Source organism: Neolamprologus brichardi, chromosome 7 (genome assembly GCF_056152115.1).
Source record: "Neolamprologus brichardi isolate AB-2024 chromosome 7, ASM5615211v1, whole genome shotgun sequence".
NCBI classification, from domain to species: domain Eukaryota; kingdom Metazoa; phylum Chordata; class Actinopteri; order Cichliformes; family Cichlidae; genus Neolamprologus; species Neolamprologus brichardi.
Genome location: NC_142110.1, coordinates 15,415,940 through 15,700,200, shown reverse-complemented (window position 1 = coordinate 15,700,200; position 284,261 = coordinate 15,415,940). Strand labels below are relative to the sequence as shown.

The window sequence follows — 284,261 nt, the reverse complement described above, 5'->3', positions numbered from 1 at the left end:
TATATACTAACATATTTTCTAATATCATGTTTACCTTTGAGTTGTTGATGCTTTATAAATGGACATCTGCAAAGATGAGATGATGGAGCAGGTTTCAGTTGAGGTTCAGTCTGCTGCTGCATCCTGGTCACAACATACAGAGGTGTTATCAGCTCAGTATTGAACAAGAAATATTAATGCTTCGAATTATTTGTCCTAAAGAATGCAAGCTGTACAGAGTACTGCACATGTGACTTTGTGAACATAATTCATTAAAAATAATTCGGACAGTATTTTAACCTGAATATTTGTAACAAACTCAGTAAAAAAAATGCTAAAAAAAAATAATCAGAGGAAAAATGTAACATTTTAACTTAAGCTGACAAGCGGAAGTAGTTGGTTTCTGTACATAAGTATCGGGCTTTGCTATTTAATCCGTAGCTATTGACTAATGAGGGGTTACTGAAGTGCCAGGTTTTTAAAATTGGCGTTAATGTCGTTCCACATGTGAAAAGCGACAGAAAAACTGGTGTCAAGCCAGCCTCCAATTCCAGCATTGCAGTCAAGCCAGCCTCCACTTTGTTTTACGTTCCCTGTGTATTCAAAGTATTATGGCAAAAGACGTGGAAACCTGATTTCAAAATAAAAGATCCTGAAGCATCTGGACTTTTCTTTGCAAGCTCCTTTGACTACGATGACCTGGATGACTGAGAACCTTCACAGACATCCTGAAGCATGACTTCTAAATAAAAGCCAACTTCCAGTAAATTAAGAGCACATTCATAAATATCAATTAGTCTTGTTTGCACACTCTAATGTTGGATACAAATGACATACCCTAGTATTCTGTAGCAACATGTCAATATTAAAGCCATCTCCTTTTGGATTTCAAAGTAAAAGCCCTCTAAATGTTTATTTTTGAACTACTTTTTCAATTAATTCAGAATGGAAAATTCACGTTTCCACAGACTAGTTGCAGTCTATATTGACAGTATACAACCTTATAGTGATACCATGTCAATATCAATCATTCTTATTTTCCCTTTCAAAATAATGACCCTTTCAAATTGACCATATATCGGTGTGCGTTTTCAATGACTTCAGAAAGCTATAAAATGGAAAATTGCTGTTTCTACAGAATAATTACTATCTATATTGACAGTATTCCATCCCACAGTGATACCAGGTTAATCTCAAGTCATTATGATTTTGCCTTTCAAAATAACAGCCCTTTCAAATGACACATACGGGAAATAATCTTTCAATGAATTCTGATTTCTCTAAAAAGACAAATTCTTGTTTCCACAGGAGAATTTCAATCTGGGTCAAGAGTATGCAAACCCACAATGATACCATATCAATATCAAGTCAGTCTGATTTCGCCTTCCAAAATAAAAGCCTTTTCAAATTGCCCATATACAACCTACTCTTTTAACGATTTCAAAATGCTCTTAAATTGATATTTGTTGTTTCCACAGGATGAATGCACTTTAGATCAACAGTATGCAACCCCACTGTGATACCATATCAATATCAAGTCAGTCTGATTTTGCCTTCCAAAATAAAAGTCTGTTAAAATTGCCACGCTATGACCTACTCTTTTAAAGATTTCAGAATGCTCCAAAAACGAAAATTTCTGTTTCCACAGGATAATTCCACTTTAGATCAATAGTATCCAGCCCCACAGTGATACCATATCAATATCAAATCAGTCTGATTTTGCCTTCCAAAATAAAACACTTTTCAAATTGCCCATATATGACCTACTCTTGGAACGAATTCAAAATGCTCTAAAAATGAAAATTGCTGTTTCCACGGGATAATTCCACTTTAGATCAAAAGTATCCAACCTCGCCATGTTACCATGACAATTTCAAGTCATTCTGATTTTGCCTTTCAAAGTAATGGCCCATTGAAACTGCGGACATACGACTTACTCATTTAACAGTTTCAAAATGCTCTTAAATGAAAAGTTCATGTTTCCACAGGGTAATTCTCAGCCCCACAGTGATACCATATCAATATCAAGTCACTCTGATTTTGCCTTCCAAAAAAAAAAAAAAAAAGCCTTTTCAAATTGCCCGTAGACGACCTACTCTTTTGATGATTTCGAAATGCTCTTAAATTGAAATTTGGTGTTGCCACAGGATAATTCCACTTTAGATCAACAGTATCCAACCCGACAGTAAAATCTTGTAAATTTCAAGTTGGTCTGATTTTGCCTTTCAAATTAATGGCCCGTCGAATTTGCCCATGTATGACAAACTCTTTTACTGACTTCAGAATCCCATTAAAAGCAAAGTTGCTGTTTCCACAAGATCATTTCACTCTACATTGACAGTATATGTACATGTCCCCTGGCCAGGGTTGTTTTGATTCATTTTACATTTTTAACTATTTAAATATAATAAATTATATTTTAATTATACAGTTTTAATTCGTGTGCTTTCCCTTGGCGGCGCCACTGCTCTGTCCGTTTTGGAGGAAGGTTTCCCTCCTTTAAGAAACACTGTGAAAAACATCACCTTCGCTCCGTTACATAATGAAACCGAAAAACAATGGATTGAAACTAAAAAATAAATTGTAAGCGAAAAAAAAATTTACAGTTTCAATTAATTGTTTTTCACTATCAATTTTTTTCCCGGTTTCAATACAAGATTTTTCAGTTACAATATTTTTTTTCGGTTTCAATATTTTTTTCGGTTTCGTTTCAAGGTGGCATCGTTCTCCTGTCCTTTCTAATTATTTACATAAGGCTTACACAATCATTGAGCAGGAGGGGATGCTGCCCCTCCTGCTCATCTGTTTTGATGTAGATCACCTGGTTGTTCAGTTACATATAAGTTGTGTCTGAGCTCCTGCTCCTTGCACCTTTTTATACCTCCGCTCTGTCTTCAGCAGGACAGCTGTGAGACAAACATGTTGGTCTGGACAGTGTGTGCAGCCTTGATTGTATGTGGCGTTTTACTCCGCCATTCTTATCTCTTCCAGGATGTCCTGTATGTGCTTGATAAAATAAAAAGAAGGCGCTTTGCCTTAAAGTGCATGCAGACTAATTACTCAATCCTGGACCGCTTTTTAGAGCTGGTGAAGACGCAGCCGCAAAAGACTTTAATTTATTTTACAGATGAAATGTTCACGTACCGGGACGCAGATGTCCTGAGCAACAGAGCCGCGAGAGCGTTTCTGCAGGCTGGATGCGTAAAGGAAGGAGACACGGTGGCGCTGTTCCTGGGGAACCAGCCGATGTTCCTGTGGCTCTGGTTGGGTTTGCTGAAGATTGGATGTCCCGGAGCTTTGCTCAACTCCAACATCAGATCCAAGTCTCTGCTACACTGCCTCAACTGCAGCGGAGCTACAACTCTGGTAGCAGCTGAAGGTAGTACCTGCATTTCTGTCTGCTTTTCCAAGCGATGGAGACAGTAGAGAGCTCACTTACTCAACATTCAATAACAAATAAATACATAAATAATTTGAGAACAAACTGTACTTTGGCATGCCATGAGAAAAACACCAATGTAGGCTATGTACTGTTTGCCTGCAATGGAGTAATCTATTGATGGAGTTTGATATAAGAATTTCCATTTTTACTTCACCGGAATAAAGTATCAGTCTTTATTCACACATCTAAAATTGTGCTTCTACCTCACTTCCGGGTCAATATCTTACATTAAATGCAAAGAATGGTTGTCACTTTCCAGTAACAGGGATGACTTTTCATACAGTATAAGAAGCTTCTTAAACATCTTCTCACTGCCTATTGTTGCTTTAGTTTTTAATATTTGGAAATGAGTACATGTATACTCAACAGAAGGAAAACCACTTTCTCCACCATGCAGTACACCTTTTTATGACTGCATATGGCTGTCTTCTTCACAAAGCAGACAAAAATAATGTGTTGCACTTGTGGTTCATCTTAACTTTTAGTTATTAAGTGTGCCTATGCCAAGAGGCACACTTATTACTATTCGTCGGATTTATTATTCTTATTATTATTATTATTATTTTCCTTTTTCCCGCGCTTATGTGCCGCACAGTTTTGAGACAAGGTTCACATATATTATATCATTTTGTGCGGCTGGGTCTGGACTAGTATGCTATGACTTTTGGTGTTTATGACTGTTATAGTTTTTTTTAAATATTTAGAATTAATGCAAATTTTGGCCCATTTCTAGGCCCATGAGAAAGATTCAACTTTTGGCCCCATAGAAACAGACTTCATTTGTGGTGTGTTGGCTCTCTCTAGTGGTATGTCGGGAGTGATACGGCCTGGCCCGTATTTGGATTACCGTAATGACGACAATATCAACGGCGCGCACAGCGTCGCTGCTTTCAGGAACCATTGGAATTTTTAAGGTTGCGCGAACCATTGAATAGTTACGGTAACCGCAAGGGTGTATGCTTGGTGGAAAACTCCATATCCCACAATTCATAGCACGCCTCTACCGACTTAAACAATGGCGGCCACCACTTCGTTTAATATATTGCTTTTATTACTGTTTCTAGGTCACAAAATAAACTTTTAAGATATTTTCAGGCGAGAATGTAGGTGTGTAAATGTCAAATATCTGCTCGTTTTGTCAAAACATCCCATATTAGCAACTTACGATGTTGCTGCTAGCGCGGCTAAGTAGCTAGCGCGGCTAGCGTCTCTTCGCTAAAAAGCACCCGGGCTTGGCTTACAGTGAGGCGGCTGACACTCGTTTCACCACCCGATGGCTCGCCAAGACACTGTTTCTGAGCTGGACTTATTTTTCGTTTATATGGGCCGATAATTCATTTATTCATTTTAGTAATGGTATAAACAGTGAACGGTGGTTGTCCAGATGCTGGTCGATGTGGGAAAAATAACTGAGTTGTTTGGTGGTGGCTAACGCGGAGCTCCAACAAAGGGCAGCTAGCCCTGACAGAAAGGACATGCAGGGAAAGAAACATACGAGGCGCCGAGGTGGCCGCCGATCGACTGGTGGTGGCTAACGCGGAGCTCAATCGTGGATAAGGGAAACCGAAGGCAGGAGCGTGAGGTGAACTGAATTTCAGGTAAGAAGTTATGAACTGCACTCTATTTGGGTCAGATATAAACCGAGTTTAGGTGTAGTTTATTTGTAGCACGACGGAGTTTCTATACAGCTGTGTGCACGCTAAGTTACTGATGTTGAACTTTATGACAGCCTCTCCTGTCATTCTCTCGCTTGTTGAAACTTCAGTCATGAAACTGATCAATGATCGGCTTTTCTCTCTTGTTTGTTTATCGCGCTAAACAACAGCAGCACTTAAGGTTGATCAGCTGTTGTTAGAATTCCTTTGATTTTAATTTCTAGTATCAGCTGATGTTTGCTGGAGCCACAGCTGAAAAAAGGGCTGGTCCAAACCAGGAGATGTCCTTACTGAATCATCAGAGCTGAGCTGGTGATGGAGAAACAGGTTTACCTTTTAGGTGACATGAATGAGTTGAAGGGAAGTTATGAACAGTTTCTGAGAGACAAATAACACAATATCCTTTTTTGTGTAGCTGACAGCTGGTAACTGTGCAGGGGTGGATCTAGCAAAGCTTTTGCCAGGGGGGCAGGTAGGGCATTAACAGGGAAAGGGGGGCACAAAGAAATACTTTTCTTTCTTACTCTCATATAAAATATCTTTTATTAAATAGTTATCTGAATCTTACAACCAAAGTTTGTATAATAATACACAAGATTGGCTGTAGACCATTGTTAATCATTCAGAACACTGTGTAAAAATAACAAAAAGTGAATGCAAAAGTGCATAAATATTTATTTTACGTGTTTGATGTGTGTGGCGGGGCGTGGTCTACAGTGCCGCTGCAGGAGAGGTGGACCCACCTGAGCTGCATCTGCAATCACGCCTCTCAGGCGTAAAGTCTGTGCTGTTTTTTTTGGTGTGTGTCGGGCTGTGAGATGAAAAGCTACAGCCAGCTGTGTGGGTACAGCAACCATGTGTGAAAAGTGGTCAATAAAGTAATGCTACAAAGCGTGTTCATGCAAACATTGTCGGGTCTGCCGTGGTACAATGGGACTTCTGCTCATGAACCTCTGTGCACAGCGTCTGCAAATCGGGGCTGTACGAAGTCACCTCATCTTTACACAAAACTGTAAGCTGCCATCTGTGAGGCGCGAGCGGTGTTTGTTTTTACCATAGTTCATGGTGGAGAATGGCTGCTCTGCTGAGTTTTGCTCTCTGTAGCCATATGAATGGCAAACGACACTGATTTGCAGCGGCATAGGCACACTTAAAATTTCTTCTGAAATTTTCGCTTTCTAGTTTAAACTGCAATTTCATTTAGCACATATATTGTTAGTGACAAAACATCAAGGGAGTTCCAAGAAAGGAACATGCCTCTCTAAAGATTTACTGACTTAAACTGTCACAGTGGGAAACAAAGAATTAAAAAATAAAAATAAAGATTCTCCAGCATAAATCAATCAGTAACTAAATGGCTGAAGAGGATGCAAAATATTTACAGTATTAATAGAACCGTAGTTTATATATTATATGTGGCTTTAGGGTTTCATTGGGAGATTGTTTGATTTAAATTGGATATCTTAAATGGGACATATGGTCATGTGAAAAATAATTTCCACTCTATACAGTCCTTTGACCTGGCAGCCAGGTGCATCAAATGCACTAGATTAATTAATCGGCAACAAGTGTGAGCGCACCTGTAAAAGCAGAAGCTCTGTTTGCTGGTCTGGAGCATTCAGATGTGTTAACACAATAACTGAATCTACCAGGAGTTAACAGTGGAAAAACAAAAGTAAAATTGGCAAAAACAGCTAAAAGATTGGCCAAAAAGGTTAACCATCTACAACAGACTGGCTGAAAAAGGGGAAGAAAAATCACACTGTTGCAATGGCCCAGTCAAAGTCCAGAGCCCAACCCAACTGAAAAGCAGTGGTGGGGCTTTGAGAGAGCTGCGCATCAATGAATGCAGGCAAAGATCGGAAGAAACCCTGTAAAGCGGAGGCAGCCAAAATTCCTTCACATCAATATGGGAGACCAGGGCTGGACTGGTAATCTGGCGCACTGGGCATATTCCCGGTGGGTCAATTGAGGGGCTGCTGTCCACCAGCTGTACAAGCCATGTCAAAAACCCATTTGTTCATTTTTCTTTACTGTCACTGCCCAATCAAATCTCTACACACAACCCGGCCCTAACCTACCTTCATTAGGTGCTCGTGCATCTTGTTTGTGTGGAAGAAGTGGGGTGGGGTAATGTACATCCATGTAGATTGTATGCTTAACTTTTTTTTTTTTTTTTTTTTTTAAAGTGGTCTTGTTGCAAAGACCTTTTACCAAATATTTCAAATACACAGGTTTTATTTGTGCTCCAGTATTTGTTTGTCTCCCTTTACCTAAAGGATTCAAGCACATCGTTCATCATCACTCATGAGCAGTAAAGCTGCAGAGGAAGATTGAACTGAGCTTTGTTAAAATACAGGAACATCTTTTGTAAGGTTTGTTGTGTTTTCTTTCTCTCTTTTTTTCTTCTCTAGACTTGCTGGATGCAGTGAAGGAGGTGCTGCCCCATCTGCATGAACAGCAGATCACTATTTTCATCTTAGCTGACAGGTGTGAAACTGCAGGTGTGGAAAGCTTCATTGATAAAATGAATCAGGCTTCCTCTGAGCCTATACCCAAGGAGTTAAGGTCCCATGTAACCATGCAGAGTCCAGCAGCCTACATATACACCTCAGGGACAACAGGTTAAACTACTTACTGAGATTCACGATGCATCAGTGAACGAAATGGCACATTGACCCCCTGAGCATCTGGCGTGTCTTTAACAGGTTTCCCTAAGGCAGCTGTGGTCACTTACACCAGAGTGTGGAACTTGTCTTTACTTCTGGCTACAACAGGAGTGAACTCCAAAGATGTGATTTATGATACCCTCCCGCTTTATCACAGTACTGGCCTCCTTGTCTTCACTGGAGCTGTTGAAAGAGGTATGAACTCTTTAGATATATACTATAGTTAACTGTGTAAATCTTTAGTTTTCTTATCAACAAACCCAATGTTTAGGCTGAGATCAAAATCTCCAGATGCAATTCCAAGTTCTCCCTGCCTTGTGCCCAACAATCAATCCACAACTCATTAAGTCATTTAGTCACTTTTTAAAAACAGATTTCTAAGAGAACAGTTGACTCAAACATCACTAAATATTGAATTTCTTTGGGTCTGTTTAAAAAAAAAACAAAAAAAACAAAAAAACGTACACTTGTTACTATATAAAGCAGATCTTCGTGGTACGGTGTTAAATGCCTTTGTCTGGCAATATTCTCTGTGGCATGGATTCAACAAGGTACTAGAAACATTCTTCAGAGATATTGGTCGATATTGACATGAATGCATCACACAGTTGGTGCAGATTTGTTCCACCACATCCAAAACGCACACTATTTGATTGAGATCAAAATAAACAAGTCCAAAAACCAGAGATGACAGCTCTTGCAGGTCGATCAGGTAACCAGAGTCAGAGACATGCTGGATGACAATCTGCAACACTGCAGCTGTGACCTCAATCATCGGTTTTCTTGTAACATGTTCTGGTTTCCCAACACACACATAGGATGCAATGTTTCAAATTAAGGATAACTCTTAATTGATAATTTCACACACGCTTGTGCTGTTGCCTGCGAAACTCTGGTATATGGCAACAGCTCCTGGCTGTCAACTTCTCTTCTGCTGCACACCCTGGACCTCTGCATAAAATAAAGAGACAGAATCAACACATGTCTGTCAGCTGTTCCAAACAGCCTTCCCTACCACTGCTCCCTGAGCCCACTGCGTCAACCCTCCCCTGCTGCTTAGCCACACCCCACACCACAGGACTCCCACTCCCCTTTCCCCTCACTCATGAACAAGACCCCAAGATACTTCTCGACTTGGGGCAACAATTCTCTGACCCGGATTGGGCCCTCCACCCTTTTCTGCTGTTTGTCACTCAGCTGTGAACCGCTCCAGTGTGAGGTCGACTTTGGTGATAAAGTAAAAATTTTGACTACTTCCACTGCTACTCTTTAAAGTGTGCTGTTGTCATTTATTGTTGTGTCTATATATACTATTGTGTTTTTTAGATATATGATTGGTGTATGACTTTAGTTTTTTTTTTTTTTTTTTTTTTTAAACCAATGTAATATAAAAACCATAGTTACATATATGTAACTATATGTTACATATTTGTTGAAAAACCCAAAATTTTGACTACTTCCACTGCTACTCTTTAAAGTGTGCTGTTGTCATCTATTGTTGTGTGCAGGTATTCCTGTTGTTCTGAGGAGTAAGTTTTCTGCTTCCCAGTTCTGGGACGACTGCAGAAAATATAATGTCACCGTCATACAGTACATAGGTGAAATTATGCGTTATCTCTGCAACACTCCACAGGTTTGTGCCAACACAGCACCAACATTAATACTACTGTCTCACACAGAAAGGTTTAGAAAACTAACAAACGCACGCTCTTCTTTTCTCTTCAAACAGAAACTCAGTGATAAAAACCACAAAGTCAGACTTGCAGTAGGCAACGGGATCAGAGCAGATGTTTGGAGGGACTTTGTGAGACGATTTGGGGAAATTCAAATCAGAGAATTTTACGGAGCAACTGAGGGAAACTTTTCTCTGTTGAATTATAGCAGCAAGATGGGAGCTCTTGGGCGACACACCTTCCTGCACAAGGTAAAGGTCCATGTTTCAGCTCACATTAAGAAGTAAAACCTGTCACTCATGAAGCAGTGTTTTAGCTTTTTTTTTCTTTTTTCTTTTTAAATTTGCAGATGTTTTTTCCATATGCTGTGATCAAATATGATGGAGACAAAGGAGAGCCTTTGAGGGATTCTTCTGGTTTCTGCATGGAGGTTGAGAAAGGTGTGTTACTTCGAGCATGGTTATAACACCAAAGATTTTTTTTTTTTCCTCAAGTTCTCACCCATGCATCTTTTCAAATGCTATAAACATTTTATATGCTTAAATCTACCCAGTTCATTTTCTCAGCCACAGTGTACCTCACCACGCACAAAATTAACGTTTAAAAGACTCAGAAATGCAATGTCTTTACAGCATGTCTCATGCATCTTGCCTTTAAAATATAACAACCCCAAATATGACTTCTCCCGTACTTTGATCAGGTGAACCTGGACTTCTGGTGACTAAAATAACAGCCAAAGCTCCATTCACTGGTTATGTGAGAGACATGAAGCAAACTGAGAAAAAGAAGCTGCATAACGTCTTCAAGAAAGGTGATCTGTACTTCAACACCGGCGACCTGCTGCGCATCGATGAGGATAATTTCATGTACTTCCACGATCGTGTTGGAGACACATTCAGGTGAGCGCATGTTTTGAAATAATGCTTAAAAATGTGAGCTCACACAGAGCACTGAAAACGAATTGTCAACAGATGGAAAGGAGAGAACGTAGCTACAGCTGAGGTGGCCGACATCCTTGTGCTGACTGACTGTGTTAAAGAAGCCAATGTTTACGGAGTCAAAGTGCCAGGTACATGTTGCTGCTCCAAAATCAAGAACAAAATGTTCAGAACAATGTACACCACACTTAGTTTGTTTAGTCAATCAGTAATCAAATTGTTCCACAATCAAGCATTTTTTTTTTTTAATCTAGATCATAGGTGTCAAAGTCTGGCCAGTGGGCCAAATTTGGCCCGCAGCCTAATTACATTTGGCCCGCGAAGCCATACCAAATTACTATTAGAGCTGGCCTACTGGTATTATACAGCTAATGTATATATTGTTTAGTATTAAGCTTTGCTTGTTCCATATTCAGTTTTTCAGCAAAACGTATTTGAGTCCATAAGAAAAGATTCATTCTTAAATCTGGAGGAAGATTTTTTTTCAATAAATATTAACGTTAGCCCGCGACTTTGTTCCAGTTTTGAATTTTGGCCCACTGTGTATTTGAGTTTGACACCCCTGATCTAGATCAAGATTTTATTATTATTATTATTATTTTTCTCTCCAGAAGATTGTACCTCTATTTCAATATAGCTTATTTAGAGTAGTAAACACATGGGGTAAAGGATATACAGTCAAAGAGTTTGTGCCATGGTGGAATGCACCTCGCACACTACTCGGGCAGCTGGTGCGGAATACAGGGATATACTGGTAAATATTACTTGGCAATAAATCTAAACAACAACGAAAGTAGGAGTTGAGTTTCACTAACTGCCAGGGATTGGTCCAAATAAGCTTCAACTGGGACACATGAAAAATATTGTGAATTTTCATGTTAGCAGCCCACCTGGTAGGATCGGGTGGGAATCCTGTTAGCCAACTGCTCATTCTGCTCCTTTTGTCCTAAGGAAGGCGGCACGCCACCAGCACAGACAGAAAAGAACAGACAGTGTCGTCATCAACCCAGTGTTTTGACTTTTGTACTTTTTATTAATCAATCAAAGCTTATATGCGCCACATGCAGGTTGCCCTGCAGTGAAATGGGTCGTTCCCCCCCCCCGACCTTACACACACAACACAGACATTACATGGGGATACAAGTCGGAGATCGGTAGCGTTACAGAAAAACACTGAAATGTACACTACAATGGGAAAGTACAAGAGGAAAAAAAGACCTCCTCATGCTGTGCTTCCATGGCAGGACAGCATGAGAACAGGAAACAAAATCTCCTCTGCACAAAAAGCACATAAATGTCCACAGCACAACATTGTGAAGGACATGACAAGCCACGGGATTGGGTGGGGGCTGAGGAGTAATCCGAAGCGAACACAGCAGCCGCCCTGCACAGCGCTACCATTCCAGCGCGGCACACAGACCCGCCGTGTTCTCCCACAGGAAACAAGCATCGAAGGCGTTTGGAAAGGAAGGGGGATGAGTGTGTGCTTATCAGTGTAAGTGTATGTGTGTGCGTGTCCAGAGTTCAGCTAAGACAGTGTCCTTCGCCCTGCCAGGCTAAGTAAACAGTCTACCAGCCAACCCAGGTGGCCTTTCATGGAATGGGAAGGAACAGACTAAACAGTCGTTATCAGGGTGTTGTTGTTCAGCTCCAGCCTTGCAGCTGGCGCCAAAGGGGTATCCGCATAAGTGATGGTGATTTTGACTTTAGTGCGAACAGCTCATATGAATTTCAAAGCAGTTCTACAGTCCAACACTGGTCTCTCAATCTCCCGTTGGAGAGCCGCGAGCTTCGCCATACTTGCGTTCTGTGATATTGTCATTTCTTGTGCTCAAGGAGCCGATTTCTGAGAACTCACGGCAGTGTGCCTCCCCGAGATGTCATCCAATTTGCACCCAGGGATGTTATTCTGGGCTAGCCCTTCCGAGATGTATCCAGTCTGCAGTCAGAGATCTTATTCTGAGTATTCACAGCAGCCGTAGCCTCTCCAAGATCTTATCCGTGCTGACTCGATGAGCCCATTTTGAGAAACATACTCCTCTCCCATTGTTCCAATCCCAGCGGGCAGCCTTGTGGGGGTTTGAACAGCTGGTTCCGCTTTCTTAATTCTTCGATAAGTCAGGGCCCAGCAAGCTTCAATCAGCCAGAACCCTGTTACCATGGTTCCGAATAGGTAGATATCTTCAGCACTCAGGCTCACCAAGCCCAAACTTCTCGTTGAAAGGGGTGTCAATTGCATTTAGGGACCAGTTGATCCAATCCATAATTCCTCTTTTAGGTTTTAGAGAACAGACTGTGAGAGAATGTTCCAGGGAAAAGGAATAAAAAAAAAAAAAAAAAACAAGACAAGGACATGAGGAGCTAAGCAGGGAAGATAAGGGAGAGGAGAAAAGTGCGACCGCCTTCACTGAGAGCCAAAAAGCCATTATGGTTTTTGCCTGCAAGTGTTTTTGGTTTTGGTTTCCATACTCCCTCTGTTTTGTGTCTAGTCTGTGTTACTGAGCCTGCCCTGGTCCCATGCCTGTGTGTTCCCATCACTTCCTGTTTTACTTTGACAGTCTGTGCTATACGTTATTGTGTCTGGTTTTGCTTCCCTTGTCTCGTTGGCTCCGATTTATTCCAGCTGTGTTTCCCTCCTGTCTCCCATTCCCTGATTGCTCCCTCTGTGTATTTAAGCCCTGTGTGTTCCTTGGTCTGTGTCACAATCTCCTTCATCTCATGCTGTGTTTTGTTTGCCTGCCTTGCTTGTCAAGTTATTTTGGGTTTTCAGTTGACTTATTTTGTGTTCAGCAGTAAAGCTGTTTTGAGTGCACTTTTTGACTCAGAGTCTGCACTTTTGGTAGCTGAGTGATGCCTTGAAGGGAGAAAGTGTAAATATCAACACTTCAGAGTTCTTTTGATTCCTCAGAGGCATCCGATCAGATCAGATGTAAAAACAGATAAAGAAACCCTAATGGACATAATACACCCCTTCCATTGCCCAAGGACGGACGTCATCCACTCTTCCAATGGATTATCAATTCCAGATATTAATGCATTTATTCTATTTGTTAATTTTCTTAAATGATGTTCTGAATCTTCCCAGGGCTCTAGTTACAGAACCATCCGGCGTCGTATTCTTAAGAATGCAAGTGCAGCACATCTCTCCAGACATTACACCATTACAGTTGTCCCGCTTCTTTTCCCTCTTTGTCCCTCTGTCCCCCTTTAACAGGTGGACCATATATGGGATGACTGTTGTGTTTGGGCAATTGTCATAACATAAAAATCATAGACTATTACTAAAGCTAATTCTCAGATCTCCCATTCTGGTTGTTTCCTGCTTCCACCTTTGTGCTCAGACTAGAACCTCTGTCTGAGGAGCTTTTGACCTTCTTTACAGTTAAACAGCTAATCTTCCGGGACGGGCGATTCTCTGTGCTCTTCTCCTCTTCTTTCTTCAACGTCAGGGGTTAGACTACCCTTCAGTTCATTGCATAGATCAGGGGATTTATTTGCCCCTTGGCTGGGATCCATGTTTCTTTTGGGGTCACAGCCGTGTTCCCTTTTCTTGGCCAGACCCTCCTTGGTCTGGTGCTTCTGGATTTCCGCCAACCCCTTCACGGTTATTGCTGTGGTCCTGGGATCCTCTCGAGTTGACTAGCAGGAGCCCAAACGGTATGACCCTTGACCCCAATTGCTGTCTTGGCACTCTCGGTGCGAAGAATCCTCATATCTCCGTGACCTCGTCTGGTGTCTGCTCCTTCCTCTGTAAAAGACAGAAAAGGCAAACACCTCTCTGCCTTGAGAATTTCCTACAATATATCAGTCCACACAGTCACGCCGAACGAAAAATAAATAAAAATGATCATAGAAACCATTGTTTCATGTTAAACCTGGAATACCCCCCTTTTTTGACACAATCCCATGTGTCAATTCACCGGAGCTAGAAATTAAAAGGAAAAAGGCCAGTGGCTGCAGAGTTTGTGGAATTATGGGAATACTTCACCCACGCCAACTGGGAGCACCAGGTAGATTGGTTGGAAGAAAATATGCATTGAAGAGCAACCTGGCCCGTGCCCCAAGAATGGTGCAAAATTCTTTCCAGATGCAAGAGATGAATTGTGGTCCTCAGTCGGAGAGAATGTCAGATGTGAAGCCGTCAAGCTGGAAGACATATTGGCCAAGTAACTCTGCTGTTTCAAGAGCTGAGGACAGTTTAGACAGGGCCACAAAGTGGTACAGCCTTGGAAAAACGGTCTATGATGGTACGAATAACTATGTTACCTGATGAGAGCAGTAACTCAGTGACAAGATGTCTTGATGCATGCTCAATCATCCAGGTAAGTAAATGTCCAAAAGTTGATTCTGTTCATCTGGATGTAGCGTTTTGTGGGAGAAACGTTTCATCATTTAACCAAGTGACTTCTTCAGTCTCAGCCAACTGCAGGTTTCACCAAACAAAAAGGAGATTCAATGCATTGGAAGGAAAAAAAAAAAGTTTATAATGTACGTTCTATGTGCTAAGGACTGCGGATTTATTAGAACAGTCCTCGTTGGAGCTGGAGCCTGAGTAGAAGTTGTCTGTAAAGCCCAGGTTAATAGGCGCAAAAAAGGTTTATTCCACGACTCCCAAGATGTAAAAAAAACAGCAGCGAGCAGGGTTTTGGACACCTAAGCCCACCACGGGAACCGGACAGGAGATAACACGATCCAGGAAATGCCGTCGGCTGTGATGGAATGGACCATAACCAACTTGAGAAGCCGCTGAAGAAAAAGTAAAGCAAGCTTTAATTGTGTTGTCCTTGGGTCATTTTTTTTTTGTCCCTGAGGACCACAGGTGTATGAAAATCGGGAGGACATTATGAGGGTTAATGAAATGGGACCAAACGGAGCAGCAAACTGAGATTAAACATTTATCTCCATAAAACAAACAGTCCAAATAGCACTGGATGACATCAGTGGCTTCATCCATCTTTTACATCAGGGGTAGGCAACCTTTCTGATGGCGAGTGCCATTTAAAATTTCCTCAGAAGTCAGTGTGCCATATGATTGCATTAGCAATAAATTTAATAACGCTCTATATTAACAGTTACACAATATATAGAACCACTTTATAGAATTATATTTGTTTGCAGATGTTGGCAGCTATCAGCGAATAGTTATCAGCTATTTTGAAACAAAAAAAGACACTTTTTATCCATAACAAGAACTCCATAACAGCAGATGGACTGTACAACAGAAAATACAAATGCTATTTATGGTCTCCTCACAACAATGATAAGAAAAACAAACTAAGCCAATATGGCATGTCTGTTAATACAGAGACACACATGTTAATGTGATCTTTGGTCTCCTACTCATGAGAGAATGAGAGAAGAAGAGGCAGCTGTGCAGAGTAACGACAGAATAAATCCACCTTTGTGTCTTTTTCCATCCTAGACAAACTGCGTCCCTTCTCAGCTCAACACGAAACGCGTAATAATTTCTCTCAATACGGGACGATTCCGTTTGTACAGGACGGTTTGCAACTCTACTAACTAACCTTATGAACAAAATAAAGTTCAACATCAGTAAATTCATAGCATCCACCCAGCTGTATCGAAACTCTGTCATGCTAGCTAGTATGCAGTACGAGTTATTGTAACTGACTGTAAAAAGTCAGCATAACAAAAATAAACTCCACCTAAACTTGGTTTATATCTGACCCAGATAGACTGCAGGTCATAACTTCTTACCTGAAGTTCAGTTCACCTGACACTCGGACCGTCGGCTGCCTTGGGTCTCTCCTCCTCCTGCTTCCCCTCTCCCTCATCCACCTGCTGGCCTCCACCACTTGTTAATTTTACTGAATCTGTGGAAGCTCCGCCACAGCCAAAAAAAAAAAAAAAATCATCGGCCCACCGAGCAAATGCCTGGTATGCCCGATGGCCAGTCCAGCTATGGTCGTGCCATCAGTTAACTCTTCGCGTGCCAACTGTGGCGAAGGGTTGTTTTACATACTAAACAAATTCATATGTGCTGAATTTAACCCTTACCAGGTTCTAAAGTAACTTAAATACAACTTCTGCCTTTTTTATGTTTGAATGATTTATAAGTCAGTGTTAATGTCATCACTAATGCAAATCTCTGGATTCAAGATGTGGACTTGGGAGGCTTAGTGCATTTATTTACAGTGAATGTTCAAAAATCTGCACAGAGGAGAACGCAATACGCTAAAGCTTTACAAACGCAGCCCTACAATTTGTCAGGTAAGAGATTTAACAATCAGGCATCAAATGAACGCCTTCCTTCTCCTTAAGTAGTGACCAGCTGATTACAGGATTACCAACAAGTGAGCTCATCATCACAGGCATGATGGACTAAAAGACAGGATGCAGAGGAATGACCTGTCCTTGTATCAAAAAGTGTGTATTTTTTCTCTCTCTCGTGCACGCGACACACACAAAGGATAGAAGCAGTGGAGAGAGAAATGGGGAGCCAGCACAGGAGGACTGGAGGACCATGACAGTCATATGGCTTAACAAACAAAAAAAAAACATTCCTCTTAAAATGGTCAGAGATAAGAACTGGACTAAAAATGAATGAGAAAGCAGCCAATGTCTAAAGAAAGAGTTTGACAGATCTAAGGAAGCCTGGAAAACTACTGCATAAGAACAGTTGACAAAGTCAGAATGTGAAGAGATGAGTGGTGGCTCAAGACTTTTACTCAGTACTGACACTTTTAATTAGCAATACTGAACTTCAGTTAACTCCTGTTTTGTGATTGTTTAACTTTTGTCTTCAGGCCAGGAGGGAAGAGCCGGGATGGCTGCTGTTACTTTGATGGATGGACTGAAGTTTGACTCCACGGTTGTTTTTAAACATGTTGAGGACTTCCTGCCGTCCTACGCCAGGCCACGCTTTATGAGGATTCAAGTATGTTTACTCCAGTTATTTTACACTTTTTTTTGCATTTGTGGTTAAGCCTCTTTGTTGCTCACATGATTTATTTTATCCACTAATAATTGGTTGTACTGTGATTCATTACAGAGGTCACTGGACATTACAGGCACGTTCAAGCTAATAAAGACGAAAGCAGTGGAGCAGGGCTTCAACCCAAATGAAATAACAGACCCACTCTACTTTCTGAATGAAAAAGAGAGGAATTATACTCCACTCACGCCAGATGTATTTGATTCAATTGTAGCAGGAAATATCAAAATATAAAGTGATTTTACTTTTTAAAGGAAATAAAATCACCTCTTTCACGTGTAAGCAAATCATTTTTTCCAATTTCTCTCCTTTTTTTTCCTTTTTTTTTTTTTTGACAACTCTTTTTGATTCGTTTTACTGTGCTCTACAAAACCATTGTAACACAGTTATATAACAACAACCTTTTTTTTTCCTCTTATAGATCTAACTTTTTAGCTTTAACTATTGCCCTCCCTGACTTGGTTCAGACAACATCAGTGTTAACAGGTGTAGCAGGGATTACACTGGGTGTTTGTGGTTTCTGCAACACAGGCACATTAGCAGGTTCGTGCACGGGTGAACTTAAAGGAATCAAATGCATGCGATTACGCCTAACAGTCCCTTGTGGTAACTCCACTGTGTATGATCGTGTGTAGAGTGATTTTTGGATAACAGTGCCTGGAGTTTTGACATCGGTCACCCAAACCTTGTTTCTCATTGCTGAAGGAATGACAAGCCGTGTATCTTTTAGCAAAAGGCCGTCTTGTGAGTGTGGCTCTGTCAGGCCAGTAATTTCTCAGTAAAGGCTCTTGTTTTGCATGTTCTGGCCAGCCTTGGGTGCACATGTCCATGACGCGAGCACACACACTGTCACTTTTCAGTTGTTCCTTCAGTGTTTGCATATAGGAGGAACTGACAGGCGTGTTTGTTACAATACTGTCCACTTATGTCTTTGTTTTCCATTAGCTCTTTGTCTGACATGTTCACTGGCTTTTTCAGAGGCGAGCGGGACAAAGTATCTGCTGTCCAGAGCGATTTCCCTGGGGCGTACTGCACATTGTACGAGTAACGCATGAGTCTCATTCTGAATCGCTTGATCCTGGATGGCAAGAGATCCAGAGCTTGTCCTCCCAGTAAGGAAACGAGAGGTTTGTGGTCCGTTTTGAGACAAAAATGTTTACCAATCAGGAAATCACGAAATCGCTCAAATGCCCATGTAGACTAGACGCCAGTGCCTCTTTTTCTACTTGTGCGTATCGTGGTTCAGTAGGAGAAAGGGACCTCGATGCATACGCCACTGGTCGCCATCCTTCTTCCCACAGCTGCAAAAGAACGCCTGCGAGACCAAAGGATGAAGCATCTGCTGATACTTTAATGTCTCTGTTGGGGTCATACATTACGAGCACTGGGGGTGAGGTCAGGGCATCTCTTAATGTTTTGAAAGCTCTCGCTTGGTCAGTTCCCCAATACCATGCATCCTTTGTGGAAAGAAGATCTCGCAGGGCTTTGTCTTTTTCAGCTAAATGGGGGATGAACTTGCCCACTTGATTCACCATGCCCAGAAAACTGCGCAACTCGGACACATTAGTTGGCTCCGTCATTTCTGTAATTGCCTCTGTTTTCATCGTCATTTGGCATTTCGTTTTCACCTTCCCCTTCTCCTCACACTCGGCAGATGTATGGAGTCTTACAAGTCACACAGCACTTCTGACACCATGTGTGATTCTTACTCTGAATCTGAATAAGTACGCGGGACCACTGTGTGCCGTAAGACCAACTCTTTACTCACTGTATTACCGCCTCCCGGCATGCATTGCCAGTGCGTAACACATAATTACGCAATCGAACAATAAACACATAGTACCCATACAACAAATGTACCAGGGACAATTATGAATACACCAGTTTCCATCTAAATATAATATACCATGTTCTGACTGAGGGATTTCTGAATCAAAGTAAGATGTACAGCTCTGCTATCACTTCCGGCATGTGAACAAAAAAGGGACACATGCACACAAACACAGAGACGGACACAGGAGGACCTAAGGGGAACCTAAATGGACAAGGAGATTACACATGACAAATAGGGAAGACGACGGAGGACAAAGACATTGCTGAAACACACAAAGGGCGAGGGAGACTTAAAGGAGACTTGACAGACTTGCACACTGAAGACACGACACCATAACCGACATATTAGGGAAGACACAGACCTGGGATGAGCCTAGACAGATGAGAACAAAATAGGGAAACAGAGCTCACTATCAACAGAACTAAATGAAGCCTAAACTATACAAACAAGAACATCATAATACAAAAGGGACATGAAATTTAAAATGCTAGGTCCAAAAACCCAGCCCATGACATCATGCTTTGTCCTGTAGTGTGTTTGTCATGTTTCACATGTTTTGTGATTGTTTAACTTTTGTCTTCAGGTCAGGAGGGAAGAGCCGGGATGCAAATTATTGAGATGACAGCGTTGCACTTCTGGCTGCACATTTTAATGACAAGGTGTTTTAAATGATCTTTGCCTTCATAATAATTTTATTAAAGCTGTGATTTCATACACACACCCTCCATATCCATATCTATATCCATAGAGATCGTCTGTAATCCCTGGGCAACAGCAGCAAGTTGTGAACAGAGTTAAGCTTCCAGTAAATTGTGGATAACATAAACCCAACATATAAACTGTTTTGTTTTGTATCTGATTTTTCTTCTTCTTTTGGTGTAAAGTTGTTTGTAACTTGTGAATTTTGACTCGAGGGTGAGTCATCTCAAGAGTAACAAATCTTTTGATGCATGTTTAAAGATTTGTCAGTGTTTAAAAATTTGTTTGAACATCTATAAATCTGACCACACACACACACAGTAATAAACTATACTGCTAAAGTAATAGAATAGACTGGAATTTAGCCTGCATTTGTTTACACAAGGCAATAAAGCAGTAAGAAACATACATATTCACTAGAGTTAATCAGGAACGTCCTCTACTTTGCTCAATAATTAACAGCTTCTTTCTGGCTTTTCTGGCACACAACTTCTCGTTACTATTACTAATATTTCCACAACAGATACATGTTAATTGGAATTTATACAGTTGATAATGGATGATAATGGATTGGATTTATATAGCGCTTTTCAAGGCACTCAAAGCGCTTTACAATGCCATTATTCATTCACTCTCACATTCACACACTGGTGGAGGCAGCTACAGTTGTAGCCACAGCTGCCCTGGGGCAGACTGACATATCACGTTATCGGCCCCTCTGGCCAACACCAGTAGGCGGTAGGGTGTCTTGCCCAAGGACACAACGACCAGGACAGAGAGCCCGGGGAACGAACCGGTGACCTTCCGGTTACAGATACGCTTCCCAACCCCCTGAGCCACGGTCGCCCCAAAAACTTAGGACCACTGGGAAAAACATAAACTGGGGATCATAACGTTTAGAAAGTTTTGCTGTTAGGAGGGACTGTCAAAGCTGCTGTCCTGTTGGCGCTGCCTCAAGTCATAAAACAGAGGCCTCGACGAGATTTTCTGCAGCTTCTCACATTCAGAGCCAGGAGTAGGCTCTCTGTGCACACTCCTCTTTGTATGCACAAACGTCTCGGTATGAGGAGTCTTCTTAGCAATCTCATTATAAACAGTGAGATCAGAAACATCGGGGCTGAGACTGCCTAATTCCCCGATGTTGCTGGCTGATGCAGCGGACACAGAAAAGGGTTTCACTGGTTCCACTTTCCTTCTAGACAGTTATTGTTGATAGTCAGAGTATTTGGTGCTAGTTAAAGGGTTCCACTGAAGTTTTGCCTTGTGCCCCAACAGACTCACCAGAGGCTCTTGGCAAAACACATGAAAGCAGTATGTTATTCGGTAAATCATTGATGCAGCTCATCTGGTTGTTCTCTAGCAATACAAAATGCTTTTCAACCTTTGAAATTTCTCAGTGCTCCTCCTCCTGCTCCACATGCCATTTTATACCTCTGCTTTGTCTTCAGCAGGACAGCTGTGAGACAAACATGTTGGTCTGGACAGTGTGTGCGGCTTTGATTGCATGTGGCATTTTACTCCGCCATTCTTCCTTCCTCCAGGATGTCCAATACGTGCTCACTAAAATAAAAAGAAGGCGGTTCATCGTAAAGTGCGTGCAGACTAATTACTCAATCCTGGACCGCTTTTTAGAGCTGGTGAAGACACAGCCGCACAAGCCTTTCGTTTATTTTAAAGATGAAACGTTCACGTACCGGGACGCAGACGTCCTGAGCAACAAAGTTGCGAGAGCGTTTCTGCAGGCTGGATGCGTAAAAGAAGGCGACACGGTGGCGCTGTTCCTGGGGAACCAGCCGATGTTCCTGTGGCTCTGGTTGGGTTTGGTGAAGATTGGATGCGCTGGAGCTTTGCTCAACTCCAACATCAGATCCAAGTCTCTGCTACACTGCCTCAACTGCAGCGGAGCCACAACTCTGGTAGCATCTGAAGGTAGTACCTGCATTTCTGTCTGCTTTTCCAAGCGATGGAGACAGTAGAGAGCTCATTTACTCAACATTAAATAACCAGATAAATCCATAAATAAATAATCTGACAGGCCTGGAGTTCATCAATTATATGAAACAATTTTCTAGACTTGCTGGATGCAGTGAAGGAGGTGCTGCCCCATCTGCACGAACAGCAGATCAATGTTTTCATCTTAGCCGACAGATGTGAAGTTACAGGTGTGGAGAGCTTCATCGATAAAATGAATCAGGCTTCCTCTGAGCCTATACCCAAGGAGTTAAAGTCCCATTTAACCATGCAGAGTCCAGCAGCCTACATATACACCTCAGGGACAACAGGTAAACTACTTACTGAGATTCACGATGCATCAGTGAAAGAAACAGAAGATTCACCCCCTCAGCCTCTGGCTTGTCTTTAACAGGTCTCCCTAAAGCAGCTCTGATCACTCAAAGCAGAGTGTGGACCATGTCTTTACTTCTGGCTACATCAGGAGTGAACTCCAAAGATGTGATTTATGATACCCTCCCTCTTTATCACACCACCGGCTTCCTTGTCTTCACTGGGGCCATTGAGAGGGGTATGAACTCTTTAGATATATACTATTGTGTTTTTTAGATATATGATTGGTGTATGACTTTAGTTTTTTTTTTAAACCAATGTAATATAAAAACCATAGTTACATATATGTAACTATATGTTACATATTAGTTACATATATGTAACTAATATGTAACTATATGTTACATATATGTTGAAAAACCCAAAATTTTGACTACTTCCGCTGCTACTCTTTAAAGTGTGCTGTTGTCATCTATTGTTGTGTGCAGGTATTCCTGTTGTTCTGAGGAGTAAGTTTTCTGCTTCCCAGTTCTGGGACGACTGCAGAAAATATAATGTCACCGTCATACAGTACATAGGTGAAATTATGCGTTATCTCTGCAACACTCCACAGGTTTGTGCCAACACAGCACCAACATTAATACTACTGTCTCACACAGAAAGGTTTAGAAAACTAACAAACGCACGCTCTTCTTTTCTCTTCAAACAGAAACTCAGTGATAAAAACCACAAAGTCAGACTTGCAGTAGGCAACGGGATCAGAGCAGATGTTTGGAGGGACTTTGTGAAACGATTTGGGGAAATTCAAATCAGAGAATTTTACGGAGCAACTGAGGGAAACTTTGGTCTGTTGAATTATAGCAGCAAGATGGGAGCTCTTGGGCGACACACCTTCCTGCACAAGGTAAAGGTCCATGTTTCAGCTCACATTAAGAAGTAAAACCTGTCACTCATGAAGCAGTGTTTTAGCTTTTTTTTCTTTTTTCTTTTTAAATTTGCAGATGTTTTTTCCATATGCTGTGATCAAATATGATGGAGACAAAGGAGAGCCTTTGAGGGATTCTTCTGGTTTCTGCATGGAGGTTGAGAAAGGTGTGTTACTTCGAGCATGGTTATAACACCAAAGATTTTTTTTTTTCCTCAAGTTCTCACCCATGCATCTTTTCAAATGCTATAAACATTTTATATGCTTAAATCTACCCAGTTCATTTTCTCAGCCACAGTGTACCTCACCATGCACAAAATTAACGTTTAAAAGACTCAGAAATGCAATGTCTTTACAGCATGTCTCATGCATCTTGCCTTTAAAATATAACAACCCCAAATATGACTTCTCCCGTACTTTGATCAGGTGAACCTGGACTTCTGGTGACTAAAATAACAGCCAAAGCTCCATTCACTGGTTATGTGAGAGACATGAAGCAAACTGAGAAAAAGAAGCTGCATAACGTCTTCAAGAAAGGTGATCTGTACTTCAACACCGGCGACCTGCTGCGCATCGATGAGGATAATTTCATGTACTTCCACGATCGTGTTGGAGACACATTCAGGTGAGCGCATGTTTTGAAATAATGCTTAAAAATGTGAGCTCACACAGAGCACTGAAAACAAATTGTCAACAGATGGAAAGGAGAGAACGTAGCTACAGCTGAGGTGGCCGACATCCTTGTGCTGACTGACTGTGTTAAAGAAGCCAATGTTTACGGAGTCAAAGTGCCAGGTACATGTTGCTGCTCCAAAATCAAGAACAAAATGTTCAGAACAATGTACACCACACTTAGTTTGTTTAGTCAATCAGTAATCAAATTGTTCCACAATCAAGCATTTTTTTTTTTAATCTAGATCATAGGTGTCAAAGTCTGGCCAGTGGGCCAAATTTGGCCCGCAGCCTAATTACATTTGGCCCGCGAAGCCATACCAAATTACTATTAGAGCTGGCCTACTGGTATTATACAGCTAATGTATATATTGTTTAGTATTAAGCTTTGCTTGTTCCATATTCAGTTTTTCAGCAAAACGTATTTGAGTCCATAAGAAAAGATTCATTCTTAAATCTGGAGGAAGATTTTTTTTTTTTCAATAAATATTAACGTTAGCCCGCGACTTTGTTCCAGTTTTGAATTTTGGCCCACTGTGTATTTGAGTTTGACACCCCTGATCTAGATCAAGATTTTATTATTATTATTATTATTTTTCTCTCCAGAAGATTGTACCTCTATTTCAATATAGCTTATTTAGAGTAGTAAACACATGGGGTAAAGGATATACAGTCAAAGAGTTTGTGCCATGGTGGAATGCACCTCGCACACTACTCGGGCAGCTGGTGCGGAATACAGGGATATACTGGTAAATATTACTTGGCAATAAATCTAAACAACAACAAAAGTAGGAGTTGAGTTTCACTAACTGCCAGGGATTGGTCCAAATAAGCTTCAACTGGGACACATGAAAAATATTGTGAATTTTCATGTTAGCAGCCCATCTGGTAGGATCGGGTGGGAATCCTGTTAGCCAACTGCTCATTCTGCTCCTTTTGTCCTAAGGAAGGCGGCACGCCACCAGCACAGACAGAAAAGAACAGACAGTGTCGTCATCAACCCAGTGTTTTGACTTTTGTACTTTTTATTAATCAATCAAAGCTTTATTCGCCACATGCAGGTTGCCCTGCAGTAAAATGTAAAATGGGACACCCCCCCCCCCCGACCTTACACACACAACACAGACATTACATGGGGATACAAGTCGGAGATCGGTAGCGTTACAGAAAAACACTGAAATGTACACTACAATGGGAAAGTACAAGAGGGAAAAAAAGACCTCTACTCATGCTGTGCTTCCATGGCAGGACAGCATGAGAACAGGAAACAAAAAAACTCCTCTGCACAAAAAGCACATAAATGTCCACAGCACAACATTGTGAAGGACATGACAAGCCACGGGATTGGGTGGGGGGTGAGGAGTAATCCGAAGCGAACACAGCAGCCGCCCTGCACAGCGCTACCATTCCAGCGCGGCACACAGACCCGCCGTGTTCCCCCGCAGGAAACAAGCATCGAAGGCGTTTGGAAAGGGAGGGGGATGATACACATACACTTACACTTATCAGTGTAAGTGTATGTGTGTGCGTGTCCAGAGTTCAGCTAAGACAGTGTCCTTCGCCCTGCCAGGCTAAGTAAACAGTCTACCAGCCAACCCAGGTGGCCTTTCATGGAATGGGAAGGAACAGACTAAACAGTCGTTATCAGGGTGTTGTTGTTCAGCTCCAGCCTTGCAGCTGGCGCCAAAGGGGTATCCGCATAAGTGATGGTGATTTTTACTTTAGTGCGAACAGCTCATAGGAATTTCAAAGCCGTTCTACAGTCCAACACTGGTCTCTCAATCTCCCGTTGGAGAGCCGCGAGCTTCGCCATTCTTGCGTTCTGTGATATTGTCATTTCTTGTGCTCAAGGAGCCGATTTCTGAGAACTCACGGCAGTGTGCCTCCCCGAGATGTCATCCAATTTGCACCCAGGGATGTTATTCTGGGCTAGCCCTTCCGAGATGTATCCAGTCTGCAGTCAGAGATCTTATTCTGAGTATTCACAGCAGCTGTAGCCTCTCCAAGATCTTATCTGTGCTGACTCGATGAGCCCATTTTGAGAAACATACGCCTCTCCCATCGTTCCAATCCCAGCGGGCAGCCTTGTGGGGGTTTGAACAGCCGGTTCCGCTTTCTTAATTCTTCGATAAGTCAGGGCCCAGCAAGCTTCAATCAGCCAGAACCCTGTTACCATGGTTCCGAATAGGTAGATATCTTCAGCACTCAGGCTCACCAAGCCCAAACTTCTCGTTGAAAGGGGTGTCAATTGCATTTAGGGACCAGTTGATCCAATCCATAATTCCTCTTTTAGGTTTTAGAGAACAGACTGTGAGAGAATGTTCCAGGGAAAAGGAATAAAAAAAAAAAAAAAACAAGACAAGGACATGAGGAGCTAAGCAGGGAAGATAAGGGAGAGGAGAAAAGTGCGACCGCCTTCACTGAGAGCCAAAAAGCCATTATGGTTTTTGCCTGCAAGTGTTTTTGGTTTTGGTTTCCATACTCCCTCTGTTTTGTGTCTAGTCTGTGTTACTGAGCCTGCCCTGGTCCCATGCCTGTGTGTTCCCGTCACTTCCTGTTTTACTTTGACAGTCTGTGCTATACGTTATTGTGTCTGGTTTTGCTTCCCTTGTCTCGTTGGCTCCGATTTATTCCAGCTGTGTTTCCCTCCTGTCTCCCATTCCCTGATTGCTCCCTCTGTGGATTTAAGCCCTGTGTGTTCCTTGGTCTGTGTCACAATCTCCTTCATCTCATGCTGTGTTTTGTTTGCCTGCCTTGCTTGTCAAGTTATTTTGGGTTTTCAGTTGAATTATTTTGTGTTCAGCAGTAAAGCTGTTTTGAGTGCACTTTTTGACTCCGAGTCTGCACTTTCGGTAGCTGAGTGATGCCTTGAAGGGAGAAAGTGTAAATATCAACACTTCAGAGTTCTTTTGATTCCTCAGAGGCATCCGATCAGATCAGATGTAAAAACAGATAAAGAAACCCTAATGGACATAATACACCCCTTCCATTGCCCAAGGACGGACGTCATCCACTCTTCCAATGGATTATCAATTCCAGATATTCATGCATTTATTCTATTTGTTAATTTTCTTAAATGATGTTCTGAATCTTCCCAGGGCTCTAGTTACAGAACCATCCGGCGTCGTATTCTTAAGAATGCAAGTGCAGCACATCTCTCCAGACATTACACCCCCCCCCCCCCCCCCCCCCCCTTTTACCCACTAGGTGTCAGCTCTCTTAGTTGTCCCGCTTCTTTTCCCTCTTTGTCCCTCTGTCCCCCTTTAACAGGTGGACCATATATGGGATGACTGTTGTGTTTGGGCAATTGTCATAACATAAAAATCATAGACTATTACTAAAGCTAATTCTCAGATCTCCCATTCTGGTTGTTTCCTGCTTTCACCTTTGTGCTCAGACTAGAACCTCTGTCTGAGGAGCTTTTGACCTTCTTTACAGTTAAACAGCTAATCTTCCGGGACGGGCGATTCTCTGTGCTCTTCTCCTCTTCTTTTTTCAACGTCAGGGGTTAGACTACCCTTCAGTTCGTTGCATAGATCAGGGGATTTATTTGCCCCTTGGCTGGGATCCATGTTTCTTTTGGGGTCACAGCCATGTTCCCCTTTCTTGGCCAGACCCTCCTTGGTCTGGTGCTTCTGGATTTCCGCCAACCCCTTCACGGTTATTGCTGTGGTCCTGGGATCCTCTCGAGTTGACTAGCAGGAGCCCAAACGGCATGACCCTTGACCCCAATTGCTGTCTTGGCAGTCCCGGTGCGAAGGATCCTCATACCTCCGTGTCTGCTCCTTCCTCTGTAAAAGACAGAAAAGGCAAACACCTCTCTGCCTAGAGCATTTCCTACAATATATCAGTCCACACAGTCACGCCGAACGAAGCTTATGACCTTCAGAAGACTGAGTGCCGACTTTCATGAGCACATTTGCAATATGTGTATGAAAATGATTATAACCGCTTATTTTAGTAAAAGAAATCAAAAAAATAAATCCTAACATTTTCCTTCCTTGCACACGTTCTAACATGTGAACAAAAAGAAGAAAGAAAAAAAAAAGTTTATAATGTACGTTCTATGTGCTAAGGACTGCGGATTTATTAGAACAGTCCTCGTTGGAGCTGGAGCCTGAGTAGAAGTTGTCTGTAAAGCCCAGGTTAATAGGCGCAAAAAAGGTTTATTCCACAACTCCCAAGATGTAAAAAACAGCAGCGAGCAGGGTTTTGGACACCTAAGCCCACCACAGGAACCGGACAGGAGATAATGCGATCCAGGAAATGCCGTCGGCTGTGATGGAATGGACCATAACCAACTTGAGAAGCCCCTGAAGAAAAAGTAAAGCAAGCTTTAATTGTGTTGTCCTTGGGTCATTTTTTTTGTCCCTGAGGACCACAGGTGTATGAAAATTCAGCTATCAGCGAATAGTTATCAGCTATTTTGAAACAAAAAAAGACACTTTGTATCCATAACAAGAACTCCATAACAGCAGATGGACTGTACAACAGAAAATACAAATGCTATTTATGGTCTCCTCACAACAATGATAAGAAAAACAAACTAAGCCAATATGGCATGTCTGTTAATACAGAGACACACATGTTAATGTGATCTTTGGTCTCCTACTCATGAGAGAAGAAGAGGCAGCTGTGCAGAGTAACGACAGAATAAATCCACCTTTGTGTCTTTTTCCATCCTAGACAAACTGCGTCCCTTCTCAGCTCAACACGAAACGCGTAATAATTTCTCTCAATACGGGACGATTCCGTTTGTACGGGACGGTTTGCAACTCTACTAACTAACCTTATGAACAAAATAAAGATCAGTAAATTCATAGCATCCACCCAGCTGTATAGAAACTCTGTCATGCTAGCTAGTATGCAGTACGAGTTATTGTAACTGACTGTAAAAAGTCAGCATAACAAAAATAAACTCTACCTAAACTTGGTTTATATCTGACCCAGATAGACTGCAGGTCATAACTTCTTACCTGAAGTTCAGTTCACCTGACACTCGGACCGTCGGCTGCCTCGGGTCTCTCCTCCTCCTGCTTCCCCTCTCCCTCATCCACCTGCTGGCCTCCACCACTTGTTAATTTTACTGAATTTGTGGAAGCTCCGCCACAGCCAAAAAAAAAAAAAAAAAAAAAATCATTGGCCCACCGAGCAAATGCCTGGTATGCCCGATGGCCAGTCCAGCTATGGTCGTGCCATCAGTTAACTCTTCGCGTGCCAACTGTGGCAAAGGGTTGTTTTACATACTAAACAAATTCATATGTGCTGAATTTAACCCTTACCAGGTTCTAAAGTCACTTAAATACAACTTCTGCCTTTTTTATGTTTGAATGATTTATAAGTCAGTGTTAATGTCATCACTAATGCAAACCTCTGGATTCAAGATGTGGACTTGGGAGGCTTAGTGCATTTATTTACAGTGAATGTTCAAAAATCTGCACAGAGGAGAACGCAATACGCTAAAGCTTTACAAACGCAGCCCTACAATTTGTCAGGTAAGAGATTTAACAATCAGGCATCAAATGAACGCCTTCCTTCTCCTTAAGTAGTGACCAGCTGATTACAGGATTACCAACAAGTGAGCTCATCATCACAGGCATGATGGACTAAAAGACAGGATGCAGAGGAATGACCTGTCCTTGTATCAAAAAGTGTGTATTTTTTCTCTCTCTCATGCACGCGACACACACAAAGGATAGAAGCAGTGGAGAGAAAAATGGGGAGCCAGCACAGGAGGACTGGAGGACCATGACAGTCATATGGCTTAACAAACAAAAAAAAAACATTCCTCTTAAAATGGTCAGAGATAAGAACTGGACTAAAAATGAATGAGAAAGCAGCCAATGTCTAAAGAAAGAGTTTGACAGATCTTAAGGAAGCCTGGAAAACTACTGCATAAGAACAGTTGACAAAATCAGAATGTGAAGAGATGAGTGGTGGCTCAAGACTTTTACTCAGTACTGACACTTTTAATTAGCAATACTGAACTTCAGTTAACTCCTGTTTTGTGATTGTTTAACTTTTGTCTTCAGGCCAGGAGGGAAGAGCCGGGATGGCTGCTGTTACTTTGATGGATGGACTGAAGTTTGACTCCACGGTTGTTTTTAAACATGTTGAGGACTTCCTGCCGTCCTACGCCAGGCCACGCTTTATGAGGATTCAAGTATGTTTACTCCAGTTATTTTACACTTTTTTTGCATTTGTGGTTAAGCCTCTTTGTTGCTCACATGATTTATTTTATCCACTAATAATTGGTTGTACTGTGATTCATTACAGAGGTCACTGGACATTACAGGCACGTTCAAGCTAATAAAGACAAAAGCAGTGGAGCAGGGCTTCAACCCAAATGAAATAACAGACCCACTCTACTTTCTGAATGAAAAAGAGAGGAATTATACTCCACTCACGCCAGATGTATTTGATTCAATTGTAGCAGGAAATATCAAAATATAAAGTGATTTTACTTTTTAAAGGAAATAAAATCACCTTTCACGTGTAAGCAAATCATTTTTTTCCATTTCTCTCCTTTTTTTTCCTTTTTTTTTTTTTTGACAACTCTTTTTGATTCGTTTTACTGTGCTCTACAAAACCATTGTAACACAGTTATATAACAACAACCTTTTTTTTTCCTCTTATAGATCTAACTTTTTAGCTTTAACTATTGCCCTACAACATCAGTGTTAACAGGTGTAGCAGGGATTACACTGGGTGTTTGTGGTTTCTGCAACACAGGCACATTAGCAGGTTCGTGCACGGGTGAACTTAAAGGAATCAAATGCATGCGATTACGCCTAACAGTCCCTTGTGGTAACTCCACTGTGTATGATCGTGGTGTAGAGTGATTTTTGGATAACAGTGCCTGGAGTTTTGACATCGGTCACCCAAACCTTGTTTCTCATCGCTGAAGGAATGACAAGCCGTGTATCTTTTAGCAAAAGGCCGTCTTGTGAGTGTGGCTCTGTCAGGCCAGTAATTTCTCAGTAAAGGCTCTTGTTTTGCATGTTCTGGCCAGCCTTGGGTGCACATGTCCATGACGCGAGCACACACACTGTCACTTTTCAGTTGTTCCTTCAGTGTTTGCATATAGGAGGAACTGACAGGCGTGTTTGTTACAATACTGTCCACTTATATGTCTTTGTTTTCCATTAGCTCTTTGTCTGACATGTTCACTGGCTTTTTCAGAGGCGAGCGGGACAAAGTATCTGCTGTCCAGAGCGATTTCCCTGGGGCGTACTGCACATTGTACGAGTAACGCATGAGTCTCATTCTGAATCGCTTGATCCTGGATGGCAAGAGATCCAGAGCTTGTCCTCCCAGTAAGGAAACGAGAGGTTTGTGGTCCGTTTTGAGACAAAAATGTTTACCAATCAGGAAATCGCTCAAATGCCCATGTAGACTAGACGCCAGTGCCTCTTTTTCTACTTGTGCGTATCGTGGTTCAGTAGGAGAAAGGGACCTCGATGCATACGCCACTGGTCGCCATCCTTCTTCCCACAGCTGCAAAAGAACACCTGCGAGACCAAAGGATGAAGCATCTGCTGATACTTTAATGTCTCTGTTGGGGTCATACATTACGAGCACTGGGGGTGAGGTCAGGGCATCTCTTAATGTTTTGAAAGCTCTCGCTTGGTCAGTTCCCCAATACCATGCATCCTTTGTGGAAAGAAGATCTCGCAGGGCTTTGTCTTTTTCAGCTAAATGGGGGATGAACTTGCCCACTTGATTCACCATGCCCAGAAAACTGCGCAACTCGGACACATTAGTTGGCTCCGTCATTTCTGTAATTGCCTCTGTTTTCATCGTCATTTGGCATTTCGTTTTCACCTTCCCCTTCTCCTCACACTCGGCAGATGTATGGAGTCTTACAAGTCACACAGCACTTCTGACACCATGTGTGATTCTTACTCTGAATCTGAATAAGTACGCGGGACCACTGTGTGCCGTAAGACCAACTCTTTACTCACTGTATTACCGCCTCCCGGCATGCATTGCCAGTGCGTAACACGTAATTACGCAATCGAACAATAAACACATAGTGCTCATACAACAAATGTACCAGGGACAATTATGAATACACCAGTTTCCATCTAAATATAATATACCATGTTCTGACTGAGGGATTTCTGAATCAAAGTAAGATGTACAGCTCTGCTATCACTTCCGGCATGTGAACAAAAAAGGGACACATGCACACAAACACAGAGACGGACACAGGAGGACCTAAGGGGAACCTAAATGGACAAGGAGATTACACATGACAAATAGGGAAGACGACGGAGGACAAAGACATTGCTGAAACACACAAAGGGCGAGGGAGACTTAAAGGAGACTTGACAGACTTGCACACTGAAGACACGACACCATAACCGACATATTAGGGAAGACACAGACCTGGGATGAGCCTAGACAGATGAGAACGAAATAGGGAAACAGAGCTCACTATCAACAGAACTAAATGAAGCCTAAACTATACAAACAAGAACATCATAATACAAAAGGGACATGAAATTTAAAATGCTAGGTCCAAAAACCCAGCCCATGACATCATGCTTTGTCCTGTAGTGTGTTTGTCATGTTTCACATGTTTTGTGATTGTTTAACTTTTGTCTTCAGGTCAGGAGGGAAGAGCCGGGATGCAAATTATTGAGATGACAGCGTTGCACTTCTGGCTGCACATTTTAATGACAAGGTGTTTTAAATGATCTTTGCCTTCATAATAATTTTATTAAAGCTGTGATTTCATACACACACCCTCCATATCCATATCTATATCCATAGAGATCGTCTGTAATCCCTGGGCAACAGCAGCAAGTTGTGAACAGAGTTAAGCTTCCAGTAAATTGTGGATAACATAAACCCAACATATAAACTGTTTTGTTTTGTATCTGATTTTTCTTCTTCTTTTGGTGTAAAGTTGTTTGTAACTTGTGAATTTTGACTCGAGGGTGAGTCATCTCAAGAGTAACAAATCTTTTGATGCATGTTTAAAGATTTGTCAGTGTTTAAAAATTTGTTTGAACATCTATAAATCTGACCACACACACACACAGTAATAAACTATACTGCTAAAGTAATAGAATAGACTGGAATTTAGCCTGCATTTGTTTACACAAGGCAATAAAGCAGTAAGAAACATACATATTCACTAGAGTTAATCAGGAACGTCCTCTACTTTGTCATTGTGTAAACTCCAGCCAGCAGCAGGTTACGAAATCCTTCTGACATCTTTGAAGCTCAATAATTAACAGCTTCTTTCTGGCTTTTCTGGCACACAACTTCTCGTTACTATTACTAATATTTCCACAACAGATACATGTTAATTGGAATTTATACAGTTGATAATGGATGATAATGGATTGGATTTATATAGCGCTTTTCAAGGCACTCAAAGCGCTTTACAATGCCATTATTCATTCACTCTCACATTCACACACTGCTGGAGGCAGCTACAGTTGTAGCCACAGCTGCCCTGGGGCAGACTGACAGAGGCGAGGCTGCCATATCACGCCATCGGCCCCTCTGGCCAACACCAGTAGGCGGTAGGGTAAAGTGTCTTGCCCAAGGACACAACGACCAGGACAGAGAGCCCGGGGAACGAACCGGTGACCTTCCGGTTACAGATACGCTTCCCAACCCCCTGAGCCACGGTCGCCCCAAAAACTTAGGACCACTGGGAAAAACATAAACTGGGGATCATAACGTTTAGAAAGTTTTGCTGTTAGGAGGGACTGTCAAAGCTGCTGTCCTGTTGGCGCTGCCTCAAGTCATAAAACAGAGGCCTCGACGAGATTTTCTGCAGCTTCTCACATTCAGAGCCAGGAGTAGGCTCTCTGTGCATACTCCTCTTTGTATGCACAAACGTCTCGGTATGAGGAGTCTTCTTAGCAATCTCATTATAAACAGTGAGGTCAGAAACATCGGGGCTGAGACTGCCTAATTCCCCGATGTTGCTGGCTGATGCAGTGGACACAGAAAAGGGTTTCACTGGTTCCACTTTCCTTCTAGACAGTTATTGTTGATAGTCAGAGTATTTGGTGCTAGTTAAAGGGTTCCTCTGAAGTTTTGCCTTGTGCCCCAACAGACTCACCAGAGGCTCTTGGCAAAACTACAAGTTAAAGGTTATGAACAGCACCTGCCCTTCTGTGTGAGCAAACACAGCCCAGCAAAAGCTTAGTTGAGATCTCCAGCCTGTCTTCATGTTCAGGTCATCAGGTGCTACTCTCTCACCGTCTGTTTGGGCTTCATTTTGGTCCACTAGCACAATCTAAAGTGATCACTCGGTATAAAGCCAGTGAAAGGCCTAAAACACGTGAAAGCAGTATGTTATTCGGTAAATCATTGATGCAGCTCATCTGGTTGTTCTCTAGCAATACAAAATCCTTTTCAACCTTTGGAATTTCTCAGTGCTCCTCCTCCTGCTCCACATGCCATTTTATACCTCTGCTTTGTCTTCAGCAGGACAGCTGTGAGACAAACATGTTGGTCTGGACAGTGTGTGCGGCTTTGATTGCATGTGGCGTTTTACTCCGCCATTCTTCCTTCCTCCAGGATGTCCAATACGTGCTCACTAAAATAAAAGGAGGGCGGTTCATCGTAAAGTGCGTGCAGACTAATTACTCAATCCTGGACCGCTTTTTAGAGCTGGTGAAGACACAGCCGCACAAGCCTTTCGTTTATTTTAAAGATGAAACGTTCACGTACCGGGACGCAGACGTCCTGAGCAACAAAGTTGCGAGAGCGTTTCTGCAGGCTGGATGCGTAAAAGAAGGAGACACGGTGGCGCTGTTCCTGGGGAACCAGCCGATGTTCCTGTGGCTCTGGTTGGGTTTGGTGAAGATTGGATGCGCTGGAGCTTTGCTCAACTCCAACATCAGATCCAAGTCTCTGCTACACTGCCTCAACTGCAGCGGAGCCACAACTCTGGTAGCATCTGAAGGTAGTACCTGCATTTCTGTCTGCTTTTCCAAGCGATGGAGACAGTAGAGAGCTCATTTACTCAACATTAAATAACCAGATAAATACATAAATAAATAATCTGACAGGCCTGGAGTTCAACAATTATATGAAACAATTTTCTAGACTTGCTGGATGCAGTGAAGGAGGTGCTGCCCCATCTGCACGAACAGCAGATCAATGTTTTCATCTTAGCCGACAGATGTGAAGTTACAGGTGTGGAGAGCTTCATCGATAAAATGAATCAGGCTTCCTCTGAGCCTATACCCAAGGAGTTAAGGTCCCATTTAACCATGCAGAGTCCAGCAGCCTACATATACACCTCAGGGACAACAGGTAAACTACTTACTGAGATTCACGATGCATCAGTGAAAGAAACAGAAGATTCACCCCCTCAGCCTCTGGCTTGTCTTTAACAGGTCTCCCTAAAGCAGCTCTGAACACTCAAAGCAGAGTGTGGACCATGTCTTTACTTCTGGCTACATCAGGAGTGAACTCCAAAGATGTGATTTATGATACCCTCCCTCTTTATCACACCACCGGCTTCCTTGTCTTCACTGGTGCCATTGAGAGGGGTATGAACTCTTTAGATATATACTATTGTGTTTTTTAGATATATGATTGGTGTATGACTTTAGTTTTTTTTTTAAACCAATGTAATATAAAAACCATAGTTACATATATGTAACTATATGTTACATATTAGTTACATATATGTAACTATATGTTACATATTAGTTACATATATGTAACTATATGTTACATATTAGTTACATATATGTAACTATATGTTACATATTAGTTACATATATGTAACTATATGTTACATATATGTTACATATATGTAACATATATGTAACATATAGTTACATATATGTTACATATATGTAACATATAGTTACATATATGTAACTATATGTTACATATATGTAACATATAGTTACATATATGTAACTAATATGTAACTATATGTTACATATTAGTTACATATATGTAACTAATATGTAACATATAGTTACTAATATGTAACATATAGTTAACTATATGTTACATATATGTAACATATAGTTACATATATGTAACTATATGTTACATATATGTAACATATATGTAACTAATATGTAACTATATGTTACATATATGTAACATATATGTAACTAATATGTAACTATATGTTACATATATGTAACTAATATGTAACTATATGTTACATATATGTAACTATATGTTACATATTAGTTACATATATGTAACTAATATGTAACATATAGTTACATATTAGTTACATATATGTTACATTTATGTAACTATATGTTACATATTAGTTACTAATATGTAACATATAGTTACATATTAGTTACATATATGTTACATATATGTAACATATAGTTACATATATGTAACTATATGTTACATATATGTAACATATAGTTACATATATGTTACATATAGTTACATATATGTTACATATATGTTACATATTAGTTACATATATGTAACTATATGTTACATATTAGTTACATATATGTAACTATATGTTACATATTAGTTAAATATATGTAACTATATGTTACATATATGTAACATATAGTTACATATATGTAACATATTAGTTACATATATGTAACTATATGTTACATATATGTTGAAAAACCCAAAATTTTGACTACTTCCGCTGCTACTCTTTAAAGTGTGCTGTTGTCATCTATTGTTGTGTGCAGGTATTCCTGTTGTTCTGAGGAGTAAGTTTTCTGCTTCCCAGTTCTGGGACGACTGCAGAAAATATAATGTCACCGTCATACAGTACATAGGTGAAATTATGCGTTATCTCTGCAACACTCCACAGGTTTGTGCCAACACAGCACCAACATTAATACTACTATCTCACACAGAAAGGTTTAGAAAACTAACAAACGCACGCTCTTCTTTTCTCTTCAAACAGAAACTCAGTGATAAAAACCACAAAGTCAGACTTGCAGTAGGCAATGGGATCAGAGCAGATGTTTGGCGGGACTTTGTGAGACGATTTGGGGAAATTCAAATCAGAGAAATTTACGGAGCAACTGAGGGAAACTTTGGTCTGTTGAATTATAGCAGCAAGATGGGAGCTCTTGGGCGACACACCTTCCTGCACAAGGTAAAAGTCCATTTTTCAGCTCACATTAAGAAATAAAACCTGTCACTCATGAAGCAGTGTTTTAGCTTCTTTTTTTAAAATTTGCAGATGTTTTTTCCATATGCTGTGATCAAATATGACATAGACAAAGAAGAACCTTTGAGGGATTCTTCTGGTTTTTGCATGGAGGTTGAGAAAGGTGTGTTACTTCCAGGACGCTTACAAAAGCAAAGATTTTTTTTTTCCTGTCCGTTTTTTTATATTTCTAAAGTTCTCACCCATGCATCTTTAAAAATAAGTATTTATTGAAATCTCATTAATATTGACTTTAAAATATAACAACCCCAAAGATGATTTCTCCCGTACTTTGATCAGGTGAACCTGGACTTCTGGTGACTGAAATAACAGCCAAAGCTCCATTCATTGGTTATGTGAGAGACATGAAGCAAACTGAGAAAAAGAAGCTGCATAACGTCTTCAAGAAAGGTGATCTGTACTTCAACACCGGCGACCTGCTGCGCATCGATGAGGATAATTTCATGTACTTCCACGATCGTGTTGGAGACACATTCAGGTGAGCGCATGTTTTAAAATAATGCTTAAAAATGTGAGCTCACACAGAGCACTGAAAAAATCCAAAACTTGTCAACAGATGGAAAGGAGAGAACGTAGCTACAGCTGAGGTGGCCGACATCCTCGCGCTGGCTGACTGCATTAAAGAAGCCAATGTTTACGGAGTCAAAGTGCCAGGTACATGTTGCTGCTCCAAAATCAAGAACAAAATGTTCAGAACAATGTACACCACACTTAGTTTGTTTAGTCAATCAGTAATCAAATTGTTCCACAATCAAGCATTTTTTTTAAATCTAGATCATAGGTGTCAAAGTCTGGCCAGTGGGCCAAATTTGGCCCACTGGCCAGACTTTGACACCTTCTCTTCTGTAATATTTAGGTTGTTGACATATGTAGCATGGTGCTTGATGTGGTGCAGCTGCATGATCTCTGCACTGACGTAGGGCTCCAGGGCACCATAGTCGTATGTCAGGTCAGGGAGAGTATGCTTCTGCCTCGATGCAGCTACCTTGCTAATAGTGTGGCTGAGGCTGAAAACACACCTACGTATTTGTCCGGCCAAATTTGGCCCACAAATTTGGCCCAGTGTCTGTAAACACTCACTGTTGTGCTTCTCTCCTCACCTCCTTCATATATGTTCATGATGGCATGAACCAGAAATTTCATATGTAGATTCAACACTCCATAACACCTGTCACCACAGATTTTTAGTCTACTTCTTGTATAATGTGGCATACCTTAGCCCTGTTTCACATCCTTTGAATGGCTTCTTGACAGCCACTCCTCTATTGAGATTTCTGATGAGGCTTCTATGAACAGTAGATGGATCAAATTTCCTATTTCTTAAGGACATAACTTTCAGATGTTGTTCATCTGCTGTAGGTTTCTTAGCCCTGGCCTTTTCTTTTGTCCTCCACTTGTCCAGCTTCCTGAGATTTATTTGACACACTATTGTGAGATTAGCAATGCTGAACTTCAGTTAACTCCTGTTTTGTGACTGTTTAACTTTTGTCTTCAGGTCAGGAGGGAAGAGCCGGGATGGCTGCTGTTACTTTGAGAGATGGACTGAAGTTTGACTCCACGGCTGTTTTTAAACATGTCGAGGACTTCCTGCCGTCCTACGCCAGGCCACGCTTTTTGAGGATTCAAGTATGTTTACTCCAGTTATTTTACACTTTTTTGCATTTGTGGTTAAGCCTCTTTGTTGCCATAGTGATTTATTTTATCCACTAATAATTGGTTGTACTGTGATTCATTACAGAGGTCACTGGACATTACAGGCACGTTCAAGCTAATAAAGACGAAAGCAGTGGAGCAGGGCTTCAACCCAAATGAAATAACAGACCCACTCTACTTTCTGAATGAAAAAAAGAAGAACTATACTCCACTCACGCCAGATGTATTTGATTCAGTTATAGCAGGAGACGTCAAAATATAAAGTGATTTTACTTTTGAAGGAAAAAATCCACCTTTTCACACACAAGCAAATCATTTGGTGTGTGTGACTTCTGGCTACACATTTTAATGACAAGGTGTAAAGCATAAATTTATTTTTTGTGTTTTCATGCACACCCCCCATGTTTGAGTTTGATGTACCAATCTGTGAGTGTGGTGATGGGTTCACTCAGTGAGGTTTTCTAGTTTATTAAATGGATCGCTGTACACCTCCTTCCTGCATTGCATTCTGGTCCGTGTAGGCTTTTGGCAGTGTGGGAGCAAACATATCTTTCTGTCACACATTCTGCTCTCTTTAATATTCATTTAAAACCTCCACACCCAAAGGTTATGCTTTTGCAAGTGGATTTAATCAGTGGCGTAATTCAGCTCATACAGCTGGTTTCATGCAGAATGTATACCCTGAATAACTTTATCTAGTCTTATGTCCCAGAAGCGTGTCAGTACCTCACACCAGCTCCCAGCGTAGGTGCTCTTTTTTCACCCACTGGTTGAGTGATTCGTAGTGTTCAGGAGGCCTGGATTGAAGCCATGGAGCTCAGGCAGGGGAGAACAAGCTCATTAACCACAGGGTCACTGATGTTAAAAAGGGAATCATAAAAGGGGGAATAAAAAATGTTTCTTTCAGTGGTATAATATATTATGCTATTTCTGCCACTGTTATAGTCCATCCATCACTTTTGACCAGTGACTTGCTGTCGATGGATTACCACGGCCCTCGAGAACATGCACAGAAAGATACTTTGTCAACATACAGCAAACTGTAGTGCAGCGTTTGACAGGGATGCACGCACATTTTAGGCAGCATTAAACCGCAATTGTTCTGAATCTGGCTCAAATTTGAGTGTCAGGATTTAAAGCATCTCCTTTTTCCATCTCACATATCAGATAAGCTGTAAGACACCCAGGAAATGCATTAAAATGTATAACAATTTAAATTCATTATATTACTAATTCCTTTCTGATGCCACCCATCAGTTAAATGTCAGGTTACTCGAGAGTTGGTTTGCTGCTGGTAATAACTAACCGTAACCATGGCACTTGAACATGTTTATATCAAATCTGTCTTTTCTTTCTTTTTAAAAAAAATATTAGCGATCTGATCACATTTTATAATTAAATGAAAAGTGCCTACGGATGTGCTTTGCCTCTCTCTTGCGCTATTGTTTTGTGGAGGGGGAAGGGGGGTGGCAGATCTCTAGTTTTTCCAGGTGAATACTTTAAAATCTCCACACAAATTTTTTTATTGGATAAAGATTATTTTAAATTGTTTTATTTATTTGATCCAAATGAGTTACTTCGTTGTTTGGAGCTACAGGAGGAGCTGACGTCATTTTAATATTCCATTTTTTTTAAAAATGCACTTACACTCACTCACACGATGCATAATTACAACCATGCATCCATAGTACACTCACAGAGAAATGTAGACATGACAAAAGCATAAAAATAATTATCTTAGATCTGAGAGCCAAAGCTGGAGGCGAATACGGGAGACATTTTCACAGGTTAAGAAATGGATCAATGAACTTCCCAAACTCTAAGAAAGCTGACTGTGAGCACACAATATCCTTATAAAAAGCAGTCAATGCCGAACACCCCCATCCCCCCACCAAAACATGGATTTTAGCTCTACTGGTGATTATAAATTGGCCATAGGTATGTAAGGTTAAGTCCCTATGTCTTAGCCATGTTATAGAATGATGAGAGGTGGGATAGGCTCCAGCCTAAATATACAATATATATTTATAAAGTTAATGTGAAAGAACAGATTTCTCTGTTATGTGTCACAGTGTAGAGAGTTAATGCACAAGCTGTGAAAGATTTCCTCAACCTGTGTGTGTGACAGCGAAGCTGAGCCGGTCTGTTGGAGAAAGTCCTGCACTAACTGTCCAGTAAGTGGCGCAGAAGGTAATCAGGATTATCTGTGATAGATAACAGTTTATTTAGTGAGCTCCTTTCCAACGCAAATTTGTCCAGGTTGCAAAAACAAACAATAGCTGAAATACGTGTAGAAAGATTTGTTTGTTTGTGTTTTTGTTTGTAGAATTCATATTTGGACTTTTAAAAAAAAAACAAAAAAACTATAACCTTTGCCAAATTATCCATTTTTTTCTGGAAATGATTTCAGAAGTTGTTAGGATGCTTAATTCCATTACATTTCAGTTATCTTATAATATAAAGCCAAATCACAGTAACAGTTAGTTCAAGCAACTTTATATTTTTTGGTAAGGACACTAGAACGAAGGGGAGAAAACCCCAGCAGTCAGGTGATGCCCTATGAGCAAGCACTTGGCAACAGCAGGAAGGGGAACACCCTGTTACAACAGGAAGAAACCTCCAGAAGAGCCAGGATCGGGGAGGGGCAGCCATCTGCCGTGACCAGTTGGAGAGGATTTAAAATCCTATTAGATGAGGAGTTGTCCTAAAGAAAATGCTGATCTTCTTGCACAACTTGTGATCTTTCAGAAAGCTTTCTATTTCTATACTGTCACTGTCAGGGGGCTGAGTCTGTGACCCAGCATTTTGAGTTATTTTGTATTTTTTGATTACTTATGAGTTAATGTTGAGTCCTGGGGTTATTATTAGTTCATCTTAGTTGAAGTTTAGTCTGGTTTATGTTATCGTCCATGTCTCCTTGTTTTCTGTTTATGACGTATTATCTCCTCGTCTATGTAGGTTCCCCTTGTGTCCCTCTCCTCTGTCCCTCCGCCTCTCTCCTTCCCTCTCTCTGTCTCTTGTCTCTCCATGTTTCCTGTTTTTATTTAGATTTTATTTATGTTCACCGCGTTTAATTTTGCTTCCCCTGCGGCGTCACGTTCATTTGTGTCAGCTGTGTTTCCCGAGGTGTTTTCACTTCCCTCATTACCCTTCTCTGTATTTAAGTCCTCTGTCTCCCTCTGTTTAGTGTCAGATTGTCTGCATTGCTCCATGTTCATGTTCACGTCTTCATCTTCTCTGCCTCAAATCTCGTTTTTTTCATGTTCCTGCTCAGATTCATGTTCTTATGTCATAGTTCTCGTAGTTAGTCTTAGCTGTTTCCAGTTTAGTTTCTAGTTTAGTTTTGCCCCAGTTCACCTTGCCTTTGTTTTGTGTTTTGTTTTTTTTGTTTTTTACCTATCAGCCAAATAAATGGCTTCCTTTTTGTTATACCTTAGTTTTCTCTCTCCCTTGTCTGCTCTGGGTCCACTCCGCAAACACACCGGCCATTCCGACCGTGACAGTTACTTACTAGAGATGGCACGATACCACTTTTTTGTGTCCGATACCGATACCGATATCATAAATTTGGATATCTGCCGATACCGATATGAATCCGATATAGTGTGTTTTTTAATCAACAAAAATGTTTTTTTAATATCTTGCTGCTTTTTGTATAAGTTCATACTCAAAAAACAACAACAACACTAAAGCTATTCTGTTATACCTGTATGTAAAAAAAACACACTGCACCCAAAATATTTCATAGATCAGCAACACTGATCAATCTAATAAAGTTAAACCTGCACCATCCTTCCTATTCTGGTATTTTAAAGAGTACTTAGCAGAAATATTAAGCAACCTAACTAATAGGGTTGCAAACTCCCAGCAAAAGAAAATAGGGAAACACCCTCTTCCTCATGATGCTTAATCAATGTAATCAACTTTAATTTGATGCAGGGTGAAAAAAATTCACAGAAATAAATTATTTTTCAAGAATAATTAAATAGATTCAACATCTTTCTTCAACAGAATTGCAGAATTCACAGATGGTACTTTCCCAAAGGAAAAAGTACTACAGCTTACCAGGGTATATTAGACTTAACAGTTACTATATACAGTAATGGACTTCTATACATTTTACATCAGATTAAAACTTTGGGTGTAAGATTCAGATAATTATTAAATAATTAAAAGCTAGATATTTTAAATGAGAATAAGAAAGAAAAGTATGTCTTTGTGCCCCCTTTTCCCTGTTAATGCCCTATCGGCCCCCCTGGCTAAACTTTGCTAGATCCGCCCCTGCACAGTTACCAGCCGTCAGCTACGTAGAAAAAGATCCTGGTGTAGAAAGTAATATTAAATAAATTCTAACAACAGCTTATCAAGCTTAATAGTGCTGCTGTTGTTCAGCCGCTGGTTTCCTCTTTCTGGTGCAAAGTGGGCCAAAAACAAAGAAGAGAGACGACTTGCGACAGAAAAGCTGATCAGCTGATCATTGATCAGTTTCACGATTGAAGTAGCAGCAGGAGAGAGAGAGAGAGACCGATACCGATACGTAATATCGGATCGGTCCATCTCTATTACTTACTAATCTTTATTTGTAATTGACTATTTTGTTTTAAAATCTTTGTCATGGTACAAATTTAACTGATCTTAAGAATTAATTATTTTTTTCTTATAGACAGTTTCCCTTTGCTTTCTTCTTCTTTCTACTCTCGTCTGTATTAATGATAACTGGTTCAAGAGGAGGGAAGATCGAACCACAGCAATGCCTTGTACTGTGGTGGCCTTGGTGAACTCATCTAAGCTGGGGATAAGGAAGCGTAAGATGGTTGTTGGCTGCTCTGTGAGTTCAACAGGAGGACAAGGAGCTGAAACCATAACAGAGAGTGCTTCCTTTGTGGGTCAGGGGTCCTTCTCCAGATTAGGTATTATAATCACATTTTCTCTGGTCTGAACCTCAGTGAAGCATGAGCTTTCAGCAGGGGGTGATGCAGAAGCTGTACTGTGCAAGTTATTTACTTACAGGCTAAAACATGAGGCAAACATGTTTCACTGTCACATCAATAATTCTAATAAGCGGCACTGGTGCAAAGTTTGCACCGTTGCCTGGGCACATCTCTCTGTCAGAGTGGAAAGGACCGTGCCTGATGTTACTCTGTGGTGTGACTGCCACCCTGTGCTGAAATAATAATCACAAGTTCAGCAGGAACAGCTGGAGCTAGAGCACAGGTGTCAAACTCCAGGCCTCGAGGGCTGGTGTCCTGCAGATTTTAGATGTGTCCTTGATCCAACACAGCTGATTTAAATGGCTAAACGACCTCCTCAACATGTCTTGAAGTTCTCCAGAAGCCTGGTAATGAACTAATCATTTGGTTTAGGTGTGTTGACCCAGGGTATTATCTAAAACCTGCAGGACACCGGCCCTCGAGGCCTGGAGTTCGACACACCTGAGCTAGAGGATCAGAAAAGTCAGTTTCTTTTGTGAGCTTGGGGTCCTTCTTGGGATTTGATAATACACTTTCATCATTACTGGCCTGAACCTCAGAAAACAATCATCAATTTTATTTTCTGGATTTTTTTCGTTGTCACTTCAAACAATATTTATTTGATGTGATGATCTGGCTGACTGGGGGTGTGGGGCTGAATAATCTCGCAAATATGTTTTATTTCTACATCAACGTTTGTAGTCAGCAGCACTGGCGCACAGTTTGCGACGTCACTGAGCAGAATGTTGTGTGGATCTGTGTGACTTCTGACGGGATGACATGGGCCACGTCACTAGTTATTTATTTATTTTTGTTTTGCATGATGTTATGAAGGAAGGAAGGCTCAGGGTTTAAGTAATCAGCATCATGGGCTCATCTGATTAGAATGAGAATAAGCAGTCATCTAATCATTCACAGGGTTCTCCTTTTATTCTCAAATCAATAAAGGAAAGAAGGAAAGACACACATGGACTGCTAATGCTGAAAGAAAACAGATTTAAGTTACTCATTACCTTAAACAATACATAAAATCAAAAACCCAACCAGAACCTCACCTCCGATGCCGCCCCAAGTGGGAGTGAAGAAAGAGTGAACCAAAAGTAAATGCAGTCCTTATATAAGGTGTGACAGGTGAGTGCAATTAAGGACAAGCACTACACCCAATCAAAGGTGAGAGAACTAAACAAGGTGCATCTGGTGAAGTGAGTGGGTGTGCTAGGATGTGCTAAAAGATGGGTCTTTACAACACATGACATTAAATGAATTAAATAGAAAGTAACTGACTAGACCAGCTGGTAATACCTGTTGTTTCCAAACACACCACCTAAGCTCACCACAATGAATAGTAGCCATGACTACTGTTCAAACAGGCAAACTAGTATTGCTGGTTATGGAGAAGCTTCAGATCTGAAAAGTTAAGGCCTTAAAGCTGCATTCTTTATAATAGCCAGCAGGGGGTGGCTCCTCTGGTTGCTAACAGAAGTCTGATTTTATGAGTAAATTAAGCTTTCCTGGTGGATTTCTGGTGTCGGTCTCTAGTTTCAAACACTATAAAGACATCAAGTGAAGTTAGATTTTGTGTTCCCTTTAAGCCTGACCTATTTTCACTGAATGAGTTGCTGCTTATCTCTATTTTTTAAATACAGATTACAGATTATAGAGATTTACTGGGAAAAACAAGCTTGTTACTGGAAACAAGCATTGTTTACTACCCTGTTTCACACTTTGAAACAGCCTCAGCAATTTCACACACCCCTCAAATCTGCAGGACAGCGGTAATATCTGACACTAAAATCACAAATATTTCCCGAAAGCGCAGACTTGGTAGCAGGGTGCGGCGAGATGTTTGTGTTATTTCTCCACCAGAGAGTAAAAAGCGAGCGTTTGTGTAACTCGCAGAGGCGCTCCTCCCCATAAATCAGCAGACGCACTGGTGCACGCCCACCACCGCTCAGATTGCGGATTTATGATGAAGGTTTCCATTTACGGACTCGCTGTCCGTCGTTTATGACTGTTTTTGTTAATATGCGATTTCAGTCTTCTCCCACTTGTTTGTGTTTAGAAATAATTACGAGGAAATTATTCGCATAAATCGTTCTGGTGTACTAAAACACAATCCATTCAGTCCCCCTTCAAAATTAAGAGCCAAACTGATTTGTTTGCTCGCTTTTCCCACTTTTTACCACGATAGAATAGGGGGGGTGCAACATAACATCAACAGTTAAGTTGTAAGTGGAAGTGGAAATTCTCGATTTGGCAACTGAAAAATATTCCCCGGAATGAAGGAGGGGTCAGCGGGGCAGATCCGAGCACCGCCCCGGGTCGAGACGGTGAACTTTGTCATAAATTTGACTGAGCAGCACAGTGTGCGCCTCCTCTGCCTCTCCCCACTTATTCTTTCAGCGCTTTGCAAAATGTACATCTGCTTCAGCGTCTTGGCCGGACTGGCAGTTCTCTGTTTCTTTTACATCAGCACGTTTTGTCCCTACTTTGGCGAAGATTTCGCGTACATCCTAGGGAGCATTAAATGTGGCATCAAACTAACCAAATACAAGAAAATCAAGCCCTTTTACAGCATATTGGACTGCTTCTTGGATGCAGTGAAGAGGCACCCCAAAAAGATCTTTGTACACTTCGAAGGTCGCTCGTACACTTATGGCGAAGTGGACAAACAGAGCAACAAGGTGGCCCGAGCCCTGCAGGCTGAAGCCCGGCTGAAGGAGGGGGACACGGTGGCCCTGTACCTTGCGAACGAGCCCAGTTTCATTTGGACTTGGCTCGGTTTGGCGAAGCTGGGCTGCCCGGCTGCCCTGCTCAACTTCAACATCAGATCCAAGTCCCTGTTGCACTGCTTCTCCTGCTGCGGGGCCAAAGTGATCATCGCCTCCTCAGGTGAGATACAGCGAGAAATTAATTATTGCGTCGGACCAGAGGAGGCTCTCGTTATTTGACGCGTCTCCCACAGGACTGCGAAGTTAAAAGTTCGACAGCAAGTGAGAGATACCTCTTAATGCTTGGCTTTTGTGCAAGTACGGAAAGTATCCTCAGTTATTATGTTGTCAATTCTTCTTGTAAAATGATTTTGACCACGAAATTACTTGCAGAAGAGAAACGTGAGTCTCCAGCGTTTTACCCAACAGGGAATATAAATCCTAAATTAAACCTTTTTACGCATCAAAGATGTTAAAATAAAGAGTTTATAAACAACAGTTTATATTAATTCTATAAATGAATGCAAACAGATACTGCTCAGTGCAGACTTTGCAGGCTACTTGACAATATAATTCACCCCGTCACATCTGTCCTGCCACTTTCCTCGTGTCTTATATTTATAGTAAGCTTTATTCCGCACTGCATCGCAGATGGATATTAATTCCTTAAATGCACTGATTGCTCTGACAGCTGTATTTAGTTTGCAGGTAATGATTGTTGAATGATGCAATAATGAGATCAGATCAAATGCTGGAAGGACCTGATAGACTGACTAGATTTTGACTCACGCTCTTAAGATTAGATACAGTGCAGTGTTGGCTCTTTTCCATCATCTGTTAGTGATGAACGATAATGCCAAACAAAGGTGCACTTATTCAGATGATCGCAGTTTTATTGGCACAATGAACCTGCGTCAGGGACTCTCTCCCTGTTTTTTTTTTTTTGTCTGTAAATTAAACTAGAAGACATGGATGACAATAATAAAAATAAATTGCTTTGCACCACCTGCCACATGAATGCTGTACTTCCAGCTTAATTATAAAAACCTCCAGCTAGAAACTCAGTGCTTCCACAAAGGAAAAACTGAGCTAGCCGGTCTTTGAGTAAATTGCGACATAAACCTAAACGTTTGTTTGAGATCAGTCCCAATCAATAACCTCTGCTTAAAGGTTATTATTGATCAGCTTTAGTCGCGGCCAAAAGTTAGACGTAAGGATAAACTTAAATAGATAAAGAAGTGCAGGAAGTGCATTTTTGCTGGATCGATTAATTGTTATTCTATATCTGCATATATGGAGGGGATACGATCTTGATTAGCACGTTTCATACAAATTACATGAACGCCAGTGTTTGGTTATAATGGTTAGACATAGAAGAGAAGCAGTGTTTAAGCTATTTTGGTGGTTCCAACTGTGGCAGTGCAGTTTTGAACGGATGAACATTTGCAAAAAGGAAAAAGAATACTTCACATATGAGCAGAAATGATTAAAGAACAAGGGAGCTCTTTATGCTCCACACTGAAGAGCAACTTCATCGGAAGAAAAATCTCAGCTTGCAGACGTGTTTCTTTGCATTCTCATTATAGAACTTAAAAGGCCTTTACTAAGAAATGCATGCATGAAAGCTGAACTTCCCACCCCATGTGCTTGTATCCGAGTGGGATCGGGGATACATGATACAGGCCCACATGTGTAGGTGCACATGTGCCACATTTACAGTGCTATGACGAGCTGTGTTGAGCTGAAAGCTACTGTCTATTTGTAGAGCTGCAGGATGCTGTGGAGGAAGTCCTGCCGACGCTGAGGGAGCGGGGTATCAGCGTGTACCTCATGTCGGACAGCTGCAGTGTGCAGGGCATCACCGCTTTGTCTGACAAGATCTCCAAGGCCTCAGATCAGCCACTGTCCCGGGACCTCAGGGCCAACATCCATATCAGGAGCACCGCTCTCTACATCTACACATCTGGGACCACAGGTAACGACAGCAAACTGCTCTGAAACAAATGCTGGCACGTAAAATAAGATTCAAATGATAACAGTCAAGCTAATGAGGTGCATCAAACACACTCACAGCTTCCTAACTGATAAAATGTGAACCCTGGGGTTTTCTTGTTACAGGATTTTTTTTCTTTCTGCACTCTGCATTGTTTTCACAGTTTACTAGCCAGTAGTTTTATTCTTTCCTGCCTTTATTGGCACACTGCAGAATGTCTTGGCACAGTACCAGTGTTAGTGACAGAGTGTGTGTCTTACACATCTTACACATGCCTGATTTAGACAAACTGTGAACGCTCTCACCACTCTCCCAAAACATAAACACTGAACCTTTAAGTCCTGGTTGTGTGAAGCCTGCACACACGTTTAATTGTGGTAATTAAATTTTATCAGACTAATGGGTGAGGGGGAAAAAATCTGCACAATTGTTCTTTCTGATGCAGACTTGCTGATCTTCGCTCCATCAAGGTGCATTACAGGGATATGCCTAAATGAAATGCTTTATGTCCCACAGAGCTTTTTCAGATAAGAGAAGCACATGATAGCACATGATGCAAGCTAGAACATCTGTTATTCACCGTCATTTTAAATGGTATACTAGTTTTAGCTGGTGGAAAATAGGCTTAAATCAAAATTTAGTCCCAGTTGAGTCCTTAAGACGGTCTTTTACAACCATGTGCTGAACAAACTTGGATCTGCAGAAAACCTGATGGATGTATAAGTCCACTCTTTAGCAACTTCTGTTACCTTTTTTGCCTTATATTCATTCTTTTAAAAGATACAATTATCGTAAAGGTGAACACCACGCTATAGACTCTATAAACCTGCTGTGGCTCAGGTAGTAGAGTGGGTCATCTACCAACCAGGAGCTGGTGGTCTGAACCCGAGTTTCTCCTGATGCATTCAGTGGAGTGTGCATGTTAGAAAAAAGCACTGTATTAATGTGTGTGTGATTGGGTAAATGAGATCTGTGACAGGAAGCACTCTTGAGTGCTGAACTTGAGTTAAAAGGCGTGGTCTCAGGAGTTTGAAAAAAAGAAGGCAACTGGACGTCTAAGTTTTTTGTAAGTTTTTTTGTTGTTGTTGTTTTTAAGCTGAATTGTAGGCTGCTAATAGTTGGCTTCACAAGCCAAACCCGCTGTTCCGTGATGGTCATTCACAGTGGACATAGATGTCCTCCTTCACTCCTCGCTCACGCTAATGTTTTCTCAGTCCAGAGTGACCTTTATCCTTTACGCGTAGCTCCTTAGACTGATAACCTATGCAGATATGCCGAAAGGCGTGGTACAAGTCCATTTACCACAACTTTAAGAAGAAGTAGAGTAATTTTCTCCTCGACTTCAACACACCTTTTTTTCAGTGCGTCCATTTAAACAAAATGTGGCTTCGGCACAGCATGGATAAAAACAGAAGAATCATTCACCTGATCGATTATTTAGTTTTCACCATTTAGAGTTATCTGCACCAGTTCATTATGAAAAAGTCAGCATCTATAGCTGCTGAGAGTCCATTATAATCACCATCTACTTGGGACTGTTTGTTGCTGAGAAGATTAAATGTTGCTTTGTGCAGTCATTAGAAGATTCAGGATCAATAAATGAACCACAGTGAAGTGCATCATACTACTTTGTTCCTCTTTAATTCAAAAGCACAATCTGTTATTCTTTTCCCTTGGAAGGTTTGCCTAAAGCAGCCATTGTCACACATGAGAGGGTGTGGGCCGCCTCCTTCCTCCAGTCGATATGTGGAGTCACAGCAGAGGACATCTTCTACATCAATCTGCCTCTCTATCACAGCGCCGGCTTCTTGATCGGAATGACTGGAGCCATCGAGAGAGGTAATGATCCTCTTAATCCTCTCAAGAGTGCAAGAGCAAAAGCATCTGCACGCCTGGGTCAGGAGCTTAAGTGGTTAAGGAAGATAAAGGTTGTGTAATATGATTTGACTTGCAGGTATTACCATAGTCCTGAAGAGAAAGTTTTCTGCCTCCCAGTTCTGGGATGATTGCAGGAAGTATGACATCACGGTGATGCAGCACATCGGCGAAACGTTGCGCTATCTCTGCAACACGCCCAAGGTAAGAGGAAACCTAATCAGTCTGCAGCTACGTCAGTCAGCCGCCGTCGTAATGGTGGAATATCTCTGTGTCCATCCCGCTCTTGGCAGAAAGACGATGAGAAGAACCACAAAGTGAGAATTGCAATCGGCAACGGTGTCCGAACGGACGTTTGGTCCGAGTTTCTTCATCGCTTTGGAGACATTAAAGTTAGAGAGCTGTACGCTGCCACAGAGGGAAACATCGGCTTCGTCAACTACACGTCCAAGATCGGCGCAGTCGGACGAGTCAACTTTGTGCACCGGGTAGGAAAAGGAAGCAAGTCGCATGTTTTCACAGTGTGGTGCAATGTCTGTGTTAATATCTGGAGCTTACATTGGTTGATCGCATTTAAATTAAATTGGAGCAAAATGTCATCAACAGCTACAGGAGTGAGTTGAATTTGAAAATAAACACCCACACATGGATTCTTGGATACAAAATGTTAAACGGGCAAAGGGTGACTACATTTAAAGTTGTGGTGGCCGTTTGATTGGACAAACAGTGCATACAGATATTTTAAGCAAAACTTGACTGTGTTTGTCCCCCATGAAGAAGAGTCTCAGACTCTCTGTACGCACAAATGATGAAGGCCATGGTGTGTACAGTGTTTTTAAATGATCAGATCATTCAAATCACTTCTCTTGGCTAAGCACTTTACATTCTAAAACTTTCTCTGTTAAAAATCACCCTCATTTCTTGGCGCAATCACTTACCTGGACCTCAGATAGAGACAGGCCTTGTACTATGAAGCAAGATCAGCATACACAGGACATATCTGATTTTATCTCATAACCTGTTCCAGAGCAGATTAGGTTTATAGTGTAAGTCAGAGTGATGATGTAACCCTGTAAGAAGTGAACCAACTTTGCAATACTTAGAAAAGTTACATGGATAAGCCTAAATCCTATTTTTTATGAAATCCTGAAACAAGCATGAAACAAGCGTGTTGATGTTTGTGCGTCCTCACAGAGTTGCTGCCATGTTGGCTGTTCCACTACTTTTAAAACATTTTAACTGGTGGGTTTTCTTTCCTTCTTCCTTTCCAGTTTTTCTTCCCCTACACTTTGATCAAGTTTGACATTGAGAAGGAGGAACCTGTCAGGGACTCGCAGGGTCTGTGCATCAAAGCAGCCGTAGGTGAGTCTGTAAAGAGAAACCTGGTTAAATTTAAAGGAGTTTTAGTTTGATAGAAGTGAAATTAAAAAGGAGTTTTGATTTATTTTGTTTCCCGATGTCTCTACCAGGTGAAACGGGACTTTTAGTGGGAAGGGTAACAAAGAGGTCCCCCTTTGTTGGCTACGCTGGTAACAAGGAGCAGACGGAGAAGAAGCGGCTTCGAGACGTCCTGAAAAAGGGCGACCTGTACTTCAACACCGGCGATTTGCTTCGGTTCGACAAAGAGAACTTTGTGTACTTTCAGGATCGAGTTGGCGACACTTTCAGGCAAGTTGTGACTCATTTTTGTGTTGACCTGTCGCTTTGTTTTTGTGGTTCTGCCCAGACGATCTAGTCTAGACTGAGTCACCGTTTGGTCTGGTTTAGTTCTCAGCTATTAAAAGTATAAAAATATCCAATTAAAAAAAATGGCTTTTTTTCCTTTTGTGCAGGTGTTTACTTGCAGATCAGGTTCAAACTGTACTGCAGAAATTGTTCATTGGAGTCTTTTCGTGTTGTTTGTTTCAGGTGGAAAGGAGAGAACGTCGCCACATCGGAGGTTGCAGACATTCTCACAATGGTTCACTGCATATTAGAGGCGAATGTTTATGGTGTGAAAATTGAAGGTAAACGCACTCGGGTCATAAATATTAAAACCTTACAGAGCTGTCTGCACTTTGCATTTCATATTTCTCTCATTTTTCAATCAAGGTCATGAAGGGCGAGTCGGCATGGCAGCTCTCACTTTGGAAGAAGGACAAAAGTTCGACTGCTCGGCCACGTACACGCAGGTCGTCAACTACCTCCCAGCTTACGCGAGACCCAGATTCATCAGGATTCAGGTAATAAATATAAATAAATAATACGTGCACATCCAGACCAGACGGGCTGCTATGGCTTAAAGATATTGTTTTAATTGGTGGTCTGATTCTGCTGTACTTACGGAGTTCATCCTTTCCACCTTTAATTAGTGCATGCTCAAAGGCTAAACGTGCTAAACGCTTGGTGTCTGAAATCCAGATGGCTGAAGCGGTGCGTGGATCCGAGTCTGAGTTTTTACTGTGTAAGATCACCAATAATGCAGATCAGAAATCAGATGTGTCATTGGGTCCCAATGTTGTTTTTTTCTAGACAAATTTCAGATTTTTCCTTTGAACCAAACAGGAAGGCAGTGCAGTGATGTAACCCCAACACTTCCTTCAGGGTTAGGGACAGCTGCAAGAAATGCTGACTCTGGCAAATATTTTCATGACTTAGTAAAACCGTAGAGGATGTGCCCTCCAGATAAAATTATTGGAGATGATTAAAAAGAAAGTTCCCAAGAAAGTGCAGTACAGGACCGTTCTACAGCTACTTTAACTATGAAATATTTGGATTTATGTACCAAGGAAATTACTCTAATATACATTCACCACAGACCCCCTTTTACCCCCAAAACTGCCTTAATTTATTGTGGCATAGATTCAACAAGGTGACAGAAACATTTGTCAGGAACTTTGCTCCATGTTGACCTGACAGCATCACACAGCTGCTGCTCCCGTTCCACCGCATCTCAAACACACTACTCAATTGAGATCTGGTGACTGTGGAGGCCATCTGAGTACAGTGAACTCACTGTCACGTTAAAGAAACCGATTGAGATCTTATGAGCTTCATGGCATGGTGCGTTATCCTGTTGGAAGAAGCCATCAGAAGATGCATACACTGCGGTCATACATGGATGGACATTAGAAACAATGGGCTGTAGTGTTTAAACGATGCTCTGTTGATACTAAGGGTCCCAAAGTAAGCCAAAAAAATATCCCCCACTCTATTACACCAAAACTATCCTTAACTGTTGATCCAATGCATGAAGGAGCAATGATTACATGCTGTTTCCACCAAATTGTGACCCTACCATCTGACTGTTGCAGCAGAATAAGACGCTCATTAGACCAGAAGATGTTTTTCCAATCTTCCAAGGGAACTTTGATCTGTCAGTGTGAATTATAGCTTCAGTTTCCCGTTTTTGACCGATAGAAGCACCGGCATGTTCTTATCTCTTCAAGATATGCTGACGATCCCTGCATGCCGCTCTCTTTTAAGTTAATGTTGCCGTCCTCTAATAATAACTGTGTAATATTGCTTTGCAGTTTGTAGCGGATATCTGATCTGATTGACAGGATTGTTATTGGCGGTTTATCTTAATTATGTTTTGGTTTTCTTTGTTTTGTTCTACACTAAAGCTTGACACAAAAACATCTTTCAAACTGTGTTTTGCAGCCCTGCCTGGAGATGACGGGAACCTTCAAGATGAAGAAAGTGAAGTTGGTGGAGGAAGGATTCAACCCAGCTCACATCAAAGATCCTCTATACTTCCTGGATCCTGAAAAAAAGACTTATGTGCCCTTGACTGAAGAAATCTACAGAGCAGTCGTCTCAAAGGAAGTCAAACTCTAACACAGAAACTAAAGTAGTCACTGCTGAGCCACTTTGTTTGCAAAGAAATAACAATAATGGATCTTAACAGACACTAATCTCAGGGACGGACTCGGAAACGTCACGTCACGTTTGAAGAGATAGTTTTCATCTTTAGCACAGCTACCTTCACCTCTTACAGTGACACTATGTGATACAGAGAGTATGTGCTACTCACTGTGTTCTTAATTCGTTAATAAATTCTTTGGACAGTTAACTATAACATGCACATTTTACTGTAATGGCCTTTGTTTTTACATTGGACTGAAGCTCTTTTAATCCATACCGGTCCGATATCAGAGTCTGGATATTGACCTTTCAACATCTACTGTATTTCTTATGTAGGGATTTGTTGTTACCTAACTGGACTTTTGTACAGAGGTAAAAGCAGACACTGTGTTATCTGTTTGTGTACTGATGACACACACTGTTTTATTGCATAACACTGCCCTGAAGTGCTGAAGTGTTAATGTAGCAGCTGCCGTTGTGCCCTTATAACCACGTTTGTGCACAATAAGAGGAACCTCCAGGCAGGCTTGCGGGGTGACTAACCTGCACAACCTTTGACATAAATCAGACAAACTCTGTCACACTCAGTTGTTTTTTTGTTTTTTTTGTTTTAAAAAAAAACACATAAAACTTGACAAACAGGCAGAGATCAGTGAACTCTGATAAGATATTTCTAAATGTTGTCTGACACTGAACTTTGTCTTAAATGACTCCCTTGAGCTACTGCGGAGTAAAGGTTAAACCAATCGAATTTATATAGGAAAAATCAAGTTTGGTTATTCCATCCTATTGACCTTTATTTTGTACAAATCACAGGGCCTACAGCAATATGACAAAAATATTTTATGTGGAATAGTTACACTTGTATAGTACTAGAGTATGGATTTTAAATGATGCAATTCTAAGAAGGTCAATGAACTTTTCCACCCAGATACTCTGATCAGAAAATGTTTAAAACAGAGCACCACAGACTGGAACTGGTTTTTGGTAGAGCCCTGACAGGAATTTCAGTGGGGGGGACGATGCAAAAGCACCACATTTACTGTTTATGATGGATCCAGAAAGCTGACTGAATGAGGAGGAGACCAACCTTTCACTCCATCCTGACTGCAGCTAAACTGCTGCAGGAAAAAAACTGCCATCTCCACAGCTCCATCACTCAGGCCTTCAGAGTAATATTCAGTTCAAGTTTAATTTATATAGAGCCAAGTCACAACAGTTGATCAAGGCGCTTCATTTTTGTAAGGTAACCTTACAATAACAGAGCGAAAACCACAACAATCAAATGACCCCCTGTGAGCAAGCTGTTTGGTGACAGTGGGAAGATAAAACTCCCTTTTAACAGGAAGAAACCACTGGCAGAACCAGGAAGATGGGACAAAAGACATGCTGTGGAAGAGATTATTAACAACTAATGATTAAATGCAGAGAGGTGTATAAAAACACAGTGAGGGGAAAAGAAGGTGGATGAACACTCATTGCATCATGGGTAGCCTCGAGCAGCCTAGGCCTATTGCAGTGTAACTAAGACAGGATTCTGGGTCACCTGATCCAGTGCCAACTATCTACATTATCACAAAGTAAAGTTTAATCCAATCTTAAAAGGAGAGATTGTGTCTGTCTGATGAATCCAAACTTGGAGCTGGTTCCACAGAAGAGGATCCTGGAAGCTGAAGGCGCTGCTTTTCTACTTTTAAATATATGATAAGAACAACAACTGAGGCTGCAGTCTGAGTGAACTGCTCTAGAGTGGTGGGTATGGTATTATGGGGTCTTTAAGATAAAATGGTGCCTGATTATTCAAGACCTTGTATGTGAAGGGAATGGATTATGAATTCAGTTTGACAACCTACTTTGAGTTTACTAAACAGCATTCAAACTCACAGCACACAGATTCTCGATCTTATGAGTCGAATTCCAAAAATACTCTGATCACTTGTCACTGGATTCCTGATAAAACCCTCATAATGCAATGAGGAGGTGGCGGGATGGTGCTATGAGTGTACATAATCTAGAAAAGGATAAATATAGCCAAAGTGTCCTTGAAGAAAACCTAGGCTGGGAAAGATGGTAAACAGATGCTTCCTGTCAAATAGAAGACGAGAAGTTCCTCTAATCCAGCAGTCCAAAGGCTGCAGATGTGCTCAGCAGTGCTCAGTAGGGATGGGTATCGAAAACCGGTTCTTGTTGAGAACCGGTTCCCAGTGTTTCAATTCCTTGGAATTGTTTGCCATTTTTGCAAACGATTCCCTTATCGATTCCAGTCGCCCCGAATGACGTCACCACGTTGCGGAGTGTCATTTACCTGGCAGGAAACACGGCGCCTAAGCGGCTCAAATGCTCAAAAGTTTGGTTTTGCTTTACGAGAACGGATGACAACAGGGCAACTTGCAATACTTGCAAAGTAGATATTTCATTTAAGGGAGGAAACACTACAAATATACAAAAGCATTTGCTCACAAAACACGCGATGACCTTAAATGAATGTCGTGTTTTTAATTCCGCTCCGGACTCGTGAATCTCAACCCAGCAGCAGCGGTAACGTTTGCACGTCCTCTCCCGTTAATGCGGCAGGTAAATAATCAACTAACAGTGCATATTATGTTAGCGCGATCTGCCTTATTACAAAACCTGCCATTACTGTGCATTTAGGTGACCATGATGAGAGAGACAGAGTCTGGCTCAGATGCTGGCAGTTCTCGCTGCAGTCTACCGTTAGCGTCTCCTTTCAGGCCAGGATAGACGAATGTCACCGAGCAGTGACTAAGTTTGTGGTCAAAGGCTTGCACCCATTTGCCACAGCAGATGATTTTCGGTAAGTGAATGTGTTTAATTGTAGGCAGGGACATTACTGGATATTCTTGTGTAATTGCTACTGAACAATTTATGTTATACTTTGTTATTGCTACAGAAGAATATTTATTTTATTATTTTACATTTACCCTGTGACACCCCATTGAAGAGCCGTCGGCTGTGGATCTCTTAAGATCTCACTGTTGGGTTTGTAAGGCCATGTTACTCCTAAATTTCTATCTTGTTCAAAGAGAAGATATAAAACAAAGTTCTAAGCTAATCGACCTTAGTGTTCTCCTTTTTTAAAAAAAAGAATCGATAAGAGAATCGATAAAGAATCGAATCGTTAAACAGAATCGAAAATGGAATCGGAATCGTGAAAATCTTATCAATACCCATCCCTAGTGCTCAGTGTTAAATGCTGCGTAAAGGGTTTCTATAAATCATTTAGTAAACATGCAAACATTTCTAGAAACATGTTTTAACTTGACTTCTTATTGATTTTTCTCCTGATATGCAAAAATCCAGAAAATCCAGTACAGGGAGTTAAGATCGCTGTGTGAACAGTAATCCACCCCAACGTCTCACTACATTTACAGATGGAACATTTTAGCACGCAGGCGCCGAAAACTCAAAACTGAGCAATAAATTATTTCAAAAACAGCCGCCAACTCCTGAACCCTCGCGGGAATCATCTCGGATCCATGTGGCAGAAAATAAACTGGTGTTGCTGTGTCGCTATCTAAAAAGACGTGGGAAACAACATAACACTGGAATCTGGGCAGCGTTTACTTTATAAATGAATTTATTTAGTAATACAGTGGTATACTTAGAAATGTGTTGCAAAGGAAAACAAATGAAAGTAAAATCAAAATAAATAAAAATGTCAGCCACACGGGGAAAAAAACCAAAAAACTAGTGTCGGGTTGAAGCAGTGTTGTCATATCAAAAGAAAAATAGTACTGATGTGCCATAATAAATTGTCTTAGTACAAAAATACATTTCAGGGCACACAATACAGCATCCAGTATCACAAAGAAAGGAAGGGACCACTCTTCACAGCAGCCCCCCTCAAATACGTCTTTTAAAATCATTTAAACCGAGCACTTCTCTATTTTGTAAATAAGAATAAAAAGTTTTCTGACAGTTAAAAATGCCTTAAGTAGTGTGTATGTTTGTAATGTGTGTACGTGTGTGTATACGTTGGTAGAAAAGTCGGACTTATTACTGCTTATGTCAGTTCCAAGGCTCAGGGGTATAACCAGAATACAAACATAACCAATGTAACCGCTTTCTCTTTTTTAAACAAACGTTTTCTCTTTTATACAAAATAACAAAGATGTACAAAAGTTCATTTACAGAGAACCAAGGCCATATGCTAGCATTATGTACAGCCACAACTTAAACATCTTCTAGCTTGTTGTTGTTGTTTTGTTTTTTTGTATTTCCTCAGACTTCATATGCATAGCAGTAAAAGAAAGCATACCTTTTTCATCAGTCTCAATTATTCTCGTGTGCTAAATCCGAGTTCACCGTTTTTAGGAGAAAATGCAGAGACAACGACGACAACTTCTTTTTCTTCTGCTTCTGCTTCTTCCGTAGTGATCGCTACAACTGAAGGAACCGATGTTTTAAAGTTTCACTGAAAAGTTAATATGCAGATAAGGCATCACTGCTTGCAGTGTACGATGGGATTTCTCATGTGTTGAACTTAGTAGTAGCAGGCTTCTGAACCTGAGTCATAGCACATGCATAGATCTCTAGACAGCAGGAGTTTGTAAAATCAAGTCAGTATATTTATCTACGGTAAAACATTTCTACAAAAAACACGTTTGAAACAGAGAGAACCCCGCTGAACGAGCGGGTGTCTGATACTAATACTTAACCTTCATTCTTGATTAGTTTTGTTTTTTTTTGTTTAAATCTCGATGATGCCTACGTCTTCATGAGTCACGCTGAGCAATTTTTCAAGTCCTCAGAGATCCATCATGAGTGAAACGCATGACCACAGAACTCACAAACAAAAGTTTTGCATATACAAACTTTGCTGTTTGTGAGTTGTTGTTATTTTATTTTTGTTTTTATTTTTACAGTATGCAAAAATCCCACTGCAATATTAAACAAGTTTTCAAAATTATCCTCTTTTGTTTTGTTTTGACCTCCTCCACCGCTCTGAACTTTTACAAAATTAGCTAAAAATGTCAAAATGTGATTATTCAGTCTGTGGCACTGGTCATGCATTCCAACTCCAGTTCCTTTTGTTTAAATAACGTTTTCATCTTTATTTTTTGCAAGCCTTGTAAGCACCAAACCAAAAAAAAAAAAGAAAGAAAAGAAAGAACGAGTACAGCCTTGGGGATGCTGGACTCTGACTCTCCTTGTGTGTGTGTTTTTTTAAGTTTTTTAAATTTTGGGCACAGTAAACAACGTGAGTTTGAGTTCATACTTCATCGAGCATTTTGCACCGCGGAGCGGGCACGGCAGGGGAGTCTCGGGTCCCCTGCTTTATCACATTCAGTAACAGGCCAGCTGTTGCCCTCTTCAGAAGTGGTCAATGAGCACAGACACACAGTTTGCACCCACCAGGTAGTTTGGGTCTCCGGGGAGAGATTTGTTCTGCCAAGTTTTGGGATCACCTGCGGGGAACAAGAGACATGACGTCAGCTGATGGAGAGCAGCTTTAAAATACAGAAAACTGAAACTGAAGGTACTCGAAACAGGCGATTTAATAAAAATGCAAAGGCTGGTGATTTCAAATGATAGTGCACAAATTAATGAAGGGTGTTTCATGAATTTATGTTCCTCAGATGAGTGCATGTAATTAAGTAATACTTAATTCCTTTAATGAATTTCAACATACTTATTCCACACGTGAATTTAGAAGCAACCAAACTAGCAGGACTTCAGTTGAAAGGTCCTGTACACCTGGCTGACGTTTGTAAAAGCATTCAGCGCCAAGTTAGTGTCTATGCGCTGCCTCGTAATCTGAAGTCCTTACTGTCATTTTTAAATCAAAAACTAATTACTTTAGTAATAAGAATAGTTTACTAAAAGCAAGAACCCTGAGTGTGTGTCTAAATATACACCGACTGGCCACTTCATTAGGTGCACCTGTTCAACTGCTCAGTGAGGGGCTGGTCTGGGCATTTTGCAAAATTGCTGATCAACTCAGATTTTACCGCACAATCACCTCAAGTTTACAGGGAATGATCTGAAAAAGAGAAAATATCAAATGCTATCATGTCAGTATGGAGCAGAAACCAAGAGGTGGTTTCAGGCTACAAACTGAATTGCATCAGTCAAGGACTCGAGTTGTTCTAGATACTAGAAGTGTTGCTTTAACCTCTTTAGACTTTATGTCAATATGAAGCTAAATCTCTGAGGAATGTTTCCAGCACCTCGTTGAATCTGTGCCATGAATTAACGCAGCTCTGGAGGAAGTTTTATATTTTATTTCAATCTTTACCACAGAGCTCAGTCCTATACTGCATTTTCTTCCTGTACTGAAGACGAGCCTTTACTTGTTCATGCGGAGCATGAACATGATGACTATCGATCTTTAATTTCCTCCTGGTTTGTGGGAACTATGGTAAACAGATAACTATGAAATGGGGCAAATTAAACAGCTGCATCAGAATCAGAATACTTTATTGATCACTAGGGGAAATTATTTAAATTGGTTTCTACATAGCTGGATTGTACCATATTTGGTGACACATGATAATGTATTAAGTAAATCATATCTGACATTCACTAAATACAAACCAATCACGTACAACTCATAGTGACTTCTCAATAGATTATATTTAAACACAAGATCTCCCAAGCACTTATCTTATACCTTGATTATAAAACATTACCCTATTTTCCTACATCTTGACTTACATCTGAATTTAAGTACGGTCACAGTATAGATGATAGGATACTCATGTAAAGGTTTCTGAAACTAGATCAGTTAACATGCCTATAAATTTATTTCATTTCATAAACCATCTTTTTACTGGTCACAACACTTATCTGGCATGTAAAACATCACAAACTATGACATTAAACATAAAAATTCAGCAAATGAAGACCAAGAATCAAACAAGTGGGCATTTGTTCTGTAACTGTAAAATTTCAACATTTCTGGGAAATCCTGTTTAATATTCCATAGGAAAAGCAGCAAATCCATCCAAAATAAGCAGCTGGAATGAGGTCCTGTTTGGAATTTTCCTCAAAGAAAAGTTCAATGTGTGGTTGTGAGCTCATATTTGGTATGTATCTGCTTGATATGGTCGGACACATGCTCATGATACTTTTGAGAAAAGCATCAGGTGAAAAGCACTCGTTTTTATAGTATACAACTCTCAGTTTTCACAATTATGGAGACATCCAAACATAATGATGCCAGCTCCTTTAATAATTCCTTTTAATTAACGTATATTGGGTGTTGGCTCCAAATGAATAAAAATCCAGTATCACTGGTATCACTTCTTATCTAACAGTTTAGACCAGGGGCCTCAAACATAAGGGCTCGAATCGAAGACTCCAATGAGGTGCACTGGACGGCTTTGGAAAATGTGAAAGACGGCATGAATTTTTTACTTTTAACTTTTCATACATTTAACAGCTCTTCCTACTGATAAAGACCTCTCCAATCGACATTTATGCTACTGTTATTTTACATATTTATTTTTTGCAAAGGTTGTGCTAACAGATTACTTTCATTTATTGCAGCAGCTTTTTATGATGTTGTAGAAAAACAGAAATACTGCTGAAAAAAACATTTTTAAAAATTATAATAGGACATCACAGACATTAAATGTGTAGTTAAACAGAGGTAAGTTTTATTGGTATGGCCCACTTAAGATAAAAGTGAATTGTTTGTGGCCAGCGATGTTAACGTTTGGTCTAATGTAAGGCTGCCACAAACGATTATTTTGATAGTCAACTAGTCACCGATTACTTTTGCGATTAGTCGACTAATCAGATCATGCATCCATTGGACGTAAAACGTACAGATTATTGCACCAGCAGCATCTGCTCTTATATAACTATCATTAGCTTACAGCTCGAAGTGTTTAAGGTATGTGCTAACTAAAAATAAAGACAAGATTTATTTGAATGAAATCTGCAGATTGTTTTCGGTGAAGTTTAATAAACTCCTTGCTATCTAAAATATAACAGGACACCGGAGTATATTCTCGAGCATCTCACACTTCTGATAATCAGTTGTCTGCTTGACGTTCATTCTGCTGTGTAAAAACTATAACTTTAATCTCAGCCAAACCGATTTACTCAGGAACAAATAAAATACTAAAAAAAAGCCAAACAATAACATTTTTAAGTTATCTAAGTGACTTATATATGTTTAACCTGAGTAGTGAAAGACAGCGGTGGGTTTAAAAACGATTTGCCGGGAGTCCGGTGTTCTCACCGGCTGTAGTGAGCCTTGAACCCCGGCTAGCCATCAAGCTGGTCGGTAACAGACGTCTCCGAAAACGTGGGAGCGCTTTTGAAAATATGTGGTGTCTTGATAAACTGAGCAGATATTTGAGGTTTACACAGTTACATTCTCGCCTGAAAACATGTTAAACGTTTATTTTGTGACCCAGAGAGAATAATAAGAGTAATATTAAAACTAACTAGCTGCCACCATTGTTGGAAACTGAGCTGAATTCTATGAATTCGGGATGCAGCTTCTTCTTCTTCGGGGTTTAACAGCAGTTGGCATCCTTGTACATGCAGTGCTGCCATCTTCTGTTTAAGTCTGTTATTACACTCTTGAATCCTACTACTTATTCCTGCGTCTTTTGTGATCTTACAAAGCTTCAAACGACGCGTCGATTATTAAATTAGTCGTCGACAATTTTGATAGTCGACGTAATCGTGACTAGTCGACTAATCGTGGCAGCCCTAGTCTAATGATAATTTTATAATGTCATCCAACCCACAGACTTGGTGTTTGTCTACAGCAGCACCTTCATCCACACTAAACTGGATGTGGAACCGCTTCTGTCGGAAAAGTGATTCAGAGTCAGCTGGTAAGATTTTCAAGATTAAAAATACTTGATGTTTGTCAAATACTAGCTCTTTATGTCTGTTTATAGTTCATATAACTAATTGGAACTAACAGAGAGCCCAAAATAAATAACACCACCAACAAACAGCACATGCATGATAAAAAGGTGAGGGGGGGAAACAGAAAACAGATGTGAGTGTTAAACTGATTCAGAAAGCAATGAACTCGCTTTGCTGAACACCAAAGACTGCACACAGACCCCAAAAGGACAGAGAGAGGACAGCGTACCCGACGAGGAGTCGGAGGATTTTAGAGCAAAAGACCAACCATCAGGGGTCATTGACGCACAGTGAGGTAAGCGCAGCTCCACCGGCTTCAGGAACTTGAGTCCATGTGGGCCACACATCACCAGCGGACTAAGCAGCGTTTCTCCTGCACAGATATACAACCAGAGTTAAACTTCACAAACCAAACACCCGATTTAATAGTCTGTTATTAGGCCATCGTAGTAAATAAGAAATATATGCTTGTTTAAAAGTGTGTGACCACCAGTATAACCACTGTTTATTTCCCTATCTAGTTCAGGGTCTTTTTTCTGTAGTAGTTTCTATATTGGTTTTGAAACTCAAAGAGAATTTCTACAACTATCCAAGAAAAGCAAAACTTAAACTTTGTTTTTTAAGCTTTTCATGTCTGACAGCTCACATAAATACAAAAAACAAACAAACACATAAAATACAAACAGGTACTCAAAACAAGCAGAAGCACCCACTGTTTGCACCTCACAGAGAAGTCTCAGTCACCCACTCAGTCTGCCTGAGTCCCAGACAAGCAATTCCCAATCCACACCACAGCCAAGTGACAAGTGTTCTCTCAACTGAACAACCTTCAAACTGTCTGCAGGTACCCCAGAAATCACAAAGCACAGGCAGGACATCCCCATGTGGGGCAACCCCGGGCACCAGGGCCCTAGATCTCATACCAGGACCCTAGGCCAGCCATCCGGGCCAGGCCCCACCATCACCAGAACAAACAAATACATACCCCAAAACAGCTCTCCACACAAACCCACTAAGTAATGTAATTGATCACTGGGGACCAGAGAGAGTTTTTCAAAGGTGGGAGGCATTCTCTCCAGACTAATGTGATCTAGAGGAAAACATTTTTCAATTTTCAATTCATGAGACTAGTTTTCTTAGTGATGCATAAGGTGGTAAGAAGTGTGTGTGATGTGTTTGCTTCCATGGGCAAACACATCACCAAGCCTTACATCACTTAAAATGCATAGTTTGAAAAACTTTATTCTCATCAAGGAAGACAAAGCCCCTGCACTACTACAGTCAACATTTCACAACCTTCACCAGTTTCCTCAGATTCTGTACCATCTCATAAGTTGATAAATCTAGGTTAGGGAGGATCTCTGTCCAGCACTGAGGAACTGACCTTTCTCCTTGTCGAGGGGGGGCAGGATGCTGTTGTCCCGGCACACCTTGAAGTAAATCTCCTGCTCGACACTCTCCGGGATCGCACCCTGGGGGATGATGATGCTGACGCCCGTCTCAATAGAACTCAGGACCCCTCCGTTACAGTTGAATATCCCACGGGCAGTGGCCACCACCGTGTGCCCTTCATCTTCATCGTCATCATCCAGTGCACTGGGGCTGAGGGACAGAAGCAGAGAAGAGAACATCATCAGTCAAATCAGTGTAGGCAGAGAATAATGTACAGCAGAGGGCACGAGAGCAAACCCCCTGTGCGCAAACAAGTTTCTCTCCCTCTCTCAGCAGCTCAGTGATTACTTTCTCTGAGAACTCGATGCTACTAGGGGTGAGAACATGTCTTACCTTACAGGGATGGCCTTGGGAATGGCGTTGATGTTATTGTGCTGGTATTTGGGCCTGTTGTCTATAGTGCGTGTGAAAGTGTCTAGGCCACTGTCGTGATCAAGGGGCTGCGGTGACAACTGAGGTTTCCCACTACTGTTGCTCACCACACTGGGCTTGCTGAGGAGGTCCGTCTTCACCTGTGTGTCATTGGGCAGCAGATTGTGGTTGAACTTGGGGCTCTCAAACTTGCGCTCAAAGGGTCGGGCTGCACTGGTGTAAGGCTTCGGGACGTAGCGGTTATAGCTAGTTGGTGCAGGAGTGCTCAGGGTTTTTGGGGGTGCTGCATCAGTGCCATTGACCGGGGATTTGTCGGGAAGGCCCCTCGGGGGCAGGTAACTGCCCGGTGTGGGTTCATCCCTACTGGTCGGCCTAAGAGTTGTCAGCTCAGGTTTAGGATTGGGTGAGGTCAATGGTTCAGGTACGGAGTTAGCTGAAAGAGGATATAATAAATCAAGTAATTTAAATACAGTCTTGATTAAACATACACAAGAGATTATATATACAGTTATGTACTTTCTATATGTACTGAAGAGTTTAGCTACTACCAACAAATGAACAAAAAAAAGATTTATTTTGCTAGATTTACAGTACTGTGCCGAGCTTTGACACTCAGTAGAGATCTTTCATCAGTAGCAAGCACAAAAGGTCCTGCCACAGATAGTTTTGCTTACAGTTCTGGTCTGACTACCATGCAGCCAGTCTGATCTCACAGGGAGAGAGAGAAAAGTCTTTTTTTTTTTTTTTAAAGCCATTATCACTTCAGGGACAGTCCTACAAAATTACATAAACACAAAGAGGTAGCAGTAGCAGGAGGCACTATGTTTACTTTACAATGCATGTGTGCACAAAAACAAGGCCTTGTTTAAGAAATCAATTTAAGAACAAACAAAAAGATGTGAGAGGAAGCAACTGGAAACAGTAGGAAAAGAAATATGAAGATATGTATATGACTGTATATGAGAACAGAAGAAAAAAAGTGGCCGAAAAAGGCAAAGCTTATTGGAGAAAGCATGTCATGGCACAGATATAATTCATGTCATGTGTATGTTATTCATGTAATAACGTAGAGACGAAGGTTTGAAGGCCAGCAGAAAGTTTAGGAAGCTTACCATCGCCAGGACTGAGTTTGGGCAGTGTGGCGGGTGGAATGGCGGAGGCCGGGGGCCCATACTGTGAAGAGGGACTGATTTGTGGCAGAGGATCGTATCTTTTTTCCACTGGACTCACTTTCTCCACAGACTCAACTCTGCAGTTAGATGGCACAAACAATTATTATTCAACAGCTGCGACGACTTAAAACCTTAGAAATATTGTACAACAGGCAGCACTTTTGGCACAGGCTGAGCTGTTATACCTGTTGTATGGGTAGGATAGCTGAGGTGGTTTGGGCAGATCATGGAAGCGGTTAATGCCAGGAGCGGGCTGGCCCATGGCCTTGCTGTCAAAGCTGCGACGATCAAAGTAAGACAATTGCTTTCTGTAGTATTCCTCATCCTCATCTGGGTCATAGTGGTTGGAACGGACTACATCATCCAGGGGCTTGGTGTGGGGCTTCTGTGGTTCAGGAGCCCTGCAGAAAAAGACAAACAGCAGAATGATTGAGGCAAATCAGAAACTGTACACTAACTTAAAGTAGAGTCTATGAGATTAATTTATCAGATATCTTTTAAATCAATATGAATCTTTACAGCTGGGCAGCTCAGGCAGCCAATGACACTGAGGCTAACCTACAGGGCTTGCGGCATCCACTAGATGGAGCTCAAACTACAACAAATGAATTCTAAGACTCCTTTTCAAGGATCTTATGAGAGACTGTCCTTCACTCACCTACCCTGTAGTCTGGGGTTTTGCAGCGAGGGTTACATACCTATAGGAGGACTTCTCCTGCTCTAGGTTGCTGAGGGAATTGGCTTTAAGGACTGGTCCAGGTGCTATCACAGGCTTAGGAATATCTGCAGGCTGAAAAAACAAACATGGTCCTCTGCTTTAGTGATTCTTGAATTAGATTTTGCACACATATCTATTATTGTGCCTGAAAGATGTAAAATTCTTCAGACAAAAGATTTAAAAAAAAAAAAAAGAAGAAGAAGAAGAAAAATCTCATACAAACAAGCTTGCGTTTTCAAGATAACTACATATCAATGAAACATAACAACGTACCATATCCTGTTGGATTCCATTTACACCCTACCTTGTATATTTTATTATCATACATAAATGTTTTTTAAAATACGATTTTTATTCAAGATTATAGCTATCTGTATTTAAACTAGGACTTTAACCAGTTTGCTGTTAGCAATACAAGTACAAATATTTGAAATGTGATGAAGTTAATACAGAGTTCTAACATCAAGTTTTTAACGTCGTTGTGTTACTGAGCCAGAATCCTTATTGTAACTAAGGTGAGATAAACATACCCGGAGTACTGATGAATCAACTCCCTCTTTAGCCCTGTCCATAGAAACCGACCGTTTATTCTCAAACATCTTGACCCTGTTGAGCACTGACTGTGGTTTCATGGCTGGGTCCTCATCCGGGTCTTCCTGGGGTGGAGGTGGAGGAGGTTTGGACCCTGGGGTGATTGCTGGATCGCCTGGGGAGGGCAGGGCCTCTGGTTTAGGTGGAGGAATGGTGGGTTCAGAGTTTCTCATAGCATCATGCATCCCTGGCTTAAAACCCCGGTTTGGAGGCCCAGGCATGTAGGTCGACCTCAGACCAGAGTCACCATAATACTGCTTCGAAGGCTCTGGTGATCGAGGGGAGTTAATGGGGAAGCTGTGGGTCTCTGCTTCATATGGGGAACGTGCATCGTAGCCTGCCGGAGGGAGAGGTGGTGGAGGGGGCTCATCGTAACGAATCGGTCCAGGTTTACTGTGGCGAGGTCTGCCATCATAGCCCACTGGTGGGGCCTCATCATAGCGTGGCTGAGGGGGGCTGTAGTCCCTTCCCGGTCCATCCTCATAGGGGGACCGGGGATTGTAGCCCATGGGTTGCTGGTGGCCCGGCTGGTACCCCGCGGGCTGGGAGGACGAGGTCTGCTGGTCATAGGGGGGCCACTGCTCGTTGTAATGAGGCACACGGTTGTCGTAGTGCAGGTGAGAATCAGTGTTGTGAGGCTTTGGTTCCGTGTAGCCGCCTCCATCATATCCGTAAGGCGGGTGGTCGTATTCGCGGTATGGCTGTTTGTCCTGGTACGGCGGCTGGTGACTATAGCTCACAGACTGCTTTAGGCTATGGTTGATTCGCACAGGGTCCTCCATATTGTAAAGATCTTTCTTGTACATCTGTGAAGAAAAAGAACTAAATGAATGCATCCATCCCATTGCAAACTTTTAACAAACCAGTGCTGCAGGACAGAAGGCAGCCAGTATTCTCCCAACACCAGATTAAGATTAAATTAATTAACAGGAAATAAACTAAAACCTTGAAAAGTTTAACAATAACATTAACCAAAGAAAATCTCTCAACCGATGAATTAAACCAAGATTAAGTCAAAGTGCATTTACTCAGGCAAACCTTTTCCCATTATTAAAAACAGTTCTGAATGCCTGTTTGACAAGATGCCTTTCAAGAATGGTGGTTATCCATATAAACACAAGTGAATTTTACATCTTTAAAGTTTGATAAATGGCACACCAGCAAGTAATTTGTACATTTCTGAAAGGCCTCGTTTCAAACAAATGATGTGTAGCCTGTAGACAGCAAATCTAGTTACAGTACTTCCTATGGAAGGTTGATCTGTTGGCATATACAGAGGGCGTAACTACACAAGAGAGACATAATGCAGTGTGCAGATGCAAGTTTGTTTTTCCATAGGGAGAATTGCTCATTGAAAGGAATTTATTACCAAGAGTACTGTCTGCAGGTTAGCTTTCATCATGCAAAAAACATTCAGTTTGCATATAATGCAATGTCAAACTACTGGCACTACGACAGACGACACATCTACCCACTACGATGCTACTGTGACACTATTTTTCATCTACAGAAGAAAAGTTAAAGCTGAAAGGAACCCAAAAAACATTAGGAGCCATGCAAAGGAAGTAAGGCAACAGTTAGGGCTGGTTGTGGATGTCTTCACCCTGGTCAAAGACTCAGATGTACCAGTCCTTCTGGTCTCCCAGCCCACTGTGGTGCATGTGGACTAGTCTGTCACACATTTTCTCTGGAAGCCAGAGGCACACAGTGGGCTCAGTGAGTCACACAGTGTGGGCGTGTCATGCAGAGAGCAAGTGGAAAGCATGTGTGAGAAGACAGGCAGTTAAAACAGCAGGCTGGGGCCCAGGCCCGGTCCGAGTGGCTGGTGAAACAGCGGGTACCTTTGGTTCTGGACCAGGCAGTCCAGACGGGTGGGGTTCATGTGGTGTTGGTGGGGGCTGAATAAGCTCAGGGGCAGGGCTGGGGCTGCTAAGTGAGTCAGCCTGAGGAGCTGCGGCTGCAGCAGGCGGCTCCTCTAGGTGCACACCCTCTAGCTGTACAGACTGCTCAGCAGCAGGGGTTGCTACCGACGTCGGAGGCAACGAGGGCATGGGCACAGCAGCCTCACCTTGCTGTGAAGTATTGTTAAGAGACATTTATAATACAGCCTGCCAAGGGCACAGAAAGTACAGCTTACCCCAACACCGTGATCTTCTTCCTTACACTGAATCAGTTTTACACCAGCCAGAGAAATCGCTTGCAGAAATGTGATTAGAATCGATTACATACCAGTAGCTTCTAAAAATATTCATTACTTAGTCAAGAAACTTTTAATCTTAACAAAAAGGTCAGGACACATCACTAAATACAAAGGAGTAATTCCTCTGTTCTTCAGTCATATAATTTCACCCATGCATCCATCTTTGAAAGGCAAAGCCTGTCTGCAATGCCAGATATGAACTTTACCTGCTGCGGAGCAGCCATCTTGAACCCAGCAGGGTCTATGCGATTGGCTGGGTCAGGCTGCACGGGGTGCTGGTATCCAGGGTAACCAGGGGTGTCCTGAATTACAGGAGGATCTTCTCGCACAGGCTCTGAGGAGCGGGTGATGGCAGGCTCCGTGGGCAGACCCACCTCATCATTCAAAGTCTCATCTAATTCCTGGTCTGTGTATGCTCCACCTTCTGTGTCTGTGTCCTCATAGTCAGAAGTGTGGCGGCTGTCTGTGCTATACATTGAGTATTCACTACCTGGTGCTGAAAGGTAGGACAAGCGGTCATCATGGATATCCAAGTCATCCTCTGTAGTACCATCCGCCTGAATAGAGCAGAGAAACCGTCACCTGATGGCTCATTTATTCACAGTAATGGTGTTCAGCAGAGCAGAATAGACTCACCTTGCCCTCTGACACCCACACCAACTGGTTCTGCTGTTGCTGGATGGTTTCCTTTAGCGCTCCATACCAACCATCGTTCATATTGTTCAAGTTGATGGTTGCTAAGGGAATAGTTTACATTACAGGCAGCTCATTAAGAACAAAGCATGTTAAAAAAAAGACAATTTACATTTTTCATTTACTGGTATTTTTATAACTCTCTCACACTTACTGGTGAACAGGTGGTGATTATTCTTCCTCAGTTTAATGGCTCGCTCATAGAGCTTCCTGGCACTCTTCCTGGACTCTGGACACAACCTGGTCCTCATGTTCTTCACACCCTGTTTATTATCGGGATTTAGGAAGACTACAATCGGGTACCACTGAGCATAGTTCAGCCTGTCCACAGCATTTGGAGTGATGTCCAGTACAGCATGTTTGTCCTTCATTAAGAAAAGAAAGAGTTATTTTTAACAAATGCACGCACACAAACAATGATATATTATTTTTAAAATCCATGCATGTATCATAAAGAGAGGCGTGCTCACTCTGTCGATGATCTGTTTGATAGTGTGAAGACGAATTATTCCTGAACTACGCTGGTCTGTTCCTGCATCTCTCGGTTCACTCTCTAGAAAACGAGGTAAGACAATTTTAAGACAAATACATTTTCTTGAGTACTAAATGTGTTTTATGCAGTTTACCGACATACTTGCAAGCTCAAAAAGATCTGGCTCTTCTCTGGAAAGCTTTTCACGAGCAACATCAGCAATAGGTCCAAATATTACAACCGGTCTTAGAAAACCAGCTGCACAAGGAGAAAAGAAACCATTAACAGACTTATAAAACTGTGCTGTTACTCTTAAACAGGCTAACAGACATGTCAAGACACCTCACCCTCTCTCAGCACAACTCTTTCATAAGCTGGGAACTTTGTTTGGACTGGCTGTGAAGAAAGATCCTCTCGGCTCTTCCTCAGGTTCCTCTTTGAACTGCGAAGACCACGGAACCTCCAGAAGTCAGCCCTGTCTCCACCTGCTGTTTTGGGGAGAGTGTATTGCACACTGGAGAGCTGCTCTGCTCTGTAGACAAAAACAGAGATACTGTCATTAGGACTAATATCAACACTGCCAGTACACAAAGACATCACACACACACACACACACACACACACACACACACACACGAAACTCCACAAATATGGAGATTAACTACAACTCGAAAGGAGATGAGAAGGGATGCTTTCACCTGTTTTTGTTGGGGATGATGCCCCTCTCTACCTCCTGATGGTTCTTGCCAATGCGAATAGCCAGCCAGGAGCCTAATTTGCCGTTGTAGAGGGTGTCCACCACACGGAACACCTCGCCCTTGTTAAAGCTCAAACCATACGGCGATTCCTTCTCATACTCAAAGTGTGTCCGGATGTAGAAAGAGTCACCAACATCTGATTCCACAATCCGCCGATATACTGAACAGTACAGAGCGTTAAGTCAGTATCAGCAAACCAATCAGCTTATTAGATAGTTCTTAGTTCTCTTTTCACTTCCTTTACCATCTTTCTTCTTCTGGGCCAGAATGGTGACCTCTTCACCCTTAGGAAGGTCCAGGAGGAAGAGCACCGCCTCCTCTCGGATTATGTTTGCAAAGTCAACATTATTTACCTAGAATTTGGAAAAAAGCATGTTTCTGGTTTATGTTTTTTATGGTTTTCATACAAAAAAATTTTATTTTGAATTTTCAAGTTTAAGCAGAAGCTTTTATTGTTCAAGGAGTACATCTCAGAAAATGTAAATCTCCATTTAAACAGAGGTTCGCATAGCTTTTCCTGTTCTCTGAAATGCCTGGGTAACTGCAGGTTTTATTGCACTACAAGAAGTCAAGTCATTCCTCAATATACTCAGAGAATAGAGGAGGAGGAACAAACAGTGAGATATACGACTGTGAGGGAATGGGACAAACACAGCGAGAGGAAACGGTGTTTTTGTGTATGCTCCCTCAGGGCTATTGCTAAGAGACCAGCTTGAAGATAGAGGAATTTTGGAGCAGCCAGAGTGTAACACCATGAATAAATAAGGGAATGTTTCAGAAACATTTCCCATAAAACACTACTGTTTACACGAACTATGATGTGCCCACTGTTAAAACAAAATGGCTTATCCCTTTTTTCCCCTTTTCTCCCCAAACTTAAACAGCTCCCCTTTCTTGTTCTTTTTTACATCATATGTGTTGCAGTTTGTCTCACTTCACAATCAGCTTATGTTAAAAATAATCTTACCCTGAGAATTTGGTCGCCCTCCTCTAGGCCCTCCTTAGCGGCTGGACTATCTTCCAGCACTCCAGCTACGAAGATGCCCACGTCGTTCCCCCCAGCCAGCCGCAGACCCACACTCTCCCCCTTTTTGAACTTCACCAACTTCATGCTTGGCCTGAGAATAAAAACAATTGCCAAGTTCATTTCTTTTGATATGACTTAAATGTCAGCCAGATTTCTCTACAGAGATTTCAGTATTTTTGCTAATAACAAAAATAACAACAGTAAACATTCTCAGACACAACCACTGATCACTCCGCGTCCTGCTCATTCAACTTGGCAGCTAACCATTAATGGGGGTCCTGTTGCCCTCGTTTTCAGCTACAAATCTTCATTACAGCACACTTCACAGCTCAAAATAATCCACAAGCCCTTTTAACTGTTCCCTTCAAGACCACCCTCCCTGTTGTACTTTCTCCCAACTGGCTGCACCTTGAAAACAAAACATGTGAACAGCAGGTGGGAGGGGCTGCTGTGCTCACAGTCAGACCTACACTTCTGAGATGACCACATTTAGGGTATCCTTTTTATCTGAGGCTAATGAGACCCAAGAGTAGAGAAAAAAAACCCACCACTGAGTGTTTAGAGCAGTCTGAAGCCTGCAGATACTGCGCTTTACAGATAAGACTGTGCATGGAAGCATTTTAAAACATTTTTCTAAATAACAGCTCTCCTGATGTAGTCAAAAGTACTTTTTTCCCCACTGTGTGTGTGTGTGTGTGCGTGCGTGCGTGTAGGATATTACTATATTGTAAACTTTACCGTAGGATGCTATCATCATGGGCAGTAGTTGGCACAGGAGCATCAGAAGGACTGACAGGCAGGTCTACATCTGGCTGTCCGGGCTGAGCATAGACTGGCTTGGGTTCTAAATACAGATGTGCAGAGATTCATGTTATTACGGCAGACAGATGATGAACATGTAACACTGGCTGTACATCATCATAAACAAAGGAATACCCCCACACAGACAGAAAATGAGTGAGAATAAGAACAAAAACAACAACAGCGTGCATACATATAAGCAAAATATTATCACACACATTCTTGTGTGCACACACGCACACTCAAGGCACACAGTGTCCTGAGTTAGGAAGTCAAAGAGAGAGGCAGCAGACTGCTGGAGGCTGGGGAGGAACGTCAGGCTCGATCAGCTCATATGGTTTATTTTCACTTGGCTCCAGGCTGACTCAGCCAGGCTCGGCAGGCGTCTGGATCTAACTTTTTAAAAGCGCAACTACCAAAAAAGGGCAAAAATAACTGTTTTGAATAAGAGTTCATGAATTCATGTAAATTTTCTGCTGCAAACGATAGACAGGGCCATTACACACCGTTTTTCAAGATTCACACTGATTTACAAATGACTATTCTTAGACATACAAACCAACATGCAATTTTCTGGCTGACTGATTTACATCTGACCTGGGAGGGGTGGGAGCTGTTTCTCCTCTCTGCCTCCTGACTCCTTCGGTTTGGGCAGAGGTACCTCTTCCGCTAGCTTCGCTGGTGTTGAAGCCGATTTTGAGGCCCGTTCGTCATCACGACTTCTGTGACTAAAGAAGCAAAAAGATGTTTTTGTATAACCTCTCTTTAGAACATGAGGCACGAGATCATGAATAATGCATTCTGCAGATGTAGTGCTGCAAGGCAACATGAAACTGTCTCTTAAACAGAACATGCATTTGCTAAGAATAGCTTCTTTCTACGCCTGCATCTTAGTGTTGAAGGTCATCACTTTGTCTTTCCAGTCTTTTGTGCTCTATTTTTAGAGCAGCTTATCCAAGGTGTCAGAGTGGGTTCTGTCCTCCAGGTGAATTTCACTGTGAGGCTCTGGCTTTAGACCAGCTTACTTTGACTTCCTTTAAAAAGAAAAACTGCGTAAACTACTGTATAAACGAATATACAGTGACATATGATGTCCAAATTTCCATGCGTTTTGACAAACAGAAACGTCAGATGCTGATTGTGATTTCTTAGCAAGTGATAGAAACAGGAGGGATAAAGACAGGCTTCCCAGTGGCATAGATCTGTGGCTCTCCTGGTCACATGGCTAACTTTTTGGGAAGAGAGCTGCTTTGTTCACAGACTGTGTGACAAAGTAACCACAAAGGATCCTGCTTGAACTGGCTGGACAGGAACAAACTTCTTTTCATCCCAGGCTGCACTTAACTGCCAACTTCACGAGCTGAGAGAAAGGATTCCAGATCACTGATCAGGTTCAAACAAACAAATCAAATAGCATCCTGTCACAAGAACTCCTTCCTGTTAACTAAAATACACAAGGTAGTGTGCCCGTGCCACTGTTTAGAACATTATAGAGATTTTCGCTTTTTGCATATTAAAAATGACAAGAAATGATGAGCCTAATAGGAAAAAATAGAGAGCGACTTAAAACAGGCAGCTGGAGATGGCCTTTTATTACCGTTTGTTATGATTTCCTTTGTGGTGAACATGCAGTTTTGTCCACCAAAACATTGAAAAGAAGAAGATCCAGTGACACATTCAAATGACTCTCTCATCTTGAGAAGAAATGTCTCTAAATAATTGATGTCTGATATTAACAGCAACATCCATCAGTTAATAATTTGCTGTTACACAAAAGACCGATCTTCAACACACAAATTCATCACTTCTTTTAGACTGAGGGCTGTGAATATACAGTGGTTTGTCAAAGTCCCAACAACTCTACTGAACTACATTAAATCGAATAATTCATTTATTAAATCCTCAATATTCAAATAGGGGAATGGCACCAAACGTATGGATTTCTGCAGCCGCTGAAGTATAACAGGAATAACCAAGTGCAGAAAAATCCCATTCAGCAACAGCTTTGAATTATGGCACCATGTTTAAGAGTTAAGAGCAGTGAGCTTCTACGCTCAGCAGAGCAGACTCTTGATCTGCTTTCAACCGTAATTTTGACCAAGACCGACTCTTTTGCGGCTTAACAGCTGACTTTTATTTTTTCTCAGGTCAGTGAGCAGAGTGAAAGGGAAACAACTGTGGTGCTCTATTGAGTTTAAATGAAGAATTAATGAGGTACTTTCAAACAACGTTAGAGTCAAAAGAAGTGGTGAATGGAGTAATGGTTGGTGCTAACACACACTACCTTTCATGAGAAAAACAGAAAGGAGGAAGGGAAAAAAAGCTTGTTTTAAAGCTTGGAAGCAAATATCATTAGTTGTGGTTACTTAAAAGATGTTAAAGTCTTACTAAGTGGTTGCATATAACTTATTTTAATTTCACTCATTTGCAAATTACTGTCTTAATTAATCAAAAACAGTCTAAAAATCAGTAGAGAAATGATGCTTAGGACAACCCAGTATCAAAGTGGTTATATCCTTGCATTCTCCTGCATTTCCAGTCTGTCTCTACAAAAAAACAAAACAAAACTACAAACGCACACGCAAACAATTTCCCAACACCGCCTGGAGAACTGAGGAACAGATTAATTATTACATTAATCATAAATTAACCCTAAACCTGAGACCTCAGACTTCTCCAAATACACTAAGGGACTTTTTTTTTAAAATTTACCATTAAGCAAAGCAACCAATAATATGGTTTTGTACTCCACCCACATTTTGGTGATCAATGGTGCTGTTCAAGTTTAAATTGGTATTGTTCTAAACTTCATTCCATCAAACACAGAGAAAGTTGTGAAGAGAAGAAAAACAGAATATATACATACAAAAATAACAATGTTTATTGCAACTACATCCCACGATTTTATTTATTTACTGAAAGCCGGGTTGATGTTCTTTACCTGCCATTGCTGATTTGTGGAGGTGAATGTCGCGAGTGGTCTGAGGGTTCAGATCGTCTGTCTGGAGAGCGGGAGCGGCTGCTACGATGTCTGTCATGTGATCGATTGGAATGGTCAGATGCCAGAGAATGGATATCTGAAATGTCTGGTTAAACATAAAGATACTGTTAAACGGCTGCAGCCTCAAAGTAGCCCTGACAAGTCTGACTTTCTTTGTATCCACTCATTTGAGTTGAATTCACATCACTCTCACCATCTCTGTCAGAAGCGTTGGCTGAGGGAATACTGTCATCGAGGTCAGGGATGTTCAGCAGGGTCGCTCTCTCATCCCTCTGAACCACCATTTTTAGCTTGCCCTTTGACCTTTCTATCAGCTTCTTGGCATCAATCAAAGAGAGGTTCTCTGTCACGGTGCCATTAATCTGAAAGAATCAGCAAAACAAGCCATCAGAAATGACATGAAGTAAACATTCGTACACAGCCACAGAACTTGAATGAAAAGAGAAACAATATAAAAGGTGACATGTCTGGGGTTATTATCTTAATGGTATGAGACCACATTAATGTTCCTCCCCATAACCAGTCTATGCATTAAAAGAAAGGATCAAGATGTGCATGTTGCTAAATGTGACGGTGTCCTTCTACACAGCATGTTCCCAAAACATTAATACAATGAGACAAAGTAGTACATACTGCACATCCTTCTATCTGAATCAGGTTAGATTATATAAAGAACATGATCAAACATTTTCAGTTTATCTTCTATGTTTCTAGTGATTCTCTGCCTTTCCCCTCTCACCTTCAGTACAACATCCCCCTCCTGGATGTTGCCATCCCTGGCTGCCAGGCTCTCAGGGGAAATGTCCTTGACAAAGATGTGGCTGGCCAGGCGCAGGCCATATTCTGCTTACAAAGTGAATGACAGCAACAAAGACAACGTTAGCACAGAGTTCACGTGACAACACCACACTGACTGCGATTCTGCTGACATCTGCTTCTCCCACTGGGATTAACAGTACTGATTAAAGAAGATTAATTGCTCTTTTACTTAGATTTACTTGAGTTTACTTGGATTTTGCTGTGGTTGGCAAGTTTTGTTTGCTCTGGCAGTTAACCAATGCTGATTTGGAGGTTTTATTCTCTTCTACAAGAGAATATGGTTGTCTGTTAATAGTCATGTAAAGCAAATGGCAGGAGATTCCCTGCTTCACTGGCCACTGTTCTGACTCCCTTTTTATCCCCGACTTTGTGAGCCTCACCTTCATTTTTGCGGGATTTCACGAGAGTGACCTTGGCGGGCCGTGGGGGCAGGTTGTGCGAGCGGCGGTCTGAGCGTGGGGAGAGACTTCTTTCCCGTGAGCCGCTGCGTTCACGTTCCCTGTCCCTGCGACCGCCACTCCGCCCACTGCGCCTGCCCATAGCGCCGCCCACACCGCTGTACGCGCCACTGCGTCCACTTCTCGTTTCATATATTTCTTCGTCGTAGCTATCCTCCTCCTCGTCATGCTCTGACATAGTCTCCCTCTCTCCCAGGCGGCCCATGGGGACGTGCACCTTCCTCTTGCGCCTGATTGTCTAAACAAAGGGAATAAGACATGAAATGAGCTTGACAACCAACATGAGCCAAGCACTCCCCTTATCATGCACATTTCTTCTGCTAGTGAACTACGAAAACATATGAGAGAGCCCAAATAACATTATTAGCAATATACATATCTCTGCTACAAACACTTTTTAAGTCTGACTACAAATTGAGCTTTCAAAGAAGACTTCATAATGGGATGTGACACTCACAATTTTGGCGAGCTTCCCACTTTTACGAAGCTGCTGAACAGCGTACGCGTGCTCCACATTATCCATGGAGACAGCGTTGACCATAACGACTCTGTCATTTTCCCTAAAGAAATGAGATACCAAGAACAGACAGACAGTGGAGTCTTTATGGAGCAGGCAGTGTAATTTAATACTAAAAAATGAGCTGCATGACTGGGTTCCCGATAATACAACTAAATCTTACTGCAATAGGCCTTCTGCGGGGCCTCCTTTCAGCACATCTGAGATGACAATGGAGGTCTCACCACTCTGAAAATGAGGGTTATCCCGTCCACCTGAAATGGCTATCCCAAAGCCAAACCCTGGTGCCTGCACACAGAAATAAAAACAAAACACAAAAAAGATAAGGATGTGTGGATGGACCAAGACACTAACTGACGAGTAGAGACAGATGTATTTAAATTACCACCTCCTGGTACGAATCCAACAAAATAATTGTTTGTAAAACCACCTCTACAGAATACAGCAGTCGAACACTTTGAAGCGATGCAGTTTGTGTGCAAACAATGTGCACAAAGATGCCAGATCAGCATTTATACAAATTATTTATGCTCCACAGCCAAAAACATGGAATCGTGTAGAAGAAAAGCTTTGTGATAACTCTGCTGTTTTGTCTGTTCCACGTGCAATTAATTACACAGTGAGCTAACTCCCTACATGCTGTGATCCTGAAAATAGCAGGGAAGAAAAATGCTGAGATGGGAGATAGAGGGAAAATAACGTAAACCAGGTAGGGCAGAGAGCTTTTAGGATAGGGCATAATTTCAACATAGACAATTATAGAGAGTAAAGGAAGGATAACAGATACCCACCCTGTGTAGTGTTACTGTGTGCTGTTCCCAAATGACTGTCTCCTCCATTGCTGCACTCTGAAAGGCAAAAAAATTGCGCAGTGCTTAACACATAAGCTCCAGAGTTCAGACAAGAAGAGTCAAAATAATTCATTATTCCAACTGATAAAAGGTGGAAGAGTGGCTCCCAAAATACATCTGACAGTGTCTCCTTCAGTGTTTAACCTTTAACAAAGTCTGCATAAAAGGTCAAGTGTGTTGTTTTTTAATGAACAGAGTAGGCGTTAACTGTCCAAGCTAAATGTCTGCATAATGTGTAGAGTAGCATTTACCACTTTTGAAGCAAAAGCTACTTATACTGAGATACTGAAAAAAAATAGAGGGTAAGGGTTTGGACTACTGCTGCTTTATCAACATCAGCCACTTGGGCAATCAAGGCTACATTTCATTATTCATATTGTATTATTCATACTGCAAATAAAAGATGTAAAGATTATAAACACCAAATCGACTGTGAAAGCACACTGAGAGACTTTAGTAAAAAAAAATAAAAATTAAAAAGATGAACAGAATATTTGAACACACAATAATAGCACTGATTATTTTTTGTCCTCTACCAAGGTTCCTAGTGGAAGGGGAAGTGTTTCACCACTAAAAATTAAGACAGGGTACACATCAGGACGCTTGTTTGTTTCAAACTGTTGCTTATTCACAGTGATACAGATGACACAACAGAGCACAGCAAATAGCCCACGCACACACCATAAACATGTTGGTTTTTCGACTAGACAGTCTTCTTTGTAGTGGGTCCACAGTATGAGGTCCCAGGTTTACAGTGAACTGAGTACAATAGCACAACAGAAAAAGATCCTCCTTCATTAAATAGGGCCACACTGACAGTAAGTCTCTAAAACTGAAGGACAACCTCAGCCCCATTAACAACCACAGAGGATAAGATTAAGGTCACCTCAGTCAGCTGCTGGGTTAACGCCATCCTCTGCGACCTACAGCCCGCTTCTTATCTCTGCCTCTGTATCATTTTACCTCCACTGCAATCTCACAACACATTAGACATTCAAGGACTGCATATAAAATACTACGAGGTCATTCCCATTGGGGCAAATTACAACCACCATCACAGCACTTAATGCAATAACCCCCATCTGTCATGCAAAATGATCCTAGCCTTGTGATCTTAATAGGTGAGACTGCCACACATATCCCCTTCTGCTTTGCTGGTTATTTCTTTGACACCTCGAACGCTTACTGTATAACCACCTATGCAGAAATCTCATGTTGCGGTACATTAAAATGTGATGAAAAATGAGCAAAGGGAGATTACTCTTCACGCTGAAAAGGAGCATCGGTTCCAGTGCTTAGACCTGCCACTGAGACTGCTGTCGACGTGTTGGCAGCTTCAAACGCAAAACATCTAGCAAGAGTCAGTCCAGTTTCACAGTGAAAGCCATTTTGCAGCACATCAGTATGACAACTTGATAATGGAAGTGCTATTAAGCCACAAAGAGCGATAAACAGCTAAAAATCTTGGATGGTCTGCAGGCCAAATACTGAACTACAGACCACTATGAAATCTCATATAGGGAATAGGGATATTCAGTTAATCATTTTTAATCAGTAAAGCTACCTGTCCTTAATGGCATCAATCAATTATGAAAACAAGATAACCCATTCCCATTACTTTTACCCCCAAATTCATCCCCCGTCAGAGTGTGGCAGCAAAAATATAAGGTACTAAGGGATTGTGAGCCCAAGGAAGCACAATTTAATCAACCTTACGCAGTAGTTAAGATTCAGGGACACCCTTTTTTAAACTATCAAAATGTATTTTGCAATATTGCACAGTTTTAAGTCATCACCAAAATGTGTGTGATGAGAAACACTAAAAACACACCCAGAGATTCTGAAGTTGAAAATAACAACAGCCATGCTGCTGCAGAAGCAAATGTCTGAACAAAAAAAAGTAACTCAGATGTGAAGAAAACAATGTCCAACTTTTTTTTGTACAGCAGAAATCATATCCAAAGACATGCAGCTTGTGGGGATAGGTTAATTGGATAATCCAAATTGCCACTAGGTGTGAATGTGCGAATGAATGTGAGTGTGAATGGTTGTCTGTCCCTGTGTGTTGGCCCTGCGACAGACTGGCGACCTGTCCAGGGTGTACCCTGCCTCTCGCCCTATGACAGCTGGGATAGGCTCCAGTGCCCCCCGCGACCCTGAAAAGGATAAGCGGAAGCGAATGGATGGATGGATGGATGGAGAAATCATATTCAGAGGCAGCAGCTTAGCTGACCAACTGCTGCTGTGCCGTTTATTGTTTTAGCACCCTGGCCTCCTTCAACACATCATCCTTATGTCTGCTGCGACCTGTCGGCCAAGTGCCAAAGATTAGCTGGCGTCTGGGAATACAGGCAGCTAAATAAAATGCCACAAGTGGCCCCAGACGTGCTCAGCTTGGCAGCAACAGTCACAAACTCCTCAAGCAGCTTATACTGGGGCTCACACAAGGAGGGTGAACCAAAGTTTGAACAGGGGAACTCCCCCTGGCCTTTCACACTGAATTATCTGCTCTTGAGAAAGGGTGGGGTGGGGGGCATCTGAATATAAACAAGTCTGGTGAAAGCAGAGGAATGATCTCCCGCTAGAAAGTTTGCTCTTTCAGGGAGGAGGATTTATGCCCCAGTCTTCTTGATCAGCACTGTGCAAATGCTGACGCCAAGAGCTCAAACATCTTGCCTAAATTTATAGACACTTGCTTCTAACTGATAAATTGGGGGTGTGTGTTTCAAGTTGATAGTCAGACTTTCAAAACTCCTTTATAAGCATTTATGCAGCATAACACAAACACGTACGCCCACACACGTATAATGTTTTAGAGTGGGTAGCAATAGATGTCAATTTAGTTGTCTGGAAAACATGTTTAGAGGACGCTTATTAAGCTCCACTGAATACAAATAAATCACTGAAAAATTGCAATGGGGCAAAACAAAAGGACCGAATACCAAGGAAAAAGACGAAAAACAATCTCTCACTCTCTATCACATGCACACACCTTTCACTGTGAAGGGATATAATTTTGCTACCTCCTCCTCCTGCAGAGCTTGTTGCTCTGGTAACAGAGGGGGAACTGTGTGGCTTTCTAGTGTCCTTTCAGGACAGGTCTGAAGGTTCCTCTAAACTGTAGGAGGTAAATTTAAAACAATAAATAAAGACAGGGCCAAAATCAATTCATTTCATAAATGATAAATAAATAAATAAATATTTAAATAAATAAATTTCATAAAGTTTTGTGGCTCAAATGAGCACTACTATTTTTTTTGCCATAAGATCTAAACAGTAAACTAGTGACTTGATATTTGTCAAAAATAAATATGTTCATTTCCTGTTCCAAAAATGTCCAAAACATTTATTTTAAGTAAACACAAAGTAAGGTATGTTGTTTTCAGGGAAATGAGCATAGGTTGCTGTGAAGTTGCACCAACATCTTGTGACTGATGACTTTCAGTGCCATAATGTGTACACCCTTTACAGCCACAATTTGGTGCCAAGAGAGGCTTCATGCCTCAAGCTAAAGCCAGGCCTGGCAGCCGCTCCACAGTGAGACACACCATGTTGGTTGGGTCATGCTTGGGGGATTACAACTAGGCAACATGGGAGCCAGCACTACAACACAGATGGACTTTAATGCAGATGGAGAACAGAGAGGAAAGCTCTGCTCAAAGAGGACTGTGTCAAATCAATGCACAAATGGTAAAACAACGTAATCATCAATGAGCCCACTGGGCTTTTTATTCCTCTGCAGAACAAACTATTATAGCATGTCCATAAAATACTGCTCTGCCAGCAGTCTTTCAATCTTTTAATTTCCACTTGTAAATCAATTACAGACTGCTACTAACAATTATTGTCATTACTGATCATAGCTCATCTTCCTGATTACTCCTTCAGCTGCTCTATAAACCAAAAACCGTGAAAAATGACCAACCTAGTTTCCAAACAAACAGATGACGTTCAGATTTAAGAAGCTAAATCTAGCTTTCTTGCTCAAAATATATTTTTAAAAAGGCATATGTGTATTTTGCAAGTTGAGGGGCAAATGGCTTCTTGTTACAGGTACTATCTGTATGCCAGTGGCAATAAAACTGAGCAATAACAAACTTACATATACTTGTGTGCCCCGGAGGTCCTCTCTCAAGTCAGCGAAACAGTAAATTTTGTCTACTTGGCAAATACTAGCAGACAGTTTGGCAGGGAGCTGTGACAATTCTTGTCACTTTCAAATAAAGGGCCTGCAACTAATCAAATGTTCAGCTACAAACCTGACTTGCAATGATTATGAAAACAATATAATTAACATAAAAATAAAAATAGTGCTCTAGTTTTGTTTTGCGTCACTGAATTGAGCAGACCCCTCTCCTTTTACAGCGGTGACCTTCAACCCTCCCCTAAAAGCAAAAACCTCCCTCCCTGCCAGGCGGTAGCAGGTTTGGTTAAGCTTGAGCCAAGATAACAAAGAGAGAGCCTGAAGGAAAACTAAAGAGATAAACCAAATGGATACACTTTTTGTTTTAAAGAGTTTAGCACGATAAGCCTAACTATGTTCTCTAAATTGTTTCAAACAATCTGGATGATAATATTTATTTTACCATAATCAAACAGCCCTGCTTAAAAAAACGTAACTCTCTGCGTAAAAAAAAGCAAATAATATTTTGTTATAACTGAGGCAACATTGTGCGATTTTGTGCTGAAGTATGGTTTAGGGGTGAGGCAGAGACTTATTCAATTCTGACCGCTCTGGGACCAGAGTAGCTAAAAATAGCTCTCATTAATTCTACTGTTGTGGTGCTGCAACAGAGTGATTTAGGGGGGAACCTTGCAGCATGAACACTGAGGAACATTTAATAGGTTCTTGTTGTAGTAAATGCCACAAATCGACCAAAGCAAATGATAAAATACTGCAAAGAAAATACATCCACTCTCTCTTTGTACTGCCTATTTATTGTATTTCTCTGTAAGGTCTGAGGAAAAAAAGAGACTTTGATCGTTCTCACAAATCTGTTTCAGTGCCAGTGTGATGAAAATGTGACTATTCAAATTTCGAGAGTAGTAATGAGTCGAAACAAATAAAATGTGATAATTAAAGGTTTAGAGGTGGCTGAAAGCAATAATTCACAATTATTTTTGTTCACATGCACATGATTAGCAGCAATAAAGCCAAATGAAGCCAGGTCTGCTGCAAGCTTAACTATTCAATCCTAGCAATAAACATACTGCTGAGTTAAAACAATTCTTTCCCTTTTGCTTCTCTCCAAGACAGTTTTCAAATTACACTGCAGCCAAAGACAAGAAAACAACAACGTGAATACACAACACTGTGGCTGCTGGCAATGAATCAACAAAGTAGAATAAGATGATTGATCACTTCAGCAATTGAAATCGATGTACTGGGGAGTGCTGACAACTGCTAAAACTCTCCTGCCGGGGAGAGCATAGCCCAATGCTAATGAGAGCCCATGCCTTAGTGCCAGTCAAGGGTTCCCCTGAGAGACAAGTGACACTCTACACATACAACATGGAAAGACACTGTACTGCGGATCTCTACCTGAGGGAACACAGCGGCAGAGATGCAGGAGAGCGATACGAAGGTCAAGAGAAGAAACCCAGAAGACTGATAGAAAAGTTAATCAGCAGCCATGAAGCACATGTAAAGGATCTAAAGGATAAAGGATATCTAAAGGAAACTGTGAAACTCCCTTTCCTTCAATTTTACTCCTTTCATCTATTTGCTGCATAAGTATTCAGATAACACTGATGCATAGAAGATTAGAGGTACTTACATGAATTCATCCTGCTCACTACAGAGGACACAGAGAAAAGCGTCTCCAACTCCAACTACTCCCCAGTAAATCCAGCAGGAGATTCCTGCAGACGCACATCAGCAGCCTCAGTGCATGACCGCACCAATCAGTGCTACGAGGGACACTGCCCCCACCTTCCTCTTTCCTTCTGTTAGATTTGAAACCACAGAAATTACGACCACAGGTGAGGGGTTATAAAACACACTCCGCAGCTACACCCTAACGTTTCCTCTGGCCCGTGAGGGTCTGTGTCCTCTACCAACATCTTCCTTCTGAATGTATCCTTCCCTCTAACTCTGTCCTTACACACTCAGGGGATCGAAACAAATCCCCTCCAGCTTGGCAGCGATCTGTGTGGGATCTGCAGTTCCGCTACAGCATGGGACTCCTCTGTACTAGCGAACATCCATCCGCAGTGTAAACTGCTGTATCGGACTTAACCCTTGAGCTGCCGTGTTAAATCGGAGCAGAATCCACCAATTCGCTCAGCATGTGGGACATTACAAACCACCTCCTGCTTTTCTCAGGTGTGCTGCATTACATGCATAAATTATGCTAACCGTGTTAATGAAATCCCACAGAAGATTGGCTGTTCTGTTAGCTTCATGGTCAGTATTCACAGATTCCATGATTACAGCAAAAACACAACCACCTTTAAATCTGACATTTATATAATCTTTGGGTAAAATTAACAGATTGATGACACTGCACATGAAATGAAAAGACCCACACAGGGAAATACGAGAGGCAGGCAAAGCAACGAAAACCTAACATGTTAAGTAAAATGTTCAATCAGGAACATCTAACAGCTAAAATATCATTGTGTTTTGTTTGTTGTCACTTTTGTAGCACTGGTTCAGACTACTCTAAATGCAACTGTAGCTTCAGTCAGGGACATTATATAACCAACTATAGTGCGCTTTAGCTATAATTTCAAACATGAAAACATACTCCCCATGCTTATCATAAAAACATCACCAGTTAGACTGTTTAGGCAAGGGAGCATGTGCTGTGCATGGTCACAGCTACTCCCTAGCGATATGAGTTGGAAATGAATATCAACGAGCGTGCTGAAACTGAACTTCCAAGAATGCAACCTCTGCAGTGCAGGTATCTCCACTGTTGGCATTTAACTTGCATATGAGCACATTTCAGATGAGTGCGAATGTGAACAATATTAAATGACTGACATTTTAATGTCTAACAGTAACAATGTCCAAAATCAGTGCATTCAATCAGCTACCAGCTGCTTTCAGTTAGCCGTATACTATAGGGCATTTTTTTACTAAGCCCAAGCATCTTTAAGATTAAAAATAAGACATCTGGGAATAGGAAACACAAACTAATGTGTTTGTTTCTTTTTTTTGTTTGGTTTCACATACCTATTATTGTTATAATTAACTGAAATATTATCTTACCCATGACATCTAACTATGTACAAATCTGTGCAGGTACTTTGTGCTCTTTGCTGTAGCTGCAGTAGAGAAAGTAAAAAAAAAATCTATTAAAGAGAAAAAGGGAATTATGTGGAGCTGCAGTTTGCATTTTCACCATCCAACCACTGTAACGCGCCCTGTGGAGACATTTATGTGCCTCTTTGAAGCACAATCCAGTGTTTATGGTCCGCATATAATCAAGCAGCCTTTAGAGGACACGGTAAGACACCATAAGGGTGCTTGCGTTTATTTCAGTAGTCAAGTCATTGATTTGAATGCTTCCTGTCGTAAGGACAATCTGCATGGTTGCACAAACATATGAATTCTTCCCAAGGCAACTTCAGGCATCTGCACTATATGCCAACCACCCAGCCACCCACACACACACCAAGTCTGTGGAGAGCTGCTGTCTCCTTCACCACCAATAAGAAATGATAAGAGTGGTCATCAAGGAATGGAATGGCGTTACCCTTCACTTTACAGCAGCATCAAAAACTACTGTACTTCTACTGTATTACAGGCTGAAGTAGCAGCATTTTATTCTGCACTTCATCCTTCACAACGACATCAGCTACCCACATAAAGCTCTGGGTGCCTTTTTGGACATTAAACTATAAACCATCCACTCAACCCTATGCACTTAAACCTCCTTTACTGCCTGTCACAGAGTGCTCATTACTTCTAAATTTTCTGACATTTATTGAGACAGTCACTACAGACTGCTATAAGGGCATCATTTGCATACCCAATCTTTACACTGCCCCCTTTGAGCATGTTCGGCAGCAGTGACCATTGACACAGATGCACTGTCCATCCAGACAAAGTAAATGGATGACTCATCTGAGAAGGGCTTACCATTGTGTTATTACACATTTGGTAGAGAAAGTGGAGAATAATATGCACCACAATAAAAAAATATATGAACAAACACACCAACTATTACAACAAGAGTTTTTCAGCCTCTCATATTGTAAAACAGCATTGACCAAGCATTCAAATTTAAATAGACTAATAAACAAAAAAAGCAGCAGATTTTCACAAGTATGCAAGGACATGAGCTCACAGCTTACTAAGGCCATGTGGGACATGAAATCCCACTCATCAGTCAGGATAATGATAAAGCTGGACAAGCCTGACAGACACCCAGTCACCGGCGGGGAAGGGGGGAAGAGTTAAATTTACATCCCTCTCAGCTGAACCTGAGAGTGGTGACAGATTCCACACATAGTTTGCTCTCTCCACTAGCTCCTGCCTCCCAGCCTCCAAATTAATTATTTCCACATCAAACTAAAAAGGAATGTAAAGAACCTGAGCAGCTAGCTGTGAAGACTTGGTGGTCCTGCCACTACTACATCTTCTTTAAACAATGTGTGGCTACACACAGCAAAACACACATCTACAGGGTCAAAAAAAATGGGGTCCAAAAATGCTTTAAACATCACTCTCTGTGTATATTTTTCATGTAAAGATTTTTAAAAATTTCTTTTAAAACGTTTAAATATTTGGCATAACCTGAGTGAGATACTAAGCTGAAGAACCGCCAGTTCCCTTATTTAAATGAACTACAGCTCTATTTCCAGTAACTTGAACTCATATTTACAGCATATTAACTTCTGCAGCAGTCTGTGTTTGAACGTTAGAAACTTGAGCTGTACATTCACAGTTCACATTAAATACCACGGTTATTGCTTTTACTAAAACTGGTGCTGGAAAACATTGCAAACCATAAAAGAATACAGATCATTTAATTGCTTTTAGTCTGTGCTTGGATTTCTATTAAAGTGCATCCTGGCCTCAGATTACAACTATACCTTTAGCTTTCTACTCTTTATGTTTCACTATTTAGGTTTCCTTAGTAACAACACATTTCAAATTCAAAATAGTACACGGTCCTACCTTGAAGAGGTGATGTTTGGGCATAAAGACTGAATATGAAACTACATGAAAGGCCAAAGTTCTTTTGGGTTTCTCAGCCTGAAATGAATGCAGTCTGCAGGCAAATCTTATTTAATGTGCTAAGCGTCAAGACTAGCAGTCAACACTGCAATTAACATGTTTCCAGATTAGTGTTTAGACAGTATGATAATTAGCTGTTATTAGAGCCTTGGCTGCCACATTGCTGCTGTCATAAGTGCCCAACACTCCTCTTCTTGTACACATTCATCAGATGAGACAAGACATGTGTTGCTTCATCACAGGGACATTTTGTACTTCTTCACTTTATCTGTTGTTTTCTGCACCCTCTCGCAAAACACATGGCAAATACCCAGCACACGTGGTGTAGTAAATAATGGACAACAGAGTGAGTTGACTGGATGACTTGCCTCAGTATATGTAATAATCGTTTTGGAAGTTAAATGCCATAAATGCCAATCTGCATTAAGTGATGTCTAACCCTAACCTTTCCAAAATATTTTCCTTTAGAAATTACTGATATGTCCATCACTTTTTAAATTAAGATAGCAAACATTTAATTGAAAGTCATGCAGTTATGGGAGACATTAGCATTTACTGGGATGATTAAAGATCTAATGTTTAATCAGTTTTCTTTTTTCCCCAAGTTTTCCCATGAACCCCTGGGCACCCCTCTACCTCTTTAGAGTTAGTACCATGGATGCTATTGCCATAGATGCTGATTAGGTGCATTTTTAGACGATTTCTGCTAAAATCAGATATAGCTGTTTTTAGTAAAAAATAACAATTTCTTTTTTTTCTGAAGAAAGAATTTGAATACGTATATTTCTATAGGTGATGTCCCACTAAGTATAACAACATAATTTAAAAGTTTTGATACTCACTCAAGTGGATGGAGGCTTAATGTGAGCTAAGACCATTTGCAGGCCCCACAGCACCAGTTAGTGATGCTAACCAGAGCCCGAGAGTGTCCTGAGCACATAGAGCAGGAAATCTGGTCCTGAACTCAATCATCCCAGTGGAAGTTATCAGTGCCCCACACAGAGCACACAAGAAGGCAGGAATGTGCTGATAAGCTGAGCCACTGACCTGCCCCCACCTCCTCTTCATCACAGTGATTGAAATGAGGACAGCAGAGCCAAAGAGAAACAGAAATGATAAGGGAGGTTTCTACACTATAAGAAAAAGGAGGTTCACGCCGAAATGAAACTGATGAAAGAGTTTCTAAGCCTATTCGTCCTGATAATTCCACATCCCCTTCACACCGGGATTTATGACAGCCTTGATTTACACAAGCTAGCCTCTGTGTAACTGGAGCTATAACCACAATGTAAACATGCCATATGACCAGACAGAGGGCAAATGTATTATGAGAACATAGATTTCAATGACATATCGTTAAAACATGTTTGCTAGGAAGTCTAAATTTGGCCACGGATCAAAGCAATGACCTTTTCATGTCCAACACACCCATCGATCTACTAACACTGTCTCCAAAATGTAGTCCAAGGGTGAGGTAGTACATAAGAAACAAAATACCATCATTTATAGCTTGATCTACAGAATGCTAACTCAAAAGCCTTAAACGCATGCAATATAAGATACTTCCAAACTATGGAAGTATCTTATATTGAAATTGTATCTGTTTCCACTACTTTGCTGTGGAAACAGTTGTTCAAATAAATAATGATTTTTTTATTTTTTTTTTTAAATGGACAAAAACCACGAGTGCATTATAGTAGATTAGCAAAAACCTGCCCTGTGGCAAGTTCCTGCCAGGCCTGTGGTGCTTGTTCAGTTTGTTCATGTATTAAGGCACAAACACGTATGTTAAGTCAACATGTTTCTCTTTTTGTCTTCATTAGATCACTCTACACAGTCAGATGGTAAATGCCAAACAAATGCATGATAAATATATTAATTTATTTTTGTTCTTTGCAAGCGACATTTTCATTGTGTAAGAATTACAGTAACTATTGGTGTCACTGTTTGATGTACACTTATTTACAGATATGCATGACGACACAGTTAAATGATCCAAAAGTGCCATTGCATTAAAAATTGTTTATCAACATGTATTTGCAAACAACAACTTACGAACAGTTAATGCAGCTGTTCGTTCTGAAATAAGCTACCGCAAATACTATTTCTAATATGTACAGACTTAATTGTTATAAAATAATTCCCAAAAGCTATATAGATGTTGATAATCCTAGATAGAAAGTTTCATCCACATTGCTTAACGTGGCTAGGAGTTAAGAAAAAAGACACATGCATACACTGTAATCCTTATAGTACGATACACTAACATGTTGGGACAGATGTAAGCACAGATGTTACAGTTCTTCAAAATAGCACAGGCTAACTCATTAATTCCCCTCTTTGTTATTCTAGTGGCCCCCTGAGGCTATCACTAGCACTGAAATGCAAACTATTTACAGTGTAACACAATGGGTAAATCAGCGGGAACACTTCTCACGCACTTGCACTTACACAGAACGTACATCGAGATATGAAACTCATTGTTTGCAATGCCTTAGCATTAGCACAGTCAGCATCACAGCTTATGAGACTATGGTGCATATTCATGTATCATCTTTGCAGTAACTTGCTAATTACTAGGGACCTTCCCAGTGATTCATTTCCTGGCTGATTAAAAATGTGGTGGGAAAAAATACCCATGACTCATCTAAAGTTGGCAAAATAGTCAAAGCTGAGGTGATTTTAAGCTAGGCATAGTCCAAAAATACTGCATTTTTATTGAAGAACCATTTATGAGTATCAATCACATTTGGAGCTGCAACGAGTATTTCGAATAATTTGATTATAAAAAAAATTATTATTAAAAGTTAATAATATAATTAAAAGTTATCGATGCTTTGTCTCTGAAGCGCCATTGTCACCATGGAAACGCGAAAGCAAGCGTCTCTCCCACGTTTGCGACTAAAAAACAGACCAGCAATACAAACGTATTTAGGAATAGCGTGTGAATAAAAAGTCTGACCACATTAAGTCCACACAGCTTTAAACAGAAACACTGACAACACAGCAGCAGCAGTGATGATGACTTTAACATGGAAACAGAGTCTGTTTACACATCGCGAAGAGCAAAGAGGCGGAGCCGTTACTGAGACGTGAAAGAAAGCCGCGTGTTTCTAGCGTCCAAACAGCAGCGCTGTTCCCGTAATCATTATTAAAACCTTTACTGGGATAAACGAGCTGGAGTCCTTCATCAAAGCACCTGATCAACAAACTCAGACGTGAAGAAAAACAGACTTTGTAGCTGCTCCATCCACCGCCGTTTGTTTTACACAGCAAAAAGTCTGCAGTAAGCCTCCAGAAGTTATTAAAAACTGCAGATTAACTGTTAACTTAGTCTGATGGCACCTTTAAATTATACAGCTTACTGAAGGCTGACGGCAGCCATCCTATTGTACATGGAAACTGAAAGGGGCGAGTCGAAAATGGGCATGGCAATACTAGACCATATTTATTTCAACATTTTTTCAGAAACATTTTTCAGATTCAAAGTGAAATAATGTAAAATACTGTCTCAATTAAATTGCATTAATATATTTAAAAATGAAAACTTTTTTTTCCACAAGCCAATAAAAATGTACATAGGCCAGTAAAACTGAGCCACTGACGTGCGGGATTTTAGGTTGGACACTGAATTATTGTTAATATTAATTAACGTCTACATCATCATAACATCTTGTTTTAAGCAGCGCAGAAACTTTGCATCAAATCACAGGGCAAACTTCAGAGTGCTGATACGCTGGCGTCTATTCATTGCACCCACCACATTCTCCTTTAAAGGCTAACAGACACAAACTCACAGATTCACTTGCACAGACAGAAACCCATGTACAGGAACTCATAAAGCCTTCCAAGAACACAGAGTAAAGATTAATTAATTTTTTTTATTCTTATTATTTTATTATTATATTATTACTGAAATAATCGCTAGCTGCAGCCCTAATCACATTTCTCAATTTCTTTTAAAAGCCATTAAAATATGTGGCATATTGCAGTGTGCACAAAATTGCACATGCATTGTCATATTATTTGCTAAATGTGGCTAACATTAGCAGCGGCAGCACCAGCAGATTTGCAGGTTGGCACTGAATCCAGTTACCTACAGTCCAAATTGGATGGGGTAAAAGCCAGTATATTCAGCCACAGCCTAAAAACATATTTTCATTTTAAATATTGGAAAAGTCACACTTAATTTACGAGAAGTCATCTACCTTCATTTTCAGGCATCTAGTTTGTACAATACATTTCCAGTAAATTAATAAACAATGGCTCTGTTTTCTCTTTGTTAATGTAGCTTTGACTTATGTCTGCATATACATAAGCCTAAAAATGTAAATTGGTATCAGCACCCAACAGTCAAGACTGGGCTCTAATCAAACATTTTCAGCCATTGTTTTCCAGCATCCTTAATTTAAACACATTCTTTATCATCTGCACAGAGGCCATCCACTTTGATATCTTATATGAAAGTAATCTGTGTGCATAGTCCTATCTGCAAAACCAAGGTTTATAGGTGCAGCATGTATAAACACATGACATAAATACAGTAATTCAGTCTCATTAGTATGTCTGTTGTCACCACCAAACAGATAAGCCCCTAATTCCAGCCAGTTTCTATAAATACACAGGATTACAAAGCTGCAGTCAGTCAAATTTAACTTAAGTAGGCAAAATATCAGATGCGCTTGTCCTTCCAAAACCGCAATGACTCAGATGATGGTTGCTCCAATGACAGCTCAAGGCAACATGATTTACAAACCAACATGTATGTCTGCCCTTGGGTTGATATTTTCTTCTTCACAGTAACATGTTTGCCAGAGTCGCTGCCTGTACAGCTCTGTGTTCTGATCTGTTTTTCAGCAGGGAAAGAAAGACGCAAACTGGATTGTGCAATGAAACATCTGAAGGGTAACCACAAACATCATCTGTAGTATGACTCTCCCACTTCATTTGACAAATCCATTTGCCTTCCCAGCTGCAGATTCATGTAGTGTTACTATCACAATGCCAGTCGCCAGCATTTACACATTTTAGTCACACGCACAAGGGAGGTTCAAGATGAAGATGTGCGCCAATGAATCACAAAACTTCCAGTAAAAGATGCAGTAATTACATATGTGATAGGGTAAAAAAAAAAAACCACTGCAATTGTTAAATAGCATTCAGTGCTAAAGTCATAGACTGTATTAACAAAAACAACACAAGTGAAATGCATGACAGGACCACTGCTATGTTTTTCCAAAAAACATAACAGAACTTCATACACATTTAATACCTGGCATCTTGGCCGTAAGTGACGCTTAGACATCTCACAATCTTCTTTTGTATTCAAAACAAGATTGTGAGATGTAAGGAACCACCAGAAAGAGGTGGTTGATCGTTTTACTCTGCAGCTAAACTGACTTAGGAATCCCTTAAGAAGCTTTTGGAAGGATAAGGTAAAGAAATTAGAGTCAATACAGGATATTTCGATTACTAAAATCCCGGATAACATCAAGTCAGAATCTGAAGCTCACATCTTCATTATTATCTCATATTTCTACACGTCCTAACATGCTAGTGTCTTCTGTACATAAATTAAATAGGTTACAGCACATGTGAAAACGAGACAAGTGATAATAACATGCAAAAAAAAAAAAAAAAAACTACATCAATCAATACTAAACAGGTGAACACTGGTGCCTTCAGTTCATGTTAGCAGCTGTCCATTGGTTAGTATGGAAACTAACAATGAAAGTTAGCCTGCATGCGCCATACCAAACAGTCGTTTATCCCCACCAAAGACCCCTCACACACACAAGCACACACATAGCTGGTATTATTATGACATGTTTAAAATGTAACGACAGCGGGGCAGGCGAGCAGGTAGTCCAGTGCCACTAACCTAATCCCAGCTAAGGACATAAGAACTTTCCCAAAAATCCCACTTCGTTTTTTTTTTTTTACTAACGGAACATCAGAACAAGGTGAGACAGCGTACCACCTCCCCCTTTAATTTACAAAGAGGAAGAAAAAAAAAACCCATGTCATATTTCTAGCAGCTGACTTCATATTACCACTCCCTCCTTGCGACCTGCACCCTGACACTAAATCTTGTGCCTCTTTTATACCCTCTTGGTCAAATCAGCCCCCTAGCTGGCCGACATTTTGTTCCAGCAGCTAGGCTAGCTACTCCCAGCTAATCTTACCTGGACGCACTTAATAACCCGTCCGCTCGATGACAGCTCTAACGCAAGGCATTCTGTAGCTTATTCTGACCGTTTATGCATGTCCCACATAAAATAAGTTAATGAACCTCGTTATTGGCCATTTCAAATAGGAGGTACGTTAGCGTGGCAACTTGCTAACCCCTTAGCATAGCGCGCAGATGCAGTTGGTAGCAGTGAGGTAGCTAAGTTACCTCGGCTTGCACCGTTATCGTTCGCCTGTACCCGCAGGGGGACACATCCAGTCAACTCCTACGGCTGCAAAGAAAAACACGCTCCCCAACAACGCACTTGAGGAAAAAATCAAGATAACCATTCACCTTCGTGAAAGCAATGGTCCTCTCGGCGTGCTTGTTAAAATCTCACATAAAAGGAAAGGGGTCTCTCTGGTGTGGCTCCAGAGCAGCAGCAGCCGCCGCACTGCAATGGCAGGCAGTGGATGAAGCCTGCCCCCCCCTCCGCGCTCACACTTCGGCTGCCTGCTCCGCCGCGGCGACAGTGACAGGTTCGCCTGGAAGAAACCATTCCGGTTTATCCGCGGGGGGAGAGGAGGAGGAGGAGAGCAGGGATGCAGAGCAAAGAGGCTGCCCACAGCAGGAGCAGCAGCAGTGATATCCAGCAACACGAAGCGCCATTCCAGCGCGTCGTTGAAGATGGAGAAAACACGCCGAAGACGCTTTATCAGATTGCGGTGAACATATCATTATCCAGTTTTAGGACCCGAGTAATTAAGGCGACTGTTATTTTGTCATCGATTAATAAATATCAATGTAATTAGATATTCCTGAAGTGGACCGTCGACGATTGTTAATGTTTTTTCATATAACTTGTTATAATTACACTTTTTAAATTTATTATTACGTTAGATAAACTAAATCTGGTTTAAATTAATGCATTGATTGCGAGAAGCCTTTTAAATTTCACATTAGGTAAGCATGTTTATTGACTAACAGGGGACACTATTATTGCTTGGGTTTTTTTTTTAAATTATCATTATTTTAATCTAAATAATAACATAAGTTTAGGCAGCAGATCAGCGCTTGGTCAAATAAATTAGAAAAAGCAGGTAAATTTTCATTTTATTTAGGTTAACAAATTTTCTGTTGTCAATAAAAAGCTTGTGAGTGTGTAGTCAGTCATAAATAGTTAATAACTTATTAACTTTGAAGTTGATATTTGTCTTGACCACCAAACTGCCCTTTTTTCCCCCTTTTTCCAGGTAATATGTTTTGCATTAAACCAAATTGTCTGCCCTCTTTGCCTCATATTGTGCAAAAAGGTAAAGTACAGAGAGGTATTTTTGTGTGAGGATGACAGGGCTATTGGCAGTGTTTGCATTCATACTTTTAAAAGTGTAGTTTTAAAATAGTATTTTTTGCTTTTTTGCCAACATTATGAGAGTATTTTTAAAACACAGCTCATTCACATGCCGCAGTACTCGCTAGTGTCAAAACTAAGACACTCCAAGATTTTTTTTTAAAGCAAACAACATTTGTAAACATTTAACACAAAGCTAGAACACATATTCATTAGTTACAGACACAGAACCTCAAGCTCTATATAATCTCACTAAAAAATAACAGTAACAGTAAAAGATTGACTTTAACAAATCTGTAGGGTTCACTAAGTGTCCTTTAAAGGCACCAGTGCTGGACAAGGACAGGACGCTTTATCCCACATGCCTTTCTCCACATGTGTGATTAGATGCCTTCCTTATGTTGCTCTGAATGCAAACTGTGTCACCAAGAAATGTATTTAGCTATTACTTTTAACAACCTCAAACGTAAACTTTTTTATAGGAAAAGCTGAGGTAGGTTACTTAAGTTGTAACTACATGGTGCAGAAAGCCATTTAAAATGCAGAGGATAGAATTAAAATCCAGCCTACAGTCACGATGCTCAATACTCCTTCCCATGGGGGCATACAGATTTAATCAATATACAGCTGAATGTAAATTGTGCACTGCACCAAACTCCACTCTTAAGACTGTATCGCATGCACTTTAGTTTGTTAGCGTTTCCACAAGTAACTAATTCCCTGCAGCACCATCCGTTGTGTATTTTATCACTTTGAGAATGTGTGACCGTTCTTGTCACCTCTACCTCTGGCACTAATGAACGCAGGAGAAGATAGGGCCTGAATATAATGCTGGAGGAGCACAGAGGTCCTGCAATGTTGCTGACGTAAGGAGATCGCTGCAGATTTCATTGGAGGATCCGAAGGAGAAGGGGGAGGTGAGGGGCATCTTGAATGGAAGAATGCGTGTTGGCCAAGGTCATAAGAATTAGATAAACAAAGGCAGGCACAGATGTCGTGTGGAAAAGCAAAGTGTGATGAGCAGCAGTTGTAACTTACAACTTTTCTGTGCTTATATTGTGATAACAGCAAAACCTTTTGCAGTAATTGAGAGTGTGATGTGTATCTGGAGGATGAGAGTCATCACTGTATGTTCTTGTCACACATTACAATGTTCAAAGTTTGTAAGCAGAAAAAATCAAACCATACTTGTAATGCATGTCCTGTTTTGCCATCTGCGTCTGTGAATTGAAGCAGCTTTGATGTGAGCTCATGCCTCTTAATGTATTTCTGCAGAAGCCCTTGACGTACCCTCTGTTATTGCTACAAGAGTGTTTGCATCACTGACTTCAACAGCACAGAGGGAGTTTCACACGCCGTGCAACAGAATAATGCAGCGTCTTCTCCCCCCCATCAGCGCATCTAAAAACACAGACAGGATCCAAAGCAAAGTATGACCAGAGTGGGAACGAATCACACGAGTGGAAAAGCAAATTAGAAATTCACAGCAGGCTGGCTTTTAGAGTGCACTGCCCCTGACGGCACGTGAGTCACCTCTCGGCTGTACAGGTCAGGAAAACAGCCGACTAAGCAAAGGCTGGCGTGGCCATCTATGGGCTTTAATGACCACAGCTATCAAATGACATGACAGAAGTTAAACATAGCACTGCAGCAGAGGAAAACAGGCATTTGTCCAATAGCTACGTGGAATAATATATGATATTCCATGACTCCATGTTGCCAAAGCTGCAAGATGATACGCAAAACTTTGTGTGTCTTATCTTGTTACCCAGTGGCTGGTTTTACAAATTGGAGTACATCAGTGTAATCCCATAACGGAGTGAGCTGGCTACTGTACAGTGGCTTGTGTTTCTGCGATTTCTGTGTTGTCCTCTGTCAGCATCACTGACCTCTAGCATGAGAAAGCATCCCACTGACGTGACAGCCAAGCCATTACTTCAGGACAGAAAGGTTTTCAGAGGGCCGTGGCGTTATGAAGCGCAGCACATAGACGCCGTCATTCGGAATCTCACGAGTAGGAGACGTCTTGTAAAGTCAGCAGGTAAGAAAAGCACCCATCAAACAGAGTTTTATAGATGAATGAAGTTTGACCTCTGTAAAGCATGTAGAGCGGTAAAATCCAGCTGAAGGCTCGAGGAGACACAATGTTGCTGCTGGTACCTGGATTGGAAGCTCATTTTACAGTTTGTGATTGCATCATCAGTCATAATATACATATTTAATCTGGAGTGTAATATTCAGTTCCCGCATCCAAATATAGATAGCATTTATGATGATAATCATGCAGCTGTTTGCTGTTTAACCTTTTGAGTACTGCGCTTTTATGTAAGGCGCAGCTAATGATTCACTTTTGTCTTTGTGGTTTGCTTCCTTTGAATGCAATTAATAATTTATTTATTTTTATTATCACATGCCAAATGGCTGCTTTGAAATGTGCTTTTGCTGCAAAGGAGCAGCTAAATTGTCACCGTATATCTGTGGAGAATTTGCCTTTTGCACCATCCGTATTATTGCACCGGATCAAAAATGCTATCCCAGAAAATACTCTATTACATAAGTGTCTTATCTTTTTTAAATTCCCACTTTAAACACAGGTAGCCTGTTTAATAAACTGGTGCAAGCATTCTGATCTACAGTTAGTGGAAAATAAGGAATGACACAAACACCATCTGACACCATGGATGTTCAGAATGTGATTGAGAAAGGACAAATCTGGATTTACTGATTCATGCTTTTTAAAAGCTAAAATCATGTTCAGGAGGGAGGAAACACATATTTTCCAAGATTCCCCAAATGAACCTATAATCTGTGTCTCATTTTCCCACCAACGGCTGAGAGCTCAGACATATCAGGTGACATGAAACGGCCTCACATCCCCAGCCTGCGGATCATGTGACAACAGTCTACCACAGCATCCAAATCCTCTGGATCAAACGACATCATGTACACCGGCAAAGAAGCAATCACCTAAGTATGTTTATCCCAGGAGGGAGCATGAATGCTAATAAAGATGAACAATTCCAATCAGTTAATGTGGATACGCGTTATGATAGAGAGGTTTTTCACTAGTAAGGTGGGGGGCTAAATTTTTTTGCCTTTGAGCAAATGCAAAGATTAACCATGAAGCTGAATTCCTCGAGGGGGAATTAAAGATTTTAGAGGACCAGTTTTGGTTCTGCAGAGTGCTGAATGGCACCAATGTGTTGATTTTCAGCGTGCATTAAGAGGAACTGCTGAAATCCTGTGATCTAAGGCCTAACCACCAACACACCATGTGACCCAGGATGTGAAATATCACTTAAGACTTAAATTTATGAGGTGGCTGCTTCTTATTCCCCATCATCAAGAACTTTAAATTATTTTGGATTCATAAGCGGCTGTCTATCCTTGGCTTGCTCCAAAGAGAAAAACCTTGCTCGCGATGATAGTAAAGCAATTAGAGGCCTAGGTGGACTGTAATCAGATGGTCCCTTTGGACCAGACCGAAGGGGTATTTTGGAGGGCAGTTGATAGGGGTAACAGAGACAGGAAGAAAAAGGGAGAAAAATCACCCAGGTGTAATTTACCGCACTGCGGAAATAAGCCAGACCATGCTATAAATCTCCACTTCTCATTTCTACTAGAAAATAATTTTTACTAAAGTGCAGGTTAAGTCACTGGCAGATCCCATGAGAAAAAGATAAATCAGGGCATAGAGCGCATGGTTGAAGGTGTCCCCCCCCAATGCAATAAATTAAAAAAGCATGGCGTTAAACAATACTGTATCATCGGCTTCAGCAAGCAACTCTACCACTTCCTGTGGCTGCACAGTTCATTTATTGTAGCGATCATTTGTATCTTAACATTAGTGCCTATGTGAAAGCTAAACCCAACATCCAACCCCCCTTTTTTTCTCTATTGTGTCAGCTGTGCAAAAAAAAAAGAGAGCATGTGTCACTCTGTTCCTGTGCCTTTAAGTAGTAAAACTCTGCCCTCTGCAGGCTTTCAGCAGAACACTTTATCCGTCTTGAACCTGGCTGTGTCAAGCCTCGCAAGAAGAAATCTATATGAAGAATTATTCACGATGGCGTGAACACAAGCAGGAGGAGAGTGGATCTGCGTGATTGCAGGCCCATGTTGGCGGGTGATGCACGCGCGATCTAATGGAGGGAGACGCATGAAGGAGCTGCGGCTGTTCGGGTCTGCCGTGATGGGATGCTCCTGAGCCTAAACAGCATATGGTGCCTCCCTGGGCATCAACACACATCCTACATGTACAGCAACATGGCAGGCTGCAAGAAGCACACAGACGCACTGTGCACACATCTAACTACACAAAAAATACAAACACACACTGCTATTTGTCATGTAGAAATATAAATCAGTAAAGTAAAACCTTACATTTAACATGATGTGACATGTTAAACCTTACAGTACTTGAAGCTAGGGGTGCACTGATATATTGGCGTTGTTATTGGCTGATGTTGTCCTTGTTGCCTGACATCAACATATCGACTTCCTTCTTTACCAAAGACAGATATAAATGTCAACAATGTCCATCTGGACTGGATCGTCATTCACCTTAATTTGTATGATCTGATACTATCAATGAGTATGTTGCTTGATGTAAACACCTAATGAGTAAAGGGAAAAGCTCACAATATAGCATTATCACAACGAAAGGTTATTATTTAGACAATAAAACAGCAGCTATTTGTTATAATCACTTACTTATGTCCATTTCATTTTAGAAAATAATCACACCGTTGCTGGGAATAGTTTCTTAAAAGTTTAAAACCTACGTTTCTCTCAGGAGAGAGACTCTGTGTATTTGGACTAAATAAAACCATCAGATGGTGAAAAAACTGTCATCATTTTCATTAATTATTTACTTCATCATAATAAATCATTCTAAACCCTTTTCAATAAGCAATGCAATGACTCATCTGTGGATACGATTAGTATCACATTTTCCTCTGAGGTGTTTTCTGGGAAATGCAACATATATTTTTGCTGCCTGTAAAATGTATTTGCTTCCAGAAAACCAGCATGCGCTCATGTCATGATAATCAATCAGCGGACAATGTAATCTACGGCGCGCGTCCACAACCCTCGTGATTGATTAAGTTGTCTCGGCGCAGCCTCCTCACTCTTCCATTCTTCATGCCTGACTTGCCCGCCATGGCCACCATTTTGATTCATACAAACATTACATCATCCCGCTGAGCGTCCTTCACTTGACCATACCCTCAGGTCCTTAACATGAACTTTGAGTCCTCCTTGAAAATCAGCCAACATCGTAATGAGGGTCTTTTATTGTGGCGGTAATAGATCGAGGCTGTATTTTTACAACAGGAAATGTGCATGTGTGTGAGATGTTGGTGTAGTGCAACATTTTCAGTAAACCTCAGCTGCACACAGGACCCGCTGCCCAAGTCTCGCCCCCCCTATCATAAATCAAGTGGAAAAGTCAATAGAGTTGTTGGAATTTATGTGAGTTTGAGTCTTCTCTTTTGAGATGATTTGTTGTAGATGAGGGACTAGAGTACAACAATTCAGAGGCACGATTTATTTTCCTCAAATTGTCCACTGACAAGCAAGGACTCTGGACAAGAGGAAATCGCAAATGCTGACAGAAACAGAAGCGTTACAAAAACATCCAATAACTAGTTAATTAGGGGTCAAAATGCACAATTTTTTTGTGAATTAGCAAATGCTACAAAGCACCGTGCAGTGTCATCATAGAGCCTTAACTGACCCCACCAGATGTCCTAACCGAGGACACATAGACAGGCCTTGTTCTCGGGTCACACCCCCAAGACACGTCCTCAACATCTGCCATTCCCACCGCACAGCATTTGGGATCGCACATACACCCATCAGCAGCATCACACATGGTCCGCTCAAGCTCAGTGTCATGTATAAGCCCCCTGAATCACCTCCAACCACCCCCCAAGTGCTTATCACCAACAGGACATAAAAATCATCCATTTGACTGTTCTTACATAACAGACCTCTCTCATGTAGAGGAAATCCGTTGCTCCAATCCCAGTTCTTCCCCCATGACCCCCCTTACTCCTCCCCGCTCCTCCTTCCATTGTGTTAGTCGTGATAAATCTCCTGCACCCACCCCCTATGCACTGTTCCTCCCTCCTTTTCCCTCTCTTTCCACAGCCCTTGTGGTGTGTCCCGCTCAGGTGCGGCCCTCCGCTCCCGCTCTTATGCACTTCCATTCCTTCATCGCATGGGAACAATCTCCTGGTAACAGGCCCCTGAATATGCAGATTGGTTAATTCAGCTGCAGTTGCTCTCTCTGTAAATGCATCTGCAGCACTTTCCTAAGACTGAGCAGTGAATAAATGCTTACGCTGGGGCTTTTTAGGTGGTAGTTAGGGGTGGGGGTGGGGTGGGGGGGGGGGGGGGGGGGGAGTGCCTCTGTCCATGGCAGATTGCAGCCAAGGATGGGATTTTGAGAGTGGAATAAGGCAAGCAGAACTAATAAGAGATTAGGCTTTGACCGGTGCAAACCTCGGGCCCAAGTAGTGACTGATCCTGATCAGTTAAGGAGTAATTAATTTAATTGTGCTTTTTATCATGGCTTAGCTGCATCTCCTCCCTGCTGATGCAGTTATAGCTTCTCTCTGCAGCTCACCTGGTTATAGCCTTTGCAGCAAACATTCCTTTAACATTTTCCAAAACAGCTGAGAGAGCAGGAAAAACACTGCATTAAAAACACATCTTCTCCCAAAATCAACGCACACACGAAAACAGCAAGCTCAGTTGCACCAAGGCTACACGGCCTTTTTCTGCTCGTCTGTAAAAGATGTTAGATGTAACATAGCGCACGCAAAGAGCTGCACATTCAGGAACAAAATACACCAAGCAATGTATTTTTTAGAGCACTGGAGTCAAAGATATTAGAAGTGTAAATGATAATGAAAATGCGATTTTGTGCTCCACTGCGTGCAACACTGCTTTGCAAAGTTAGTGTCACTCGTGAACATGGAAAAATAACTCCTGCCATACACAAAGGCACTGGGTGCATAAAAAGACTGTAGTTAACCCCCCTTCTCCATCTCTGTTGTGCTTTCTGCAGCCTTAGCACTAAAATCTGATTCAAGCTTTCTGTGAACAAGTGCACTGCTTGCCAATACAAATGACAGCGGGAGTGGGCCACGCGCCAAAGTCCTCCCCTGACTATCAAGAGAGAAAAGCAATCAAAAGAAGCAATCAATATAAACAAAGTCTTAACTACTATTGATTATTTAGCTCCACGCTGATGGGCAATGATAGTTATGGACCTGAATTCATACACTCAGTTGATTAATATCTTTACCCATGTGTTGAATCAGCCAAACAGGCAAGAGTTTTTACATTATTTTTTCATTTTTGGGGGGCAGGATTGTATAAAACGAATGCACATCACCCAGAGGCTCAGTGGCAGTGTTGTGTCTGATGTGACATGCCAGCGGGATGTAACGGAAACTGTTCCTCAGCTCAGCATCCTGCGGTGTCATCACTCACTGTAAGGCGGACCGTTACTTCCATCAGCTGCATTTGAGTTTGGGCAAGTCAGCAAGTTTTCCTCTATTGCACACGCAGCCCGTGCAAAAGAAATATACCCTGGAAAGGCCCAGGATCCCTTAGCTGAGCTCTCAGTCTCTGGTGAGGTAGTGGCCACTCAGGCTGTTTCAAGTATCCTCTCTGAGCGGTAGGTCATAAAGACAAATGACAGCACGGTGTATGACTTACAGAGCGTGATAGGAAACGAGAATGCAGAAACGCCACGCTGCTTTTTTTTATTCCAATGAAAGCTTAGGTTGGTTATGCATGGCTCAAAATCAAGGCCACCACTAATCTGTCAATTACAGCCTAAAAGCCTCCACCATATCACCGCCAGGTTTGCTGGATGGGAACTGAATGTTGATTTTGTAATTACTTTTCAAATGTAGGTCTTTTGTTTAGTCAATCATGACAATTCTTTCCTTTTTTTTAGCGGTGCAGACAATGACTGATATGCGCCGCTAAACTCACTATGCAGGAGGGTTTTCACTGCTTTTAGCCACATTAATTAAATGGCTTTAGGGATAAAAAAATATATATATATCAGCCTGTCACTCAATTGGTCCGCCACTTACACTGAAGCATTTCAAGTATTGGATGGATTGCGCTTATGCTGAATCCTACAGTAGTGACTTCAGGCCAACAGTTTCTCCTTTTATTGAAATAAAAGTATCTCTGCAACTACTTTATGGATTTATACAAAGGCAAATTTAATGCAGATATCCCATGATCACCAGGGGATAAATAAGGATAAATCCTATTTTTTTTTCTCATAATCCTCTGACTTTTACTCTCATGCCACCATGAGGTCGTGATTTATGGTTTTGGGCAAAATACTTCAGCAATTACAGGATTGATTGCTGTGAAATTCAGTTCAGATGGATTGCAGCAACACTGGGGATTCTCTTTCATATAACGCCATCCTCAAGTCAAACAGCTTCCAGTATGTGGTTTATCACAAATACCTGCAAAACTGATAACAAATCCATGAACCCGAACTGTGCTATATGCTGCTATTTGCTTACTGAAGCTAAAAATAAGCTCTCAAAATACACTTAATAGTATTTAAAAGCATTTTATGTGATTATAACTTGTTTAAAAGAAATTACAGCACTTCAAAAGAAACTATATACATACCCCAGAGGCAATAAAAACTCATGTTCTCAAGGGCTGGTATTATTTTTGCCTACCAATCCTTGTATTAATAATTAAACCTGCTGAGAGGTTTTCCTTTAATGAGATGGAACGATTGAGCAGAATTCCTAGTCAGGTCATCGCCGAGCTGTCAACACGATACTGCTCCCCTGAGGCTGAGGCCCTCCAGCAGTCTACTGCTGTGTCTGTGAATGCGTGCGTTACAACTGTGTTTGCTTTGATTTGCGCACATTAGAGCCGTTCATGTATCAGAAAGCGCTTTGCAAAGAGCATGTCATGATAACTTAAAGCGACTTTACGGATTTGAAAGGAAAAATGTGACAGGTTTTACTTTGAGCATTTAGAAACAGTTTGGTGGATTCAACAATTGTAGACACCTGCGCTCTGAATATAAAAAGAGTGTTTTGTGTATGTGTGTCTCTGTGTGTGGCTTGATCCTAAAACATAATCTAACCGTTTTTATATATTTTGGATCACATAAAACCTCAAATATTCATCAGCATCCTGAACTTTATTTTCAACTTTAGAGCAGATTTTAAATGTCACTGTGAGAAAATGTGTCTTTTATCGGGCCACAACCTGCAGGTCGGTCGGCTTAGTTAAGCATAAAGACTGGAAACGGAACGACATGGAGCCTGACTGTGTCCGGCAAACATCAACATGTTTTATCTCGTTATATAACCACTAATACACCTCAAGTATGAAATTATCCCACAGATTCGCAGCATTTTTACACGTCAGTTATGCTGAGGATTAAATAAATGTCAGGCATTTGCTTCACCTCTGTTTGCAGTCTAACTAGCTTGCAGTGATATTTTCATATTTATGAGTACGCTTTAATAAGCTATAAAAAATAGCATTTTTCCTCAACAGTGTTATACCATTTATTTAATATCTTGATAATACTGACAGCTACTACTATACAATCTAATATGATGCAGTACTTTTTCTTTTGAAGCCAAACTTGAATCTCAAGCTGCCTCCACTCCATCTGTACATGGATGATGACACGAATACTGAGAAACTGTTCAGCTTTTCAATTTCAGCAGTCTTTCAGGATAACAGTAGAAACCCTGGAATAATGGTATGATGACAATTACACTGCTTACTCATCCCATCACGGAACAATTTCAAGAATATTATAGTCAGCTGTCAGTGTACAGTGTAGTTTCCGCTAATCTAACTCTCATCAGCACCCAAGAATATAAGAAATATTAAACTTTAATTAAAGGGTTGTATTGTAAAGCTCCTGTAATCCAGTTATAAATCAGCTATTTGATATTCATGGATTACAAATCACAGCTGAAGTATTTCTCTTTTTCTATTATTACCTTTCTTCTTGCTGCTTTGAAATGATCTAATGTCACTATTTATTTCTGTTATTGTCAAGCTTTGTATGTGGGAATGTTGGAGAACCGCAGAACTGATGTGAATTTTACAGGTCGTGTGTTTTTACCAGGGACAAAGAGGTCCTGATTGGCCTGCCCTACTGGGGCAAATGTTTAGAGATTTAAATAACTTCTTTCTTTAGTTGGCACGTTATTAGAATTGCAATTTTTCTGTGTTTCTGTTTTTTCTGGCTTCTTGGAAATGTGTATTTATGATAAAAAAAAATCATCACTTTGGCATCCTGTGCATTTACTTACATTAGAATCAAGGAGGTCAATGCTGTCCAAGCTCTTGCTCCTATGAATGCGGCCCTTGATGCGGCGGAGTGATGGCTTGCCCTGACTGGTGGTCACGGAGGAGGCTGCTGTGCCGGAGCCCGCGGTAGGACTGGGGTGTATCCTGAGGTGAGCAGAGAGGGAGCAGGAGGAGTAGGGAGGAAAACAACAACACCACATCAGGTCAAATAAGCTCATGCATATTTTCAATACAGCAGGAGAAAGTGCCACGAGTGAGACTAAAGAAGACGAAGAAGCAGGCTTTAGTGATGTTTCTGCCTTTCAAAATGCCACAGCCCCCCTACAGGATAAAATGGCATTTAAAGAAATCTATAATTGGATTTAACTTTACAGAGGCACTGTAGGGAAGCACCGCAGCTTCGAACACAGAAGGCCAGTGCTGCTCCGCAGGCCATGACAGCCAAACTACAGCTGGGTTGTGGTGAGATGTGGGGAGGAGGCACACTGGGCTGGCCTGTCACCAATACTCTCATGAAATGTTGTACCCGTCGCAAATGACATACTTAAGCAGCGCCGCTGGAACCCTGCTGACCACATTAAAACCCTGTGCCTCTCCTTCCTTTTGTTTCCTATGTTTGTTTCGTAATTGCTGTGTAAATCACTATAATCACCAAAAAAATAATCAGCCCCAATGGGGGGTGAATAAAGCAGACACATCTACCTCCTGTAAGCCTTACTGTATGTTACTTTAGCTGAACTTTCTAATAGGGCACAATAGTTGTGCTTATACATTATACATACAAGCCTTAAAAAATAAACATTATTGATTAGTAGTTTGTAACAAATTACTAATGTTTAAATATCCAGTGAGCGGAAGTTCTCAGGGCGAAAACGTCTTGTTGTCAAAGGGTTCAGAGGGGAGCTTTAAGCTCACAGGAAGCCACTATTAACTCAAATAACCACTTGTTACAACCAAGGTATGCAGAAGAGCATCTCTGAATTCCCAACATGTCAAACCTTGAAGCAGATAGGTTAAAGCAGCAGAATACCACACCAGATGCCACTTCTGTCAGGCCAAGATCAGGAAACTGAGGCTACAATGACGTGGGCTCACCAAAAGCGGACAATGGAAGGCTGGAAAAATGTTGCCTGGTCAGATGAGTCTTGATTTTCTCTGTGACATTCAGATGGTAGGGGCAGATTTTGGCATAAATAACATGAAAGCATGGATTCATCCCACCTTGTATCAGGGGTTCAGGCTGCTGGCGGTGGTGTAATGGTGTGGGGGATATTTTCTTGGCACATTTTGGTTCCCTCATTGACAAATGAGCTTTGTTTAAACACTACAGCCTGGAAATACCTGGTTACTCGTGACAGTGAGTTCACTGAAATCAAATGGCCTCCATAGTCACCAGATCAGAGTGTAATAGAGGTTGCTTTGCGATGTCAGTTTGCCAAATCATGCAGCAACTGGAGTTTTAATCGTCAGTAACCTATCTGTATTTATTACATTTTCCTATTGTTAACTGTAAAGTTAATCCTCTACAAATCTCATCTATAAACGATTAGTAAATAGGTTATTAAGAGTTCATAAAACAGTTCAAACGTTAATTTGTGACTTTATATATATTTTTTAGCAAGAGCTCAAAAATATGACTGATGTTTCTTAACGACAAAAAATGTTTTGAATGTCTTTTAAATGTCTCAAATTTCTATATTTATGCCTTTCAGTAATGTATTTCTATATCAACGCAGTTTCAAAGGTGCTGTGATCATTGTTGTCACATGTGTTGTTTCTCTCTTCTGTTTAAAATACAATGAAAATGTTAAAAAAGTCAAAACGATATACTAGGGCAATCCATACATGACTGGTTTACTCTTTAGAACTTTTTAAAAATCAGCAGTGGATGTTGCTACATAATTTTGTCCGTACTGAATTAATTCAGCGTAGAAAAGGTTTCTCATGAATATAAAAAGCTCATGAAGCATAGTGTAGCTCAAATTGGCGCTATTGTTACTGCCTCTTCTCTTCTCTGAGTCACTCCTAATGAGGATTTAGATAACACAATATTCAATGAGGTAAAATCCCCTCTACACAGTGCAGCTCAGAGAAAACAGATATCCATTAGCGAGCTCAACAGCAAGCCCGAGGAGCTCCCGAGGTTTGGAGGCTCAGCAGAGACGTTACGGGAGAGAGGCGCGGACAAAAATGGGAGGGAAGAGAACATCACCAACCACTTTCTACCTGCATTCATTCAATTATTGCCTGAAGCATACTAAGGGGCTTACTGGAAACGCTACTGTGAACCATTCAACAGTATGAGTACGTGCGGTCAATTACTGCCGACCTCAGGTTGTTCTCATAAACAATACAGCAAACATGACTAATGAGAAAAGCTGCTTGGATTGTATCACAGCCCTGCTGCAGCCTTGCGCATTCAGAGCCTCATTTCTTGGATGTTGATTCTGAAATGGATTTCAGCCAAAACACTTCAAGCCACAAAGGCAAGGAGTAAAATAGTGCCAGCAACTGTGCCGACTCAGATATAATGTGCAGTGAATTATTTCTTATTCTCTAACAAATATGCAGGTGTAATGTTTCACTTGTGAGCTGAGACAATGTATAACACTGTGAGATTTAATAATAGCCTCTCCCTTTCACTTGTGACATTTATGGGCACAGTTTAAACTACATGGATAGATGGATGGCGTTTGGCAGCCCAGAAATATTGCCAAAGTGATTGAAGGTCAAAAGAACTCTTTATAATTTAAAGACACATAGTCACAGATTTGAAACTTTACGGGAATAGTTTGACATGTGGGAAATATTGTCCGATCTTTTCATCTTTTCTCCTTAAGAGAAAGGCTACTACCTAATGTGAACCTCACTATTAAAGGCATAAACCATTCACTTGTGGAGAAATCGGACAGGTTAGCTGGTGGCCAGTGTTACTTAAAACCCCATACTTAAACAATTTAACCAGTTGTGTGCCATTATAATGTTATTTTCCCATCATCTATCCACTTTATCCAATTCAGGGTTGTGCAGGGAAGCTGGAGCTTATCCCAGCTGCCATAGGCCAAGAGGCAGCGTATACCCTGCCCAGAGACCAATTAGCCTAACTTCAATGTAAGTCTTTGGACTATGAGAGGAACCCAATAATCCACAGAAAAATGCAAGTCCACAGAGGCACAGCCAGATGGTGGACTCGAACACAGGACCTTCTTGCTGTAAGGCCATGTGGCCCAATGTTATTTTGCTTTCTTGAAAAATATGAAGACCAATTCAATCAGTTCATATCTGTTCATGTAATTCTTTCCCTTTTTCCCTATCATATGCTGTTATGTTGTGGATGTGAAAGTACTACAGATGGAAAGGGTTTTTTTTCTAGTTTTGGATTTTCATGATGTCAAGGAGCACAGAAAGCCTTAATAAGACACTCAGAAGCCCCTCCCACCTACTGTTCAAACGTTGCATTTATGAGGTACTGTTAGTCAGAAGAAAGTTGGCTTAACCTCCTAGGACCTGCCGTCCACATATGTGGACACCACATTTTGGGTTATTTAGACCAAAATACTAAATTTTGCTCTACATGGGCCTGATATCCACTTACGAGAACATTATACTGCTACTGTTCTATCAATTTTTATTTTTTTTTTGCCTGTCCCATTTGGTTCTTTAGCCGTCAGAATTGTTGTCTGAAGACCAACAAGGATACCCAATGGATTTATTTTGCCAAATGGATCATCATGGCATTGCTGTATTGGTCCATTTGATCGACCTTTGTTTTTATTATTTATTTTATTTTATTTTCAGTTGTTACAGACGGGACAGACATGAGTGAGGGATAGGAAAGGGAGAAAGAAAGAGGAAGGAAAAGAAAAACAAAAGGGGAGAGGGACAGTGAGAAAGGGGGGAAAAAATATCTCCTGGATCACCTGTTGAGATACTGATACTGTTCTATCAAATTTTTAAATGAATATCCTCATATGTGGCTCTCATTTTTCTTAAAAAAAAAAAGGTAAAAAAAATCTTTGTTTTTACATTCATCGGGCCCCGATATGCCCAAATATCAAAGAGATATTAATAATCCATGATGTGGTATAGAGTTCGGGTCTTAGGAGGTTAAAGTAGAAAGAGAGCGCAAAATATATTGTATTAGACTGCGGATGAACTGAGGGGAATCCATCAAGACCCAGTACAAGACAAATAATCTACTTTATCTACTCTACTGTAGTTAGAGTTTACAAATACAAATATCATAGTTGGCCCTCTTTAATATGAAACAGCTAGGAGAAGTGTAGCTTGGCCTTGCTTACTGCAAGCAGAGAGAAAAGTATTAAGCATCAAAAACCTAGCATCACTAATTAAGATGCTATATCTTGTCTGTTTTATATGTACAAGAAAAGAAAAGAAAGCTGTTCTTGACGTTATTATAACTTGCTGTAAATTCCTGGAGTGGTGTTGTCACCATCTACCAAAAAACATGAGCAGTAGGCCTTGCTGGCTCCATGAAATCACATCTTTTCCATTTCATGCTTCAAATGAGATGTAATGTGCTTTAGAAGTGCCGATGAACTGGTTTTGTTACGGTGTGTTGCTATCCAGGGTTTATGCTAACCAAGATTTTATTTTCCTGCATAGAGAAATTGTTTGCTGTCACAATGGCAAATAATTTATGGTAGGGAGGAACCTTCACTTTGTGAACCTGAGGTTCAAAGCGGGTGTTCCTGAGATAGTCCTGACTATTTCAGGTTTAAATCAGTTTTTAATCAGTTTTTCTATAAAAACCTTCGACATCATAAATTCCCAATAATAATAACCTAATAATAAATTGAAAAAAAAAATACATGTATATACTATCATTCCCACTGCTGTTTCTATACATACAAAAATATGAGATGTCTTCTAGCATATTTTACAATATATAGCAACCGCTTATACACAGTGCAAATTGCTGCTGTATTTAATTGAATCTGTATTTTTATCAGGGGTTTTTTGTACACTGTATTTATTTTTATTTTTCGAATATATCTTTAATTCACTTTTTCTTTTTGACCCTTGTGCTGCTGTAACAAGTGAATTTCCCCAGTGTGGGATTAAATAAAGTCTTTATCTATGTAACAGAGGGGGGTCAAAACAATGGCATTTTAAATCATTCAAGAGATTGTAGGCCTAAATCACAGCACGACAGTTTTGACATCACGCATCCAACAGCAGCTGATTAATATTCATATTTATATTGTGATTGAAAATAACAATTTTCCTGACATCTGTTGTGGCTAACATTTCAAAACTGGTCCCATCAAGCGAGTACACCCTGTCGGAAATCTTTTATCAGCGTGCATTAGCAGAATGCTAGGGTTCCTGTGGGCCACACCATCCTTCTGTTGAACACAATAGTATTGGTATTAATAATTATTTCACGCCTGCAGCTCAAGTCACTCCGATGGATAGAGATCAGTGTTTTTAACAGTATATTGCAACACATTTTCCCGCTGTAGGCTTAATAGGTAGTTAAAATAGTCTTGATAAATTGGCTATAGTTTTAGCCAGAGTTAAAGAAAAATCACTGTATAATAAACAGAAAGCAATTTTAATTGGGTTTTTTGGTAATTTGGTACTATTTTCTCAAGTGTTGTATGCTTCCTTTCTTAAAGAGAGCGTGCTCATACTTCTATCAGGTAAAGTAAAGCAGACTCATTACTTTTATTGTAGTTATACAGAATTAAGTGGACCGATCATTTTTATGCAAGCAGAAACCCCCCAAAGACCCATTGCAAGCCAGGAAAAACCCAGCTAAGGTAATGTTTGCAGCAGCTGCTGCAGGCTGCATATTAAGAGAAGAGACATGAAAGTGCTATCAATGTTCTCAGCTAATGGGCAGCAAGAAAGCAAAGGAGCAAATGTTCCAAGAGACTACATATGTTACTGAAAGGACATTTTGTCAGCTTTTATTACTTTAGTGTATTTTCTGCTGATGTCAAATAGCTGCATAGATGCTGCGAATGCAGGATTTTTTTTTAACCATTAATAGCCTAAAAGGTATCCATAATCATTTCTTTGCTGCTTTGTTTAACAAACAGTTCAAGCGCTTGATGCATGGCAAGTTAACAAAACAGTGTGGGTCATCTTGGCCCTGGTATAATGGGAGTATTGGAGTCTTGCCCCATTTGTAGTTTCTTACAACAAAGAAAATCCACTTCAGAAGATAATAGAATAAGATCAATGCCAAGACCCCAGATGGCCCGATGACCACACTGGAGTATAATAATGTAGTGCACAGATAAGGTCAAGCAGATGCCTGATGCTATTACAAAGAAAGGACGGAGAACACACACATACGCACGCACGCGCACACACAAATACACACATTAATCAGTTGCAGGACTTTCTGCCGTGCCTGGTTCCCAATCTCTCTTTCTCTCAGTCTGCCTGGAGGAGCCATCAGGTACGATTAGTTCAAGCAATAATGGCTAGTGCTTAATCAGCAGGTCAATAGGCAATGTTTCGCTCCATTCCTCCCATCTTGGCCAGCGCTAATATAACACTTAACAAGGAGAGCAATCCTGGCCATTGTCTGCCACACACACACACACACACCAATGCACATAGAGACACACACTTCAAGAGAAGTACTTATAGTTGGCCAATCCAAATAAAGATTCTGTTAAATTTGGCATCTCTCATCACTTTTATCCCAGTATCTTCCTGCTTTTGGTGTGTTATTTGGAGAAAAGGCACAGGTATAAATAAGATGAAGCATTACATAAACACAGTAGACTTGTTGTATTATCCCTACAGGCTTGCAACAGAGTGTAAAGTTCATTAAGTCAGGTTAATGCTAATCTTTGGCTGTGTGCAAGTACAATTTTTTTTAAAAGACTCCAGGCAAGAGGAACATCTGTTTGCAAAGTCTAATCCTAATTTAGATAGATGCCGCCGCTATTCAGTCTTTATTAAAGGCAAGCAAAGCCGTGCCTCCTCTTACACGGAACACACGGTCGCTGGTCGGCGGATGGTGTAAGTGTTCAGGCAGGGCGGTGTGTAATCTCACTGCCACATGCTGTGAGATCAGCAGCGGAACAGAAAGCAGTTCTGACCATTTGACCAGAAATGGGACAGAATTAACGCTGCAATTATGAAAAGAGCTCGAAGCAGGATACTTGAATGATACAGCGAGCTGCTTCTTCATACAAATGCAAATGCCTTTTCCCCCCCTCCATTTAAACTGGTGTCACATCCTGTCGTACATCTGCACAAAAATTACATTTGTGAATGGAAGAACTTTTCAAATCCGTAGCAGGGAGACATACAGAGCTGGCGGCACAATCGTTTTATTTAAGGAATTAACTAATTACTCTTCATTTCCACTGTGTGTATTCACATTTAAATGAATTGTTTCTTGTAAGATGTAAAAATTAATCATAAATATCTCACAGAAATTTGTTCAACTTCAACAACATTTACAGATTTATCTAAGAGAAAAGCAATGAGTCCACACATTATATCACACAGATATCTTCAGCTTTATCCAAACAGTTTTCTTGCAGTTTGGTCGGACGAAACTGTTAAAAGATTAAAACATCAGGACGACTTTCTCCCTTGCAGAGAGAAGCTGAGAGCCAGTTCTCCACATAACAGTGCTATGTTTTGTTTAAGCATACAAATTGCAATAAAAATGTTTATAATAATTTCAACAATAATGTTTTTTCACTTGCATTGTTAGGGTTTAAAATTCCCAAGACAGTAAGGCAATTCAGTCTACAGTCATTTCTCTGTGTGTACATATTTACTTGACAAACTCACTATAGGCTATGTTTTAATCCAGACCAATCAAATGAGGACACTGCAGCACGCTGGTTTGACCAGGTGCTTAAGGTGACATAGAAAAGGATCTGTACACACTCCTTGTGTATTTTTCCACTTTGGTTTTGTACTATAAACCTTATGAAGTAGGAGAAAGTAGTGGAATAACTATTTACTCTTATATGAATGACATATGACATCTTGGGCCACGAGGAATGCAGTTCAGTAGTATCACTGCTATTAATGCATGTGTTGAACAACTAGTACTACTACTACTACTTATGAAATTGAAGGGTTTTTCCAGCTGCCATCGGGCGAGAAGTTGCCAATATGCTGCAGGGCTAACACAGAGAATTGCACAACCATTCACGCTTGCTTTCACATTTGCATCCAATTTAGAATCACCAGTTAACGTAACCTAACAATCATTGGACAGTGGGAGGAAGCCAGAGTGTTTTGGAAGAACATGCGAGCTCCGTGCAGAGAGACTGCAGACAGCTGGTGGATTCAAACCCTGGACCTTCTTGGTGTGGAGCAGCAGTGCTAACCACTGCACCGCTGTGCTGCCAGGTCATATTAAACACAATAAAAGAGATAAGGTTGATGCATGGGGATGTTGTGGAAGTTTTCCATTAAATAAAGCCTGCAGACAAGCGGTGAGTGCTAGCTAACATTCTTTAATCACAAACAAAGAACAGAAAACCAAGCTTGGTGGAGAGCCTGCATGATCGTGGGGCAGATGGTCAGCAGAGTCTCTTAAGTGGCTCTGACTTAAATACCTTCTTCAAGAACAAAAGGCAGTACACAGCTGTTTCACACCTTAAGGTTCACACTCCCTTGCTACCTCCCAGAGTCATCGAAGAGACAAAAGATTCTTCCTGTGGAGTTGTCTGCTTCCCCCAACTTCCTTACCAGACCCCCACCCTCTGTCTAACTGCATGAGTGTGAGACATGTTAAAATCCAGTGGCACCAAGGCATTATACAATAAAATAATCTGAATAATACATAAATAAAAGAAATTCCTATACAGGGATTTTGATCTGATGTGTCTTTTGTCCTCTGTCCCTCCCATCACGCCCAACCACAGATTGCTGTCCCTCCCTGAGCCTGGTTATCCCTGATGTTTCTTCCTGATAAAAAGGGAGTTTTTCCTTCCCACTGTCGCCAAGTGCTAAGTGTGAATGGGGTCATCTGATTGCTGAGGTTTTCTCTGTATTATTTTGACGTCTTTACCTTACAATATAAAATACCTCGAGGCAACTGTTGTTGTGATTTGGTGCTATATAAATAAAACTGAATCAGACTGAATGTGTGTTTCTTTGACTTTTTAAATGGCACCATGCTTTTTACGTGATAAAATTATAATATAATATTAACTGTAGCTGCTGATGTCTCATCACCACAGTGCTTTGACAGATTTTTCCCTAAAGTTATTATACATTCATGTGAAAATGCACTTTAAAGAGTTTTTTTAATCTCTTGATATACATACATACATATATATATATATATATATATATATATATATATATATATATATATATATATATATATATATATTCCCACCTCCTTGCAAACCTTTTTCTTTCCATATGATTTGTATGATTTTGTTGTCATATGATTTGGCAGATTGGTGAACACCACAGCACGAATAAAACCTAGAATATGTTTAAGACTTGCTACAGTGACCAAAACAATTTTTGTCAAAGATCAGTTCATATTGGATGAAATTTGAATAGCGCTGGACTGTAATGTGACATGGACAAAATGCAGACATTAGTAAAAAAAACATCAATTTCAAGCAAATTTTAAAAAACACACAAAAAGAAAGAAAAACCCACGATATTAAAGATTTTAAACCTCTTTAACATGATTCAAAAAATTTGTGAAGTGTAACCAAAAGTATGAGTGTTAAAGTGATTGTTGTGGTGCACTCAGCGACAAACAGTGGAAGAAAGTTTAGAAACCAAACACTGGTTGTCTCTGCAGCAACTTCACTTCATCTTTCAATTTCTGGGATTTATCTGTAAAGAAAAATATTCACTTTAACAAAGTCAGATATCACTTTGAGAGTTACACAATTACTTTAGCCTCTTTTGTCAGTGCACTGCTTTAGAGGAGACAATAAGCAGCTTCTTCCAAAATCTCCCTAAATACAGAGGCGTAAATATGAAAACAACAATAAGAGGAGAAACATGAAATGAATCCTCAGTCTAAGTAAATTAAATCCCTTATCTTCTCCTATGGGGGGCAATTAGGCTAATAAGACGATGACTAAGGAATATGATTAGCTGAAAGAAACCCAGAGATAAAAAGCTGCATATGATAAGCTCCTGACCCCGGCTGAGGCTACAGTGGCGCTTTGACTCTTCTTTATTGTTTATAAAGGATGGTGTCTGCAGTAAATATTTGAATTAAGGCACAACAAAAGAGTGTAGGGACATCTTATTAGTAAAACAAAAAAAAAAGACTGCTAACTTACTGTTATCATAATATAAAGTAATTTAACTTAGAGGTATTTTGAGGTGCTGTTAAATTCTGGCTTTGTTTTGTTCTTCTCTCAGTCACGGAAATGGTTTAGGTTGGCTCAAAACAGGTGATGAAAGCAGTTAAGCCTCTCTCTCACACACACTGGAGCCACACTAGCCTGTGCCACACTGTGCGATACATTTTGAATTTGTGTTAGACCCTATCAGAGTGCCATTGAGTCTATTGACTCCTAATTAACCATCTTTGCTTTCAAACAAGATGGTAATCCAGCTGTAATTAGGGATACTGTCTCACACACGTTGGAGGCCCCTCCACGAGCAATCTTACTTACAGTCAGGGAAAAAGGGGAATGAAAGGAAGGCTGCCTTTGGAGTAAATAAATGAACAAGGCCGCATGAGGAGGAGAAAGAAAGAGAGGTGGTCACTGAAATATACTGTAGCGTTCAGGCACACAGAGTAATGGGGACACTGAATAGGTGGGTAGACAAGACACAAAGACATGCTGAGAGCAGATTATGGAGATAAAAATGTTTAATGAGAGATGTACAGAGGCCTGGCTGCAGGACAGGACATTTAAAAAAAAAAAAAAAAAAAACAGGCGCGAAACATGTTTCATGCTTTACATTTTATTAACTAGTTACAACACAGCATTGGGAACAGGAGTGAGGTCGGGGAGGAGGGGGTGATGTTTACCACATGATTAGCTTGATGATGACATTTCCAGTGACAACAGCTGTGCAGTGGAGGCCATACAGTACATTAAAGCACATGAAGTTAGGATGAGGGGGGTAAAAAGAAAAAAAAACACGATGGAGCTATGACATCATCCTACGCATTCAACTTTACAAACTAATGCATGGGAAGGACAAGGCTAAAAGAGCCACTTGTCTCCAAACGCGCACGCGTGCACTGTCACGCACGCACGCAAACTCCCAGCATGCGGAGTAGTTGCTTTGCCCCACCGTGTATCGACCACAGTGGGTTTGTAACGATTGCAACATGGTGCAGACCGGCTGCAGTGGCTGACAGGAATATTATGTCATTTCGGAGAGTGAGCCGGGCGCATTTTGGCTCCGTATAACCCGCTCATCCGTTTGACGAGATGTGGGAGGCGACGGCTCGGCTCATCGCAGTCCCCCCTTTTCCTTCTCTCCTCAACCTGCATCACATCATCATCATCACCATCATCACCATCATCCGCACCGAGAGTGATACTCACCACATACGCTTCCTGGGTGGAAGACAATGTTCTTTGTTGGAGGCGGTCACCCCCAGAGCCAGCTGCATAACAGTAATGTATTTCTGGTAATTCACCATGGTACTGTCCACCGCTACTAAAAATCCAACCCAAAGAAAAGCACAGGTGATCATATATTTCTTTAGTCCCTGGCATCCGCCTCCGCTGCGTCTTCCGTGCTCAGCATCACAACGCCATTTCCAGCGCTGAAGGACTGACAGTGAAAACACTCCCCGAGGAGCTGAGAGAAAGGTGCCGTACCGCTGCGACCCATGTCTGCAATGACACTCTGACCGTGTTTTTTTCTTTCTTTCTTTCTTTTCTAGCCCTGGCAAACACACCGCCGATCCATCCGAACTGTGTATTTTTTTTATATTCTTTTTAACGACTACGGTCAGGATTTGGACATTATCTCCTTCCTCCTGCCTCCTCCTTCCTGTCCAGGGTTGGAAACACTCTCTTAAAAACGCTGCAGCGTCCAGGCGTCCGTGTGTGTGAGGTAGGGGAGAGAGTGTGTGTACAGTGTAGTCAGAGGGGAGCGACTGGGAGGGAGGGGAGGAGGGAGAGGAGGGGGGGGGGGGGGGGGGGGTCAAGGGACCGATTCATTTAGAGATGCTCGCTTGTATCCATTTAGGAAGTCGAAAGTTTGCCTTTAATTACTTTTTAAAGGTTGGTTCTTTTTTTTTAAAGTCCACTACCTTTGTTAGGTAATACTTCCGGGAAGCGGTAATGACTTGCAGGGGCGTAACTAGGAATTCAGAGCTCCCTGAACATCCTGCCTCTCCTGATAGATGAATGATGCCTAAATTCCGTTTTGTTTTTTTCAAAAGGGTCCTGGTGTGCTGGATAAGTAGGCATGTCTCCACCAGTTTATATATATATATATATATATATATATATATATATATATATATATATATATATGTATATATATATACACACATATATATTAGGGGTGCAATGATACACAAAATTCACGGTTCGGTTCGGTTAGATACTTTGGTATCACAGTTTGATATTTTTTCGATACAAAAAAATGTTCATGCCTTTAAATTTAATGTTGCTGAAACAACAAAATAATTAAAAAAATAAACCTATCTGATCGAGAAATTACAGAGAAATTACAGAGAAATTACAGATCGAGTTTATTACAGAGAAATGGCTCTTTCCAAAATAAAAGCTATACTATAGGCTTCTTCTGGGCTATATTCTCAGCAGCATATTAAACATATCAGGTCCCCATGAGGAGAATCACGTGCTAACGGCTGTCTAAATGACTCGGGTAAACTTTGTAGCATGTGTGCTTGTTGTTTTTGTCCGCTTCCACTTGTCTTTGCACTAGGATGATGTTGGCGTAAATGTGCAGTCATATGCGTTGTGTTCCCACTAGTGCTGTCAGCGTTAATCTCGTTAAAATTACGTTAACACCATAACGCGGCAAATCTCCGTTAACGAGTTACCGCGGATCGCCCCGTGCGTGGGGCTGGATGGCGTCAACGTGTTAAGAAGCTAACAAGTTCCCGCCAATTGAGCATTGCGTGGCACATCCGACATACTGTTTTACTTTTGTCCATGACGTGCTTACCTTCAGGGTCATGCTTCACATGAAAACCAAGATAGTTCCAAACGCCAGATCTGACTGAGGGTGGGGGAGGTTCAATTTCGGGTAGCGTTGAGGCAGTTGCCATGTTGCAACGAGCTTAGCTTCTGTCTTGCTAGCTTGCGCTGCGCTCAGTGGATCTGCACTCGACAGTGGAGTAGTCGAACGCAGATCCACTGAGCGCTCAACACAGACAGCATCGTCAGAAGTAAAGTTGATAAAATAAATTAAAAATTTTGTATTGTTCGATACATATGCGTACCGAACCGGAAGCACTGTATCGAACGGTTCAATATTGATACTAGTATTGTTGCACCCCTAATATATATATATATATATATATATATATATATATATATATATATATATATATATATATATATGCAAATAAACAGGTGTAAACAGGTGTTTATCCATCTATAAGGGTCCAGATTGGACCCTTTAGGCAGTCGTACAAAAAAAAAGTATGACGGGAATGACTACTGATCCATGTTTTCTGCAGCTGCCAGTGTCCGATTCCACAACCAAGTATAATCCCCATCTTACTGAATAAATTATGACATATGGGAAACATGTGACATACAGATAAGCTTCTATTATACTAAAGAGATGAAAAAACTGAGGCCGATTAATGCAGCAGATTGTCTATAAGGCCGCACTGTCACACACCAATGGTGATGCAACTTGGGGCTCTGTGTCTCACCCGAGGAGTTTTCTGCATGTGGACGGGAAAAATCAGCAGTCCTCCACTTATTGGACAATCTGGTCTACCTCCTGAGCCTCAGCCACCCCTCGCAGGGGAAAAAAGACCAGTGAGAGCACTCACACAGAAATACCATATTTTTATCGTGCTTTAGGTCTGACTGACCCCAAGTATTTTCAACCCATTGATGGTCCTTGGTGATTACTCTTAACTTCCAAAGGATAACAGAAAGTAATGGATTACTTATGTTACTGTGCATTTTTTGGCTTTGTGCTCATATTTATGTATGACATAGATTAGAAGACAGTAACAGGACACGGCTGGTGAGTAATTTACCTTGAGAGGTTTTCACAAGGCTTGCAAATACCACAGAGACACCAATGAGAATCATACTTAATTGTGAGTCTCCTGTACAGTTTTCATTGTCTGGGACGTAGAAAGAAGAAATTGAGCACCCAGAGGGCAATGCATGCAGGCTAACTGAGCAGAGAGAAGCTGCACTTTGAAAGACATGCAATGACAGTATGAGCTAACCCTAATCCAGGGTGAATATAAGTGGAATGTGTTCACAGTTTACACTTGTCTTTTAAACCTCATACAGTTTGAATGCTCAGTGAAATGATTTGTAGCTGTCACAGTTGCTCATAACACCCAGTGCAGAGTTATATGAATGAGAAAGTCTGAAGATTACAACAAATTCATCAGTTCTGTGTGTCTGCTTAACCCCATCCGCACATAAAGCATGTGAACAATGAATATTCACCAGAGTATCAAACACAGTATGACCTAATTTTATTGGACCTTTTCACTGGAGACACCCTCGTATTTATTTTATTGAACTTCTTTCCAGGGAATTATTACACTCCCTTATATTTCTATCACTGGGTTATGAATTCTGTGAGCTCATACCTGTTACAACCACATAATTTTTTAACTGCCTTATACATATTCACATCACAACCAACCATCAGCTATTCAAAGAGATTTATGTCTCGTCTAGTTTCTGTTTTACGAGAGTGCATAAGAACCATTTTCTTTTAAATGGTTTTATTTTTAAGCCCCAATAACTAAAAAGGCAAATATGGTATTTGAACTAAACCTTTGATTGCAGTTCATGAGGTAGCATTTATAACAAAAAATATTTAATATCAGTTATCTAATGTAAAAGCAATATTTTAATGATTTTTTCTGCCTTTTTGATTGTGTTTGTGATTGCTGAATTGGAGTGAAGTGTGGTCGTAGTAGCTCTGCCTCAGTGCCCACACCACCTGTCATTAGCAGCAAACAGACGCTGGCGTGGGTTGCTTCCCAGTCAATAGACTGACACGGAGGTGCCGTTGTAAGCTTCAGAGTAAGTCGATTAGTCTAGACTTTGAAGTCTTAGAGGACACCTGAGTTTCTGAACTGCACCTCTCACCCTCACCAGCTCAGACATAAACAAAAGATAAATGGGAACTGGGGAGGTTTTATACTACATACGTCTGCTGCGAGCAACGCAGTCCTACAACTGACTGAATCGATCATTTAACTGTTGTGAGCTGAAGGCATTAGCTAATGATTTCATTTATATTTTAAAAAATCAAAATGAAAATCAAGTTTGGCAACGGTTTCGTCATCCAAATGATTTCCACCATACAGCTAAACAGACAGAGCATGACACTAAAGCTGCCAGTGTCAGGGGAGCAAATCCCTCTGTGGCCGACGCTGCTAAAAATGTTTGCACCCGTGATGTCGTGTGCTCTATCCGCGAAAGTATCCTAATATACCCAACTGACAGTGTTAAACTCTCATTGGCAAACGCAGGATGACACTACGTGTGTAACGGTACAGTGAGCTTCTAGAGTAAATGTTCATATAGGATATGATGTTTTAGAAATAACTAGAGCTGATATGCTGAGAATGAACATCAGGCGTATTCTGAAATGTAAAACAGCCCTTTTGGTAGTTGCCAGCTAGTTACTTCTGGGTGACTGGAAGCAGAAAAGCCTTCGGGGCTTTAAAGGAACCTAAATTCACCCAGTGCTCATATGTCCATAAGTTCATTCATCCAGTACCTGCTGATGAAAAGGCTTCAGTGTGCATAAAGTAAATATGATTCAGTTTAAAAACAAAGTAAAACATATAGTGATTTATATGTATAGACATTGAATGCACCTGCAAAGCCTTGAAACGAGCTTGGCTCCTACACAGGTTTCTGGAGCAGACAGACTATAAAGTATCAAATAATACATATTGCTATAACTATATAAACACTAGGTTTTCATCCATTGGTCTCATATTTCAGATATTTTTAGATTCCAGTATTTTCAAAGTCACTATATTTCAGTTTGATTAATCTTTGGATGCATATCATAGATCTCGTTTACTTCATTCATTTGTGTAGAAATCACTAAGTAAAATTTCTTGAAGATGCACAGAATTGCCCAGTAATGACATTAAGATAGACATAAAATGATCCAATGTGTAGTAATGTTAGTGTAGCTTTCTTTTTTAACTCATGACAGCGAGGATATGAGGTGAGAGTAACGGTGTAGGATTTTGGTTTGTTTTGAAAGTACATCGACTAAATTGTGTGTAATTAGAAAACAGCACAAAGTAGAATTTAATGATCTTCTATTAGTGGCAGGGTGGCACGGTGGTGTGGTGGTTAGTGCAGCTGGCAGGGCCTTTCTGTGTGGAGTTTGTGAGCCTGTGAACCAATTAAACTAACGTCCAAAGACATTAGTTTAATTGGTGATTAATGTCAATGTAGATATGAATGGCTGCGATAGATAGTTAAATTATCCAAGGTGTAACCCACCTCTTCCCCTATGACACCTTGGGATAGACTTCAGCCCAGATGTGACCCTGAGCCTTGGATATACAGAAAAAAACCTATGGATAGATCATTAGAGGTACCTTCCTGTAGACTTTGTTAGATAATTCAGTTTCTTATGTAAAAAAAATGCCTCTTTGCTTCCTGTTCGTAGCATCTTGAATCCTGTCAAGAGTCAGCTAATACATCGATAATGGAATCATCAGTGCAGAGTTGCACTCCAGCAAACCTACCAGCAAAGCACCGTGTCACCTCCCATTGAGTAGGATGCCACTCATATAACTCCCCTGATTAATCAGACTCTGCACATCATCATTATCAGTCATGTAAGACACGGCAGCCATTAAATGATAGGAAAACTGCCGAGGACACACACAGAGACATTACCGAAGCTTCTCTCTTTCTCTCTCTGTCTTTTGTTTTCACATGCACACATACACACTGCAGGGAGTGTGTATGGAAACCAGTGGTAGTGTGTCAGTGGGGAAGCACTAACACAACAGTGGGTCAGTGGCTGTGCTGCAGTCTGAAGCCCACTGCATTTCCATGCACACTCCACTGCAGCACTTTGATTGCACACTGGCATCCCCCTCCTCTGCATCTCCACTGAGGAGCCGTCCCCATCATTACCCTTCTCACATGAGAACCCACTGCTGACATCTCTTATTGTGCGCCGCGCACTCACACGCTCATGCACGCCAAAACCAGCGTGCTCACACAGACACACACAGGTACACGTGTGCACAATTAACACACTAAAGTCCTCGTCTTTCTTTCTTTTTTTTTCCCAACCAAGTAAATAGGACACACGGGGCTGCCCTTCTTTCTTGTGTCCTTCCATTTGCTTGTCCACTTCTTTCTGCACAGCAGAATCAAAGCTGGTTTGTAGGACTCGGAAGCTGCTCCCAGAGGAGCCAAACCTGGACGAAAGCCCCGAGAACCACTACCGCTGTAACACTGTGATTTATTACTCGTGCACCAAACAAAGAGGAGTTCACAGAGAAAGTCCTCTTCACATGAATGCACTGCACCAAGAAGACCAAGAGTAATGAAGCACTCGCACATGCACGCACACACACACACACACACAGTCACACCTCAGCGCTGTCGCAGTGCTTTCTTTCTGTGTACCGTGAGGTGAGTCATCAGCACGGAGAAGCATAACCTCACAGCTCCAGCTAATCTCTCCTCTCCTCCTCCACCTCCTCTTCAACCCGCCAGCATCTCATTTTCTCCACTTATGGATGAAAGCATGGTGCCTTACATCATGGCTGCTGGCTCACGTATAGATATAAGGCCTCAGAGCCAAACACACAGCCAACGCATCCTGGTTAATCACCTCATTTTCCATAGGGGAACGGAACATGTGCAGGTTTTGAAAATAGCCAGTTACTCATTAAATATATCTGTGCAATCATGGCTTACATGCCTTTGAATTTTCACTTCAGTACAGGCTAAGAAGCCTTTGCACATTCACAGATGAGTGCTCGAGAGGTCTTGAGTGTTGATTTTAAAACCAAGAATAGCTGCATATTGTAAACAATCTGGCAACCAGCGAAACTGGATTCAGCAAGCTTCCCATCATTCCCTGCACCTTCCCTGTGGGTACACACAGGTTCTCAGCGCCCTTTAAGGCAGAAGCCTGGAGATGTGATTAAATGCTGCGTGTTCACTCTCAGTCAGCAGGATACTGACCAGAGGCAACAAAAAGCCAAACTAATAAACACAGTGCCTCTTTGAACCCACACAGCTGACAATCAATCTGCTCCTCTGCTGTGGATCAGAGAAAGTGTTCAGAGAATAAAAGGGGGAAAAAACCTCACATGACTTCACATAGTTCAAACAAGAGGAAGACATTCCCAGGTTGCCTTCACATTTATAACAAGGCAGGCAAGCAGTCGTGCTTCACGCTGTCACACAGGGACACATGCTGGCGCACAATTTTTGAAGCCAAGCATCCATCACTTGAGGCAGTTTCTGTCCTACTTCTTCTAAAAGTGAACAAACAAACGATTACGCTTTTTTATCCTGATATACATGCAGACGGCACTGCCCGACGCTTGATTCGCCAACTGTAGTGACATTCGCATTAACAAAGACAAGTGCACTGAAAACAAAACCATTCACAAAACCTGCAGATGCATGTCAGAGACGTCAGTTTCCAAGGAGCGTCTTCATGTATACGGCTACACTGAACGGTCTCGGGTGAACGCACAAACAAAGCATCAAACCCTGGAATTAAATTTTAAGAGGACTTACATTAGCTTGTTAGCGTACTGCATCTCCTGTGGAGGCTCTGTGACCATTCTCTGTGCTGTTATGCTGTTTAGTGTGTTGGTTTGTTTCTGTCAGCCTGTCTGTGTGTGTATGTGTGTGTCTATGCGTGTGTGTCAGTGCCCAGGGCCAAACCACTAGGATGGCTGTCCCCATGCTGACTTAGCTGTCATACATTAAAAAGGAACGGCCCAGGGAGCATATCAGCTTGCCTGTCCCTTCACTTGAAGCATCACAAACGCCCCCCAACCACCCATCCATGCTACCTCTCATACACACACACGACACTCATATACACACTATGAAATATTTTCTGCCCAACCCCCGCCACCGTGCAAGCTGGGCCAATGGAGGTCTTCAGAGGTCCACACACACACACACACACACATCCAGAAAGACACCGTCACTCAGTCACGACGCATTTAGAAGGGCTGACACACTCTGTGACAAAAAACACCCTCGCAGGACTTCGTCTACCAGGCTCGCTCTCTTACATACAAAAAAAAAATCAACAAACTCACCAGAGGTCATTTTATGCGCCTCTTTTCTGCAGTTTTATTTTTAGCAGTGCTGTGACTGTTTCGGTGCTGCATTGCTTAGATTATTCCTAACAATATTAACTCATTTGGTGTTTTTGATTTTTTAAAAATAAGTATTAGAGCATTTCGAAGATGAAATCCAGTTAAGATCTGTTAGCTAAGAATGCCAACACACTGAACTGAGGTGAATAAAATTCTCTTACACCTCATGCCACATGCAGTTCACAAGTTTACATTCACTCATCATGGACATTAATTTCATGTTAATTTGGGGCTTTTAATGATTTCTCTGAACTGTTTAAGGTCTCTTGGAGTCATTTCTAAACCAAATCATTTATGTAAATACAAGTTATTTAGACCTTTACCAAGGTCTGAAAGAAGACCAAACTGTCACCCTTACCAAAACCCCGACCTCAAGTCTATTGAAAATTTGTGGAACGTGTGGATAAACCAACCAATTCAAATGAACTTGACCAATTCTGCCCAGATGAGTTGTCAAATATCCAACAATAATTATGCCTCGTTGGTGGCTACCAAGGGTCTAGTAAAGTTCCAACTTGCTAGAGGACACTTACCCTATTTTGGCAAGGGTGTATGTAAATATTTGAGTCTTTATGTATGATATTGACCCTCTTTGAATTCAAGAAAATCCAAAGTAAATTCAAAATTGTGCACCCAATTCTTATTTTTTAATCACATGAAAGATGGGTGCTCTAAAATCATCCCAGCTGTGGAAAAAGAAATCTTTAAAAGGCTAAAACTATTCAAACATTCATGCCCATAATGAGTGGATATTAACTTTGTATCACAACTGAAAAAGATCTTTTGCATTTTGCATTGTTTCGTCACTCTTTTAGTCACAGCTGTTAATATGTCATCGATCTGAATGTTTAAAACATGGAAGGATGATTTTATCTTCTCGTAGAGCGTCGTGTGATTCAGCAGAAATAAAACTCAACATGACATCATTGATGGGGTATGTAAAGCAGTTCTCACCTGGAGTCAAATATGGGGTCGGTGTACATGGGAGGCGGGCACAGAGGTTGCTCTCCTGGAGTGCTCGGGGGCGCAGTGACGCCCCCTTTCTTGCCCTGTCCTGAGACACCATCTGTAGGAGCAGATGAATATTTTAGCCCTTTTTACAACTTGGCTGATTTACACCTCTTTCTCTCTGACCGGGTGAGCAAGCAGGAGAATTCATGAGCTGGTAATTGTGGGAAATTGCCACGTGTAAGGAAGACACTCACTTCCCTTTGTGAGAGTGTGTTTTATGTAAAAACACATTAACCTGGAGTAGTGCGACACAGACAAGGCCCTGCATTTGCACCCACGTTGAGGCCATATGTTGTCAGAGGCTAGTTAGGAACGCTGGCGGCTCAGTAATCCCCTCAGCCACCCAGATTTAAAAAGCTATTTTTGCTTGCTCTTAGTCTGTTGTGCTGGATTACTGCAAAGTAGTTTAATTTCCTTTGTATTTTTTCAACTTTTTACATGTGTACATAATTAAAACTTTTGAACACGTAAGTGCAAAGCTGCCACAGATTAATGAGCTGAAACATTTTTATTAGAAAGACCCTCTATGACCTCTTGTTTTTGTGCTTTGCTGCTTAATGGTGTAATTAGAGGCTAATTAATGTTTTTACCTTCTCCATCCAACAGAAAGCAGGTTAGCAGGTGAGGACAAACTTCCTCCAAAACAGAGCAGAATGAGCTGAATGCAGCAGGCCCCTTCGAGGACAGGTGGTCCAGGAATATCTCGGTCCGCTTCTTGTCGGACTCCTGTCCTAGTATTTCCTTGTACTCTCCCAGTGAAAAAACCTTGTCATACACCAGGTAAGGAAGTACACTGTTGACATCCAGCTCGCTCAGGATCTTTTCTCTGTGCTGCTGGAGAATCTTAGCTGCCCATCTCTGCTTCTTCCTGGCACATGGCTTCCTGCCAGACCTCTGCTGCTGCTGTTTTCTTTGCCTCTTCACGAACCACCTCTTGGTGCCACTGCCAAACATCTTCGAGTTGAGGAAACCCACCAAAACTTCTTCCACAGCTCTGTCAAAGTGGTTCCCAAAGGAGGGGAGGTGCATATTTCATGCCAGTGAAGAGACCATGCCACATATTTCTTCAAGCCTCCCTTTGTTGTTGTCTGAGTCGTTTATCTGGGCCAAGAAGAGACAATCTGGACAGTAGCTGATTTCTAGCCGGGTACTTAGCGACACTAAGAAGATTAACAGACTCTTAAGTACACCAATGCACATTGCTCACCAGCGCTTAGACACCCTCAACATATTTTGCATTATTTTCCTGTCTTATTGGAAGATCAAACATTCACTAAAGTCTTCATTTCATATCCGTATGGCCCATTTAATTAAATTGTGTCTAACTAGTTTTTCTGTTCTGTTAAAGCCCCGAAGATAATTTAGAACAACCATGTCAGAAGGCTCCACAGTTATTTTGGGTTGTGCTGACTGGCCTCGAAATCACCAGGGACTTAGAAAACAAGGAGTGCGAGAGTCAAATCCTCTACCCATCGAGGAAAACTGTGTAAAGTGAATGAGACATACTGTTAGGCTGAGTAAGATGGGAGGAACTCAGCAATCCGCAGCTCAGCAACTCTCCTAACAACTCACCTTCCTGGATATTGCTGTGAGAATGTGACACCTGATTAAAACAAGATTAGAACATTTCGTCACGGGCACTGACCCATTAAATCCAGCGTTACTCCTGCTTAAGGAGAAGCATTAACATATGAGGAGGAAAAAGGGTGTTTCAAGGGGAGCTTAATGTATTTCAATGAAAATCTATTAAAAAGAAAAGACTAATGCAGCACAAACCAATATGACCTTGAAGTGGATTTTATCAAAGTGCTGTGAAAAAAAATAAACGTCTTTACCAGAAGATGGTGCTATTTGATCGGTGACTCCTGCACATGTGGCCATAATAGGCTTTCATTAAATATTCACCAGGACCAAAAACTGAGCCAAAAGTAATACATCACCGTATTTGAGAAGTATGAATACAGAAACAGCTTGTTATAAAAGATGATACAAAACAGGGGCTGTGGCAGAGATCATTTTTACAGTGGTCAGGCTCAGATCGTTACTCACGTCGGGGTGGAATAGAAAATGAGTTTTTCTTCTATGTTGCAAATTGCTGCAGGCTAAATAATCACTTTTACGTCAGTTACCGTTGTCATTAGCCTAAGCAGGCATGACTTATATCTGAACATACACCAAGAGAACTTAGAAACTGTTTTTTAAATTTAAGCCTTAGTGATAAAAAAAAAAAGGACCATTTGGTAAAAGCTTTGTTTTTTCTTTATTCTTATCGAAAAAGCTCATAAAATAATTACAGTGTAACTGAATGGCTGCTCTGTTAAACTGTATCTCTACTGGAAGTTAGAAAAAAAGAGTATTCTGTGAGTATGTGCATAGCACTTTAACATGTCTCATCATCACTAGATGGGACTTGGTCATGGCCTCAGATTGCACCAGGGAAGACACCACTGTAGTTAGTGTAAATTATGATTTGCTGATATAATTTTTATATTCTTATTTTTAAAAAATTATGTGCATTATAATTTCTGTATTGTTTGTCTTTAAAGGGCTAAAATTAACCAAGAAATATTTCAAGTTTTTCCAGTAGGAAAGCAAAAATATATGCTAACACACCCACATTTCAGTCACAAATGTTCATTTAAACTGTACTTTAAACAGTTCATTCAAACAACTGCCTCGATTGAAGGAAATGCAGTGAAAGATTTATTTTTTGTTATTTACCCACTTGATATGATTTGACTGGGACCTCCTGCAGTGGTGTGGTAGTTTTGTGTTCTGAGTTTTACAAATCATTCACACTCACTCAGCCACTGTAGCGATAGCCTGTGGTTTGTCATCAGTAACAACAGAGAGGCACAAGGCCAGGCAGTTTTTCCCTTGTATTAAGCACAGGAGGACATGTTTGCTCCATGGTGTCACCTGTCTGTGGAACGCTGAGTCTTTCTCTTCCTTTGTCTAACTGCACAGCCACCTACTGTGCTTTGCACTTAGAGCACTCTGCTCCGGCCCTACATCTACTATAATGGGAGAGAGGTTAAGTAGCAGATGCAAGCCAGGTTTACCATTCTTTGCAGCACCCTAAACCTACAGCTAAGCCAGAGAACCACACCGTGCTGTCATTCTATATTAGGTACTCCTTGCTATTACCAGGTTGAATACTCATTTGCCTCCAGAACTGCCTGAATTCTACATTCAACAAGGTGCTGAAAACATTCTTCTGAGATTTTGCTCCATATTGAAATGATAGCATCACACAGCTGCTGCAGATTTGTCGGCTGCATATCCATGACGTGAATTTCCTGTTGAACCAAATCCCAAATATTGGACTGAGAGCTGTTGACAGTGGAGGTCATTTGAGTACAGTGAGCTCAAGGTCATGTTTAAGAAACCGCTTTGAGGTTTGTCATGTGGCTTGTTATCCTGCTGGAAGCATCCATCAGAAGATGGATACACTGCGGTCATAAAGAGATGGACAACACTCAGGTAGAGGCGGCGGCATTTATTGATGCTCATTAGACTAGACAACGTTTTTGCAATCTTCTATTGTCCAGTTTGGTGTATTGCAACCCTGCCACATTCAAAGTCACTTAAATGACCCTTCTTCCCTATTTTGATGCTCAGTGTGAGCTACAGTGGGTCATCTGGTTGAGTTGATATTTGAGTTAATGAGTAGCTGAATGGGTCCAGTTCACAGAGTAGCTGCTGAGTTTAAACATGACCTGTATTTTGATGCAGGTCAAAGTTCAGTGTCAGGTGCATTTATTGCATACTGAATCACTTTGATTTGACTGACTTATTGTGTCTCTTAAGAGCATTCCTGTGGTGGATAAAGTCGTTTCTGTCTCATTTCTTGTCACTTTATTTTTGTCATACACAAACAAACTATATATGTCGTGATCCCTCAGTCCTTTCCGCTGATCGGGTTTTATTTTCTCTCTATCTCTCTGCTTCAGTTTCTATTGCTTCTATTGCTTCTCTCTTCTCCACTTCTCTTTCTCTTTGTATGTTGTTGTCTATGCTACTGGGTGGGACTCATTGTGGGTTCCCGCTCTAGACTCTACACACCTATGGAAATCCCAATTATCTCCAATTATCTCATCAGCAGCCACAAACCAGATAGTGGCTGGCTGTCATTCTTTGCTGGATTGTTGAATGATCTAGTTAGTGAAGTGCTGGCTGCTTCTGTTTGTGTTTTGCCTTGAATTGAATTCGTGTGTGTTTCCCTCCGTACACATCTTCCCTTGATTACTGCCCTGGGGTGTGCTGAGCCCGCCTGAGAGAGAAACGAGTTGAGGAGTGTCGGATGTTTTGATGCCTTTTCCCCTGTATCCCTGGAGCCCCATTTCCCCTTGTACACTGTATATAGCACAACTGGTGATGACTGCAAATAGACGGACTGAACTTTCACCTTTCCGAGTTTACTGAGTCCACTCCTTCCAGTAAACGTGACAATCCACAGGTAGACAAAGTCTGTCTGCGCCTATATTGACAAAGCTCCTTATCTTCTTGCCTAACAACTGTTTATTATTGTTTCTAAAAGCATGACTATATGTCCGGAATTGATGAAAGGTGTCAGACGGCTGTGTACACGTCTGCATCAGTGCATCAAAGGTCACAGACCATGTTCAACAACTTTGGTTTTTTACTGAGTGCTTGCTGTATTCAAATAATTCCTGCACAATGCATAAATAGCAGAAAAACACACTCAAAGAGTGGTGAGCATGTTCCCTCAGACATAAAATGACACCTCTTTAAGACATTAAGTGTACTTTCAGCCCTGGATCCTATTTTCTAAAAGATGCCTCGTCTCGCTTGTTCCTCTGACAGCAGCATTTCTATGTCAAGGTGACCGAGACCACAGCTGTTTTAGCAAAAAGAAAATAGGACCATTGTAGAGCAGCAGGATCTCAGTTTTTCCACAACCACAACTTCACCACATCTGCAATAATACTAATAATAAATAAACCGGTAAAAAAGGGTTTTGCAGTTATTTAGACTTGCATGTTTATCAATAAAGGACATGCAGGAAAGACTTATAGGCAAACTCATGCTTACTGACTGCTTTGTCATAAATTTTAAAACTCGAGTCCAGAGTTTTTGCCAGATTTCTGAAGCTCAGAATTTTTTTTTATCCAGAATATGATCTTTGTATTTACATTTTTTAAGTCCACCCTTAAATTCTTGCTTTTAGACTCAAGGCTACTTTATATCCTCACATTGGTAAGACAGATCAAGAAACCTCAGCATCAGACCAAATGCATTAGCAAACATTAATACACATAATAAAATAAAAACCTAAAATGAAATGAAGCAACCTGATCATAGTGGGGTTTTACCGATCGACGTCACACACAAAGAGAACAACTGTGGTTTGTTCTTTAAAAATATATTTTCTAACCAAATGTTTTTTTGCATATTGTAAGTAAGGCAGCAGCTAATTATTAACTGATAATGAAGAAAAAAGTAAAACCAGCTATTAGTTCTGCTTTCAAATTTAATGAATTTACCAGAGTGGCACTGTTTTAAAGTTTAAATACATTTGTAAATGTGAATGTGCCATGCAGGTCGGATCAGTTCCAATCAGTTAATTCTGCAGATCTGAGTCTTTCTTTTAAAGAAATACATTTTAAAGCATGTGCAATAACTAGCAGTGTCAACTGTGCCATCCCATTGTTGTTAAATATTTACAAATGAAGGGCTTATCCGTTATCAGTGACATTATGTTCTACTGCCTGAGATTGTAACCTGAGGGGAAGGCTGCATACTTAATGTTTAATCGCAGCTCTCTGTTTGCATTCCCATTACACATTTAACAATGAATTTTTTTTTTTAATCTAATTCTGGATTATAGTTGTGCCTTTATCAACTCTCTCAGTACTGACCCATACTGACATCTATTCATTTGTTGTATATTTTGTTCCTGAATCTTTATCATAGAACTAGAACTGTAACCTAGGCATGACAGAATGTAACTAGATAAACTGAAATGAAACTAAACTCAAACGAATAACAAAAACATCAAGAACCTCATAACACTGGGTCACACGACCCAGTACCAGTCTTTGAAAAAGTGGTTTTTAAGCAGCTCACTGAGCATTTGTCAACAAGCAATCTGTTTGAACCATTTCAGTCTGCTTTTAGACCAAATCACTCCACAGAAACAGCTTTAGTAAAAGTGGTAAATGATCTGCTGGTTAATGCAGACAACGATCGCACTTCAGTTTTATTACTGTTGGATCTAAGTGCTGCATTTGACACTGTGGATTACTGCATTTTATTGGATAGGCTTGAACATTTTATTGGAATTACAGGAAATGTTTTATGATGGCTGAGATCTTACCTACTTGGGAGGTCTTAGACTGTTAGTTTTAAAAATGATCTCTCTGAGACCTGTGCAGTGAGGCATGGGGTCCCTCAGGGCTCTGTACTTGGACCATTGTTGTTTTCTATGTACCTGCTGCCTCTTGGTGTTCTTTTACGTTCTTTTAATGTAACCTTTCATAGTTACGCTGATGACCTGCAGCTTTATGGAGGTCCTTAGGACCAAGTAAAGCGCTATACAAATACAGGCCATTTATCATTTACCATTTATGTTCCTTTAACCATTGGAAATTGTGCTGAAGTCTCTAAACTAGAATCTTGTCTATCTGCAATTAAGGGCTGGTTATCGGATAATTTCTTGCTCCTAAATACTGATAAAACAGAGTTTATGGTCATTGGGCCACACAAATTTCAGCACTTGTCCCAGAATTTCATCTTGAGAATTGATGACAGGGTCATAAATTGTAGGGACAAGGTAAAAAACTTGGGCGTGTGGTTCGACATGGTGCTCTCTTTCGAGTCTCATGTAAAAGAGATAACAAAGACCGCCTTTTATCATTTGAGGATACATCGCCAGAATCAGACAAGTTTTGTCAAGCGACACTGCAGAGGTTCTTGTCCATGCTTTTGTGTCACACATTGATTATTGCAATGCTCTTCTTTCTGGGCTACCAAAGAAAAGTTTTAGAGGTCTACAGATGGTGCAAAATGCAGCTGCTCGCATTTTAACAAGAACTGGGAAATTTGAGCACATTAGCCCCGTACTGAACTCTCTTCATTGGCTACCTTGTCAGGTTCGAGCAGATTTTAAGGTCCTGCTGCTCACCTACAAGGCTTTAAACGGACTGGCACCTTCATACCTCTCCGACCTTTTACATCTTTACGTTCCATCCCGTGCTCTCCGACCTCAGGACTCTGGCCTTCTAAAGGTTCCTAGAGCCAGAAAAAAGACAATTGGAGAGCGTGCTTTTTCTTTTTGTGCCCCGTTTCTGTGGAACACCCTCCCTCAAGATATTAGGCAGGCATGCTCTGTGGAGGTTTTTAAAACTAAGCTGAAGACACATTTGTTCACCCTATCTTACATCTTTTAGTTTTTACATTTTTACTGTTTTTAACTTGTATTGTGTCTTTTACCTGTATTGCTATGTATTGCTTTTATTTATTTTTTATTTTTTTAGTTTTAAATAGTTGTACAGCACTTTGTTTGAAAGCGCTTTATAAATAAAGTTATTATTATTATTATTATTATTTGTCTCATCCCTGTGTTAAGTCTGCCGTGTCAGCCTGTCATGTTAAGTCTACATGTGTTTCTGTCATGTTTCATGTCCAAGTTTTCGTTGTTTGTCAAGTTCGAGTCATGTCTGTGTCTCGTTATGTTTCCTGTTTTATTTTAAAAAAGGTTGTGTGTGTTCTGTGTTCGTGCGGTTAGATTAACTCTCCCCTGTGTTGTCATTATGTTTAATTCTAGTCAGCTGTGTCCTCATGTGTCTCCACTTCCCCTGATCACCTCATGTGTGTATTTATGTCCTCAGTCTTCCTGTGTTCACGTTCGCGTCGTCTGTTATCTCTCAGTCATGGGTTTTGTTTTCATTGTGTTCATAGTTACTCAGTGTTCATGGTTTCTTCATAGTTTTTTCACTGAGTTTCATAGTCTTTAGTTGCACAGTGTTCAGTCTTCTTTGCTTTCTTAGTTTCATGTTTTGCCTGCAACCAGCTAAATAAAGCTCGCCTTTTGTTAAAGCCCCGTCACGTCTCCTGTAACGCCTCTCTCTCTGCATCTGCATCTGGGTCCTGAAATCTAAACACTCCGGCGCACCCCACCGTGACACTAAATTTCGAAATTTTAAAATGAGTGAATGTAGGTGACAAAGGCATGATGATAAATTAAGGGTATGGCACATCCTTGGGACGTTTGTGGAAGTTATACTGTAAGCCAGCGGTCTTAGAGTACAACAGTTGTAACCATGCTTACTGTATTTATTACTGTAACTAACTGTCAGCAGTAGGAAAATTGCTGATAGGTGCTGATATGAAGGAGTAAACAGCAGAATGACCATATCCTGTGTCACCTTTGTTCTACAGAATAATTCTAATAGCGTGAGACGCTCTTTGTGACAATGAGTAATGACTCATGTGATCTTTACACATTATAAAAACAAGGAAATGTTCACCTCTTGCTTCTCATATTAGTCTCTACAGGTGTTTCCAAGTAAGAATTTATATACTGCGTCTTGCAAACAGTTTCCCAGCAATGTAACTTTACTTCCTGGTCTCCTGATTGGCACAATAAACTTCCAAATGATTTCTTTAGATAACCTTTTATCTCCCAAGGAAGTCAGTGACCGAGTTATTGTAGCTTTTGCATTTTCAAATCAGTGTGAACTTTTATTTTATTTTAGTTTCAATCTCAGTTTCATTTCCATTAGTCTCCAGTGCAGGTTTCATGGTTTGAAAATGTTTAGTTTTAGTTTAGATTCTATTCATTTGCTAATTTTAGTCTTTTTAAGTGTTATTGCACGGAGAGCAGATGTCAGAGACGAGACGATGAGAATGATGATGACAACTATTTCGAACATATAAAATAAACAAACCAATATACTCACATATGCACATACAATCAATGATTGATTGGCATGCACATACACAGATTTCTGCACGCACGCAAACACACACACACACACACGTATAAAATGGTCAATTATATCAGCATTAAATTTAATTTTCTTTTCTTCTCTCTTTAATTTAATTTAATTTTTAATTTATTTTATGAGTTCCATGAACTTCAAGATTTTTGACTTTGAAAACAAAATGTTAGTGTGGTTTCTAAATTCTGGCTTGATACATGATACCGATTGCTTTTTTTTCCTAAAGTCTACGTGACAGTTGAAGTAAAGTTTCATATGTATTACCCCAGACTTCCACACAGTACTCTAAATATGGCAACATAAGATTAGTAAGTGTCACAATAAAAACTCTGAACCTTTTGAAATCAGTTGACCTGCAGTGTTGTAGTCATCCACAGTCTCAGTAAAGATGTTTATGAAATCCTTGTCAGGCCTGTGAAGGGCCATATAATCCTAATCTTTGCTCTTAGATTACCTTCACTGTGGCTTACTTGTGCTTCTTAGAGACTGGGAGGATGCTTTTTTTAGGTGACTCTACTATGCAACCAGCTTCCAACCTGGGCTCAGGACACGGACACTATCTCTACTTTAAGGATTAGAGTTTAAATTTTCTTCTTTCTTTTTTTTTGTTAAACCTTACAGTTCCAGGATCCAGTGACCCTGAACCTTGCCTTAGGCGTGCTGCAGTAGTCTCAGGCTGTTTTCCCAACAATTTCCCAACGATGCACTGAGCATTTCCTCTCTGATGCCCTCTCTTGACTCCCTGTGTGGTTATGTGCCACTTTTGTGTTTCACTAATTTTTGTCTCTCTGCTCTCCTTTTCTTTCTTGAGACTAACCCACCAACTGGTGTATTTGAATAACCCTGAGCCTGCTTCTCCTGGAAGTTTTCTCCTGTTAAAAAGGAGTTATTTCTAAATGTTATAAATAAACATTTAGAAAAAGGAGTTCTTCCTTCTCACCTTTGCCAAATGGTAAATGGTCTGACAGTTGGGGTTGTCCCCCTAAAATTACAGTCTTTACCTTAAAACAAAAAGCACCTCAGGACAACTGTTGTTATGAACTGCTTTGAAATAAAATTGACCCAGAGGCACAAAATCCATATTACTTCAAAGACCATGTCTTCCTCATTAGTGCTGCTCAGAACCTCTTAAGGCCTTTCACCTCAGCTACTCCAGTGAAGCTTCTCAGTGTCTGTCAGATCAGATGCATCAAGCTGGACAATAGTTTCAATTTGTGAAACTGTGTGCAAGGTGAAGAACAGCAATCATTAGACCCAGTCATGCTTCAGAGCCTTGGTGAAATATTCTTGACTGTTATGCACCAACAGAGAGGTTTAGCTAAACAACACACACAGTTACAGTAAATCCTCTGTGTTTTCCTACCACCTGTGCCAGCCAAGTAAAAAATTTACCAGTGCAAAATACTTTTAAGTGCTTCTGTGGTCACGTCAGCTTGTATCTCGTGCTTGAAGTTAAACTAGAACTTTATGATACCCGTGCATCCACCCATCTGATCTTAAGTGTGTTTGATAAGCAAACCAATAAATGCAATCCGCTGTTTATTGCAGTGAGGCTTGTCTGGCTTACCACTCAACCAGCAAATCCATTTTAGGAGTTTTGGTTATTGAAGTGAATGTTTAGTCCAAAAGCTTGCAGAAGGAGCCAAAAGCAGCACAAAACCCTCCAGATTTTTAATGTATAATGTTTGTTTATTTCTCAAATTTATACAGATACAATAAAGCAAGAAATCAACAATATAAACCGGCCATACACTTCAGATAAAAACACTCAAAAGATTCACAATGAATAAAAATGATTTGACAAATTATAGGTGCATTATTTCTCACAAGATATACGATTATTGATTCTAATTTACAATGATGTTCATGATTGGATTAAAATGTATCAGGTTGTATCCTTCAAGTAATTCAAGTAATTAAAATAAAAACTAAAGTCTACCAAAATGGCTCTACCATTCTTACCACATAAACATGGCTAGTTTTGTTCTTTCTGTAAATAAGTTAGAAGTTTTCATAGTGATGTATGAAATGGGCCTGATCCCTCTTGTTCATCTGCTGGCAAGCTTTCTCCACATTTTTGGTCAGTCCTGGAGGACCACAGCTGAACACACCAATTTTACCCACCTAAAGAAAATGATACAAATTCAGACGTTAGAATAATCCACTCATGCCCTCCGTCGGGTAAATAAGGAAGGATGAAGGCCTGACCTCTGGATGAACCTCCTGCAGGGAGCTAAAAAAGGAGACGAAGGGCGGGCGGCCAAAGTGGGTGACGGACCTGAGGCCGGTGAAGAGGCTGCGGTTCCACACTTTTTGAAAATGGCGCTCACACACGTACTGCACACACAAAGATGGGGAAATTCATTAGTGAGTACAGTGCTCATGTGAATCCTGACAAGAGTTATCACTTCATTTGTTTTAAAAGTGTCGTTAGACTGCCTTTCAGGGCAGCTGGGATTCAGTCTCAGCAGCCTTCCTGTGTCTCATTCTAGTGGAGCTTTCAATTACAGGTTCATTGTAGCTTTTTTTCTTTTTTGTTTTCTACACTGATTGCGCTGTAGTATCTTGCTGTTTAAGACACTCACCAAACTCTGAAAACTAAGCAAGATGTCAGTCTTTACAGAAACACACACCAGGTTCAGGGATGCTACTCCCTTTATGTTTCTGTTTGGCTGTTAATCTTGTTTTCTTTGGTTCTCTAGTTTTGTGACCCGTGACCATTAAAACACTAAGTCTCTGGTTGTTTAATGTTAGCCCACTTATTAACTTTCCTCACATGGGAAGATTGATAGCGGTTTGGGTAATTACAATAAATTTGCATATTTTGTACTACGAGTGGGATTCAAACAGATCTATACTCTATGCATAATATCATTTTTCACACTCTAAGAGATGCACCGAGGGCACCGGTATATTGCCTAAGGACACTTTTTGACATGCTAAATGGAGGAGCTTTCTAATTAATGGATGACTCAAAACTTCAGCTAAAAGTCTGGAAACCAGGGAAAACAGCCCTTGAAACTCAGTCATGTGCTCTATTCTATTTGTTTGACCTGTAAAAAGTGGTTTCAAAGGAGCACTTGCTCTGACTGTTCAATAGGAACGAAGCAAATTCTAATCGTGCCCATGAAAGCGATTCTGCTAAGAAATCAGCAAAGTAAAGGTTTTATAAAAAATAGACAAATAAGATGTAATGTGTTTAATAGCCAGCTTTACAGATGTTTTGCACAGGTTAGCTTCCTTGTTAGTGACATGAATCTTGTCATCTAACTCTCATCAAGGCATTTGATATCCTAAACCAGGTTTGGCCATCTCCAGGCCATGAGGGCCAGTGTCCTGCAGGTTTTAGATCTCACCCTGGGTCAACACACCTGAATCAAATGATTAGTTCATTACCAGGCCTTTGGAGAACTTCAAGACATGTTGAGGAGGTCATTTAGCCATTTAAATCAGCTGTGATGGATCAAGGACACATCTAAAACCTGCAGGACACCAGCCCTCGAGGCCTGGATTTGAACACCACTGTCCTAAACAATCCCTTTAATACAAATATTGATTTAATTGTTTGATAAAGGTTTAAATACATTTCACTACACTCTCTATTTCATGTGATACTTTGAAATGGTGACTGCAGATCTCACCAGCATGGTCGTGCGCAGGTCGAACTTTTCGGCCACCTGAGTGATATAAGTGTGGACCGACACCAGATCGTGAGTGTCCATTTCTTCCACCTCCCTGATGATGTCTGACACCCACTCAAACTGACGCTGTGTCCGTGTCACCCAGATGAAGTAAACCTGAAAAAGTACAGGACTGTTAGGAGGAGAATTTCAAGATAAAATGTGTTTGTGGTTGTTTCATTCAAGACTCACTTTTTTGCACAAAACCTTGGACTTGACAGAGGACTTGAACACCAGGTCTTTGAGAATTGAAGTGAACGGGGTGACTCCAATTCCTCCTCCCACCAGAACAGACACCTCAAAGTCAATCCACTCCTGATGGCCCTCGCCAAAAGGTCCATCCAAGTACAGCTTAGGGTGAAGTGAAAGATGAATACCAGTGCCATGAAAATAATTGAGATTCAGATGAAACCACATGCAAAAACAACCTACCTTTGGAAAAGCTCCAAGCTCCAGCAGGTTTTCCTCGGTGTAGAGCTCTCTGAGCTGGCTGGTCCACGGCCCCACAGCTCGGATGTGCAGGCTCAACGTCTCTTCATGAGGAGCTGATGTGAGAGTGAATGGGTGGTACTCATCCGTGCCCAACATCAGACATGCTATGCGAACCCACTGGCCCGAACGGTAAACAAAGCCCTGTGGCCGCTTGAATTCCAGATGTGTCACACCTGCAGGTAGGATAAGTCATGCACAAACACATTGCACGATTTCAGTGAAGACAATGCAACATTTTCATTACCAGAAATCAGGTCGAGACAGAACAATGAGCCATTTAATAGAGAAAAGCCATGTTTAATCTCCCGAAAGAGTCACCTGATGGCAGCAGCTCAGCTCTGATAACCGGGATCTCCACCTTCTTCCTACTCAGGCTGATTAGTTTGTCCAGAAGGAAGAGCAGGCCAGGTGGGATGAGGTAGATGTGGAAACTAGGCTCTTGAAGCAGAGCGAAACTGCCATGAATAACTGTCTGTCAGGACAAAACCAAAGCTGGTATCACACCGCTGTTCAAAACTGCCTCAGTTGTGCGCTTTAAACCCAAATAGTACTTACAAGAATGTACACGGCAACATAGAGGTAATGGGTGATCCAAAATGCACGAAAACTGATGCGACGGAAATAGTGTGAGGCAAAAACGTACATGAATGCGAACGCAAAGAGAAGCAAGACCCCAGTCATTCCTATAAGAAAAGAAAAATGCAGAGCAAGCAAATTAATTATTAAAAAAGTAATACTGCAGCATGTCTGTAATCAACTATTTCATAGCATACCTGGAACAGTTTGAAAGAACCACCAGTACCACTTGGGAGGAAGTTCAGACCTAAAAGGAAAACACGCTAAACATAAACTGGGATAAAATTCCAAAATCTGCTACATCTACATCTGCATGTTTGAAGTCTTACCCGTTGTTTGCTACGACTTTTGGGAAGAGACAAGATAGGATGTTAAGGTCGCTGACGGAGAAGACGTAGATGTTGACCACGTGGCCCAAACTGTGAACAACTGTAATGAAAACACAGAAAACAGTGAGCACCACATGAATATTTATATCACCAAACATCAAATCGTGACCATCCTTCTCATGAATACCGACTTGAGAGGATGATGGCACTCATGGCCATAAAGCGATGAAAGTCAATGGCAGCGTCAAAGGGGATGTATCGATTCAGGAAGGTCTCTCGGCAGAGCGTGATGAGGTTGCGACACACGGTGAGAAGCATGTAAGGAAACAGAAAGGAGATGGCAGCGGCTGAACCACGGGACACGAGGATACCCACCATGGATGTCTCGGGGACACCTGTAGATACAGCCTGCAAGCCATAGTCTGCGCACAGTAATTGTATTCAGATTAGACGGGGGGGAATGAACATGCTACGGGGTTGTGATGCAGTGGGGACACACAAGGAAGATTTCCACTCACAATAACATCTTTCAAGTGCAACACCAGCTGTGATGCCGTACACGATGATGAAGCACACAATGTGACGCCGATAATTCTCAACGAAACGTTTGAACTGCTGGATTTTCTGCTGGACCGTGTTCTTTATGTACTTCTGGCGCTTTGGCTTCACATAGACATTTGGAGTATGGACGTTTAACCTGAAAACAGTTGAACCTGTTACATTTTATTCAAAATGTCTTGTTTTCCAATCTAAGTGTTAAAACAGATGCAAAAAGAAAACAGAAAACATGCAAACACCACAGAAAAAGGTCCCACCCAGCTGGTGGATATGAACGTTTCCTGCTGTGAGGCAACACTGCTAATCACTGCCCCATCCTTGTGGATTTGAAAGGTAATTCAGGTGTGCAGCAGGGCACACCTCAGTGATGTATAAGACTAACACAAGCAAGGATTCAACTGGCAGCTCGGGCTGCCCCTTCCTCACTTCCTCACTTTCTTTCTTTCTTTCTTTCTTTCTTTCTTTCTTTCTTTCACATGCTTGCTGAGTGGAGTTGAAATGCAAGGAAAGGATCCAAGTGAAGGAAGCCAGGAGACATGTTAGCACAGTGACAAGCAGCCGATGTCTCTCTTTAAAATATTTCATGTCTTACTTTGAAGACTACTTTTCCTGTGTGCCTTCTTTTGTTCTCACTTGCCGTCTTTGTCTGTGTGTCCATCAGTCCTTCAATGTGATTGGGCCTTGTCTTTGTCACTCACGGCATCTTCTGCAACTTAGGCTTACGCCTTTTTTTAAAGTTTTGCCACATTTTCCTTTAGTTTGTTTTCTATTTATTTACTTTGATTGTTGAACTTCATCAGCCTAATTAAGGCTCAGCTTTGGTTTTGCATTTAGGTTGTCTTGTAAATACAGACCACACACCAAGTATGGTTTTATTTACAGCTGTGGTACACTTTTGTCTTTCTTGGTATTCATAATTTTCATTCTTTAAAGAACTTAAAGAAACCATACCTTTTCCGTTTGCGTATCTCTGGTCCGTCTGTCTTGTGACTGCTGAAAAAAAGCAAAACAATATTGAACATCATAGAAATACAAGCTGGATAAAAGAAATAAATAATCCCTGATTTTTGTCTTAAGTATTACAAACATTTTTGATGTCAATGAGTTGATGACATCCAGTTTTCTCACCTGTTTGCCGGACAAATGAAGGACACTCTCTGGTCTCGACTGAGCTTCTTCTTCCCCTGTTTCTCCATCCCTGTGCACATGCCAGACACACAACTGCATCAGACAAGGTCAGAAAAAGGAGGATGCTCTTAAACAAAACTTTCTCCAACCTTTGACATTGAGCTGAGCAAACTGCAGCTCCTTCTCATGATCCCGCAGCAGAAAATGAAAGTCCTCCCACGAGATTTTCTCCTTGTCATCAAAGCCCGCGGCCTGCATCATGGCCTTGATGCCGTCCTCTGCCTGACTCTTTGAAAGAGCACCATTGGAGATTTCTATGAAAGACCTGCAATTCATCAAAAGGTTGAAAATGACCCATAAAACACACAGAATAAATGTGGTGCACTCATAAAAAAGGGGAAAGACCAAACCTGAGCATCCTGGCAAATTCTTCTTTTGATAAGAAACCAGTTTCGCCAATGTCGTTCATAGAAAACATGAGTTTGGATTTTTCCTCTGGAGACCCTGAACACATACACACATCAGAATTTAGACGTCTATCAATCAAAACAAAAACAATTAAAGGAAGACTTTTCAAAGTACAGCATCAGGTCAGTTAAACTTCTAGGATATTGATCTGGTCAGTTAAGTAGCAGAGGGGCTTGTTAATCAGTTTACAGGTGCACCAGAGGGGCAGCAATGAAACAACCCCCAAAACAGGAATGATTTGGGGAGTTGTTTTTGAGCTTTTTATTCACAACTTTTGCATTTGGCTATAGTCAGTGTAACTACTGGTAGCATGAGGCGATACCTGAACCCTACAGAGGTTGAACAGGTAGTTCAGCTCCTCCAGGACGACATATGTGCCGTTACTAGAAAGTTTACTACTTCACCCAGCACAGTCTCAAGACAATGGAGGAGATTCCAGGAAACGGGCAGAAAGCTGGACAGAAGTTTCTTAACCCATCAGCGGGATCAGTATCTGCTCCTTTGTGCAAAGAGGAGCTGAATGAGAGCTGCCAGAGCAAGAAAATGACAACCAGCAGGCCAGTGGTGTGAACGTCCCTGTCCAAACAATCACATATAGACTTCACGAGGGTGGTCTGAGGGTCCAACATCCTCACAGGGTCCCGTGTTCACTTCCTGGCAGTGGAGCCTGATTGTCAGTTAGCATAGAATACCAGAAGTGGCAGGTCCACCTCTGCTGGCCTGTGCTTTCACAGATGAGAGCAGGTTCACACATTAACTGGCTGAGCTAAATCCAGTAGAACACCTCTGGGACACCAGTTTGCACCTCAAACTGTCCAGGAGCTCAGTGACGCCTTGGTCAATCTGGAAGGAGATCCCCCAGGACATCATCTGTCGTCTCATTAGGAACATGATGCACTATTATTAATGATGGGCACAAACAGGTAGCGGCGATACAAACTACTGAGTAGCATTTTGAGTTGCTTGGCAAACTGGACTAGCCTGCCTCTGTCACGGTCTGCCGGGGCAAGCCGTGTGGTAATTATTTAGGACCCGGAAGCGGCAGCTCTGGTGCAGGTGAGTATTTATTTACAAAAGAAAATACAACAGAAATGGCACGGGTGAAGCTGTAACAGAAAACCTAAACTGGGCAAACTAACAAAACAAACCAGAACAAAGATGCAGGGAGGTCCGGGGAAATATACACAGAGAGATGGGTGGAGAGACGCAGGGAGACCGAGGGGAAACAACACAGACGAACCAGCAACGACTAAGACAGAAGACACGACTTAAAAACACTCAGAGAACACAGGGAGATTACACGCAGGTGGGGGACACAGCTGGGAGTGATAAACGTGACGAGACTAGGGAGGCAAACTGAAAACACTCACATAAGACGCAGACCTTCACAATAAAACAGGAACACACACACGCAAAGACACAGACTAGGAAACGTGGACTTAACACAGGAATAGATGGCAGAACAGAATACACTAAACAGGAGGAACAGAACCAAAAATCACTAATAGAAAACACAAAACGCTGGGTCAAAAGGACCCAGGATCATGACAGCCTCATCATTTTTCACTTTGATTTTTGTGGTGTTTTTGAATTCAGCCCTCTGTATGTTGATCATTTTCATTTCCATTATGCAATGTGGCATCCTATCATTCCTAAATGAGATGTGTTGCTTTATTTTTTGGAGCAGTGTATCTACAGTGTAACTGCTTTCATGTGTGTGACTGATGTTCTTCATTTTTACTTGAAGTTGGACTGTTTTTCATGATGTTTTAAATACTGTTCCAGCATTTTTTTAAATCCTGGAAACCCATTCTTGTTTGTTGTTTTGGAGTTTGTTTGTTTTTTAATTACTATTAAAAGAATTTAAATTGTAGATGCACCTTTGGAGCCGTGGCTAAAAGACAGAGCATACTTTGAAGTCACTAGTTTTTACCTTTCATAAAGATAACAATAACATCCAGAAACTCTTGAAAGGAGAGGTAGCCATTGCCATCTTTATCAGCTAGTGTAAACATGGAGTCCACAAATAAGGAATCGGATTTGAGGCCAAGTGCATCAGCAAACTCCGACGCCGTCAGCTCACACTGGAGAACCTCCCTGGCTTTCTTGTGGGATATGCCACTCATGTCTCCGGCGTCACACTTCTCTATTTCCAAGACCTGTGAGGGAAGTGTTATTACATGTCACCATAGTGTCATTACTAATATCACAAACGTCAGCAGCATAATGTCATGGCAGGTGAGATCACAATCAAGACCAACAATTAGTTCTGTTGGTTTGTGGTCTGTCTAATTTGACCTTCAACTAGAATTGACGACATTTTGCGGCTAAGCACAAAGCTGCTGCCACAGGTGACAGGAGACAGAATGACATAAACATCCAGAAGGTGACTGTACCTTGGAGAAAGCGTGGCGAATGAAAGTTTCAACAATCTGAGCCCTCTGCTCTCTGGTCAAAGCCTCCTTCAGCAGTCCCTTCTCCCTCATCTCTCTGACTTTAACCTCCGGCCTGACGTCTGTCACCTCTGGGCGCAGTTGCCTGACAAATTCCATACGTTTGCTCTCTTCATCAAAAAACAGCACCTGAATGTGTAAAACATTATTTAAAAAGGAAGAGGGTGATAAAAGCTATGGATTTTAATGATGCATGCATGCATCTAGGACCAGATGAGGTGGAAAAAAAGGGGGGGCATCACTTTGTCAGCGAGAACGTTGGTGCCTGCACCAGATGCTGCAGGGGCATTTCTGGGTTTTTGGTAATCTGATTACAACTGTATCCATAGGTTAAAACCATCTTATCCCAGTACTCACCAGGTCATACTCTTTTGGCACTTTGAGCAGCAGAGCCTTCTGCTGACAGTCGTTGGAGAGAACGACATCTAGGTAGTCCTGGTTGCGCAGATTGATGCAGCGGTGAGCAGTTCCAGATCTGTCACAGACCTGCAGCCTCCGCTTCTCATCGATCTCCACGCTGACGGGCTGCAACTGTTTTTTATGACCCTGCCACTCGTGTGCTAGAGAACATAAGCAGAATGAGATGAAGGTTGTGATAGTTTTCTGGATAAAATATGGAGGAGTCTAAAAGAACATGAGCAGAGAAAAACTAAAGACTTCTTTAACCATCTCCAGCTTTTCTTGTTTCTAGTAGGTTTAAGGTCAACTCTATCCTTAGATTCATTAGTATTATTAGATGGGATATTTTTACAGTTATATTCACACAACTGGCTCATTTTTTAATGAGACATAAATCATAGCTGATGACATAAACTGACATTGATCTAACCCAATAATGGACACTGCAAATAAATAACGTTTGAAGCTTTTCCTTTTAAATCTTATTTTGATTTCATACCACTGAGTCCCACAGCCGGCTCATCTGTTCTGTCACCAGCTTTCTTTCTTCTTTGGAACTTCCTGTAGCGATACTTTCTTAGATACGCCACCGTAGAGGCCACCAGAAAACTCACTGTAAAGGAAAACAATCAAATGCTTCACATTCAAATCAGAGTTTTTGCCAGGCAAGAAGACAGCGAGACCGTGACGATACTTACCAACAGGGAAAAGGAACATGACAATAACAAATATCCCAAAGCCAGCTCTGCTCCCATCAAAGTAATCAAGTTTTGTGGCATTAGTGCAAGAATGGAGCATTGATGCATTTAGCTGTGTGGGTTGAGGGCAGGGGTCACCTAATGACAACAAAGAGAGCTTTTTTTTATTTTAAAAGGACATATTTATATATAAAACTGAAACTTTTTGATTATAGACTTAATTTATTTGTACCATCCTTCCAGAAGAACACGTTATTCTGTATATGTGAGGCCTCTGCACTTGTCACCGCAATAAGGACGTCACGATACGTCACACTGCGGACCGCTTGGATCTCTTCATCCGTAAACAAACTGGAACCCCAAGAAAAAAACACTGAGACGACTAACTCAAATGCAGTGAGTTTTCTGTTCAGAAGTTTGTAAATGTAAAGGATAAAGTATTCTCTTTCTACTGTATGAGGAAACTGAAATTACCCATTCTGCTTATTCTCAAACCAAAAACGATCTCCATTTCTTATACGCTCAAACTGATCCAGCACAATAGCGGAGAAAACAGGACCCGGCCCATCAAGAGTTTCCAGCAGTCCTCCAGGAAAGAGCTCCAGCTTTGAGATGTCTCCATCATACAGTTCTGCAATGTCGCGGAGCAACTGTTGCAACAACACACACGTTTAATTCCCAGGATTAATGCCCAACTTTCTTTACTGTGTGTTTGGTTTTCAGATTTGTACCTGTGGGTTGGTGTGGTTGAGCTCAGGATTAATATCCTCAAATTTATTTACAGGAGGCAAATCCAGAGCCTTTCTAATCTCAGTGTAACTCCGTAGACCAAAGTCTCTTCCTCGCTGGATGGTCATAGCCACCAGATCTGTCCGGGTGAACCTCAACGGTCCGTACATAAAATCTATCAAAGTATAAATAAAATCAGAGCGCTGGATATTTATTTATTTATTGGGTAGTGAATAAGAAAGATTAAAAACCTCTCAAGTCCTCCACAACAATATTATCTTCTCTCTCTGCAATCTGGGAGGCCATTCCCATAAGGAGGTCATCTACATCCTGGCTTTTCTTCATATTAACTTCCTGGAAAAAAATGAATGATAGAAACATTTTAAAAGCTAGGAATGGGAAGTGCATAGTATAGTAGTTCAAGCTTTAAATTCTGTCACATGCACAATACTGTACACAGAAAAAAATACCTCTCTATTCCATCACCCTTTAACCAGTCATGGTGAAACTCAGAGACTCGGGTTGTTTTTTGTTCTTGGAGATAAACTGATAACTGATTAAACTGACATCATAAGAAACTGAAGGCTGACATCCAATAAATAGTCAATTGGTAACACGTTTACCTTTCTTTTCCTTTTTGTTTGGGGTGTTGAACTATTTCATTTCTTTCTGGTTTTTACATTCATTTCGGTTGTTTAAATTATTTTTGCGGTATATTTGAGTTGTTTATTTTACTTGAAAGTATTCCTACTTTAACAAAAAGCCAAATGGAACTGAACAAGACATTTACATAAAGCTAATTTTCTTTGGTCCTGTGTGTTGTGTGTGTTGGAGGTCTTATTTACTCCCACAAAGTTTGCTGCTGCCAGTCTCCTTCTCAAACCTAGTAGATCAGTGAGCGTAAATCTGAGTAAATCTGTGATAATTCTAAACTGGAAAGCTCTAGGTCTAAGATTCTTGATACAAGCCCTAGATTCAGATATTGTAGATGTTATACTTGGTGCCAGCAGTGTAGATCACTTTATTAAGATAGAGGGACACACGTCACGTTCAGGTTACAATGGCAAAAGCCAAAGTGGAGTTCTTCTTCCACACTGTCACCAAGTGCTTCCTCACACTGTTTGATTACTGGGGTTCTGTCACTAATACTGTACACTCTTTATCCTTTCAAATCACCTTGATAAAACTCTTACGGTGAGCTGGCAGCATTTACATAAAACTGAACTGATTAAATATCTTTTCAGTCATCCTTGGGATTTGTCTCTTTCTGTGTTTCCACTAAAAAAAATAAACAACTACTTTGATCCTGCTCTCACTAAAAATCTTTAATACAAATAAGAACATCAAAATGAAAGCTGGTGGTGAAGCATGTGGTGCACTATAGCAAACTTAATAAAATGCAGCAGTCTAAACAAAACATACCTGACGTTTCCAAAAGCTGTTACAAAGGCGCATTGCTGGCGATGTGCTCCCATCGATGTTGATAATTTCCCGAAAATGGCAGGTTCTGTTTCTGTAGGAAAACAAAGCGACAACGCACAGTTATTCTCACAGCATCTAGATGTAGGGTTTTACATGGTGTCTAACAATATTCACAGCAGGATACTGAGCTTTTATTATTTCTCTCCAAAAGAAATATGGGAAGCAGTGGTATGTTTCTTTAAACTTGAGAGACATGTTCCCCATTCCCCCTGTTCCCAGTGGTCCCAGGAAATAAAGAATCGTTACCTCATGTAAACACCAGGTGGAGCCATAGTGATACCAAACCGTATGGCAGCAGCCTGAAACTCAGGCGAGATCCCTGGATCAACAAACTTCTGGTAACCTGCATACATGTAAGTCAGAACATAATAAAAACAAAGTGAAAAAAAGAGTGACAACAACAACAACAAGTCTGAATTACTCCTCAAGCATGCAAACTTCCACCGCAGTGAGCCAACAAAACGCAGTGAATAGAAGAAACTGTGAAAAAGTGACTGAGGTGATGGGATCATCTGACCATTATCTTCTAACTTTCTTCAGCCGTGGCTGCTTATTCAGCACAAGAAGAAGACTCGGGTTAATGCTTTGCTGACGGCACACACTTTTTGTCAAACTCCACCACCGATGGCTCACCTCACCACGGCTTGTGGTCACCGGTGCATGACCTGTTCTTCCCTGCTTCTACATGCACATGCACTCTGGCTGATTCTTACCTGGGTAGGGAGGAAGCTTTTTGCCATTAAGGTACGCAGGCAGCCATTCATAGAGAGCAATATTCTGTGTGGAAACAAGGCAGGAAAAACAGTCCGTTTTTTACATTTAAACTGTGCATGAACCAGGCATAACGCAGTAGATTGATGTGATAATGAATCCAGTAGCTTACATTTTAAAAATAATTAATTGCGGGTGAATGATCTATTGTTCTAAAAACAACTAAAAACATCAAGACATGGTCACTGCGGTTCATGACAGCTTGCGCAGGGAGCAGAAGTGCTAATCAAATGAGTGAGGGATGATGCATTCGCCTTTAACGACCACCTAGCATTGATGCAACCTTCTTCTCTCAAGAGTGCAAATTAAATCAGCATCTGTGCAGCGAGAGGATTACGTGGAGACTTTTCCATCTACCTGGAATGTGGCCACAACGGTCTTCCTGGCGTTTTGAAACAGCTCCTCGTCTGACCACTCTGGGTGATTGTTGTGGAGTTTGGAGGCGATATGATTGTGGTACCGAAACCAGATAATCCCCTCTGCTGCTGTGAACACGTTCTCGTTAGCCCAGGCATTTCCCAACTCTGGGCAGAGAAGAAGACAGAAAATCTAGCAAATTCTCCTCTGCCATCATTTCATTTTGCATTATTATCACAACACAATATACAGAAATTGCCTTTACAATTAATATTTTAAAAATAAAAATCAACCGAACGATCATTAATATTTCATGCATCTTTAGCCAAGTGTCCATTTCATTTTGTGTTGATTTTTCAAGATCTCTGACCGCTAATAGAACGATAATTTAGCTACTTGTTTTTAAGGACGTGACAACAGAGTGGTGACAAAAGGAGAAGATCCTCCCCAGACAGCCAACAAAAACACTGGTTTCATGACACCTGTATGCCATCTTCTCTGCTATAAAGAAAGGGATTTACTGTGGTTGGCGTGACAGGCCATTTACAAAACAACTACAGAGTCATAACCCACGTCAGTCTGGGCCTCCCTTGACTCACCCTGGCAGACTGTAACACAGACTGAGGGTGAAGAAGTATTTGCATACATTTTTTGGGTGTTTGTTTTCTTGATTTCGTGGATATTACCACATGGCGTGCAAAGGGAGTTATGTGATTTGGACATATATAATGTGCAATCACAATGATTTAGTGATGCTTACAAAACAAAAACATATACACTGTGTGGACAAAAGTACTGAGGCACCTGCAGTTTTAACTTAGAGGGGCATGAAGTTCCCAGCTCGCCATTCTTGTGCTGATGTTATTGCAGAGAAGGTTTAGACTTCTGCAGTTATTGAGCCAGCAGAGTGTTGGCAACTTTTCCACACTATCTGCCTCACTTGGCAACTCTGTAACTTTACATGGTCTGCTGTTTTGTGTTGCTATGGTTCCTAAATGCTTGAACTTAGATCTACAGGGAAGAAATTTCACAACCTAATTTGTTGCAATGGTGACATCCTGCTATAGTGTCACACTCAAATCCAGTGAGCTCTTCAGAACGACCCAATCTTACACAACTGTCTACAAAGGCTGACTCCATGACTGGTGCTTGATTTTATACACCTGTGGTGATAACAGTGTCATCCTGTCTCCCTCTAACCCTAACTGGCTGTGGCAGATCACTACCCTTCCCTGAGCCTGTTTCTGCTGGTGGTTTCTTCCTGTTAAAAGGGAGTTTCTCCTTCCCACTGTCACCAAGTGCGTTTTTAAAGTGGGTCATTTGAGTATTTGGGATTTTCTCTCTATCCTTCTAGGGTCTTTACCTCACAATATAAAGCACCATGAGATGACTGTTGTTGTGATATGGCACTATATAAATAAAACTGAATTGAATTGAATAAAAACACTGAATTTAAGAGGTGTGGCCCAATATTTTCCATATAGTGTATGTGAAAAACCTCAGTATCAGTCTCAATATATAATGACTTCCTCTTACTTTTTTTAAGGAGAAGAAAATATTCAGATAATAGGCAACTGCATTGTTAAGTTTTGGCACACTAAATGTCATCTCTTGGAAACAACATTAAGATTTAAAAAATGTAAAATAATACTATTTGTGTGGGCTTCCCAGACTCCATTTGTAGAAAATAATTACGTTTTTAAAAAGCTATTCCCTGCATGCTATATGTCCTCCTACATGTAACTATTATAATTACATATAAGAGGGTTAATTTTGTTCCTTTTTTATATTATTTATATTTATATTTAGTGATCTTGTCGAATGGGAAATTAGTGTTTGACACTGTCAAAACGTTGTTTTTTCACCATAAAGGCCTTGTGCTACAGCTTCTCTTGTAGAGGGATCAGCAGCGCTCCACATCTGGTGTCCTCCTTTCTTGGGCATGTTCCACTCAGAGCCTGAAGTGAGGAGGCCTCCAGAGAAGCTTCTCCGGGAGTCGGACCAGGAAGTGGAGGGGCCATAAATAGAGCTACCATCTATCCAGGCGGTCACCAAGTTGACCTGTATTATATAGTGTGCATGTCACATATAAATCAGGAAAAAACTGCCCATACCGTGCACAGAGACACATTTACTCTGAAGACTGCAGCAGGACCTTAGACGCAACACTAGTTTACAATGGTCAAGATAGAATTGGTACCTGTATGCGAGGGTTACTGGGACTCTGTCCTGACTCTTTGTCCCACGGTCCTCTTTGGAAGGGCAGGAGGACTTTCCCAGAGGCGGTCGGGTCAAAGACAGGATCACCTTTTGGGACTGGGATGTGCATGAACTCAGGTGGGCAACCAGGAGTTCTTGAGTCAAAAATTTCAAATGTAACATGATAACCTGAAAAAATGGAAAATAACTTCCTTTTACCTGCTTTATACTGTACTACATATATTAGCAGTTGTCAGAGTGAACCAGGCGCTCAGATGACAGTAAAACTTATTAAACGTGTCCAATAAGGGAAAAGCTGAAAGCGTTTTTTGTTGTGTTAACTAAGTACTGTGGAAAGTTCACAGTGATTCAGTGGTCATTAAAATGTGTCCAGCATTTGCACATTTATGATGATTCATCCGGTGAATCATGTCACACTCCTCTCCCCTAGATAAGTTGCCTTTATCGGTATTGCCTTTATCGGTAAAAGTATCGGTATTGTCATTGGTATAGGCGACACTAGCCATGAATTTAATTGTTATCAATTTCCCAAGTATCGCACACCACTATCTCAGCAGACATCTTGGTAACGCCTCCGAACTCTTATTTTGAAGGATGATCTAAATTAACATTAATTTCAGAGTCAACAAGACGTAAAACTACACACACTGAAACACCAATCAAATCCGACCTTCATAATGCGTGAAAGGTTTGCTGTATTGGCCCTAAATTACGTTTTTAAAAAGTTTCCCACTTGAAGGTGCACAAGTAAATTTCCAGTCAGGATTCTAGGCGTGCCATGTTTCAGTGTCAGTAATATCTGTGCTTTGTATCCTTATTTTGCTCAGCGAACCATTTTATTTTACATTATTTATATAGCTTTATATTTACCAAAGAAAAGCGAGAGCACGGTCTGGTTGCGTGTGGAGGGGAGACCCGAGGGCCCCTCCGCCAGCAGCCTACTCAGTCTGCGGGGGTTTGGAAGCAGCGGCTCCTGGACAGGATGGTAGACTCCGTCCCAGTAATGCGCGGGCACGAGGCGCATCAGATGAGTACCTGCGCGAGCACAAGCACAGCGCGGTGATGTAGAGTTTGCAGAGTTCACCGCGGCTGCACACTTGAGCAACTCCTTGACTTACCGACAGCTCCGCGTCGGGGATATCCCAGACTGTTGTACCAGCCGTCAAAGCGAGGAACCTCCCAGGTTATCTCGCAGTGCGAATCTGTTCGGTACATGTCGAGCAAATTGGAATTTATTTTACATTAATAAAGTTAAAAGAGTCTGAAAACACAGTCTTTGCTTTCTACTTACGTTCACTAACAGTGAGCACCAAGCCAAACGCAGCACACACACTCCAAACCCATTTACGCAAATCCATTGATGCGAGAGGTGCTCCTCAGCGCAGGATTCGGCCAAGAGGAGTAGTTGAGCACTGAGAAGAGAAGACGGAGTGAAGGTAACTTGTTTTTCCTTTTATATCCTTATTAACATGTAATAGAGGCTAGTTTTTAAACAAGGCTGCTTTAACAGAAAGAAGAAAATCCCTCCAAGTTTAACTCGACTGCGCTCTAGTTTTTTCAAACAAAAAGCAAAACTTGACAAAAACCTAAACTGCACCGCTTCATCGCGACAGTACCATTTAACGTGTATTTAATGTCTATTTAACTCTAGTCCAAAGAAAATATCATGTGTCTTTTATCTCTTAGTATCTGACTGAAGATGAGCAAGTAGTTGATTCTCACCTACTGCAGAGGTTGAAGTGTTGAGCAGAATAGTTCAGTAGCACAGGTGCTGCGGAGGGATGGTGCAAAACTAAAGTTTAAATGTGCTGCACAGCTTATCACAAACTGAATGTGACCTGTTTCCCAAATGGGAATGGCCAACATTCCTGGATCACACCTCTTTTCCACAGTATTCCAGTTAATGCATCCTCCTCCCTGGTGAAACGAGGGGGGGGGCCCTGCTGGTATAAAAGAAGCCTATGCTTCTTCAACCTTCACACTTCCTTCTCCTTCAGTGATCACTGACTTAATTTTAAGGTAAGATATCTCTATCTCTATCTCTAAGATATTTCTATACAATAGGTTCATTGAGTTTTTGTCATTATTATTATCATGATTATTTAAGGTGTGATTGAACACACTAAAATCAGGATGGAGCAAAGAGAAGAGCAGTGATTTACATTACAGTGGCAGAGGTGGCTGAATGGATGTATAGGATTGCATGTGTTTGTCTGTTAAACAGATGCATTTATTTCTTTGCAGCGAAGGCACACAGTGCCAGAGAAGTTAATAAGGCGGCCATGTTTATGTTTAATCATGCCGTGTTACATAGTCGTAGTAATGTAACGCACCTTATCAGCTGTGAGTAACATGAGTGTCTATCTCTGCATCTGGGTGGGGAAACTGAGAACTCTGTCACTAACACTGTCTTCTCTGTTACGCTGTCTAGTCTCAGTTGTGTCTGTAAGAGCAGAAGCTAAGATGACTTTCTACGATGACATTTACCCATTCTACACTCTACAAAGGACTCCGTTTATCTTCAGCAGCCGCTTGCTCACCATTATTCTGGTCTTCCTTGTGTTAGCGGTCAGTCTTCTTCTCATTCTGCCCGGGATACGAGGGAAGTCGGTGAGTGCAACCAAGTCCAAAAAAAGAAAAACTATTACTCACTGCAAATGAGTGACGAAACCTCACAATTGTTCTCTCTCTTTCTGCGCCTCTAACAGTGGTTGCTGAAAAGTGCAAAAATAATAGCAGTTGTAATGCTGTCATTTCAGTTTCCTCATCTTTTTTTTCCATTCTAGTCACCTGAAATAATTTGTCTCTGTCTCTTCCTCTCAGCGGCTCTTCTGGACATTTAGAATAGTTACCAGCTTGTTCATTGGTGCCGTGATAGTGGGTGAGTTTTGCATTCGTATTGTTTTTCAAAGATTTTATTCTTCCTGCCACCTTTGTTTTCTAGACTTTCAAGTTATCTTTTTCCCTGCAGCACTCAACTTCACTAACGACTGGGCCGAGGCCAGAATGACCACGAAAGCCACCTATAAGTCTTTCAGCAATGCGGTGGTTAACGCCGAGATCGGCTTGCATGTCGGACTGTACGGCATTAACGTTACGCTGAAAGGTGAGTCACTGTAAGCAACCTGTGACATCTCGTCAAATATTCCTGGAGTTTTTATTGTGAAAGGAGTCGATGCTACAACAACATCTTCTGGAATTACACGTCAGAAAAGTTCCTTTTTTATCTGTGTTGCTTAGTAGTATTTACATCTGTTTGATCTCACTCAGGGAATCCTGTCGTACAGTTTAATGAGACCATTGACTACAATGAGATGTTCACCTGGCATGACACTATCGAAGAATATGAGGAAGCTCTGGAGAAAGGTTTACCCAACCCCATTCTGTATATTGCTGAAAAATTCACCCCGAGCAGCCCGTGTGGTCTCATCTTTCAGTACAGACACTCTGGACGATACGCTTCTGCAACGCTCTGGTGATTGTTAATAACTCATATCTTGATTTTGTCAAATAATACCTCTACGCTCTAATTTTCAGCGATGTAGAAATTCAAATCCCTGTGCAATAATTGCTCCACAGGACAGCATTTTGCTGCTGGATGCTCGCCAACATCCTTTTCTCCATGCCAGTAATCCGGTACGCCGGGTACATGGTGGTTGCCACTGCTGCATTCATCTTCTTCTCCATGATCTCCTTCACCACCATCATGAATGTGCCTCAGTGTGTTTTCTACATAGGAACTGACTCCTTTGAAACAGAATACAGCCATTCGTTTTGGCTGGCCCTGGCTACAGGTAAACACATGAATTTGCAGATAGATTTTGCACGTTTTGCTCTTGAATTGATCATTCCAAGCCCGACTGTTACTAACTCAGATGATTTTCAGGCATCCTGTGCACCCTCATTGGGCTTCTTGTGGTGATGTTTGACTTTTTGGTCCCTGAGAAGATGAAAGAGGCTTTCAGTGTCGGTGTCGACGGCTGTGAAGACGAGGATGATTCATACAGTGAGGGCTACCTGAATTCCTTTTTCCTCGATGGAGTGACAATTTCACCAGTGAATTTAAAAGTTACAGAGGTAAGTACATTCATGAGGGTGGTTCATGCAGTTTTTGAGAAGATTAGTAATCAACAAATTAACATTCTGCTGCCTGTTAATATCTCAATCATTTGTTTAAAGCAGCAACAGTTCTTACCTTTAATATAAGTAAATTCTACTGTGGGACAAAACCGAACAGTGTATTAATAAGGCATTCCCATAGTTAGTTTATACGGCCGCCACAGTCAACTTTATATCCATGATAAAGACGTCGTTCAGCTAACTTTGATCGTTTTCTTTCTGTGTTACAGGAACATTTATGAAGCTGTGCAGATTCCCTCTCAGGGAGATTTCATTGTTCATACTTGAAAATATTTTTTGTTGAATGTGTTACAGTTAAAGTCTCGACTTTCACATGTGTCTGTGTGAGCCTGTAAATAATAATGTCTTAAAATTGAGTCCACTGTAAATAGTCACATTTGTAAAGGTCACTCTCGTGTTGTAGTAGCTGTAAATAAACATAACTTTGTATGGGATCCATACAATGTGTATATAGTGTGATGAGTGTGGATGGTAGAGCTCTCATTGTTTTGCTTGTTTGGTAATGAAACATGAGACAACTCAGATAATTGTACACAGAGTATACACTTTAAGAATCCGCTTTTTTTAAGGAAATGCACATTTGGTTTTATTTACATTAAAATGATCAGAAAGTTGGTCAAAGACATTGACTTATTAACAAAATTAAGCCTACTCGATCCAAGAAATTGCTTAAAAACTGAAGATGTAATACGACAGCACGCGCTACTCCCTCCAGAGACCAGCGCAATCTGGCTCTCACCAGAAAACATTAGAGTCTCTAGTTTCAGAAACACAACTCCTAAGCTGGCAGCATTATTGAATACCTGCAAGAGCCAGATGGCACAAATTTACGACGGGACTGGTGAACACATTTCTGAACATTTAATGATATACTAAGCAAAAACAAATGTGCTTTTTATTTCTAAAAGGAGATTTCTAAGCAACCCCACACTAGTGAGAAGCAGCGAGAGCCCGAATGTTGGAACATGTGGTTTTCTTGCATCAGATTCATGCACACACAGTGCTCTGATAGGTTGAACTGATTCTCTTGTAATCCTGTTAAATATGTTTTTTTCTGTCCTGTAATTATTTTAAAAGCTGAATAAAATGAAAACAAACAAGTGCTCAGCAGTGAAACTGTATTTTCTGTGTTATAACTGTACATTCACCAGTATTGTATATTCTGATACATTCTTGTACGCTCTGGTAAAAGTAATGATCATCCATATACTGTATGTCCTTGAAAATTAAGAGTGTCTTTGGCCTTCAGCGTCACCACAATACACAGAGTTCAGTGCCTTTGTACAGCATCTTATTATCTTCTTTTGATACTAATTGTAATAGATTAACATGTTGGATTGAGAATGAATCCCTGGTCAGTAAATCGTATTCTTCATTATCACATGCATATACTGCAGAAGTTATATGGCCTTTCCAATCAAGTCCTTGAGAAATCCAAAGTATTTACAGTAGAAGTACAATTTTAAACTCCATACACATTATAAAAATGACTAAATAAAAAATAAATGTACTAATTTATCTCTTCATAAGAAAATAAACATGACCGTAAAGCTACTTTTCTTCAACACCATAAACTCACGTACAGTACTACAGACAGAGTATTCACATTGTAAGGCCATTATGACGATGTAATTCAAGATAAAACCTGGGAAAATGAGAAACGGATGTTCTTTACAGCGTCGCGACAACAGGCCAAAAAACCCCAAAATGATAGAAAAATAAATTCTCCTCGTCCCACTGAGCCACCCGTCTTATTGTTGTCACGCAGCCAGACATGCAGAGCTACAGTGGGGCTGATCCATGCAGGGTCCTCTATATGTAGACGGGCGTCTCCTGTCCCGTCAGCAGTCTGAACATCACAGCAGGCATCGTCTTCATGTTGATCTGGCGCAGAGGGCGACATGAAAGAAGCAGGGTGGGTAAAACGCAGGGTGTCAAACATGTGGCACACGGGCCCTGAATTGGCACCCCAAAGACTCTGAGGCGGCCCACAGGAAAGATTTGGGACTTTTAACTGCATTTTTATAAATTGTACAGTTTTTTTCTACTGATAAAGGCCTCCTTCACGATTGTTCGTACTACACCTAAGTTAAAGAAAAAAACAAAACAATGAAATGACAAAGAAATCCTATTTTTTCACCATCTAATAGAAGAGTTTCTATTTCTTTATGGTATCTTTTAAAAAGCAAGAAAAAACTTTGCTTTATTATTACAGGTCAGTCTGGGCAATGAGATACATTTTCTGTGCTTTTACACATCTATTACTTACAGTTTAGTCCCAAAGTGTCATGCTTACAGATTTCTTCCATTTACTACAGCAGAATTTCTTTATCATATAGAAAAACTGAGACATGCAGCTAAAATTGTACTTCTTTTTTTGTATGTGAAGATATCAGAGGGGTTCTGACTGGGGTTAAACTTATCCCTCGCCTGAAGGTCAAAGTGGGCTGTATGTGGCCCACAATGTAAAGTGAGCTCCCCGGGTTAACCCATCAACTTCAGATGTATTTACACATGCACAGATATGTAATCGGCCCTAATTTACTTGTCGCACCAGAGACGGAGAAAAGGATTCAGATGTATTGCTGTCAAACAGAGATCTTTTCTATCAGAATGTACACTTGAAGAAATTACAGAGAAAATTAAGTTAAAGTTTTAAATAAGTTGCTAAACCCACATATTCGGTACATATTTTTGATTATGTTTAACTTTATTTACAGCATTGAAGCATTGAGCATCACAACACAGCTTTTCCCGTAAAACTGGGATCTGAACCATCAGGTCTCCTCTGTATTCTCCATCCATTTGTTTGTGTTTAATACTAGTTTGATATGTTGCCATATTCATTTACTTTGGTCAAGAGTTAAAAGATGCATAACAATTTCCTGAAAAAATAAAAAAAAATCAATGTGAAGCATGAACTGCCCGACAGTTAGTTTGAAACAGCTGAGTTTATCTAATTGGTTTCATGAAATGGCAAACAACATGATGGTTTTATTGGAGTTAATGTGCTGGACTATGAGTCAACAAGGAAGGGCAAAAGAATTTCCCAAAATGTTCCTTTAAAGCACGCTCATAGGGATAAATTGTAAACTTGCACTCAAGGAAATAGATTCCTGTAATCACTGTGAAAGTACACAATAGTTAATTACTCTGGAATGGGAGTTTTCTCACAAACATCCTGTACTAGTCACTTTTAATTTAAAAAATATTTAACCATGGTTTGTTTAATCACAGGATTTTATTGACTTTATTGACCCATCACTTACAGGCATTCTGTGGCCCTGTGTGTACCCAGTGATTTGGCTTTAAACGAAACTCTAATGTGCATGCATCTATGAAAGGCCTGTGTGGCACAGTGTTTGTGTGGTGCAGTAATCGGAGAAAATTGCCATCTTGTGTCATGAGGAGTTCCTACCTCACCCACAGAGATGGACAGGGTTTGAACTATCTTCTCGTGTGCCATGGCAACGACACTCTGACCATTTATTTCAATGATTCTGTGTCCAACACGAACGCCGCCTCTCTCAGCGATGCCGCCTCGCATCAGGCTGCAGATCTGAGGAAGCAAAATAACCCCAAATGTGTAACTGCATCATAAATACCAACACTCCCAGTCAACAAGGGGATATTTGTAAATATTAACATATTTTTGGCATGTACTACAATAGCTTTCATGGTTAACAGTTCACAGTTCCTCATTTATCTTGGCCCTGGTGCAGCAGCTCAAAAACTATCAGAGCAGAATGTGCCTGAGCTTTTGGCTCACAGCAATTATTTGTACATACGCTGACCTCATTATTGCTATTTTTAACATAAGAAGCCATCATTGTAATGCTATAACATGACAAAAAAAAACTGCATGCACCTAAGCATTTAATAAGCTTGAGTTGAAAGTTCAATCTTAAGTTTACAGTCATGGTAACGAGTGATACGGCTGCACTCACAATGCCATTTTGAACACTGAAGCCGAGCTGGAACTTGAGATCGGGTCTCTTGATGAGGACGGTGGTGACAGGAGGGCAGCTTACAATACTCAGCTTTACCTTCACCTGGTTCTTCAGACCCTGGGACACATTCAGAAACGCATTCACATGTTTTCAGAAGTCAAAAGGTTTGTGGAGGTGGACTAAAGGTGGTGCCGTCCCTGTGCTTATGTGGTATTTCTATGTGCTTGTTAGTGTCATGGTCATGGTCAAAATTACATTTATTCATTCGTGTTCTTCTTTCCTGTCCACTTAATCCTTTTAGGGTGAAAAGAGGGACCACCTAAAAGTCCACTAATATTTATGTACTTTCACTGTAATTAATAATAATAATGGATTGGATTTATATAGCGCTTTTCAAGGCACCCAAAGCGCTTTACAATGCCACTATTCATTCACACACTGGTGGAGGCAAGCTACGGTTGTAGCCACAGCTGCCCTGGGGCAGACTGCCATATCGCGCCATCGGTCCCTCTGGCCAACACCAGTAGGGTAAAGTGTCTTGCCCAAGGACACAACGACCAGGACAGAGATCGAACCAGCGACCTTCCAGTTACAGATGCGCTTCCCAACCCCCTGAGCCACGGTCGCCCTGAAATTCATACTTTTGGGCTGTTCAGTCCAGCACTACTAACTACAGATAGTTTTCCTTGTGCTATTCTTTGATTCAAATACTTCCTTATTTAACTTACGACTCTAAGTAAAGGGCTAACTGGAGGTTCCTGATGTACTCCATACCTTAATGATACCCTGGCAGGTGGCCAGTGGCAGCCCCACGAGACTGGTGTCATTGATGGACATAATCTGGTCGCCCACGCTGAGTTTTCCAGAGCGAGCTGCGGGCCCACTGTTCAGCATGCTGGCCAGGATGACCGTGGGCAGAATGGAGCCCCAGCCAGACTCGACTATTACCACACCGAGGATCTCACCTTTCTGCTTTTCTATATACAGCTGTAATACAGTATACAAGTGTTTTTTAAACCTTTTTAAGCACACTTTGTATTTCATATTGAAAATTAGCGAGATTCTGTTAGGGTGGAAAATCCATCAGTCATCATTTACAATTAGCCAACAGTGGAATAAAAAAAATGTCACACCTCTTTACAGTTGTCTGAATTTGAGAAATGAACGAGGTCATCGTGGTACATTTCCTGGGAGCTGATGATGTCACTGTATTGTTTCTGGCTCAGGTCAGTGGGATTGATGCCATTGGCTCGCAGGAATTCTCTGTAGGCCACACTGAACGCCTGACCAATAGACTGTGCGATTAGCTGCGCCTACGGGAAGGGGAGCATTTGGGGAAAACCGCTCAGCAGAAAGGCTATCCCAGCTGACAACAGCAAGGAAGTGACCAGAGATTACTTTAAATATGTAAAACTAGAGCGTAAACTAGAAAAGAATGACAGTACTTACATCCTCTGATTCAAAGACATAGCAGATCATTCTGTACTGGCTCTTCCCTTCGCTGGTGGAGTCCGACGATTCAGAGAGCTCCTCTGATGAGGCCTGAGACATGCGCCTCCGTGCCATCAGAACTACAATGCTGCCGATGTCTGCGATGTAGGAGATGGTCCGCAAGGCACTGTCCATCATTGTTTCCTATGAGGAACAAAAGTAATGGCAATCATGTCTGAAAATAAATTGTGTTTATGCACAAGAAGAAGACAACACACAAATTTAAGAGCCACTGACCTGTGTGTCAGCATTCAGTACTTTGACAGCTTTAGTGGAGATAAACAGGTCCACTTCTGTCATCATTTGAGAATCTTCATCTTGGCTCTTTGAGATAAACAGAATTTTAATAAGACGTTTTGCATTTCAGAGAATGAATGTGATGCTTTAATCTTGCATAGCATTTTTTTTTTCTTGCTCCTCGATAATAATGCTTGTGCTTATGCCTGAAAGGCAGAGACAGTTTAAATTAGTCTTTTCAAACTTTGCTTTTGTGACCAGCAGTTCATTTATAGTTACATTCAAGGCACAAGCACAGGATATAACACTTAATACACAGGAACAAAAACATGTGTTATGTGGCGGTATCAAAAGAACAAGGTGGCCAAAAGAAAGACATGCAACAGCTCCACTGTGTGGTAAATAGATGAGGTTACTGCACAGCTGACTTTTTATAAATAGGTCACAAGCAACATACAGTTGTGGTCAGAAGTATATATACGTGTTATGGTCATTGTAATTTAGGGCCTTTAATTATTTCTTTGAACTGTTCCTTTTCTCAGTGTGGAAAGATTGTACAGCATACATTTTTATTGCACTTTAAAAAGAACTGGGTGCACAAGTTTGACTTTAGTTTGTATTTTTTTCTAATCCACACAGTTTTAGGTGTATACATACACCTCCACTAATATTTGGTTAAACGTCCCTTAGCAAGTTACACCTTTACCAGAAGCTTTTTGTAGCCATTAAGAAATTTCTGGCATAATTCCTGGTGTATATTTGACCACTCTTCTTGGCACAGACCCGGTTTTTGGTAAGGCCATTCCAGCTGTTTAACGTTAGCCTGCTTCATCCATTCAAAAACCACCTCACACGTGTGTTTCGGATCACTGAGCTACTGGAACACGCTGAAGAACTTGGAGATAGTCATTCTTCTTCATTATTCCATCCACTTTGTACAATGTAACAGTACTGCTGACAGCAAAGCGGCCACAGTGCACGATGCTACCACCACCGTCCTTTACAGTTGGTACAGTGTTCTTAGGTTTGAAGCTTTCACCTTTACAAACATGCTTGTTGTCAAGTGTGGCCAAATAGCTCAATCTTTGTCTCATATGGCCATAAAACCTTTCTCCAGAAGGCCAGAAGGCATTTGGCTTGTCCATGTGGGCAGCTGCAAATTTCCCTCGAGCTTGAAGGTTTTCATTTTGGAGCAGGAGCTTCTTTCTTGGTCGGCACCCTCTCAGTCTGTGATGATATAAAACTGGATTCACTGTGGACAGTGATGCTGGTGTTCCAGCAGTTTCCAGCTCATGGTAGGCTTGAGCCTTAGTGGTTCCTGGGTTATTCCTGAACATCCTAACCAAATTCCTCTTATTGTAGGGGGACAGTCTGGGTCTAAATCCAGATCTCGGCAAAGTGATGACACATCTGAATAATATAGTTATTTACACTTGTTTAAGTTAACAGGCCTTAACCTTGTCAAGTTAAAAGACAGAATTCACCACCACTTATTAAAAGATTAGTTAGTGTATCTTTATAATTGAGCCTGTATGTATACTTCTGACCCTGTGTGTATTAAATAACATCCAACCTTAAATCAAACTTTAGTAATTTGAGATGTATGCTGTATAATCATTTTACCCTGAAAAAATAACAGTTCAAAAAAATCATTAAAAATACAAAATTGCCCATGATAAATGGATGTAAACTTCCATCCATCCATTCACTTCCGCTTATCCTTTTCAGGGTCGTGGGGGGCGCTGGAGCCTATCCCAGCTGTCATAGGGTGAGAGGCGGGGTACACCCTGGACAGGTTGCCAGTCTGTCACAGGGCTAACACACAGGGACAGACAACCATTCGCTCTCACATTCACACCTATGGGCAATTTAGATTGATCAATTGACCTATCCCCACTAACTGCATGTCTTTGGACTGTGGGAGGAAGCCGGAGTACCCACAGAGAACCCACACCAACATGGGGAGAACATGCAAACTCCACACAGAAAGACCCTGGCCTGAACTACATACATATTATTTATTTCAACTGCGAGCATACATGTAGAATAAAGTCAAATCCCTAATAAAGTCGAGTCCCTCCAGCCAAAAATAAAAGCCAACTTTTCTAAGGCTGAAAATCCCAGATGGAGAACATCAAGAGAATCTAATCAAGTCTCCTGGACCCGAATTCAATTTGTTCCCTAGATTTCATTTCAGTTTGTTCCCACATTTTGATGCTGGCCAATTTAAAGATTTATGAACTAAATGGATGCATGTTGGTAGATGTAACAACCCTGAAGAAGAATTACCTTGATTTGACTGACAGCTTCATGAGCCTGGGACATGCGGACACTCTTGGATGGGTTTTTATCAGACAAAACTTGAGTGCAGCCAAGGTAGTTAGCAGCAAAGATGATCCCATCAATAAGGTCTTCTGGCTCACAGGGACCTGGGACTGTGTGACAAAAAGACCCCTGTAACGTGCAGCACAGATTCATAAAAGTGACAACATTTTGAGAATATTCTGAGATATTTACCGTCCTCAAAGCTGGGAAACGAAGCAGCTTCCTGTGTTTTCTTTTTAAAAAAATGTAACAAGTTGGACTTCAAGGGCAAATATGTTGCAGATACAGTATAAAAACCTATATCTATCTCAATATCCACAACTGCCTACATACAAAACTTACAAAAGCAAATGCTTCTTAGGAATACGATTAAAGAGACAGTAAAAGACAGTTTTTTGAGCAAAAACTGGATGATAAGAAGCTAAAAGTAGCTGAATTTTAACCTTGGGAGTGTTGCTGTCTTCTGCAGAGACAGGCTCTGGACACTGAGACCTCGTCGCCTGCTCTGGCAACTCCTCAGGTATTGCAGCCGGGCTGAGCTTCTCATTCTGCTAAACAAAAATAAGTGGGGGGTGTTTTCTTCTTATCTTGGACAGTTTGTGTTTTTTAACATTTCTTGTTGTCCTGTGTCTATAAGAAGAACTCATAAAAAGTGATGAAGACTACTTCTGGCGATGCATAAAATTAAAATTGTGCTGATCCCCTCTAAACCACAGCGGAGGCAGGTTTGGCACAAACATTTACAATCACAAGCCACAGGGGACAAGAGCTGACAAAGATGTGTCCTATTTGCATTGCTTACCTGCTGGGGTTTCTCTAGCCGTCTCTGTCTCTCCTCGAGAGACTCCCTCTGTTGTTCTGGTGTGTGAAGAGGAGCCAGGGATGGCTTGATAACCCTGGGTTCGTTCTCCCGGCTGTTAGCAGTGGAATTACTGGGTCTGGGAACAGGAGGAGGCTCTCTGTGAGGCTGGGGTTTCTGGGTTTCAGTAGGAGGCTGAGCATGGGAGTGGCGAGGTGGGGGAATAGGGTGTTGCTTACTGGAACTGGACCTAGCTTTGGTCCTCACGGCAACTTTTTTGCAGTCCCTGGGCAAAGTCTTTGGACGCTGCTCAGTGTTGCTGGTCATGCATCCTTTGATCCCAGAGGCGATATGCTCGATGCCCTCTCCTGTTCCCCTCCTTCCTCGCCCTTTACCCTGCCGCTCCTTCTCCTTTGAATCCATGTGAGATGGCTCACACTTCTTGCTGGCTCCTAGGACATTAGGGTTCCTTGTGACTCGGACGTCACCTTCTCTTTGCCGTTCCTCTCCCCCCTTCCTAATTCTTTCGTTCTCGTTACCCTGATAAAGGCTAGCCTGCCTCTGAATACTGTCCTCCGTCTCCTCTAAATCCTCTATAAATTTGGCCCCATCTAGCACCTCTTCTATCTCATCTCCATCACCGAAGAAAAACCTGTCCTCCTGGTCCTTTTTAACTCCCCCTTCTGTTTCATCACCAGCAACTGGAGCACAATGCGACCTGAAGCGATGGCTCATCTTACTCGGCTTAGCGTCTGATTGTGATCCCTCACATATTTCTGTGCCACGCCGTGGTCTCGGAGTCATCTGGTCAGGAGCACTGGTGTTCTCATTAATATTATCACTGACAGCATGCTTTATATAGCCACCGTCCTCAGGACAGTACTGCTTGTAATACCTCATGTCCACACCGCCCTCTCTGTTCAAATGCAGAACCTCATCATAGTCCTGCTCGACATCGGAGCCCACGTTGTCGTACTCAGAGCAGGTGTCCTCCATGTCCTCAGGACTAGGGTCACAACTCATGTAATAGTGATTTGCAGAAACAGGAGAAGTCAGCTGGTCATTATTATCCTCCTCCAGCGCACAAGGTGGTTGCTCAGTCGCTTCGTTCACCAAACCTCCCCGCTCTTCTTTGCTCTGTCCAGGACCGGGGCATGATGAAGTGCCGGGTACCAATATTTTGGAAATGGATCCTGGCCTCTTTCCATGAGCCATAACTGGCCCCTTTAGCCCACTACCCTAAGCCCTGTAAACATTAATAGAAAATCAATTTCACATTTTTGAAAAATGTTATATTTTCAACAGTATATCATCATTCAGACTCTTTATATTATTATGAAAAATAACTGAACACATATTGTATTTTGCAAATGACGTAGGTTCATCACACTGGAGAAATCACCTTCCAAAGACTTCGATGCTCTCTTTCATATAAACAGAAACTCTTCAGCAACTCTTCCCAGTTTTCGAGCTCCTCCGCTACAAGCCTACAGCACAGGTGCCGTCCAATTTAAATAACCAAACATCAAAGATTCCTCTTTGCATATGGTCAAAGATCCACTTTTGTATTACAGTGACTGTCTCTGTCACACTTTAAAAACACACACACATCCTCCCTCCATACCAAACATCCATATTTTACTTACATGCACCATCTCAGTCCATTTGTCTTTGATGGTGTTTGTTATCTGTGATCTTGGTCCGTTGTGCCTGCTCTAATTTTGTCTTGATGTCCTGCAGAACAGGAAGCCTGCAGTAAAACTACAGACACACAGCCTTCCTTCTGCAACACTGCTCTCTATTCTTAGCACCTCCCACCACAGAAGCACAGACATATGCAGATGCTCCATACTGGCTTATTGTAAGTCAGTCTGCCTTCACACACAATTTAAACTCCTCTCTTGCGGGTGAAAGTCATCTGCTTAACCTAGTCTAGCTCTCTCACACACAGCTTGAAATATAATATCCTAAAAAGTTATTACAAAATTCTGGCACAAGTAATGTTGACAAAAATGCTGCCCATGCCTGCTTTCAGATTGTAGCATGTGGTGTTTTCTATAAACTATGTTATTATTTTATAGTTTGCTAAACAGTATCTTCAAGAAGCTGCCCTGAAAAACAGTAAAGAACCAAAGAACAACAACACAAAACTCTACTGTCTAAATTAGTCAGAAAGTACTTTACAGCTGAACTGATAGAAAATAATTGTGGAAAAAATTATTACAGCTGTTAATTAAAAGTAAATGCCTACATTTAACCAGTTCCAGCCTCTCGAATGTAACTATTTGATTTTTTTCTGTCATTTTTTTACTGATAGTCTACAGTTGACAGAAACGAGAAATTTTAAATAGAGACATGATAGTCTACATTGACCAGACACTTTATAAGGTACACCTAAATGGTACAGAGCTGAACCCCCTTGTGCTTTCGGAACTGCCTTAATTCTTCATGGCATGGATTCAACCAGGGTCTGGAAACATTCCTCAGAGACTTTGGTCCATATTGACATGACAGCATCACACATTTGCTGCAGATTTGTTGGCTGCACCTCCATAATGTGAAGTCCACCACACCCCAAAGCTGCACTACTAGATTGAGATTGGGTGAATGTGGAGGTCATTTGAGTACAGTAAACTCACTGGTGTGTTCTGGAAAGCAGTTAGAGATGATTTGAGCTTTGTGATATCGTGTGTTCTTCTGCTGTCATAAAAGGATGGACATGGTCAGAAACAGTAACCAGGTAGGCTGTGGTGTTTAAGTGATGCTCAGTTGGCACTAAGAGGCCTAAAGCGTGCCAGGAAAATATACTTGGAACCACTGCTGGTGTTGCTTTTATGGTTTTTACTCCAGATTCAGACCCTATTTTGCAGCAGTCTCAGTTTCCTGTTCTTATCTGAGAAGAGTGGCACCTTGTGTGGTCTTTTGCTGCTGTCACCCATCCGCTTCAAGGACTAACATCATGTGCATTCAGAGATGCTCTTCTATATGCATAGACTGTGCCAAGTACTTATTTGAATGACTGTTGCCTTCCTATCATCTCAAAGCAGTCTGGCCATTCTCATCTAACCTCTGACATTCAACAAGGAAACTGCCGCTCACTGGATCTTATCTCTTTTTCTGACCATTTGTCTCTATAAACCCTAGAAATGGCTGTAATCCCAGTAGATCAGCAAGTTCTGAAATACTCAGAGCAGCCTGCCTTGCACCAACAACCATGCCACATTCAAAGTCCCTTAAATCAGCCCCATTTCTCATTCCAATGCTCAGTTTCAATGTCAACAGCCTGGTTCGACCATGTCTGCATGCGTAAATATGCATTTAGGCATATGCCATTAACTTTGTTGCCATGTGATTGGCTCATTAAATATTTGCGTTAACAAGCAGCTGAACAGGTGTACCTGACAAAGTGGCTGGTGAGTGTGCATTCAACATATATTCTCAATCAAGAAAACATCTGGCAGATTAAGAAATAGGGAAACATCTGTTATTCGCAGCCCTACAGTAATAATACAAATGTACAACAGCAGGATTTAACACCAGTAAATTAGAGAGTATCCATCAGTATAACATAAAAATGCTGTTGATTGTATTTATTAATATTATAATGATATAATTTATGATTCTCTCAGCTCTGAATTCCACCAAATCTCTTTTCATCCCTGTCATCACTTAAAAGAAGTGAGCTCCTTAAGTGTGAATGTGATGCTCTCAGTTTAGTAATACAGGCTTTATATTTGATTAGTACAGGGTGTGTGAGAGGCAGCACACTGACAGTGCTGTGCTACACGCCCAGTATAAACATGTCATCATCAGCATCCTCATCTCAGCATGAAGCATCTAAGCTTGAGGCTGAAAAGAAAAATCATAGAGCAAACTATTTGGCTCAAGCTAAAAAGACTCCACAACAAAATGAATCCTATCAGTGTTGATCAGGTCATTATGCAACTGGGATTATAGCATCATCAGCACAAAAAACCTCTAATCCCTGCTAACAGACCTAAGCATGACTTCTCCATGGTGCTGAACTGGCAATTAAAACAACAGGGGCAATTACAGAGTAGAACTGGCCTTCACCATTGCAGTTTTCTTGCACCTGCCCTGCCCTTGAAGAATGAGTGGTAGTATTTTATAAAGCTATTACGCCTAACTTTTGCCGCAGCTGCAGGGGTGGTTGTTGCTGTGGCTCCAGTCTCCCCACAAGTGGACGCCGCATTTCCCTCTGCCTAGATGTCCATAAGATAATCGGATATGTCCTGCGCATATAGCGTTAATGGAGTGCGCTCCCTCCACACACACTCTCTAGTGGTTATACCATCTGGAGGCATCTTGTTATCCTACAGCAGCTGGAAAATTCACATCGACCTTGATGTGAAGCATCGAGACTGCACCATGCTGACACCCAACTAATGGGCTGATGTGCCACAGGAGCACGCACATCTAGCATCGTTTTCGCTCTGTGACAGAAACACGAGCAGGCCTACATGCATCAATATTGCATGCTCCCCTCTATACGTGCATTAATATATGTGTGTGCCACTTACCGACATCAGTCCTGTGGGGGCCTCTCCCTTAAAATGCCCGTTTGCTGATCAGATGAGATTGCTCTCCGGGATGGTGATTTTTGAATAAAAGCCGCACAGCAGCCCAGGAACCTGTGTAGAAAATACACCCCCTAACACAGGCACACACGCACCATGTGCTCACTAGTCGCACTGTCCTACCCAACATAAAACAGACTTATCATTAATGCACACACAGATGCACCTCTATATGAATGGATTGTATTTTTTAAGTTGTTTTTTTTTTTTTTTTTTAATTTTCTAGTCATTTTATAATTTGTTTAACAGTATAAGTGGTGGCTTGTAAGTCATTAAATAGGCACCCAAGGTGTGATTTATATTATTAGATTATCTTTACTTTAAAGCCACATTTATTATGATTATATCTTACAGCTTCCTAGGATTTATTTGCGTTTGTTGAGGAAAAATATCGATGTATCTGGGATCGATTTCGATGTTCTGCGCTCTACTGGTTGTGCCTAAGAAGCGGGATTGGGTGCCATATCTGCTATCGGTACGTTAGCTATTGTTTTGAACCGCTGACAGGCTGTATTTTATAGTTTTCTGCTGGATTTGTGAAGCACTAAAAGTCGCAAATGTGTGACCATTTTAAATGAGGCATAGGTAAGCTAGCATACGAAGCATTTCTACACCGAAAGCTCAACTGTGAGAGTATGCAACAAAGAAAACCTGTGGGGGAAAATAGTTTTCACCGAGCAGCACCACTACTGCCGCCTGCATTGCTGAAACATGGCCGAGCGAGCTAACAAAGGCAAACTCAAGGGACGTTTATCATTGTCGAGAACCAAAAAGAAGGACAATGTTGTTAAAGTTGGCACTGCTGCCAGGGGTGCCACCACAAGTCAAATCACGTCGTTCTTCTCCAGCCAGCCTCCACCTAAGCTGGCTTGTCCCCTGTGTGGCCAGCTGGTACCGAGATTCAAGATCAATGAGCATATTGATCTGCAATGTCAGAACTTTGAGAGAGGAGACAGCACTGTCGGCTCAGCAAGTAATAGTGTTATCTCAAGCACTCAGCTGTCACCCAGAAGGAGTCTCCCAAAGTCTCCCGAGATGGATCGAAAAGTGGAAGAAGCGGGTGAAAAAGGCAAAGAGACCAAAACAAGCCCTTATTTCAAAAAGAATAACTTACAGCAGGCACCACGGGAAATAAACAGCAAGACTGTGGTCAGGACCATTGACCTTGGAAGTCTTTCTTCCAAATTATCTAGAAAATTTCATAAGGCACCTGAAAGGAAAGAGACAATGGATGAACTTGATGAGACACTGAATAGCTCACAGAAAGAAAATCTTCTCATTCGGAGTTTAGAAGACAAAAAAGAGGACCTGCCAGTCAGATCAACCAGTGTCGTCTGTGTAGCAGCAGTGGAAGATCCATCACATTCAGAAAAACAACATAAATTTGAAAACAAAGCATCTAAATCTGATACTGTCCAAAAACAAGTTACTCCGAAGCCGCACTCTTCTCCCTCCAAACCAGCAAATAATTCACAACAGGCACCACGGGAAATAAACAGCAAGACTGTGGTCAGGACCATTGACCAGGAAAGTCTCTCTTCCAAATTATCTGGAAAATTTCATAAGGCGTCTGAGAGGAAAGAGACAGTGGATGAACTTGATGAGACACTGAATAGCTCACAGAAGGAGAATCTTCTGATTCAGAGTTTAGAAGATGAAAAAGAAGGTATGACACACCGGTCCACCAGTGTCGCCTGTGCAGCAACAGTCAACCCATCACATTCAAAAAAACAACATAAACTCGAAAACAAAGCATCTAAATCTGATACTGTTCAAAAACAAGTTGCTCCAAAGCCACACTCTTCTCCCTCCAAACCAGCAAAACGAAAAAGTAAATCTTCCACTGGTAAGGCAGCTAGCTTTAAAAAGAAAGCCAAGCTGGAGAAGAAGTCCTCTGAAGGTAAAGCTGGAACAACTGATCTGGATCAGCATGAAACTGTAGTAGCGTCATCTGCTTGTGACCAACCTTTGAATTTAGAGGAAACGTGTGAGGAAAGGGTTGCGGTTGTCAGTGATGATTTACTCCCAGTGTTTGGTGCCGATAGCATCGCAAGTGAGCAGAGCTCGACTACGGCTTCGCCTCACCTTCCCTACTACCTCAGGAACTTCAAAACTGTACTGCATGCTGTGCTGGAGAATGAGGATGACAGAGAGCTGTTCAACCAAGATGATTTATCCTTTATACGTGCATTTGAAAATCTGTCAGGTATGTTCAAATATTATTCAATAGTTATTCTAAAAACTGTGAAAATCTGGCTTTATTGTTCACATGTATTCTCTCTCTTGAAGTCATGGGACAGAAGTTGTATGTGAGGCTTTTTCAGAGGAAACTGAAGTGGCTCCAAGTGAATAAGCTGGATTATGAAGAGATATGCAGTGATCTTGGACCCATTTCACAGGAACTGGTTCAAAGTGGTTTTCTGGAGATGGGTAAATGTGTAAAAAAATTTAATGTCTCCTTTTGTTACTGTCATTTTGTTACCGTTCGATATTCATGTTTTTCCAATTATGTTATTAATATGACTGCACTGATCACATTTAGCTATTATGTTGGCATCATGTTAATGGTTGAAGCTAGGAAATACAGTAAAATGTTTGGAATAAACATTACATCAATGAATAAACATCACCAAATTTTCTCTAATAATGTCCACGTCTGGTGTTTTTACCTCTCAAAGAGAATGACCTTGAAGACTTGGGTGAGGCTCTGGATCTCCTGCCGGCTCCTGAACTCAAAGCTTTGGCTAAGACTTTCCACCTGGGCAATTCAGTGACCCAAAAACAGCAGGTAGTGGACGGGCTGCTCCGCCTTAGCAAGCAAAAGTCTCTTTTCTCTCTGACCACTGCACAAAACAGTGTCGGAGCAGTGATTCTTAAACGGTAAGATAATTATTTACGTCGTGTTGTTTTTTAGTACCAGTATTGCAGTGGTGGTCACACCCCATCCTGTCTTTAAAGGGCTAAGCAGCTTGCAGGTTCCTGTGTCCGTCTCTGTCGGAGTCCTCGGGCTGTCTTCTCTCGTGTTCTCCTGCTCTTTTCTCTGACGGACACCATGGAAGAAGAGGAGATGGCAGCTGGAGGACAGAGCCAGCTTTATACTATCCTTTTGGTAAACTCAGGTCGTCTGGCCTTCCCAGACTATACAGTACAGCGTGTAGCCAAGGTTTTTCAGGATAGAGAGGACCTTATCAGGTAAGGTTCTTCCAAAAGATCTATAATGACTTTTTTATGTTTTATCAAGCAGGATAGGCACAAATAAGTACTAATAATGGCATGCATCACACCAGATATGAAGCTTCCATGCGAGCACTGCAAGAGGTGATCCTGGCTATGCAGGGTGGTCAGTGGGAGACGGCCATGGAGCTCTATGCTTCAGCCAAAAGTCAATGGCTAGTGCTGAAGAAAAACAATGACCTCAGGTGCGAAATCATAAACATTTGCTTCAGTGTTTCCAAAAACAGTCAGTTGTGACTGATAACAATATGATTTGTTTGCAGTCATCAGGAAAAGCTGCCTGTGTTTCTGCGCTGCTTCACTGCAGGATGGGCTTACACTCGAATTTTATCCAGAGGGGTCGAGATTTTGCAAAGGCTCCGTCGCTATGAGGTTTTCTAAACCTGTCCATTCACCGCCTAACACAAATTTAAGTGCTTGTTCATGTCATTGTTGAAGATCTCATTGGTCTTCTGTTCATGTCACAGGAAGCAGTTGAAGAGCTGCGGTCTTTGCTGTTGCAGTCCGTTTATTGTCCTGACAGCCGCGGGCGATGGTGGGACAGACTGGCACTAAACCTTCACCAGCACCTCAAAAGTCATGAGCAAGTCTGCACCCTTCTCTGTTCTCATTCACCTCCTACTGAAACAGTCTGATTTAATTTTTTGTCAGATGTCTTGTGTTAATCTTTCAATTGTTGGACTGTCTTCTTTTCCTGTCAGGCTATCTGTGCTATTAGAGATGGGCTGTCAGACCCTTTGGTGCGTACAGGACATAAACTCGCGCTGCATCAGAGAGCTGTTAGAATGAAAGAGTCTGCCAGCTGCAAGAAGTACCGCCTGCAACTGAGAGACCTGCCCACTGTCCAAGTACAAGATGTCAAGCATGTACGTTTTTTACAGTGTCAGTGTGTGGGTTTCAAAATGGAACAGCTTAGTTTTTTAGCTCACCTAAAATATTCTTTTGTGTGTGTTTGTTTGTTTGTTTGTTGTTACATCTGACTGCAGGTGACTATTCGAGGACAGCTGTTTCCTCATGAGGGAGGCATGGGGAAGTCTAAATTTCTTTTACCAGCAAATGAAGAAGGCGCTCATTCCACTGTAATATGCTCTGTAGAGGAGCTGTCCTTAGCGCATTACAGACAGCAAGGTTTTGACCAAGGTAAACAACTTTTTTTCTTCTGTAAAAATGTATAGATACAAACAGAAACAGTAGGTTTTTTGTTTTGTTTTGTTTAATTATTATTATTATTATTATTATTATTATTATTATCAGGGATCCATGGAGAGGGTTCAACATTCTCAACACTGTTTGCTCTCCTGCTGTGGGACATCATTTTCATGGACAGTATTCCAGATGTCTTCCGAAACCCCTATCAGGTAAAGAAGGGTCTATACGTGTTTAGCTGAATATGTATGAAACTCTAGAGCTCACATTTGTATTCCCTTACAGATGTGTCCGCTGGATTTTTACACCGACTGCTTTTATGAAAACAGAAAGGATGCAATCGAGTCTCGTGTCCAGTTACTTTGTGAGGCGTCTGTGGAAACTCTGCAAAATATGTTGGAAGATGTCTGGAATTCCCAGGAGGGAAAAGTGTGTTCGTTGGTGAGCTGGGAACGTTTCTCATCCCTTCAACAAGCGCAGGTACTTAAGATTTTAAAAGTACATCTTGAGTGCTGTCAGTATACAGTGTTTTTCACATTATGTGTCAGCGCAGTGGGGCAGATGAGGACACATTTTCCTCAAACACACTCCAATAATTGTCTCACCTCATCACCAAGTTTGGAGCATCCTTCATTGCCAGATTAGCACGTAGACTCTTACTTGGGAGCCATGCTGGTGTAATACATTTAGAATGGGGTTTGAAACTTTCTTGTAAAGCATTCAATGAATCTGTATGAACTGATAATAGAAAAATAAGAAACAAGAAAAGGTGATGGCGCAGTAAACATGCCCTTGTCCTGGATTTTTTTTGATGGCGTTGCTGGATGGTGAAGAAGACCATGTGTCTTTTTCTTTGTACAGTTTTTGTTGTTTTTTTGTTTTCATTTATATTTTACACAATGGTTTTTGCTTTTTTTTTTGGGGGGGGGGGGGGGGGGGGGGGGGGCGGTTATAAGGGGATTGTAAGTTTCTACATTTCTTACTGTATGTACCAACATGATACTGATGTGCAATTAGATGCTAATTTTCTTTTCTTTTTTCTCTCCCCAGTCTCTTGTTGCATGCCTGGGTGGAGCCTTTCTAGGTGGAGTAATAGCACGAATGGCAAAAGACTACAGGCACTGCCGTGGAGGTTTGCCTGATCTTGTGGTGTGGAACAGCTCAAGCAATAGCTACAAGGTGAGATCACCTGCCACCCTGGCTTCTTTTGTTCTCTATATTTTTATGGAATCAGGAGATTTTTGGTGCCCAGTAGTTTAAACTCTTGTGATGTCATGTGATTGTAGCTGGTGGAAGTGAAGGGGCCCAATGACCGACTGTCCCACAAGCAACAGATCTGGCTGGATGAGCTGCAGAAACTTGGGGCCGATGTGGAGGTGTGTCACGTGACTGCTACTGGAGCCAGAGGAGCTCGTCTGGAATAAACGGACACAGAGAAATTGACTGATAAGACTTGTGCTGCTAATTAATCAGGCTGCGGTCAAAAAGAAAGCATCTGCAATCGGACATGCTGGGAAAAAAAACATCCTGTTTGATCAACCTGTAGAGAATGGTGTAAATCTTGATTTCAAAATCTATAAAATTTCACCTTTCTATGTAGGAGGAGGTTAATGTGCTTTGTTTTGTATGGCATTATCATCTGGTCTTCAACAGGAAGTCGTGCACTATGTGATGAGGATCATCGTTAACAGCTTCCAGGATCAAAAATTGCAACTGATGCATGACAGTAAATAGATCCAGCCACTACACTAATATAATGGTGTTTCCTTTTTGGGACAACACTGTAATCACAGGATTGTGGGTTGCCATGCAACCAAGACTCACATTTTCTTGGCTGCTTATAAATTACATGACAGCTCTATGAGTTTGTTATGCAATTAAACACTGTGATAATATGCCTATAAATAAGCTTTTTGCCAGTAAGCATTCGGTAATCAAAGATATCAGCTGGGTGCAAAGGAAGAAGTCATGGGGCTACTTTTAATCAGAGTATTTTAGGGCAGGACTGAAGGAAATTTTTAGCCAGCCCAAAAAAAGCTGCTTCCTTTTTAAATGCTGTATAAAAAATAATAATAATAATAAAGAAAGAAAGAAATCTTGAAATAGATTTTCTGTTATGCAAGCATATTAAACATTTTTGATTATCAAATGGTCACAAATAACTATAAGATGCACACATCTGTTTAATAAGCTAAGACTCTGCCTCAGCATGTTCATTTCAAACTTTGACATTGCCGTAAATCAGTTATTAACAATAAAAGTGTATCATAGTTGATAAACTACCCCTCCACAGTGGCTCCGTACCCTACCAAGAAAAGTGGTCATGCTTAATGCCGTGTACAGTCATCCTCCCAAAGGCCCATTATTTCTTTTTTAAATTATCAGTCAATCTGTGGTTTGCTTTCTCTATTAACTTATTAAGTGTTCAGTCTGAATTGGTTCCCTGATGCTAAGATGACAAAATCGTATTACTGGTATGATGTGACTCAGTCACTTTACTGTAAGACTCATCTCAGAACAAGAACACTGAGGAAAAAACACCACCACTGACAGATGACTCTACATCAGGCATGAGAAGAGTCCGTGAGTCCAGAATAATCTGAATCTGGATCAGTGATATTTTATTGAGAACATAAAGACGATCATGAGTTTTTTAATATTTCAGTTTGATATAAAGTTGTGAAGATAAGACAAAATTTCCAGTTTTTCCCATCATTCAGTGATGAAGAATGTATCAGAATGTATCCCTTTATCCAGATCTGGATTAAGTCAAATTTGGGCCAGCCGCCACTTCTGATTTTTAAGAAATTGAGTAAATTCATCCACAACAAACAAATAAGCTGAACCAAAATACAGAGGTAATAAAGTGAATCTTTTCTAAGGTTAAACAGGCTTAGGACACACTGTTTAAACTGAGTGTTGTGAATGAAGCAACATACGTTTTTGGCAGTTTATGAGAATTTATAAAGTATGCCAAACCTACAACCACAAAATAAAAAAGAATAATAGATGGATAAATGTTAATTTTAATGTTTTTTTATTTCAATTTGATAATTGTAAAAGAAATTATTCCAACCTGTCCAAACAGGTTTTGAGTAATGCTGCTAACACCTAGACAAACCAAACCAAACACAACCTCCTCGGCGGAAGTAAAAATAAGCACTTATGATCAAAACTAGAGGCCAAAAAAGTGTTTTCACTATTTTGTAGCATAAACAGTGAATTTGTTATCTAATGTTCATGTTTCAGCTCTTTGAAATTTGTAAGCAAATTAATAAATTAAGTTTATTTATTAAGCTCTTTTCACAGTCATAAAGCACTGTACAGCAGAAAATAGTAAAGGAAATAAGAATATTAAGTGCCAAAAAAAAAAACGGGTAGTTACAAAAGTTTAAACAAAAAAAGTTTTGATACATGCTCAATCATCCAGGTAAGAAAACCCTAAAGTTGTTTCTGTTCATCTGTACATCTGCCAATTTAATGATCAAGAAACTGACCTGACAGCCCATTGTTCATCATTGGTGCTAGTTTCAGTCATTGTGCAAAGGTGATGTTTATAAGGCTAAGGAAACACCACTCAGCCGAGACAGAAGAAGTCACTTGGATGAGAGACGAAACGTTTCTATGCCCAGATGAACAGAATCAACTTTTTGCGCTATAAGAAGCAATAGAGATAATATTAGGTACCATGTGTCAAAACAGTAATACTTTTTATATTTCATAACTCGATAATAATTATATATATATATATATATGTATATATATATATATATATGTATATATATATATGTATGTATACACATTCTGACCAAAAAAATATGATCATGAAAATATGGCGATGGAATACGATGATGAATAGGATGTTTGAGATAGAAATTATGTAATAATAATTCATAATGGTGCGCTGTTATCATCATCAACATTTACTTTATGACAAAAACTGTTTGGTGTGTGAAAATGTGTTAAACAATGTGATTATTCATTATTAACGAGTTATTAAATATATCATAATTTATAATATTCAGAAACATTGTGATTGCCATTACCTTTAATTACTTCCTCTGTCAAAAATCAGAGGCATACGTCACTGGTTTGACACAAAGTATCCAATATCGCTCTCTGGCAGACCAGCCAATCACAACCTGCTTGGTGGACATTTAAAAAAAAACCCTCAAGTAGCAGTATCATTCACAGTGGGAGGTTGATACTTGGGGGTGTTTCACAGTTTTGCATAAAGTGGCTTCAACAGTGAATGTTTATGTAATATTAATGTAAAATCATCTGCAATTGTACTAAAAGCCCTGTAGCTGAAATAATTGAGCAGTTAAGTAGTTATGCTGAGAAAAACTCTAGAATTTTCATGTTTATTGATGTGTGCATATATTTATATATTACACACATGCACACAGAGAGGGATACGTATGACACTAGATCCGAGGCACACTGAGTGTTGTAATGTATGCAGGCCTGGTGGATCATGGACGCTTCTGGGGGAAGGGATGCCAGGCTATCCTGCGTCTGACGTCACGGCGCTGGAGCGAGGGAGAGGAGGCGATGTGAGGAAGCTGCAATAAACACACAGGGCGTCTGCGCCTATCTAAGTAGGACAATAAAGTGAAAACGGCATCAATGCTCTAACAATGGATTTGTCACATACCCTTCTCCTTAAAGTTTTCCTCTTCGTGTACTTGCTAAACTACACCCAAGGTGAGTGAGGCGGTTTCTGTCGGAGCAAATCGAGTTGTGTTGAATCCATGAAGCAGCGAGCGGAGAGGAGCAGAAATCCCGATAGCCTGCTAGCTACAGAAGGGATCAGCAGGGCCTGCTTGTTATGAAGAGGACTGCACCCTTTTTGCAGTATTACTTCAAGGCGACAAATCACACATAGCTTAAAAGCGGACTCGGATTCGCGCAGTCGATTGAAATAAACGGACATTGGGGAGTTACGTCCGTGTGTTGTCACCGTTTTTTATCGCCAGCTTTTGGGTGAGGGTTTTGTTGTTACCGTGCGAGCGGCGCCGACAGCCATTGTTATGAGAAGATGGAGATGCCGACTGTGTTAAAGCAGCGTTAGCTCTGAGCTAGCTGCCACTTTAGCCGCTAATTGTTCTGTCATTATTTAAAAAAAACAACAACAGGTTAGCCCCGAAAATAACCTGTGGTCAGTGTAAAAGACACATGTTTTCACATTTTGCTGGCATCATTTTGTCTGCAGTTTTGCTCCCTGTCAGTGGTGTTTTAAGTCAAATCAACCTGCAGTCAGTATTTTAATAAAAATAGTTTTTGTGTGTGTCTGTGTGTGTGTGGGTGCCAAATTGCTCTGTGTAAAATGCAGTATTGACGTGTAATGCACTTCTGCCATCCTACCTCTATTTGCTATATGCCGATGCTGTGCTTTTAAATCCTAATGTTCTCAGCTAGATTTAGGAGTCATATACACAGATACATATACAATTACACAGTGGTTTTTGCCTGCATTGCTTCTTTTATTAATCTAATCTAGTCTAAACTACAGGCAATCCTTCGTGCCTAACACCACAATACGTCTTTTTATTTATTACAATGTACTCAAGCTATTCATTCACAGGCTTGATTTCTTTTTTCTAATTTTTACTTTCTGATTCTGATTCAGTATTTTTATTATTTTTTTATTGACCTATGTTGTTTTTGGCTACTGTAACACAGCAGTTTTCCCAACTTTTAAGATAAATTAAGTCCAACTTGTCTCATATTTTCCTATATTTAATGTTTCTCTTTGATTAGTGTTTTTGAAGTGTATCAATCTTGGCTCCTCACATTTTCTTTATGTTTTGTAAGTCTTTAGAAATTAATTTATTTCAGAGATATAGTCATGGCCTTCACTTCTCATAGTCACCTCAATGAAAAATTTAATGTTACCACCTAAATATTTCATACCGCACATGAAAAAGGAAGTAGCTGAAGCCTGGTCTACTTATCCATCTTTGTTATAATGTTGCACAGAATCCTGTAATTTATGGCTCACTAGTCAGGCATAATTACCTGCCAGAGAAGCCTAATTACATGGACTCTGTTTACTAAAAAAGCTTCTCTCTTCTTTTTTTTATATGGAGCAGCGATCTGACCTTACACTGAGGAAAGTGGTGTATATGTATGTGGAAAACACGCCAACATTCATTGGGGGAATAGATGCCATTAACAAAATCAGTCTAGAAAAACCCAATTTTGTTTGAGTGTGAAACAGTGGGCAAAATGTGTGGACACTGTTAAGAATCGCTTTCTTTCAAGCCCACTACCCAGTCTTCAGGTGACGAAATAATTAAGCGGTGACACTGTGGGCTGTCGTTGAGAGTTTAAGGCTGCCATTCATTTGGCTTAAATAGATTTTAGTTAAATGTTAAAACCCAGACCATACTGATTTGCTGTCTGTTTTCTGTATTGTAATCCTGCCTGTCAAATATTGTCCAGATTATCCGCCTTACGGGCATCTAAACCACCCTAACATGAGCAGTGCGTCAGTTGTTTACAAATGTAGCTTTTGTGTATATTCTTTTGAGTCTTTCTGTTAGGAATAGTTCGTGTTACCAACTAGAATCGCATCCCAGTTTCTAATGAGTAGGGAACGTGTTTTTTCTCTTTTGAATTGCCGCTGTATGTATATATTTGAGGAAAAACAAACAAACATGCACACATACCTTTCTTTAACAGATGTTCCTTCGTTCTTTTCACACAGGACACTATAGAAATCCCCTAAACAAGTACATCCGCCACTATGAAGGCCTGTCCTATGACACAGAGCTTGTGCACAGCAAGCATCAGAGGGCCAAGAGGGCACTCTCTCATGAAGACAAGTACCTGCATTTAGATTTTCATGCCCATGGAAGGTTCGTGCACTTTCTTTTCCTAGATATTATCCAAAGGTAAAGTCTGTCTGCATCTGTTTTTCTTTTTTTCCCCTTTCTCTTCATGTATCTTTATTCATTTGTCTGTTTATTCGTTTGCAAACACCGTCCCGTGTACTTGTGCTGTTTATGATTAAAGTTGGCGGTCTTCTGTGTTGGGGGATTTGCAATTTTATTGAAAGTTGTTTTACAAAATCAAAAACATACGCTGGTGCATCATGTTAGGTCAGTGTTCAGGATGGATTTTAATGATCAGAATTATTTTCTGTGTAGGTTTTGTGCTCTCCCCTGGAGCTTCAGTATTCCTTGATTGGTTGAATTAACCGGCAACTACTCTAATGTTTGTTTAATTGCTTAAACTAACTGTGTTGGTGGGATAGAAATGGGCTATTTAAAGACACAAACCTGAGCTCAAAATAATTGCTGTTGTCCAGGTGTTCTTATTCCCTGCAGTTAAAGTGAAACTGTGCATGTATTTGTCTGTGTTCGTTAGCTCTGTGATGTATGTGGTGTTTCATGCTGCCTGAGTGGAAACCCCTCCAAATATCGTATATGGGTTGATACTAATCGTCCTTGTCATGGTTCTTTATCTAATATTTTGAGGAGGTGGTGTTGTGAAAAAGCATCCATGACAAAGTCACGACCATCTGGCTGGGATCTTGGCAAAGGCAGTTTGTGGCCCTTCCTTTAACAGGGCCTGCTGTTTCTAAACTCAGATGCAGCTTAATAGGGAAGCGTATCATAAGAGCAAGGTGAACTCTGAAGGAAGATGTCTCTTCCTTTAAAAAAAAAAAAAACGCATCAGCTTCTTTTCCTTTTGAATTTACAACAAAGCTAGAGAAAGAACTCCTGATTCTTCTGTTTAATTTGCAGCACACCACCTGCCTTTCCTTTTTGACATTTGATCAAAATGTCTTGTGCTTTACACTAACAGCCACTAATAGTAAAGTGAGGATGCTTTTAGATTCATATGCAGTATAAGGTTTGCCTCTAAAATGCCACCAGTTCTTAGGTTTTTAGTTCAAAGTGCTGGGGCAGTAGTTTTCTTCACACATCTTTGAGAATTGCCCTATTTTCCTGTAAATTATGGCTCTCTGTGTTATTTTCTCATGGAGTCCCAGACTGAGTCCACGTTGATGTTGTGATCACAGTGTGGGAGCTTTACCATCTGTTGCAAGACTCCTTGTTCTTGTCGCCAAAGAACGGACTTTGACTCTTGTTGAGTTTTTTTGGGCCCATTGCCATCCTACAGAATAAAGATTTTGGACCTCTCACGTGCCTCCTTAATAGGATTGAGCAGTGGATAACATCCCGAGAGCCTAAAACCTTTGCAGAGTTCTGTATGTATCTGAAACAGCCAATAAACATGTTAATGTACCGCAGAGTTTTCCCCTGAGATTCCTACAAAGAAACAGTGATTCACTAGGCATTGTGCACATTGCAGGATGTATTGTTTGCTATTATATTAGGCTTCAGATCTAAATTTTACAAAGGCTTTGTGTTTCGTCTGTTCACAGACCTAGAGAACAGCAACTTTCACACAATGCGAGCGTACAATAAGAGCACTGTGTAGGTGTTCCATGAAATCCGAGGTTTACTGTAACATGTTTTTTCCCTCTCCATATGTTTGAACTACAAAAAAACACAGCACTGTTGCTAGATGCCCTAATTTCAAATTTTCTGTTTGCTCTCTTACAAATTTAAATGCTGCAGTTTTGCATCTGCAGCAGAAAACGGCGTATTTGGTGGGTTTTTTTAATTTTGTTTTTCTCTGCGAATGCTCTCGCTTCGACCCCACCCCCCTTTTAATTTGCAGGTTCATTTTTAGAGAAGGCTGGGTAAATGTTGCTTACTTCCACTACTTACAGCCAACTGCAGCTCCTCTCCTGAATCTGAAGGCCTTCTTTTTTATCTCTTTGATTTCAGGCACTTTAATTTACGAATGAAGAGAGATACCACCTTGTTTTCCCCAGATTTGAAGGTAGATGTTTCAGGTGAAGAGATTCCGTATGATACCTCTCACATCTACACTGGAGAAATCTTTGGTAAGACTATAAATTTTTCACAGTTGTTTAAATGTGTCACTACAGTACTGCTGCTCTAGGGGATTTTTCAAATAACTGTTGGCTTTGTTTTTCTCAAATGCAAATGCACCCTCTTCTGTGTCAATCTTCTGATGCTTATAATTGTACGATTTGGACTCCCAGGCGAGAAAGGCACATCGACTCATGGCTCCATTGTGGATGGTAAATTTGAGGGTTTTATTCAGAGCTACCATGGCACTTACTACGTGGAGCCTGCGGAGAGATACCTTGAGGACAAGGACGTGCCCTTCCACTCTGTCATCTACCATGAAGATGACATACGTGAGTCCCTGCACCTTTAGCCACGCAAATACTTTGACAGACTATTATCCCGTGATCATCAAGTGTGTGTTTAGATATGCGCGTGTGTGACTGGAAAGTGCGAGGTTAGTGCTGCCGAGCCGATGGAGGCAGACTGGTGTGATAGGCCCCCCTGGGGAGCACAGACACCTGGGGTGTTCATTAGCTGAGTAACACAATCTTGCTCTTGGGTACTGGCTCATTTCAGCAGGCTTTGCAATGTTGATACTAATAGTGAGCACCAAGTACACTTCACTACACTTGCAAATCATAATTTCACATCATCTGTGTACACATAGCGTGTGGCTGAGGGGCAAATTAAACATAATTGTGAGAGGAATCACTAATGAGAGCGACAGGAAAGTAACTCGCACAGCAAAGCTAGGCTCAAGTGACGTGTAAGCACTTCCATTAGCTGATCATGAATAGCGCCTGAAATAGAGTGACTCACGGGGTTAAGTAGCTAACATTGTTTCCCATAATCCTAACAGTGTTGTGTCTGTCTCTCTCATACAGACTACCCGCACAAGTATGGCCCAGAGGGAGGCTGTGCCGATAGCTCTGTGTTTGAAAAGATGAAGAAATACCAAACCTCTGTCGTGGAGCAGCCCCCTAAGGTTAACTTCACCACACACCACAGTAAACCCTGACAGGTTTTAGTGAAGAGCTTTAAGGATATTTTATGGTACTACTTTGTCAGGGTCAAAGATACCTAGAGATGTCTTTTTAAAGTCTCTGTGCCTGGTTCTATGTTGTAAGTTATAACCATGTAAGTGTTAAACCAGTATAGTCACAGTTAAGATTTGTCACTTTATTATTAATATGTAATATATTTTTTATATATAATTTTGCATATGATTGTTATTTCACAGATTTCCATAAATTGTATTACGACACGGTTTAGTTTGGCCAGACGATCATCTGTATAAAAGTTCACCCGTTCATTTGTTACCGTTGTAGAGGAGTGGGAGCAGGATTACTCAAAAAGTTAAAGATTTAACTGCATGAAAAATTTTCCAGATTTCAGGCTTGGCCCACACTGCAGAAATGAATCATTCTTGGAGTCAGTTCAGATCTCAATCCAGGAAACTTTGGGGAAAGATTCTTTATCACTGCAAGATGGGCACAGTTAGACATTTCATCATATCTTCACAGATCAAGTTTAGTGTCGCGTTTGCGACACTAAACTTCAGATTTAGACATCCTTTTGGATTCAGAAATAAGGAAAGCAGCATCTAAGCCTCACATGTATTATTATCACATTCAAGTGATAGACTGAAACAGGATGACATAATGTTCAATTTGGTACCTGACAATAAAATGTAACACCTTATCTCAAGCTGCGCCTCTTAGCTCTAATCCAATCAGAGATAGTAGGCAGTAATAAAATATGTCTGTGTTCAATTTAAACCACATTAACAAAAAGCATAGTTTGATTTATATGTTACTCCTGACTCACTTGGTGTGACATGTCACTGCAAAACTCTGTGACCGAAAAGTACTGAACACCTTAAAACTGAGATAGGTGTCCATCAGTGGCAGTGGTCAGCCTTTTCCCTCCACCCTGTATGTGACATAGAAAGCACATATTCCTCTGCAGAATAGAGCTTCATGAACATACTGCAGCTGAAGAACCACAGCCTAAAAATACCGGACATTATTTATTTACTCTTTTTACTGTTTGGCGGAAAAATCCTTTAAATATGTTTTATTTAACTGTGTGTTTCCTGCTTTGCCTCTTCCGTCTCACTCACACCAGGAAGTCCACACTGATCTGGACACCCAGCTGCTGAGAAAGAAGAGGATGGCCCAGGCTGAGAAAAACACATGTCAGCTTTTTATTCAGACCGACCACCTGTTCTTCAAGTATTACAAGAGTAGAGAAGCTGTCATAGCGCAGGTAATGCACAGGAAGTGACTTGGTATATACTACTCTTAATACTTTCTAAAGCCTAGGAATATATTGATAAGAGAAAATGTCCACAAAGTACAATTTCTATGGAGTTGCATTACAGTGTAGGAATTGTCATATTTTGGCAAATCTATTATCATTTTCTGGGGAGAGTTATACTTAGACATTAGCACCACTCAAGCACTACCCATTAACTACTGCGCTTAACTAATGAGAGTGAGGCTGTTTTCCATTTTTCCTAATCTGTATGCTAAGCTAACTTAGTATACAGGAGGCTAGCAGCAATAGGAAGATATTACTGCCAGCAGTAGCTTATTATTCAGTCTACTCCCTTTATAGTTTACACGTTGCCACTTCAGTTTTTCCACCAGCTTAAAGCCCCCAGTATAGCCCCGATTACATCATCCTTTTATGCGCGCAGTATTCTCCTGAACAATATGTGTCGCAGGTGTCAGACAATACCTCCACATCAGTGCTGATATAGAAGAAGTAAAAAGTGGAAGCATAGAAATTGTCTATCTATCTATTGATTTAATTATTTAGCGTCTGTTTGTTCTTTTAGGTTTGTTTATTTTCAGAAAGTTTATTCTTGTACCATCTCCCTCTCATCGATCTGTGACTGTCAGAGATTCTGTATTGATATGTCATTAAAACGGTGGTATAAACCTACACGATCGTAAACTTGCCTCTTCAACCCGGTGGCAGTGCAACAATGCGTCAGGTTACAAAAATAAAGAGATGCAGAAATGGCTGCTTGCGACGGCAGATGTGACGTCAGTGTTGTCGTACAGTGCCGTTTTGACAAGCACCGCATGGGTAATGTCCGTGGTCAGTGCCACGCCTGGCATAAACACTGATTTATTTATTTTTTAATGCCAAAACCACATATAGCCAGTTGAATAATGTATGATATTAGCCTACTGTTTATGTTAGCTGTTGTTGTTAGCAATAGAGCTACGTACAAGCAGCTCTTGTTAGTACTTGTACCATCACATACGGCGTACTTGAGTGAAATGTCAGCTATTAAAAGTATGAATACCTCGTACTTCCTTCAGATCTCCAGTCATGTGAAGGCCATTGATGCCATTTATCAAGGCACAGACTTCATGGGCATTCGTAACATCAGTTTCATGGTGAAACGGATCCGGGTGAGTCTTTTGCAGATCGGCCGCTTTTGCATTTTAGGTCTGTTCACAGTCTTTCCTGTGAACCAGCTGTCTCCTGTCTTTGCAGATAAACACCACCAGTGATGAGAGGGACAAGTCCAACCCATTCCGCTTTGCCAACATTGGTGTGGAGAAGTTTTTGGAGCTGAACTCGGAGCAGAACCACGACGACTACTGCTTGGCTTATGTTTTCACTGACAGAGATTTTGACGATGGGGTGCTGGGTTTGGCCTGGGTGGGAGCGCCCTCAGGTACGCAAATCTTATTCTTGTGATAAGCAAGCAGACTGTGTCTTGTTTTTACAGAAAGGTACAAAAACATCATTTTTTTCACATTCCTTAGCAGGAATTTGTCCTCGCAAATGTAGACTGAAGCTCATCGAGCAGGAACATATTTTTCTTTAAAACTGTCGGCAGATATTTGTTGCAGTCTGTTTTTACTCTACGCTGAAGTTGATTTGAGTTTTTAATTGAAAGCACTGGAGTTAAATTGCAAATTTGCTGCAGTAAAATGGGCATCTTCTCTCAGTAATGACAAACAAAATTTGCCTTCAGCATGTACTGTAAACATGATGATCAAGTATGTTTTTAAATAAGGCCTCCTGTCACTTATTTGAATAGCTGGTGTTAAATTAATCACATTCACTCTCTTCATTGAGCAAAATCTTTCCGTATTTTGTTTGTTGCAAATTGTGCCTTTCCTTCTCAGGGAGCTCTGGAGGCATCTGTGAAAAAAGCAAGCTGTACTCAGACGGAAAAAAGAAGTCTCTCAACACTGGTATAATCACTGTACAGAACTACGCCTCCCACGTACCTCCGAAAGTCTCCCATATCACTTTTGCACACGAAGTAGGCCACAACTTTGGCTCCCCGGTGAGTGCCGCATTTATGCACGGTGAGAAGGAATTTATGATGCCTGTACTCTTTGTCCCTTTTTCTTGCTTTTAATCTTTGATTTTCTTTTTTTCCTCGCTGCCAGCATGACTCTGGATCTGAGTGCACACCAGGGGAATCCAAAAGCCAAGACAAGAAGGAGAAGGGCAATTATATCATGTATGCAAGGGCTACATCTGGAGACAAGCTTAACAACAACAAGTTCTCCCTCTGCAGCATTCGCAACATCAGCCAGGTGCTGGAAAAAAAGAGGAACAACTGCTTCGTCGGTACGTTTTACTGTTTCTGTTGGATCTAGAGCCTCGATCTTAACTCGTGATCCGGGTTAGGGTGGAATATTTTTACCGCAAACTCTTAATTAGTGAAAGAATTCAGGCATCCTGAGAAGTTATTGGCTAGTATCAGCTTTGAAAAGCCAGCTTGGCATTAGTCCATGGTATTTTTGTACAGTATTTGGCAGACTGTGGAAGTAAACCTTGTCATCTTTTTTCTTTGTCTTTTTTTTCCTTGCCAGTTTCACACTTTTGAGTCAGTAGAACAGCAAACCGATGCTTCAGAAGTCACTCGATTAATTCACCATGTGATTGGCGTGTCTAAAAAATCTTCTTGTTTTGCACAAGCTGTTCAAAGTGACGTGCATCTTGGCTGCACTGATATGACTGAAAAATGCTTTAGCTTTTCAGACACTGCCTTAATACACCCACCCACAAACCGACGTTTTTTGGGTTTATGCTTTTGGCTCTTTGAAGGGTCCTTTTCTATTTTTCTTTTTCTTTTCTTTTTTTGCCCCAGCAACTCATTCTCTCCAGAGCAGCATTCAAGGGTTTGGTGTGCATGCACGCTCAGAATGAGCCTTTGGGGGATGAGGGTCCACTACCGTCAGCATGATTTGTGTACACAGTGAAGGAAATTTTTGTGCATTTTTCTAATGGTTCAGGCCTTTACACAAAAAGCACTTTGCAGAAAAAAAGACCCCATGAAATTTTGAATTTTTAAGAAGCAAACTTGTATTTTGTTAAAATTTTGCAACAAAAAAAAAAAAGTCTCCTCAAAAAACACTATGGGAGTCAAAACATGGAGTCGGCATCAAGTGATGATCAAGCAATGACAAGTTGGTCCTGATGTTTGTAAATGTGAAAAGGAAGAATCTGAGTTCATCCAGTTCTCAGGAGAAGACAGCAGCAGGAAGAATTTCATGGTTTGACCCACGAGTTGAAGCTGCATCCCGACCATTTTCCTACATACCGTCAGTCGGGCAGTTTGAACTCTTGTTGGCAGAGTTTGGACCACATCTGATCGATTGACCCGGAGCAGCATCTAGTTGTGTGTCTAAGATAAAATAGTGTTATTTTAGTATTATATTATCATTGTATACTCAGTAGCGGTGCACATTTTGTGCAGCGATTACACTTGTTGCCAAATGCAGAGGTCTGATCCGGAAAAATAAATGCAGCAAATTTGTCCAGGAAGTTGCACAATCCTGTGTAAGGATGCATTAGGAATGGGCGAGTCCAAAATATTTTTAACGCACAAAATGTTTGTACGATTATTATGCGTCTGGTGTGTAAAGACCTTAAAACAATCAAAAATCTTAATGTGTAAATGTAGAAAAAAACTGGGGGACAATTTTTCATTGTCACATCTGACTAGGAGAAGGTTTTCTCCTAGTTTTCTTCTACAGAGCATCAAAAAGTCTGTAATTCATAAAAAACCCTGATATTATTTAATAAATGTCTGATTTAAACTTTGAGCTTGCTCCGCAAAGGGCTCAACACTTTTTTCTTTTTTTCAAAACAGAGTCTGGCCAGCCCATCTGTGGTAATGGTATGGTGGAGCCTGGTGAGCAGTGCGATTGTGGCTACAGCGATCAGTGCAAGGACAAGTGCTGCCATGATGCCAACCAGCCTGACAACAAGAAGTGCACATTAAAGGACCATACAGTCTGCAGGTAGATGACGATTTTTATTTTTCAGTTTGACCATTTTAATAACTCTTAAAGAGGGTGTTCTCATGTTTTCAGTCTTAACTCGGCGCTTTTCTCTTCCCCAAAAAGTCCCAGCCAGGGTCCTTGTTGTACAAGCGAATGCATTTACAAGGCTCGCGGTGACAAGTGCCGAGAGGAGTCGGAGTGCGCTCACCATGGCGTGTGTAAGGGCGACAGCGCCCAGTGCCCCACGTCGGAGCCCAAGGCCAACTTCACCGCCTGCCACGGAGAGACTCAAGTTTGCCTCAACGGGGTGAGTGGCTGAAGAAATCACACCTTGAAGAACTGGTTGTCATAGCAACACTGTACTCATACTAGCAAGTGTCTGATCTCGCCTGTCCTCGTGCTCCTCCTCCGCAGGGCTGCTCCGGCTCCATCTGTGAGAAGTACGGGCTCGAGGCGTGTACCTGTGCCAGCCAAGATGGCAAGGATGAGACCGAGCTTTGCCACGTGTGCTGCATGGAGAAAAGTGAGTCATTTACCCTTTCTCACACCTTTTACAAGCAGGCTCTTTATTTTATAAATATACGGGTGAGTTTTGTCTTTTTTTTTCCTTTTTTTTTTAACTGGATTTGTCTCTCTGCACAGCAAATCCCAGCACATGCAGCAGCACAGGATCAGAGCGCCTGGCTCGTTTCTTCAATAAAAAGGTCACCACGTTGCCAGCTGGCTCTCCTTGCAACGACTTTAAGGGCTACTGCGATGTGTTCATGAAGTGCCGACTGGTGGACGCAGATGGGCCACTTGCCAGACTAAAGAAGGCCATCTTTAACCCTGAGCTGTATGAGAACATCGCCGAGTGGATTGTGGTACGTGTCGACATCTTGATTGTGAATGATTAGTTAGTATGTGGGGGGTCTTTTTCTATTCTGTATTTGATTGAGCTTGATTTGCGCTTCATTTTCATCCCAGGCTTACTGGTGGGCAGTGCTCTTGATGGGTATCGCCCTCATCTTGCTTATGGCTGGTTTCATTAAGATCTGTAGTGTGCATACTCCCAGCAGCAACCCCAAACTTCCACCACCCAAACCACTTCCAGGTGAGTCCAGAAGACTAAAAAGAGACCTCATCTAATAAGAGTGTTTAGCTGTTAAGCATTTTCATGAAAGATTTTCAGATAATTTACCTGACCACCCAGATGTTTTAAGTCACATGTCTGCAGTTTGAATGTGACATTCAGTGTTTTTTGGGGGTGGGGGTGAGGGTTAAATATCATTTTTATTCAGGCAGGTCAAACCACCGAGAGAAAGCTCTCTTTTACAAGGACACTCTAATTACAATAAATATGAAAGCTACTTTTAGCTCCTGCCTTTTTCACAACGGGTTGTCACAGCGGGTAGCTCCGCATGTTTGATTTGGCAGATTTTTACGCCGGATGCCCTCGATGACACCACACCAATGGGATTCGTGTCTCCTCCCGCGATCAAACTAGGGAGCTTTTGCTTGCTAAAAGAGTGTGTAAACCACTACACTACAGGGACACAAATGAATAAAAATACAGATATATTTTTAAAAACCTATTTATTATCAGGCTGTAAAGTAAAATTAATCATGCAGTTCATGTTATCATTTACGGGCTTATTAACAATTTATACGGGCAGTGTTGTGAAATCAGTTTCCTGAGAACACTTACATATTTGACCAGTGAATCTGAGCTCCTAAACTTGATCCAGATTAAACTCAGATTGAGCTTTGAATGTTCACACAGGCTAAAAAGCATCACATTAAATCCACTGTACTGTGTGCCTTGTTAACCCTGCAGTCATACCTGTGAATGAGAGCAGTGTTATGATTACTTACTCTTATAGTTTCTCTACATGACTTTGGTTTTCTCACTGCATCCTGTGCTGTTGAGCCTAAGGGTGGTCATGGCAACCGATCTACTTGTTTAAATATGAGAGAAGAAGAAAGTGTAGTTGAATATTCTAAAAGGCATATTCAAATTAAGCAGAGTGTAATGGGTAAGGTGATGTAACGTCAGTACAAAATGTTTGCATGTATTTAAGAGCAGTTTAATGACATTTTCTTTGTTAATTAAGAGTATTTTTAGAAGTTGCTGTTTTTTGGCATGTTGTACACACATGCTACACGTTGATAACATTAGCAGCCCATCTTTCCTAAAGTTGTTGACGTCTGCAGTCCGAATGGGGTTTTGCTTGGCTCCACTTGAGTGCTGATCTTCCAGCCTACGTGCAACCGTTAATTTTTCTAGATCAAAGGACCACAGATCGGTCCCTTTAGCCTGTTTACAATTAGCTTCTTTCTGCTGCAGCTACAGTTAGTGGCAGGTGGTTTCTTGAAGCCTTGGACAGCAAAGCTAACCGCTGACAGTAAATAAAATAAATCGTAAGTCTGTCGGTATGAGCTAATAGAGAGAGTGTGTGTGGGTGTTCTGCCTCCATATCTCCTGCTGTGTCCTACATGGGAGAAAGACCAGCTTTGGACAATGTCTTTACTTGATTGTTAAGAACAAGGGTTTTCAAACCTTTGATTACCAGGTGCAGGTTCAGGGGTTGAAGCCTACAGAGGAAAAATGCACACATCAAACACTTTGATTGCTTGTATCTTACACATATATAGGACGTTCATGTTGGTTTTTGCCATTTTTGTACCCTTTCTATAGTATTTTCAGTCAGGCTCTAATAAACATTGTTTAACACTTTTATTAGGCCACCTGTCATAAAAACAAAAAAGCAGAAATATTTAAAAGAAATCTGTCAAACTTTATGTTAAACGCAGTCTATAAGCACCTCACGCAAGACTTCTGTTTGCTGATTTCTCCTCTGCTTTTAATGAGACTCATTTTAAACTTTTAGATTAGCTCCTGATGCTGATTTTAAACTTTCTCACTGAAAGAGTCCAACAGGTCCTCGTTAATGGACAAATATCCAGTAGGATTGTGTCAAGCTCCCGTTGACCTCGGGGCTGTACTCTGTCACCCCTGCTTTTTATTATGTACGCCGACAGCTGCAGGACGCCGTACGAGAACAGGTTTATTTTTGTGTAACTTTTATTGTTTGTTTATTGAAAGTCTTTCAACATCTTCTTTCATCTGCTGGTTCAGTATTTTGCCTGTTAAGGATGGAAACTCTCTCAGTCATAATGTTAACACCTCCAAAATAGGGCTGGGTTTTTATAATCGATTTATCGATTAAAATCGATTCTGGCTTGGATAACGTAAAATCGATTCATTAAAATCCTGAATCGATTTTTTAATATAAATTTATTTTGCCCGAAATGCCAGAATCTCTGGTGAAATCTCACAAAATTTCAACAACCACCAAACAGCTAAGACAGTAAATGAGAGCAGGAACAGGGATTCTGCACAAAGACTTAAACACACAGCGCAACCCGCGGATCAGAATCAGTGAGATGTCGCCTTTCTCACCTGACGGCACGGACACGGTTGGGGCTGAAAGCCGACAGCTCGCTGATTCTGATCTGTCGGCGGGTCCGCGCTTTGTGTTCACGCCCTTTATGCTGATTCTAAAGCTGTTAGTTTTATCTCCCTCCAAACAATATTGACCGAACCAGCAGCAAAAGAAGATCCAAACTACACTTCACATAAACATCGTCATGTATTCACTCTGACTTTTACTGTTTTGCTTCAACCACGATGCACAGCTCTCTCTCTCGCTCTCCCCCTCTCTCTCTCTGTACTGTTTTCTGCATTATTCGCTTGCTTGTTAAGCACAAGTCTACCGTTGTTTACAGCGCTGTCGGCCGATGGGGTTTTTTTTTTTCGTTTTATATACTTCCGAAAAGAAAACCTAATTTCTGCCGCTCAATACTGAACAAATTTAAACTTTTTAGAATTATGCAAAATGCAAAACGCTTAGCCATGTCTCTAATAAAACCGCTGTAACTTCAGAGGTAATGTTCATGTGTTGATTAATGGTTTTCTTTCGTTTTTGATGTACTGCAGAATATTTTTATAAAATCCCAGGCCAGGAAAATCGCCTTCATGTTTTTCTGTGCTTTATCCTCAGCTACTTTGACACAAAGGCCTCTGCTGTGATGCTCACACCTTTGATAAAGTCTTGCGTGTGTCAGCTTCCTTTTTATAGATACAAAAATATGTAACTGTACTGATCTGAATTATAATATTTCTGACTGTCAAAATTTCCCAGATTCAAATCGAAGTGAATCGAATCGAATCGAATCGAATTAAATCGAATCGTGGATCGAATCGATTCGGGACCTTGTGAATCGGAATTGAATCGATTCTAGAAATCAGTGACGATACCCAGCCCTACTCCAAAATCACTGGGGTCAGATTTGTGCTCACTCTGAGAAAATCAGGTGATAAAGAAGGCAAAAGACGTTGTTATATATTTTTATTTTTTGACCTCATTGTTGTTGATCGCTGCATTGACATGCAACAGTGTTGGTCATAAGTGGTTGTGTGAGTAAGCTGCGAACAAATTACCCTTTTGGGGGGAATAATAAAGTTGATCTGAATCTGAAATCTCCTTCAAAATAAAAATGACTAAATTCACTGAACTTTTTTATATCTGAACTTGGACTTTTCTAAGAAGTCAGAAATTGGTCAAGTTTAACATTCAGTACTGGTGGATTAAACATTACAGAAACATGAGAAAACTAATTAGGTAATTGCTAATGCTGCTAATTTAGTACAGCCATGGCATAAACCTCACATTGGGGTCTGATTTAATAAATTCCTTCAGTACCGCAGGGTCATAAATGACATCACACTGTAAGATGAATGCGATGCAAGGTAGGCCCGTTCACAAGCAGGGGTCACTCTTTGTCCGCTGTGAAAGAACAGCTGCTAAAACTTTGTGATTTTTGAGTTTCCCTACATGAGAGATGACAAATGTGAGATAAACACGTCATCCTTCATCACACTGCAAGACCACCAGCTTAGGAACAAGTGTTGCAGCTGAACAAAACAAATCTAGGACGATGCTCGTCTTTCTTGAGCCTAAGTTAACTCTCTTTTCTCTGACAGGGACTTTGAAAAGACGACGAGCGCAGCAGCATGCTAGCTCTCAGGTGCAGCACCAATCCCAGCACCCGCACGGCCACAGCGGACACGGGGGCCACGGTGGCCAGCGGCAGGCACAGAGGCAGCCTCAGCGCCAGGCACAGCCCCAGAGGCACCACCGTCAGCCCAGAGAGAACTATCAGATGGGCCAGATGAGACGCTGAGACCCTGCACCCAGCTCCCCCCTGCTCCCCCCCCAATGCCTTGGCTCCTCCTTGTGCCTACAGAGGGAAACAAAAGCGTCACTCCATCCAAAGAAACGCCTGACATGGTTGTTAGTCATCATCATATCCTCCAACTACAGACAAAACAAGACACGCGAAAAAGAGAAAACGCTATTCAGCAACTCGATTGGCTCTTTGTGGAGGGGACTTGACCATCAGCCATTTCCACTGCAGTGCGATCTAGCAAATTTCTTTTCCCCATCGTTTTTTATTTTTTTTCTTTAAGGAGTGCCAAGGAGTTAAGGAATCATTTGTAGCTTTAGTTCATTCTGTGGTTTGTTTTGTTTTTCTTTTTTCTTCATCTGCAACATCTTCTTGAGTGACAGGCCCGTAGCTGCTGGTGAACTCTTTTTTTTTTTAATCTTTTTGTTTTCGTTCTTTTGTTTTTGTCATCTTAACCAGGAATGAGAGACACTCAGTGGGGATTCGCGGCACTTTTGTGATTTCACACATGTCAAACGGCAAAAGACACAGGCTCCGGTCTCTCGTGCAGACGGTCTTCTGCATGTGATTGTAAATATTTAGTGTATCATAAGTGAAAACAAACTATTTCTTCTACTGTAAATGTGTAATTCTTCATTTTTTTTTTTTTGTTTTCTTTAATTTTTCGGTTAGTGCTCTCAGGATTCTTAACACATAAATGAAAGAATGACGGTTGTGGTGAGTTCCTTGGACGCTGCCGTTGAGGATTTGACGCCATCGAGTTCTCTCAGCGGTCCAATCAGGTGGATCTCTCTCACTTTCATGAACTCGCTAGGTTTTGATTTGCTTTTCTTTGAACAACAAGGTCGCCATATCCCACGTTTTAGGCCTTCTCTGTTCAAGGTCCCTTTATTTCACCATTTGTTTTTTTAAAAATTGTCTCGCTAACATCATGTCTTGCCCCTGTTGTACAACAAACTGGACGAGGTCAGAAACAGAAGGAGAAATCGCCTAGTTTGGTGCAACCGTTTACTGTCTGTTTCTTTGTTTCTTTGTTTGTTTTTGATAATAATGAAGAACGAATAACCACTAACTGAAGCTGATGTTGATCCTGCCTGTTCAGATATGAAGTCGAGGTGAAGAGTGAAGGCTGCTGTGGCGTAGTGTAGAAGTGAGAGTGTATCATGTTACAGAGTTAGTTTACATGAGTGTGGAAATAAATTTTAAAAATGACTTAAAAAAAAAAAGATGGAATCATTCTATTATTCTTCAGATAGCGAAACTAAGAAGTTTTTAATGTGGGCATGCAGACACATTTATTAAATGTGACTATTAATTGACCAAGGTTTGTAATGTTTGTATGTCACTCAACACGATTTACTTTGGGCCGCCGGAGCGAGCGGCGTAACGCAGCAGTGTTGTCACATTTATTCACCAACACGTCCCTCAGCAGGGTCACTGCTTCCACGGGAAACGAGCTTCTGGTCCAATCTCTCATCTCAAGGACTGAATTCCCCTTAAGAGCTCACGAGTGCAGGCCTCAGAGTTTACATGAGCGTGCCATAGAACTTTTACGGAGCAGTGCACAGGTTTTCTAAAATCCAGGAAGCACCTGCGAGGTTTCCACTTTAAAGAGAATGAAATGAAGGCTGTGCGATTCGACCTCAGGTGTTTTCTTCCTCTCTTCGCTGCACCAAAGGGGCATCTTGGAAAACCAAGTTAATCACAACACTCACTGGAAGGATTTGATCATGTAATCATGACATAGTGTGCTAAAGTCCTGTCATTTCATTTACCAGGCAGACATTTCGCCCGACGGGATGCTCCAGCAACGACACGTTGCAGATTTTTTTTTTTTTTTGCATTAAATGCTGTGGGAGGACTTTCTGTGCTCTGACTTCATTTTTATCGTGGCATTATGGCTATACTTTAAATGCATGCGGTACTAATCATAACTAATATCTATCTGGTCATTACAGCCACACATGTGCTCTGGAGGGGACGCGACAAACATAATGACACCTCACGGTTTTCCGTTCACGCGGCAGATGAATCGAGCGGGTCGACGGGGTGTTTTTTTTTGTTTTCCTTTTCTCTGTACAAAAATTGAGCTCTTTTTAAATCTGATCTCCTGAGCCACGTCTCACCTGTCAGGGCCCGGAGAACTGAACCTGTAAACTTGTACAGTACTTGGGGAAAAAAATCGAATAAAATTTGCGTTTCATTTGAAAAATGAGAATTACATTTTTGATACATCGGTTTAATTTCTTTTTTGTATCCTAATTCCAGAGTAAGTTGTTTTAAAGATGTTCATATGTGACAAACTTTCCTCTCTTCTAAGTTATTTTATGTTCTTATATGTGCTAGTTGAACTGGAGTTTGCTTACGATACTTTTCTCCACCGTCTTCAATGCTTAAAAACAATTCAGTGTGATGGAGTCAATGTTACATTCTCATTTTTGTCTTTGTTATCCTGTGGCATGGTTTGGGTAGAAGAGCAGAAGAATAATGCCTGTAAATTTCCTTTCTTTTTAATTTCGTAGTCTTGGTAAAGTTTTTAAATAAACGTGCACTGAAAAATGTCCAAATTGAGTTGAAAATGTTGTAGGTGACGTAGGCCGAAAGAACACATGATTAAAAAGTAATACTACTGTCTGATTTTAATGTTCACTGTGTTTTATACAGTATCGGAAATTTTTGTTCACTTTGAACATTTTTACTAAAAAAAAACCAACAAAAAAAAAAATCAAATTGTATTGTGCAAAGAGATGTAATTTTTTGGAGTACTTGAAATGCATTAATTAAAAGACTCATTCAAAATAAAATAGACCCCTGTTTGCTGTCTGTAAATGTGTGCGTGCTCTGGCTTTTTCTCTCCGTGTGAGGCAGTTTGTTCTGAGGACTGTGCAGCCAGATGTTTAAAGGGCCACTCCCCCTGATTTAACACATGAACCGTCATTTGCATTGGGCTTGAAATAAATGGAAAGCTTGCATTACAGACTGGTGTCATGGTGTTTGAAAGATGCTGATGTTGTTTGTGAAAAAGTTGCATTTGGGGAGAATGTAAGAGATCGGTGTGAAGTTATTAGATCTTGTGATTTTTTTTTTTTTTTTTTTTTTACCAAACTGTTTTTCTATTTTCTAATACGAGCACTGCTGAGGAAAAGCACCATCCCACTCCAATCTGTGTGATACTCTGTTAGTGAAGCAAACATCTACACACCGCTAATAAAATAAGAAATCCTTTTACAGCAGTTAAAAGTTAAACTTGCAAAATTGTTGTCCACATTGTTAAGTGCACCTGTTCAAATGGTCAACACAATATGCAATCAGCCAGTCACGTGCCTGCAATTCAGTGCAGGCATGTTGACAAGGTCAAGACAACCTGCCAGAGATCAAACTGGGCATCAGAATGGCTAGAAAAAGGTGATTTAAGCGACTTTGTGGCGTGGTTGTTGGTGCCAGACAGGCTGATATTTCAGCCCTGAGCAATGACGCATAGACATCTGTAGGATTTACAGAGAATGAAAAAGAAAAAAGGGAGGATCATTTCTTTGCAACCAAGGTATGCAGAAGACCATCTCTGAATGCACAACACATCGAACCTTGAAGTAGATGGGCTACAGCAGCAGAAGATCACACAAGCTGAAAACTGAGTCAACAATTCAAACAAGATCACCAAAATTATACAGTGGAAAATTGGAAAGATGTTGCCTGGTTTGCACAATTTCAGACAATAAAATGGGATGTAAACAGCACAAAAGCACGGATCCTGCTTTGGATTAACAGTTCAGGCTGCTGCTGGTCTTATGCTGTGGGGGATATTTCCTTGGCATACTCTGGGCCCCTTAATAACAAATTAGCATTAGTTAAACTTAGTTAAACTTAGCACTTGTGGACTAAGCAGTAGCAAGGCTCTGCTCACCATGAAGGCTGCAGCACAAACAAAGAACCTGCACTGGATGCACAGAATTAATGCAGTTGGGGGAGGAGGGACACTGTCCACCCCTTGGTGGCGCCCCTGATGTGGTTGGGATGAGAAGCTGTTGTAAAAATTACAGTACCATTGGAGTGAACCTTGTTTACTGTGATAAATGCAGTAGCGTGAGGCTCACAGCAGAGGGCGCAGCTGCTTCAGAGACCATGCTGGTGCTGCAGGTTTCCTAGCAGCCTGTGAGTCACCAGCATCAGCAACACAGAGACGCACACACAGCTTTATATATGTTTTGTTTCCGGAGGACACACAATCCAACACTCATTGCTGCCTGGTCTCAGATATCTTTTTTAAAATTTTATTTGAATACATTTGTTGGAAGGAAAAAGCAGCTGATCAAAAGCTTTTATTCTGTCTCCGCCACACGCCTGCTCGTGTCTTCCCCATGTGTGTTACGCACTATATTATTTATTGCCTATACTTATTGATCACTTTGCTCCATGAGTGCATTCAATGATGTAACACCCATAAAAAAAACTAAGTCAAATCCAGGGAGCATGCATTTGCACATGCAGTGGAATGTGGCCCGCTATCGATTCTCTGCGCATTTCTTCGGCTACAGTTGCTGGTTGTAAACACGATTTTATTAAATCCAGGAACAAGGGATGAGGTTTAGTATTTTGTGTCTCATTTATATTCCAGTAAGTTTACACCAGTGATTGAATATGTACTGATTTTGTGATCTATTCTCATACAATTCCCCCACAGCTCCCACATCTATGTCCCTCTACGTCTGAAACAGTGTAACACAGAGGATATTATCAATATTCTGCATTTACAGTTCCAGCTCTCTGCAAGGAGCTGATGTCACAGCCGATCAGCAAGCAGTGTGCCTTTTGTTTCTCCTTGCAGTGACAAAAGCACGACTGTAAAACGGGCACTTGTGGACTGAGCGGCAGCAAAAAGGCTCTGCTCACCATGAAGGCTGCAGCACAAACAAAGAACCTGCGCTGGATGCGCAGAATGAATGCTTGTTTCGTTGTCCAGCAGCCAGAGGATTTTCAGTGCTCCTACACTCAGTCAGTCTGAGGGGTTTAGTCATTAGTCTTGGTTACTTGTGTACATGGAAAATCCCCAGACCCAGTTCTTTTACCGTCACCCCACATTATCCAAAGCCTGAAAAAGGGATGAAAGACAAGAAGCAAGAATCACATGTACCTGCACATGTATCTTCATGTCAGTCTTCAAATTGCCCACTCTGTTCTCTGTAGCTGCTCCCCAGCTTAGAATAAGATTATATATCAGCTAATTTAGTATTAGTATGTGTTTGTCCCCTGATTGTTGCTGTCTCTCTGCTAGTGTTACTGTTGAACTGCTGTAGGAAGCCAGATAGACTGTAAATAATGATCCATTTACTCACATAGAGTTTTGAGTTGTACTTGTTTCATATGCCTATGTGCTTTTACTCTGCTAGATTTAAGAGGCACGTACCGAGACTCTGAGATATAAGGGCCTAAATTTACACCGATTTCTGTTGGAAATATCCAAAATATTTTTTCAATATAATGGAACTTAACATTAAATCTGACTCACTTCTAACTATTCTTGGAATGCTGAAGGAATGAAGCAGGTAGCCCAACAACATGTTTGTGCTACAGCTGCTTACTACTAGCTTACTACTTTTCTTTTTTCTTTTGGAAAACCTTAAAAAAGCATGGCTAACTGAGCTAACGGAGACTTTGAATTAAATTTATCCTGTTTGGATGTTAAATTATTCTCAAATTTTGTAGCTTCTTTTCCACATGTTATACAGGAGCACTCGTCAAGTTAGAGAACTTGGAACAAGTTTTTTTTTGTTTTTCTCCACTTCACAGCTCTTATTTAACATGGGTTTTCTTGAATATTATCAGAACTAGAATTCAATCCATATTATTAAAATAATTCTTTTGGTATTCTTATTTTAACTCAAAGGTGAGAATCTCCCAGATGAAGCAATGATGAAGCTTCTCACTTTTAAGTCTTATCACCCCATCATATTTGACTTTTCTAAACAATTCTGCAGCGTTGAAGTTGCCACCTGAGGTTCCTGGTGGAAGTAAAATCAGACAACCCACTGAGTCTCAGCTCCTTCATCTGCATTGGGGACATTAGCTGGAGCGAGTCTGTGGAGCAATTTACAAACTGCTCGTATGAGAATGTTTACATCCACTGAGCATCTCATTTTAGGTTGATGTGCAGTTTTCTATTACAAATGCAGAAGAGCGGTGAAGAGAAAAATCTTAGGAGAAGTTGCAACTTGTAGAAACTTTAATGTCGACAAACAAAAGTGAGTAAGAGAGTTTTGCAAAAAGTCAAAACAAGCACAAAAAGTTTGAAGTGCATACGCAAATATCACGACAACCACTGAGAAAAACACAAAGAAATGTAACAGGGCACATGCAAGCATGCAGAACTAATATTCTATTTTTAGTATATGCAAAAAAGGAGATTTTTTTTGTATATACAAAATGGTATTTACAACACATATGCTGCTAATATTTATGTAATGATCTCAAATACACAGGACAGAGATTTCCATGAGTTTATGAAAAATGCAACAACAGGCAATCGAGCAAAAGTTATTCTGTGTTTTCAGAACATTTCCAAATATATTTTATTTTTATTTAGACCCATGGAGGTCTTTGGTGGTGTATCGGGCTGAAAAAAGCTTGAAGTATAACTACAGCCTATCCAGCTACCAATGAGATGACACTGACACATGGATCCTGTCCTTACAGATGGAAGCTGCGCTGGTGTTCATCTGACTGACAGTAAAAGCGCTCAGTCCTGAAGGTGTAAGGTCTTCTTAACTCATCGTGATCATCTCATATTTGTCCTTCAGACTGCTGTCATCATCCTCTTCGTCTTCCTCGTCCTCCTCCTCTTCCTCCTGGGGCTTCTCGTGCTCGGCGTGGGGGTGGTGCAGCTCGACGAACAGGTAGTAGATGACGGCCGCGACCACTCCCCCCACCATCGGTCCCGCCACTGGGATCCACCACCAGTTGTCTGCGGTGCTGCGTCCAGAGAAAAGGGAAACAGGAAGGAAGAGTCAAAAACATCAGTGGGAGAAAAAAGAGGCAGCTGTTGATCGCCGGTGCCTCCATCGGATCATGCACAAGCATCGACTGCATCTGTCGAGCGCATGTGACATTATGTAACACGTGTCACCAGCACGGGCTCACTTCGATAAATAGCTCAATGAAAGATTTCAAGAGAGGCAGGGAGATATGTCTGTATTTACATTTTCATTTCACAGAATGTGTCCACATGAGGATTTTTATTCTGTTTATAACTGCAAAATTATTTTGTAAGTAAGAGATCATCAAATAAAGTTACTACATAAGTCCACATTTAGCATGTGATGCATAGAGTTTATTTGTATAGATTAATGATATATCCTTCAGAAGTTACATATTCCACGCATTTTAATAATAATACCACGTTTAGACTTTTTCACCTAATGGCCAAACTTCCCACCCATCATCATCATATAATCATCTATATGTGATTCGACTCCACCCACCTGAAGACCTCCATCCCCCATCCTGCCACAGCTGTGAACAGTCTGGGTCCCAGGTCTCTGGCTGGGTTCAGGGGGTAGCCACAGTTCAGTCCCATGGACACGCCGATGGCCATGATGATCAGGCCGATGGCCAGCGGCTCGACGCCTTTAGGAGCTCCGATGTTTCCGCCGTCGATGATAGCAAGAATGCACAAAACCAGCATACCTGTTCCCACCACCTTCGAGAGAGGAACAGCAAGCCTTTGATTAATGGATGAGTTTGGCTGTGTAGCTTTGATAAACACTGGTAACATCCCAATTACAATAATATACTACATGGAGCAGCAGTTTCCCAGTGACAGCTTTTACCCATCTGTCATCAGACTATTAAATTCCCAACGCACATCATAATAAAGACATAAGCCATGGATACAGTCTAAACGCTGAGCACAACTCAGCTGTAGTTTTTATTTGATATATATATTGTTTATATATTGTTTCTTTGTTTAATGTTCTACAACGCGGACCAGTGCACATATTAATATATTCATTAACTCATTTCATGTCAATTTTTTGTGGGATTTTTGTGCAATTTGAAGTAACTAAGCCATTTGTTTACTTCGCAGTCATATAATATGCCATCATGTGAATTTCTTCAAACTTCTATTATAAAATAACTATATTTTTCTAACTGAAAACATCTGAATACAAATGAATAAAACATGTCCAGTTAATGTGTATAGTGATCTGGGTGCATTTAAATCACATTTGCAACGTCTTAACTCTGATCCCTGTGCAGATGATTCACTCTATCTCAAATTGTACTTGACCTCTGAGCCTGAGAATGAAAATAACAAACATTTGCAGAAACGCAGTCGCACTAAGCAGACTTATCGCAGCGCTTTACCTGCTGTGGTTTCCACCATCTTTGGAAACACAAGCAGATGTGTTAGTTTTGTATTGCTGCGACAAATAAACAGACTGGAAATGGCGTTAAGTAAATGTGACCTTCTGCAGAGTACCAGGAAATGGACATTAGGGCCAAAAGTGAGCCGAAAAGGGGGTGTTCTCAGACTAAATAGGCCGATCGATTCTGCATTAGCCACATTGGCCAGACTTTACAGTATTTAGAGGCAGAAAGAGAGCCGAGGTCAGTGGTTCACCGCGACTAGAGCTTGCCTGATCAATGAAGCCGCCGAGGACTGACAGGTGTCTGGCGGGGTATGAGGCAAAAATGTGGCCCGTTGCATTGATACCCGTCACTGACAGAATCCCACTCGTGAAGTCCATGAAGGCATCTGTGAGGAGCACAAAGAGACATCTGACATAACTGCAACAAGTCACAGGGATCCATTTCTATCTTGTGCAGTCAAACCCAGGGTTAAAATATTCTCACAGCGGCAGCTGAGTGTTGTGCACTTAATCACTTCTTTACATAACACTTGTTATGGCTTTATATACATATGCAAAGGAGGCGTCACCATAGTATAATCCAAAGACTGCAGCAGCTCCTGCAAAAGCACCAAGAAACTGAGCGATGACGTAGAAAGGAAACTTCCAGATCTTCAGTTTTCCCAAAATTACCATGGCCAAAGACACAGCGGGGTTCACATGGCCCCCTGGGAGAGAGGACAAAGCACAGAGTAAAAGAGGGGTGCAGTGTGTGTGTGTGTGTGTGTGTGGGTGGCTGGCCTGATATCCTCTCCATCATTAGTGAGGCTGTCACATTTACAAGAGGCAACAGCAGGGGAGCAGCCCCCCAGGGCGGTTCACGGTTTGTTTTTTTAGAGGCAGAATAAAGGTCACTACCTCAAAAAACAAAAAAGATGTTCCAGTTATTCTGTTGTTATTTTTAATAAGGGCAGGTAGTTTCTTTATACATATATATATATAATATATATATATATATATATATGAGAAATCTGCCTGTTATATCTCTTCATGAAATAGTATTCAATTCAGCCCCTGCTCACATGAAGTAAGCATTGTCCCTCACTGGGACTGAGTCTGGTCTCTGCTATAGACAGATGAACGTAGCCTATGATCAATGCAGTTTGCAGGACATTTAGTGCCCAGGGTTATGTACGACCCCAGAGAGGCTGTGTTAATAAATCAATGGTCAGTACACATTTGGTGGATCTGGACAGAGAGCTGGCACCTTCCTGTTGATGCCGGAGCTGGGGGAGGTGGCACATGGCCGGACAGGAAGCCATAAAGATTTAATACTACAAGCTGCATGCCTCACGAGTATCAATGTTTTTATTACAGCATTACAGCACGTACAAGAGAGTTGTGTCAGATTGTTTTATATGTTCTGGCAGAAACGGTTTGTATTGACTATAAATTAAGAGGTTAAGATAGAACGCTAAACAAACTTTTAACAACTACAATGTTAAAACTTTTTACCTTTGATTTTCTTCACAAGTGTGTCAGCTCTGCTGGCCACGCATAAATTAAGCAGAGCTAATAGGGGTCATCTGAGGCCAACTTTATGTCAGCAGAAATAAAGAATTAACTAAATAAGAGCAACATTAAAAGCGGCACTTACCTGAAACTCCACCGGCCACATACGCTGCCATCATCAGGCCTACAGAGAAGCCGATGTGGACGGTGAGGGGTTCGCCCAGGGTGTTTCGACTGAGGACGGTCTGAGCGACGGAGCCGCAGCCAAACAGCTGACAAACAGAGAGGAACATATCATCAATCAAACTGAAATAAAGCAATCAAATCAGCTGAAGGCATTACAGGAACTTCTAAAGCGAGCAGATGCAATGTTTGATTTCTGAAAAAGAAAATAGTTTCACCCTAAAAGAAAAGAATACTTACAACCAAGACAAACGTTCCCAGGAATTCTGCCAGAAATTCCTTAAATATTCCATGTTTTAGAGCACAGTGTTGCCTCATGCTTCTCTTGTTTTGTACTTCCATGTATCGCCGTGCCAACAGATGTCAAAACTGTCAGGCGCTTTGAATCCCTGGAGCTCATTAGAGTCAGATCTCCACCTCTGCACAGCCTCAGCCATTAAGAGCAGGCCATTGATCCATTCGTGCAACTACCATTCTGACAGAGTTTCATAGCTGAGGGTTACCAGCAGACGAGTTTTGTGTTGTTTTTACATTTAAACTGAGCTTTCTCTCATTTTTTTGTTCAAAGTCAAAGTCTCAGACTGACAGAAATGTCACACAGCTGTATTTATTTCAGTGTCTGGAGGCGTATATACACTGGTGAATGTTGAAAAAAGCATTTTAGTGCATTTAGTTATTAGCTTAAGAACGTGCGCCACATCATATTCATCAATACACCAACAGAATAAATTAGAGATTAAGAATAATCAAGTTGGTCTGATAATGCAGTTATAAATATCGCCACAAGAGGTCAGCATTGGCAAGGTGCCATGCAGCTGAAGGTGGAAGTCACACCTGAGTTGTTAATGACATTTTACTCAATTGTGAAATGTTCACAGTGACATTAAAGTCCAGATTGAATTCTTTTTAAGCGCAGGTCAGTCAGATCCCAGGTCGTCCAAGTCGTTCACATCGTCCTCTGGGACCTTAGTGAGGGGAGTGGCCTTCTTCTTCCGCCTGTTGAAGCAAAAACATTAAATGATGGTGATGACGTGATTTAGTGCGGCGGCATGTTAAAGGCAGAGAGCGATCGGTCACCTCATCTCATTCCGCACTGCACTCAGCTGGCTGTGAAGCTGCTCGTTGGCCTCCATCTGCTCATCCAGCTCTCTCTGCAACTTCTTTTTAGCGTGTTCCAGACGCTCGATCTCCTCCTCCGCCTCGTCCATCTGCCTCTTCGTCGTCTTTAGCCTCTGAGTCAGCTGCAGAGTTCGGGGAAAAACGAGATAAAGAATCATGAGTCGAGTCGCCTGGTGAAGAGAACTTCGTAACAAGGTTTTATTCGTGGTTAAAGATGTGTCGACCTGGTCCGTCTGGCTCTGCAGGTTGAGGCGCTCCTCGTCTCCCTGCATTTTCATCTCCTTCAGCTTGCGCTCCAGCCTGCGGTTCACTTGTTGTAAGTTGTTGTTGTCCCTGAGAGCAAAAGCAACAAGGGATCATGTGCCTGTTTTTTCCTCCAGCTTTGTGTAACTTAACACACTCCTAGTGTGCAGACCAGAGATGATTTCTCTTACAACCAAGTGATAAATGGATCCACCACTCACTGAGAGCCAGGACCAAGAATCTGAGTTTCTGTAGTTGCACTGATCCATACAGCCTTAATCCATATTAATGTCTAAAACTGATGAGAAGTTGTTAAAATAAGGTCACTTTTTGCTGTGTGTTTGCTCACTTCTCTTCTCCTTGCAACCTCTCCTCCAGCTCCTGGATGCGGATGTTGAGCTTGGAGACGAGTGAGTCCTGGTTGCTCTTCTGTGAACCTTCCAGATGAGCCACTCTGCTTTTAAAGTCCTTATTCTGCCAGAGAGAATATGATGAAGAATTTTAGCTTTTTAAAAAATAAATAAAAAAAAATCTGTATTAGCAACATGAAGCAGTAGTTTCTCAGGGTGGTCGCAGTTTTGTTTGCTTCTTGCACAAGAATGTAAGAGCTTGAGGTTGTTATTCCACGGATCCAAAGGGGGGAGGTAATGGTCTATTAAACAAAGTAGGAAAAAACAAGCTTTGCAAAAGTTTGCAGTTGTTAACCCTCAAGCATGTAAGCAATACAGTTTGGTGAGCAATGCTGAGAGTAAGCTGAACCTTTTTGTATCTTTACAAGAAATAAAAAAAAACTCTGCAGGGCACTTTTGAGCAGGTTTCCATTAACACCATTAACATCAATGCTGATATTGAACATGAATCTTACAATTTGAACGCCATGCTGATTTTATTCCACATGCATTTACATGAGTATTTCACTTGATTTTGGTTATTATTTAAAAGCAAAAGCTTAAAAGAGCTGAGTATCTAACTTGGATCTTAAGCCTCATTTTTCAGCAGCAGTCTCTTGCATCACATTGACTCCACCTTAAGATTTTTTTTTTCTCCAGAAATGATTTCACTCTGTTTAGCTGTCTGGTGTTTGGGGGTTGGGGATAATTACCTGCCTCTCCAGGCTTATCTTATCGCACTCCAGATCCTGCCTGGCAGATCTCTCCTGCATCAGTTCATTCCGCATCTGATCCATCTGTTAATGCAGAGAGAAACATAGTTTTTATTATCCATTATACATGTACTGCATAACATCGCACATAAGAAATACAGCTAGGACATATGGACACTGAACTACTAATTTATTATTTGCTGAGCTTGTACTTCATATGTTTTCCCCCTGAAAGTGGACTTTTCTCTAAACACTCAGTTTGAGGTGTTTTTTTCCCTGTTGGTTCAATGTGACGTCAAAGAAATTGATATTCTTGCTTAGAGACACAAAGGCATCTCAGATGCACAGAGTTGCCCAGAGGCTGTGAGGACAGACGCATCTACCTCCTACCGTTCAAACGTTTTGTTTGTGATGGACAGCCAATCAGAGGAAAGTTCGCTTAAAGAGAGGAGGACAAAGTATAAACTGCAGGGTGACATCAAGGCCTAGTATATGATAAATAACCTTTGAATAATGCAAGAAACATTGATTTAAAAGGAATATAAGGTACTAGAAATGTGCACAAGGGTTCTCCTTTAACACTAAACCTCACAACCTGCTTTCCGTTTACGTGCATTCTCTTCAATACTGACTGCAAACAAGACCATGTGTTATTACAAACTTTCGGCTTAAATGAAAAGTTTCCAGCTTAACTCATAAAAACTGAGGAAATTCAGTCCGGTCTGAGCGGACACATCAGATCTAAAGGCTCTCCTCACTAATAACATCCAGAGGCCCAGAGGAGGGAGTGTGAATACTTGCTCACAATAGTTAGCTGTTTTTTGGGGGAGCGGGGAGTGGGGGTGGGGGGCTTAGTAGTTTACCCAAAAGAGCATTTTGTGTCACCTACTGTGCACCACTTTGCTCCCCTAAACGTAGGCCAGCATTAAAAGCACACTGAAGATGAGGAAGCGGTGAAGAAGCATGATTAATGACCAGACGAAACAACAAAACAAACTTGTTTTACGCGCAGCTCAGAAACATCAGCGGCTTTGGGTGTTTGCAGAGAAATCTGAGCTCTCAGCTCAACATCTGTTTATGATCAAAACAGAGCTGAGGGTCCAAAATTGAGACAGGCAATAAATCTATCACTGGTAGGTTGTTGTTTTTGTGGAGGGAAATTTATGAGCATTAGAAAAATGCAAAATGTGAGCTTCATCTGGAAAAAAAACACACACAAAAAAAACAGCAAAGACAACAAGGGAGTAAACCTGCCTGCTCCTTGGTTTTGTCTAATCGCTCCATCAAGCGGTCAGCACTGCCGCGCTCATCACAAAGGTCTTCTTCCAGGTGGCTGATGCGCTCCTGAGAGGAGAGGAAATGAATGAAAAGATGCTTCAAACCATCATCGACTTCATTTAAATTGCATTACGCTGGAAGCACAGGGGACAGGAGATATTTATCTCTGGAGAATGCGGTTAGAAAGCTGACTCAGATTAGACGAGGGTATTGGGTAACATTATACAAGGAAGCCTTCAGGAAAAATGCACAAAAAAAACGCTTTGCTATTATGTTAAACTCTGCTTGCGTTAGCAGTGGATGTGTGTGGGGGTAGGTAGAAGAAGGTTTCTGAGAACGCTCGGACAGGTCTGATAACTTTCAACAGTAAATACGCTCTTCCTCGGTTGATACAAAGTGTCAACAGTGCGCACGCTGGTATCACTGTGTAATGTTTTTGCATCGGCAAGACAAACAGGGCTGAGCTGCGAGGCACTGTTTCCAGTGAACTTCTCCTCACCCAGAGCAGGTACAGGTGACAGTGCAAATACACACAGAGGAACAGGTAAACATTACGTGTGTGACTGCGCGCTCTTACACGTGTTATAGCTTGGAATATTACTGTTGCCATCTAACCATGTGGGTAGATTTTCATCTTTAAGCTTCAACTGGAGGATTAGATCTACAGTGAACTCTGAGATACTTTTGTATTACTTTGTTTTATTAATGCAGCCACACAAATTTTAGTAAAAAGTCTCGCTCCAGGTCTGTATAAACAAGAGCCAAGCACCTGGAAAAGACAGTTTAACAATGCTTCATTTTAACCTTTCCATTTCTGCACCCATAGGGATGTACAGGTAAATGAGCAGACACTGTAAGACAGACACTTAAGTGATTACAGGATTGTTTTTCCATCTGCAGTCATTTTTTTTTTAAAATCTAATTCTGCCCTGGGAACCTCAGCACCTTTCCCCTCATATCTGGAAACTCTGGTGTGGAAACAGCAACAGCAAGAACAGTAAAGAACACTGCAGACATAAATAACAGCAGGCAGGCCACTGAATGAGTTAGAAATAACAGGAAAAGGAGGGGGTGGGCAGTAGGTGGGTTGCAAAGTGGCTTGCACGGCAGCAGAACAGTATCCAGACTAAAACAACTTAAATACTGTGACTATATGAAATTCTATTATGGATGATAACAGCTGACTAAAAGGACTTCCACTCCTTGGCCAGTTTGGAGATACCATTAAGCTCCATTTGTTACAATGTTTAATGTAAAATATTTTTAATAAATAAGTATATTAACTAAGGTGAAATAAAGGCTACGTCCACACTAGCCCGGATAGAGTTGTGTGTCCACATTGAAACGGCCGAAAACACTTACGTTCCAGTACTGCGCATGCGTGAAACGCAAGACGATTCGGCCTGCCTGATTTCTGTCTGTCACTTATTTACTTTCCGGCTCTTTGAAAGGTCGCGGCAAAATGTAGAGGAAAAGCCCCGTGTTTTTAAATGGACTAACGACGAGGTGGAGTTGTTGCTGCGAGTAACACAAAAGTACAAAGTGTCAAAAGCGAGTGAGAATTAGCATTTGAACACACAACCTTCTTGCTGTGAGGCAACAGTGGTAACCACCGCTGCATTTTGAGTTTGACAAGCGGTCCAGAGATGTTTTTACCTCCATGAGTTTGACCTGGCGCTCTCGCTCATCCATCGCGGCAGCATTCCTCTCCTCCAGCTCCTCCACCCTCTGCTCCAGCTGCCGGCCCCTCAGCTGGGCCTCCTGCTGCTCCCTGCGACACCTCCGCAGATCCTCCTCCAGAGGAAACAGCTGAACAAGAAAACAGCTCAAAGGTTAAACACAAAGCAACACGCAATGTCCGGTGCTGAGCAGCAAAGCAGACACTTCTACAGACAACACATAATCCGTAGAGTCTGACCACTTTTATTCAAAATCATACAAAACGTGCATGTTCTCATACTCTTATGTTTCTTTTGGTGACTAAGACTAATTCATGCTGATGAATCAGGGAGACGGCGAGCACCACACCTCTTCCTGCAGTTTTTTGGCTGCCTGTCTGGATTTCTCCAGCTCTGCTCCCTTTTCCTGCAGCTGTCTCCGCAGCTCGGCCAAGTCCCTCTGACTCTTTTCTTTGGCCTCATCAACCTGGTTCTGAAGCACATCTGTAGACGCCTCGCACTCCTCTATGATGCCATTCATCTACCCGTGCAGATAAACAAAGAGCTCAGATAAGGGAGACATAGGAGATGAAAGAAGTTATGCAAGCACGAGACTTAACAGCTGTTTCTGGTGATCTCATGGCTTCAGGGTTAAGATAACAGACTTTCAGGCCTCATTTGGCTCCAAGAACACATAGAATTTTTTTGGAAGGCCTTAAAAGAATAGTTTATGTCCCCCTCTCACCTTCCTCTGCAGTTGCTCCATGGCCCTGTCCTGCAGCCTTCTCTCATCTTCAAGCTCAGTTTTTGTCTTCCACAGCTCCTCCACTTGCTTCTTCTCCTCCCTGAGCTTCTCTTTCAGGTCTCTGTGCTCATGGTTCAATTTGGCTAGTTTACCCTGTCAGAAGAAAACCCAGAGTAAAGAATTCATTTCAAGAGCATAGCTATGATGCTCATGAAATGATATGATATAGTAGACATGATGAAGTGTGCTCCATTTTTCTCCCGCTCAACCTTATTTTCTTGATACCTGCACGTCTTCCAAGCGAGTGAGCAGCGACTTGTTAGACTGACACATCTCTTCTTCATTCCTCCTCACATCGTCCAGCATTTCCTCAACCTGTTGCTTTTCCCTCTGAAACGGCATGAAGCAAAAACAAACTGAACAAATGGAAAATTTGACATTTATCTCCCTACATTTGCACCCTTTTCCTCACCTCAAGCTGCTTTGATCTCTGCTCCAACTGTCTTTCTGTGGTTTTGTACTCCTGGATCACCTGATTCAGCTGCTCCAACTTGTTGTTAAGCTCTTGCACCTTCCCTCTCAGCTGATCTCTCTCCTGGCTCAGCTCCTTCAGTTGCACCTTAGCTGCACCGCTCTCGTCCTCCGCCTCGAGCTTCTTCTGGCAGAGCAGAGCATTGCTCTGAGAGACAGGGCGAAAGCGAAGTGTGAGATCATCATCGAAATATGACGTGACACAGGGGTGTGATAGATCAGAGCAAATGGAGGTATGTTTCTTGGTACCTCTTTAACCAGCTCCAAGTGCCCGAGCAGCTTCTGGAGCTCCTGTTCGTGCTCCTCCTTCAGAGCAGAGGTGTATATATCCTGAGTCTCCACCTCCTCTTTAAGTGCTCCCTTCAGGGCACTGAGCTCCCTCTCTCTGCGATGCAGCAAGTCCTCCTGCTCTTCCTTCACCTGTAGCATCTCCTGAAACTCTGCGTGCAGCTGGGATAAATCCTGTCAAATTCACCATCACAAATATATATTTAAGGGAAAAAGCTGCTTTACATCTGCTATATGTTGGCTCGTGGGCTTTCATTTACCTGCAGAAGGACTTCCTTCTCTTCATTTATCACCTCTGCTTTCTTTGCTCGGTCCAGCTCGTCGTGCATCTCTGAGAGCTGCTGCTGAAGGTCCTGCATCTCTGCTTTAGCTCTCTCTTTCTCAGCCTTCATTTGAGCCACCCTGGCAACATACGAGAATAGATTCATATTTCCTATCAAAGACTGGAGCTCGCTTATTCTCCTTAAATGCTGCAAAAAGCTGCTTAACTGGAATAGACTGAAAAACAGGAATCTTTTTATTTTAAAATGCACGTGCTGGGCTCTTTCATGACCAGTAGCACTTGGACTTGGACAACAGTCGGTTTGTATATGGAGTGCTTCACCTAAACTGCAGAAACATGACACATTCAGTGAGTCTAGTTTGATTTTAGTGTCATGAGCCTGGTTCTGCAGGTTTCTTCCTTTTAAAGGGGTGTTCTTCCTTCCCACTGTTGCCAAGCGCTTGCTATTAGGGGGCTGACTGATTATTGTGTCTTCACCTTACAATATAAAGTGCACTAAGGCATTTGTTGTGATTTGGCACTAAATAATTAAACACAAATTAAACTGAATCACTAGGCAGAGCTTTACTTTAAAGCTTTGGTGAATGACCTGAAGGTCACAGCCTTACTCCTCTTTGGTAAACTGAAGTTCTGCCTCAACTTCTCCCAGCTTGTCCCTGAGTTGGCTGAGCTCAGCTTGGTTTTTTATCAGCTCTTCCTGAAGTTTCTTCTTCTCTGTCCTCGCCTTCTCACAGGCTTTGGCTAAAGTCATTTCATTCTGCAGAAAAAGAACAACAACAGACAGGAACATTGTCAGTCACAGGAAGAGGAAGTGAGCTGTTTGGAGGTGACTCAGCAGGATGGGGCTACACTACACCTTCATCTCAGCGTCTAGTCTTTGCCTCAGTTCCGACACTTCTTTCTCCAGCTCTGCCTGTTTCTCCCGCAGGAGCTTTATCGCCTCTTCGTAGTCCTAAAAGCAAAACATTGCAATAATATAAGCAGTTTCAGACAAACACAATAAATCATATTGGAGAGTGAGCTGCCCTGACGAACATCTCATGCCAACACTGACTTTCTCCTCCTGCTCCACATTGGCAGCAGTTCTCCATTTGAGCTTGGTGATCCTCCGAAAGAGCAGGTGGACCTTTCTATGGGTGGTGGAGTCGTCATCAGTCGTTCTGGGCAGCAAGAAAAAATATTTAGCAAACACAGTAACAACACCGATGAAAAGATGAAACTTTATCTGGTTGCGGCAGGGCAGGACGTCCTCTGAGCGTGATGTCAAGTAGCTTTGGTATGCAGAAATAAAACATTGTTCACTTGACCTCTCTTAGGGGTACAACACATAATTCAGCATTTTTTTGTAAATAAATTGCACCAAACAGGCACTGGTAGATGTTTCAAACTTTCCAAGTGCAGCAGATATTTTATCAGTAAAAACATGGTTGTGCTCGACATTCCTGACTTGAGAACACACATCTGGAGCAGCTCCCTGTATCAGATTGCACTGCCTGATCTCAACCACACACTCACCACTAGACCAACAGGGAGTACTGAATATACTATTATGAAAAATGAGACAATGTTATACACAACAAATATAATTTGTTTTTGTTCAAATGGTTTTTTATTGGAAATTAGGTTGAAAACAGGAAACTAAACTTGTTTATTAAGATAGTTTAGAGTAATAGCATTTTAGATGGAGCCTAGACAACTGCCCCCATGACCCGGACCACTTGCTTATCTGATCTCAAGCTCAAACAAGCTGTTTCTCATGGAAAATGTATAGATAAAGTCTACATCCTTCAGAGTTTATGATTTATAAGTATTGTATGTACTGTTTGTGCAATGTTAACCACATTGCCAGATCATCTGTAAAGCACAAACATCTCCCCGCACGTGTTCACATTCGTGCGCAACTCTTCTATTTTGAGTCTGATATACTGGTAAGGAAGTATGTGGGGCATTGCAGGTGAGGTGTGGATGAGCAGGAGGGGAAATATAGAATGAGACCAAGTCAATTAAATTGTTTTTTAAGGAAAAAATAAAAAAGTGGAAACTATATTATACTTTTATTTCAGTAAAATTCCTTTGTTATTGCTAATAATTTATTTTAAAAAGGGTCTAAATCTCACAACAGGTCATATCCTGTTTGCTAGACTTCAGAGAGCTAATAATGTGACAGCCTATAAAGTAATCCAGAACACCGTCATCTGACATTTCTAAACTTTTGCTTTTGTGCACTTTAAACAAACAAAATTGAAAACACTGAACTTTAGAGGTGCCGGTCACTGTTCTTTGTAACTGTTTGCACAAAGCCTTGCTCACTGCTCCTCCCAGTTTATAGTGTGTGCTTAAACGCTAACAATACAAATCAAGCTGCCTTTCCTGTTGGAGTCTCTTATTTAAGATATAGGCAAATACTGTAATTCAACCCAATTGCCAGAAATCAAACATATGCTCTATAGTTCCCAAAATATCTGTTTGCCCCTTTAAAGTAAAGTGCCGAAAGCTCGGGGGGACTTACCCAGCCTTCAGGTAAGTGAACAGCATTTGTTTCGTCGTGTCTTCGGCTGGATCTACTGAGAGCTCTTGCTGTCCTTTCAGAAGATCGGGAGTGACCTGATTAGGGAACATACGGCAAATAAATCTGATCTTTCAAATGACAACTTTGCCCTAAAACAAAAAGCCTGTACCTGTGCATCTCTTTCATCAGATTCCTCAGCCCGGTCACCGCTTGATGCTTTCTCTGCTCTGTGAAGCCCTTTGGCGGTCGTATCTTTGTTGCTTGGTTGCTTTAAGTTAACTTCTCCACTGAGGAGTCGAGCCCTGGCCGATCCAGGAGGGTACATCCCGCCCTTCAGAGACGAGTTCCTGCTAGCTGAAGGGGAGGGCGAGGAGGATTCAGAGGTTCGACTGCTGTCCACGCTGCGTGACCGACGACACTCCTCGAGGTTCAGCCTGTTCCTCGGGCCTCTTCCCCTCCGTTGGTTGCTGTTAAACTGGCTTATTAGTTTCCCTACAGAAACGATGGAGTCGGTCTCCACTAAGTTTGGGGACCTTGGAGGAATTTGTCCACCAGATGGAGGCGCCTTGTTCTGGGCCAACTCAGCAGGGTCTTCTCCTGGGCCCTCAGCAGGAAGAGGGATCCTGGGTTTGGTCATGTTGGTAGTCGGTTTGTTTGAGGCTGTTTGTGAAGGAAACCCCGGGCTCAGTTTATTATTTTCAGGGCTGTAGGATCTCATGATCTCTGGGCGTTTCTGATAATTAAACACGGGGGAGTTGACCATCTTCTGTGGCTCAGGTGATAGCTGTCTGTCATCCATGGACCTTCGCGCCATACCCGGGTTGTACCCTGCCTGGTGAGTGATGACAGAAACGTCCCTGTTGCTGTCCTGGCTTGAACTGTTCAGAACCACATAGGGTTGACCTTTAATCCCTTGAACCTGAATCCTAACTCCAAACGAGTTGTCCTGGCTGCCCCTGTGACTGTGCTCCAGCATGTAGCCCTTCTGTGTCCTGATGTCTGGAGAACCGCTCGGCCTGTGAGACTCCATCCCAACCCCTCTGGAGATAAACTGGTGGTAACACGCACAGACAGGTATGTTAAAAATGACACCAAGAGGGAGACTGCACAGAAGAGTGAATTGAAAACCGATGCTTCAGGTTGGTCAGGCCTTATCATCTGTTTACAAAACACTGGAGCAGGGTTGGAGCTTAGGAGGGAACGTAAGGACAGACATCGAAGGAGCTCCTCACACAGCTGCACATAAAGACACAATAAATGGACGCTGGTGAGTGCCTGATATTGCTGTGCAATGAAAACAGCTCTTTCTGTGTGCTAATGACAGCGTACTATTGTACAGCCCGAGCTGAGCCAACTGCATGACGACTACAACTGGCTGAGGTGGAGAGGTGTCGTCATCCGCTCCGTCGTATGACACATGAGGAAAATGTTTGTCAACAAACAAACTACTGTGAGGCTGTAACACACAAACACAATAGAAGACAGTATGGTGTCTTCCTACGAGCCCCATCCTTAGCATGCTGCCACTCCAAATAACCCTCGAATGACCAACACTTTTACAGGAGTGACCCGGTGAGGTCATTTGTGACCCCAATATATTGTAGCCAATAATTATTTTTTTTTTATTTAACTCTACATGGCTTTGTTGTGCGTATATCTTTTCCTTTAACTATTCCAAAATGTGCTGATTTAGTTAACCATCAATGTTATGGAAAATAATCATGATAATAATAATAGTTTTAAGGCGTTTATAAGCACCACAAAATCAGAAAAAAGAGAGAAACACATTAAAAATGTTAATTTTTCAGCCAGTCCAGCCTCAGCTCATTGCGATGTTTGAACTTAGACTAACTAAACAGTAACTTTCACCAATCACCTATCAGTCATAAACTACTTTTGGTTGCCAGGTTGTAGAAAAAACAGCACTCCGCTGCTTTGTCCTGTTAGTTTAAATTGACCAGCCCCCTTCAATTCCCCTTAAATCGACTGCTCAGCTGATGTTAAGTAAAAGTTAAATGACTTTGTTAAAAAAAAAAAAAAAAAAAGAAAGACAGATCAAATTGTCCCATTGGTGGGTTTTCTACAACCTGCCATGTTCATGCGTAATAAGAGCTTCTAACGTTTCATTGGGTCGTTCTTACTTTGTCATTCTAGGTACTTAACATGAACTCATTTGTCCTTGGATACTACAGTATCTGTCACTCACACACTTTTTCCGGATAAACTTTACTTCGCTACTTTAAAAAGGATACAAGAACTCTACCTGCCGCTGTTGTAAAAAGACCGCGACTTAATGAAAAAGTGTAGTAAAAAGTTGGAGTAACATCTTTAAACGCGCTGATGATCGCCGCAGATGGGGTATCTTTGAAGGATTAAGGTTGTTAGCGTTATTTAGAGCAGGTTTTGTTCTTAATCTCAAACTTACCGTATTGTGTGAGCGCTGACTTGTCCTCCTCCTCTTCTGTCCGATCGGACTGTCCAGCCTCCACCCGCCCAGACATGATCAGCCCCGCTCAGAGAGGCGTTCACTGTCACACAGAAACATCATATGACTGCTGCTGCTGCTGCTGCCTAGTGCTCGCTTTGAGGCAGGCTTATACAGAAATCTATAATAATGATACGAAGAAGAATTCCCTACATGTAATTGTATTAGTAGTTATGCAGTTCTAAAGTACGTTTAGCTATTAATGATTCATGATTATTGAGGATTCATATCCTTATAATACTTCCTCTTTTCTTTCTTTTCGTGTATTTATTTATTTGTTTTTGAAAGGGTCGCAATATTTTAACTACAAATATTCGAGCTAAAAATAAATAAATAAATAAAGGCATGGGTAAAGGAGTTTTTGGTTTTGTTTTGTTTTTTATTGCAGGTGATTTTTTTTTTCTTTTTTACCTGGCAACTCACACAAAATCCAGATTTGATTCCAAAGAGGTCTTAAAAGAAGCTGCCTTGTTGATATTTGGCTAAAATTCTTATTGTTTGGAATCTGGATGTTAAACTGAAACTGTATTAACTTATATTTGTGGGAACATTTGCAAATTAGTGGCATATGCAGTATTTTGCGATACCAATTCTATGTGCAATAACTCAACTGTATATACACAACACTATTTATTACATATTACTTTTTTTTTTTAAAAAACTGGCTTGTATATTTTTACATTATATATATAAATATATATATATATTTTTTTTTTCCCTATGTTAATACTGTCCATATGTATATAGCGTTGCAGAACTGTAACCCCCCCCCCCCCCCCCCAGCATGTTTACACTGAGTAGGAGATGCTCTGTATCTCATTGTACAACTGTATAGTGACAATAAAGGCATTCTATTCTATATTCTATATTCTATTCATACGGTGCTGTGCAAAAGTCTTGAGTGACGCCTCATTTCTTCATAATTTACTTGGAAAATTGGGAGTAGGTGCGGCGGTTTATTCAAAAAAGTGCAAACATACATGGCAATACAGTATACAAAGCAAAAACTAAGTTTGTGCAATTCAACAAGTTTTGTTATGACCGCCTTTATTCTTCAACACAGTCTAAACTCTTAGACAAGTTTTCTTGTTATTCCTTTCAGTAGACTTCAGGAAAAGTTTTCCATGAAGGACATTCAAAGATGCCCAGCACCCCTAGCTGAAAGCCAAAACCATGACAGAGCCACCACCGTGTTTCACAGATGGCAGCAGACGCTCACTGTTGTACTTGTTTCTTGACCTCCTACATACAAAATTATTTAAATTTGGATTCATCACACTATGAGGCCTGATTTTAAATGCAGTTCTGGTGTAATTTGGCGTGCTGCAGACTTTCCGTCCTTGTTTCCTGCTTTTAATAGCCACCCTTCCACTGAGACCATTTCTGGCATGGCTTTCAGATTCTTCTTCACTTGTCCAGTTTCCTCGCATTACTTAAAGACACACAGCACACCATGCCAAGATACACCAGCAAATAGTTCTTTGGTGCAAAAAGCTTCATCCCTGTCAAATTTTGCTTGGTAGTTTTCATAAATTCGAGAAAAGACAGGGAACAAAATATGTGATTTTTCCACAGTAACAAAGTGACTAAAATACGGTTTCTTGCTATGCCGTGTGTAGACAGAACACTAGTTTATCACTGGAATAAATGCTTTTTAAATGCTCAAATGACTCTTAGGTCAGTGTTAAATAAAAAAATAATAAAATGAATCCGAAAATGGTAACTACAAGGACTAAAGATGAGTGAAAAAGACAGAACTGGGAGTAAAATTCATTGAAAAAGACATTTATTGCTACAATATAATTTTGACACATGCCTGTAGGCTAGTTCAAACTGTACACATATTGTACATGTTATGATAAGAGTATTTCAGATCATTCAGGATTAATATTTTTTTTAATTTGTATTATCTTTTCAGCAGAGTGAGAAGCAAGACATCAATCATCCTGTAACATTGTATTGCTCAGAGGTTGAACTGTAGCTACATCTAGTAAACTGCACAAAAAAAAAAAGTGTCGCCTCGAGTAAAATCGGAGACAAAAGCAAATACACATCATCAAATTCACAACATTTGTATAAAAGATAACTTATATAACTTAGAAAACAAATGAAAGGTTCTATTAAAAACTCAAACATGCAAAGAGCTTGTTTGACTACGTGTGAAGAGCAGTGATTACACTGAGAAGAAGAGGGCTCCTGTCCACCAGTGTTTCAGTAAGTGTAATCTTTAAAGAGTGCAAGAACACAAATAACATTCAAACAACTTTACAAATGCCAGATGTTGTCCACGTGTTAAAGAACATTCTTGGAGATCTGTTCATTCACAGAATGGTCGAACCCCTGCAGCAATATGCGCACACACACACAGACACACACACACTTTAGGACAAGTAAAATCTGCTGTCTGAACACACAAATGTGGGAATGTGGATCTGAGCTCGGTGGAAAACACAAATGTTTGCAGTAAATATCAACACACTGTAAAAGTGTCAGTCAGAAACATAGCTGGCTAAGCCAAAATTAAAAACTGCAGATGACACCTTGCTACTACTGGTTTCCATCCATTCAGATATATTCCAACAGAAGGATAATCAATAAATATACAAAATATGTACAAAACATCTGCAGCGTACAATGCATTTGTCTGTTACAAGTAACGTTCAGGCACAAAGTTAAGAGTCAGTTTGGGAAGTTAGGAGATGATTGTTCAACTGCATCACGCTTTCTAATCAGAGAAGAAGACCTCACTGTCCCGGTCTGAAAGTCCGAAGAAATGGGAAACATCCAAAACAGCTGGGATGCTCTTCCCTCAGCATCTGGACATCAAAGACAGGAAATTAATTTGAGGAAGTCCTTTACATTATTCCCTCAAATAGAAATGGTTCATAAAGTTTATCGCTGATATAAGGTGATGGTAAATACTTGATGGTAGACTCGATGTGGTCAGAGTGCTCAGAGGTGGCCCATGGGGTTCGCCGGGTCTGTCAGACTGGGATGAAAAGCAAGATGCATGGACTGCGGGTCCGTCATGACAGCAGACGCCTTCTCTTCTTCTCTCCTCCGCAGACACGCTGCCTTCGGGTTCAGATTCCTCTCTGTGGAGTCCAACAAATAACACGTTAGCATAAGACTAAAATAGGAAACACTGGGAGTACATACTTGTTATTGTATTTATGCAACAGTGGTACAGATGTTGGGAATCTGCTTTAAAAATAATAGAAGCTAGAAACTTTATAAGTCATCCTTACAGACGTTTTCTTGTTAACTATTAAGCTTCTCTTATTAGCAACAGGTCAAATTACAACATGCAGCACAGAAAGCATCCTCTCCAGAGAATAAGAACTGTTTATAGTTTATTGCTGGATGATTAATGATTAAATAAAGGTTTAATAAAATAAAAATAAATAAATTTTTCTGGAGTTTCCTTTAGCCTTGTAGCATCTCCCAGCTTTTTTATTTTTTTTGCTTATTTCATATTTTCACCTATTCAGTAATAATAAGCAGCTAAAAAAGGGGGAAAAAAATAATAAAAGCTCGATATTTCTTGCACAGCAGGCAGACTAAGCGAACTGAGATGGCATTTAGTATTTAAACAGCCACATATTTTCCCCTCAGCGGCCAATCGGGCTGCATCAGGGCCTATATTTAACAAGAGGACACAAGCACACCTCAAGATATATGCTAGTGTTGCTTCCCATCTGCTAACTGTGTAAATAGGCTGTTTGATTGCAGATTCTCATTCACAGATCTTTACTGTCAGATAATGCTGTGTTTGCGGCTTACTGTGCTGCCCTCATGTGGCCAAAAATATATATAAATCCATTCAATTTTAACCAGAAGCAGTAAAGGCAAAAAATGTATATGTAAAAACAAATGTCTAAACAGCCTAAAGGAGTTTTCTGTGAATAACTGACTGAAGCCTAGTTTTCATCGTGGGTGTGCCATCATCATCTGAGACTGGCCTCCCTGCAGCAAACACGCACTGACCTCTGACTTGTTGTTCCAAGCTGAGGATCACCGCCACAGCCTGGTGGAGGACCAGCAGCTTGGTCTGCGGCTTCTCACTCTTCAGGTGTAGTTGACACATGTGACCGAGCTCCTTGAAGGCCTCGTTGATGTCGCGCACACGCAGGCGTTCGCGGGCGTTGTTGGCCATTCTCCTCTCACGCTCGCGCTCAGCTTTCTGCTCCGGACTCAGGTCCTCATCCTCATGGATGCTACGACATGAACAGAGGAAGCCCGCAGGTAAAGGTGTGGCTGAATCTTTTAAAAATGAAGATTCATCTCATTCAAACCGACACTCCAGAAGAAGCAGAGAAAAGCGAAGTGAGCGAGACTGCTTTCAGAATATATTCCGGGTCTTTCTGCCCTCTGCTGGCCGCTGTGCCAGGATTACGTGATCCAGTCTCCAGGGATCATCTCAAATCCTCTAAAACGTTCAGTGAAAAAATGGTTTCCATAGAACAATGGCAGCAGATAATGTAATCAGCCGCAGATTTATGAATAACCCTTAAACATGTGTGTTTAAAAGAACCCATGTGTCCATTCTTAGAATCACATTGAAACAATTTTTGCTTTGCTTTTTGTTATCATCTGGTTTCAATATTTTAGAAAACAAACAAACAAGAAAAGAATAATGCTGGAGGATGTCCATATATGTCAGCATTGATATCCCTCAACTAGATTACAGATCTAAATAAAAAACATGCACTCAAGACATCACAGCTGAAGAGGTCTGGCCTGAAAAGACCTCTGGACGTAGAGACACCAGGACAGGAGCTCCAGTCTGTGACATTTTCAAGACATACGCTATCATTTTTCTCTGACGCAGGCCTCATAAATTTTTCTGTGACTCACGTAATACCAAAAGCATCCTTTGTCGTGGCCGGCCACACTTAATGACAGTTAGTCCTTTAATTGATAAGAGGATTGACAGAATATAAAACTGCTAAAAAATTATCATTAATTTGAAACATTTTTGGACAAAACAAATGTGATCGCTCGTCTCTCAGGTTTATGTATTTTAAATTGAGTTCTTTTTGGTTTTGACTGTTGGGTGTACAAGTTAAAATCACCACAGTCACATAACAAATACTTTTTATTCTTTTTTATAAGGTTTCCCAAGATCTATAATCATGCGTCATAAATAATGCAAGTGCAGCAAAGCTGAACACAGACCTTAGTTCACTCAGAGGCTAAAGGGGACAGTTGTAAGACAGTTTACAAAGACTGCTTTGTGGTTTGGGGATTTTGTTGGTTAACTCTTAACTGTGATGTGTACGTCCCGACAGCTGTTCTTCCTTCTTTAATTCACTGCGACTTAATGCAACACGAAGAAGAAATATGAGGCTAAGTTAAATAGGCTGCTCCAGACACAGCTGTTCTTGACTGCAGGGGGTCCGGTAGTGTTTTAAATGAAACAAAACGGCAGGAAAGCTCTTCTTCTTCTTGCTTTTGGCTTTTATTGTAATAGATTTTTAAAAAGTAGTTTATTTAAAAAAAATAACAAAACAAAACAAAAAATTGTAACTTTTTTTTAAATTACAAAATTAAATTAAAACATATTTTTTAAAATTTAATTTAAATTACTATTAACTATTCCAACCAATTTTTTTAAAAGTGCTTTGTCTTCATAATTGGACAGGGTTTTTTCACCGGCTTTACACACAAAATTTTATTTTTTGAACAAATGAACACAGTTTTTTTCCTCTTTGTTTTGCTGTTTTCTTCTTCTTCTTCTTTTTTTTTTTAAATACACACACACACACACATACACACACATACACACACATATACACACACACACACACGATAAGGCATGAGTGTTCACCTGTTTCTTGCACTGTTTTCTCCATGTGTTTTGTGTTCGCTCTCCTCATCTGATCTCTGGCTGTCTGAACTGTGACCATGGCTGGTGTGCATTATCTCTTCCATTTCCCCACTTTCCATCTTAAGCTCTAGATTACTCTGAACCCCAAGTCCACCTGTGGGCGATCACACAAAACATAAACAACATTTTTTTTCACAAAGAGAAAAAGTGAAATATACGAGTCTGGTGGAGAAGCAATGCGAGGGAGAAGGGTAGCTCACCTCTACCTCCACCTTGCACAGGCTGTAGGGTGGCCCTCTGTCTGGCTGGGTACGGGTGACCATTTTGCGCACGGCCCTGGAAGGCGGAGTGGTTGTTGTTCATACTGACAGCTTCAACCTTTATGACACAGAGAATGACATAAGACCATTCTTCACGTGTTCATAAGTCAATGGTTAAGTATTCTGTAGACTGGGATCCTCTAAATGTGACTGCGGGGCTCCATAAATCTTTCTAAGACACTCAGTGGCATATAGTATCCAAGCTAGAGACAAATCGGCCACAAAACAACATCTGCCCTCTCATTTCCAAAGCGACCCTGTGCGGATCTCTCACTCTACAGAATTAATTTAATCTCAGACAATCTTAATCCTTCCCTTTAAACTACTATATACTCCCTAAACATACCCCTAATTCTCTTCAGGAATGATTCACTGACACATCGTTTGGAAAAAATAAAATAAAAGTGAGAGAATTTAATACCCCCCTCTCGCAGCGGATTACACTAAAAACCCCTTTCCCTTGCATACACTTCCACTCCAGCTGAGCTAAAATCCCCTGGTCTGCTCAAAGGGAAACATGGTGGAATGGGAGTGCACCGTGCTGCCTCCCCCTCTCCCTCCCCAATCACCCTACAGTGGATTTAGAAGTCTGCACATACTATACACTGGACACACAAGGACAGCATACACACAAGGACAGCTCATAGCGCTCCTATTGTTCTCAGTTTCCAGTTTCAAGGACAGCAACCTTTACATTAGGAAAACATGCAGACGTAGTGGGCGGAAAAATTCCTGGAATTGAATGCCAGTGCAGATACACACACACACACAACAGGGAATTTCCATGCACACTGCCCTGTCCTTCTTTAAATACTTCAAAGTAAGGGTTGTTAACCATTGCTGGACTGTGACAGTTGAGCGGCAGGGTGCTGGCAGAGCCCGGGTGGCCGTGGTTGGGCTGGTTCAGCAACCCGTGGATGTCACTGGGCAGACCAGCGGTGGGGCCAACGGCATGGTTCCTCAGGACGTGGATTACGTCATCCAGTCTGTCCAGACGATCCTCCACCTGAGACTGAAAACACCAGGGGGACAATTCTCAAAATTTACAAAGAGGACTCTAAGTTTCAAACCCTCTTGCCCAAAACAGCAAGACAGTAGTAGTAGTTCCTTCAGTGATTAAATGGCATTTCAATGTATTTTATTTTAAATTACAATATAATTATAATGCACTACAAAAAATTAAGTTAGATATAACAGAATAAAGGGCTAACTAAGTTTTTTTTATAGGAAACAATGTAATTAATTAAAACATACTGCAAAGTAATTTTAAGTAGTGCATAACATCACTGTCATTTTGTAGGAAAACAAGCAACACTGCCCCATCTTACATTGTAAGTACCCTGTACTTTTTAGAGTGTGGGCCATATTATGGAGCGGATTAAGCTAGCATTTCATATCTTTGTTGTTTTTTTTGTTGCATCTTTATTTAATATTCATTATGCTGATGTGCATGATGGATGTTCTTTTCATCCTCCTATTTAATAGTAGGGATATAAAGTAGGGATTTAGAACAGTTCATTGTTACAATTGTGTCATCAAAAGTTTACATAATCCTGCAAATTTTGATGGTATTTATTTTTTCTTCTAAGTTACAGACAGAAAACAGTCCTTGATCACATTTGGATTAAAAAAAAGAACAATTAAATAACAGAACAGCCATCATACACATCAACATAATGAATACTGAATAAAGATTTAAAAAGGCCAGATTAATTAACTCCCTCATACGCCCCGTGCCCAAAAAAATACTGCATATTTATTATGTAAGATGGCAAAATATTGTTTGTTTTACTGCAAAATTACCAGGAAATTACACACTATTTAAAATTACTTGAAGTGTAATTATTGCGCTATTTCTTTTAAACTTGTTATCCACCAGTATTTGTAGGTAAATATAATTACATTGTAATTTCAAATTAAATACACTGAAATTACATTGGATTTAATTAATTACAGGGGAATTACACCTGAGCGGTGGGCTGTATTATAAAATGTTATCACAAGTTATAACCAAGCCAAAACCTCAGGGTAAATCCAGAGACTCCCATGTTGTTTACAACATTAAAAATGTGTTTACAAAAAGACAGTTTCTGTCTTTTTGAAGAACAACTCAAAGTTGGGTGATTTTATTTTAATTTTTTAAATAACTCATCTGCCCGATACTAGAATTATGGGTGTGCTCTCCTGGATCAACAGGTGTCCCTGCACAGCTGGAGCCAATGGATACCTGCTAGGCCTCTCCTCTGCTAACTGGTGAAACTAAACTGGACCTCTGTTTGTGTTGTTGGTGTCTTTTGGGGCGTTTCAATGCCCTTTTCCTGGAAATAATAAGGCCCGCTGTGAGGTACAAGAAGCTTGTGCTTTAATTTTGATTAGGGGTTTATTACCTGCTATTTTGTGTTATTAATCTTTGGCTTAAGTTGTTTCTCGAAGAAACATCATCAAAAGTCAAACCTTTAATGGCACCAAATAGTTTCAACATTATTATCAGAATTGTTATATTGGCATGAAATCAGCTGAAGTTGGCACATGTACACACCCACTTTAATCTTTCTAATAATATACCAGATATTTCATAAGGCCACCCCTGTGATGAAGTAACTCAATAAATAATCAAAGTTTCAGTGATATCAGATTACTTCCTTACCAACGATATTAGCGAAGACTCATAATGTGGTGAGACTGGTGCCTGAACTGAACTCCGTGGCCACATGTTGCTACCTGAGAAGAAGAAAACAACCGGATTTAAAACATCAGGGAAACAGAATATAGATGATGTCAATTATATTTCGCTGACGTGTGCTATGCTCCAGTTTACCTGCAGGTTCTGCTGAATTGGGCAGCGGAGACGGAGACCTCACCGGTGTGGATGAGCTGGAGGGGAAACTGCTGCTCGTGTGATCAGGGGAGTAAATCTAACCGCAGACAGCAACAAAAAGGAAAGAGAGGGAGCAGGAGGAGTGTGACCAGGGCGTGGATCATTTTAAAAGCACAACTTGTCATTTCTGGATGGGTTTTTACGACTGCAGCCGCTACCTCATAGGCTCGTAATCTCAACTTAACTCGTGAATTCTGGTCATTTTACTTGTGAGCAACCAATAAAATGTCGTGCAGCATGAGAGTAGCTCTTTTTAATGTGCAGTGTCCTGTCACTGGCAGTGGGGGAGTTTTGCATTATACCACTGGGGCTCTCAGGACTTAGATCTAATAGGATTGAGGTGGTGGTACTTACAGAGGCCAAAGCTTTGCCCAAGGTGTCGCCTGTCTGTGATGCTCCTGACACATTTCCCTGGCTCCCTGAGACTGAATTTAAAAAAGAAAATATTTATTATACAAGATAAGCATGTGATAAAGAGCAGTTAAATTAGGGAAAGCACGTATCCATTTCCATTTTCTGACCTGCAGAGCTCTCTGAGGTGTTGACTGACGGAGTGCGTGAGACCGCATTGCTACGATGAAAAGTGGACATGGGCGGGAGAGCCCTGTTCATGTCCACAGCCAACACTGCATGTGGAGAGAAGTCCTGAAGAGTGGGGGAAAAACACGTAGTTAAAAAAAACAACATGGGTCAGAAAGTTTGTTGCTATCAACGCCCAAAGTCCCAGTGGTAAATCTCACCAGGTGACTGTGTGCCGGTTGCAGGCTGCTGTAACTCCCCGGCTGTGTTTGGTGGGTTGTGGCTACTCCCAGTGCACCTTCATAGCCCTGCTGGTTCAGCCCATTTACAGCATTCCAGATGTCCGGCGAATTGCCCATCCCCTCTAAAATGAGTAATAATATGTTATAGCGTGCACTGGAGCAGCATCTCAAACAGCCAGACAGGTCGTGAAGCTCTACAGTGGCACTCTATGAAATCAGTGAAGTCCAGATTCAGTTAAAGCAATGCTCATTAACGTGTGACACGATGATGTTCAGCTGAATTTGCTTAGCTGAGAATATAAACGGATCTTTGAATAAAGTGAAGTACACAGACTTCATTTAATCTTCATGGTGCTTTTTAGGCATTTCTTTGATTCTTTTACCCCCAAGACTGAGATATCATAGTTACTGGGTGGATTGCCAATAAAATGTAATACAACTTACGCTCTCCGCTGGATTTTTGGGTAAGTAAAATATCTGACAACTACAATAAACACCAGAATAACAGAATTAAAAAAAATGTTCTGAGCTTCCACAGACGGTTTGAAAATCGGATGTAGCTTCCGGAAAAATGAAGACACAGCTGAAGCGCCTTAAACCTGTATTTTATCTGAAGGCCACCAGATGGCGATACCTGTGGGTGCCGAAATATTTTGGTCTTCTAGAATTCTAAGAGAAAAACGACCTCCTGTCTTAATTTCTTCGCTCTCCTGCTGAGTTTATGGATTTAGTCGCTCATTTTTGGGTCATATTGAATAAAAAATTAAGTATTCTTTAAATCAGCATTAACTGTGGCATGAAACCACACACTTAATGGCTAACAAGTTAAGATCAATAAGCCATGATCACGTCCTCACATTAAAAAAAATGTTTTTTTGCAATCAAGGTGGCTCATCTCAACATTTCAAAACAGACTCCAGAAAGCCGTGGGTGATGTTACTGTATCTATATCTGTTTTTTATACTGTCTATGGTGCACATATACCATCTATCTGCCTCGCAATGAATTATGATGAGTCCAAACGTCCAAACCGATAAGGCTCAGCTGTATTGCAGGCTAATGAGTTAATGTTTGAGTTAACCTGAGGTGATGAACATGGCAAACATTATGTTTAATGAACTTAATAGCACGGCTAGCACGGCTGTAGACTGTTCTGACCTCTTCTCACCAAAACAACCAAAACTTTAAGGAGTGACAGTAACTGATGCAATATTTACAACCGGGGACGTGAATCGAGGCAAGTCTGTGTTCATGTGAGTTAAAGCATTTCAACTCTGGAGAAAGAATTTTCTTCATGCTACGCTTTAAAACTGTGTTTCTCACACAGACTGGCTTCTCTCCAGTGAGAATCAGAAATGGAGGACACGTTTTTTTGATCTTTTGGTTTAACTTTGCTTTAATACAGAGACAGAAAAAGGAGTGAAATCATGGGACTTTTGAGTAAGTTGTGAAAATATGTTACGGTAACTTGATTCCAGCTATCAACTTTACTCCTTGTCCCACTGACTGTTTGTGGTGAATATTAATGGGTTTCCAGCGAGTACACCATTAGTGTTATACTGAATGCCAGTTCATATTGAACACCAATTTAAGCATTCGCTAAAACAATATTTCCAAAACCAGTGAGAACTTTAGTAAAAATAGATTTTTATGAGAAGACAGCTGGTGAAGAGAGCGTGTATATTTTAATATGAAATATAGACCTATAAACTTGCAACTAAAGTATAGGAAAGTAGATAGTATATGTAGTAAAATAATAAAGTTTTTAAGTCTGCATTTATTTCCTATATTTTGTTATCAAAACGGACTGCATTGCTGCAGAATTGTAAAGAGGGTTTGAGCTCACCAAAGAACATGCTTGCAAACACATTGCTGGGGGCCTTGGGCGACAGATGTGAAGATGAGTTCTGGGTGGCGATGTCTGCACCAGGAGACTGCCCATAAGCCTGAAAAGAAAAGTAAGAGAATAAAATGAACTGTGAGCATAAATTTCTTTGTCTCAGTATCGCCCAAACCAATCTGACTGACACTAACTCGTGAATACTGTGAGTGCGAGATGAGGCAACAGTATTATGAAAACAAAGCAGAGAGCTGATGCACACTTAGAGCTATTGCGCTAATCCATAAGCTGCAGATCCATGCACCTCCTCATCCGGATTTAGGAACCATTCACCATGAGAAATCCCAGCCCTAATCACGATCAGGTTCGGCTGGCTTCAGAAGGCTGGGATAGGACACCCTCCCGAATAAAATTGAAATCCAGGTCTTGTGAATTGTTCTCAAACAGAAACCGAACAGATAAAAGAGTCTGATCGTAATGATCCTCTCCTGTCGGAGTATTGTTAACGGCTAGTAGATTTAGACTAAACTAAAGCTACCTTCAGCTTTTTTATATTTTTAATTCTTTCTTGACAAGTGTTGATGCTGCAAACTGCACATATGCACAAAAAAAAAAAAAAAAAAATCAGACCAACACATGCTCACTTACTCAAACACACCAAGAGCTCTGGGCTGCACCTGCACCTCTCTCCATTGCTTTGATGTGCCCCAGGAAATGAAAATAAACCTCCCTGCGCAGCATCAATGGGGTGTCAGTTACCCGGACGACAAGTTCTGTAAAGCAGGCTATTAAAGACTCTCTTGAGTATGCTTGTGCGTGCACACTCACAGGCTCATGCACACACACACACACGAGCCATGACCCTGGCTGGCATGAGTCCCATGGTGATTGTCGGCTAGGCCAAACAGAGGAGCCCCTGTCGACACTGGGCCCGTCTGAGCCGCCATGGGCAGCATATGGCAGAGGATAAAGCCAATTGTCCTCCTTACCATCAGCATAGCAGGCGACCCGTTAATAATGGTTACACCCCCGCCCCAGCACGCCCTCTCTGGCCCCCACTGGAGAAGAGCCGTCACCATAGCACCCTCTTTTAGCATAGCATTGATTTATTAACCATCAATCATGGCATCACAAATGATAAAGGACTTTTTTTAAGTAGCTAAGCCCCACAAGAAAAAAAAAGAGGAGGAGATTAAAATACTCAAGAGGTTGACATTTGTTTTAAATCATCTTGGATAAATATTCTTTACAATCTTTGTTTTTTAGTCTATAAATAAGGATAAAGTTGGGGAAATAAAAACAAAAAAAAAAAAGGCAAACAACAAGAGTACCTCTTGCCATTGTAAAAGTACACAGCATTACGATGCTGCATGAGTAAAAGCTCAACTTGCTATTCAGGGCCCACGCTCTGCTCCACCATGGCCAACTCCAGCCACATGCAACCAATTTTCTGCCTCTCTGATCCACGATGTCTGGATATGGTTAGTCTCACAGAGATCAAAGCTGCCTTTGATAATGGCTGCAGTGGTGGAGGGACTGCTCTAACATAGCGGGGTTAAATCAAATAGAAATAGCAGCAATCTGCTTCATGTCAAGATGTTTTCTGCTGCTAGGCTTGACTACATGATACTCTGGCAGCAAACAGGAAGCACGAGTTGATGCTTGTTGTTTTATTTTTCTCTCTTGTTAACCTTAAGAGAAAGATCACTGAGATATTACAGTTATACGTAAATAAATGCTACTAGCATTGTGTGAGTGAAGATGTGTGTAATTTGTCAATAACTCTCCTTTTGATTATGACAAATTAAACCAAGTGTAAGAGTAACACAGAAACTCTTCGTCCTCTTCTAACCTGCAACTGCAGAAGTTAAAGAATAAGCTCTGATCACGCACACAGCTTATTAAAGCACAGACACCCTTAAAATGTAAAGCTCTATCTCTTTGTTGCCTTTCATAGAGAAGCATGTACAGATTCACCCGTGGTGCATCTAATGATCTCAATAAAGCAACGAAAATTCTCACCAACTCTTAAGTTTCTCACAAAAAGAAGGAAAGAGAACACTTTTAACTTTTACAAGTTGTGTATGCAAATGGTTTTCCTGCTGATGCAAGTCTGCTAAAAACACATCTATTAAAAAGAAAAGGTTATTCAATCAATGAAGGCACAGATACAGCAAACAAACATCTGAGAGGACAGTGCAAATGCACCATAAGCAAACACACCCACGTAACCTTGGGAGGGGAAATGACAGAAATATAACAGTAATATATATACATATATAAATATGTACTCACTGGTTTCATGTTGTAGCAGTGCATCAGTGAGTTGTTCCCTGCGCCAGAGACGGGGTGAGCGCAATACATAACTCTGCTGGTTCAGTGCAAGAGTCCAGGCTCACGATACAGTCCACGCACAGCTCCTCTGCTCGTGTCTCCACTCATGTGTGTACAGTCCACATGCACTCCTTCCCCTAACCTACCCCTGCTGGTCATGCAGCAACCCGCAGACAACTTATGCAAATGAGGGCAGGACCATTTCAGGCAGCAGCGAGGGGTGGCCGGGAGTTGATGCTGTTACCGAGTGGACATCTATATTATGAGCAACCTGTTGTTTTGTTTTTTTTAGTGTTAAAATAAAATGGTTGTGAAATAAACATGGCTATGAGATAGTTTTCTTTTTCTGCTCTTTTTTAAATTTTACTGTCCACAGTTTTGATTTTCATGGAGACTGGACATCAACAGAATTTATTTTTAAGTAAAAAATGACAATCAGGGAAATCCCACCTAAACCCGAGCAAACACCTGGGCAAGGTAAAGAAAAGAAGAAGAAGAAACTACAACACTGAGGTTATGCTTGACTTTTTGTTCTTTGTATGTTATTGTGTCCTGCATGAAAAATACTCATGGAAGCAATCCCCTCCTCAGGACCAGAGAGCACTAATCTCCCGTTAGACAGGTAGAGGTTTCCAGTAAACAGAGGACAGCCTACCACACCCTTGTCTGACCCACATTTATAAATAGAAACTAGTCTTAATTTGTAGGCACGTGTAGCGTGAGAAGCTCCTCCAGCGGCTGGGTTAAAGGTTATTAATACTGCGGTCTGTCTGGGTGATGCGTAACATTAACAGTCAGACATCCTGTTTGAGGCCAAAGCCGCTGTCTGATGCCCTACAACTGATATTTACACCGGTGGTTCTTAAAGCATACAAAAGGTAAAGCCAAAAAATGTCAAGTACACCTGTGGGGAAAATGGCCTATATGTGATCTGAGATGTTCTTTAATTGCATATTATTAGGTGAAGGCACCTTTGTCGGGACACCTATGACGTAGTTTGTTGTAGTTTTGTGCTCTTTGTTGTCAGGCATACCCACTGATCTGCGCTTAAAGTGCTTTTAAGTCTAATTAATTGCTTTTTATGCAGTTTCAGCAGTAATGTGCACACCTAGACTAACCTCAAGGCACAACATCTGGGAGTCACAAATTCATATCTGGGGGGAAAAGATTAATAAAGCGAATGAGTTCTGAATAGTACAAGCAAATCTATGTTTTGTGATCTTATGTACACTGTGGTTGGCGTGATGCACAGTGTGGCACACTGTCCTGGCACAGCTTTTTGGCTCAAAGAGCCCTCACTAGAATCCAATCAAATAATTCCAAGCGAGACAGCAGCAAAGCCTTTATCTTGAAGTCATCGTCCCCAGTGTTTACAGTAACACCGCAGGGCAGTGGGAGCAAAGTGGCCAAAATAACAGCGACCTAGAATCTTGAAATTTGTGTTTATATTTAAAATTTTAACCTGGTGTCTGCCGTGGCTGCCCATTATGGGATCATTTAATTACAATTTATAAATATGCATTTTTTTTAAATGACAGTTCTCTACTGAATAAACTGCAAACTATAGAGCTGAGAGTAGAAAAACATGTTATGTTCTGAAGGTGAGCTGTGCAGTGCACTCAGGTTCCTTAAGGTAAAGTCTAATCCTGACTGCTCAATTGGGTTAGGAGGTCAGTCACTTCGGCTTCATCAAAACAACAATTTCTTGACCTTTAGGACTGTGCTTTATTAAAAAGATGCTGTTCATAAAGAGTAAATAAATTTTACTCTAAATTTATAGAATACATCCAGATATATATATATATATATACATATATATATATATATATATATATATATATATATATATATTTGTGTGTTGCTGTTTTGTTTTTATTTTAATTCAGGTATTCAGGTACACCAGTGGCCACTGACTGACCTTTTCCGCTGACAGAGATCAGCTCTTCTATCTGACACACCAACACTCACACATATCTTGGGCAAATGATCCAAGAGCAAATATATACAGTCCCCTGACCCTGAACTTTGCATCAATCTTAGCTAATTGCTGCCTTGTCAGAAGTGCGATTATTCAAACAGGTAATGCAAATGTTAATGAGCTCCGATTTGCATATCTTTATTTTGCCACGGTTGAAATGTCATTGGTTATGACGCTCCACAAAGAGGAATGTCACTCCTGATGGCCCCCTGATATGTTGTTGGCCATTAAGAAGCTAACAAAAGAAGAAAAAAAGAGAAACCCAAGGGGGGGGGGGGGGGGGGGGGGACAAATAAGGAGTCGTGATCAAAATGAAATGAGGAATTACACATGCAACCACATAGAAACACTTGCACAGCGTGATTGCTAAACTCAGTAATCAAATTTGAATTTTGCATAGATGTGAGAAGATAATTTGAAACTGAAAAGGGAACCAGAAGTAAACACCTCTTCTGCAGCTCTTATGGTTAGTCTTTTTATGTAAGATGTGCTGTTGTGCTTACTATGCCTGCAACGCACATTTCAAGTGTTGTTGGCATATTGCTCTTCGCCATGCGCTTGATTTGACATGGCTTAAATAACTATCTTCCTGCCAGTGATTGGCATTCACACAAGAAGGGGTGAGTGGGACTAGGGAGCAGATGGTGACATTCCACATGACCAAACTGATCAATCAGCATGCTGGGACGCAGGTGCAGCACAGGCGGGCAGCACCACACCATCTATTTCACCATCTACGGGGCACAAACACATGGGCACCAATAGTGGCACCCTGAGGGTCTGCATGCTCCTCTGTCCCGCTGTGCCAAGGTTGATGACATCAGAATTTCCCATCCGCTCTTAAACAGGATGCCAAGAAAATGAAGGGAAAAAACACTGAATAAAATCTGTAATAACAGCCTGGCCTGGGAAAGGTTGTGTAAGTGACGTCAAAGCAGGGACTCCCATATTTCACCCTGTTACAGAACTGATAAGCCAACGGAAAAAGTGAGCAAAAGTACTAACACATTGTGGTCAGATCCTTGTTTTTTTAGCGGAGGGTCTGATAACAGGTTAAATGACTGAAAGTGCTTCCTTGTGGCAGGCACAGATTTTGTGCTTTTTCTTCTTTTTACAGAACCCAGAAATAACAGTGCCACTGATGATTTTTAGCATTTTCATCAATTAAATAATTGGCTTTTTTCGTATTTGAGTTTTTTATCACGTGATTTTTTTAAACAGCAGCAATCGGGGTTTTTTCACTGACTAGTTGTGTTTCTTCTTTTGAACCTCTTAAACAAATTCTTTAATAAGCTTTGAATTTCTTTAATTAGAAATAAATTATTTTTTTCTAATACAACTGTTTTGCTGACAATAGCATACAAATAGATAGTAAAATGGTTTGATTTGGCAAATTTATCTGTTGATTTCATTATAATAGGGTTATATCTGGAGAAGCAATGAAATTTAAAAGTCATAGAGCAGATATGTGCAGATAACTCTCTGAAAAAGTGTGTGAGTGAATGCATCTCAAAAGCTATCATGAGGGAGATGTGTTACCGTGGCGTTTGATACGTGCTGGCGTGACTTTGCACCCAGGATCTTCTGTATCCTCAGGATAAGACCTGCACACAGCAAGCTGATCTTGGCCTGAATGCTGAAAGAAGTGGGGGTTGTAAGAGGATTGGACAGGCCGCGGCTGCACGTGAGATCCAGACTGACTGTCCTCTCCGCCACAATGACCTCGCAGTCCCACATTCATCTGCACCTATGAGGAGAAGCGGCTGTAGGTCACCGCCAGTCTTATATGTCACCAACTAGATCAACAGGAAGCATGTCATTAAATTAAATCTGCACAACAAACAAAACATTGATAAGCTACTGTGTGGGATACCAGCATTGGTTCATTTCTCTTACAATTATCAAAAAAAATCTTGGGCTTCTGTTGTGTTATCCTTTGTTTTAATATTGGCTTTATATTTGAAGTCCAATTCATGTCCTAAAAGGAAGAGGGTTAGATACGTGTAAGTTTTTAGTGTGGTGTGAAATGGCCACCAAAATGCCACTTTGAGGAGATCATTGAGCAAAACTTAACATTTGGAGGAATGAGCAAGGGCAAAGACTGCAGAGATGAGGGCTTCTATCCCAAATCAGAAGTGACAGGAGATTGACAGTAAAATAAATCAGTCCAGAGTAGCCAGCAACCAAAGGTCAAAAATAGAGTGAGAAAACATTGACTAACAAGGAAACAACGTTTTCTTGAAATTCAGATAAAGAGCCACCGTTCTACACCCCCGGTGTTGTTAACAAGTTAGAGATGACAACATTTGATGGATGTGTGTGATAGCAATGGAAAGATGGGGTAAATTTTCCAAAATATCTAGGCCAGTAATACATTTTGTTCATACTCTTGTAGGTTTTAGGGTACAACCAAGTTATAAACATCTTATTTTCAGTAACACATGGGAATATTGACTTTTTTTTGGTTTGTACTGAATCAGCAGTGGATCGAGTTTTATCCCTATGACAAACAAAATTCTTTACATTTCACACACACACAAAAACTTCAACATTTGTGCCACGTGTGTGTGCTTTCTATGGGACAGCTTATTATACATAATATTGCCTCACGAGCGCTCTAAACCACTGCAGCAGTAGTGAGCCAATAGTGGCCCGCTATCCAAACCTGGCCCTATTACAGTAACATTTGGCCGCTCAAGATGTTTCCATAATTTATCATTTATCAGCGGGTAACACTGTAAATACAAGGCCACGTAAATCTCAACAAATATGACCTTATGACATCTAATAATAGGCAGCAATCTAAATCTCAGATGTAAAATAGGTGGCAGGACTTTCCATGAACAGCAACTGAAACAGCCATTTACCAAAACAGTATTATATAACCTGCTGCAGGTGCTCCGCGAGCCCAAACGCATTAATGGGACAATGTAATAATCCTAAAACTAAAGTGAATTACATGAAATATGATGATTTAAAAAAGATGAATTCTAATACCAAATAAAACATCAATAACATACATACAGTAGATGTCTGTGGACATTAAACAAACATGTGGACAAACACAGCTGGGGCAGAGCAGCATGAAGTCCTGCAGAAGTAGCAGAAAGCGAGCAGCACCATTGGTACTATTTCCTCTTCTTCCTGTTATTCTTGTCTTCGGAGCCATGAGGTCACTCCGGTCACTGTGTACTTGCTCATACATGCCCACCCACCCATGTGTGTCTGTTGCTTTCTTGCGGCGTTAGTGGAGTAGTGGAGTAACATTACCAGTTTCCATCAACAGATGGCAGCATAAAATAAGTCATGAATAAGCATTTATTTAGGTCTTGTTTTTCTTGCTCTGGTTACTTCATTCTTTTGAATTTTCACATGCATTTTTCCCATATAGGACCTCTATAAACCACTGCTGATCACGCGTTGGTTAAAACAGGTTATTACCACTGAATTAATTTGCCACGTGGAAAATATCTCATTTATGGCAGATGTGGCATAAGTAAACGTTATATTTAGATCTGGTGCCGATGGTCTCGATTAGTGTCATGCTCTCGGGCTATTTTTTTTCCTGCCGACTGTGTCTCAGATTTCAGCCGAAGTAGGAAAAAAATAGCAAGCTGCTCAATGAGCAAAGACAATCTTGGAGCGACCTGTCTGTGACACCTCTTTGGTGTATCAGCGATTCCTCGTCGATCGTCTCTTTCGATCACCGTTTTATTCAAGTGTGTCGGTAGATACTGAGATCAATATATTTGTTTATAAATGCTTGGTTTACATGGCAAAGTGATATCATCCTGGCTGTTTACCCGTCATTGTCACTATCTGATCAACCAGCTTCCTGCAGCAGCCCCCTGCAGGTGCATATGGGAACTACAGCGCGTCAAGTGAGACGCTATGAGACCCTGAAGTCCCGCTGATGACTTTTCAAATAAAAGCCTCCTGGAATTTTTCAAATTTCAAAGGCAGATGTTGGGATAATGGTGTGTCATGTTTAAATCAATTACGGCGTGCACTGTTACTTGAAACTAAGTTTCTAAGTTTATCAGGCAGATAGAATTGAGCAGACCATCCCTATATTTGCTTCATTGCTTAGTTTATGCCTAAGGCTGAAGAAAATTTAAGGCAAGAATTATTTTTTTGTTTAACATAATTTGATTAATAATGTCTTTCTTATTAACAACAGGGACATTTTTCAACTGCCTGTTCGATTCTTTGGTCTGCAGTGGAAGATAATAAAGTATAATAATAATTAAATAATAAAAACCACATCACAGACATTTAGATAACAGCTGTGCCCAGCTATCATTCATTAAAATATTTCTTCTTCTTCTTCATTCAACGGCTCCCTTTAGTGATCACTACAGCAGATCATCTGCCTCTATCTCACCCTATCCGTAGCATCCTCCTCTGTCACGCCAAAGATGCAGATTAGAAAAGGTAAGTAAATTTAAATGTATATAATATAATGGATAAGCATAAGGGTAAAATGGATGGCTCTACGGGGCAATGTCAGTGGCGTCCTAGATTCACTATTCAAATCAATTAACAATTAAAATGTAATTAAATGCAGGTTTCTCAATTACTTCAAGTGCAGAAACTGTGGATTTCACACACTGTGGTGTGTATTAGCAGTTCCTAAACTTATTCTAGCAGCCAAAACAAGTTCATGCTTCCTACCTGGTGTGTGTTGTGACTTTTGAGAGAATTCATCACCGATTTGCAAATTTTGAACACATTTTAATGACCTCTAAATCACAGTGATTTTTGCTTTCCCCAATAATAAGTTCACAAACACACACACACATTTAGACACCTGGAATAAATATGCTCGTCTCTAAAGCACTTTGGATCAGCTTCTGTTGTTTAAATGTGCTACAGGCTGTAAATAAAGTTGACATGACAGTCAAAACAAAAAGGTTCATTAAAAAAAATAATTCATTTAACACATTTCAGTGAGATATGTATGAACTTGAAGGATAAAAACCAGCGCTGGTATCGATATTATCGATATTTAGATTGAACGCGTGCTATGAGCTTCAGGACATAAACTATTCTATTTTAAGGCAGATCCACGCATATGAGTGAACTTTCGACATGGCAAACATCGGGATTTTATTTTCACCCTAAAAAAAAACCTCTCTACTTCCGGTCTGGCGCTGCAGCTCGCGTGCGTCTTGACGCAGGCAGCTCCGTCTGTAGCTGCTGCTGGCTGCTGCAGGCGTGCAATTTGCGGCAGCGGAGATACCCCTGCGATATGCCTTTTGTATTCCCGGGTGTTTTTTGGGGGGTTTTGTTTTGTGCTTCGCGAGGGTCAGATCACAGTGTTTGTAGCCATGCTTTGTGGTGGATTCAGCGGGCTGTCCTAGCTGACTGAGCCGCTCCAGCAGCGGTGGGTCCGGTGCAGTGCACAGCCGGGGATGAGGCCTACTTGTTAAAGCTCCCCCACCACCCCTCCATCGTGATGGCTGATGATCAACAACAACCTGGTCAGAAGCCTGCCTCGGGATTAGGCTCTCTTCCAGCGCTGGTGCCAGGACTCCAGGGGCCCGAGGCTAACGCGTTACAGTTCAAAATAAAGAATTCAATTTGGTAAGGATGGAAGCGATCCACAAGCGGCCACACTGTCCTTTTTGCTAGCCGTAGCCTTGTAATTAGCGTATCTGACTGTGGAGTGGCAAGGAGGCAGTGTGCTGCACAAAAAGCTGCCCGAAAAACAACACGTCTTCTGCCGTGCTAGGCGTAAATATTTCAGAGAAACACGACGGCACCGAGCCGCGCCGCTCCGTCTGGTTCCTGTTTGTGCGCTAACGACACGGTAACGTCGGGTTACCTACAACAGGGGTAGCTATGGTCATTAGCATCGAGCCATAGGAGGCCATGTTATAATAGATGACACCGACTCCACCGGCGGTGCTGATGCTCGGGATGACAGGTGTCAAAGCAGGCAGCTCCACACGTCCAGCCTCGCTCTGATTTAATGCTCCTAATGAGAGGGCTGCATCATGTGGGGGAATAACGTGTGTTTATAAATAGAAATGCTCCTTCTGAAAAACCAGTACGTTATTTTGTGCACTGTGGCTTTGATAATTACTCACCAGTTTCTGTCCCTCCTCCCTCCCTTACCTCATCATTACTCTACAGCAAATTAAGTTTATGTTAAATACAAGAAAAAAAGAGATCAATGGCCACACGGGCTCATTTCCAGCAGAAAGCAATTTTTTAAAAAAGGAAGCCAAAGATGTAAACAGCATCTGTGCGTAGATAAGAGTCAGAAGCGCGTGAGTAATAAAGTAAAGATCACTCATGAAGACCACAAGGAAAAAGAAGCACGTCGCAAATTTAAAAGCACTGGGATTAAAATTAACCAGATGCACGTTTGCTGCTATTATCGTGTCTGCTCAGATGATATGCCATACTACACTGAGGCTTTAATTAAAAAAAAAAAAAAAGGTTAAGTTGAAGTAGTCATTACACACACAATAACCAGCAGTGACAAGCTGCAAACGTGGTGTGTTTAGTTTTCTGGGGTTTCATATGAAAAGGTGAAACTTTTCATTTACATAAATATTCAGCTCATCTTCCTTTGATACACCTGCTTTGATTAGCCTTGTGATATTTCTAGTGATGAGTCTCTTTTAACTGAAACCGGCCGCCGTGTTATTTGCGTCGGCATCATGGTATGGACGAGCACGTGCTGTATAAAATGTGATTAGTGAAGGCCTAATTTTACACGTTGTTGCACACGCTACGGAGGCTTCAGCAATGTTAATCGCATCGGAATTTTCCCTGTTATTATGAGTCCGGTATGGCATGGAAGCGTTACTGTGTAGTAACAGCAGACTCAAAATATGCTGCTTTTTTTTTTAATTGCAAAAAAAAAAACAAAAAAACCCCAAAACACAGTCGTGTAACTCTGCATCTGCTCGTGATAAGCCTAAAATCGTGATAAAATGTCACCAAGCCTTTCGCTGAGAGTAGCAAGTAAATGAGGACACCTGTGGCAGATTCACATTGGTTGGGTGTGATTCAAAAACCCACATTGCGATCTCCATAGATGTTTAAATCTGGCCATGAGGCATAAAAAGCTAGTGGGTTCCAGCCAAGTTGGAAATGAACAAGAATTTTTCCTAGATTTGGTCATTCAGAAAAATTCTGTGACGGTCTAAGAAGAGCTTTGGTCGGGAGAGTGACCAAGAGATACAGGCACTAGTTGTTACTCACAGTCTGGCTAACATCATCCGTACAGTAAGGCACTGGTGATGATATATTGGATGCCAGTTTTCTGCAGGACACGATGCAAAAAAATTACACAGATGATATTTCAGCATGATAGTGACCCGAAGCATACAGAAGACAACACCACCAAAACCTGGAACTCAGTCCCTTACTTAAGCGGTCCCCAACCTTTTTTGCTCCACGGACCAGTTTATGTCCAACAATATTTTCACGGACCGGCCTTTAAGGTATCACGAATAAATACAACAAAATAAAACCAGTACCGGTACCAGAAGAAGAAGATTTATCCATAACACACGGGAAAAGACCCAGGGAAACCAGGGTAACGATAAAATGATAAAAAAAAAAAAAAAAAAAGCTGATAAAACCCCTGAAAACCATACATTTCACAGCTGAGCCTCAACTCACAACCAAACGACTCACGGACCGGTACCGGTCTGTGGACCAGGGGTTGGGGACCGCTGCCTTAGTTCATCTTGAGAGAGCGACCTAGAGAAAATCTGCCAGAGAGAGGACTCAAACATGTCATTTTTTTTAAACAGATTTAATATATTCATAAATCTCCTAAAACATGTTCTCACTTTATCAAAGATGCCCTCAAAGTATATCAGCGAATGATAAAATATGTTGTATTGAACGACGTACAAAAATAATGTAACCCAGAAGGGAGATTTTTTTCTTTTATTTGCTGAAATGTTGACAAAATTTTGCATGCCTCCATGACATTTTATTTCTTATTTATTCACTTTCTTGAATTTTTATCTCTTTCTCATTGTAGCAAATCTGTACAATCAAAAGTGGACAGCATATTGGTGAGTATCAGTAAATACTGTTTAATCTGCAATCCCCTCATTATCAGAGTCATGTGTTAATGTTTGTTGTTGCGTTCGGAGAACAGTTGTGCAATGAATGTTTCATTAAATCATATAAATGATTAAATATGTTTCATGCTTGATGAAGCAGAGTAGACAAAGCCAACCCCACAAAGCTTCAATTTGATTAACTAATATTTACATGCAGAAATCTTAATGCTATTGTGTTTTTTCTTTTTTTTTTAGTAACACGTGTAACACATTAAATGTTATGTTCATGAATGCCTTTTTTTGCACCGTGCAAAGCAAATGATAAAAGTGTTTCCAATGTTTATATAAATATATGAAGATTGTTGTATTTTGGTTTCAGCTGGTTATTCATGCACAGTTTTAGATTATTCTCAAACTGTAGGCGCTGCGTCTCCCTCTGTCTCGCCGCCGTATGCAGCTGCAAAGAAGTGTCAGTGACATCAAAGCGACGTGATAAAGCTTTTGTCTATTTTTTGTCGTCAATAAAGCAGACAGAGCCTGGATTTTAATTTCAACACCTCTGTCTGGTGTTAGGCTGATGTTTTTGTTTTTGCTGTTTTTTGGGCTTTATTCCATTTTTGTCTCGATTTAAAAAAAAAAAAATCCATTCTTTGACTCCTCTGATGCTTCCACATAAAACAGTAAATAAACATCTAAAAGGGCGGCTTTTCATAACACACTGAGATGTGGTTATATTAATAACTTTGTTTGATAGAGTTGCTATTGGCATATCATAATCTGCACAGAATTTCTATGTCAAAGGTACCAAATTGTATATTCTGTTATTAATAAGATAGTAATAAGATACATATATGATATTGTCATTTTAGAATCAGATAAAATGTATATGTTTCTTTTTTTTGTCGGTGACAAATGTTTGCCACTAACATCCACTGTTGTCATGCAAAAATGGTAAAACTAGATGCCTTAAACTATGTAGAAAAATTTAGTGAACAGGTGACACATTGAAGTGTTTTTTTCCTGCAGAGTGAGCTTTTTTGGGAGGGCTGTGCACAATCAGTCCTCAAAGATTAGTGGTGCTCAGTCTGTTTTGCCTTGCATTTGTTTTCGGACCTCTTTGATTAGCAAATTTTATGCTTGAGTAAATGAAGCTCAGATTAATAACACTTAGTAGAAGCAAAGTTTTATTCCAGTGTTGTTTTGTTGTAGTTTTTTCTTTGGCTCTGGCTAAAATCTCTTTGCCGGTTACCAAAAGTTTCTCTATGCAGTAAAAACCTTGTGTAACTTTAGAGAGAAAAGCACTGAGAGAAATTTCCACCAGTATAATCTGCATTTGCAGTTGTTTTTGATGCAAGTCTTTTAAGAAATACATGGGTGTGATGTGATTTTGATCATCAGATCAGACTTAAAAACCAAAAAGAAGTTCAGGAAGTTTAAAAAGGGAAGAGTTAAGTTCCAGCCAGTGGCCAGCAGGTCAGGACCTGTGCAGGTAATTCACTCAGGGCTTGCAGCAGTGATGTGTAGTAAATAGCGTCTTCGTTCACTGCTTATTGGCTGACAGCTCTCACCTCGTTCATTTAAGTATTGGTTCCCCTAGCAACAAAGAGGCAAATACAAAAGGAAGAGGTGAGATGAATCCATTCTTAGAAACCAGATGAAAAGCACTTACGTTGGGATCAATAATAAAATTCTTGCATGCAATTGTAATTCAAGAGTCCGTGTTTGTTTGAGTTGAATTATGAACCAGATTTTAAACCATCAGCCTGACCACAGCCTTCGTCAACACGTGTGTTAAACTCTTCAGACATATTCATTTTTTTCTCCTCTCTGTGATGTTTTTATTTTTACAGCAAGATGTTGAGAAGTTTACAGACATCGAAAAGCTCTACCTCTACCTTAAGTTGCCTTCTGGTCCCAGCAGTGGCAATGATAAAAGGTATGTCACAGGCGAGCACTTAAACTAAGTTTTCCACTTTGCTCTCTGGCTTTTTTTTTTTTCCCCCTCTCACACACGCACACACACAGACGCACACACAAATACATGCTTTGTTGTGGCTCTCATTACATTATCGGCACTGTCTCATTGCTTGTCAAAAATCCACTGGCTGCTACACAGACACAGGTTAGGCTGATAGACGCTAGAGGGGCATCAAATTTGAATTTAAGTCACTGTTGAGGGTTTTTTCTTTTTCTTCTTAAAACAACATTTCAGCTGTATGATTGAACCACTGAAATCTGTAGACTTTTGCTATACCTAGCTGTCTGTGTTTCATTTGTTTCCCCATATCTATTCATCACCCCAACCCCCAAATTCTGCCCATTTGGACTGAGAATGAGAGGGGGTCCTCCACTCCTGGATTATGGTATTAAAGTTTCTGTATTAACAAGAAATGATGCACCGCAGTCGAGGGTACTGCCTCACCAAATGTCTTTTTCTTATGCACCACTTTCAGTGATCAGAGTTCCATGTCGTCAAGCCGTACTCAACAGATGTATGCATTCAACTGGATACGTAATCACCTAGAAGAGCACCCAGAGACTTCCCTCCCAAAGCAAGAGGTGTATGATGAATACAAGTAAGTGGATAACCTTGCAGAAGACGTGCAATCTGCTCTCAGACAGTTATAGTTTCGTCATAATCTCATGTGGGTTCTCTTCTCCTACAAGGAGCTATTGTGACAATCTCGGCTACAATCCACTGAGTGCAGCAGACTTTGGAAAGATCATGAAGAATGTCTTTCCTAACATGAAGGCACGTCGTCTGGGAATGAGAGGGAAATCCAAATATCCTTAAACAAAGTGTTACCCTGGTTGTATTTCTTTCTTTTTTTCTTTCTTCGTTTTTTGTCAACATGAGTGATTCTTTTAGGTGATTGCATGTGTGCAGTTGGGCTTGTATGGATGCTGAGCAGGCAGATCATTAATGTTTGCTTGCAGAGATCTTAGGCAATTCATCTCAACACGATACTACTAGCTGGGCTTAAAATAAGCTTTTTATAAATATATTAAAACCTCATAATAAGAGGATAGAGTCAAGAGAGGAGTTGCGCCATTAGTTATCATTGCTAGGCTTCTGTGAATTTAAGTTCCAGAGTGCATGTAACTTAGTTTGCCATTTATTTGCTACGGTCCCTTTTTTATGGACAGGCTTACCTGAGCTCAGACCCTATGGCCAGACAACATAAGGGGATTACAAAGCTTCAGGGGGAAAAAAATTCAAGGGAAAACAGTAAAGTTCTCGGCTTTACATGCCAAGAAAGACTCAAACCGGGTGTTTGTCATGCCCAGTTTGAGTCTTTTTTCATGTTCTCACGCTGCCCCAAAAGAGGAAGCTTCAAAGCTGCTCCTTTATTTATTAAAAAAATTTAAAAAATAAAGAAAAAAGTTAAACAGTCTTGAGGCATCTTTCTTTATATTTTGCTAGGAAAATGGGAAATAGGCGCAGGGATTTACTGAAACATGCAAACATAAATGTCAATACAGTAGACAAGGCAACACAGAGTTAGTACAATTCTAAAAAGCTTCTAAGTCAATATTTGGTGTGAAAACCTTTATTCTTCAAAATACCTGAACTCTCCTAGTGTGCTTTCACACCTGCGGTGTTTAGCCAGTTTTTAATTTAGCCAAAATAGTTTTCAATCTTGGTGTGGTTTGCTTGTGCACGTGTGAACATGGTCGTGGGTCTCAGTCCACTTCCAAGCGAGCGGTTCATTTATGCCGTGAACGTAATCCGAGCCAGCTAGCAGGTGCATGCAGCAAGTTTGAGCTGAACATCTTCTCTTGAATTCTGGGATGCAGCATGGTAACCTAGATGTGCAGAGTGCATAAGTAGTCAGTATGGGCTAGCAGCTAGCTGTAAAGTGAATGTAAATTCTCCATGTTATCTCTATAAGGCCAAAACACAGCACCTTCTTCTTGTGTTTGCTTGTGTTGCTCACACCCCAGACGCGTCTGAGCAGTAAGCAGACTAAATGTTCTCATGTGGTTTGTGGTGATGCATTTTGGTTCACTTGGAGTTTGCTTGGAGTCTTTGCTGTGTGAAAAGAAACCAAACCAAGGGAAAAGATACAAGTTTGTGAACTCAAAAAGAGTCCAGTGCCCTCAGATATTTTTAAAGACACACTGCACACCACGCTGAGAAGCCACATTTTCAACTATTATCTCTTTGGGAATCAGCTTGTTAGTGTAAAAATATTTTTTGCCTGTTAAACTGTGTTTGAACTTGAACTAAGTGCCTTTTTAGTGCTTGAATGATTCATAGTTTAGTGTGAAGTGGCTTAAGAAATTAAACAACATCCCCCTGAAAATGGTAAAAAAAAGAAAAAAACATCCAGAGAAAAGCTTTGAAATACCTTCATAAAGCCTGGAGAACTATTTTTTCAAAATTCCAAGAGAGTCTGGCTACAGAAGTAGAAAGGTATTAGCAGGGAATTCTTGGCTCACAGATGAAAGGCTGATGACTGGCCTTAGATGGTGTCATATTTTTAGGGCAGAATTTCAAAAACGTACAAATATCGGCATGTTATAACCATTTAGGTTTGCACAGTCTTCATGCTTTGGAAACCTTAACTCTTTCGCACATACTGTTATAGCGGGTTAAGGAAGAAAGCTTTTGTTCACATGCCATCCCTACCCAACCTGGATCTTCAGAAGTCTGGTGATGGGGTAAGATTGCCTGCAAAAAAAAACCCCGATCCATATAGTTAGACTCGAAAAATTTGTTTGACGCTCACCTCCCTGCTGCTCTGCTCTGTCTCACTAGTGTGAACTGATGGAGCCAACAGGCCAGTCTCCGAGTGCTGAAGATGAAATGAGGTCTGCAGCTTGTGGATTAGTGTGTGAGTGGGCTCAAAAGGTCCTGAGCCGTCAGTTTGACAACGTGGAGGACCTGGCTCGTTTTCTGCTTAATAGCCACTACATCGGTACTAAGTCCATGGCTGCACTCACTGTTATGACCGGAACACCCACAGGTAAAGGTGTCCTATTGATCTGTTGGCGTGTTTGTTTCATTGTTGTCTCGTGTGCATGTAAGTTTGAAGTTCATTAGGCACTGTAGTACATCTTAAACATTGTGTTTTTTCACTTGAGATATACAAGCTTGGAAGGCATAAAGCCACCGTCTGTCAAAAAATATAATTTGCTGTTTGTTATTCTTTCTTTACATATTTCCATCTCACTGATTCAAGAGTGTTTTCTAAGTGTGATCCTAATTTTTTGGGCCTAGCTTTTAATGCAAATCAAAAGTCCTGTTTCAGAAATGACCGTCAGTCACAAATTGCAAATAAATGTACGGCTTCTGCCACGCTGATGCTTGAACTGCAAGCGACAAAGCAGAAATACCAAAATGAAAAAAACTGACTTCATGTTTAAAGTGAAGCTACAGCGTGCATAATGCAAATCTTTCTAAAACTAACCTGTCACTTAAAATAGTGATTGCACATACTCTAGGAGTGCACCAAGTTATTGTCCAACAATCGACTGATACTGGCCAGCATTGGCCAGTATCAGTCTTGTTAACCAGTATTGGCATATCTGCACAAGAGAGTGTATTTACTGATGTTAGCTGATGTTTATGCAAAGCACTTCGACTTGAAGTAATTCACACCAATCAGTAGCCCTCTTGACACCTATCAAGGCCTTATTTAGGTAGTTACTTTTTAAGCATTATCTAAATTAACCGTCCCCATGATGTCTGTGTGCTGTAAAATGTTTGTTAGGCTACACATAGTACATGTTTGTTGAATTTTAACTATCCAGAACTGCAGACAGCTCATGCCTCAGCAGAGATGTTTGACAACACAAGAACACCACCAACGATCTACCGCTCTTTTCCTCTCGTATGTCTTGATAGGAATGAAGACACCAACTCCAGCTTCTGCGTTTGTGCCGACAGCGGAGTCTAACTCATTCCAGCCCCAGGTGAAGACCCTGCCCTCGCCTTCTGTTGATGCAAAGCAGCAACTGCAACGCAAGATCCAGAAGAAGCAGCAGGAGCAGAAGCTTCACTCACCCTTGCCCACTGAGACCCAGGTCAAGAGAACAGAGGCCAGTACCCCGGGCCCCACGATCCCCTGTGGCAGCCCTGCTCTGCTCTCCCCTCAGCCTACCATAGGCATCGTAGTAGCAGCTGTCCCTAGCCCAGTGACGGTGCGTGACTGAGTTTTCTATTTAATTATTATCTGACAAGTTGTTGATTTTTTTTGCCTAAAATGTGCTGTTATGTTCTCATTGTTTTCCCAGGTACAGAGAAGCAGGCAGTTGATGACCTCACCCAGTCCCGTAGGGACAGCCGAAGGAAAAGTGTTGCCTGTGAACTTTCAAGTGGTCACTCAGTCTCTCAAACAGTCCCCCAAAACTTCTCAGAATATCTCAGCTAGTCCTGTAGGTGACCGGCTGGCGCGACACAGTACACGGTACGCCCAAATCCTGCCTAAGCCCTCTGCCACCAGTGCCATCACGCTGCGTTCACCCCCCACGTTGCTCATCACCAACAGCCCAATAAAAACTGTGATGCCCACTCCCCACGTCAGCTCAGTGAACGTGGTGAAGATGACAGCCATCGCTCTCGCTCCCAGCAGCAGCAGTAGTAGTAACAGCACTTCTGTGCGACCAGCCTCAGCTGGCGTGAGCACCACCGTTGCTTTGGACGAATCCCAGCAGTTACAAAGTGGGAGTTCTGCTGCCCCCCAGTCTCCTGCAATCAGACCTAGTGCTCCTGCCTCTACTCCCATGCCCTCTGCTGACGCCAAAGTGGTGTCTGAAGCCGGAAATGACAATAACTCTGCCTCTGGCATGGAGAAAACTGCTGTAGGAGCCAAAGAGGAGAGAGTGGCAAAGTTCAGGGCTGCTAGTGAGCCAAGTTTCCTTGTTAAATGTTCTCCAGGACCAGACAAAGGGGCGAGGATAAAAAATGACCCCACATCTCCTCCTACTTCTGTAGCTGCAGCTGGGACTCAGGACAGCAATAACAGTAACTGCCATGACAGTACTTTGTACTTGACTGTTGATAATCAGAACTCCAGTGTCAACGTATCATCTAGCAGCTCCTCTGCTGTTACCCCAACATCAAAGGATCCCTGCGCAGACGCCAAGAGCCCCAGGAAGCGCACAGGCGGGGAATCCCATGCAATTCCAGTGAAAAGGGTGTTTATATCCCAGCAGCCGCTGGCTCTAGTTGACAATCCCAAACCCGGAGTCAGCGCTGCAGTGAAGAGGATCCCCAGACCAGGAACCCCTGCTAGACCAGAGAGTGCCCCCTGCAAAGTGAAACACACTTCTATAGGGCCCACACAGATCCTCGCACTCTCTGACTCACCCATCACACACACTGAGAGCACCCAGACTGTTGTCAAACACCAAGACCTGGTGGTGAAACACGAAGACCCTTCTGTCAGCCCCGATACCAGCACTGGGGCAGCGGGAAATAACACGACCGATCAGGCGCTGCTGCAGCAGATCACTGGGGATCCTTGTGCCATACAAGCCAACTCAGGACCACACGAAGCCTCTGTGATGAGTGAGTTAAAGAGCACAATATGGGAGGAGGGGCACCTTGATGAGCTTCGCAAGCAGGCGTTTGCCCAGCAGATACCAGCAGAACACAAACAAGCCCCTGCTGACCAACTTTCCATTATAGCCCAACCCTCTGAAGCTTCGGGCCAGCTCACCCTCACACAGGAAATGGTTGATTTTGCAGGTTCTCAGACCAACATGGACTATTTCCCATTCAATGATGATGACATGACCCAAGACAGCATTGTGGAGGAGCTAGTCCAAATGGAGGAGCAGATGAAGCTGAAGGGTCTGTTCGGTAACTGTGTGGACGTTACCCTGCAAGGTCAGTCAGCCAACAGTCAAGGCTCTATCCTCAGCACTCACCAGGCCACTACTACCTTCTACCCGTCTGCCCACAGCAGTACCACTCCAGTCCAAACCCCCACGCCGACACCAACCCCAACACCCACCCCTACCTCTGAAATGACGCTCGCTCACAGCCTGACGAGGGAGAGCCCGTGCTCCCGTATGGCTCCCATAACCCCTGTGGATGGAGCCATGGGTCGTCACACCCCTATCAGCACACCACTGTCCAACTGCAGCAGCAGCGTCCCCCCGAGCCCCGTGGAGTGCAGGAACCCGTTTGCTTTTACTCCCATTAACTCGAGCATTACAGGTTACCACGACGCCAGTATTGTCTCCAGCAGCCCTGTCAAGCCCATGCAAAGGCCCATGGCAACCCACCCCGACAAGGCCAAGCTGGAGTGGATCAACAACCGCTACAACAGCAACTCTTCAGGTCCTTTGTCGAACCATAGCATTGGCATTCTGCCCAGCTACCAAGACCTGGTGGACGATCAGTTTCGTAAGCCACATGCATTTGCAATTCCTGGCCAGTCATTTCAGTCTCAGTCAAGACAGGATGCTGCTCACTTTGGCCGTTTGACCCCGATCTCTCCAGTTCAGCAGCAGCAGCCGCAGCAGCAGCTGCAGCAGCAGCAACAACAACAGCCGCAGCAGCAACAACAGCAGCAAATTGTAACAACTCCTACAAAACAAGAGAGTTTTGCTGTGCCGGCACCGTTAGATAGCAAGGCCTCATCCTCGTCTGCATCTAGTACTTTCCGTTGCCGCAGTGTTAGCCCAGCAGTGCGCCAGAGAAACTTCAGTGGCAACACTGGCCCCGCGACCACCACCACAAGTACCACCACGACAACGCGCGCTGTGGTTTCACCTTTTAACTCCCCCATCACCTCCGAGGTTCTCAGCATCCTGTCGAACAGCCAGACTGTCACCTCTGTCCACAGCATGGTCCAGCGTAGCCAGTCTGTACCTCTGAACATCATGATGCAGAGTGAGATGCTGCCCGTGCAGGGTCAGAGCAACACGGCCAAAATCACGAATGTTCTCCTCAGCAAGATGGAAGCGGACGGGGATGATTCTGTCCGCGGTCTAGGCATAAACAACCTCCCCTCTAACTACACGGCCCGTATGAACCTCACACAGATCCTGGAGACCACCCCTGGCTTTGCTGCAGGGACTGCTCATCAGACTCAGCTGCCCGTCAGCTCCAGTCCTGCTGCCTTTGAGCTCCAGCAGCACGGCTACCTCACCACCGGAAGTGGAGAACAGGGAGGTTTCTCTACTGGGGACAGCCAAGCACAAGTGGGCTCTGGTGAACAAGACCAGCAGCAGCTGCAGGAGAATCCAGTGCAAACACAGCCACAGCTGCTCCTCCAGAGCACACAGCAGCAGGAGGTGGAGGATGAACAGCAACAGCTGGATTTCAACAACACTGTCAAAGACTTGCTGGGGGATGATGGCCTCAACCCCAGTTCCCAGTTGGTAGGTCAGGTAGCTTCGGAGCTCAACGCCGTGGCGTCCGACTTCTCAAACGACATCAGACTGACCTCGGATCTGTCCAGTAGCATCACTGACCTTAACACGTTGGACACCAACTTACTGTTTGATCCCAATCAACAGCAGGAACAATATGAAGACTCAACACTGGAAGAACTGAAGAACGACCCGCTTTTTCAGCAGATATGCAGTGATACTGTGAACTCTGGTTTTGACTGGCTAGAAAGCAAAGACCAGCCTACTACAGTAGAGATGCTGGGTTAATGTTATCTTTTATTCTGTAAGACTTCTGTTCTCTGTTGTTTGGTTTTGTGCATATGTAGTAAATCTGTTTTTAAACTCTAGTTTGTTGGGATTTGTCTGGACTTTGCCATTTGTTCTGTTCAAAGTGCCAGGCGTACCAGAAAATCTCTCCTACACGCGATGTTTAATTGATCCCTTCCCCTTTTTTGGCATTTGTCACCCAGAGTTTCAGTGTCGAACCACTTTTCTCCCTCATCTGAGTTCTCTCAGTGGCCGCGTGCACTTACTTAAGAACGTTAGGAGAAGGGTAATCTTCAATAATGCAATATTTGTATTTGATGAACAATTAAGGACGAGAGATGGGTAGGAAATTTGGCACAAGAGACTTCACCAAAAAAAACAACAACTTATGCTTTTGCAGTTCAAATTCAACCAAATGGAGACGATATTGTAGTATATGCACATGTTAGTTGTAGTACATTTGCCTGCCATATCTGAATATTTAAAAGGGTAGCCTCTTAAGCTGCCGGGTGCTGAATTTATGACATGATCTTTATCATATACCAAATCAGTGGAAAAACTGATTCACATCTGAGCATTGTCCGAGAGTGAAATTTTCTTAAGCCTATACTTCTTGTACTGTTTATTATCTTATAAAGGGAGTAGATGAATCTGTAGTGAGAAGATGGGGATTCAGGCCACTTTGTGGACGATACATTGAAAGGAATCAACAACTGGCTGCCTTATTTCCAAAGTCCAAGGCCTTACGCCATCTTTAGAGAGACTGTATATAGTATAATGTTAAGATATCTTCAGAACCATCCAGAGCTTCATCATATCAAGGCAGCTGTTACTCTGATATTTTCAATACTACTTCTTATTGTTTTTGTTCCGCAGTGTTTCAGTATAGATATGTATTGTATAGGCTAACAACTACACTGTGTGTGCCCTTATCGTTAAAGAATTTAGAGGAATTTGATATGCCGTCATTTCACGATACCATGGCAGGCGCACTCACAGTCATGAGGTTGTTTTTATTTTAATGGGGGGTTTTGGCATGCTGTACGCCCAGCTTGGATAAGAATATCAATGGTATGGAGAAGGCTCATTTACAAGGGAGGATGGAGGCTGAAGTGTGTTCTGATGTCATCTTGAGATCAAGAGGAAATTACATTATTATGTTTGTGGAGATCCAGCCTTATGTCCATACCAAAGATGCTCTGTTTGAAAATCATAAGAGATTATTACACGTAGAAACACTCCTTGTAAACATTAACAACAACGGGGAGCGGGCAGCCTCAGAGATATAAAAGAGATCTATTGCATTCGCAGAAAAGGATGAAGTTAGATAAATCTTATGTACAGTATGTATATTTGTGAAATGGTCACTGTCCTATGTTTTATAGGTAACCATGGACCTGAAAGCATGTTGAAACCATCACTGCTAGCCAGGTAGGCTAAGTGATACAGTAGGATGCTTGCTTGAGTTTTTTGGCTATTGTCAATGTTGTATAAGTCATGTTTAAGCTCCATCTGTAAATAGGATAGATACATAGAGATTTGATGTATCAAGACACTATATTATGGCCATTATTCTAGCTAAGTATGTGCCATTTAAAAGAGGAAAAAAAAGCAGATTTATAGTCAGCAAGATACTGTATGTTGTGTGTTACATTTCTGGCTCAGTGTGTCGTAAAAGTAATGCTGTCTGGTCTCGCTTGCTGATTATGTTTTTTTTTTCATTAGTTTTATTTTTTTGTTCTATTCAAAGGTCTCTGCAGTTGCAGAAGTGATGTGTGCTTTGAGCAGGATCAATAGCATGGTATATTGAGAAAAAAAAAGTTGTGATACTGTTAGCTGGTTGCAAACATCTCTGTGACAGACATTGTGCTCAAAGTCTTTCAGCAGACACTGGAAAAAAAAAAACGAAAAAAAGCGATTACTCACGTTTCAACAAACTTTGGAGGTTCACGTTATTGCACTAAATTTTTATGACACATGGCTTTGCCACATCTTTATGGACAAATGTAATGATGGATGCCCGCAAAAAAAAGAGAAAAAATGAAAAAAAAAAACAATTTTTTTACAACAAAACGAGTAAGGAAGTTTCAGTGAATTGTCAGAAAATGACTAATTGTCTTGTAGCAAAATGTGCATTAATCTCAGTGAGATACACATTTCTTACTCATTCTCTTACATGAGAATATAAAGCATTGAGGGGAAAAAAAAAGTTAAATAACCTTTTAAAACCTACATGCTCATTATGTTGATAAATGATTGTACGCACGCATGTGTGATTACTTCTGTTGTACGTTGTATTCTTGGTAACCACTGTCTTCTGTGATTTGGGCAGGTTCTGTTAACCAGACTGGCAGTGCTAGTTTCATGAGTTACATCATTTTCGTTGTGTGCTGTTTACTAAGTTAATGTTCTTCTGTATGTTATGTTGACTGTTTTCTGACAATTTTTACATATTTTTTGTTTGTTTGTTTGTATTTTGGTTTTTGCAAAATGCATTTTGTGAAGAGTATTTTACTTTAACATTTTCTCTTCATTTTTTTCTTTAACAATATGGCACTGATATTTGAATTTGAATGAAGGAAATGCACCTCTTTATGAGTTCTGATGCTCCATCAAGCAGTGATTCTTTACCTTTGACTGACCCAGACCCAACTCTGTCAGACTATCTTGTCCATTTCTACCAGTAGAGAAAAAAAAACCCTCCTCTGTGGTGTTGTCTGGTGTTTCGCTTAATGTACAGTAGCTTGTTAATATTGCAATCGCGTTGTTTCTTTTTTCAATGGAAAGTACTCACTGGTGAGATTTTTAAAGTGGTTTTAAAAGCCAATAAACTTTTTTAAAGAAGGTTTTTTTGTGCGCGCGTTTTAAGTGGTCATTCTTCTTCTTTGGCTTCAGTTCACGTTCAGTCATTTTATTGTTCCTACTGGGAAACTTGGTTTACAGGCATTCTCTCAAGAAATCCTCCACAAGGAAAAACAAAATCGATACACAACCACAAAACATAAATCCACATCCAAAATTCACTAAATGTAAATAATAATAAATAATCCTCCAGTAAAAATAAACTAAAATTTCTTAGGGAAAAAACCCCACTGGTGTAAGGTAAGGTACAGATATCACACAAAATAACTTGCTATTTTTTTAAACAAGAAATTAAATGTTACATTTGCATCTCAGTTTTAATTTGTATCATTTTTGCTACATGAACAAAGGTGTATTAGGACCAAAACATCCTAACTCGTGCTGTTCTATACTTAGAGCATGAAGGAAGCAGTTTAAATTCTCTGTGCAGGGTTGGGTCTGGCTTTCCACAACTGGGGGGACCTTTTGCAGCAGATAGTGACGTCTGTGTGTGTGTGTGTGGTCGGGGGGGGGGGGGGGGGGGGGTCATATTTGGTGACTATCCTCAAATCTTTGTTCACATTTATACTGTCCTTGGTTCTAATATTTCCAAACCACATAATAATGAGAAATGTTAAAACCAATTCAACAACAAATAGTCAGCAGTTTTCTATATACAGGAAAAAACAGCAACTTCCTCAGTACAGGTGTAGATGGCTCTTCTTGGCCACTGCTTACACACGCGCATCAAATAATTACATTATTATTATTAATCTAAGGGTCGCTATAGGCTTTGTCACACCTACCCTAGCCTTCTTTGACCAGTGTAGCCACATGTTTAAAACAATATAATCAGCAGATAAGCTTTCAGATTATATATTTAAATCCAAACAACCATCTTGGCCTTATTTTTGTAATTGTTTTTTACAGTTTAAAAAAAAGCCCCACAGCATGCCAAAACCAAGCAAAAATAAAGGAATTGGTTGCTTTACTAGTTAAAAAATTTCCAATTCCTGCTATTGTTTCTATATTTTTGGAAAGGAGACTAAGAAATAAAGCTTGTACAGTAAAGATTTTTCCAAATATACTAACACTGATGTTTATTTGTCTTTGATTAAACACCGACACATTTAATACTTTATCAGTCTGTTTTATGCAGACTTCAAACCTCTCCATCACCTTCTCGACCCAAGGTTAGAGGTCAGCAGCTCTTCAACTGACCTCTAAGGTCTGTAGGGGGGTTGGCGCCTCCTGGAAACAAGCTACAGCCAACCAGAGTCCAGCTCTTTGGCCCTCTGCTCTGCTTTCCCAGGGCCTCATGATATTCATCATATGTTAATAACCTTAACCCTATTGATCATGGCCAAACACCCTGACCTTTAGCCATACGGGGCCAGTGGTTACTTCAGCCAACATTTAGCAACATGAGTCAACAGATTTCACAAGGAAAAAAAATGCAGTGTTTGTTTTTGATAGGCTAGAACATGGCAATAAAGAATCTACAGTTAAACATACTGGGGGGCAAAAGTGTGCACAGTGACAATTACTATTATCACTGAGGGTTTTGAGAAGGTGACCAAAATGTACTTTTCGCATAAATTATTAGTACTGAGTAAACACTTTAGCACATGCTATTTGCCTGACAAATGATTTTGAGCCTTGAGTTATGACTAGAAGGCTTTAAATGATTAAATCAATAGTTAGTTCTAATCAATACATAATTACACTCGTGTCTCCTCATTTGATTGGATATTGGAGTTTGGCGATGCATGTTTTTAAGTAGTAATCCTCTGAAATCGGTAAACATCCATTCATAGATGTAGCTGAGAAGGAGAGTGTGATATGTTTTGTGAGGGAGCACCGTTACCAGCTTGATGACTTTATTTACCTGTGCCAGTGGAGGGAGGTTTTGCTGATACAGCGTGGCTGAGCTCACAGCTGGAGTCCATTGTATTGCTACTGAATGAGAGCCTGGAGACAGGAGGGCCATTGTCAAAAGGCACAGTCGCTGGATCAATATCTGAATTCATTAAGCAGCTGACTAGTAGCCATCAATATCTCGTCATAATTACTAGGCTCTACTATAGGAGCAGATGCTGTTCAATGTGACCTTATTAGCTGCTGGTAACTGATAATTCAAAAGTTCATCTTATTTTGTTGTCCAGAACATTTGATCTATTGAAACTGGTTGTTGATTTCTGATCAGTGTGTAGGTAATCTAGTCAATGCTTCTGATCAGTGCTTGATGCTGAAATGTTAACAGCCTAAAAGAATTCAGTAGTCTATAGGGCTTTATGGTATTTACAAATCCATGAACAAACTAATAGGCATGGAAAGGCTGTGTCACATGCAGAGTAAGCAAAAATGGCAAATTACATAATGGAGAAGGACAACAGCTGGAGGCCCCATGAAATCCCACAAAAAGTTTACAAGTAAGCCTTAAATATTCAGAAAGTCTCACTGAGCTAAAAATATGTAATTAAACACAGAGTTAGATTAGAACAAAAGAAAGAAAGGACAACATTATGCCATAACAAAGCAGTTTTTACTTTTACAGATGACCCATATTATTAATACATTAATAGGAATTTACATACAAAGGGTGAAACTCAATGTCACATTCATTTAGCGGTGTAAGCTGCAGGCTGCATGAAGTATTCCTGTCTGTGAGATATGCTGTTGTTCAGGTGAGGGCCTTAAAGAGCTGTGATAATGAGCTACATCAGATTTGTAATGCCAAACAAATTGTGGTCTGTGGGCTAGCAAGGTGTTATTTTTCTTTTTAATGATTTTTCACACTTTGCAAAGCCAGCCAGTGGGACGAGCTGTCTGTATGTTTGAAACCTCGGGGCTAGACCACCGTGTAGGTGTTATAAATAAAAGTATTTAGTTAAAAATAATAATAATTAGAGATTGTCATCTTGTGAGACTTTCCAAGGAGCGCGTGGTCATCTGACTTCCCTTTTACGCTCGTTTATTATGTGCGCATGCGTTAGAGGGCGGGGTGGGGCCCCCTCTCCCCGGTACCCCAGTAGAGCCGCTGGTGCTATACTGCTGGCAGAAGCCTCATTGGGGATTTGAGAGCATCACGGAGAGGAGCACCGTTCGCTCGGTGGGGGAAAAATGACAGAGCACTCTGGATAAATGGCACATTTTAAGATGAAATTTTTCCAGCACTGGTTGCTTTTTGTTTTGTGTCTTCCTTTATCAAGTAAGTGTTGGTTTGTTTTTTAAATAATTGATATTATGGTTGTGAATGAGCTAACTTTTAGCGGTGCTTGACCTTTTCTGTCCACACTCCTCTACCGTTGATTGTACATTACCCTTATATTGCCTACAGCCGTTCTTCTTTGAAACAAACTATTTTAGCTCTATTATTTGAACATAGCTTTGCTTTTTGTTCCACGTTGAATGAGATGAGATAAGATGGCATGTCGCTAAATTTTTAACTTTAAGGCGATAAAGCTCCGTCGCTTGGGACGCTTGCCTTCAGCCTTCACGTCAGATACCCATTTCACATCATTGTTTCCGAATTTCATTTTGTTTCCGAAAATTGTCCTAACACGTTAAATATTAACATTAAGACATGCATCTGCTTTTTATAGAGTTTGTTATGTTGAGAAAATACATGTATGTCAACTACATAATGCTGGATGGTCTTTAAAATAAAAATAATCCTGTTATCAGTGAGGTTTTTCTGACAGGTTATAGAGTAAATATGACCTGCTTTAGTCTTCTTCTCTTCTTAATAATGCAGCCTCTCTTTCCCTGTAGGTGTTTTATGTTTTAGCGAGTTGTCCTTCATCACAGAGCCCAGTGATGTTACTGTGTTACCAAAGGACCCTGCTGTATTGGACTGTCAGGCCCATGGACAGCCTCCAGTCACCATCAAGTGGCTGAGGAATGGGGTTAAGCTGGCAGAAAGTGAGCACATACACTTCCTGTCAAATGGCTCCTTGTACATACCAAAGATAAAGCATACCAAGGAGGATTCAGATGAAGGATTCTACCAGTGCCTCTCCCAAAACAAATTTGGAGCTATCTTAAGCCAAAGATCACGTTTGACTATCGCAAGTGAGTATGGATCTCCAGGTGAAAGAATTTCCTAACTTGGACTTTCTTCCTTTCTTCCATTGATCAGTGTGCTGACTGGTTAGACTTGCTGATGGTATTGACTTTGTGGTGTTGTCAGCATGCAAAAATCACAATGGCAAGTTCATGGACAACAAACCTGGAAAGGGGAGGCAGATGTACCTCAGTCCCTCTCCTTTTATTTTCCTTGGAAGATCGTCTGAAACACAAGCTTCTGTGTCAGAATTCAAAGCTGCTAGTCCAGTGTTAAAATCACTAAAAGACCGCTAAATGTAGATGGGGGTAAATCTAAAGGTTCATAAATACTCCATAATCAAGCAGACCAGGTTTTCTGTATTTTGACTAAGCATCACTCACACATTTTATGGTATGTATCCTATAAATAGTGCCAAAAGTAAGGTATTATCAGTTCCTTTCTTTAAATATGAGTGGACTATAGTGGTGTGTAATTGACGGATGGTCTGCTACCCCAAGGAATCTCTGAAAAGCATTTGCCTTTAAGCCTTTGTTTGGAGTGCCCCTGACTGATCCAGAAGAAAAGGCCTGATTCTGGGGCATTTATTTGTCCACATATCAGTGGCCAGGACAGCTGTGTCTATACAATGGGCCTGGTCTACCATGGACACTTTTCATAGTTCTTAGAAGGGGATATCCCATGACGGGTGTCATGGAAACTAGTACTGGCCTCTGCAATATACTGAGAGGGCACTGGGGTTATAGAGATTAGCATTAATACTCAGCATTAGGAAAAAAAACTACAACTTCAATCCAAGAGGATGAGATTCAAAGCAATAAACTTTTTTTTTTACAATTTATTTGCCCAGTACGGACATTTAGAGAGGCATCTACACATAAACCTGATGGGTTAGCAAACAGAAGCTAGTGCATGTTTCTGTCGCTGGACATTTGATGGAGGAAAACAAAAGTTTTTTATGTTTGAATAAATTCATCCCCACTGTTGATTTTCCACCAAAATGCACTCTTTGCAGTTGTTTTCTATTTAATAAGAATAAGTTGACCACTTGAAAATATTCCAAAGTCAAGTTTGGTTTGGGATTCAGCCATTGTCTGTGAAAGGGTTAAAGGTTTTTGGTCAGCTGTAGGCAGGGGAGTGGAGGATGGGGCTCCTCTGTGCTCCCCTTCTGTCCAGAGGTCCTGGGGTCAGGGGTCAGCTGGGGAAAGGCTTTATGATGTCACAGGCCTGCTTTAGCTGGGTCAGCCTGCTGTTCTTCTGCCCAGCCCACAACCCCTTTCACTGGATCAGCCTCTCTGTTGCCCTGTCAAGCACAGCGCTTTTGTTAAAGAAAGGCCAGTTTGTCATGTGAGTGATTGAGCCTGATCCTCCACATAAAAGGAGGCATTTTTAAGGTTATTTCTTTCACCAAGTCCCCAATTTTAACAAATCCAAGAACTGGAAAGATGTCAGAAATCATGTCTTTCTGAACATTGCTTACAACAGTTGATTCCAAATGGTGTGCCACAAAAAATTATGAATGTAGTTGAAATTTACTACATTAGTACACAAAAATGCTTACCTTTTTTTAAGGAAGATGGCATTTCTAAGTTGGTAAAACTCATCAGTTAATTGCAGGGAAAACCACACAAACCATGTAAAAGGAATAAAAGTGTTGGGAGAAACAGCTGCAAAGGCCAGCTAGGTTTTCTCACACTTTTGTGTCTTCATCTGACAATCAGAAGATCTGATTATATTCCAGCTGGCTATAGAAACTATTTCTTTTGCAAATATGAACACAGGTGTGTCTTTAAATTTTGGCCTGCCCTTTGATATGTATATAAAATCTATTTGCAATAGTTCAGATCATTGCAAGTATCTCATTTGGGGGAGGAAACCCCCCCCCCACATTTGAATCACCAGGTCTCTTTGGTTGACCAATAGTAAACTGGCTTCGATCTGGCCAGTTTGGGCTAAAATGGAATTGACACTGGGTTGCAGTGCACTTTGACCTCTTTGGAGAGACCTTTCTGTTGTTTGACCTAGACATTGATCTGCAGTCTACAACAGAGGTGACCATATTAGCAGATTGGCCACACCCTCCATCTACAAGAGCAAAACCAGGTGGTCAGCATCGTATTGTTAACGTCCTACCAGACGCTGTGTGTGTTTTCAGGATGTCCACCAGCTTGTCTTGGTGTCAGAAATAGGAGCATGTGGCTAGTAACAGACTTCACAATAAGACAAATGATTGGCGGCTAAATAAGTGTATTTATTTTTGTGATATTTTGCTGTTGTACATTAACCTTAAACCAACCCCTTATTGCAAGTTCAGAGAAACAATTCCCAAATCCATTCAAAAAGCAGTCTTTAATTCGCCTCACAGATACAGAATCAAAGTTTTATTTGTTTGATACTGATGAGACGAGAGTTTAAATTGAAGCATTGCTCTTCAATTATTGATGTTCTAAATCCCAGAATCTGAATGTGGAAGTTTTAGTGGGTAAACAGAGCATTGATTTCCTTTAACATGATATTGACTTCCTTCCTGTGAGTGAGGGGGCAGGGAGATGGTTATCACCTTAATAAATGAAGATCATTGATCATATCTTGTAGCCTTCAGTTAAATGCAGATTGGTGGTTGCTTATTTGTGGTGGCTATTAAAACACGTTTCGGAAGTGCATAAATAAAGAGTACACTGTTTTTGTAATTTTAAAGTAGATTTAAATGTCTAAAATATGTGTAAGAAAAGCTAATTGTTGCATGTGTGTGCAAAAAATAACCACAGCGTTATAGTTCAGCGTTGTTCGACTTTTCTCATGTCTACTTTTGTTTACAGTTTTGTTTTTTTGTTTTTTTATGTGAAGTGAATTGATTACTTTTTATATATAATAATGCATCATTCAGTGTCATTGTTGAACTGATCCATTGATTAGGCCAGCTGGTCAGAAGAGGACCTCATAGCTCATCTGCACAAAAATAAAATCAGTACCTTTCATCTAATCAATTACCATTCATCAAAGTCAGGGCATTGCATGCATAATGTATATTTTACCAAAACTAAAACAAATTAATTAGTTGAAATTGATTGTTTAATTTTTTTCACAGGTATCTCAGAGTTTGTGTTGCATCCTGTGCCTGTTGTGGTGACTGTGGGATCTGTGGCACGATTCTCCTGTGCAGTCATCTCAAGCCCACCTGCTACCATAACCTGGGAGCTAAACCAAAGGACACTGCCACTGCAGACAGACAGGTAACTGCAGAAACATAATTATAACTTATTTAGGCACATTTTTATTAGTTTATTTTGTAGCCTACAGCTCCATCTTCTGTTGGGTTTCACATGAGCGTTCTAGTTTGACCCAGACCGTATGTTTTGTATGTTTTGTATGTTTTCAGAATAACTGTTTTGCCAAACGGAGTTCTTCAGATTCACAATGTACAACTGGAGGATGCCGGACACTATCAATGTGTGGCAACTAACATTGGTAGTGTGTTGAAGAGTCGAGAGGCCACACTGACAGTCAACCTAGGTAAATTAATTGCACTGACTGCATTTTATGAATGAATGTTAAGCACTGTCATTCCCTGACTTTTTTGTTTACATTTTCTTGTGAAGATGCAGGCCCTAAACTACGTCAAAGACCCAGAATCATTGCTGGACCTCAAAATGTGACAGTTTCTCTTCACCAAACGGTGGTGTTGGAGTGTGTGGCCACAGGCAATCCCCGGCCCATCATCTCCTGGAGCCGTGCTGACAGTAAACCCATTGATGTGTACAATGCCAAAGTGTTGGGCAATGGAAACCTGGTTATTACTGATGTCAGTACCAAGCACAGCGGAGTCTACATTTGCAGGGCCACCACCCCTGGAACCCGCAACCACACCACTGCTGCAGCCAACCTCACAGTATTGGGTAATGATCAGTCTTTGATGATTACGCCACAGATGTCTTCAGATCACATCTTTGGCCTGGTTCTTATATTCAGTATACAGACTCATAACTAAAGGTTTTGCAAATGTTTATACATCCAAGTAACAAATGTGTTAGGTGCAAGATGCCACACAGTTAGAACTCCATGGCTTAATAAAAGGTAACCATTAGCTCTTCTGTTATGCTGTTGTTTCAGTGCCACCAAACATAGTTGAGAAACCTGAGAGCCAGACCCGTCCGAGGGCAGGTACTGCCCGGTTCATGTGCCAAGCAGAGGGAGTACCCACGCCTCACATCACCTGGCTGAAGAATGGAGAACAAGTTCACTTAAATGGGAGGATTAAGATGTACAGCAGGTAAAGTATAGACAGGAGATTTGGGCATGCTTAAATTTAATTAAACATTATGAAAGACAAACCTGCTTAAATAAGCTGACTTCTTTGGCTTTGCTGATTTTTCTTTTTCTTTTTTTCTTTTGTTTCATAGTAAACTGGTGATTACGCAGATCATTCCTGAGGATGATGCCATCTATCAGTGTGTGGCAGAGAATGAACAGGGATCTGTGCTATCCTTGGCTCGCCTTATTGTTGTCATGTCTGAGGACAGGCCCAGTGCTCCGAGAAATATCCATGCTGAGACCATCTCAAGCTCTGCTATCTTACTGGCTTGGGAGAGACCTTTGTACAATACGGACAAAGTCATTGCCTACTCTGTCCATTATATGAAGGCTGAAGGTGAGACAAGAAAGGAAAAAGATGGTTTATTTGATTCTTCTTATAATTTGGGCCTTAAAAGGCTGACGGGTCTACATCTTTATGCTGCATCACACTCTCACATGATCAGCTTTCCTTGGTGAAGGCCATCTGTTGCTGCTGCACAGCGCAGGGGTCAAGGCAACTTCACTTAAATAACAACAGGCTTAGTCAGCCCTTTGTCCACTCCCTAGCTCATTCTGTTCGGACTTAAAGGGACAGCGAGCTTAAAAAAAAATCACAGTTTTGCAAACTAAAGTTGTAAGATTGTATTCACTTTAACCATTAAAGTAATAGCTGAGTCCCTCCAATAAATCATATCTTTTAGATGTTAAACTGGGTTTATTTTATGCTGGCTGGAATCAATTGTATGTTTATCATTTTCATTACACGTTTACACAAAAAAAGAGAATTCAGAAATTTGAATTCTTTCCAAGCACTGATTGTTTATAGGACGCACACTTAACTACCAAGTTAAACTTGCTTTATTTTTTTCACTCTCTTGTGGATAATCTTACCCTAATTCAGACGTTCCCAAAGTGTGGGGCCCGCCCCCTAGGGGGGGCGCAGAGCCATTGCAGGGGGGGCGCGGCATGAAAAGGGAAAAAAAACCCAAAACAACGCTTGGACACTGTTAGCACGGGCGCCCACACAAACGCAAAGCAGGAGATGAAGCATCGCTGAATATGTTTCAACCAACTTCATTCTAAGCCAAAGACTAGAAAATATGGTGAAGCAAATCTTCCCTTTGATTTCACCTGCACAAGTGCCAAGGTAGGTCTCCCTGCAGAACTGGTTTTCCCTTCGTTGGGAGCAGCGCTGGGCTGTTTAAATCACGGACAAACAGGATCCCACATTCTTGATTTGTAGTTCACAAACACTTGTTGTAATGACTAACTACTCCTGACATTTTGGAGATGTTTGCTCTTTATACAGTAAAGTTACAGTGGGATACAAATAACATCAGGCTGATCCTGCCACGATTTGTTCCCCCGGTTCAAATCACGGACAAACAGCATCCAACAGTTGTTTATGTTTTTGAACCCATTTTGCAGACGGATTTTTTGAAAAATGTATTGATAGCAATGTTGAATATTATTACACAGGAAAAAAAACAACTACATGTAAAATAATCACAGCGTGACGCCTCTGCCTTTGTAAATGGAGGGACAGTAACTGTGTGTAAAACCTGCAGACAGTCAGATTAACAGTATTTTGTCTCTATCTGCCATTCTGCAATTCATCTCATGTAAACAATAACGTGGCCACAGCGTGACGTGAAAAAAGGCACATACCTTTGACGTTGCGTGAAGAACTCTATATTCCTCGTCCACACATAAACGCAAAAAAGGAGTTTTAAAAAAATCTTGAAACGCCGTTTACGTGGACGAAACAGCTGCGTGTTCAAAAATACCCGTGTAGGTGCAGACGTAGTGTAAAAGAGTTAGTAGTTTATTTTCTTACTACCTGTAATTTATTGCAGATTACTTGTATTTGCTTAATTGTTTACTAAATGTTTGAGGTGTGAAATAAACCGCAATGGAGCAAAATATGGGTGTGTGTGGTTGGAGGATGTGTTCGTGCGTGCGTGCGCGCGTGCACGCGAGGGGGGCGCGAACATTTTTCTTGTAAAACAAGGGGGGCCCAGCAAAAAAAGTTTGGGAACCACTGCCCTAATTAATGACTTGCTGTATGATTTTTTTTTTTTTCCAGGTCTAAACAACGAAGAATACCAAGTTGTTATTGGCAACGACACTACCAGTTACATCATCGATGACCTGGAGCCAGCTCGAAACTACAGCTTTTACATTGTAGCTTATATGCCAATGGGAGCCAGTCGAATGTCAGACCAAGTCAGTCAACATACCCTGGAGGATGGTAAGCTTGAAGCGCTTCCAACATTCCTCGCAGTAAATCATTTTGGTAGTTAAGCTAGCTTGTATGCAAAGCATGTTTTGAAAGGAAATTAGCAAGATTGTAGTGTTATAAATCAGATTTTTATTAAGAAAATTTGGTTGATTTGAATAATAAGTAGAAAAATCTCTAGTTTTTAATACATTTTCTATATCCAATTTTTTTTCCCTGCAGTGCCTCTTCGTACTCCGGAGCTGAGCCTGACCAGCCAGAGCACAACAGACATCCAGGTGAGCTGGCAGCCACTGCCAGCCAAGGTGAGCCGCGGTCGTGTGTCTGCATATAGACTCTCTTATCGCACAGCTGCAGACAGCACCGTCACATCTGTAGAGCTACTGCAGAACAGCACTGAATACCTGCTGGAGGGGCTACAGCCTGACACCATCTACCTGCTCCGCATGGCCGCAGCCACCCGAGTGGGTTGGTGTGAGCCCTCAGCATGGACATCACACCGTACGCCTAAGACCTCCGGCAACAAAGGTAAACCAGCAGAAGTCTGATAAAGAAAAAAAACGTACATTTAGCTGCTTTAAAAAAACAAAAAGTCTCTGCAGGCTCATCACACGATTGTGATTCTAGTTTATTCCTGTTTTCATGCAGTATAAAAATAAATTAAGTTTAAAAAGCAAATTAGTAAATTCTACAGCAAAGTGAAATCAGATGGTGTTTAAACGTGTAACTAGCAGAACCTTTTTTTCTTTTGTTGCATCGCTGTTTGGCTGCTCTTTGAAAACCAGGACACTAGAGTTCATGCAGAGTGGCTAGCATATGACTGGAGTTTGCTGTTTTAGCATTGTCCCACAGTCTTTGTGTTGGTTACTCAGAAACCTTTGCCCTTTGCTGTCAGTGATGCTAGATTGGCCTCAGTCACGGGTCATAAAGAGAGGGCCTCAGGCATCTATGTGGGGGAAAGAATATCCTATTTTCATAGCCTGATGTGCTGGGGAGGTTGTTTTTTTTTTTTTTTTTTCCACCAGAGCTGAATTTTAGCTTTATATTTACACATTGTTGTAAAACACTAAAACCAAAAGGGAATTCTTGGTTTGACTGCAGCGTCAATCCATTCTTTGGCTGTCCTGCTGTTATTGTTTTTTGTTTTCTGTTATGTCAGTAGTCTCATAATTCTAATGAGTGCTCTCTCTGCTGCCTTCTTAGTGCCTTCAGCCCCTATTCTTCAACTTGAAGCTTTAAACTGCACCTCCATTGTGGCACGCTGGCAAAGCTCCCTTGAATCTGTGGCTATTCAGGGCTATCGTCTGTGTTACCATGAGGAAGGACAACCAGAGCAGCCCGACATCCAGCTGCAGGCTCAAACCAATACGTACACGATTGGTGGCCTTGGTGAGTGTGCCTAGAACCCAGGAGTAAATTAAAAAAATGTTTACAATTAGTGAATTTCCTTTATCTGCACCTGTGCTTTGGACAGGAGACGACAGAGAGTGATGGGCCATTTTTGCATCACTAAAATTTAATTCAATGGGCAGTCGGCTTCTGCATTTGCATTTCCACCCCCTATCCTGATCAATATGTGCTGACCCCTCCTGCCTAACCAGCAGTACTCTCCAGTCAGGCTGGAGTACGAGGCTCCCAGGTTTAGAGGTCAGGTTCCAGATGTCCCTCCCACCACTACTAGCCATCTCGGGCCTTGCATAATTATGCTTAGCCATTGTGTTTTGTCCAGGGCCAGACGTGGCATGTAAGACCCTGGCCACTACCCTTTTTTCAGATGGACACTAGTGCACATGAACAAAGACCAGAGCAAGCCACTGACCTCTAGCCATGGGACAGCACACTTGGATTAGTACCCTACCCCCACCAGTTGTCTCTGATGTCCATTTAAATAATCTACAGATTAAAAAATAAATAAATAAATAAATTATATATATGAATTAGTCTTTGAGCACAGTTTGATTTCTAAGTCCCAAATAAGCTGAAACGGGAGAGGTTTGCATGTTTCTGTTTGGAAATCTATTTGTGCTACTAACCTGTCTAAAAATCCAAAACTCTTCAGTATTATTTAAGTTAAAAAAATCACAAGTGGCTATTAGTCTGATATTTCACAACATCGCTGAACTTCTTTTGTTGCTCCAAGTTTAAAGCTGTAACACAAAAGCGATAGAAAATAACAAAAGAGGCCCACCTCCTATCCCACAGTCCTGCTCCTGGATTCTTTCTGTTCTTGGCCTGACCCGGTGACCCCAGTCAAACCCCCTCCTGTCCCATGGGCCCACAATCCCAGCAGCTGAACGCTGCCCCCACCCCAGCCCCCACAACAGGCCTGGACATATTGCCTTCACTGGTCAATACCCAAAGGATGACCTTTCACTCCAGAGGCATTAAAAATTTTAACGCTCCCTAAAAGCATCCTGATTTAGGTGCTGAGGAAAAGTGGTAGTTTCTCAAGTTAAAATATACAATGTGACAGAATATTTTTAAATGAAAAGTTCAGACCTTAGAGGTCTTGTTTACTTCAGATTTTTTTGTGGCTGTCCTGAATGTCTTATTCAAATATTTTAACTCATCCACCTCTGTTTATTTCTGTGGACATCAGTAATTTGTATTGTATATTGAAGCAAGCTTGTGGTATCAGAGCTTCATAGTTGTAAAGTCAGTTATATGCAGAATCATGGAGTGACAACATTCATGCTGGAGATTTGAGCGTGTCACCTTATTTACATTGGCTTGGGCCTGGTTGAGCTTTCTCATGGTCGTTACACATGACACCACGAGACAAATGAAAGGTTGGGGTGACTCAGGAGGCCATGTATTGTCCATACATGGGGGATGGCCAGTTAAGACCAGTAGTTACCCTCCTGCAGCTAATTGTCCTTATGTCCCCCTCTCACTCTTTTTTAAAAAAAAATAGATTATTAACCACCATGATCTCTCAGCCTTCAGCTTTGTTAGACAATATTTTCAACTAAAGCAGCTTTTCTTTAAATTATTAAATGTTTTTATTCTAGCAAAATGTCCATTAAAATGGCTAAAATCTGAATATTATCTTTCCAGATCCACGGAAAAAGTATCACGTCAAGATTCTGGCTGTCAGCAAAGTTGCAGATGGTCATCAGAGAGACCAGACCATCAGTACCCCAGGATGTGTGTGTAAGTATTGGTGTAAATCATCCATTCCCAAAGACTGCTCTTTTGCAGCCAACCCAAACCTTTAATGTGAAAATCTTGTCAACACACAAGGCTTAGATGAATAATTTCTTCGTGTTTTCATTCATTCAGTTTGGTCTTCTGATGATGGTCTTGTACAATATAGTGTATTTATAGTAAATTACTTCAGTGCTTTCATGGCTGACACTAAAAATGAAATACAACCTTTGCCTGTAAATTAAAAAAAAAAGATTCATGTTCTTTCCTCCTTTAGCGGCTAGAGACCAACTTGCAGCAGCTCCTCCACCTCCAAATCAAGTCACTGTTTTGGACGGCAATTCATCTGCAGTGTCCCTGCGCTGGAGTCATCCTCCTTTCCCCTCTGGCAAGGCTGTCAGTTATACAGTCCGCTGTACACCTGTGGGCACTCATAACGTCTTTGCAATACGCTATCTGCAAACGTAAGAACCTCCCAAAGGCATGAGAATTGAAGACTGCTTTTAGTTTGGTTTGATGAGTACATCCCTTTAATAATTCACATCTTGTATTTCATGTAATTTGTGAGAATGTATTCTGGGCTATTTCCTGCCAAATTGCCATGATGTGGGAATCTTGTTTCTCTGCAGTACGAAGCAAAGTGTGACAGTTCAGAAGTTGGATCCAAACACTCGTTATGAGTTTATGGTGCGCCTTCATGTGGACCAGATGTCGAGTCCCTGGAGTTCTGTAGTTTACCATCAAACCCTCCCAGCAGGTAACAAACTGGATATCAGTGCAACGTCATTTTACTGTAAATGTGTTTCTTCCTGTTTCTTTCTGATCATTTCATTGCATATTTTTCACCAATGTACTCAGAGTTGTTCTGTGTTCTGTGTGCCTAGCACCAAGCCAACCTCCTGCAGGAGTGCGAGTAACTCTGATTGAGGAAGACACCGCTCTGGTGTCCTGGAGGGAGCCCACTGAGTCCAACGTGGTGATTACACGCTATACCATCCTGTATGCTTCACAAAAAGACTGGATTGCTGGACACTGGCAAAAAGTCCAGAGAGAGGGCAAGTAGTTTACTTTGTTTTTATAATGTGTTAAATACGTTTTTCAGAATAATTCTTTGGGGGATTGAATGATCCAGCCAAGGTTATTGTAGTTAAGTCAAACTAAACTAAAACTGAGTGTGGAAAAAATGTTTCACACCCAGTTTACCTCCTCCTTCTGGTATACTTTACCTCTTAATTGCATATGACGATGTTGTCTTTGCCTCCATACTTAATTAAAACATACAATGAAAAGTCCCAAATTTATGATCTCCTTGTTTGTGACTGAAATATTTTGCGAAGCAAAGTTGGACAAATTGGATCTTCTGGTGTTCTAGTTCTGTACCTCTGGCCATATGTTTGACAGCCATGATCTAATCTTTACTGTGTGATTCTGCTGTCATTTATAGGGAGTCATACGATGGCCTTGCTGGAGAAGCTGGAGCCAGGAAATGTCTACCTTGTAAAAATAGCTGCCTCCAGTGAGGTGGGTGAAGGTCCTTTCTCTGAGATCGTGGAGCTGGCACCGAAGCGAGGAAACGTCCACCGAAGCAAAAATCCCAGACACTCTGACTGGTTTCCAGATAGTACAGGTCAGACATGCTTTTATCTGGCTTTGGTTTCTAAGGCACTGCATTTCTATGTCTGAAATGAAATGGACTGAAAATCCTGTGTGGTAATTCTCAGGTTGTTGTTAGGATTGTGTCTTTAGGTTTAATTTCAGTTCATTTTTATTGAATGGACGTTCCTTTTGTTGACAAAAACTGCTTTTGTTTTTTTAAAGAATGAGATGAATCACAGAAGCAAAAACAAAAACTGTGGGATGTATCTCACTTCCAAAGAACTTCCAAAATGCACATAATGTTTTATTCAGTAAGACTCGAAACAAGTGACTGATCCCATAAATTCAACAGGAAAGAGTTTACAGAGGTCTGGGCAAAGGTCTGTCCCATATCATCCAGTCCAGTGTATTTTGATATTTAAGGGGGGGATATAAGTGTTTTTCTAATAAATGCCTGGTGGACTTCACTTCAAGTACTGCATGCAGTATTGACGGTGAACCACAATGCAGGTTTGTTTAACAGGAGTTTGACTATAATAATAATAAACAGGTACGGCTGCTTTCCGTCTCTTAGATGTATTTTAAGTTAATCTTATAATATAGCAGATCTTTAATTGTTCTCTATTTATCTTCCAGTATTCTCTGATGGTCTCTACCACATAGACCAGAGGTCTATGACGGGGATCATCGTTGGTGTGAGCATCGCTTTGACCTGTATAATTACATGTGCTTTGATTCTGATCAGTAAGGGGAAACAAAGGTACTGATTATCTGTATTTTAAATGATGAAAAAATACTTGGAATCATATAATAAAGCATAAGCATTCTTTCTGATATTTATATATTTATTGTCATTTGTTTAACTAATAGAAAATCTTCCAGTCATAAAGTCATTGCTGTAGGAGCTCCTGAAGGTCCACGTTCTGGTTTTCCCAGTGAACGGCATTCGGAGAATATTGAGGCCCTTATACCCATGATGAGTGATCACTTCATAGATGCTAAGGTGAGAAACGGAACAGTAAATAGGGTTCTCGTGATTACACGTCTGTTGAGAAAACACTCTCATGTAGTTTCCATACGTTCTCTCATTTTTACAGGGTGGATCTAGTATCATCATAAATGGTACGGGTCCAGTCAGCAGCAAGAAGTGGCTGCTTTTCAACAGAGAAATCAGAAATCCAGCTGACAGCGATGTAAGTGATGTGGCATTGTTTTTGCTTACTTGGCTTTTTCCCCAAATAGATTTTTCTTTTTGAATCTTAATTTAATTTTGTCCTCATCTTCAGATCGAAACCAGAGCCAGCTTGTACGAAGCTGGCAAAACTGTTCTGAGATACGAGGAGCATCTCGGCTCAGCGCCCTTGCCACCTTCATCACGGGAGATCATCTACGGACCTCTTCGCTCAGAGAGCTCTCACACCAGCGAGGGCAGCCAAGAGACGGGTGACTCTGGACACTACTCCAATGAAGAAAGCAACGAAGAGATGAGCAGCCCGTCGAGCAGCCGAAGCTCTAGGCCTGAATCTTTAGGGCCAGACGACGGCATCGCAGTCTTGGAGCTGAAGCAGTCGTTCAAAGTGGAAAAAGAGGTTGATGCTCCCTTGCTTTGCGGCATCTCAGAGGCTCATGTGGTCTCCAATACTTGTCAAGCAGCCAGCTGCTAACATCATCAGGCCTGCATCTGCTCTCCCAACAGCCAGAGTCATGCCACTTCTACCTCATCCGCTTCCTGATTGGAAGCCCTTTAGATATCTCCTGGGAAACGAGGGATCAGGAATCCTGCTGCTGCAAAGGAAGATGTGTGCGTTTGCTTTGGACTTACCTCAGGATTTTGTATGAACATTTGTCCTAACATTTTTATTTCCATTTTTTTTAAACAACTTCCTACCTGTATTTCTGTGTTTGGCATGGTCTGTCCTAAACCAAAACTCACCCACGATGAATGTCAAAAAAGAGAATGTCAGAAATGTACTGCGGTGCATTTTCATTATATTTAACTACTTTCCACTGGAGCGGAGGATGTAGTTGAGCCTTTTTAGACTGATTATCTACCTCAGTGTTCTATTCTTTATATACATTACTACCTCCTTTTGTTTTTAACCACCTATTGTGCAGTATTATCTCTGACTCAGGGGACAAAGTGAAAACACTTCATCACCACGTCTTGTTACCGTGTTCAAAAGTTATCGCATAGTTTTTGTTTTCATGGTTGAAAGGGCTTTCGTTACATGTTGTTTGTCTTTGAATCCTGTATGTTGTGAAGAGGAAAAGTGCATTCAGTTTTTTTCAAACCTTGTAGAGCTTTATCAAACAGTATTGTTTGGCATTTCCAGTGCACTGAACTTCAAGCTTTAATAATGCCTTAACGTCAAAGGGCTTTGCGTACTTTAGATGATGACATCCAAAGACGGGAAAAGTTATACCCAAAGAGTTTTTGATACTACAGAAGATATTCTAAGGCAGCCAAAAACTTAGTAGATTTACATTAAGGGTGTGCTTGCCCAAATTTTGTTTGTGCCAGTGATGTAAATTTCCCTTTAGAACGCTGATTTTCCTCTGTGTAAATTTTATTAATGCTTTATTCTGGTGAAAGCTTTAGCACGAGTCTCCGGGGCTTGTTTCATTTGCCTTCTAGACCATTGCTGAGTGCAGCGGTGATGCCGATGCTATTATCCAAAGAGTTGTCTGCTTCCTCAGATGGGTACAGCCTTTTTTCTTTTATTCAGTCGATCCTTGGTACGAAAATGTTGATGCCAAGACCAAAGATCCAGCGTCCCAGTGACAGATGATGAGGTTTATATTTTTCAGAGAATCATCTGTCACCTTTCACAAATATTGCCGTATGGGAAAGACTTCTCTTTCTCTCTCCATAATGTTTCCTGTCCAGGTGCGACAATGAAGGATTTTGACTATCATAATGGAAACCCTATGTGTGAAGAGCAACATAATCAATTTTTGATACCTTTCTAAAACAAATAATGCTAACCAAAGAATATTGATGTGTATTATTTAGTAATTTTCTTTGGTTTTCATTTACATTATATACATTATTTGCATTTAAATGTGATAATATCTGTGGGTTTGGTTGCTGAAAAGGCATTTTACATAGGGTTTTTCTGTTTTGTTTTGTTTTAAGCTTGAGATGTCAAAAAACAGTGCTTATCACCAAAAAATGTTTTTACCTGAGTAATATGTTTAAATAGTTTAGATGACCCATTTTATAATAATGTCAAGAAAAACATTTCCTAATTTTAATGTGACATTTTTCAAATTACGGTCAGTTTAAAGTTTCTCTGTGAAATGCTTTAATATGAAAGATTGCGTTGTAAGCCACTGATAATTTTGCAGACTTCATTCAGGTTCAGAGTGTAGATTTTAGGGTGTAGATGTATTTGTTATTATTTAAGTTATGTTTTGTTTTTTGAAATATTTCTGCTTTTAAATACCAAATTACATGTTTGATCCAAAGAGAGCAACAAAACAAAGAATTGAATGTGTTAAAATGTTCCAAAAAGCCTTTTTTTGATACTCTCAAGATGATCACACTAGTAGATAATAATGATGATGATGATGATGATAGTAAAATTCTTGGAAAAAATGTGTTCCACTTGTTTCAGTTTGTCTTTTTTTTTTTTTTTTTTTTTAAAAAGCTCATATGAGGTTTGCTAGGACCACTTAGGTTTTCATTTTTGATTTTGTGCCTCTATAAAAGTAGAGGTTTTAGCAGTATTCAGGTATGTATGAACAATGACAAAGTGCAAAGTAATGAACAATGAACTTTAAGAAAAAACTGCTGCTGCCTATCAATTTAGAAAGGGTTATAGGGCCATTACCAAACAATTTTTAAGTCCATAATTATTCAGTGAGGAAGATTATTCACAACTGGAAAATGTTCAAGATGGTTGGCAGTCTTCCCAGTAGTGCATGTTCTAACAAATTTACCTCAAGGTCAGACTGTGCAATCCTCTGAGAAACTGCAAAAAGACACAAGAGCTACATCTCAGACTCTGCAGGACTTAGCATGTTAAAGTTCATGAAAAATACTGAACGTGTGGCTTGTTATGAAAAGTTGCCAGGAAACGGCTTCATCTCTCTAAAAAAAGAACATGGCAGCGTAACTTGTAAAGTTTCATCTGAACAAAATGCAAGACTTCTTCATCAATATTCTTTGCACAAGACCATAGTCGGGGTGTCTGGCTATGTTTGGAGAAAATCAAACACAGCATATCAGTGCAAACACCTCATGCCAACTGTCAAGCGTAATTGTGGAGGGATGCCCATTGTCACCTAAGAATCACTTGGTTCCCCATGGACTCCGCTGTATACCGAAGGGAGGTTATCTCTCTGACAGCATGACTTCATGAAAAACAATCTTGTATAATTGACAGAAAATACTAAAGAAGCAAAGACATTCGGTGTTAGCTTTATCTGTAGTAAATTAGTTTTAGAGTGCATTAGTCAGACTGTGAGATGTAATAAGTTTAGAATACTACTACTACTAATAGAAATACTAAAACACAACAGTACAAACACTTGAAACAGTCACACAGGCACCCATTTCTTAGTAAACATTTCCATCCAATGCCACCAAATTCTATCTGTGTTGACAAATTTGACCAAATGTACAAAGATTAAAGTTAAATGTGTTTCTGGAAATTGTTTATTTATACTTTTTTAATGCACAGAAATTAGTTTTTGAATTTTATAAATCTATTTATTTACATTTTTGTTACATATTTTCTTCCACAGTTTAGTTAGAATGCTTGGGAAAACCTCTGATCTCTTGAAGGATAACTGCAGTTTCAAGTCTCGTCTTTAGGTGGCGGTAAAGACACCAAACTGCTGGATGTTAGGCAACAAAAAGAAGCAGAAGAAGAGGGAACGGTCTTGTTTTTGTCCGCTGCCACACGCAGCACTCCTGATGCGAAAATGCGCATCGAAAAGTGTTATTTTTGTTCGGGACCAGTGTACCCCGGACATGGGGTGATGTTTGTACGGAACGACTGTAAGGTATGGCGCAGGTTTTTGCCCGAACAATGCTGTTAATTTTAACCGAAGCTCCTGTTTTGACTGATAGTGGTGGCTCGTTATTGTACGGCTAATACTAGCATGCTAACATAACGTGCTGGATTCATTCACGTGGGTCCAAAGCAGGGAGTTAGGGCTGGAAAACGGTAAATAACAGTCGTAAATCGTATTTGCGACGGAAAGGGGAAGAAATAGACAGTAAAGTTCTTTTTTAAAACACATTACTTTATTTCGCAAACCTAATGGACATGAAGTTGTTGGGTGAGTCTGGACGTGTAAATCGGAGGGCCTCGGTTTTTCCTGATGGAGTGAGTGCGCCCTCTTATGCTTCAGTGTGAGACCAGGAGCTTGGAATTGTAGGCTGTAAACAAATGTTAATACAAACACTTGATGGTCCTCATAATCCTGACTTTTGTGCCACGGTAATGGTATTTATAAACATCTTAGTTTGTAGGGAAAATATGCTATAGGTCATTAAACTCACTTGTGTTTAGTTTACATATGTCTCTTGTCTTCCGATTATTTGTGAATATATATATACTCAGTAGTACAGTTAAAGCAATGTGTCATAACTTTGTTCTTAAAGATAAAAATGTATAATGTAGTTCTTCTTCACAATGTATCTGATTTCGTACACAGAGAAATCCGGAAGTCAAAAAGACTGTTTAGATAAAGGATTTAATAATATACAATAAATGTAGGTTTAAGTGCTAATAACAAGCAGTAAATGTTTTGAAAATGTATTTTTAAGTTGTAAAGTATCAACTATATCCCCTATATATGTATGTATGTTTGTATATGTAAATTCATAATTTTCCTGTTATTTTTGGAGGTCGTCTTAAACCATTTCTCCAATTTCAGCTATTGATTTTGCCAGTGCACTTCCAATCATTAAATTTTCAGCAAATGTAATATCTTTACTGCTGATAATGTCTCACTTTCTATCATTAACTCATGTGCTTGTTTATATCCACACATTTTCTTATCGGGTGATCCCCAAATTGTTTTTCTCTCTTTAATAAAACAGACATTCAGATTCTGCAAATCAAAATGCCACAAGAACTTCAAGAAGAAGCGCAACCCAAGAAAAACAAGATGGACCAAAGCATTCAGAAAGGCATCAGGAAAGGAGCTGACAGTGGTAAGCTGTCCATCTATGAGGACCATCTCATCGTTCATTTGTTTGACTAAACCTTAACCAACACACTTGCTGTCTTTCAGGATAACTCTTTGGAGTTTGAGAAACGCAGAAATATTCCTGTTAAATATAACAGGGAGCTTTGGGATAAGACAGGTAATGTATATATTTATTTATTAGAAGCTTTTTGGGCAAAAACATTCACATTAATTGTATGTATACCATTAAATACCAACATTAGGAATCTCAGAGCACTTAAAAAAAATGTAAGGTTAAGAGTTTAAAATACAGAACCCAGCTTGGGGAAAGAAAAGGGATAACATGTAAGCACGTAGAGAGGCAACAAAAGGCAAACCACAAACTGTGAGACAGACTAGGAACAAAGGTAATAGTAGCATACAAACGCATGAAGAATGAAAGATGCATGAAAATAGGTAATATAGTTGGCAGCAATTATTCAGGATCATAGGATCTAATCTTATTTTTAAGCTTTATCAACAACAAAAGTTTGAAGTTTAATCTCAGAGGAAGAGGGGCATCTACCTGCAAAACCCAACCCAGGCAGGAGAGGAGCCTGATAGCTGAAGCCTGTGTACAGTTTTTATTGGGTTATTATAATCCTCTGAGGTCTTTAATGTATCATCGAGCTTTGTGAGTAGAAAGGCTTTAAACTGTATATAGGTATATATATATTTTACATTTTACCTAGCAGAAATGTGATCTGTCTCATTAGTTGTTCCTTCTCTGACTGCAGCATCTTTGATCAGCTGAAAGCTTTCAGGGAGGTTTTAGGACAACCAGTAATAAATTCATGAGCTGGTTTTTCAAGTATCACTCTATAACAAGATGTTGTGATTGTCACATACATGAAAGAACACACTCATATAAACCTCTGGTTATTGTCTCATTCTAAGCAATGTGTTTATGTTCTGTTAACTTTTGCAGTGGAAGCAATGAAGAAAGTGAGCGAAATAAAACATAAACGACAGGCAAGATTTATCATGAACAGGTGAGCATTTTTTAAAAAAAAAATGCTTTAATAGACTTTCTTCAGATTTTTGAATATTAAATATGATACTTTTAAAATCTCTGTAAATTAGGGAAATATGTTTAACGGTTGGGGATAAAAGCACTTGCCTTGCCTAAACTCTTTCTGTTCTGTAGATTAAAGAAGGGCAAAGAGTTGGAGAAAGAAGAGGCCATCAGCGAAGTCAAGAAAAACATTCACCTCATCAAAGCACCACATGCAGGTAAAGACTCATGAAGTTATCCATATGACTGTGCATGTAGTGAATTTGGTGACAATGATTTTAGTACAAGTGTCTTACAGTCAAGTGTGACTTTATCAGACAAAACAGGGTAAGGGTCAATGGTGCAGCACTCTTTAGGTATAAAAGAGATGATGAACCAATGTCTGCACATAAAATAGAAATAAGATTACTATTCTTGCTTTTCCTTTCTTCAGAATGGAGGTTGTTCAAGTAGAATCATTGTAAATGCAGTTACTGATCATACATATTTGTTGGTTACTTTTCCTTTTAATAAAGATAATTTCAGCATGGTTTGCACTGTCTGTTGCAGGAAAAGCCAAACAGTTGGAAGACAAAATGGTGCAGAAGTTGCAAGAAGATGTGGACATGCGGGAGGAGGATGATTAATCTTCTGTTGCTTTTTTTTTTTTACGTTTTTTTTTTTCCTGAAACTTTATTGTATATTTGTTTGGAAATTTAAGTTTCCAAATAGCAGTTGTTGTGCTGAGTAAAGCATTTGGCTTTAAATTGCTGTGAAAGATTTGAACGTATTGACTTCATAAAGGCCTTAGTTCAAAGCAGCAGCCATTAACTGCAGTTTTCCCAGTTGTTCTGTTTTGGTTTTCACTGTGTGGTATTTGGAGCAGTGAAGAAATGGATTTAACCCTGTTGCAAAGTCTAATGTATTACAGTTGTTCTGAAAATATTAAGATTGCCGATATATTAAAAAGCATCTTTTCTGGAATTTCTCCTGCTCTTTATTTTGTGAGATGATGATAATACCAAATAATACATGAATGAATATTAAAGTTGCTGCCAATAATAGATTCAATTTTGGAAGACTAATAGACCATAAACCGTGTTACTTTTTTCAGCAGGTTATTATTTGGCATGAGCATCATAAGAGATTAGCTGCCCTTGTATATATTGTACAATGTAAACATTTAATCTGCAGTAACTGTTATACAGCAGGAAAAAAAAACTATAGGCCTGTGCCAGTCATTCAATCACAACTTGTCTGTACAGAGAAATTGTGAGGGTCAGTTATTAATATAATTATTATACTGTTAAAATGGTGGCTGTGCCTAATAAACATGTTGGAAGTTTCAAATAATGAGGTCAGAGTACATATAAGTCCTACTTTTGGCTCTTTATGATGCCAGGAAGAGCAGATATCCTTCACATGGTCATTTTGAGCATGTAGCTCAGGGGTGGGCAATTCCAGGCCTCGAGGGCCGGTGTCCTGCAGGTTTTAGATCTCACCTTGGGTCAACACACCTGAACCACACGATTTGTTCGTTACCAGGCCTCTGGAGAACTGCAGGAGCTAATTTAGCCATTTAAATCAGCTGTGTTGGTTCAAGGACACATCTAAAACCTGCAGGGACACCGGCCCCGAGGCCTGGAGTTGCCCACCCCTGATGTAGCTCTTCACATCTTTAAAACAAATGTAATTATTCATAGGTGGATTCAACAAGCTGCTGGAAACATTTCTCAGATTTTGGGCTGCATTGACAAAATTGGCATCACATAGTGGCTGCATATTCATGATGTGATCCACCATGCCCCAAATGTGTTTGATTGGATTGAGATGTCCTAAGTGGGGTCATTTGAACTCATTGTCATGTTCAAGAAACCAGTCCGAGGTATTTGAGCTTTGTGACATAGTTCACTATCTTGTTTAAAGTAGCCTTAAGAAGATTGGTGCACTGGCAGTACACTGTAGTAAAGGGATGGACATGGCCAGCAGCAGCAGTGAAGTAGGCTGTGGTATTTAAATGATGCTCAGTTTGTACTAAGTGGCCCAAAGTGTGCAGAGAAAATATCCTTCTCACCTTTTCAAAACCACCAGCCTGAACTGTTGACACAAGGCAGGATGGCTCCATGCAGATTATGGCAGATTCTGGCCCTATCATCTGAATATTGCATCAGAAGTCAAGACCAAGTACATTTTTCCAGTCATCTGTTGTCCATTTTTGTGATCCATTGTTATAGCCTCAGTTTTCTGTTCTTCCTGACAGGAATAGCAGCCAATATGGTTGCCCGCCATCTGCTCATCTGTTTTAAGGTTCAGGGTGTTATGCTTTCGGAAATGCTCCTCTGCATATCTTTGCTATAATGAGTGGTTATTTGTTTTACTGTTGCCTTTCCCATCAGCTGGAAGCAGTCTGGCTATTCCTCTTCCCTTAGAGATGGCTGTTTGGAAATGGCTCCTTCTGAACTACTCAGACCAGCCTATCTGGCAACAACAACCATGTCATGTTCAGATCCACTTAAATCACTTTTCTTCCCCATTCTGATGCTCAGTGTGAACTTCAGCAGGTTGTCTTGGCCGTGTCTGTATTACTAAATACATTAAGTTGGTGCTATGTGTGACTGATTCGATATTTGTATTTATGAGCAGTTGCATAATTTCCTCTGGGGTTAATAAACTATTATGTTTCTTATTTAACAGGTGTACCTGAACAAAGTGATGGGTTCAAAAAAATCCATATACAATGCAAAATCAAATTTCAACAACGCTATCATATTTTTTACGCGTGAATTAGTCTTTGTTATTAGCGCCTACAGATTCTATGATCGCTATCGTCCCGCCCATCTGCGTCTCTAGCGTCGATTCACCGGCCTGTTGCTACACAGGCTGCATGACAGGCTGCTGCTGTCCTCGCCCGCTGCTTTGACAGTGCTACCTTTTATCTTTCCGAAGAGGAGCTTATTCGGCCATAACTACAGTTTTGCGAACAGAGCGGGAATACAGCACAACCATGTCCGAGGAAGTTGAAGAAACGAGAACTTCAGAGGAACAGCAGGTAAACTGTAACCACTAAATGGAAAATTACATCAAATTAACACCAGTTAGCCAGTGCTGCTTGGTTAGCTGGCGGCTAGCACCAAGCTAGTTAGCCAGCTGCTAACCTTGACTGAGAGCCTTAGCGATGCTGTCGCTGAATTGGCTAATATTCTGTTAGCGTTTGTTGGTAGAGTAAAATTGTGCTGTTTTGGGTCTGGCAAACAGGTTTCTTCACTGTACATACAAAATTGTACAGTAGCTCATCATGCTAACAGTAACTTTAATGCTAGTGCAAACAGCAGTTTACCTCATGGCGGCGCCGGTATCTAATCAAACAAAGTAATCTGTGACCATAGTATGTGCTGCTGTCAGTATACAACATATTGAAGTTTCGTTATTGTCACGTTGATGCATACGGCTGGAAAACCAAATTGCAAGTCGAAAGTTTTACTATCCTTACACATTGCACTCTGTCAACAGGAAATGGAGGACAAGGTAATCAGCCCAGAAAAATCAGAGGAGGCCAAACTGAAGGCCAGATATCCCAACCTTGGAGGCAAGCCAGGGGGATCTGAATTTCTCAGGAAAAGACTCCAGAAGGGGGTGAGTTTTCTCACCTAACTTTGGCTAGCTACTACAATTAAAAGATGTCAGCCTTATAGAGATCTCACTCTGTTTATTCTTGTTTACAGCAAAAGTATTTTGATTCTGGGGACTACAACATGGCCAAGGCAAAAATGAAGAATAAACAGTTGCCATCCGCCCCAACAGAGAAGACTGAGATCACAGGGGGACACATCCCAACACCTCAGGACCTGCCTCAAAGAAAAACTTCCATTGTGGCCAGTAAACTGGCTGGTTGATGGTTTTATGTTTACTGTTTTGCTACTATTCCCATGTCCATTTAATATCTACTTCGCACACTGTTTACATTTTGTTTAATTTTTCTCCTTTTGTTTGTATTCTGTAAGAACAAGTCATGTAACAAGCCAAATACTTGAAGAATTGGCAACTGTGAGGCACTGGGGCATCAGTGAGACAAATTCAGCTAAGTGAAAGTGTTTCTCAGGCTCTTAAAGACTCAATACATTGATATTTCCTGAACAGTTATCACACTTATATATTTAGATGTTATGGCTATCTTATGTTGACAAATTATTTCGCTTTTAAGAATATATGCCTCCAAAGTAAATGCTTGAAAGCTTGTGAAAAGGTTCCATTTTCCTCTTTGTTCCCGCTCATTAGGCTAGAAACAGAACTATGAACAGAAAATTGAATTTACAGCAATTTGAGGGATCCCATGCTCTTATGGAGACATTTTAATGGTGAAAAGTCAATAATCCTCCATTTATGTTTTTTCCTTCTACTCTGTTTACGTCCCTCGTTTTCTCTGTCATGCTACTTGATTCCATGCTTTGAAGTTCTCAAGACTAGCTTTGTATCCAGTTGTGTTTAAGTCTAATTAGTAACATTGGTTTGCATTGACTTGCTGCTGGTCTCAATCTCATCCTGACCTCTAAAATGGCCTTAAAATGAATGAATGGTTTCTCTTGAGCAATATTTGCTCCCTCTGTTAGAATATTAGTTGTGAATCTTGCCTGAAATGTCCTTCACTGTCTGACTGGGATTTATGATTTTATGGAAACAAACTCCCCTGTCATGTCTGGAGTGTGCATGTGCATTTACTGTGCAGTCGCACTGTGCCATTTGTTTTGTAAATAAAAATAGTTTTGCATAATAGCTTACACTTTTTCAGTGGAATTTGTCCTTGCATGATTTTTTTTTTTATGCTTCAATTTTACTAAGAAACAAAACTACAGAAGAACTGCTTGAAATGTTTCTATTGCATTGATGTATTTATAAAAAATATATTTTACTTTTTATATTGTGTTTTATATTGAATAATTTTTAGTTAGTATACAGACACATTCTGAGGTGTGCAAGTAAATTACCCCATGCCACTGAGCTGGAACCTGTTTATATTACAATGCCCAAAACCATTGGATGAGAGCATGAATAGAGTGGTGAAATGTACCCGTACTCTCAAGTATTTCAATGGTATGCCCATTTCTACATTTGCTCCATAATATTTTGTATGCAAATAATATGCATGTTAATGAATCAATACCGATGATTCAATGATGTACACTCACTTGCCACTTTGCTAAGAAGACCAGTTCAACTGCCAATAAGCCAGTTTGTTTGAGATTCAGCAGGACCACAGAAACTCAGTCCAATTAGGCATGTGGACATGATCAAGACAACCTGCTGAAGTTCAAACCAACTGTCAGAATGGAGGGGAAAGGTGAATGTGGCATGGTTGTTTGAGGCAGACAGGCTGGTTTCTATCTTTATTTCAGAAACTGCTAATCTATTGGGATTTTTCTGTGAGCGTGTATGATTCTGTGTAGTGGGTACTTTAACTTTTTGCACTAACACTTAAACAGGACTTTGACTTCAGGTAAAGACTATAATCAAATGGAACTGGCCCATGAAGCATCTCAATCTGGCTATCCTTAAAGTGAAACAACCTCAGCCTCTCATCAACCTACAGACAAACGGAGGCATGGTGGCAATAGTTTGACTTAAATGACTAACAAAAGTCCATATTGCTATTTCATTCAATTTCAGCCAGGCGCTCCACTCATGTTCAGACAAACCTACGATGAAAGAATATTCATTCTAATAATAATGTTTCTGCAGCATTGACACAATCTTATGTCATTGTTGGGTTTTGAAAAACTCACTCAAATGTGTTGACTAACAACATTTCCTATATTTTAACGTAATTTAATAATGTGATTTTCTCTTCATATCTAAGAAGCAGACTGATATGAAGTCAGTGAAAGGTCACATTATGCACAGCATAAAAACCGTCTAAATACTTTTTCCACTGCCCTGCAAAAACAGTTTGTTAATACAAGAAGATGTGATCTTCTGCGCAGTGCCCCGTGATACTCCCTGTGGACAAGTAATGATTTCGAAAGAGTAATATTTTCCACTATAATTAGTAGCTCCGCGGTTATAGTGTGGCGTTGTCCTCGCGGGCTGAGATAAGTTTGCTGGCCGCTGGGAGGCACGCAAGACGCACGAGAGCAAACCGTGCCTGAGCACGCGCATGTGTTGAATCCCACTCTCCGCTAGGCGCTCGGAGTCCCAGAGAGCGGAGGAGGAGAGGAGAAAAGTTAATGGCATTCTACTCCGGGAGTCAGTAAAAATGCTCGGCGCCTCTCTTCGCGGTAGGAAAACGTTTGAGCAGGCTCACTGAGGACGTTAAAGAGATGGCAGCCGCTGAACTTTACTCCAAGGTAGGTTTGAATTTGACTATCAGGTATCCAGCTTCTCCACCCAGCTGAGTTAGTTAACTTTTAGGTAACTGTCAAGTATGGCGTTTTTCTCATAGGAGTGTCTGCTTAAATGAAGAGTTTAAGAACTCTTCATTTAGTAAAGGTCTTTAAATCAGACCTTTAGACTGTGTCAGCGCTGATGATATGAGTGAATGCTGTCTGGCAGCTTCATAATTGCTATTTTTTAATTTTCCTGTCACTGATGTTTATGCTGTAGTTTTTTGTGCGGTTTCTGTAAGTGCAATGGTTGAATGGCTCTGACCCGTTTCCCCTCAGTATGCCCGTGTATGGCTCCCAGATGCAGCAGAAGTGTGGAAATCAGCAGAGCTTACCAAAGACTACACTCCTGGCGACCAGACGCTGTCTCTGCAGCTGGAGGATGGCACGGTGAGACAATTAAATACCAACTACTGTACATACGGGACACACAAGAGTTTCACACAGAGACACTGAAATGGACATTGATCTTCTGTCTGAGAGCCATGCACACATTTCTCTGCAGGAACGCTGTCAACAGAGCCTCATAAATTTCTATGTGCCCTGAAGGATTATTTGAGACAGCTGAGTTGTTTGATGAGCGCACAAAAATCCTTAAAAAACACTTAAAGAAGTCAACAAATTCATTCGCTGGCTTCAAAATAGGTGGAAAATAGGAAAAATTATGTGGTGAAAGAGTTATCCTCAGCTATGCTGCTGCCTGCAGCTATGATGTCGAGTTTGGGCATGCAGAGCAGGTATGAAAATGAGGTCGAAGCTTTATCGTGAGTGAACATGAACAGGGGGAGCACAGTGGCTGCTTTTTAGCTTCATCATTAGGCACACCTGGTGATACCATTCCCTAAAAGTGGAAGCAACTCTTCTCTTCTTCATGTTTTGCTACCTTTTTGTGTCTTTCTAGAAAGTGGAGCACAAAATAGACCCACGTACCAACAACCTGCCACCACTAAGAAACCCAGATATCCTGGTGGGGGAGAATGACCTCACAGCTCTCAGCTATCTCCATGAGCCAGCAGTGCTACACAACCTCAAAGTGCGCTTTATCGACTCCAGGTTGATTTACACATACTGTGGTAATGAGCGACATTTCCTTTGACTCGCACTATCACTGTCACTGTAGACTTTGGAGCTCTGCTCACTGTACACTCTGACATAATCTGCACTACGTTATGCTGATGTATGTGCTGCAGGTCGCTTTTAAAGGAACACAGCACCATATAATACCGGATACTGCAAATAAGTGAATTAAGTGAAAGCTAATGGATACTTGATTTTACCACCTTGTAGCTGGCGGTTGGTTCCCAGTGGACATTCCTGTGCTCCTGTTGCCTACAATAATGTGAAAAACAACGTGTTTTTTTGACTGTAGGCAGCCTGGGCCACACATTGGCTCTAGAATATTTTGGTATACTGAGAAGTTCATCGTGAACTCTGACTCCAAGATGACCAGATCCTGTGTGTGCAAACAAGCCCAAATCATCACCCCTCCACCACCATGGTTCAAAGTTGAATACAGGTGTTTGTGCTGTTCTGTTTTTTTTTTTATATATGGTGCTATGGTGGTCATACTTGTGGATGATCAGTTAACTACAGGTCATTTGATTAGCTGAACTTGCTTTTTACCCTGTTAATGCCTATACCATCAGTAAGAGCATATTTAGATTTTCACAGGACTGCATTGAGTTCTGTGAATATTTTGTTTTCTGCATGAGTCTAGGTAAGCCTCTAATATATTTACCACCCTGTCATGTAGTTCCAGGTCCATAGTTAGTTGGATAAAACCACATTTCTTTTGAAGTATTGCCTCTCAACACCAACAACACCTGTGGATTTTCATATAACAAATTTTTCAAACAATCAAGATGGGATTGAAGTGCAATTTTTCAGCTTTAATCAAAGGGGCGTTTTTCAGAGCTCAAAGTTAATTGTAAAACTAACAGTCATTTTAACAATAGAGATTGTTTTTGATTTCTGGTTGAAAATCCTGGTGCTTGTTTGTGGATCTTTCTAGATTTGGTTTTGTCTTCAGTAAATAAAAGCATGCTCTTTTTGGGTTGAGATCAGGTGTCTGACTGGAGACACTGAATTGAAGACATTGACAAGAATATGCCTTACAAAACTCTTGAGGTACTTTTGCAATATGCTTTGGGTCATTATCCATTTACAATATTAAACTCTGTCTGATCAGTTTTGGTGCATTTGGCTGAATCTGTATAGCCCTGCACACTTCATCCTGTTACTGCTATCAGCAGTCACATCATCAGTAAACACTAGTGGCCCAGTTCCACTGGCAGCCATGCATGGCCACACCATAACATTGCCTCCACCATGTTTTACAGAGTGTGTTATGCTTCAGATCAAGTTCACCTTTTCATTTGTACAAGGATTTTTTTTCTTTCTTTCCAGAACTGTGCTGCCTCTGTTAGACGATTTCTGGCAAAATCTGGTCTTCTTGTTCTTGAGTGTAACGAGTGGTTTGCATCTTGTTGTAAACCCTCTGTATTTACACTCATGAAAGTGTCCCTTGATCATAAAGCTTGACATTTAGTTGCAGAGTGTTCTTGACTTGGTTAGATGTTGTGAAATAGTTTTTCTTATCCCTGGAAATAATTCTGTAATCGTGCACTTTTGTGGTCTTTCATGTCTTTTGGTGTTGCTGGATTTATTGTTGTTGTTTTTTAAGACTGTTTGTTGGCTGCTCCTAAAATTATTGCTATCTCTTTGACAAGTTTATTTTTAGTTTTTCCCCCCAGCCTAAAGAGTTCCTCTCTTACTTGCACTG

General features: G+C 41.0%; 18 protein-coding genes and 1 long non-coding RNA gene across 37 annotated transcripts in view; 12 read left to right on the top strand and 7 right to left on the bottom strand.

Annotated features, from left to right (window-relative positions):
* LOC148101988 (uncharacterized) overlaps positions 1–116 on the bottom strand; it is a 654-nt gene extending 538 nt beyond the window's left edge. The window contains exon 1 of the long non-coding RNA XR_015719247.1: positions 35–116. This is a non-coding gene — a long non-coding RNA (uncharacterized LOC148101988). The remainder of the gene's footprint in view (positions 1–34) is intronic.
* Positions 117–2,848: 2,732 nt separating this feature from the next.
* LOC102781416 (long-chain fatty acid transport protein 2-like) lies at positions 2,849–20,203 on the top strand. Of its 3 annotated transcripts, XR_015719246.1 has the most exons (12): positions 2,849–3,358; positions 7,491–7,700; positions 7,785–7,940; positions 9,254–9,378; positions 9,475–9,669; positions 9,768–9,858; positions 10,119–10,317; positions 10,390–10,487; positions 17,124–17,254; positions 18,290–18,438; positions 19,729–19,804; positions 19,894–20,203. XR_015719246.1 is itself a non-coding variant. In XM_087843199.1 (11 exons), exons 1-10 carry the CDS (start codon positions 2,899–2,901, stop codon positions 18,425–18,427), a joined length of 1,803 nt encoding a protein of 600 aa, XP_087699325.1. In that variant the 5' UTR covers positions 2,849–2,898; the 3' UTR covers positions 18,428–18,438; positions 19,729–20,203. The 3 variants fall into 3 exon arrangements, 2 of the variants coding, with proteins under 2 accessions (XP_087699325.1, XP_087699324.1); XM_087843199.1 differs by having other exon boundaries at positions 19,729–20,203; XM_087843198.1 differs by lacking the exons at positions 18,290–18,438; positions 19,729–19,804; positions 19,894–20,203 and adding an exon at positions 17,369–17,644 and having other exon boundaries at positions 2,851–3,358.
* A 1,035-nt stretch (positions 20,204–21,238) lies between these two features.
* On the top strand, positions 21,239–33,021 carry LOC118453665 (long-chain fatty acid transport protein 2-like). 3 transcript variants are annotated; one of them, XR_015719245.1, is made up of 12 exons: positions 21,251–21,773; positions 21,917–22,126; positions 22,210–22,365; positions 22,616–22,740; positions 22,837–23,031; positions 23,129–23,219; positions 23,479–23,677; positions 23,750–23,847; positions 29,757–29,887; positions 30,907–31,055; positions 32,338–32,413; positions 32,503–33,020. XR_015719245.1 is itself a non-coding variant. In XM_087843196.1 (11 exons), exons 1-10 carry the CDS (start codon positions 21,314–21,316, stop codon positions 31,042–31,044), a joined length of 1,803 nt encoding a protein of 600 aa, XP_087699322.1. In that variant the 5' UTR covers positions 21,251–21,313; the 3' UTR covers positions 31,045–31,055; positions 32,338–33,021. The 3 variants fall into 3 exon arrangements, 2 of the variants coding, with proteins under 2 accessions (XP_087699321.1, XP_087699322.1); XM_087843196.1 differs by having other exon boundaries at positions 32,338–33,021; XM_087843195.1 differs by lacking the exons at positions 30,907–31,055; positions 32,338–32,413; positions 32,503–33,020 and adding an exon at positions 30,001–30,201 and having other exon boundaries at positions 21,239–21,773.
* A 900-nt stretch (positions 33,022–33,921) lies between these two features.
* On the top strand, positions 33,922–39,959 carry LOC102781706 (long-chain fatty acid transport protein 2-like). The gene is made up of 10 exons (XM_087843197.1): positions 33,922–34,660; positions 34,804–35,013; positions 35,097–35,252; positions 36,399–36,523; positions 36,620–36,814; positions 36,902–36,992; positions 37,169–37,367; positions 37,446–37,543; positions 38,385–38,515; positions 38,628–39,959. Exons 1-10 carry the CDS (start codon positions 34,045–34,047, stop codon positions 38,802–38,804), a joined length of 1,998 nt encoding a protein of 665 aa, XP_087699323.1. The 5' UTR covers positions 33,922–34,044; the 3' UTR covers positions 38,805–39,959.
* A 5,832-nt stretch (positions 39,960–45,791) lies between these two features.
* On the top strand, positions 45,792–55,355 carry zgc:101540 (hsFATP2a_ACSVL_like domain-containing protein). The gene is made up of 10 exons (XM_006782648.3): positions 45,792–46,404; positions 47,989–48,198; positions 49,897–50,055; positions 50,171–50,295; positions 50,385–50,579; positions 51,363–51,453; positions 51,561–51,759; positions 52,000–52,097; positions 52,183–52,313; positions 53,734–55,355. Exons 1-10 carry the CDS (start codon positions 45,792–45,794, stop codon positions 53,908–53,910), a joined length of 1,998 nt encoding a protein of 665 aa, XP_006782711.3. The 3' UTR covers positions 53,911–55,355.
* A 2,163-nt stretch (positions 55,356–57,518) lies between these two features.
* tjp1b (tight junction protein 1b) lies at positions 57,519–127,354 on the bottom strand. 10 transcript variants are annotated; one of them, XM_087843185.1, is made up of 30 exons: positions 126,840–127,354; positions 126,193–126,304; positions 105,749–105,890; positions 78,636–78,692; positions 78,008–78,132; positions 77,785–77,887; positions 77,250–77,565; positions 76,790–76,896; positions 76,244–76,412; positions 75,991–76,135; positions 73,647–73,777; positions 72,987–73,092; positions 72,189–72,339; positions 71,466–71,574; positions 71,162–71,381; positions 70,811–70,995; positions 70,626–70,721; positions 70,462–70,544; positions 70,146–70,356; positions 69,935–70,035; positions 69,505–69,855; positions 68,940–69,170; positions 67,038–67,904; positions 66,488–66,579; positions 65,975–66,190; positions 65,730–65,866; positions 64,579–65,050; positions 64,178–64,395; positions 63,023–63,166; positions 57,519–59,366 (listed from the first exon to the last, which is right to left on the bottom strand). In XM_087843185.1, the coding sequence occupies exons 1-30, from the start codon at positions 127,276–127,278 to the stop codon at positions 59,272–59,274; spliced, it is 5,931 nt and encodes a 1,976-aa protein (XP_087699311.1). In that variant the 5' UTR covers positions 127,279–127,354; the 3' UTR covers positions 57,519–59,271. The 10 variants fall into 10 exon arrangements, with proteins under 10 accessions (XP_087699311.1, XP_087699312.1, XP_087699313.1 ...); XM_087843186.1 differs by lacking the exon at positions 68,940–69,170 and having other exon boundaries at positions 57,520–59,366; positions 76,790–76,893; XM_087843187.1 differs by lacking the exons at positions 126,193–126,304; positions 126,840–127,354 and adding an exon at positions 117,248–117,760 and having other exon boundaries at positions 57,522–59,366.
* A 9,862-nt stretch (positions 127,355–137,216) lies between these two features.
* Positions 137,217–152,913, bottom strand: duox (dual oxidase). The gene is made up of 33 exons (XM_087844368.1): positions 152,847–152,913; positions 152,674–152,757; positions 152,426–152,590; positions 151,536–151,723; positions 151,201–151,396; positions 149,336–149,502; positions 148,921–148,984; positions 148,454–148,550; positions 148,148–148,238; positions 146,977–147,079; positions 146,728–146,900; positions 146,471–146,646; positions 146,229–146,347; positions 145,997–146,134; positions 145,798–145,911; positions 145,257–145,459; positions 144,843–145,028; positions 144,380–144,605; positions 142,389–142,482; positions 142,128–142,303; positions 141,979–142,048; positions 141,802–141,843; positions 140,811–140,989; positions 140,484–140,714; positions 140,293–140,392; positions 140,161–140,210; positions 139,943–140,070; positions 139,706–139,859; positions 139,328–139,560; positions 139,088–139,246; positions 138,857–139,012; positions 137,424–137,552; positions 137,217–137,339 (listed from the first exon to the last, which is right to left on the bottom strand). The coding sequence occupies exons 1-33, from the start codon at positions 152,911–152,913 to the stop codon at positions 137,217–137,219; spliced, it is 4,581 nt and encodes a 1,526-aa protein (XP_087700494.1).
* Positions 152,914–153,907: 994 nt separating this feature from the next.
* duoxa (dual oxidase maturation factor) lies at positions 153,908–155,761 on the top strand. Its single transcript, XM_006789595.3, has 6 exons — positions 153,908–154,165; positions 154,379–154,436; positions 154,527–154,661; positions 154,826–155,030; positions 155,135–155,349; positions 155,442–155,761. Exons 1-6 carry the CDS (start codon positions 153,908–153,910, stop codon positions 155,759–155,761), a joined length of 1,191 nt encoding a protein of 396 aa, XP_006789658.2.
* A 495-nt stretch (positions 155,762–156,256) lies between these two features.
* Positions 156,257–169,178, bottom strand: apba2a (amyloid beta precursor protein binding family A member 2a). 4 transcript variants are annotated; one of them, XM_006789153.3, is made up of 12 exons: positions 169,039–169,178; positions 164,501–165,743; positions 164,142–164,249; positions 163,891–163,930; positions 163,663–163,808; positions 161,374–161,460; positions 161,095–161,280; positions 160,779–160,958; positions 160,420–160,632; positions 159,643–159,762; positions 159,114–159,254; positions 156,257–157,579 (listed from the first exon to the last, which is right to left on the bottom strand). In XM_006789153.3, exons 2-12 carry the CDS (start codon positions 165,710–165,712, stop codon positions 157,508–157,510), a joined length of 2,505 nt encoding a protein of 834 aa, XP_006789216.1. In that variant the 5' UTR covers positions 165,713–165,743; positions 169,039–169,178; the 3' UTR covers positions 156,257–157,507. The 4 variants fall into 4 exon arrangements, with proteins under 4 accessions (XP_006789216.1, XP_006789217.1, XP_035762946.1 ...); XM_006789154.3 differs by having other exon boundaries at positions 164,142–164,246; XM_035907053.2 differs by lacking the exon at positions 169,039–169,178 and adding an exon at positions 165,900–165,951.
* Positions 169,179–169,525: 347 nt separating this feature from the next.
* On the top strand, positions 169,526–175,233 carry fan1 (FANCD2 and FANCI associated nuclease 1). 2 transcript variants are annotated; one of them, XM_006789155.3, is made up of 13 exons: positions 169,529–171,301; positions 171,385–171,525; positions 171,774–171,975; positions 172,054–172,287; positions 172,383–172,514; positions 172,593–172,701; positions 172,797–172,916; positions 173,031–173,195; positions 173,316–173,469; positions 173,584–173,687; positions 173,761–173,955; positions 174,526–174,654; positions 174,762–175,233. In XM_006789155.3, the coding sequence occupies exons 1-13, from the start codon at positions 169,807–169,809 to the stop codon at positions 174,897–174,899; spliced, it is 3,318 nt and encodes a 1,105-aa protein (XP_006789218.2). In that variant the 5' UTR covers positions 169,529–169,806; the 3' UTR covers positions 174,900–175,233. The 2 variants fall into 2 exon arrangements, 1 of the variants encoding a protein (XP_006789218.2); XR_004843596.2 differs by lacking the exon at positions 174,762–175,233 and having other exon boundaries at positions 169,526–171,301; positions 173,805–173,955.
* Positions 175,234–178,020: 2,787 nt separating this feature from the next.
* LOC102789693 (disintegrin and metalloproteinase domain-containing protein 10-like) lies at positions 178,021–196,835 on the top strand. Its single transcript, XM_006789156.3, has 16 exons — positions 178,021–178,182; positions 180,188–180,338; positions 182,283–182,401; positions 182,564–182,722; positions 183,257–183,357; positions 184,500–184,640; positions 185,708–185,800; positions 185,886–186,069; positions 186,527–186,690; positions 186,797–186,980; positions 188,509–188,659; positions 188,765–188,948; positions 189,056–189,164; positions 189,284–189,504; positions 189,608–189,734; positions 193,668–196,835. Exons 1-16 carry the CDS (start codon positions 178,116–178,118, stop codon positions 193,865–193,867), a joined length of 2,355 nt encoding a protein of 784 aa, XP_006789219.1. The 5' UTR covers positions 178,021–178,115; the 3' UTR covers positions 193,868–196,835.
* A 3,237-nt stretch (positions 196,836–200,072) lies between these two features.
* On the bottom strand, positions 200,073–204,314 carry aqp9a (aquaporin 9a). The gene is made up of 6 exons (XM_006789157.3): positions 204,151–204,314; positions 203,873–203,999; positions 202,806–202,943; positions 202,504–202,622; positions 201,346–201,563; positions 200,073–200,836 (listed from the first exon to the last, which is right to left on the bottom strand). Exons 1-6 carry the CDS (start codon positions 204,250–204,252, stop codon positions 200,629–200,631), a joined length of 912 nt encoding a protein of 303 aa, XP_006789220.1. The 5' UTR covers positions 204,253–204,314; the 3' UTR covers positions 200,073–200,628.
* A 189-nt stretch (positions 204,315–204,503) lies between these two features.
* On the bottom strand, positions 204,504–216,197 carry LOC102790264 (cingulin-like protein 1). Its single transcript, XM_006789158.3, has 19 exons — positions 216,092–216,197; positions 213,836–214,717; positions 213,667–213,761; positions 212,212–212,317; positions 212,014–212,109; positions 211,766–211,914; positions 211,135–211,276; positions 210,836–211,048; positions 210,528–210,734; positions 210,341–210,445; positions 210,056–210,208; positions 209,681–209,851; positions 209,309–209,461; positions 207,629–207,718; positions 206,375–206,458; positions 205,622–205,746; positions 205,254–205,362; positions 204,988–205,151; positions 204,504–204,906 (listed from the first exon to the last, which is right to left on the bottom strand). The coding sequence occupies exons 2-19, from the start codon at positions 214,694–214,696 to the stop codon at positions 204,828–204,830; spliced, it is 3,102 nt and encodes a 1,033-aa protein (XP_006789221.2). The 5' UTR covers positions 214,697–214,717; positions 216,092–216,197; the 3' UTR covers positions 204,504–204,827.
* Positions 216,198–217,929: 1,732 nt separating this feature from the next.
* On the bottom strand, positions 217,930–230,244 carry LOC102790557 (transcription factor 12-like). The gene is made up of 13 exons (XM_006789159.2): positions 230,076–230,244; positions 227,787–227,886; positions 225,920–226,062; positions 225,701–225,824; positions 225,534–225,604; positions 225,120–225,216; positions 224,949–225,022; positions 223,137–223,313; positions 222,242–222,359; positions 221,982–222,135; positions 220,139–220,368; positions 219,074–219,246; positions 217,930–218,967 (listed from the first exon to the last, which is right to left on the bottom strand). The coding sequence occupies exons 1-12, from the start codon at positions 230,142–230,144 to the stop codon at positions 219,104–219,106; spliced, it is 1,500 nt and encodes a 499-aa protein (XP_006789222.1). The 5' UTR covers positions 230,145–230,244; the 3' UTR covers positions 217,930–218,967; positions 219,074–219,103.
* A 7,015-nt stretch (positions 230,245–237,259) lies between these two features.
* rfx7b (regulatory factor X7b) lies at positions 237,260–252,586 on the top strand. Of its 2 annotated transcripts, XM_087843182.1 has the most exons (10): positions 237,260–237,678; positions 240,104–240,137; positions 241,979–242,065; positions 242,454–242,491; positions 242,582–242,704; positions 242,796–242,915; positions 244,712–244,793; positions 244,891–245,098; positions 245,980–246,275; positions 246,369–252,586. In XM_087843182.1, the coding sequence occupies exons 1-10, from the start codon at positions 237,551–237,553 to the stop codon at positions 249,744–249,746; spliced, it is 4,494 nt and encodes a 1,497-aa protein (XP_087699308.1). In that variant the 5' UTR covers positions 237,260–237,550; the 3' UTR covers positions 249,747–252,586. The 2 variants fall into 2 exon arrangements, with proteins under 2 accessions (XP_087699308.1, XP_087699309.1); XM_087843183.1 differs by lacking the exon at positions 242,454–242,491 and having other exon boundaries at positions 241,979–242,064.
* Positions 252,587–255,672: 3,086 nt separating this feature from the next.
* Positions 255,673–271,500, top strand: LOC102791413 (protogenin B-like). Its single transcript, XM_035907073.2, has 19 exons — positions 255,673–255,798; positions 256,362–256,661; positions 259,742–259,886; positions 260,033–260,166; positions 260,253–260,549; positions 260,764–260,923; positions 261,054–261,301; positions 263,033–263,197; positions 263,408–263,713; positions 264,389–264,574; positions 266,243–266,338; positions 266,610–266,796; positions 266,962–267,089; positions 267,217–267,387; positions 267,777–267,959; positions 268,565–268,688; positions 268,799–268,931; positions 269,026–269,121; positions 269,215–271,500. Exons 1-19 carry the CDS (start codon positions 255,732–255,734, stop codon positions 269,590–269,592), a joined length of 3,504 nt encoding a protein of 1,167 aa, XP_035762966.2. The 5' UTR covers positions 255,673–255,731; the 3' UTR covers positions 269,593–271,500.
* Positions 271,501–272,788: 1,288 nt separating this feature from the next.
* Positions 272,789–276,089, top strand: rsl24d1 (ribosomal L24 domain containing 1). The gene is made up of 6 exons (XM_006789162.3): positions 272,789–272,938; positions 273,984–274,097; positions 274,178–274,250; positions 275,040–275,103; positions 275,259–275,344; positions 275,676–276,089. Exons 1-6 carry the CDS (start codon positions 272,858–272,860, stop codon positions 275,750–275,752), a joined length of 495 nt encoding a protein of 164 aa, XP_006789225.1. The 5' UTR covers positions 272,789–272,857; the 3' UTR covers positions 275,753–276,089.
* Positions 276,090–277,956: 1,867 nt separating this feature from the next.
* Positions 277,957–279,875, top strand: arpp19b (cAMP regulated phosphoprotein 19b). The gene is made up of 3 exons (XM_006789163.3): positions 277,957–278,154; positions 278,616–278,738; positions 278,828–279,875. Exons 1-3 carry the CDS (start codon positions 278,110–278,112, stop codon positions 278,996–278,998), a joined length of 339 nt encoding a protein of 112 aa, XP_006789226.1. The 5' UTR covers positions 277,957–278,109; the 3' UTR covers positions 278,999–279,875.
* Positions 279,876–281,303: 1,428 nt separating this feature from the next.
* LOC102792262 (unconventional myosin-Va-like) overlaps positions 281,304–284,261 on the top strand; it is an 18,835-nt gene continuing 15,877 nt past the window's right edge. Inside the window, exons 1-3 of the mRNA XM_035907072.2 lie at positions 281,304–281,443; positions 281,759–281,869; positions 282,381–282,552. Coding sequence (XP_035762965.2) covers positions 281,417–281,443; positions 281,759–281,869; positions 282,381–282,552 — 310 coding nt within the window. The 5' untranslated portion in view covers positions 281,304–281,416. The remainder of the gene's footprint in view (positions 281,444–281,758; positions 281,870–282,380; positions 282,553–284,261) is intronic.

Bases quoted from the DNA above. Each gene is read 5' to 3' on its own strand.
- LOC102781416 (XM_087843198.1), top strand. From the start codon at position 2,899: ATGTTGGTCTGGACAGTGTGTGCAGCCTTGATTGTATGTGGCGTTTTA. The intron at 3,359-7,490 runs GTAGTACCTGCA...TTTCTTCTCTAG, and splicing joins AACTCTGGTAGCAGCTGAAG to ACTTGCTGGATGCAGTGAAG. The intron at 17,255-17,368 runs GTATGTTTACTC...GATTCATTACAG, and splicing joins CACGCTTTATGAGGATTCAA to AGGTCACTGGACATTACAGG.
- LOC118453665 (XM_087843195.1), top strand. From the start codon at position 21,314: ATGTTGGTCTGGACAGTGTGTGCGGCTTTGATTGCATGTGGCATTTTA. The intron at 23,220-23,478 runs GTGTGTTACTTC...TACTTTGATCAG, and splicing joins CTGCATGGAGGTTGAGAAAG to GTGAACCTGGACTTCTGGTG. The intron at 29,888-30,000 runs GTATGTTTACTC...GATTCATTACAG, and splicing joins CACGCTTTATGAGGATTCAA to AGGTCACTGGACATTACAGG.
- LOC102781706 (XM_087843197.1), top strand. From the start codon at position 34,045: ATGTTATTCGGTAAATCATTGATGCAGCTCATCTGGTTGTTCTCTAGC. The intron at 36,524-36,619 runs GTTTGTGCCAAC...CTCTTCAAACAG, and splicing joins ATCTCTGCAACACTCCACAG to AAACTCAGTGATAAAAACCA. The intron at 36,993-37,168 runs GTGTGTTACTTC...TACTTTGATCAG, and splicing joins TTGCATGGAGGTTGAGAAAG to GTGAACCTGGACTTCTGGTG.
- zgc:101540 (XM_006782648.3), top strand. From the start codon at position 45,792: ATGAAGGAGGGGTCAGCGGGGCAGATCCGAGCACCGCCCCGGGTCGAG. The intron at 48,199-49,896 runs GTAACGACAGCA...TTCCCTTGGAAG, and splicing joins CTACACATCTGGGACCACAG to GTTTGCCTAAAGCAGCCATT. The intron at 50,296-50,384 runs GTAAGAGGAAAC...CGCTCTTGGCAG, and splicing joins ATCTCTGCAACACGCCCAAG to AAAGACGATGAGAAGAACCA.
- tjp1b (XM_087843185.1), bottom strand. From the start codon at position 127,278: ATGCACCTCCCCTCCTTTGGGAACCACTTTGACAGAGCTGTGGAAGAA. The intron at 76,136-76,243 runs GTGAGAGTGATG...ATGTTTAACCAG, and splicing joins CAACGCTTCTGACAGAGATG to ACATTTCAGATATCCATTCT. The intron at 71,575-72,188 runs GTAAGATTATTT...TCCAAATTCTAG, and splicing joins AGGGCGACCAAATTCTCAGG to GTAAATAATGTTGACTTTGC.
- duox (XM_087844368.1), bottom strand. From the start codon at position 152,913: ATGGATTTGCGTAAATGGGTTTGGAGTGTGTGTGCTGCGTTTGGCTTG. The intron at 148,239-148,453 runs GTAACGATTCTT...GTTTTCCTACAG, and splicing joins CCACCTGGTGTTTACATGAG to AAACAGAACCTGCCATTTTC. The intron at 139,247-139,327 runs GTAGGTTGTTTT...CTTCACCCTAAG, and splicing joins AGCTTGGAGCTTTTCCAAAG to CTGTACTTGGATGGACCTTT.
- duoxa (XM_006789595.3), top strand. From the start codon at position 153,908: ATGAGTGTCTATCTCTGCATCTGGGTGGGGAAACTGAGAACTCTGTCA. The intron at 154,437-154,526 runs GTGAGTTTTGCA...TTTTCCCTGCAG, and splicing joins CATTGGTGCCGTGATAGTGG to CACTCAACTTCACTAACGAC. The intron at 155,031-155,134 runs GTGATTGTTAAT...ATTGCTCCACAG, and splicing joins TACGCTTCTGCAACGCTCTG to GACAGCATTTTGCTGCTGGA.
- apba2a (XM_006789153.3), bottom strand. From the start codon at position 165,712: ATGGCTCATGGAAAGAGGCCAGGATCCATTTCCAAAATATTGGTACCC. The intron at 163,931-164,141 runs GTTAAAATTCAG...TTTTTTAAAAAG, and splicing joins AAGACAGCAACACTCCCAAG to AAAACACAGGAAGCTGCTTC. The intron at 159,255-159,642 runs GTGAGTGCAGCC...TTGCTTCCTCAG, and splicing joins TCAGTGTTCAAAATGGCATT to ATCTGCAGCCTGATGCGAGG.
- fan1 (XM_006789155.3), top strand. From the start codon at position 169,807: ATGGCCGAGCGAGCTAACAAAGGCAAACTCAAGGGACGTTTATCATTG. The intron at 171,976-172,053 runs GTAAGATAATTA...CTGTCTTTAAAG, and splicing joins GGAGCAGTGATTCTTAAACG to GGCTAAGCAGCTTGCAGGTT. The intron at 173,470-173,583 runs GTAAACAACTTT...TATTATTATCAG, and splicing joins ACAGCAAGGTTTTGACCAAG to GGATCCATGGAGAGGGTTCA.
- LOC102789693 (XM_006789156.3), top strand. From the start codon at position 178,116: ATGGATTTGTCACATACCCTTCTCCTTAAAGTTTTCCTCTTCGTGTAC. The intron at 189,505-189,607 runs GTACGTGTCGAC...TTTTCATCCCAG, and splicing joins ACATCGCCGAGTGGATTGTG to GCTTACTGGTGGGCAGTGCT. The intron at 189,735-193,667 runs GTGAGTCCAGAA...TTTCTCTGACAG, and splicing joins ACCACCCAAACCACTTCCAG to GGACTTTGAAAAGACGACGA.
- aqp9a (XM_006789157.3), bottom strand. From the start codon at position 204,252: ATGGAAGTACAAAACAAGAGAAGCATGAGGCAACACTGTGCTCTAAAA. The intron at 202,944-203,872 runs GTAAGTGCCGCT...CCTCTCTCCCAG, and splicing joins TGTGGCCGGTGGAGTTTCAG to GGGGCCATGTGAACCCCGCT. The intron at 201,564-202,503 runs GCAAGCTCTAGT...CCTCTCTCGAAG, and splicing joins TCGGCGGCTTCATTGATCAG to GTGGTGGGAACAGGTATGCT.
- LOC102790264 (XM_006789158.3), bottom strand. From the start codon at position 214,696: ATGGAGTCTCACAGGCCGAGCGGTTCTCCAGACATCAGGACACAGAAG. The intron at 211,915-212,013 runs GTGTAGTGTAGC...CTTTTTCTGCAG, and splicing joins GACTAGACGCTGAGATGAAG to AATGAAATGACTTTAGCCAA. The intron at 205,363-205,621 runs GTGAGCAAACAC...TTTTGCTCTCAG, and splicing joins AGGTTGCAAGGAGAAGAGAA to GGACAACAACAACTTACAAC.
- LOC102790557 (XM_006789159.2), bottom strand. From the start codon at position 230,144: ATGTATTGCGCTCACCCCGTCTCTGGCGCAGGGAACAACTCACTGATG. The intron at 226,063-227,786 runs GTGAGCTCAAAC...TACTCATTTTAG, and splicing joins GTTTGCAAGCATGTTCTTTG to AGGGGATGGGCAATTCGCCG. The intron at 222,136-222,241 runs GTGAGCTACCCT...GATCGCCCACAG, and splicing joins TGTGCAAGGTGGAGGTAGAG to GTGGACTTGGGGTTCAGAGT.
- rfx7b (XM_087843182.1), top strand. From the start codon at position 237,551: ATGGCTGATGATCAACAACAACCTGGTCAGAAGCCTGCCTCGGGATTA. The intron at 242,492-242,581 runs GTATTAAAGTTT...CACCACTTTCAG, and splicing joins TCCTCCACTCCTGGATTATG to TGATCAGAGTTCCATGTCGT. The intron at 242,705-242,795 runs GTAAGTGGATAA...TTCTCCTACAAG, and splicing joins GAGGTGTATGATGAATACAA to GAGCTATTGTGACAATCTCG.
- LOC102791413 (XM_035907073.2), top strand. From the start codon at position 255,732: ATGGCACATTTTAAGATGAAATTTTTCCAGCACTGGTTGCTTTTTGTT. The intron at 256,662-259,741 runs GTGAGTATGGAT...TTTTTTTCACAG, and splicing joins ATCACGTTTGACTATCGCAA to GTATCTCAGAGTTTGTGTTG. The intron at 264,575-266,242 runs GTGAGTGTGCCT...TTATCTTTCCAG, and splicing joins GTACACGATTGGTGGCCTTG to ATCCACGGAAAAAGTATCAC.
- rsl24d1 (XM_006789162.3), top strand. From the start codon at position 272,858: ATGCGCATCGAAAAGTGTTATTTTTGTTCGGGACCAGTGTACCCCGGA. The intron at 274,098-274,177 runs GTAAGCTGTCCA...GCTGTCTTTCAG, and splicing joins CAGGAAAGGAGCTGACAGTG to GATAACTCTTTGGAGTTTGA. The intron at 275,345-275,675 runs GTAAAGACTCAT...TGTCTGTTGCAG, and splicing joins CATCAAAGCACCACATGCAG to GAAAAGCCAAACAGTTGGAA.
- arpp19b (XM_006789163.3), top strand. From the start codon at position 278,110: ATGTCCGAGGAAGTTGAAGAAACGAGAACTTCAGAGGAACAGCAG. The intron at 278,155-278,615 runs GTAAACTGTAAC...CTCTGTCAACAG, and splicing joins GAACTTCAGAGGAACAGCAG to GAAATGGAGGACAAGGTAAT. The intron at 278,739-278,827 runs GTGAGTTTTCTC...TCTTGTTTACAG, and splicing joins GGAAAAGACTCCAGAAGGGG to CAAAAGTATTTTGATTCTGG.